At 43.3% G+C, this 255,556-nt stretch overlaps 2 protein-coding genes and 1 long non-coding RNA gene across 12 annotated transcripts; 1 reads left to right on the top strand and 2 right to left on the bottom strand.

The window, feature by feature from the left end:
- Positions 1–33,680: 33,680 nt before the first annotated feature.
- Positions 33,681–60,776, bottom strand: TRAF3IP2 (TRAF3 interacting protein 2). Of its 5 annotated transcripts, none has more exons than XM_080388192.1 (10): positions 60,571–60,776; positions 53,103–53,181; positions 52,113–52,868; positions 48,825–49,014; positions 46,383–46,558; positions 44,858–44,946; positions 43,008–43,076; positions 40,549–40,665; positions 39,307–39,381; positions 33,681–34,282 (listed from the first exon to the last, which is right to left on the bottom strand). In XM_080388192.1, exons 2-10 carry the CDS (start codon positions 53,116–53,118, stop codon positions 34,136–34,138), a joined length of 1,635 nt encoding a protein of 544 aa, XP_080244318.1. In that variant the 5' UTR covers positions 53,119–53,181; positions 60,571–60,776; the 3' UTR covers positions 33,681–34,135. The 5 variants fall into 5 exon arrangements, 4 of the variants coding, with proteins under 4 accessions (XP_080244318.1, XP_080244319.1, XP_080244317.1 ...); XM_080388193.1 differs by lacking the exon at positions 60,571–60,776 and adding an exon at positions 53,344–60,036; XM_080388191.1 differs by lacking the exon at positions 60,571–60,776 and having other exon boundaries at positions 52,113–60,036.
- Positions 60,777–70,604: 9,828 nt separating this feature from the next.
- FYN (FYN proto-oncogene, Src family tyrosine kinase) lies at positions 70,605–213,330 on the bottom strand. 3 transcript variants are annotated; one of them, XM_080388196.1, is made up of 14 exons: positions 212,910–213,330; positions 151,579–151,648; positions 126,486–126,620; positions 110,803–111,060; positions 110,115–110,211; positions 105,895–105,993; positions 104,680–104,783; positions 99,856–100,005; positions 95,726–95,890; positions 91,289–91,468; positions 89,376–89,452; positions 89,120–89,273; positions 80,730–80,861; positions 70,605–71,287 (listed from the first exon to the last, which is right to left on the bottom strand). In XM_080388196.1, the coding sequence occupies exons 4-14, from the start codon at positions 111,047–111,049 to the stop codon at positions 71,079–71,081; spliced, it is 1,614 nt and encodes a 537-aa protein (XP_080244322.1). In that variant the 5' UTR covers positions 111,050–111,060; positions 126,486–126,620; positions 151,579–151,648; positions 212,910–213,330; the 3' UTR covers positions 70,605–71,078. The 3 variants fall into 3 exon arrangements, with proteins under 3 accessions (XP_080244322.1, XP_080244324.1, XP_080244323.1); XM_080388198.1 differs by lacking the exon at positions 95,726–95,890 and adding an exon at positions 95,102–95,257 and having other exon boundaries at positions 212,910–213,324; XM_080388197.1 differs by lacking the exons at positions 151,579–151,648; positions 212,910–213,330 and adding an exon at positions 130,349–130,444.
- Positions 111,074–151,571, top strand: LOC308064191. Of its 4 annotated transcripts, none has more exons than XR_013928280.1 (3): positions 111,074–120,729; positions 130,376–133,068; positions 138,039–151,571. It is a non-coding gene; the product is annotated as an uncharacterized lncRNA (long non-coding RNA). The 4 variants fall into 4 exon arrangements; XR_013928281.1 differs by having other exon boundaries at positions 130,376–133,081; XR_013928282.1 differs by having other exon boundaries at positions 130,376–135,703.
- Positions 213,331–255,556: the final 42,226 nt, after the last annotated feature.

Raw genomic sequence — 255,556 nt, 5'->3', positions numbered from 1 at the left:
TCCCTCTGCCCGCAGCCGCCGGCCGCCGCGTCTCTTTCTTCCCCCGCCCGCCCTCTCTCTCTCTCCACGCTTGCCCGTTACCTTCCTGCGACCCGGGCACGAAGGTCGGGCTGGGCGCTGCCCGCCCAGTTACCTGCGGGGGCGAGGGAGCGGCCTCCGGTCGTACCGCTGCAGTGAGGCCGCGGGCTGCGGCCCTTTGGCTGGGGAGGGTCGCCCCGAGGCTGGGGTCAGGCTCCCTGCTTGAACCCCGGCACAACCGGGCCAGGCAGCCCTTCGGAGGCCTGCGTTAATGGGGAGGAAGCAAGCCCTGAGGGCTAGGTGTCTCCCTGCCTCACCGTCGTTAATTCGGGTGAAATGTACAAGGGTTTAGGCTTCTCTTAGTTGGTCCTTGGTCCTTTAGGAGAGCTTATTTTGCATTTTGCAGCTCTCTCGTGCAGGCTTTCATTACAAATGACAACAGAAAACCTTGAGTTGGGATTTCTGTTGCAGTCTCTTTGTCTCGGAGCTGAAGATTTGAGGAAAAAACCCACACCAAATATCGAAAGAGTTGGCGGTGTGAAACATCAGCCTATAAAAAGGCCAAATATTCTTACATAAACTTAGAATGGTATTGTTACATATGCAAGACTGGATGATATAAGACAAATGTACAAATCTATAAAATCTGACAGAAGTCCAATATGTAAAACATATGTTTCACATTTTGCTTACATATGTTTTGGTTTTAGATTTGAACAAAAGACAGGTCAGGCAGTTGCTACCCTTCATTTTTTCATTGTAATGAACAGGAAACTTGCCTGTCTACTCAAGGGTAACTGGTTTCCTACTCTTTCTTTGTAAGCTGTTTATTTTCACTAGCTCACATCTGTTTTCCTCCTTAAACTCATTTTTATGCAAACAAAAAAACCCCCAAAATCTACCTAGTCATCAAGAAATCTTGCGTCACAGAAGTAAGCAGTTGAAATAGGGTTCAAACCCAAACTATTTTCATTGTATCTAAAGAATGACCGAGCTACAACTTTAATTTTTTGACAGTTATTTACATTTGCAAGGCTAATATTTGGAAAACCTTTGGAACTGCAAGAATACTCTTATGAATACTTACATTTCACAAAGGCTAATAAATCACTAGGAGGTTAGTGATAAATCACGTTAACAAATAGCATCTCTAACTCTTTGTTACTTCAATACTTTTTGTACTGTTGCTTAACTAATACGTTTCCCTCATTTTCCCTGGAACTGTGGCAGGTACACTACTCTGTTCTTGTGTTACTCCATTCTGTGCTCTGTTTTTCTGTTGACATGATCATCTTAACTTCCTAAGCAGTTCCTACCACTGTTTGTTTCACCGATGGCTTAATGTCTTTGGACACTGGCAGATGTGCTCTGGTGTCCATCCTGCATGAGTTTAAGATTCGGTGACATCAGGAGTCCATTGTTGTGCTAAGGAATACAAATCCACTACTATATTCTGTTGTCATATACATACGCAATAGAACATGATGTGTATCTGCACCTCAGCTGGGTTGGTATGTCATCAAAGACATTTAAGCTACTGGAGGATTCTGGCTTCTAAGTATGTGGTGCTTGAGTTGTAGGCACAAATTCCTATCTGGTAGTCCTGCTGAAGGGAAAGCAGTTACCCACAATAAGAATAGTGTAGATTGCTGGATCTAGGCTGGATTTGGTGTAAATAGCTTGATCTAAGTGGTAGTCTTATAGCCGTGCAGACACTTACATGGAACTCACATGATTTTTGAGCTCAATCTTTTCAGTTTCCCTTTGTTTCTTAAAGCGCACTTCTGCTTTCGTATTCTTCTTGCAGTAAAGTCGGTATGTTACGCTGCAGGGTCACACCAAGGTAAGAATATATTTTAAAAAGAGGTTTGAGTCAGCACTGTCACGGGAGGTCCTGCACCCACCTCCTCATGTCAGTGCAAGCATTTGAATAGCTGCATAACAAACTGGATTTGGGAAGTGATCCAACTAAAAAATATGGGTTAGTTTTAACCTAGATCAGGTCTCAGATCTGCCTCGTTATGTAGGTGTGTGAAAGCCTGTGCTTGCACAGTGGAGGAGGCAGTGCAAGGGGCTGAGTTTGAGCAGCAGGAAGAAAAAGAGAACACTTCTTCCAGCAGCCTTGGCTTGTGGTACCTTAAGTTGATCACTAGTTTAAGTTGATGAAGTCTAAAAGTCAGTTTCAGCCTTACAGTAAGTGACAGACACAAAGCCTGTTTATGGATTTCATACATTTCAGCTTGTGTGTCAGAGTTTGTCTTTAGCACTTGTTTTATTTGTTGTTCATGCACACATATATATGCAGCTACTATATATAAATTTTCTTGTAGTTTGTCCTGTATTACCTGAAAATGCTGCCATCCTAGGATGTCAATAATTGCAAAAGGAAATAGCATGACTAGAGAGCACTACCGAGCATTTTCCCTGGTATCTCCAAACTCTGTATGTACTCCCTCTGAGGTTTCATCCAGTTTTCTGCTATAAACCATGTCACCCCCTTTTTCTGTTCCTCCAGTTGCTAAGCAGCAGCTGTTTTCCCCATTAGCCAGCTATGTATTTGCATGAAAATAATCAAGCTTGAATATATAAACAGCTTCTAATCATGTACAGTTAAACAGCTCTACAATAAAAATTGGAGTGTTAATAGTAGTAGTTACCACCGTAACTGATGGCTGTCTTAAAAGTTAGAATTTCTCTACAGAGTAAAATCCATATAGTTTTGCCCTTTTTTTTTTTTTTAACAAGACACATCAGGGTTTTTTTCTCTTAATCCTTACTATCTACCTACTTTAAAAAAATGGTCACAAAGTGTATCTGTAGTGCACAAAAAAATCATAAATGCAAATACGAGCAGACACAGAATCATCTAGCAACTAAACATGATGGGAGCCAGGGAAGAGCCTCATTTTTGCATATACCTAATAGGAGCAGAATGCAACAGAATTTGATGATAAAAGTTTAGATTGTAACACAAAGGTAAAATTTTGAACAGTACATCTTAACTTCAAAACTGACTTATCTATCCATGTTTGAGTTCCTGTTGATTTCCAGGATGTTCAGTATTTCTGAGGTCTGTGGTCTGAAATGTTGGGAATGCTCTCTGTCTGGTGATGCCCTGGATTTATCCAAACTGTATTTCAGAATGAGGGCTGAGTGTTGCCCACATATTCTCAGGTGTTGATTTTTCAGGTGACAGGAACATGTTTTCTGCAGGGAGAAGACTTGGGTACATGGATCAGGAGTAGTATGTGGTCCCCCCAGTTGGTATCCTGACCTAGACAGTCAGACTGTATATATAACATTGGAAGTTTACTTCCCAGTGTGCCTCACAGACTTAAGTGAATGAAAAAAAAGGTCTAAATCTTCAGACTAAAATATTTGGAGCTATGCTGTGTAATTTTGGACTGCCAAACCTGTACATACTTTGCCACATCTAAGAATCCATAGTCTCATGTTAGGCTCTCAGCCTCCGTAAACACTCAGTGCAAGAAGTAATCCCTTTAGTCTGCAAAAGTGAGTATGCTGAATGAGAAGCTGTCTAGAGGTGCTGAGAAAGTATAAACTGAGTATTTTTCCTGCCCAAAGGAGTAAGGCTGCAGTATTCTCTCAAGATTCTCAGTCTGGATTTCTCTTCTAGAGTTAGGTACTTAAGCAAATACAACCTTTATCTTATTTGGGAGATAAAAGAACAGGGAAAGATAGCTCTTTCTTGCAAATTAAACAGATCTGGCATTTGAAAACAGATCTGCATTTCACACAAGTGCCTTAACAGTAGGTTAATGGATGAACTAATGCACCTATGCAAGACATTAGGAAACAGTAATTTCTGGTGGTCTTTTATGTTTTAAGAATGCTTATTAGACCGGACATTATAGGCAAGATGCACAGGCTGTTGCCTCGTATGAGCGTCCTGACAAGGCTTGCTTATACTCCTAAGCATAACTTATACTAACTACAGGTAATTAGGCTCACTTATGCCAGAATTTGAGGCAATGTCGTGCATGCCCATCCTACCCGTTGAAAGTTAGGTACTGTCTGGATGTTATCTCTAAGGAGAGCATGTGAACAGCAAGGAATTGAGCAACTTGTGAATACCAAACTGGCTTAAAGTGCCACTTACGCTGCTCAATTTGTTTGTGGAGGTAACTGTGCTTTGGAAATAATGCTTAAGATCCTAATCAATTAGAAATTTTAATTGCTTTTTAAAAATTCTCAATAAATATATACAGGCTAGGCAACAGGTTCTGAAGTATAATGCAGTTGGATTCTGTCAGAACCAGGGCGGTCACACATTTAGTCAACGGCCTCACATCAACAATGTCTTGTCAATAGAAACCTGATAGGAATACTAACCTAGATCTCAATTAAGAAAATATTAGAAGTATCAAACCAATCTTTTAGAAAAGACTCTTAATAAACCTATCAGGGCAAGAATGGTGCCATGTGATTGGAAAAGTAAGAAGTGTGTTTGAAGGAGAGCCCAAGGGAGTGCTATGGGTAACTGTTGCAGTATATGAGACACAGGAAACAAAATATAAGGTAGGATAAGCAAAGGCATATGAGTAAAAAAAAAAAAAAAAACCCTTCGGTGTAGTAAAGGTAGATTTTGTTGGGGTAACTAGGTATTCTGATAAAATAATTTATTTGACAAAGGAAGTAGATTTAATTTGCACTTCATAAAATGGTTCGGTGTAGTGCTATATGAGAAATTAAGTAGGATGCATAATGTAAAGAATTGCTAATGGGAGGTGGAAGTGGATTGTGTTGAAAGAAGGACTATTAAACTAGAAGTTGGCTACAGATACAGTCCACCCATTTCATGTATTTAGCATAGTCCTGTTCAGCATATAAATAAAAGTTGTTGGTAACCTTAAGTTTGAAGGAGAACAGGCCTATCATATAGGAAGAATATGTGGTTTGGATTGGAGTAATAGAACTGTCAGAACATCTTGCATGTGAAGGACAAGATTTTGCACTTTAACATTGCTACAAATTTTCTGCTCTGAACCATAATGTCAGGAATTACAGAAATAAAAATCTGGGAGTCAGAGCAGTATGAATCTACCCCCATGATGGGTCCTGAAAGAGAAGTACAATCCTAAACTGCATGAAGTGAGTCATTTCTATCAAAGCAAGCGACAGATAGATCAGTATTGTTGTGATTATGTAAGACCTTGGTCATACTTGATTTGGACTATTTTTTATGTTGTCAAGGGGGATGAATTTAAAATAGAAGAGGTACCAGTGGGATTCTGAAAATGAGTATAGATGTGAAAAGTCTGTTTTATCAAGAAGAAAAAAATCATTTGGCTTCATCTAGAAAATGAAAAGATGCAATATAAGTGACCTTTATGAGTATATCTGTAACTTTGGAGTAAGCAAGAAGAAAAAATACTTAAGTCAAAGAACAGTGATATAAATACATAAAATGGAAGTTAACTTGCCATGAAGGAAGGTTTCTAAACAATGGAAGAATTAATTTTCTCAGTGAAAGTAGCAGGGCAGAGCTTTTTAGCAAGTTTTAATATGGAGGTTGATGATATTATGAAAAGGGTTATATCATGTCTACAGGTTATTGCACATGACTGCACCTGATCAAAATTCTAGAAGAATTGCATGTAGTTTCCTCAACATTTCAATACTTTGTTCTGCTAATCAATGCAGACAATTTAGCCATCAGGATAAATGAGTTTTCATTATCATTGTATAAAACACATTGTATACTGTGATATGATGTAGCTTTCTGTTTCAGAAAACAATTACCTGGACTGTAGCACAAAGCGCAACACTTACAACACATACTTTGGCCTTATGTATACATTCATATCTGTAAATGAGTTGTATATACAAATTCACATACATAGTGTTCATATGAAAATGCAAAGCTGCCTTTGACCATTTTTGTTCCCTGGGTTGTACATTTCAAACAGAAGTTTTGATTGCAAGTTATTCAATTTTTTGTTTGTTTTGAAAGTAACAATTTTTTCCCAATGTTTCTAGGTCTTGGCATTGCCTCATACCAGAAAAACCTACCACTACCAATGAATGTGTGTACAGGAAAATGCATAAGTATTCAAGAAAATGAGATAAATTAAAATGTAAAAATTAATAAAGAATTACACGTGCAAAAATGTAGAACTGTACCACTTTTAAAAAAAAAATTGAGGTGTATTTAATTGAGAAGCAGCATGTGCATAATTTAAGAAAATGGTCAGTAAACATTTGATTTTAATTGTAAAGATGCAATTACTGATCTGTTCTGTGGTGACGGAATTCTACATGTCAGGAAGGGATTGAGGTTCTTTCCCATGCTTGGAGAATGACCTACTGTCAAGAGCAAAATATTTATATGATTGCATAAGGAATTAAGTTTAGTATAACAGGAACACACACGTTGGAAAACAGTTAACAGTATAATTGTAAGTAAAGTTTAGTGACTGGATGTGTGACAGTGGGAATTTTGTAGATGAAATTTCAGAAGAGCTGATTAAGTCAGATAATTGAGGAATAGGGCTAGAGCTGTTTCTGTCAGTGGCATTGCTGAATCAGCATAATTTTAAAACTGCTGTCTCGTGCTTGGGTCTAATGACTATAGAAGTTGGATATGGACTTAAAAAAATTGTGTGTAATGATATATAACGTTTGAACATCAGTACTGTTTGTGGGAATTGGTATGTTCAACAGAATTACTGTAGTAAGGGAGTAGGGGAGTATAAAGGAAAAAATGGTTGAGCGTTTGAATAGCTTTTGTTGGAAAAATATAAGTAATTGGTTTATTTTTACAACAGAGCTACCAGCTGAGGCTGCATGTGGTTGATACTTCCATCGTCTTCCCAGGAGAAAGCATATGTGGCAGTGTGGGGTTTATTAACTCAAGTGTATTTAATTTATATTTACACATACCTGCATGTGCACATATCCCTACCAAACTCTGAAATTTCTGTTCCATACAGTACAGCATAGGTAAATGGTTGTAAGAATTGTTTTTAAACAGGCAAGTGAAACATAATTTTTCATATTCCAATTCTGATAAATTACTGAAGCATTTAGTTGAAACTCTCCATTGAGAAATATGTCTGGTGTGAAGAGAGCCCAAATGGTTCAAATAATAAGTAATTAAAAAGATGTCATAATGGAAAATTTTCAAGTACTGTAACTGCCAAAAGCCCTATCAGTCTCCTATAACTTATGTAGCCAAATATACATGAGTATGTGCTCATTAGATTTCAGTTTTTGTTGTTTTAAATTGTGGAATGTGTTTCTGTGAATGTATCACAGAAGTGAGGCTGGATGGTAAGTAGTGAAACCCGTTCAATTTTAGATGCTGTATTTTTTTCTGCCATGTAGTCTGACTCACAGGAGGCATTCCTCCTCATTCATGCATCAGATGAAGTGAAAGAAGACTCAGTCAAATACATAGATCACAAACAGCCATCTGTTATCCAAAAGGAGAGAGGAGTGTCACCCTAAGGGTAAAGTTAAAATGTTTTAAGATTAGATTAGAGATGGCAGAGCTCCATTAATTGCTTTGTCCGTCTCTGCCAGTACTGGTCCCAGTAATATATAAATGTATAAATTATGCTGCAATTTCAAATGCCTGCTGTTTTTTTTAGTAGTACAATTACCTGTAGTTTAGAACTCAGTATATGGCTTCCTATATTGTCTAAATCATTCCGTTCCTAATTAAGTATTTACATATAACCTTTTATCACCTCAAGTAATTATTTTTCCTTCTTGGGGTTTGTTCCTTTGAAATAATTTTCCAGAACAAAATGAATGTTAAAAATGTTAAAAAAAAAGCATTTTGAGCTTCTTACTTGCTTAGCTTGAGCAAGTAAGGTAACACTTGTTTAGGTTTGTAACATTTCCTTCTGAGTCTTTCAATTCCCAAAGAATTTCTGTTATTTTTATGTGAATTCCATCCAGTTTGCAGAGATCTTTCTCGTAATATGCCTAGAACTCATTGGTGAATTCCAGGCACAGTTGTAAAGAGCGTGGATGAAGAATTTGCAGTTTATGCCCAGACAGAGATTTTTACTTTGTTTCAGGCATCTGTATGACCTCCATGTGTAGGGCAGAATTAATTACATGAGGGTATTAACTTTTGGCCACCAAGAGGCTTGAAGGACTTTGTTGGCTGGCCACAAGTAAAATGTTCTGCAGTCTGCCCTACAGCTGTATATGGAGAAACATACCTTCCTGCTTCAGGATACAGTGCTTCCAAGTATGCAAGTCAAATCTAAATTAGTCTCTTTGTTTGGTACTCTGTTACAAATCTATTTGTAGTTTCTGCTTGCTTAGATCCTTTACAAATATTATGCCTTTTGGGTATTTCCATCCTATTGAATATATTCCAGAATCTGTTCCAGGATATTTCTCTCAGTCTTTTCCACAGCAGTAGCTTGCTGCTTCTTGTACTCAATTTCATTTTACTGTTTTCTGACTGCATTTTAACTGCACAAAGTTACTTTGAGGTATCTCAGTGTCCTCGAAGTTGTCCACATTGTGGCATCTCAGGGATTAATGAAGATGTAAAATAAAACAAGGGCTCACAACAGTTCCTGTGGCATTGCCCATACAGATAGATTGTTACCCTCAGATTCTTTTGTTTGCTGTCAGTTTTCAGAGTTCTATTTTGAGCCCTAAAATATTCACAGTTTTCCTTAAGTGCCAGACTTTTTGCACAGTCCTTGTGTCTTTGTACCTCTCTTGCTCAGCGTTGTAATCTATCCAAGACATTCTGAGTGATTTTTGAGGTTTCATGAGAGTACCAAATGCATTCCTAAAATCAAGTTATGTGATATATCTAAAGATTTCCTTTGGACTGTGTATTTTGTTCTGGCTTTTGGGCAAGGTATTGTTTGTTTTATTGTAAGCTAAGTATTGCCTAGTATTCTGTTGTCCTTTAAAGCTAACATTTTCAGGCTTGCTTGGCCTGAAATTAAGTTTAGAGTAGTTTAGAATTTCAAAGGTAGTGTCCTTAGCTAAAAACCTAATTTTATGGCTACTGAAACCAAGTTTCAAAAATATTCACTTCCTGCTAGCGGTGTTCTTTGCTCAGTACTCATGTTGAAGGAATGATACTATGTTACTATATATTGACATTTTATCATCATCATCATCATCATCATCATCTACAATTCTAGTACTATCTGCTAAAGGATGAAATTACTGAAAATGCAGGCCCCATCAGCACACAGATCTACCTTAACAATTTTGGAGTATTGCAAATAAAATTAGTTTTCATACTAGTATATTGATCATTTTATATCTCAAAGCATGAGTTAGGTACAGTTGGAGATACAAACTTGGAAAGAAAGCGAATTTATAGAGTAGATCTGCTAATCTAATGTGATATGTTAATTGAAGTTAGGAAAGATTGAAAGGAAAGGCATTGTGATTCTGTTTCCAGATTCTTGGGAGGAAAATTGTGTGTGTGGCTTATAGATTCCCAGTCAAGTACAGAAATATGATACATTCTTTGTGGAAGCTGTGCAGTTAAGTGACTGAGAGTGGATTCTGTTCTAATATGGTGTGTGTTTCCTGCTGTCTCTTGAGTAATCTTTGCAGCTGCTTTAGTTAGAAAATCAGTGATACTTGTTTTCATCCAAAAGCAGGAACTCAATGACTTGGCTAATAAGATTAATCAACACGGCCCCCAGAATCTGTAAAGTATTAAGTACTATGTGGTGGACCAGTCTCCCCACCCACTGCACCTCCACCTTCCTTTTCCTGTGCTACTTTTTAAGCCATTTTGTGAGGCTGTATTTTGCTTAGCTGTTTATCTGAGGACAAGACTTAAGCTTTTGACCTATTTCATTTTTTTTCCTGTAATAATTAAGCCATGTGTTCACATTAGGACCACTCTTGTTCAAAGAAAATGATTGTTGACTGAAAGTACTAGTATGCAGGGGGAAATAGGCAATTATTATTCTGTAAAAACAACTTTGAAAGAGTCTCAGGTTGTTTAGAGAGGGAAGAGAGCCTTCCAAGAAGGGTTCACATTTTCACACTCGGCTTTAAACACATCTTTTATTTTTAAAAGGAAACAAGAGAATCGGTCAGTAAATCAGATGTAGTTGTGAGCTTGTCTGCAAAACTGTATCATTCTGAAATAAGGCATTAGGACTGGACACTTGAAACAAGAATTGACAGTGCCAAGACATCTTATGCTTTGAGAAAAATGGGTATGTCTTGCATTAAACAATACCTTTCCTACATCCCCTGATTGTTTTTGATTCATTGTTGTGTAAAGATAGCTGTTACAGTGGCTATTCTGGATAAATCCTCAGATACACATTAAAAATCACGCTGTATTTTTGTACTGTAGTGAATAAGCTTTTAAAATCACTGTCAGAGGTTTTTTTCCAATAATTATTTGTTTGAAAAGGAAATTGAATTTCCTATCAAAAAGTGTCTGCCTTTTCTTAGTTGTTGCAGAAAAAAATACGTATTTAAAGACCACATGTTCTAGCTGCAGTTGTGTAATATGTTTTGTGATAGATTTCACTACAGTAAGCTGAGTTTCTCTCTATTGCTCCAGTGCAAGATTACTAGTCAGTTCCCCAATTTCTTCTTTTCCTGACTGGCACAGAATTGCTTTTTGCCTGGAGTACTTTAGAAATTGCTTATTTTAAACAAAAGAAATCAACATCATCCGTGTTTTTCAAGCTTATTCAGAGTAGCTTTATCTTTTATCATACTTTGAAAGTATTAGCATTTTAAATATTAAATAGTTCTGTTCAGAAGTAAATTTCACTCAGATAAAGAGTAAATACAGCAGTAGTTGCCAAAAGGGATAAAGTGCACTACCTGGAAACATGTCCTTTATTTCTTATGTTCTGACAGAAAAGGAGATGAATGAAAATGTTAGAGGCACAACGTTTCTGCGAGTATTGTATTGTTGTTAGCATAATTTATTTCTATGTTCCTAATAAAACCAAAACTTTGAAAGCTTATTTTAATTTAATCATGTATCGAATGATAACACTGCTGCCTCAAAGGTTTAACAAGTCGAAGTGATTTGGCGTGAACTGTACTGTGACAGTAGAATTCATAATTTCCTTATTGGCTTCTTTGTAACGTTCCTTACCATATATTACATCTATGCTGTGAAATAAAAAAGGGCTAGAGAGGCCGCTGTGCCCCTCTCCCTCCGAGTGCCGTCCCCGAGCAGCGTGGGAGCACTGTTTCAGATGGTACTAGTTGCTGCGGCCCTGAACTGCCGCACAGCATGCCAGCAGCTCAGCGGCGTGGGTGATGAGCAGCCCTCTGTTCAAGCTTGTTCTTTGGTACCATTTTACTAAACAGTATAGGCAGAGCAGAAGTGTCTCAGATAAGGCTTTTTAAATGTGCCGATTTGCCAAACTCAGAACAAGACCTTCAGGGGTATTCGGTTCTACTGATTTCTTTCTTTTCTAAGTGCTTCAGAGACATTAATTGCTTTTTATAACATCCAAATAAATGGGTAATAAGGGCCCCTGCTTTAGAGTCCTTAGTCCCTGCACTCAGTACTGTGTACGCAAGCTATATAATTACTGTTTAATGAAAAAACATAAGCAGGCCTAGGATATTAAAGCTTCCTTACTCTATTTGGCCCGTAAGTCTTCCATTCCTCAGCACTGATTGGCAAAAAACCAAAGCTGGAGGAAGAGACACTTCACATGCAACCACCTGCTGGTAGGGGCACTCTCCTCAGAGACAGGAGAGGCTGGTTTGGTGTCCCTCAAGCAATGGAAAGCCTAGAATCCAATCTCCTATTGCCTCTTCAGCTGCTATTGAATAACAGTGTCCTAACCCCTCTGCTGCTACGTAAGAGTACGCAACAGAGGTGTGTGTCCTAAAGGAGGGGGAAATATCCTTAACCGCTGCCAAGACTTAGTTCTAGGGAAGCTCTTAGGCAGCAGAAGTGAATTTGTGGCTGATGACTGACTTAAATTTCACCAAGGAGAGAGACAGACTGAACAGCAATAAATGGCCTTCTGTAACCTGCTGTCTGAGCTATTGTAAGTATCTCTCTGGTTAAAGCGGTTAAGAACACAGAAGTTCTGGTGCATTTCTACTGCTAGGTACTGCTGTTGGAGGACTAAACTCTAGCTGCATACATCCACCCATCTTCATTGGCCGGGTGACATGCTACTTGGTGAGAGTAGCAGTGTTCTGTGCGCCATTTGCATGGGCATAAATGGCTACACAGAGGACAAAGTTCTAAAGAATTAGGTCAGTAGGTTTTATATCTAATTAGGTCTGTAATCCTACAAACCACTTACGGTTTTGCGTTATTATATGTTCATTGTCTCTTAAATGGAACTATTCATTTGAAGTTATGGGTGTAATTGCATGCGGGATCGGATCTGGGCAATCACGTTTTAGCATATTCTGCTGATGTTACCCCTTGCCCAGTCAGGGTGAAGGGGTATCTGAAACTGTGTTTCTGCCTAATGGCTTGCGCTCCATTTCCATGCCTATCCAAACCAAGCACTTATACAAAGGCAGGTCAGAGAGAGTATTTTAACCATTGAGTTAAGAGAGTCATAAGGCATAGATTTTCAATGCGGAAGGTCATGAGGCTGCAGTTTCACTAGGTTGTGCACTGCATTTGCATAGACAGATATTCAGACAGTTAATGGTAGTGCAGAATGCTTTAATGATTTTCATTTGCATCAAGCTGTTCTCACCTCTTAGGAACATAATGGATAAATAAAAGAGGCCTTTTGTTTGCTCTTCATGAAAGTTACCAGTGATTAAGTGGTGCTGAGGGAACAGATTCATGCTCTCATTTAAAAAAAAAACCAAAACCAACAACAAAACTGCCCATCAAAGCTGACTTCAAAGTGACCTACTTCATTTTGATTTAAAATGGCACTTGGATAATTTGTTTTAATGTTATGCACATTTCCTAACTCAAAACACAGAACTGGTCACTTCTGACTGAAAATACAGAAATAGTTATTACACCAGACATAAAATACTCATAATTTGTTAGGGTACTCTTTGTAGTGTTGAATTACAAAGCTATATACACTTAGATCAGTATTTCTTCCAAATGGATTCAGCAGTCACTTTTATTGTTAAAAGTTATGCCCAGAATGTAGGCAAATTGATGCTTTTTTTGCACTATATTATGGTGTTTCATAAGAAAATCCATGCCAGGGGTTTGCTAGTGAAAATCTTGCTGTGATTCCTTAAGGTGTTTCCTCTTAAGTTTTATTCTTGGGTATAGAGTCTCCCTGTGGAAGATTTCTGCAAACCTTCCTGGAACACTGCATACAGTCATAAAGGTATAGAAACTTCCACACTGTGTCTTGGCCCTTTGCAGCTCAGCATCAGCTTTTTAGGCTCCTGCTATGCATCGGCTCAAAAGCCCCTTCTTGAAAAGGACTCAAAGGAAGTTAGCGTAGTCTCTGGCTGTGTTACATTTTTTGGCATTTTTTGAAGGATTTCACATGCAGTTCAGTCGCTTTCAGTGTAATCTTGAAAAAAATCCAAGTGGCCTTGACAGCTCTTTGAGCGTGAAGCTCTGCTCACAAATACCTTTGTTTTAGGATGGTCATGCTTAAATTTTTGTTCCTAATTTATAGGCACACATGTCATGATTCCATCGCCCTGATTTAAGCATTAGCACCTCGGTACCAGTATTTTTGATTATATTTTTCTAGAGGGGTTTCAACTTCACACGTCACAGTTAGAAGGACAGCCAAGACATTCCATATCCCAAATACTCAAATTTCAGTAGTCTCCATTTAGGGTACAAGGGTACAATGTTCCTGATAGTAGCTAGGGTGAACAGGCTTTCAAGGACTTGGGTCCTTTGTTTTCATTTAATAACTTCCAGTCCTTTCAGTGTCTAACCTCCTGCCTTTGAGATAGTGATCTGGAGTACTTCTTGTGGCATTCAACTTCTTTCTCTCCAGCCTGTGTCATTTAAATCAAGATGCAGACCTTGACTTCATGTATTTGGAATATCTTCCATTTTCACAGAATTAATAGGATATTTGGGGAACACAGAATATGCAAATTCAGACCTGCTGAATGCATAATTTTTATGGCCCTTCTGTTTTGTATTGGATTTGTAATTTGTCCAGCGTTTGACTGAGGGCTAATTAAATTACTGAATTTACAATGGGAATATATTAGTCCATCCTTCCCTTCACTGATTTTAATTCTTTACTCCTCCAGTTAATTTTCTTTTAAATCTGCCTTTGTGTTCTTGGTGTGGCGTAAAAGGACTAGCCAACGACCTGAATACAGGGGCAGTTGAAGGAAATCTCTGTCTGCCGTCAGTCTCCCCACCGCAGGAGGAGTGCTGGATATCCTTACATGTATAATAAAGATGGCTGAATTCAGTGATCGCTGCCTGACCAGCACAGCAATTCCATAGCATTTATGGCAGGCTGGAAGAGCAAGGTTTAGGACTACATCTAAGAAGAGGTCTGTGCATACAAGGATATGACTATCTTGGCTTAGGAAAAAAAGACCTATTTGATGATGTGTGTCTTTTCAATGTATAGTAAGACACAAAGTACCTCCAGATATGGAAATAAGATCCATTACTGACAAATGCATTTCAGTACAGGTAGATAAAATTATTTTACATATATTATCACTGTAGGGGTTTTTTACATTTTATGTTTTTACAGCCGCACAATGGCCTTGGTCGTCTTAATCTTGGGTTTTAGTCATGCACTTTTGTGCAACACATGGAAATATAGCTTACTAAGTATATATGACTAAGGAGATATTCCAGAAACAGATCCTAGAAGTGGAGGTGAAGCATTGTAGCTGATTCTGACAGAATTACAGCAACTCCTTGCTGTAGTGGGAAAACTTTGTTCAAAACCAAAAATGTTCTTATGGTTTTAATTGAGTGGCAGAAAATTACTGCTGTGTGGTCATCCCCGCTAAGAGATTCTTTAAAACCAACATTTTCCATTTTTCCTTGTTTATTTCTTTTTTGGCTAGTAGTTGCCTCCATGGATTTGATTTATAAACTATGAATCTAGGGAGGATAAAATGTTTTCTGAAGAATTTGATCCAGATGTATATTACTGTTTCAATAAATATCTTTTAAGTATCTACGATGAAGAAGGGTTTTGGGGGTGTTTGGTTGTGATTTTTTTGTAGTATCTCGGTTAACTTAGAAGCAGCCAAATTTTTGCTGTGTAAAACTCCAGGAAAGTCAATAGTATTTCAGCAGGGATTCATGTGGCCCTTGGGTTTTGGACTGTATCGTATTGCAAGCTCCTAAAATAAGACTGCTTGGAAAGCTTCAGGCTTCCCATCTTTTTTTCTGGAAAAGTTATAAAACAGAACAGGCAAGCTTTTCACTGAGCTGCTGAGAATGCAGTTCTGGCTGTGCAATCAGGACTAAATAAGGAGCAAGATCTGCACTAAAAATAGAAACAGAGGCTGATCCAACTGCAGCATGAGTTATAATCCTTGCACAGCAAAGGGCTGGTAGGTTCAACTGAGGACACTCAGTTACAGAGAATCAAATAAACTTTATCCTGCTCCTAAAAAGCCGTCATACCCTAGCTGCTCTAACCAGATTTTTACCAGTCAGCAGAACTGTTAATCATTCCTGCAAATTATTTAACATGTTATTTCAGATTCAGATTTATTTAAAAAAAAAAAAACACATTTTATTAGAGAGAGGATTAAATTTGCCACATAGCAAGAGGGGAATGTGGGTTTGCTTTGTGTAACTGTTTGAAGAGAACATGGGGGGAAATGACACAGAGAGATTTACTGCACTTTCCTCACGGCTGGATAAATACATTCTTATCACTCCTTTGAGCGTTAAGACAACGTGCCTGCTGACATTACATGACTCCAAGTGGGCATGCTGAGCTGATCTGGCAGGTATCTGGCCAGGCCTGGTACCTTCTCACGGACTGTGCAGTTCAGAGTGTGTGATTCAAGGGAAGTTACTCTGCTTGTTCCAAGAACAAAGTACAGAACAGTGTAGGTCATTCCTGCCGCCTCCCCTCCCCCTTGTTAGTAAAATAATTCAGAATATGTTTATTTCTTATTTGTATATTTCCTTTCAACTACCACATGCTTCATAAACTTAACCCCAAACTTGCCCAGGGAGTTCAAATATATGCTTTGATACAGAATAGATTATTATTGCTTATTTATTGTTAGGAACATTTGACTATTAAATATTTGGATTACATGAGCACAGGCAGCTACAGCTGTGTTCCCATTGCTTTCTTTGCCTGTTCTTGTATCTCTTCAGGCAGTGGTACAGCAGGCATGAACAAATTTTCTGCTACTGCAGTCTTAAAAATGAGAGATTCTGTAACAGGCATCAGTAATTTATCGTATAATTTCAAATTCTTTAAATATGATTATATATGAAAATTAACAAATTTAGTAGACACCAAATCAAACTCTTCTGCTACCTACCTAAATGTTAAAGGCATTTTTATTGATTTTTAGTTTTCAATGAGCTGCAGAATTTGTTACTGAAAATGCACGCTGTTCAGGTACCTCTTGCCTGTTAATCACAGGAGTAACTCAGTGAAATTGGAAGACAGTCAGTGGAGGAGAAACATCTGGGTCATTTGACACATGGGAAAGCTTAGACAGCAGTGGGAGTATGTGGAAGAAGACCAAAAGATGGAGATCATCAAACTTGCACAAGCCAAGAACAAGGCAAATAAAATACATAGTGTCAGTGAGTCACAAATCAGTTGTTTGGTTGCATTTTACTTCCTTCCCTCCCTCCCCACCGTATAATGAACTACAGTATTCCCTGTTTCTAGACTCCTATCCCAGCACCCCTGTCTCCTCTCTTCCATCCCATACTGAGTGCTCAGCTTAGCCGAAGCTGCAAGCAGCTGCCTCACAGAAAAGCAAGCTGATCAGCACCATCTTGTTGATGGGATGGTAGCAGCCTCCTTCTCCAGCTAAGTTCAGAGGCTTTTTGTTTGTTTGTTTGTTTTTGGTTGGTTGGTTGGGGGTTTTTGTAGTTGTATTTTCATTACTCCTATTTGAAGATGTGTATTTTCTGGGGAGAAAAGGAGTGTGTGCAGTCCAGGGGGCATAGAGAAGGGATGGTGATCCATAACTGCTGTGAGTGCTGAACAGTGAAGTATGTGGATCATTGTGTTTTGGTCACATTCAAAACTTATACCGATTAATTATTTTATTTACTGACTTAAACTAAATCTTTATAAAGACTATATAGGATCTTGCATTAGTTTAACTATGGGCTGTACACACCCAGTTTTTGTATACCATTAGCTATTTGGAACAAATAATTTGGTGTAATAAAAGCAACATAAGCCTGCACTGCAGATACAGTAATTTTAGTGAATTTATTAAAATAAGCTAAATACTTGTATCGGCTTAATGACTGCACTTCAAAAATTACACCCAATCCAACAAAGAATTGGTAAAATTATATTTGGAAAGAGAAAAATCATTTTAGTAACACATTTTAGTTAACCAAAGGTTGTACAAAGACAAAATGGCGTTACTTGAACTCACAGTTTCAGCCTAAGTAGAGACTTACATGAATGTTACATCAGTTTACACTGAGTCTGGTTCTAGATTAGAAAACAGTGGTGGTGGACTATGCGGTGTAACTGAAATGTTAAGAGATAACTTCAAAACTGAATATGAACAGATGTGCAATTCTACCTTAGCTGCCTTTTCATTACTAATTTTGAATGTGATGAAAATGTGGAATAATTCCGTGCGTCCTTACACATGCAGAATGAATGAACTCAATTCAAGAATTTTTTTCTTAAAAGAGGATTTGTTTGGTTTTTGTCAGAGCCCTTTCAAAGTACAAGGGGAGGTCACAGCTGTTCTTCTTATTCATGTGTAGTCTAATAAAACAAACAACATATGTATGGGGCATGTGAGTTTAGCACTCAGAACATGGGGGTTTGTATATGACTTTAAACGCTGTAAATAACAAATTTTGCTTGACCTTTATCCTACCACCCATCAACCTGATTTCTTAGTAAAGATTTGTGTTGGAGTTGAGGTTTTCATGTGTTACATTGTTCAGAAAAATAAAACTTCACTTACCAAATGCAAAATAGCAAGGTCCACATTTACATTCTCAGCCTTAATTCCAATTGTCATAAGTCTTTTAGATTTACATAATTACTACATTTGCATAATCACTTAAGACCTTGATCTATACTCCAATGAAAGCAGACCTGAAACCTTGCTGAAAAGCGCACTTACCCACATTCCATACTGCGGGCATACTGGACTGACCTCAGATACGGGCATACCTGTGGAGCGTGTTGGCATGTGGGTACCCGAGTGAGTTTGGTGGGTTAGTACACCAACATGCTAATGCTCACAAGCAGTCTGCTGGTGGTCTTTGCTGCCATAATGTATCTGGAGTGGATAGGGCTTGGGGAGGGGGGGTACAGATTATACCATGCTTACTTCTGGTCCAAGTGTAGGCATAGCTCTGGCGGTCTCGTTTACCTTTGGAGATGGAGGTTCCAAATACTAAGGATTAAAAAAACAAACCCAAAATACATCACTCAGTTTCTTACAAGTCAAGCAGGAAGATTAGCTGAATATTTTATTTCACAAATACAGATCAATTCATTGCTCTTTTATTTTTTTTCTTCTTGTGGGAGACACTGAGCTACAGAAACCCATCAATTTGCACATTGTCACGAGGAAGTTTAGTTCTGAATCAGACATTGAATTTCCCTTTGACTTCCTCAAACCACATAACCCTTACCTCTCATTTTACTTTAAAAACACCATCAATTCAGGGGAATTATGCTTGATAGGCTGAAACAATAGAAAACAGACAAATATTTCAGTGCAGAATAGGTGGTTGCTATTCTGCTATATGATAGTATAAAGATGAATTTCCTGTAGGAGATGGGTAACTCACAGGATATAGGTTAGATCTTGACACCACACAAGTCATGACAGAAGGTTATTGTCATCTGATAGTTTTTGGATGGGCTCTTTACAGTTAAGTCAGACCCTTAAACTGGTTTCCAGTGGACAAATACCTAAAACAGAAAAGCCATCATGATCATTAGTGAACTTCTTATACGGTTTCATGTCAGTGGTGTGAGAATGTGGCATTACACTCTGTGCCAAGGAGAAATTAAATTATGGCACTTGCATAAAATCTTTTTTGTGTTGTGCTTAGTGTGCAAAACAGCTGGGTAAAAGATTTCAGCAAACACTCCTCCTCAGAACACAGACAGGAAATCAAAAACATTTGAAGGCGTCTTCTCAAAATAGAGTTGTCCTGAATGGACATCTTCACCACACAAGCCATTTCCTGTTATATTTACCTGCCAGTCCTTCTAATTCCCAGATTACTTGGCAAAATCAAGTAAGACTCAGCAAAAATAACCTTTTTAATCTCCCCTGGCCAAAAAAGTCCTAGTTTCCAGATATCCTGAATAGAGTATCTGCAGAACTCGGGGACTTCCAGCAGCTGGAGCCACCGAACACAGGAATGGTGTGATACCTGTACTTGTGAATTGTCCCCTCTCTTAGCCTCCATTGTGGATGGCTGTTAAGAATAGAAAGTGCTGCTTTTTTTTTTTTTTTTTTTTTTTTTGCAAAGACAAAACTTAGTCTTGATCAATGGTAAGAAAACCTCTCTGAGGCAAATTTAATTGGCAAAGGAAATGAGATTTTCCTCCTAGAGCTATGAAATACCTTGAGTACATTTGAGGAATTGCTACCTGACATTTTAAACTATCTTCTGGCTTTAGAGCAGTGGCCAATCCTGAAAGGCTGAAAAAAGTTGAACTTGCAGCAGCCTGTATTCAGTTGCTTCTCCCACCTCACTGAACTGTGGTTCTTGAAGGGTCCAACCAAGGTAAATATGCTAGTTTTCCCACTCAGACTGGAACTTTTGTCTGGACCCGTCAGCTCCCAGGAGTCCCAATCCTTGAGAAAAATGTTACGCCCTTGATGACTTGTCAGCTAGGATGACCTCCTGGAGGCCATCACTTCAGTGACAGGAGTGAGGGAGAAGTGCAGCTGATCCCTGTCCTCTCAATGGATACAGAGCACTTAACGGCATCCTCCAATTTTTGCCAGTGATGGTTACGGAGCTCTACCTGAACTAGAAAATTGATCTTCCTGTATTCTTCCCTTAAAACACATGTTTCTGGAGACAGTCATCGCTCCACACTTGGGATTTAACAGGTACCCTGGTAACTACCAAAAATGAAGTATTTTAAGATACTCACTTGACTTTTCCTATCTAGTTATATTCCAGACTGCAAGACTGTTTTAAGATTGTTACAGCATTCCAAGTAAACCGTTAGATCATACTCTGTCAGCGCAGCATCTGTGCTGGCAATTTCACCAAGAAAATTATTTATCTTAGACATCTACAGAGCATCAACCTGAAGATCTGTCTTCCCAATTCAACAGCTGTTACGTAGAGGATATTAACAACTCTTGACGAGATACGACAAAAGGTGAGGTTCCAGCTGCAACCTCCCAAGAATCTGAGTCTGCTGCAGGAGAAACTAATGTTTGCAATTGAGTACACTGTGGTGGAGATACGGATATATATTGCATACAGATAACTGCTAGGAGAAGAACAGAAAATGAGTTACCTATCAGTAACTGATCAGTGTGAGATGTGTGCATATCCCACACAGCCCCCATTCTCTTCGTTATGCCCCTGCGTATGCCACTTGGGGTTCTAATACACATAAGGTGTGCTGAGTGTGCTGTTGCCCAAATTAAAATCTCAAGGCATCTCAAGGCTTACGTGTGCTGTGTAAATATATCGGCCCTCACAGTCCCATAAGCAAATGTGCAACTCCAGCAGATGTGCGTGTATACCTCAACAAACTCCTGGTCCTATATCATATGTAACTTTTCATTCAGTCGGAGGCATGAAAAGCTTTCCTGCACGTTCTTTGTGTGGTGAAAGTAGCGATATCTGGTAGCGTAAGCGTGTTCAATCATAGAAAGGATAAAGTGATTTTAAAACCCACACACAGAGCAACAGTAAGAGCACCTGAACAAAACATACTTGGAATAGTGTAAGTTACTCCTTTTAACATAACTATTCTTAAACTCCACATTTGAAAACTTACTAATGAAATGTGACATTGATAAATAGCTTGTTTTAAAGCTCTATCTGCGGTTCTGCTGTCACGTGCAATATTTAAGAACCCAAGCAAAATTACCAACAAACATCACCAGGCAAACAATTATACAAGACGACAGTAAGCCTTCATCCCTAAAAACAAAAATAAGAACCAATCTACAATGAAACAAAAATTGGCAAGGACAATCACATTTGCTCTCGAAGAATACTGTACATTTCTAAATTACAGCCAAGCAAAACAGAGGTAGACATCTGTCTACAATCTGCATAGTTGCAGGATGTTTCTTCTGCCAATTCATCCTTTAAATAATGAGCATTTCTGTGCAATCATACTGTTGTCATACCTTAATATACAGTGGCTTGCACTTTTCAATATCTCAGATAACAACAGTAAACAAAACTGGGGACTAGATGGTACAAAGCCTGATAGGAAAACAAGGATTCAGGAGACTATACAAAAAGGTAGAAAAGACTGGGGAAACGAGAGCAGAGCAGAAGGGGAGCAAGAGAATAAGCTCTGAGGAAAGAGTCAATGCCAGTAAATGTAATATCCTACTCTCAAGAAAAAAAATGAGTAAGCACAGATGGAAACAGGAGGGCATGTTCATCCAAACCCATTACAGGAAAGCAAGGCAATTGTTCCTTTTTCATCCTTCACCATGTTTTAATACTACTTCTGTCTAGAGTCATGCGTTGTGACTGTTGAGGGAGAGGTATACCTAGAATTGAAACAGGATCCTAAAAGCAAGCATATGCCATAGAAAGAGTCAGAAACCACAGAGGTAGGAAAAAAATGATGGTGGTCATTTTTAGAGAATTCACGGGCCTTCTGAAAGCCAGGGATCAAATTCAGGATTGATTCCCCAATGTAGTTAAGCTACAACTGTTACCAGCAGGTTTGTTTTCTTGTGAGTCAAACTCCGGTCTTACCTTTGCCCTTTTGTTTCAGTGGAAGACCAGCATGTGCATATGAACACAGAATTATTTTATTTTCTGTAGTGATCAAACCCAAATGCTATTTTACCTTTGCCAGCTTTGTGTAGGGTGATGTGCCATCTTGCATATTTATTTTCCTGGAGTGATTCCCAGAAGTATGCTATGCTTTTTCTTGCTCATGTCTCACTAGCTTTATTTATGAGTTGTGTACACCAGGTTTTTAGTCCCTGGGGACAGGCCTACACAGGAAATCTGTGGACAATATTTAATACATACAAGTATGAGACTAGTAAAAAAGCAGCTACTGAATGGTATTCCAAATTGGTCTAATTCAAAGTTTCAGACTAGAGCGTGGGTAGGTTAGCGTCCATGGTTTAAACCACAAACACCTTGATCTGTTTTGTCATATAGAAGGAAGAGACGCAGTAAAGGTTAGTAAGTTGGAAAGATATTATATTACTTAATGCTTAGTGATGCTCTTTGGCTGCTAATTATTTAAATACTCAAGTTTCGCAATAGACCTTTGTAGTAGGATTATGTGGCACTAGATGAGTGAAAAATGAAGTACTGTAGTCTGATTTTCTGTTTGGAATTCCTAGCTTCAGCCTGCCTCATGTTTTCAAGTCTCTTTTAGTTCCTGGGGAATTCGAGGGGTTCAGTTTCTTAAAATGGGGCACACAGAGCTTGGGACACACATATTTAACTTAAAAACCATACTGGCTTTTTTCCTTTTTAGTTGCTTCCTAGAATTAAATTATTTTTACCTGAATTGCTTTAATTGGGAGGTGGGGGAGAAAAATCCTTTCATGTCCAGCATTCATATCTAATGCAAAATACCAAACTTGCAAGTGGAATTGAAGGGAATGCTGTGGGGGAGTAAACTCGGTTCAAAATACCAAGGATTTAGGACAATAAGCCAACATTTTCAGGGGTCTTCCCTGTCAAGTGGAAACAGAAGAATTCAAAGAGCAAATTTTCACTTGGTTTACAGCATTAAAATTCCATTGTTCTTTGATGACTGAATCTAATAGCAGTATTGTTGTTATTGATTCTTACTGATTGCATAGAAAGTATGTTTTAAAGATACCTTTTTTCTCACTATTAGATGGATGAATTCCCTTTGGCTGTAAAATAAATCAAGATAAGGCTCTCTTTCTCACATGCCATCACAACTGATGAGAGCTGATTGGTATTATATTATCCCTTCGATTATACCTCTACAGTCCCATTAACTGAAAAATAACATGACCTGGGGAAATGTAATGGCTAGTTATGATGCACAGTAGAGCTGATATACAAAGCTTGATGATGTACATTTTACACTGCAGTGGTATTTGCAAGTTGGCCACTTGAAAAAAACACAGTTTTTACCATCCCCTAGGACTTGTGTGAGGTGCCATAACTGCTGGGCCATGCCTCAAAGCAGAACTGATGGATGAGTATTCTGATGGGTCAAGGGAGCAAGGCATCCCCCTCACCTTTCTGATGCTCTGATTCATTTGACAAGCCAGTTTGATATTCACGGATGTGTTTTTCATCTGGCAAATGTTTCATCCCTAGGTCTCTTTGTAACAGCTGTACTGGGTGTGATGAGTCTGTCATCCCATGTAGCATGTTAGTACGTTGGTAGTGCACTTCAAGAATGCTCCTAGGCTTGCCTCTGGGCCAGCTCTAGTGTCTGTGCAAACTGTAAGCACAGGATCTCACTTGCAAGGTTGTCTGTGTATCTGTGCATGTCTGGTGGTTTAATGGGCTGGCAGTCAGTGAGGTGGCAGGTGATGTGGGGCTGCTCGTGTGCGTAAGAATCAGAGAGAGTAGGAAGCACAGTAAGATGCCAGCCATAACCAAGATCGTTCTCCAAAGTGCTGTGCAAAAGCAGCCTCGCAGCCGTACAGGCTTTCTAATGAAGATTCACAAGTGATTGCACTTTGTCTGTGCCAGGCTGGGTGCTCTGGCTTTGTGTGTGCTGGCTGCCAAGCAGGAGGGATATGCAAGGGCTGTGAGTGTGGTGGAAGAATTTGCACTGCCAGTTCGGTTCCACTGCACGCCACTGACAGATGTCAGACCTGCTGGTGATGTGCAGGACAGAACTGCTGAGGTGACATGCCATTTACCACCCTTTACCCTCTTGTTTCTCCTAACAGCTGAGCTCCCAAAGCAATTCCCTTTCAGGTGATCCACCCAAAAGAGCGGATTACTCAGTGGGATGATAGGGAGTGAGGTAGCCTGAGGACAGGCATTGCCAGTGGCTGGCTTTGCAGCTTCTGCCATCTACCACTTTGTCAAGTCTGTGATCTGGACTGGGGGAAACCCCGTCAGTAAGTAGCTTAAAGGAGGGGCATCATTCATGTTGTCGACACCCCTTTGCTGAATTAAGGGTCCCAGGTAAAACCGGTTACCTCACTTGGAACCCAGCACTTGTGTATCCCGGCACGCTCGCTGCCAGCAGTACCGAGCCCAGGCCCTGGCACTGCAAAGTGCCAGCAGAGCTCCTAACCCTCTTCTGTGTGGCAGAGCCTCTACAGATATTTTGATTGAGTATTGGACCAGAGCAACATGTGTGTCCTGGTGTAGACAGCTGTTGCCCATAGTACAGGAGCACGTGGGCATTACTAGTCAAGGAGCAGAGGCTGTTGGGGTCTTTCCTTCATCTCAGTCCCAGGACCTGAAAAAGACTTCCTTAAAGGCACTCCATCCAGCACACATGCTGCAGCTGACGCTTGAGTCAGAGATACAGCGCTGGCCTTGGAAAAATAGCGCCATAATTTATGCTGACGGACAGGGCAGGAACAAGTACGCACATCCCATGCTTCATGCCTAAACCAGGATGCCTTTTGCAGAAGCACTGTGGCTTGTTGTGTGGAGACAGCCTGGGGAAGTGGGATAAAGAAGAGAGGCTGTGCTGCTGAGGAGAAACAATGAGCTGCTGACTGGGTGAGGAGGGAGCGTAGCAGATGCTGATACCTTACTCTGGTCATTGATCCTACAGGTGTTGGCCAAAACCGCAAGGGATGCTCTTGGGCGTGACCTGCTGTTTGACCTCTCTCACTTGCCATTGAAATGAGGTTCACGCTGTGGTGATTCAGGTTGGCTCAGATTTACATTTTTTAAACAAATCAAACTACCGTATGTTACTTGTAAGTTTATGCTCAGGTTTTGTTTGATGAGGGGGTTTTGGGTTTTATTGTTTTGTTTTCTTTAATAAGAAAGATACCACTCAGAGGCATGACTAGACTTGCTTGCAAGTGGTTACATTTAGCTGTAATCTGCCTGGTGAGTTGTAGGAGGAAAATTGCACTAGTTTGAACTGGATTTAGTAGCAGGGATATTTTAATTTGGGGCAGCAGAGAGAAAATTGTATAACACTGTTGTGCTGTAGTAGGAGAAGAAGCCAGTGAATTGCATGATTTTTCCATCTTTGTAATCAGTTTGTTATGCAGAAAGCAGTGCCGTGGGATTCAGCATTTTATCTGCTGGGTTTCCCCTGGCAGCATCTGAAGAAGTTCATTATAAGTGTTTATCACATGATCCACTTAATCAAACCACTGAAACTCGGAGAATAAGTCATTCTAACAAGACCCTTCAGAGCTGCCTTATAAGCTACTTACTGATACACTCTTCCTTGGTGAGTGTACAATGAGCTTCCTTGTATCCCGGTCTATGATACAGGAAGTTCATTATCCCCAGTCCAAATTCAGATGGAGAGAAAGGAAGCAGGGCTTACAAAGAAGCGACAGATAATTTGCAAAGGATTTTAGTTAGCCACTCAAATCCCAGATAGAGTCAGACTGTAAGCTCTTCATAACAACAGCCTTCTGGTTTCCAGCATTAGGCACAGAGCAGCTATCTATGTAGCTGGCTCTAATGTTGTAAAATACAGATGACACATGAGAAATTATTTGCTTCTTTTGATTAGTGGTTAGCTAATGGAAGCATGTGAGAAAAAAGAGAAAGCAGAACCGAAACGGTGCTTTTAGCTGGGTAATAGCACATATACTGCATAACAGCAGCAAAGCTGATATCTGGGCTGATGCAAAATGCCTTGAAAGCCTGCTAAATCCCAGCGTGCGCCAGGGTCTGAGATACCGAGACTTGTCTGACAAGCCAGGAGCTCAGAGACGTCCTGTCTGCAGCCTGTGTTTGCTCACTGTATGTCTGGTAGGATGAAATGCATTTCCTTGTGATGTACCTAGGAAATGTTCTGGTTGTAGGGAGCAGGTGAGTCAAGGGCTCCTCTGCCTCCTTGAAGGCGTTCATTTTACCGAGCTCTGTCACAAGCGACATGACACCAGATTTTCTGCACTCACTGGGTTTTCTCACTGTTGCTATTTCACAGACAGTGTCTCCTAAAAGCTTGGCTTCACGCTGTCTGCTAAAGACCAGTTTGGGTACCACCACGGATGTAGGCTTGGACCAACCTTAATGTAGAAATGTCTTGGGTAATTTTCCCAAGCACCACCCTGTTTCCATACGATAACGCTGCTTAGCTATACCTCTTCTTTCACCTTCCAACCTCACGGGAAGGCAGAACAGGGTTACGTCAGACCAAATGCTGATTTTGTGTAGGGACACACAGGATGAGTCTGATGTGGGTCTCCAGATGAACCTTTTTTGTACTGGAAACTGCCATTGGGACAAGGAGCATTGGGCAATTTCGAGACAAGCTACTCTGTAAGACATTGAAACCAGGGAAGTGTGCAAGACTGAAAAATATGGGCAACAGGAAAAAAACCCCACCAGGCTGGTTTGATGGGGATGATGCTTTTTCCCTAGTTTAGCTCCAGTGAAGCAGGTCACAAAATTCACTCCGTTGTCCAGGGACCGCTTTGAGAGAAGGCTGAAACCTGGCTTTCCAGTGCTGAAGTCCATCCAGCCCAGAGCTTTAAAAGATGTTAATTACTCCTGGGAGTAATTAACTCCGGCCTGGAGTGAGCAAGGAGTCTGGACTTCATCAATCAACAGACTGAGGATTTGAAATATGCAATTTTCGTTCGTTGTGTTAGAAGAAACCTCTTTGTTTTCCATGTACTTCTGTACCTGGCTGACTTGCCTTGATGCAGCTGTCGGTCTCTTGACTGCTGATACACCGATACACCAAGTTGGCATCGGTATGCCTGCGTCCTCAGGAGGGGCTGTGCTGCTTTAGTAGGTTGGTGTGCAGCTAATAAAACAGGACACAAAAGCCTGGAGGAAAATACTGTTTTGCTGTCATTTTAAAGTACTAAATGCTAAATTATTTTACCTCTTTTTAAAATAAAGCATGAAGCAAAAAAAGATGAATCTGCAAGCTGGTTACTTTTGGTACTTCATTCAGTTTTTTTACAGTGTAGCTCCCTTCCTCTTTCTCAGTTCTTTTTTGTGCTGTGCTGTCTGCTTTTTCGGTTTCTGTTGTGTCTATTTAAAGAGCCCCCCTTCATCTCTCTTTTGGGACAGTCTTAATGCTGGCTTTCTGCTGTTTCAGCTTCTATACAGCCAATGCTTCAGGAAAAAAGTGTCTCTCTTGTAAAGCTGGGAGGAGAATGGACCCATAAAAACAAATACGGTTTGTATGCACGAAGTATTTAATCAGTAAGTCTCCAGTAACTTTACCTAAGTGACCAGTCTGCTATCATCTCACCTTCTTAGGTAAAGAGACTGGAGCAGAGTGAGTTGATAACTTTCTGCAGTCTGCAGCAATGCAGTAGTAAAGTGGAGAGTAAAACTCGTTTTCCAAGTGACTTTTCAGTGCCTGACCCACTGCCCTGTACATGGGGAAAGGCAGTACCAAGCATCTGGAATCATTGTTAGTAGGGCTGTCTTTAGTCTGCTGTAAAGAGTAATGGGCAGTTGTCCACTGCGTCTGCCAGTTTGGCATTCAGGAGCCACTAGTGCCCATATCGATGGTGAGGCTGCATCTCAGTGTCTCTGCACGACCTGCTTGGAGGGAAGATCTGGGAGGAGGGCTGTGATGGGTGTTGTGTGCATCTGACTGCACGCTTTCACACGTGAGATGCACACAAGGCCCATTGAGAACTGAAGCGATGTTACCAGATACTGACCTGACTGGGTTTGGTCAGTGCCAAGCCAGGCTCAATTCTCTCCCCCAGCCTAGGGATTGAAGACTCTTTAATGCATTTGCTGTTCCTGGGCGGTTCAACTCGGCCCTCAGCAGCATTACCTGTTTAGAAGTGTTTCTCGCTGAATTGCTTCCTTTGAAGACTGCAGGCTTTGTAACAGTGGACTGCAGCACCTGCTGCTTGCTGGAAATCTCGAGGCTGGCACATGAGAGCAATGCAGTGTTGAACGTGCCAGTCATAAAGCATCACATTTTGCAGATTTTCGCTGGAGGTAGCTGATGAAAAACAGAACAGACATGTTGTAAGGGCTGTCAGCCCAAGTAAAGGAAGGCAGCTTTGAAGAAAGCCTCCAAGCCAGAATTTCCAGAATACACTTTCTTTAGAAAAAAGTAGAAAATTCAAAGAACGAAATTGAGTCCGAACAACCTCACTGCAGGTGGTGCTGGTCATGAGTTTTTAAAATAAATTTTAATTGTTAACTATTGTAATCATTGCATTTTGTCCAGTGTCTGCCATTACAGTATCTTTTTTTGCAGCCCTAGAAAACCCACATTTTTGTGGTTCTCTGGGGCTTTCCCACAGCATGCATTTCCCCCTCCCTTAGAAGACTGGTACAATACAACAGAGGACTTGTTCCGCCCAGCCTGCAAACTAGGTGCTGGAAGGTCACCTGCTCCCTGGCAGGATTTGGGCCACCCCTTTCCCCCTTCCACAACAGCCAGTCCTGCAGGGATTTATACCCACTGGGTGCATCTGTGTTTCACCTGAGATTCCCTGGATCCGTCCATTAGCCCCATGGGCTTGGTGGCCGCAGAGGTTGCTGCGAAGCTCCCTTGACCTGAGGGTTAGGTGGGCAAGAAGGTGCTTGCTGTCTCCTGCTCTAGAAACCGCAGAAGTCCCTGATACCTTTCATTGAAGAACAAATGTTAAAAAAAACAAAGCACCCTGCCTTTGCTTTTGGTGGCATTTTTTCCAGTTAGCAGAGATCGGCACAACGGCATGCAGTGCCCAGAGGCACGATGGAGGATACGTGCATTTTTATTTGTCTGTCCCATCTACACCAGCGAGCCCTTGAAATGTAGCCTAGCTGGCAGATCTGGTCAGGCTGGGAAACTTCGCTTTAGATGTTTTTTTGTTTACAAGTGATCTTGGCCACAGACAGGGACACACAGCCGGTGGTCTGTGCACAGCTCCGTGATCAGGCTGAGTCAGGGCTGCGAGCCTCTGAAGGCTGGAGTGGGGCTGAGCTCTCCCAGCTTATTCCTGGCTTGATTTGGAGCCAGCATTGGAGAGGCTGCTCCTCGGCTGCAGGTGGGTGTCTCGGGGCTTGGTTTGGCTTTGCCTGTGTGGGCAGCAGCAGCCAGCACCCGTCTGCGGCCATGGCTCGGAGCGGGTGCGCAATGGACGCCTCGGCTTGCTCCTGCTGTGCTTCTCCTGCAGGCCAGAGGACGCCTCTTGCTGCTAGCATTAACTGCTTTAATACAGGTATCACACAAATGCGGATATCCTTCCTCCTCCACTCATTAAAACAGCATTGGACAAGGTGCGAGAGGTGCGCGTCGGAAGGCCTGGCATCTCGGGGAGGGATTTGCAAGCAGTTTTTGTGAGATGCTCGTGTGCCAGCGCGGTTTGTGCTGGCTGCGGGGGCCCGTGCAGCTGGTGCAGCTCAAGCAGAAGTGACGCCGTGGAGATTCCTAACAATACTGGTGTGCCGTATGCCAGCCTTGGAACTTCAGAAGGCCGATGTTGGGGACCGAGAAGAAGGAGCAGTACCAGCCCGTTGGTACTGCGAACCCGGTATTACGGCAGTGCTTTCCTGCAGCAACATTGTGATGGTGGAGGGGCAGGCTGCCGAAGCCGTGACCTTCCAGGGAGGATCTGTTTGCCGAACAGACACTAAACAGCAGCAGAGTCCCGCAGGTGGAGAAACGTGTTAAATTAAAGCCAAAGCATAACAAGAGAGATGTTTGCTCTGGAAGATAACGTGTGCCTGTTCTTGCACGCTGAGGGTGAGGAAAGTCTCCCAAGACGTGTTTTACTTTGTTACCACAGTAGACCTTTTGCACTGTGAGGCCACATAGCTCGCCTTTCTCCCCCTTAACCCTTCCCTTCTAAGACCAGGTATCTCACTCAGCTTTACCAGTGCCTTCAATGTGACAAACCAGAAGTGCAATAAATGGTGGCACTTGCTCCTTTTTCTCCATCAGTACATCTCATTGTGGAGCTGCCCTGACCACACTGCCCAAGTTTGCTGCCCGAACTGATGCTGTTACTGAGATGCACGGGGCTCTGGTATCTGCACACTGGTCGATGGTTGGAGACAAGGGAAAGGCATGCTCTGAGCGAGGCGCCCTTTGGTGAGGCTGCTATAATGAGCCAGCTTCGTTATCTGCCTTGCTGCTGGTCTCAGAGAGGCTGCAGGGATGTCTGCTACTTTATTTTCTTAAATGGCACCAAATGATGGCAGTTAAAAGCCTACCAGGAGAAAATGAGCTCTTAGGGCAGCATTTCATGTCTTGTGTGCAAGGCTTTATTGGATTAACTTTGTACTAGAACCGCCGTACGCTTCCTTTGCTGGAGAGGCCGATCTAGCTTAACTGTGGGATAAAAACTTTACAACCATACTTTTGTCACACAGGTGACTTGCATAAAAAAGTCTTTATATGCATTAATGTCACCTGAGTTTCAGCAAGCCCTGTTTCTCAGTGATCTCCGTCTCTGTCTTAGTGCTGCACTCATCCCAGTGTTAAGTACGTAACTCTCCTGCTTTGCTTCTATTTTCCACATTACGGACAGTGTGTTTCCTTCCTCTCGTGTGCACCCCTTGCAAACGTAGAGGTGCTGTGAGAGAACCCCCTGGTGCTACTGTCGCTGTTCAGGTGATGCTTTTTGCCTCTGTGGGTACCTGCAGCTCAGCAGCTCCAGCTGGGCAGCATTGCCAGCCTGCGGGAGGGAGACCTGAATCCTTCCAGCTACTTGTGCATTATTTACACGCAAAGTTAATAACTGACTCAAGAGTTCATCTACAAATATATTTTTAGGGCTGTTCTTGGTAAATTTTTCCCCTCTCGAATGCAGAACTCTTGTTTTCTGTAATTTCTTTCCTATATTTTCCCTTAACCCTTATCCATTTTAACATTAATGTGTTAGTTGTGAAACAGCTGGTGTATTCTCAGCCTTTTCTCCCTTACCTGCTGATTATTTGGTTTTTTTCACCGTCCTCTTATCTCTACTTTTGTTGTTTGCAAAAAACAGCTTTTCTCCTCCCTCTCCCTCTTCACAGCTCCCACCATCTGTCTCTCTACAAATAAAAAGCTTTAGGGGAAATGATTCACTAAGCTGCTAGCTCATTACTCACACTCTCCCCATCACGGTTTCTGTCCTTGTAGGATGCTCTAACTAATGTAAAGATCAATAAATCCTGGGAATTGTTATTCAATTAAAAAAAAAAAAATGCCCCAGCAGTTAAATAGATTGGGCTCTTTGTACTTCCTGAACACCAATGCTTAGTTTTTCTTCCTCACGCCGCTAGCATTGTTTTTCAGCAAAGGATCATTGAAACAGAAGAACAGAAATGATCACCGGACCATTTAATGCAACCTTGTGTATCACATGATGCAGGAGTTACTTAATGAAATTCCCTGGCCCAAACCAAGCAAATCTGTGGTAAATCTAGAGCACATATTTTAGGATGACAGCCAAAATGATGAAAGGAATTTACTACCCAGCCTCGCTAATCATTTTGAATGCTTAATTGCACTCCCTAATATGCTGCTTTGGAAGCAGCAAAACTGACACAGCCTCATTCCCTACAGATTTCTCTCCCTCCTCCAGCCTTCCCCAGGCTGCGTACCCCGAAAGCCCTCCCAACCCCCTGCCAGCCCTGTGCGGAGGCAGGGTGGCCAGCTGTGACTCCCATGAGTGCTGGCTGGCCAGCTGCCCACCCTGGGAAGAGACCTGCTCAGGCCTGAGCCCCGCTGCCTCTCCCCCCCAGCACGCAGGTTCGGCGCTAGCTCTTTGCTCAGGTTATTATTTCCATGAAACTCGTGGGCACTTAGTCTCTTTGAGCATCTCCCTATTAAATGTGGTAGAAATTAGCTAAGGGGCTCGGGAGCCACTTCGGTCAGACTAGTTCACAGTGGTAAAACATTTCAGATATCTTAAAATACCAGAGACAGCCCTCTTGAGCTGGCAGATATGCCACAGCATTTCACGGGACTTGCTCAACCTGGAAGCTGAGCTCAGCTCTGTAGGGCACTCCAGGCGACCCTAAAAGCCAGTGTTTAGGTACCCACATCCCACTCCTTTTGTCTTCACTTTGTTGACCTTTTAAGAAGGATTTCTGTCATGTTTTTAGGCTAGTCACCATATACTAGAAAGTTATTTTCTTCATTGGAATCTTCACTTTTACATGGAAAACGGACCCCCCTGCCCACACACACGTAGGTAACAAGAAGCACCACCACCTAACACAGTTTTATTGCGTCTTGTCAGGAAGCTGCCGGCACGGCAGGTATTGGCTTATTTCAGTTGCTGAGTTTCCCTTTAGAAATTGGAGTTGTAAGAAAGCACAGCAAATACCACAATCGAAATTTTAAGAGCTGCAAATGCTGGATACGCCCTTCTCCCCCTTCTCTTAAATAGCTGCAACTCTTTATGCAAAAGCCTGCTAAAGGAAAACCCGAGTATGTCTGCAATGTGGATTTTTTTTCTCGTGAGCACCACAAAGCACATCCTGTATCAACATACCACACCGGCACCACATTCATGGGAAGCTAATTAAATAATTTGGGTAGTCTTAACAGGAGCATCAGCATCTCTGCTAGTTTAGTTTTCAGACTACCAAACATTTTTTTATAAAGCTGTGTTGGGGTCCTTCCATAACAAATAATACAGCTGAGGAGGACCTTGGAAAGAGCCTGCATTGAGCAGCCATTAAATGCTCTGTTTCTGAGCAGGACATTCTTACACGACTACTCTGAAGAATAAAGGCTGCAGAGTTTTAAGACAACAGGGTCCACTATTACCTCAGTAAGGTTAAGGCAGTTTTAAGAAAAAGAACCCTCAAAGTGGTACTTACGTGCTCTGTTAAAAAAAGAGTTCAGGTTTTAGCAGATGTGATGTTGTTGAGCCTTCCTGGTTGCCACCACCCCATGGCTCCCCAACATCTCAGATTTTATTGTTCCATACCACATACAAGTTGTAGGAGTCAATGTTATTTCTCATAACAATTGCTGGCTTTCCAAGTGTCAACTGTCCTTTGGCATGCTCTGTTTTAAACAAGGGCTGCAAAGCAGTAACGAAGCTAAAGGGCTGCTATAAAAAAATACTGCAGCGTTCCATGGTACTGACAGCATACACGCAGTCAAGCATTTAGCTCTCCTTTTGTGGACTTTTGCTGCAACACACTGAAGGTGTTAGGGGCAGAGTTGTATGGAAATGGAACTCCAGACATTTCAGATCTGAGAGCCCTCTAATTGAAGACAGTGTCTTTATGCAAGACAGGCTAAGGGAAACTTGTGTTACCCAACAGTTACCATTCCTCCGTTGTTCCCAGCAATAATAAAAGCTGACGCAATATATAAGGTTGCCTTACAAAAGGCAAATATATTTAACAGCGTATATACAAGTTAACTGTTTGATAATGCTATACAAGGCAGGAATATCTTTAAAGAAACCCTGAGCAAAAAGGATGTAATTTTAATTTTACACTTACTGCAACATTATTTCTGGTATTTGTTTGCTATATCAACTAATAAAGGATTATGTTAAAAAACAGATGTTAAAATAAAACTGAGCATTCTTTCCATTTGCAGCTTATTTAAAAAAATCTAGCGAAAAGGGTTCTGCCCCATCAGCTTCAGAAATAGATGTTTGACATGGTAGAGAACAAGCTGAGCCTGAGTTACCCAAGATAACCAATTCCTTTAGCAGAAAGAATGTCTTCTGTCCAAAAGGAGCCATCTGGAAGAGCGTTGGCTTGCTGCCAAGAACAACCCTTTAACAACTGCTTGTCATGCACTTTAAGTAATAATGTTCATAATGGCACAACCTGGAGTGTCGGTAAAGGTCCTATTGGAGGAGCAATGTATTCCTCCTCCCTCAGTAACCGCAAAAGGATGTTCTTCTTATTCTTTGGCCAGTTATAAATGTGAGTGTTTTGCAGCCAGGTAGGCACATGTTCCTGAAAAACAAGGAAAAAAAAAGTGAAATCCCATAAATCCTCCTGAATCTGTATCAGAACCTGCAGATTCCATCAGACCCTGCCAAGCAAGATTTCATTTTGTCTGTTCTAGGCACTTCCTGTAACAAGAAATTTTAACTTGGCTTCAGAATTGTATTTGGGTTCCTAAATAAATGAACTTTGTGTGATCTCACAGCTTGCCTGTCTCTCTCTCTTTTCTGCCATCACGTTGGCTAATTTCACCACTTTTCAAAGGGAGTCTGAGCTCAGTGACAGGCATCTAAAGGCTTATGAAAATAAACACTGAGAAGAGAAGGGAGACATTTCAGTGCCCCTACCAGGGAAAAGCTGGTGAAGGATCCAAATGGCACATTCAACCTCAAGATGAGAATCAGCAGGGAAAGAGCAGAACCCCAGGGCAGCATTTCTCATCCTGGTAGCCTCCTCCCCCCCATCCCCTTGCACCTTTCTTCACCAAGCGTGGTGTCCTTTGGCCACCTCCTGAGCAGGAGGATGAGGCCGATGCTGAGCTTGAGGACAGGCTAATGCATCTCCAGGTTAGCAGGGTCAAACCCCCACCACTCCTTTACTGTTACAGCACAAGCAAACTAGTAAGCTGTAACAAGGCTTTACCATTAGTCAGATTCTACTGCCCACACTGTTTCTCCTTCCTCCAGAGGCCAAACCACACTGCTGCCCCTCCTCCACCCAACCCCTCTCCCACCATCCTCAGGGCTATTTAACCACTTGGCAGGAACGAGCTACACCTGCACATCATCCATGTCAATCAACCCACCGCCTCTGAGGCAAGGCCACAGCTGCATGTTATCGGTGCCCATCAACCCACTGCCTGCATCCCTCTACACCTTTTGTCCTGGGAAAGATGCAGCCTTTCGGAGGGGCTGGCTAGTGCCCCTTAACGTAATGAAGCATGGCCCTGGACAGAGACAGCGGGCTGACGGGGAGGAGCCTGCTCAGACCTCATGTTCCCATGTCTCCACAGCCCAGGGAGGTTTCCATACAGACAGCCTAGATGTGTACAGGTGAGGGGCTACTATCGTACCACTAATTAAAGAGGGTCAAAAATTGATCCTTGACCAAAACCAGCTCATGTCCACTGTGGAGATGGAGATTTCTTTTTGGAGAACTGTTGTTGGAGACACCAGAACACTGCCAAAGTGAGACAACAGGTAAACAACAGCAGTCAAAACATCCAGCACTTGCTCCCTGGCCTTCCTGTTTAGCAGGGCAGTATTTTCCCAGGGTGGCCCCCGTTAGGAGCACCACAGTCCCTGTAAAGCCAGTGGAGCTAGCTCCAAGAGGACAGAGGAAAAAGCTCCTGGCATGAACCACATCTCTGGTGCCTCGCCAGGGGCTGCCCTGGCATGGGCAGCACATCCTGCCTGCCAGCAAACAACCTAGCTGCAGTCCAAATCTTTCATTCCCAAGCCTCGTGCCTCTCAAACTGGCTGTCTTTCTCCTTGGCCTGTACAGCTGTAGGAATGAGGCTGCGTCGTTTGCACTGCTCAGGAAGTGGTTTGTGTTAGTTGATGTAAACACTCTGTTAGATCTGTACGATTTATGTATAAAAGAAATGAGGGAAGTCACAGAGGTAGCCTACAGACTCATTAGTGTGACCTCACCTAGGCTTCTGAACAAGTGGCTTGGTGAGTGGCAGAGGTATCTATCAAGCTTGGCCTTTGTGTTTCTCCAGTGGCTGAGAAAGTATAGGCTTTGGTCAACCGTCTCCCCAAAGCGGAGATTTTAAAATGTTGCTCTTCCAGGCGGACACCTCACTACCCAACAAGAGTCAGATGCCACAGCGTTCCCTTTGCTGGCAGCGTAAGTAAGAGTTTGCTTCCACCTGCAAGTCTATTTTGATATGGGAATGGATTTTAGTCTTTGTGACCTTTATTCCTTTGACAAAGCTGTTTGAACTTGGCCAAGAGATTTGAATATTACTGGGAGAAAGATAGATAACTATGTTTGTGTGCACGTGCATACCCTTATTACATAAAATTTGTTTCTTTATTAAATCTTGCTAAGAACTATAGAAGAAAATGCAATGAAATACAGCAAGGGTTTGCCAAATGAGCCCTCTCTCTGTCTTTGATAAGAAACTGCGTTTTTTGGAGGGAGGAAATGCAGCAGACATAGTTGGTCTGGACTTCAGTAAAGCATTTGATACAGGTCCACATGGGAAATCATTAGTTAAGCTTGAAAAGAGAAATTAGTGTGAGAAATGTATAGCAGAGTAGGTAAGAAACCAGCAAGTGGGGATATAATGAGAGAGGCACTATAGATCGAGAGACAAGCTCTGTGCCTTTCTTCCCGAAGTGCTCCTACAGCCAATTTCATTTAATATCCTCCATAATGAACTCAGTGCAAAAAGCACCTGCACGCTAATCAGCTCTGGCAATAATTTTATCTTGAGGGAGGTGTAGTAGGGATAAAGGGGTAAATATAGCTGCTATTTTGATCCAGAAGGAGAACAGAGAAAATGAGAGAGGGGGCTTTTCCTTGCCACGTGACACTGGCTGTCATTGCAGGTGGGAGTAATGGAAAAATGGTTACTGCCCTTTTAGGGTTTTTTTATTTGGCTGTGTATCTGTAAGCCAAGAGGAAATTCTCTCTGTGCCACAGAGAGAGTATTTCATAAATCTGAGGATCAAACTGGTAGGAAGAGGGCAGAGCGTATCAGTGCAGAGGGCAGCGCTGTGCGTTCAGGGCTCTGTTAGTGGAGCGTGGCTTGAGCTCTCCTGGCTTCCCTGGCACTGACCCTGCCCACCTCACCCCTCCGGCTGCCTCTGCTCTGCCAGAGGGAGCCTCCAGCATGGGGCAATCACAGCTTAATGCTTTGGGCATCCGGTGACCAGAGCAGGAGGACACATTTCTGTGGACTGGCTGGATGCAAACCTTGAACCAGCAAGACCCGGGTTCCCTTTAGCAGTGTACAATGGGAAGCTGGAAATGCCACCTTAACTGTGTGTTGTGCTTTTTCCCCTCATTATTCAATTTCCTAATGAACACTCTTTGGATCACACAGATTCCTTCCTGTTGGAGGTTGACTAACTTTCACATACCAGCAGTGCTTTATGATGCGATTCGTATCAGATTAACTCATCTAATAGCGACATCCCCAGATGAAACCTTCCAGACCTTGCTTTCCTGCTTTTTTCCACTGCCAGCTACAGCAGTACTGGAACATGTAAAGGACAGTATAAAAAAGACAAAATGAAAGTAATTTGCCTGCTAACATCATCCAATTGTACATATATGTGGCATTTTTCAGACACCTCTCTTCCTATGACTGCCCACAGACTTCATTACCGCAACTTATTCAGGCTCTGGTGCTCTCCTTCCACCCATGATAGCCTCAGTTACATTATCAGTAACTAGTCAGATGAAGGTAGATGATGTATCAAAGAAGTGTATGGAGAAAAAGAGCAAAGCTTAACGGCAATAGAAAATGCTGATCTGCATGATTTAGATGAGGAAGGCACCTCAAAAAACTGAAGGGTGATGTGGACTGCAGAGGATGGGCAGGAAGGCTGCTGGGGGCCTGATGCTTTGACAGGAGCAGCTGAATAAACCAACCCTGGAAATTCCTTATAGATGACTGTCTGAGAAAAATGCTGCTATATGCTAGTTAGTCTTCTGATACATAAAGTTCAGCCAAAATTAACTTAAGTTTATTGTTCTGACTCAAAGCCCAAGGGCAGCTATAGTGCCTCCTGGGCCACTTCTCTCTGCAACCCTTAAGGTGCCAGACAGCTGCAGGCTGTATGGTCTGTTCGCGCAGCAGGCACCCGGGGAGCCCCCGAGGTTAGGAGCAGTCCTGCTCCTTCCCCCAGATCAAGCTGCAAGGACTGACTCAAAATGCTGACCAGTTCCCTGCCTTTGGTCTGCCCAATTCCCACCAGTGCCGTCTCCCAGCTTTTCACACTTAAGGCAAGTACCAGACAGATCGTTCAGGAAGGGAGCTGAATGACATGAAATACCAGAGGTACCACTCATTCCAAAGGACCTTACGTATTTTACAAACCCGGGGGCATATTTTCCAATTTCTGAGTTTATATTAACTTGGTGCCTAAATAAAGAACCTCGTTACACTAAAATCCAGAAGTGCAGAGGGACCTCACAGCCCTACAACCATTGATAGCATTGTTTAAATTTTGATTCACGTTCCAAAATTTGGGCACCCAAGGAAATGTACAGGATCTTCCCATACTTTTCCAAAATGCAGCTGTACTAGGGGTAACATGACAGCTCCCAACAGTGCACACAGCATTTAGCGGTGAAAAGTGGACGTGATTACAATACATCTATTCTACATTTGGGGAAGAATGTGATTTCTCAACTACAACAGAAGCCTTTTAATTTTTCTGGCCTTGTGGAAATCCAAGAGATTCTCTCAGAGTGAGGAAGAAGAGATGGGAATCTGTTGCATTACTTATTCTCAAATGAATCTTCAAAGCCAATAAGGAGGGCAGATGAAATTGCAAGTCCTAAAAAACCTTACAGTTTGTCTTTGATGGGCCCATCAAAGTTCAAGCAATGGCCTAGTACTTTAGTATTTATTATCCTCTTTATTTTTATATTCTCAACCCACCCTCTTCCAGATCCTCACTTCATATCAGTCATAAATCTCTCCCATCTCACTCATCGGCATTACATCTGGACAGAATTATAAAAGGGTTAATCTAAAAAGCATGCTTGCTGTATAAATTGTCTCTCTCCATTTAAATTCTTTCAATGCTCAAGACAATTTGAGATTTAGTTGTATGTTCACCATCAGAAATACATTTCTGCACTGATTTATATTGTGGATGAAAAGTTTTTTATTTGTATATACCTAAACCTATAAACTTTTAATGTGAAATGTAGGTTTGGAATATTACTGGTGGGATATTAAGAACCAAGAAATTGAGGGTTTAGGCTTTAAGATTTCATCTGGTGCATTGTGATCAAAATAGTATGTGCTTAATCATTGCGAGAAGTATATATAGGTATTTGTATGTTACCTTTTTGGCATTTGGAAAAAGCACAGGGATGAATCTGAAGTTCATACTTCCTTGTTGTATAAACTCAATCTGCATCTAGAAAAGAACACATTGCCAGGTTTATTGTAACGACACATTAATTTTTCTTTGCATGCATCTGAATCCTAGGTGTAAAAGCATTTGCTGCTTACTTAAACGGCTCTTCTGTTATGTGATGTGATCTATTGCTGCTGGACTTGGTATCGTTTTGTTTGGCCCCTTTATCTGTTTCTTCATTACTACAGAAGGGATACAGGAAAGATCTGTCAACATTTCTTGAGCATTTAGTGTGAAGTAATTGTGGGTTTAGCTGCAGTTGCAATCCCAGGAAACCCATCCAGAACCAATGAAGCTTGACTTGACCAAGGGCCCTGTTCAGTCTCCAACAGGGTGAAAGATTTCAGCCAGAGGCCAGGTCTGCGTCCAAGCTAGGACCTAGGCCAGCCTGTTCCCCATGTCCTAGCTCCGTGTCTGAGCTGGGACTCAGCCTGTCCCCTGTGTCCCTAGACACAGGCATCCCGGGGGTGGTAAGAACATCAAAGTACTGCTGTTGGGGATGGCTTCAGAGAAATTTGACTGCAGGATCAAACTGGGGAATCAGATGGATCGTAGGGTAAGAAAGGCAGCAAACTGCGATCTGAGGGAGAAAGGATGAGTTTCACAGCTCTGTGGGCTCTTCTGGCCTAGATGCCCATCCTGTGACAGACTGCAGGGATATGTACCTGTGACCCCCACTGGTCCCCCCGCCACCCTGCACCCCCCAGGAGCCCGCCCCTGCAGCTCTGGCCTTCTCTTTGCAATTCCACCTTTCAGTCGCCTTTACTGCTGCCTGAAAAAAGACCCCAGTCAGAAGATGGCTGAAGTGATAGGGGCTGTTTTTAGGGAGGAAGGTCAGGCACTGTTAGGTAAGACTGTGCTCAGGGCTATACAACAGGGCAACAAGGGCTCAAGAAGGTGAAGGAGGGGAAAAAACATTGAACAATAAAGAATATGGAGAAATAAGATGAGCATGTTTAATAGGATTTTTCTTTCTTGAACCTCTTAGCAGATGTTAATGAGCATACGGAGCTGATGAGAGGGAGGATTAATGAATTCCAAAGGGGGGTGTTTAACTACGGGGATTAGGGAAAACAAAGCAAAGAACCTGCCATTTGGAGACAGATTTGTCTTTTGAGAAGAAGAGACACTGTCTTTGTAAAACAGCAAATGCATGTCCTTGCTTACCATCCTGTGGATGTATTTAGTATGTAAGCCGTGTTCATCCCTGTCCAGCTGGGATTCAGCCCCTTCCACATCCTGTTTGTATTTTGGACTGATTGCTATGATTATCATCACCGTCTTCTGTTAGGAAGAAAAGCACTTTTATGAAATCGGGAAACGCAGCGTGTTTGGTAGAGGCAGATCGGAAATCTGCCAGTTTGTGTTTTAAGTGATCTTTATGTTCTTGGCAAACACGAGAGGATCTCATTCATTCTGGCAGGAAATACAGGAGAACTCATACACTCGTTCTCCTCATTATTTCTCGAGATCTCATAATATAGAAAACCTAAATGTCAAGAGATGTATTAGCAGCTACCAGTTTACAGTTGGAATCCCTGTAATAAAAAGCTACTTTTTATCAGTGTAGAGTGTCTATGTACATACACAGAAAAGTTTTATCTTCAAATTCAGACCTAAATGTTTTCCAACAGCTTGTGTAAAAGTGCATCTAATTTAACCATCTATGGCTTTTTTTGCATAAAGCCATTAAAGGCAGTTGCCTATGGAAGCTACATCTAGGGCTTTTGGCAACAGAAATGACAACTTTTCTTGCTCATCTTGGTGGCAAAGTGTGTGGAGAGGTGACTGTGCAGAAAGGTGGGCTGTCGCGGATGGCCTGGGCAGATTAGGGGTACGTAGCAGCTCTGTGCCACCTTGGTGCAGTGGGCCAAAGGCAATGCTCCTGGCCTTGCTGGGACAGCTGGGATCCTGCCTATGAGCTGTTTAATCCCAGGCCCCCACTGAGCTCAGGTTTCCACAGAGGGACCATCCTTCATATCTGGGAGACGTCCCTCCTCCTTAATGGTGGGCCAGTGAAGAGGCTCAGCAGCTAAAAACCTCCTACTTGTGTTTACCTAGGACCTGTCTTTCATCCCCACCATGTTAGGCTGCATAAGGCTTCCAAGTCTGTGGCTTACAGTCAGCCTGGCACCTAATTAACTTCTTCCTTCTGCGCTATATCAAGGCAATTTTTCCCACCACAAGGTCAGATATGGTTAGAAGCCATTATCTCTTACACTGACTCAACATATTCCAGAATTACTTTTGCTTGTGCCTGACGTGCATGTAAGCACTTACAGATGTTGAGAGTTTGCAGACACATGCCCAGTTGCAGACATCCCCTGCTTATGTCCAAGCAGTCCCTTCTTCCTCACATGTGTAAGGGTTTTGAAGTTAGAAACTGCTTCTATGGTCCATGGAGTCCACGGAGAAAAACAAACATTTCTGGAGCGAGCAGTCGGAGAAGGATCCTCACATGGAGACAGGGAATTGCTCTCTGCACATACTGATCTCCCCTGCTGACTGTGCGGGAGTCTCAAAGGAGATCTACCGCTTTGTATTTTAGGTGATAATGATGTTCTCGGCAAAAGCAAATTCACCCTGGCTTCTAGTTTCAGTACCTCCATTACACATAGTAAGCCCAAGCCTAATTTGTCCTGACGGCAGCCCCAAAAGGCACAATTGCATTGCCACAGCAGAGGTACCCAGCTGGCTCTGCATGCAGTAGTACCATGACTGCATATTAGTGCGCTTGAGCTAAGGTGTCCTGCTGGACGCCTTCAGGAAACCCGTGTAGTGCTGCCTCAGATGGTTGAGCTTCCTTGTTCAGCTTGGGGAGAGCCCACCATTTTATCATCCTATTCCCAAACCATGGAGATCTGCCTAGAGTGAGTCAGAGGCCCAGTGGCTACCCAGCAAGGCATGAATCAAAGGAAGCAAACCCATGATGGAATGTGTTGAGTGACAGAATCACCAGTTTGTGTCCAGCTGTGCTGGTATAATGAGACCACTTGGCTTGATCCTAAAAGAGATGTGCACTCACTGCTCAGCTGAACTTCAGAGGAAGTTTTTGCTGTGGGGGACTGCACTGGCAGCAACATAAATCTCTGTTTTACTGCTTACATAGAAACAAAGTGATGAGAGGAAATCTATCATTCGACTAACAGAACACCAATTTCCAGTTTACATATAGGATGGCTTACCCAGAACCCTTCACTGTTTTGGATAGCAATGTAAAAACTACAGGTGAGAAGCAGAATGAACTTAGCCACTGCTATGCAACCTGGGCTGAAATACAGATAACATTTTAACCAAGCATAGCTAAAAAACACTAGTTAAAAATTAGACGGAGGAACTTGTCCAATGACAGCTTGAGGCTGATTGTAACAGCCAGCATTGGAATTTGGCAGGAATGTCAGGATTAGCACTTCATTTCTTAGCGAAAGAGCTCTGGGACCCTAAGATACAGCAGTCACTGAGATTCGCCTGTGCTCTCCCTGCAAGGCTTCTGCCATTTCTGTAGGGGCAGGGAAGACGATAGCAGGGTCTTGTATTTTGATTCTGCTCCTGTTGCTATCAGAATATTTCACTCGTTTTCCTCAGGTCACCTCTGCCATGAACAAGGTTAAATTGCCTTTACATACATCACCTAGGTAGCGCTCCATCCACTTAATGATGTCAATACCTCGTACCGTGTCCTCAAATATATCAATCTGCAAGAGAATGAAAGTCTGTGGTGAGCATCCTTTCACCTTTCCTCCCCATTTGGTGTCACTGAAAACGTGCCTGCTCTCTTCCCAAGTTTCTAACAACATGCATGCCTAATGCCCTTAGGAAAGGAACGTGTACATACACAACTTCTCCCCTTTCCCTGCGGTCCAGAGCTGAGCTGGACAGGCACCCCAGGCAGGTGGAGGGGGGCTGCTGCAAGCACACTGCTGGGCTCCTGCTCAGCCAGCCATTCGACTAGCCACCTTGCCCTGCCAGCTGCCAGCTCCCAGCTCCCAGGGTTTTTTTGCTCAATGGAACAAGGAGCAACCACTGACAGTGAGATATACGATGTTTACAAAATGCCTTTTTTGCCACTCTAAACACTTAATGAAGGTGGATGGCTGCCCACCTCTTTATGGCTGCAAATGTCCACTGTTGTCTGGCTGCAAAGGTATATACTGTCAAGTTTTAGCTTCATAGTGAACTAAATTTTCAGGGTGTGTGGTGGGAAGTCAGCCAGGTCACTGATCCTGGATGCAGTAACCCAGACTTCAGTGACAGCAGACAGGTGGAGCACCTTGTAAGACTGAATCTGACCAACACCCCTCACTTCCCTGAACACTCATAAGCCCAGAAACTGGCAATCAATGACTGTGATCAATGGAGTAAGCATTAACTTCTCCAGGCTTTTGATAGAAGAGTCATGTTCTGCTCTCCGGTCTTCCCCCCCCCCCCCCCGTTTTTGAAAGTAGAGAATATATTTGCTTCCTTACTTTGGGGCCACTTTGCTATATTTATTATTCTGCAGGAGGCTCCAAGAACTGCCTGTCCAGCAAAAGTGCTATTAATGAGCCTTCTACTCTGCACCTCTATGGCGCCCAGGACTTTCTTATGAATTTGTCATAGTACAGAACCGCTGCAGAGAAGTATAATTGCAGTCTCTGGAAAAAATCTTTGATTCGTGAAAATAAATAAGCATGTGCAAAGCCCCCCACTGAGTCTCATTCAGTTTAATGACAACCACTTGCTTAAATGCTTTCCTGAATTGAAGCCAAAGAGTGAAGGTTGAGGGGTCAGATAGCATATGCACTTGAAATAAGAAAATATGAATCAAGATTTTGATGAACGCCGAATCCTACAGCCTCTGTGGATGGTTCCCTTAAAGAAGGCCGTTATGATGAAGCAAACTCAGGAGAAGTTAAATGAAAATCTAGATGGCTTATGAGATTAGACAGTAGGACACAGACCTTTTCAGACCAGTGGTTTTAGAATCCCTTTTAAAAGTGTAACAAAGTAAATGAAACCATGAGATGGGCTGTTTCATTAAGCTTTGTGAAATACACTGCCTTTAGATCATTTTTTAGCAGAAAGGTATTCACATCTGAAGAACCAAAGCTGGGATGGGATGAACATGAAATTTGACCTTTTTTAATATTGATATTACAGATCAAATATGAGACAATGTTAATGGAATAGCTCACAAAAGCTCATACTATTGCCCTTCTGGTATCTAGCATCACTAAATAAGTTTTCCAGGGTCATTATTAAAACTCATTTGAAAGCATAAAATTCAGCTAAAATACAAGCAAATGAAAAGGGAAATCATTTAAGTTACACCTTTTAAAGCCAAGGCTAGTTCATTCTGTTTGTATCTTTTTCAGCCTACAAAATGTGATGAAAAACAGAAAAACATTTAAATGGACTGTGTATCGCCTCTGCTTTTTGGAAAATGTTCTCTTTTCTCCCCTGGTTGAAAGTAATTTTCTCCGGAAGGAATACTTACAGCAGTTTGAAATCCGTTTACAAGCAGGAAGTTCACAAATTTCATAACCTCCACCGCTGTGTCCACCGAGTAAGTTATAAAGACCTTGCCTAGGAGGGAGAGTCCACATGAATATGCGATGCATTGAAATACACCATTTGGAGGGTGAGACTTTCAGAGCCCTCCTTTTCCCTGCACTGCGGGCTCTGCCTACCTACGCCCCTTCAAATTGTTTATGAAACAGATGAGAGTTAGCACAGTGGCTTGGTGTTGAACTCAATCCCCTACACAGAAACCTTGCTCTTGATTTAAGCTCCTACTGCCTTGCTGCTGGCCAGTGCCCCTGTGGAAGCCGCAGAGGGTAACACCACCCTGCTGCTCACCCTGCCCTGCTGCCAAAGCTGCTCCTTCCCCAGCCCTTTGGCACACAAAGAGGTCGGGCCCTCACCCAGAGCTCGTGCCACCTGCAACCATCACGGCTTTCCCCCAGCCCTGACTGATCTGACTGCGAGCTGGAGGAGCCCTTACGCGTGCCAGACTGCCTCACCTTATAGCAGCATTAACCTCCTGTTCAGGCAGGATGGCTGGCTGATGACCGCAATGTCTTCAACTGTCCTTGCCATCATGGAAGGCGTGTTCTTACTAACTAAACAATCATGGACTTGCAGGTCAGGGTAAACCAGCTGGCTAATCTAACGCAGCTCTGTGCTGTGTGTATCACGAATGTCACAATTTTATCCAGTCATTTCTGTATCTAGGACGCAGTAACTGATAAAGTAGGGTCTATCCAAGAGCAGTATCTGGTGTCATAACTCACTCCTACAAGCCAGTGAGATGCAACTCTCTGGATTTGAAAGGTGATATGCAAAATGAAAATAAAAAGGAAAAATCAAAACCTCAGGAGAGATGTGGAGGGTTCTTAGCAATGGTAGCCAGTAGTTCTTGCCTGCTAGCCAGCATGGCATTAAGAAGGAAGCCAGTTTTCTGAAACCTGACTTTCCCGTAAGAGTTAAAGGGTGAAGGTGTTTCAGGGGCTGGTGGCAGGGGAAGCACCTCAGCCAGTGTCTGTGCTGCCCTCAGCCCTCACTGTGGGCTCCTGGCCCAAAGCCCTCTCCCCTCACCAGGTCAGGGAGAAACTGAGGTCAAGACTCAACATATTTGTCTGGTTTGGGACAGGCAGAAACACTTTATCCCCAAGGCTTTGTTTGTTATTAGTCTTTTACTGTAAGCTTCAGTGCCTCCTGCCTCAAAGGGACATCCTGTTTAGCAAGAAGTCATGAAAGCAATCTAAACGGTATTTGTTTTTTGTAAACAAAATAACAAGCAATTAATGACAATTATGTTTTCAGGATTCAAGGGGATTCTATCCCACCAAACACAAATGCTCACACCCTACAGATGTGATGACACTCAGTATTTTCTTTTCTTGTTGTCTTTTGTGTCTTAATGTTGTTCCCCCTGCCTTCTGCCCCCTGGAGCTTTCCCACCTAAAGCTGTCAGGCCGCGCTGTAAAATCTTGCACAGAACAAATTTGCTAACCACTTACGCAACTCCTCCGGCAAATTGCTGGTTCTCAGAGTTCCCTTGGCTGCAGGGTTACTGAGAGGTCTTGGGATGGCAGCTGGACATGGAAAATTGTCAGAAGGGCAACAGCATGCTTCATCCTGGCCACATGCCTTGGGGGGAAGCTGACCATTAGGTAGCTGGTTGTATAGCTGGTTTCTATAAAGAAATGCAAATGAGGATTTAAAAAAAATATTTCTTTTCAGGCAAAATTCAGATTTTTTTTTTTTAATAACACATTAAGAACTTTATCTGCGTACTAGCTGGGAAAAGTTCTTGTAGAAATGCTTGGTTCTGCATCTCTAGTTATTACATGATCTTTTGAATGGATACCTTGGTGACAGTCTACACAAGAAGCCGTTTATTGCAGAAGCAACATTAGCTACAGGAAGTAAACGTACTTCATAGCTGAAAGCTGTTCAGTTGGCAATTAGCAGAAGCAAAGGCTGTTTCTATGCAAGAAATAATGCTGTCTGTGGATGTTGTTATGCACGTACGGAAGCAGGGTGGCACTTGGGAACCTCTTCCCATTATCTAAACAATGCTTCATAGCACCTCTGATCCTCCCAGGATGTCCTGTGCAGCACAGGAGGCACAGCAGAAGGTGGGGACTGGGAAAAATGAGGGTACAAGGGCACTCCACCTCCAGCTCTGGCACAGCCTGGAGCGTCTCCAGTTTTGGACAAAACTCAGTGTTTTGCTAAAGGGAACAAAGTTATTTTCTTGACCAGCAACAGAAGACCTAACGAGGGTTTCTCATGTCAGGGATCTCTTCTCCAGACCTGCATTAACCTTGCCTAACATCTTCTCCATTACAACAAACAGTGAGAAAGGGATGATTTTAGGAAGCTTAGCAGTTCTTGTCCTACTACACTTTGGCTTCACAGTTTAAGTTAATAGAAAGGGGAATCTCGCAGAGATTTTTACATGAGGTGTGCTTCAAATCCGCTGGGTTGAATCTGTTGGATGAGTGTTAGGTTTCTCTGAGAGCTTTTTCCCACAGAGCAGTGATGTTTAGTCAATCAAGCCCACTCTCTTTTTTTTCTTTGCCTTCCTTAAATGAATGATGACAGGCTGGTCACAGCATGTTTTCTGTTGTCACATTAAGATTTGGTTTATTCATTTTGGTACAGATGGTTTTTGTTACAAAATACTCTATAGGCAAATATTACCAACATATAACTGCCGTTCCTGGAATCAGCATGCAAACACCAGCTATGCAGCCGCAGGACAGACCTCGCATATTCTGATTTCTTCTAGCAGAAGAAAGTACTGAGAAAAGCAACACGTACCTCACCAACAGCCACAAAAGGCTACCCTGTGGCTAAATCACACGTCTTTCCAAAACTTCACCTTATCTAACAGATGCGCCAAAAATTAGGAGTTTGTTTTAAAATTTTACTACTGCAGAGGATACCCACTATTCCTCAGTATTTTTACAATTTCATACAAACCTTTCAGTGCAATTATCTCTGCTGCAGGTACTGCCTTATCTTGCTGTCACTTTTCTGTCACAGCCCCTAACTTTTCAGAGGCCAGAGCAGGGCGATACTTCAGTCGTCCACCCTCTTTTGCCCGCCTATTCTCCCAGTTTTCTGCCAAGACCACGGCACGCAAGCGGACATTTTCAAACACGCATGCCTGTAAGTTTAGAACCTCTAAAAGTATTGTGGCACAAATAAAACCAGTCTGATTTCAAATGTCCTTAATACCTGAAGTTTCAATTTGGCTTCAGGTAGCTGAGCCTGGAGAAAACTCCGCATGGATAGTATTTCCCATCTGTTAATGACATATTTACAAGGAGGGAGATATAAGGCCTAGTAAATTAATATTTGAAGACCTGTCAAAAAGCCCTGGATGAAACGTGGGTAGACATGTGGTATTTTATTACTACATGAAAAATCATAGAAAAGGCTGCAAACTGCAATGTAAAAATGTATCGGCAATGGACAAGATTTTCTCCCTTTTTCTCTGCACTACAGAAGAGATAAGAAGGAAATTGCTGGAAGCCAATGACAGAGGCGTCCCAGGCTGGTACAGCGTGAAGCTGAAGACTGCAGTAAGCCGCCGAATTGACCTCTGCTCTCCAGCAGGAGAGCTCTAAGGTTTCAACTGAGATATTTTTCAGCCCTCATCCCTTTAACCTTCAAGCATTTGTCTTCCTTAATGTCTACATTTCAGCCTGCGCTGTAACAACATATCAGGTATCCTGCTTTGAAGTTCTCTAGGGTAAGGTCAGGCCCCTGATGGGTGTAAAATAGCAAAAAAAGAAAACTACCGAGCGTCTGGCATGTACCCTTGCAGCCTGGGCATGCTAACATTACAAGGCTTCAGAACGACTGGTTGAAAGCCCATAAAATCAGATTAGAGGAGTTTCCACTGCACACAACCCACCCCCCACCCCCACCCCACGAGGCGTACTTACGGGAATCGAGGAGGACCAGGGGAGGAGCACGTCCTCTGGGGTGGTCGGTCTCCAGTGCCCTTGGGAGCACGAAGGTTTGAGTAATTTGGGATGACTTGCTGGATCGGGCGGATAACTCTCATGCAAGGTCCAGGAACAGGAGGAAGTGGTTGCGATGTATGTGCAAAATGTTGGTACGGAGCTCGGCCATCTGGGAGGGTGAGAAAATAAAGGCAGCAACTCTAATCTCAGCCAATACATTTTTGCCTCAGTTTGTGTTTATTCCTTTCCAGGCACATCCTCTTTCATGTCTCAGGAAACTGAGCAGTTTGGAGGCACTTGCAGGTATCTCGGTCTGAAAGACGCCAGATTAAGGAATGTTTTACAGTCTGAAGTTTCGTATTTCCCATTCACATATGGCAAGGTTCAGATCCCTGCTCTGGGCTGGGCTGTTGGGACAACTGACAGTTAAACATTCAGGGCTGCTTTGTCCCTGCACTTACCATGCCTCAGTGTTTTTTGGTTGGGATTTTTTTTTTTAAATTTATTTTTGGCAATAACTTGCGAAAATGAATCATCCCAACGTTCTCATGAAAGCAGATGCAAAATCCTGGAACAAACCAGTTTGCAACACTAAGGCTAAACAGACTGTGATTATTGTAAATGAAAAGAGAAAAAATAATCTCTTGGTTTGTTACTTCACCCTGTATGAATTTTCTGCCTAAGTGACCTTTTAAGGCTATGCTGCTGCTCCTGTTGCCATCCAGGAGGCTGCAGGCGAAGCCCAAAGTGACAATTTTGCTCAAGTAATTCTGAAAAGCCTTACTGTTGGCCACGCACACATAATGCTGCTTAATAACTAGCGTACAGTGGAACTGTTGGCATAACTGAAAGAGAAAGCAATGTAAGCTGTTTGTTTCCCAAACGGGGAAAACTAATTTGTGTGTGTGTGTGTGTGTCTCTCTCTTTCTGCTTGCAGTTTTCATTAGGCAACAGCTCTGCGCACTTTCAAGCTTCTGTGCGCAGATCAAAGTCCAGCCTGGCAGGGCTTATTAGTGCTGCATGATTATGGTGTTATGAGCTGGCTCTGAAAGCTGCAGTACTCAAGCTCTCTTTCCCCCCCCCCCTCCCCTCCCTAAACTGTTTTTTTAAATCCTTTTAGTGATTTTGGGGTCATGCTTTCCTTTTCCTAGCAGCCATGAGGACTACAGTTTTTTAAAGGGTAGGAGGAAAAAAAAAAAGAAAGAAAACAAAGCTTTGATTAAATAGACCAAATCCAGGAGCCAATATTTTAATAAAAAAACACCAGCTCCACAACTGCAAAGAGATTCCTGATGGAATTTTGAGCTGGCAATGCTGTATTTATTGAGATTGTTTTAGGAGATTTTCCGTCTCCTTCTTTTAACTATTTGCAACAGGACAGGGTGAAAGAGGCTGGGAGAACAAAATTGGAAGTAAATACAATCTTCTCATGGGTTCCTCACGACCAGATTTAGGGAAGGTGGCAGGGGTCTGGGAGATTCAGCTTGGTTTACAGGTTTTTAGGCCAACGTTTCACCAACTTCCTTTGGATCTCCCTGATAATACAGTGTTTTAGTGGATGCAACCACTGCCATTCAGAAGCGTGGTGTGGCCAAGTGTGCATGCCTGCACACACCAACAGCTCTCACATATAAAAATCTAATGGTCCCTGGGCACATAGCATCGTTGGGAGGATTTCTTTGACTTCAGAAGCAGACACATAGCAGGTGTCCAGAGCCAGCTTAAAGCCTACAGGCACAATTGCTGTTCCCCAGGAGAGGCGTGTTGCAACCCATGAACTGCAAAGCTTTGTTGTGGGTTGCCACTGCCCAACAATTATCTGAAACGCAAGGAGCTGTCAGTAGGTGATTTACACCGTACTGAGCATGCGAGAAACAGGAGCACAGTTGCCAGCTTCTTGGTCCTGACCAAATCTGCTCCAGCCATCTGAGTTTATTTTATTCTTTTTGCCCTCTGGATATGGTTGAAACAGTAGTGATTTTTCTAAAGAAAGCTCTTCAGAGTTCCAGCTTTAAAACAAAATGGCCTCATTCAGTGAATGTCCTGCTTCTCACGATGCCCGCGTGCGGAGGAGGTAAATGGAGGAAAATAGTGAGGGGTGTTGTGCAGCCAGCTCTTTGTCTGCTTAAAGCTGAACTGAAAGGAGAAGGTATGAAAAGAAAAGCAGAGGATGTTTTGCAAATGTTCAGCTGTAGACACTGACAGAAGTCCGTCTGTAACCCCTTCTCCCTTCCAAAGTCCCAAGATCAGAGGTGAAAACAGAGGCTCTGATACCCTCGCTGTTTCATATACCAAATTGTAGCACATTGCTGGAATGACAAAAACTCCTTAAATAGATGCAATATAAATGCTGTGGAGTCAACAGAAGGTTAAAAAAGAAAGGGTTATCAGAACAGGCCTAGAGCTTTTTATTACAAAGCCAGCCCAAAATGGGCTGGGGTCTCATGAGTCTAATGTAATATAAATTATATTAAAACAATGATATTGCTGTTGAATGTTCAAAGCTCACTTTATAACAGATAAAAATCTCAGACACTGAAAAGGAATACTAATTAATAGCAGGCTGTAAACTGCGTCGTAGTCTCCAAGAGCCAAAACACCCATATTGACAGAGTCACATCAGTGCTCCGTGATACAATCACCAGCAGCTGAGAGGGCTCCATTTTAAGTAATGAGCTTTCATTTCAGCTGACAACAGAAAAAAATGAAGATGATGGATGTCATGCTCTTTTCACGTAGAAATAACACACATGGGTGAGTTTGGTCATAACGCTAGGAGATACTATCTACAGACATCAAGGGTAAACTCCCATCCTGATTCTGGCAGAAAAATCTCAACTTCGGCAATCCAAGTGGGAGCAAGGAAATCTATGAAAGCAACAGGAATTAAGCCAGTATAGGATGCTGCTGAATGACTGATGCAAGGAGGAAGGAAATGACTAGAATATGAAATAACAGCAGGGAGAATGCTGTGTATGCTGAGCGTGACCGACAAAGGCTAGTTTCTAGGAAAAATCATTAGCCTTCATTTGAGGAGTAACTGTGACCTCTTTAACTTTTTATCTGGCTCGGAGGTTCTGCATCAGGGAGTCCAGCCACATAACCCAACAATCTGGAAACACAAAGTGGACTGCAAATAGATGTTTACAAAGGTTAACAATTGCATGTCATGCATTGCCATTAAGTACAGTAGGAAAACACCAGTCTGGTGAATGATGGCTGTGATACACCCGAAAAACCTCTCGTGGGGTGGGTGGTACTACTCACATGGCCCCTGGGGGTACTGCTCTGCTGGGCAACGATGCCCAAAGCAGCCATGGGCTTGCGAGGAGGTGTTGGGATGGGGCAAGTGCTGGCACATCGGGCACTGCTGATGCTCAGCTGCAAAAAACTCTCTGGAGATCAGCGGTCCTGGGAGGTCCTGGGGGTTCAGCATGGACACCAGTGGCAAGGGGGGTTCCAGGTGCTTGATACCCATGACATCTTGTGACTGGGAGTTGTACCCTGTGTCGACAGTTCCCAGCTCTGCTGGAGGTCTGTTTCCTGAGGGTTGCTGTGACCGTGAACTCCCTTGGCTGCTCTCCTCCAGTGAGTCCTTGGGAGCATCAGACAAGCTCTGCTCTGATTTACTGGAGTTGTGCCCAGTGTCAGCTGAAAGCTGTGATCTTGGCTGCATGCCTGGTTTGTCCTTAGCTGCAAGATGCATCTTTGAGGGAACCACTCCAGCTATTGATTCACTGGGGGAACAGAAGCGTCCGTCTCCACCAGGATCGGTATATTTTGACCACAAGCTGCTGTCCGGCTCCACAGATGGTGCTGACTGATGATGTGCTGGTACGCTGCAGAGGCATGGTGCATCGGCCACAGGCTGAGGTGTTTGAACAGCACACAGTCTCTGGGACTCCTTGTCCTCCACGTCTTCTCCAGAAGGCTGCAAAGCCTCTTCCAAGACATGTTCAGGAAATGGGGACCATGGCATAGATTCATCCACTTCGACGGGTATGCTTCGACCCACAGAAGTGCCTGAAAAGAAGAAACACTGTAGACGGACAGCCATACAGACAAATGCTTGTTGCCAGTCATCACTCAATGACTGTGAGCTGGAATACTGAAGAGCATTACGTATTCTTTATATTTTTATGTTTTTCGAAAAGAGAGGCAGAAAACAGCAAGAAATATCTGGCTGAATTTTGGCAAGGCAAGAAAGTAGAGGGTTAGCTGGAGTGTAACTAGCACAGAGTTCTACTTTGGACTAACCTGACACAGAGGCCATTTCCAAGTTTTGTAGAAAACGAGAGTCACCTGCCTTACTGCAAGGCCAGGATTTTCCAGCAAACTGAAAAACAAGAGAAAGGACTCTTGTGAACACGGTACAGTTTCACACAGGCAATAATCCTAAAATAACTCTATCTCAGACACTGGAAAAGAAATACCAGTTAAGAGTTCTGGAAATCTCATTGTGCAAAACAGATGCTTTTATGGGATTTTTGGAACTTACTGTTCCTGCTGAGGCTGGAGGGGGGAAAAGCACATAGACACTCTCAGTGATAATTTCTGCACCTGTAAAAAGAGCAGGCTGTTTAGGTCTGGAGGTTTGGCTCTGGCATATTCCAGGTGATACAATCACTTGCAATTATTTTACTCTGGACCTTCTAATAATAGCTTCACACTGATGCCTCGCATCTAAACTTCACCACACACTTAGCTGAGTAATTTCAACTCCAAAGCTTGTTTCCAAGTGTTGATGCTTATTTTATCAAACCACTTATCCAGCCTATTATCACATAGTTGTTGTTATTTCAGATTATTGAAAATTAAAAGACAATTTAGATATGTTAGTTACTGTTTGGATTTTTTTGCCTTCCTTTGGAACTGGCTTGGGCCCAAACAACAAAATTATCACTTCCCTTTGGGGGTGCTATCAGTATATCTGGTCCAGCCAAGCGATCCCTGATGATGAACGCCTCTGCTCCACCTTCACTCAGAGGGACAGCAGCGGCGATGGGTCAATGCTGAGTGGGCTTCAGGACGTGCAGCCCTCTTATACAGGGGTGCAGATTAGCTTGCTCCCAGCAACTTTTATCTGTCACCATGGAGCACAGAGAAACAAGCTTGGTGCTCATCATTTCCCCATCTATCACACTGGGGAAGCTAAAATCCCAAGTATGAGAGTTACCAGAGAGGAATGGACTAAGCACTCAAGCAATGAGAGTGACAATAGTGGGCAACAGAATCTGGCTTGAAAGGCTGGTAAAGAAAGTCAAAATCACAACATGTTTGAAGCATTTTTAGCGATCCAAGGATTTGTCCCAACTTTGGTCACAGCAGCTTGAACAGAAAGGTTAAATGAAGAACTTATTCAAATGACCACAGTACTAAAAACAGTTGAACAAGATCAGAGAGAGGTATAAGGCAGTGTCCCAACCTTTACCCTGGCTCCCACGGTGGTTCTGTAAAAGCAAATGGTGTGCCCTGTGATACAGGGCAAGAGTGAGGCTTTACATTCAAGCTGATCAGATCAAATGGCATGTACTTCCCCCTGGAAGTACCTCTGCCATAGAAAGTTCTGGGTGTAACATTTGCTGGGAAGTAGGATAAAAATGGTGCTTTGCTGCTGGGCTACAATGTAAGTATTACTCCTCTGTGTAACTTGAAATCCATCTAGACAGAAGATTTACCATATATTCATACATATCCTATGTCACAGTAAGCACATCCACAGGGAGAGTTATCCTGGGATAATTACAGTGGGATAATTACGCTGGTAAATTTTCCCATGTAGGCAAGTCCTTAGAGCAGCTATTAGTTGCACCAGCACAGTGAACATGCTGCTGCTCTGACAACTGCAGCCCCCTGCGTGACAGCGCTGGGTCTGATGCCAAACCAGCTCCTTCCCATACAAGCACCCAGGCTTGAAATCCTGACGGTCAGCTCAGCACCATCACACATCTCTCCCTGTGGTTTGCATCCATTTCCTCTGCACCACATCACTAACTGGCCCTGCTTGCCGAGTCACGGTTCTCTGACAGTCAAAACTGATGTGATGGGAAAGGGAAAACCTCCAACTCTCATAATCAGCACAGGACTGTGACAGGGACTTGTGTTGCACTGTCCTGTGCAGCGGTGTCAAAATGTCCTTTACCTAGGACCTTTGGTCAGGTGGCAGTTTAAACGTTGATAGTCCTGTGGTGGTGACTCATCAGGACAGTAAAGCGCCAAGTCAGATTTACATGAATCAGGGTGTAAAGCTGCCGAGTGGTCCCTTGCCAGACTTAAGAGAAGCACCTGTGAAGGTTAGGTGTCAAACTCCCTGCAAGACATCTGCCTTCTGCTCATCTCAACAGCTTTGTAAACCTGACCCTTGGATCACTGGGCCTCAAAGGGCCTGCTCAGACATGCTTCAGCTTGTGTGTATCTGTGCAATTGCTTGTAAGCTGAGTGACACACTTGAGCAGCACAAATCACATTGCAAACTCTTTACTCCACCCACCAAGCATCTCCAGTGGAGTGGTTCCTTGTGCAAAATTCACCCTGGTGTTCACAAAGCACAAGCTCAGCTGCGGGGTACCGGGGTACAGCTCCACCTCTTCAGCTATGTGCATTGTCTGAGCATCCCTCCCACTAGATGTAATCCTTAGTAAACATCCAAATGTGGCTTTTCACAAATTTGTGACATCTCATACACTAAGATGCTTCTTTGATGGTGTCTGAAGTAGCCAGATCAAAATGCTAGAAACCACTTTGAATTCAGATTATCTATATCCAACAGCCTTTGGTTTAGTGCCTTGACAAGAAGAACAGATTTCTGTGGAGAAATCAAGAACTCAGTCCAGAGCTTGGTGAAGTAAATAGGAATCTATTGACTTCAGTCGGTTTTGGATTGGGTGTCAGATGGGATTGAAAAGTTACTACTTACTAAAGTTTTTGGTCTTTTTTTTTAGTTCCATTGCTAACATCTGGCTATCTGAAACGGATCATGCACAGACTGTGTGAACCTAAAGGCACAACACGGGCAGAAAAAAATTCAGATTTGTTTTCTTCAAGTTTGCTATTTACTCTGCCTTTTGGAGGAGGGACATTAAGACTCCATTAAACTACTGCGAATGATGAGCTACCAAACTCTTCAAATGGCTTACTTCAGAATAGTTTAAAATTGTCTTTCCTATTAGTTTAGATGCCAGAAAGGATAAATGCTTCTCTCTCTCAAATCAACTTAGTATTTAAATGACAGCCTTATTTTGTTCCTGTGTAACATGAGCTAAACATTATGAAAATTACTCCAAATATCTAAGTAAAAATATTTTAGTCAGACAGAAGAGACACTTGATTCCACCACTTGTGTTTCTACCTGCAAAAGCTTCTAGTTTTTTAAAATATGTTTTTGCTTAGACCCTGCTGAAGGATAGCAGAGCAGCGCAAGCGGAGCTTTGATACCCACACACAGCCCCTGCTCCCACAGGGCCGAAGTAGGAGGCACCCAGGGGCTGAGGGCTTTGGTGTTAAAACAGACACATCATTAAAAAGGAGGAAAAGTGACTTCATCCTCCTCCCTCAGTAGCTCTGGCTGGAGAGAGAAACTGTTACAACAGCAGAGCTCTGTCTATAGAGATGGCCCCAAGGATAAATTAAACCCAGGACACACCGAACACTTTTTGAGCAATGCTGGCAATGGTATGTGGATGGGAATTCCCAAGAGAAATCCCCACGATGCTGGAAATCACACAGATGATTCAGAAACATCCTCCTCCAACAGCAGTGCTTCAGGATGTTGCCTCTGCTCTGCTGAAGATCCTTGGCTTTTGGAAGAAGACCCAACACTGACTCCATTATCCCGGTATTTTATGTTGCTTTGTTCTGCGGAGTTTCATTATGTTTCCTTTGACTTTTCCAGTTAGCTTATCCTGCAAGTGTAGTTATGCATAGGACAGAAAAATCACTTGCTTAGATCTCCCGTATCGAAGAATTAGGGCAAAGGAATGCTTCAGCATATTGAAATACCCTCAGAGCCTTGTAGCCTGATCCCTTTTCTGGCACGGAGACAGCTGGAGAGCGTAGATCGTGCCCAATCTTACTTCCAAAGACACTGCAGCTTCAAGTCAGATCATGATATTGCCAGAAAGCTTTGAGAATTTAATATCCCCCCTGCACCTATGACTATGCAGGAGATTACTGATAACCAGCTGGAGCTGTTGCACATATTCCTGCTTGTAATAAAGTGAAGAGGCCCTTTCTAAAGGGACAGAGTAACCAGGCCTGGACTGCTCTCACAAATGTTGAGGGAGCTCTATAAACCACCCTTTCTCCTTCTCTTCCTTCCCCTGCTAATATACCCAGTTCTGCAACGTGCATTAATTTAGCAAATAACCTTCCTGGGTGGGTGCTCGGTGACCCACGCTCCTGGCAAGAAACCACATCTGAGTTCCCTTGAGGCACTTTCTACACCTGGTGACGTTCTTCCACTGCTCCCGCCAGAGAGCCAGGAGGGATACTGCCCGGCCCTCCTGCTCACGGCTGGCTGCTGCTGGCAATGGTCACCCCTGGGAAGCTGCAGGGAGAGCATAAACGACGGGGAATAAATTCTTCTGCAGGTTGGTAGAGATGGGCCTGAGCACCCAAGTTTGAATCAAGGCCTAAACTAAAAAATATCCAACAGAGGCAAGGGGCTGGCCAGGGAGAGGCAGGGTGTTGGGCTCAGGCTCATCTGTGCAGTTTTCTTGCAGCTGATTGCAAAATCCATCAGGTATTTCATCTGTTTCCCAGCACAAAGACTTGTCAGGATGCGCTGTCCCAAAACACCCACTAACCATCTATATCTGCTTTTGATTAAAAAACTTCTGTCGTGAAGAAACAGAAGAGACACTCTGCAACACAAGCACAGCTGCACTCCTCGTCACTTCTGGGGAGGGGAAAATATGTTTGCTCTTTTAATCAAGTTACATTTGTCTGCATTGTTAAAAAAGAAAATATTAGACTGAGAAATAAACCTCACCTTCCTTGGTACACAACACACAGGGGAAGGGTTTTTTATTTATCAGTCATCGCATTTCTGAAATGGTATGGGTATAGATTAAGGCAAAGCTGAGATCATAAGGAGGGGGGATGGACAGGAATTTCTTGATTTCCAAATAATTCCTATGTACTTCGGCTGAATATTTTAAGCTCCCTGGTGCTGCTGATACCAATCTGCAGGATGGGAGTTAAGTGGATACAGAATTTGCAAGCTGCCATGAGGATGCACACGTTGAGATTGCAACAAATGATGTTGCCATGGGGTCAGATAAGCATAGGTGTGTAAGTACACTTGTCTTAAGTGCAGCTTTCTCTGCAAAAACACTAGACACAACTTTCCTCAAAAAAAACCCAGAGACAAATCCTTTTAGGAAGAGCAAGTGCAAATGTGGGAACTGTTTTGGGTCTATAACCTAAATAAACACAGTGAAGGAAATCCAAGCTCCAGAGTTTCACACTTCACCATAAAGGATTTTGGCTGCTGTCATCACGGACGCTTACCCTCTGCCCTGGATACCCTCCACAGTGAAGACTAAGGCAATGTGTCACGTTCCTAGCCCAGATTTTAAGCCCTCTAGGACAAGTAATGTTTATTTTTATGACTTCTGGAAGAAGTAGAAAAAGAGCATGAAAACAACAATCCTCTTCCACACTGACTATAAGGTTGCTCTTGCATATTTTCTGCAGCCACGGCATGAAAGTCTACATACATACTCATGTATAGGAAAGAAGAGGAGAACATACTTCCAACCCTCCCTGCATGGCAAATACCACATTCCCTTTTGCAGCACTAATGTTTCACTGGGTAATCCATGGTGCAAAGGCCAGTATAGACCTGATATTTTTTTGCCTCTTTAGTGTAGACTTTGATATGCATGTAATAGGAATGCTAGGCAATAAGTAATAAGAAACTAGAAGTGCCACACCCTCAAGCAGGATCCAGACAGGCATCTCATATACAGGCAACATTCCCTGCTAGTTGTCTAATATTTGTGAAATATGCAAATGTCTGCAATGATCTCAGGTATCCTTAAAAATACGTTTTCCAGAAATTACTTCCTACCCATTTCTGATGATGATAAAACTCCCATAGGCACTGAGTAACTGCCAAACTGGGATGTCCCGTGGCCCCGGGACACCTAAAAATCCTGGCACAAAATAGTGGCTAGCTGAGCGGGGTTGATGGGGGGACCACCCCAAGAGGCATAAATCTCCCCAGCCTGCTTTCGCTTTGTGCCTTATGTTGGAGCCTCTGGTTCCTAATAAGGGAGACCCTCCAGTATTTCGTGGAGCTGACGTATCCCTTGTCCCTAACTGCTCTCCCTGCTCCACAGCGTGAAGGCTGTGGGGTGCGTGGGTGGTGGGAGGGCATGGGGACGCCTGGGGAACCCGACTCATCTCCGTCAGCTGGCATGAGAACAGCCTAGCTCGCTTGCTTTCATGAAATGTGCAGAAATGTGTACCCTCTGCCAAATTTCAAAAGCCACTGCTGGGAGTGGAGGGCACTGACAGACACAAACACCATAATTGCACATCCCTTGTTTCCCGCCTTAGAAAGACAAAAAGAAAATGCAACCCCATTAAAAAAAAAAACAAAAAGAAACAAAACAGCAGCAGGCTTAAGACACTGCCAGTGCTCAGCAAGAGCAAACCTGACCTCAGAGGCTGACAGCCATCGCAGGCAGCAGCACAACCTGCAGATGCTCGCCGGCACCTGGTGGCACTGGCAAACTGTTGCCAGGGCACCTGCCACCTGTGCCCCGTGCACCCCTGCCTCCAGTGTCACCTACTGTGGGGCTCACAGCCCTGTCCAATGGTGGCAGGTCATCAATGCCTGCCCGAGACCACACGGACGCAGCCAGGAGAGGCCTTGAGCATACCCAGGGCTTGCAAGAAATGGGAATTTGTGGACTGGTGGTCGCCGGTGGCAGTCGAGGATCAGTAAGCCCAGATTTGCCGTTCCCATTGCCCAGCCGGTGCTAGGGCTACAAAACCCAGATCCTGAGACAGTTACTGTGTGAAATGGGAGAGGGTTCTATATGGTTGATTGTACCCTAATTAAAAAGAAATACTACTAGCTTGCCCCCACTCTTTCCATACCAATGCCATGGAGGACAGTGCAAAAGGGATCTACGATCTTGTTTTCTTCATGCTTTCCAGCCACCTCTCACGAGGTCTGCGGACCGGACCTGTCCTACGCAGCCTGAGGGCAGCCGGAGAGGAGAGGAGGGGCGAGGGGAGGAGAGGGGAGGGGAGAAGAGGGGAGAAGAGGAGAGGGGAGAAGGGGTGAGGGGAGAAGAGGAGGGAAGCGCAGAGCAGAGGAGCAGAGCCAAGCCCTTGGCTAACAAAGCGCTTGAGCTTGCACAGCCATGCAGGGCGGGAGCGGGACCAGGCCTGGCTCGGGGCATTGCCAGGCAGCTACGCAAATAGGCAAGACAACATTTCGACACCAGGCGTGTCCATTCCCACTGTTTACCCCAGACCCCTCCAGATTTTTAAAAAAACAACAAACAAACAAACAACAAAACTGCAGTGAAATGGCTGAAACATGTTGTAACCGTCTGTGAAAGTCAGGCTATCGTTACATGAGAGAGGGGGAGAAAGCGAGAGAATTTGAGGGGGGGAGGGGGGGAACCAAACCACTGAGAGCCAGAAGTGGGTCAACAGCTAATCGCGGAGAGGGCCCGAGAAAGGCAGCACCTCCGACACTTCTTACCTTGTGGGCGAGGGAGGCTTATGCTGCGCTGGCCGAGGAAAGCAGGAGGGCTGCCGTGCCTCGGCGCGCCCAGCCGCTCTGGCGTGCCCGGCTCTCCTTCCCCAGCCAGCCGGCGGGCGGGGGCTGTTTTCCCTTCCTTTTACGACACCCTCCCTGCCTCTCCCAGGTAAGCGGCAGAACTGGCTCTGCAGCAGGAAGTGGAAGAGGGACGGCTCGGCTCGGCTCGGCTCGGCTCGGCTCGGCTCGGCACGGCACGACACGGCTCGGCTCGGCACGGCACGGCACGGCACGGCACGGCTCGGCTCGGCAGGGCACGGCACGGCACGGCTCGGCGGCGGCGTGAGAGCCTCCGTGGGGGAGTGACGCTTCGAAGCTTAAAACTCTGGAAGTGCCTGCGTGCGGGTCGGTCCCTCCGTGCAGGCAGCCTGTAAACAGCTGCAGGGGAAGCGCGGTGTGATCCCTAAATGGTGCGCCTCGCCGGGAAATGCATCCTTTGCTTTTAGTCCTCGGTCGCTTACTGTCAGTGCCAAATGTTAAACCAACTGTGATTCAGACTACTGAAGACAATCACATGATGTGTGTAAGAACTATGTAAAGAACAACAAAAAAAAAGGATTCCTCGTTTGGTTTTTCTTTTAGGTTGAACTTCTAGACACATCCAAGTTTCTCTCTACACCCTCAAGGAACAGAAACTTGCTTTTCCTACAGGCTGAAACCCTTACGTATTCGCACAGCTCCTGAAAGCTGAGTAATGCCAGAGCTGATGGCCCAGCATGGTGGGGTTCGAAGAGCCCCAATAAAACCACGCTGGCTGCTTCATCAGCACTGTGCCGGGCTCCACCGCAGCAGTCCCGGGTGCACCCACGGGATGCAGCTGCTCGTCCCAGCTTACATTGCTTTCCCGACCCCCCACTCGGTGCGCCTCCCTGCCAAGAAGCTCTTCCTGAGCTTTAGCCTACATTTTCTTAGTTTAACCCTAGGAGGAGTCTGATTTGGCTGCAATTAGCGCATGGCTCTTCATCCTCCAGGCGTCCATGGGCTGTCACCACACGCTGCCTTAATGCCTGATAGGCCAGCCTGCACACACAGGGACGGCCACAAACCACCCCCGAGCTCCTCGCTGGGGCAGTGCCACCGCTTCTGCCACCGCTTCTCCTTCCTGCGCCCTTCCCGTGTCCTCCCCCTGGCCTGGCACCGGGGGCTGAGGAGGGAGCTGCCCGCCCGGCATTCCTGCCCTGGGACAGCCCCTCTCTGGGTGCCTGCTGCTCCGCCAGCCCCTCTTTAGGGTGGTGAGGTGAAGCTGTGTCCCAGGCACTTATTTACCCTTGTCAGGGAATGACTGCCCGTGTTTCCGGAGGGAAAATTCGAGTGGCTGGAAGCAGTGTGTGCCCCCAAGCCAAGCACTAAACACAACCATATTGGCAGCAGTGCAGTGAGGCCCCACAGCCTGAGCTCACATTCCTCCCAGAGAAACCCCAGGTCAGCGTGGCCCTCCCAGCTGGTGGTCCTGACCTCCTCCTTCCCTCCCTTCTCCCTCCTCCACCCAGGCACAGGCCAACAGGACACCAAGCCTCCGTTTTGGGGCACCCCAAAGCTGCCCTTCGCTTCCCCGAGGCTGCCTGGACAGCCCTTACTCTGCCAGTGTGTCCCAGCCAGACCCAGACATGACGGGCGGGCGGTGCTTGAGGCGAGCGGCTGCATTCATAGCTGCTTGAGTCAGCTGAAGGTTTGATCCCTCTGGGTCAGACTCGAGTGGCGTCTCTGCTGCACAGCTGTTTTGCACCACGAGCACCCTGACAGCCAGCATTTCCAGCGGGGCTGCCTGAGCCCCGCGCTGCCCCACAGCCGGCGCTGGGAGCTGCCCCCCCTCACCGCCTGCCCCCGGACCGGCCGCAGCCCCGCTGCAGCCCGTGCGCCGCAGTGGGCAGGGGCGGCGACGGGCCCAAGGCCACGCAGGAGCCAAAATCAGGGCCTTGGTGAGCGCAGACAGGATGGGAGCAGGAAGGGAGAGCTGCTCTGAGGAGTGCCGGGCCTGCCCGGGGCTTGCCTGAAGACTTGGTGTTTGCAGTGCGTTGACCGGCTCCCCAGGGAGGGTGGGCAGCCACGGCTGGGCTTGGGGACTTGGTGGGCAGAGTCTCCCACGGGGACATTCTATCCGTACCTGCATTTGTGGGGTTTGTTTGTAAATGGTTCTGCTGTGCAGCCATCAAACACCTTTCCCTCCACGCAGTGGAGTGACCTTCCTAACTGACAAGTCATGGACAGTTGTCTTCTGTTCTCCACGGGTTATATCCTGGACATGGGGCTGCAACACCTAGCAAACAACAGAGGCCACGTGCCTGCCCTGTGGACAGCTGCCAGTTGGCCAGAGGAAGGAGGCTGTGGCTGTGACCCACACCAGACTGTCCCAGCAGAGTCTGGCCATGGTGCCTGCCTAGTGGGGTGCCTGGAGGCCGGCATGCATTTCAAGCATCTGGGACATGGCTGGACAGAGAAGTCACAAAGCCTTAGGCTGTTCATTTTCAGACAGAATCACACACACAGTCACAGAACAGCTGACGCTGGAAGGGACCTCCGGAGGCCAGCTTGTTCAACCCCCCTGCTCAAGCAGGGCCACCTAGAGACAGTTGCCCAGGACCATGTCCAGTTGGGTTTTGAATATCTCTGAGGATGGAGACACCACAAACTCACTGGGCAACCTGTGCCAGGGCTCAGTCACCCTCACAGTCAAAAGTGTTTCCTGATGTTCAGAGGGAACCTCCTGTGTTTCAGTTTGGGCCCACTGCCTCTGGTCCTGCCACCGAAAATAGCCTGGCTCCATCCGCTTTGCACCTTCCCTTCAAATATTTATATACATTGATGCAATACCTCCCGAGCCTTGCCTCTCCAGGCTGAACAGTCCCAGCTCTCTCGGCCTTTCCTCACTCATCAGGTGCTCCAGTAGCTTCATCATCTTTGTGGTCCTTCGCTGGGCTCTCTCCAGTAGCTCCATATATATTTTACTTGGCTACCTAGAAACACCACTGGGTATTCATGCTAGCTCCCTCAGCATTCAGTCTCCTGGGGTTATTTCCATCCTGGCCATTCATATCTATCTTCATTTGAAGTGGTATTTGTGGCCCAAAGAAAGGAGCACAGAGCAGCCTGGCTCTTAAGGACGTGATGCCTGGGGAATACGCTGTGAGATCTGGCCCCTGGGTGAGCACTTCCAGGTCCAGAAATCACTCCTACAGACCTCATGGTGTCTGCAGCCACAGCCAAAGGATCAGTCTGTTTCCTTTTCAACTTGCTAAGACCCAGAGACCAGCAGGTTCTTGCAGCAGTTCCTTTCACTTGAGTTTTACTTAGCAGCCTGAGAAAGAGAAAAAAAACAGCGCTGTCTGCTGAGTGGGGTTTAAAGCAAAGATGAGGTGCAGCCCAGACCTAAGTACCCTCCCACAAATCTGTAGAAACTGTTATCAATTAACTCGTTTTTGGAGTAGGAGACTTAGAGAACAGATATCCAAGTTTATTTCAGTATTTCAAAAGCCTCCCCCATCCCCAAAACTGAGGCCATCTTAATTGCTTTCTGAAGGCCTGGTTTATATTTCTGAAGCCTTCCTACTGACTTCACTGAAAGCTGGATAAACTCTGAGCTCTTTAAAGTTAGTATCTCATCTGTACATTATTTACAAGCAGAATGTGATGCATCATATTGGGCCCATCATAGAAAGTACAGATTAATATTCAAGTGCAGGATGAGTGTTTTCCTTGGCAAGGCAACTAACATGGAGCTTTTTTATAAAAAATGGTGCCTAGTCCTTCAGGAATTGTAATATTTCTTTTTTGATTAGGAAGATAATATCAATATCATGTGCCGCTTCCTGTATTTCCTACCGCATCTATATATTCAGAGAACTAAATCATAAATGTTTTTGCTTCCAAATGATTAACTGTTCAAATAAAGCACTGTCACATTGCTCCACTTCAACATTGGTGCTGCGAATTAACCTGGAGACATTTCAATGAGCATTTAATCCCATCTGCCCTAGCGTAATGTGCACAGCACTCGCTCCGATTCTGTGCATTCAGCTTGCCCTCGCTGCTTTTGCACTGCAAGAGAAACTGGGGCTTTCTTCCTTTTCTTGCTGTTTAGATTGCTAGGCACATGTCTACAAAAATATTTTCCACTTATTTTTTTTCAAGGCTCTTGCTTTGGCATTTTTCGGTCACACCCTGGAGAGACACCTGAAATGAAAGAAAACAGTACCTGGATGTTAGCTTGTGCAATCCTTCTAATTAAGCCTTGCATAATGACAAAAACCCTCTTGCCATTTGTTAAGATTTTCCCCACAGCATTATGCATCCTCTTAATTAAGAGCAGAAGCTAAGTAATACCTATTTTATTCCCTCTTGCTTCCAATTAGTCATCCATTGATCATTACCCACTCAACATTTGACAATTAACAGAGCCCACACTCTCTGCAGGACTGGGATGTGTAGTCCTTCAGAAATGACACGTCTAGAATAATGTGAGGGGAGCTGCGTGGGCAACTAATGGGGCAAGAGGTAGGGGGAAGGGGAGGAGAAGGCCACCCAAGTGGAACAAAAGACGTGTAACATATGCAAATGTTCAGTATGCAGTATGTGTTTTATATGCTAGATGTATGTGAGGTCATATACAAAGCTCAGCTGGCGGTGACACTGCTTTTGGGAGGCATGAGAATTTGAGGGAACACTTGAGCTCTGATATGATCAAACGTACCTAGTCCTCTGTCTTTAAGATGCAAAGCGGTTCCTGATTTGGCTCTTTGCCTCTGCTTTTTTGGGAGAGCAGGATTTAGCACCCGCTTCTCCATTACCGCTGGGACTGAGAGCTGTATCAAAACATCCCCCACCCCCAAGTCACCCCAAGACCCAGCTGCAGCTGCGTGCAGTCATGCCCTAGCTGCTGCCGATGGCCAGGAGTGTGGTGGCCCAGGGAGCCAAAGGGGCCTCCCAGGGAAGCCACTGGCCCCTTCTGCATCGCTGCTTGCCTCCAGGAGCCTGGCCTGGTGGCAGGTACAGCCCTGGCCCTGTGCGGTGCCAGGAAGGGTATGCTGGGACCACTGCACCCTTTTCCCAACACCAGGGACTCTCTCCGTACGAGCAGCATCCTCCAGCTGGGCAAATCCAGCAGCGTAGCAGGACTGGGAGGCAGTCCAGAGCCTGAACTGTAGCAGTGAATAAAGTGTTGGTGATGCCAGGGCTTCTGGGCAGACCTCCAGCATGAGGGTGAGCCTCAGGGTCGGTAAGTAAGGCTACAACACAGCCAGAAAGCTTCCCTGCATCCTTCTTTCTTTTTTGAGATTAAAATCCATCCATTACAGGGTTCAGGGATTTTGTGTGAAGCTGTGACAATAAGTAGCTGAATAAACTTCACAAGACTGGGTGTGGGGGCTTGGCAACAAATGCAGATGCGCAAAAAAGCAAACTGGATCCCTCGGCAAGCTCTAGCCCGGCTGTAGGGGAAGGAGGATAATCTCATTTCTTTGCTCTTTGCCCTTTTAGCTATTCACAGAGCTTAATGCCAAGTTATTCCCAACAATGAGCCGAACAATCAAACTTCCATCTGGCCTGGTCCCGCAGATGCAACATTTGCCCTCCAGTCACAGGCACACCAGTCCTGTGAATTTTTCCCCCTTCTTGAGCATATCCTATTTAGCTATATACTACCCTGCAACAGAGGAGCTATTTACACTTGGTAACAGAAACCACGATTCATGCTCACCAGCCTGCTCTGATCTGATCACCTAAATCCCTGGGCACAATGAGACACAGGCGCGCGCAAGCACAGCTGCTGCTGCAACCTTTGGACCTCCCTCTGCCCAACACGATGCACAACCTACCAGCTAATGACCTGCTTTTCCTGGGAGGGCACTCCTTTTGGCCCTCCTGCACACTCACACTGCAGGCCCCAAACTGCAGCCATGCCCTTGGGAGAAATGTTTTCTCTCCTCGACTTTGAAATCAGCTGCAGGTTGCCCTTTGCAGTAGCCAGAGACCCACAGCATTATCAGGCTGCAGCAGCAGCAGCACTTGCTGCTACCACCCCTGTCCTGGCCCAGGAATAGGAGTTATAACTGATCATGTAGTGGGAGCTGGGGAGGGGGGAGAAAACAGAAAAGAGAAGCTCTTTTGTTGTCAACACCGTTCTGTCCTCAAATCTGCTCATGTCCCGGTCTTACATTTTTGTTAAACATTCAGCTGCAGGGGAGGAATACCAGGGGATGGATTGATGCTTGTGTAGGTATCGATGTTTTTGTGTGCAAATTGCATCGTGAGATATAGAGGTATATATACATACACATAAGAACACTGGCTGTATTACAGGTCAACGGAAAATATCTCACAGACTTAAGTGAAGCTAGTATTTCCCCTCTAACATTCAAAATGAACCTCAGCAACCTGATTTTAGCTGTGAGAAGTTCTGACAAATTCGGAAGCACTGAGAGGGAGAGACTAACACCCTATGCCAGTGGCATCCTGGCAAGGGGCCTTTTTCCCTTCTCTGCTGAAAGGACGTGGGTTCTGGTTTGGTCTGTGCAGGAAAATCTGGAACTGAAGTGCCCCCTTCTTCAGTTAAGATGGCAGGGAATGCTGCCCCAATTGACAGAAGCCCCTTCAGTGATAAAATTTCCCTGTGTGTGAGTCACAGGAAATTACAATCACTGTTTACTGAGATTGCAGAACGCAATGAGATTTCTGAACTACAAACAGACTTCAATTATTCTTGAGAGACAGACAGACCCTTAAACGGACACAACTGGAGAAAATAAATATCCTTTTGTCTGCACTGCTGGTGGTAATTTCCCATTAGACAGGAAAAGACTTCTTTGATGAATGAATATTGTCTACACATTAGAAGAGGAGCTACTGTATATCTCCTAATAGCTTTTGCATGCTTGGGCTCAGCCTCATGTGAGGCCCTTAAGCCCCTTGGGTACAATGTGGTAGCATTCATTAGTGTACTGCATTTTTTATTGCAGCCTTTGAGAAAAGGATGGTGCATATTAAAATCAATTTGAGCAACTTCCCACTCACCTTGAAGTTATGTGGCAAGGTCAAATACATTTAGCAATCTGCCTTCTCAGTGTGCAGGTAGTCCGTTCCAGTCCAGAGGCTTCAGAGGAAACACTTGCACTGGAGACAGATTTTCCATTTGTGATCTTTCTTGAAATTTTAGCAGTTAATCACTTTTCTGTTTTATATTTACTTTGCTTTTGGTAATTAAATCAAAACCAGAGTGGCATATAGAACTAAGTCAAACACTGTCTGCAGAAGCCAAAGAATATCATGCTAGCGCCTTTGACAAATGTTTTTTTCCAAAGGCCCACCAAGTCTCACACCATTTCTTTCCCACAGAAATACAGTAACAGGCATTAATCGTACTAACCCTCCCTTTCATGGCAGCATTGCATTTTCACCCATCCATCATTCTTCCAGGGACTGGTATTGGATTAAGCTTGGCCTAGAGGTGCCTGGGTCACCCCACAGAGTCCTTTCAGCTGCTGGTAGGTCACCTTTACTGGAACTTCACTGCCACACCATGGATTGGTTGGGAGCCAGGTGAGCTGATGGGGGAAATGCTTGGCCAATTGGTTTTATCTGGATGGGATTTATTTAGCCTTACATTAAAAAAAGTTACTGGAGGGCACAGGGGATTCTTAATCTCAGAATTCTCCTGTTACAGTCACCACACGGCTATTTGTGGTGTATACACAGTGCTTAAGAAAACGTTTTTATTAATTTATAGCAAAAATGCTAACAACCTTGTTTAAATTTTTGCTAACATTTTTATTTCAGAGATTAAAAAACCCAAACAACAAAACTCCCAACATTAAGAAAAAGAAGCAGAAATGCTACCGATGAGAAATGGTGTGGATTTGCCACTCAACAGCAGCACCAGTCTGCACACAAGCCAGCTGCAGGCAGAGATGCGGCAGAGACCAACATGGTACTCATAGACTGAATGCAATACAAGAAACAGCAAACCCAAGTATCAGAAATAAAGGCCATAAAACCCCAACAACGCCCCATCTGAGTCTTACTTCCAACGAGAAACATAGGCAAAACTAATGTTTTAGGCTCGTCCCGCCTTACAGATGGAAACTGCACTTAAGTTTGTGGCATAGCAAAGGCTGCTAAGGAACCTGGCAGAACGGTCATGCTTTACCACCGAGCACTGGGCTGAGTACGTGACATTTTGGCTTTGGCAGCCTGCTAAGTTGCTATGGAGTCCTCAGTTCAGTGGATGACATTTTAAGGCAGGGGGGTAGCTGTGGGAGAAAAGAGGACCACGACTTGCTTTGCGAGTACTAAGAGGAAGCTAAAAGTCCAACGGGAATTATGGCCTCTTCAGTACTCCACAGCTACAGGTACAGCAACATTGAATATACCATGTACATAACATTACTTATAGACTCTACATGTAAAACGTTAACCAATTTATCATGGAAATCTGGTAACAAGCAACACTGCCATATAAATTCACACTTCAAGAAAGGCTAAGTGTGGAAGCCTCCTTCGCAAGAGGATTTTCAGTCAATGTCTTGTATAGAAAATATTAAAACAATGATGACAGTTTGTTCTCTGAGCCTCAATTCATTATTGGGTTAGTTTTCAGGAACAGAAAAAGGTTCTCTTTAGAAAATGTGTGAGTATTCAGAATATGAATTCACAATCTAAAATAATTTTTTAAAAAGTTTCAACTGTCAGGAAGTCTTACTTGGCTGCAATATTTTAAAGCAATAACAGCAATACAAGGCATAGAAAAACTTTTCCTGCAACACTTGTAAATGTAAAAGTATTCACGATAAATGCAACAGAACTATTAAAGAATAAACTGCTTGTAGAACAGAGAAATGACAGACTACCTATGCATTCAATCATCTTCCTTACAGTTGAACTCCAGCTGTTAAAAAAACATATTGACTTCATAATTTGGAAAATGATGTCCCATAGGTGACTGGTCTGCATACTCCTATGAAATATGATGCCCCAAATGGCACAATATCCCTCCTTGAAAAGTTTTTATCTCATCTCCACCATTATCTCCACAGTTTAAACAAAAGAACAACTATCCGAATGTAAAATGCTCTTTTTTTTAATTACTAAATTAAGAAAGTTAAACAGTTTTAAAATGTAAACTTGCAAATAAACCATAACAAAATGTAATTAAGACTTTAAAATTTGCAACTCAGTATTAAAAACTCAATAGAAATAGAAAGGAATTTTTTTTTTTTTTGGTTAAACGTAAGTAATTCAAGGCTGGTACAGACAACTGAAAAGGTAATACTTTGTTCTGTGCATCCCCCATGAAATGTAAAGAAGTGCATAGTCATTCCACTGGAGAACTTGCAGACATAGAGAAAGTAATTTCATTAGCAGTACAGGACATTTAACACACTTATTTTACAATGGAAAAATGTTACACATAGAACAGAAAAATCCTAGTTGCATGACCAACAGTTTAGCAGGTGGACGTGGCTAAAATGCTATGATTTTAAGACCATCTGAATGTGGTTACACTGCTTAATAAATCTTTTTGAAACATTTCAGTATACATGTTTTGATACAAGAAGTCCTTGCAGTTTCAATTTTCCAGTTCAAACAATGATGGTGTAGTTTTCTTGCTTTAAATATGTTCGTTTTAATTTCAAAAACAAATCATCACACACTTGTCAAACATTGGAAACATTACTGTAAATACAGCACATGATTCCTGAAAGAGCAAAGTTACAACCATCTACAGGTACATAATCATAAACAAAAAGTGCAATCCAATTTAAAAAAATCATGCTTGGCAAAAGCCAAAGATTAGATCACTGGCTTTCAGAATCCCACCAGTGTTTTCATGTCTGCAGTAAAATTATCGCTTTCTGGGTACTGCTGCAGCAGGATTCATTCAGTTCCAAATGAGTTTCCTCTGCAATAGCACCCATATACTGTATGTACAGGTATGTATATATATTATATATATTTTACATATAAAAAAGCAAAAAACCAAACACCTGTCCTGATTTTTTATTTATTTATTTGTTAAAACATGGAAAAAAATGTTTTAGACAAAGAGGCCACTTCTGGAAAATAATACTTTTAGTTGAATCAGGAGAAGACTAGTTAAAATCACATAGGTTTTGCGTTTTAAAAAAAGGAAAGCACTAGGATCAGTTATTGGCACTGAGTTACTATTTACAATGAACAGAGGTTTTGCAGTTTACATAACATCAATACAATGCAGTTTTGGAGTCTTTGATTAAGAAAAAAACAAGTGTTTTTCTCCTTTTCATCCAGGACATTCAGATTATTAGGACAAGTGGTCATAGGCAAGGGCTACGGAAGTTCCCAGCTTCAGCCCCTCCTGTGCACGGCAGTGCTGGAAGTGCTGCACTCTGGAGAAGCCGTTCATGGAGTTGGAAGCTGAAGGGCAGGTGGGGCAGGGCTGAGAAACACCTGGCAATTCATGACAGTGTCTGGAGACCAGGGATTTACAGGTTGTCACCAGGCTGGTACTGGGGTTCTGTTGCAGTGAAGTAGTCTTCAAGGAAACCCTGCAAATATTCGAAGGTTGGACGCTCCTCTGGGTCTTTTTTCCAGCAGTGGATCATAAGCTCGTGCAAGGAGATGGGACAGTCCTGAGGACATGGCATCCGATAACCACGTTCTACTTGCTCCAAGACTTCACGGTTATTCATGCCTGCAAAGGGCATACAAATCCACATTGTTAAATTACAGGAAAATTAATCTGAGTATAACTATGTCTACCATACCTATGGTTTTCTCAATCATACCGATTTCTTTTGGTTCAGACAAGCAAAACAAACCCACCCCAACGTCCTGTTTCATCTCTTCACCTACTGCAAGGTAACCTGGATTATTTTCTTTCTCAGTAGAGAATTTTAGGATCCAGTGATGAGTGAAGTGCTGCTCCCATGGTTACCCTCTTGGCTTATTCACAACGGGCAGGATTTGGCACTTTCCCTCTCCAACAACAGCAGCCGTGAAATACATTATGTGAAGTGGTTAAGGAAAAGGAATGCATTACAACAAATACTATTCAAAATTCAAGAAATCAAGATGCATTTTTGAAACCCGCACACTGAGTGTGGGCCTTTCTTGAAGTGTTCCATGAGGTCATGCTGCTACTTTGGGCTACCAGTGATGTCTAGCAGCATTACCTTCAGCGTCAGTTCAGAAGCTTACTGCTGCTGCTGATCTCCACTCCCTTGATCTGTGCTGGTTAGTATTGTTTCTACCACATTCCACTGTTCCACCCCAACCCAGAAGAGAACAAAGTTGCTCAGAAGACAAGTCAGACGTCAAGCAAAACAGCTCCACCGCAGAACCATAACTCTCACTCAAAAAAAGGTAGAAAGTTATATTACCATCATGCTTGTCTCTAAGAGGCAAGCCAGGCTCTTTGCTACCTTGGCTTTTCTATGCAAACCCTTAAACCCTTGATTCCTCTGCTGAAGTGCCTGTCACCATACTTCAATCGCAGTCTTAAAACTTTTGTATAAATATCTCTTTAAGTAATTCCTTTGGCTTTTTAACAGTACCAAAGGTAAGAGGCACCGCAGGCATGCAGAAGTATTTCAGAGAAAGAGTGCACACTGCCTGCAAGCTTTGTGGCTTTCCAGTTGGCAAGCCCTGCCCAGTCCTCTGCTGAAAAATACCTGCAGGCTTCACTCTGCTGACTTAGTGGGTCCTGCAAAGCAGCTCTGCAGGAAATCTAGTTAAGAAACACTTAAGTTCCTCCATGACCAAATCTAGAAACCAGCACCTTGATGTTGCTCTTTCTGTTACATTATCCTCTCCCTGGCTTCCATGACACCATCCTTCCCTGCGTCTCCTCTGCTCTGTTCTTTCACGGTGTCCTCTTGGAGAATTTTCTTGTTCTACCGTCAGGACCCAGGGGATCATCTCTATGTTGTATTTTTGGTAAACTGATTTGTGAGAAATAATTCAACCACCTTCTTCAATACAGACTCATTTTTCTACTCTACACCTTGACTAGTGGGAATAATTCCTTACACTGCAGAGCGTTTAGGCTGGTAACTTAGCTGTATCCTTGGATTTGGTCTTTACTCTGTGTCCTCATGCCTTGGCTGTGTTTAATTCTTAAAAATGATTTGAAAAAAGCATCTGCAAAATACAGCTTTTCCTGACCATCCACATCTAGATTCTCATGTTAGGATTACAAAACGCCTTTTCTTCTTATCTTGACAGGGTAATTTCCTCCTGCTGATATCCATTTGCAGTGTCTCCATGAGGATAATTTTCCTAGCCTGCTACTGTAACTACCCCTTGCATGGTCTTGCCACTTGCTCCTTGTTGCTTAGTATGTAAAATACCAGCTGCTTGTCTTCACTTTCAAAGCCTCCCACAGGCTGCCCCACTAGCATTTGGCCATGTCCTGGTCAATTCACAGTTCTGGTTAGCTTACTGCAGCACCTTCAGTTTTCAAGTAAGCTCTTCTTATGCTGTTTCTTATGCTGCCTGTTGCACATGGAGGAACCTCCCTAGAAAACTGCCTCATCCTCCTACAAACTTCTCCTCACTGTTCCCTTTAGAATCATTAAATCATTTAGGTTGGAAAAGACCTTTAAGATCATCAAGTCCAACCACTAACCCAGGACTGCCAAGTCCACCACTAAACCATGTCCCTAAGCACTGCATCTACGCATTTTTGAAACACTTCCAGGAATGGTGATGCCACTACTTCCCCAGGCAGCCTGTTCCAATGCCTGACCACCCTTTTTTGTGAAGACATTTTTCCCAATATCCAATCTAAACCTTCCCTGGTGCAACTTGAGACTGTTTTGTCTTGTCCTATTGCCTGTTATCTGGGAGAAGAGACCTACCCCCACCTGCCTCCAACCTCCTTTTGTTGCAGAGAGCAGTAAGATCCTCCCGAGCCTCCTCTGCTCCTGGCTCAACAACCCCAGTTCCCTCAGCCAGCGGGCTCCTCATAAGACTTGTCCAAAAATAAATTTAGATTACCGATTTATAGTATTCCCTAACCTGCAGACCAACACTTTAACACTGGCTGCTTGTGCTTGATTTATCACCTGCATCCACCCACTTGTATTTTTGGCATTAGATGTTTCTGAGTAGGAGCAAACACTCTGCATGGCACCTGAAGTGGTCTGTGGTTAGGACTCCACAGAATGATGAAAACAGAGCAATAACGGTCTTCTGCAGACATCAGATTCTGCAAAGAATTAAGGTTCTCTTGTATTACCGACTCCAAATTGATGTTGTTAGGTCACACAGGCTCACAACAAACCATAAAATCTTGCCACACACTGAACAAATGTTTGGGTGTTCTGCATTATCCAACAAGAACATTTTCAAACACACTTTACTTTTTTACTAAATTACAAAGCAATGGTAGTAGTCTGCTAGTCATCACCAAGCCAGTGGCAGCACCAACCTTCCAGCCTTGCTGTTTTCAAGATGCTACAAGAAAAAAATGTGCATTTTGCTCACATTGTGTTTTCAATACTAGCTTTTTAGATTTGTGTTTTGAACAAAAATCGATACCCTTTTTTCATATCCTTGTCTTTGAATCAGCTGAATTACCCCACGTTTTGGGATAAGAACTTTTGCTGTGCTTTGCTTCCCTTACATAGTAAAGACTATGAAAATAAGTGTTACCAGTAACTCCCATATACAAATTGCATACTTTGTTTTTATTTTGGCGGTACCCCTTTAAGTACAACATGGGTAGAAGCAACAGCAGCAGAAAAGCTTCTTCCCAGCTGATTTGTTATTCCAAGATATCAAATGTTTGGTATTTTTATCCAGTGCATTACTCAGTACTGCAAAGCACAGTCTGAAACTTGATAATGAACTTTATGCTGGAAGAAAAACCCTGAGGAGAGAGAGGGGGAAGGAAAAAACAGAAACAGCTCTTCACTTCCCTTTTTCAAAAAAAAGTAGAAAAAAGAACATTGCTGTCTGAAATCATAGTCATTTTTTGCCCCTGGAAAGTCAGTCAAGCCAGGTTTTCTCATCATGATATAATCCAGGAAAATGCCCTTCTTCTCCTTTCTCTTTTCCCCTCCCTCCCAGTAAAACCTTGATATGAAACTAAACCAAGTAATCCTCATGTTCCTTACTGGAATTCATACATCCATCAAGGGCTGCAGCACCTAGGATTTGCCAAAGAAATTCTGTTGGTTTTGATGTGTGCTGCTAATTTAAAAAAGGAGTTTCAAAGACTTTTTTTTTTCCAAATTGATCTGATTTTTAGTCAGACATAAAAATAGCAGTGTTTCAGGCATACTTTTACCTCTTAAAAGGTCTATTTATGCTTACAAACCTATTATCTAGATTCGCTTAACTTATCGTACAAGTTTTAGTGTTTCTCTTTTGATCGCAGGAGCCTGTTGCATCTGCACTTCTAACACCACAGAAAGAATATTTGAGCAGTCTGTACAACTCCTCTCTCCTAATGAATACCTGAGAGTTTCAGCTCTTTTAGTAAATAATAAATGAAATTCTGCTTGCAGTACACTTCTAGACCCCTTAAAAGTTTATCCTAAAATCCTTAAATCTGTGGCATAAAATACTCAGCGATATTCTGCTGTGAACTGCAGCTATTTCATCTGCTTGAAAAATCAGTTTGTGTTTATGATGTTTCTAGAGTTACCATTTGGACCAAGAAGGAAACATCCAATTTCCAAAAGATGGCTTTTCCATTAACCTTTTATTCCCTGAGAAGACCAAAAATGAAATAACCTCCCACCACAGAGCTTTATTAGTGAAACCTCCAATAACCTTAGGATGCCACAGGATATGGCCACTTTAATGCTCAATACAATAAAAATCTACTGCCCATATGGACTGGGGACAGAAACGCAATGCTTCTTGACTTTTCCTAGAAAAGCTGCAGTAGTAAGAGTTACTGTGACATAAAAGAGGATGTAAAGTTTCCAGTTGTGGCTAAAGAAAACACTGGAAAGTACTCTGAAGTGCTCTGAGGAGATTGGTTAGATGGAGCATAGCAGATATGCAAATAGCACAGATCTGGGCAATGCTGCTCTTCTGGAACTGTAACTAAGTACCATCCTCACATGCCAAGCTAATAAGCTATATAGATTACTGTGGGCAATGTGAAGTCCAGTGAGGACAGTGATGGTTTTATGACACTTTATTCTTGCTTTCTTCTGTTGAACTGAGAATTATGCTCCGTCAAGACCCACTGCATGCTTTCCGATGAATGATCAAACTAATAAACAAATGTTTAAAGTAGGACTCTTAAAACAACAGCTCAGCTGCTGTCTATCTCTAGAAATGCTGGATTTCAGATTCTCCAAGAACCCAGAGCTGTGCTTCTGCTCATGTTCAAAGGTTCCTCAGGACTGGACATATCGGCCCTTCTCTAGGACAGTTGAGAAAGTAAAACTGTGTAGTCGTCCAGAGGGGCTAGATCGCATTGGCACTCAGAGCATGCTTTCAAAAGAGAGAGGTAAAACACAGGCAGGTTGATTTCTGGGTTTTGTTCAGTTTGATCTAGAAGCAGAATTCCTAACTTCCATGGACAGCCACAAAGGAAAGCCAGATGTGAGATCTGTGCCACAGGGATGGGATATGGGACTTAGACAGGGGGATTATTCCACATGCAGGCATGTTAGCGCACTGAAGGGAACAGGAAAGCTGCTCTGAGAGGAAGACAACCCTTTTGAAGCATAATGCTGTCCTTACTGAGTACAATATGAATCCAGTTATTTCTATGCAAAAGTAGCAGCAAGTTTTAAAAATCTGGATCATGCCACTTAATGTAGAAATTATGACCCGAAAACCCCGCCAAACTCCCCATCCTCAAAACACCACAAAGCTAGGCTATCAATATCTGTTGGGTTTTTTTGTTTGTTTGTTTGTTCATTTTAAATAAGTTATTATTTGCTTAGTGTAAGAGATGAAACTTTAAGCTACATCATTTGTGAGCAGAGCTTTCCTGCTTACAAAGAAATCCACCTGAGCTTACCTGTGCTGTGTGCTGAGTCCCCATCTCTCTCAGCTCCTTATCTGCCATCCATGATGATGGTACAGACACATATGCCGGCTCACTGACACGTACCCAACCCCCGGCTTGGGCAGCCTGCCATGCGCTCTCTGGCCCTTTGTGGTCCAGCTTCCCCCAGTGATGAGGAGGCTGAGCACAGCTCCCCAGGGACTGCAGAGCTGCTTGGAGCCCACACTCAAAGACCTGCCTGGCCAGAGGCAGCAATGTGGATAGCATCATGGTGGCTGACACACTACACATAAAATGTAAGTGGTCTTGATGTGACAAGTGCAGCAGAAGCAGAAGAGGCAAGTTCAGAGGTGCTCATTTAGTGCAGCTGAGATTTTTGCTTATCCAAAAGACAACATGTTAAAACCCCCAAATTCTCTGACTACTGCTAGAGACATACAGCCTACTCTTAAACTCCATCCAAAAACCCCAAACTAAGATCCAAGGGGAATTTGTGAAAGGGGAAAGAAACAGACACTGAAAAAAGTCAGCTAAGCAGACTATTTTTTAAACTTGGCTCCTCTTCTGCCCATATCTAGTTGTTTATTTCCCCACTATAAACACTGAAACAGAATCTCAATGCACAGAAAGACTGAAAAAGTTGCTTGTTTCAGTCTGCTGCCTTGTGAGAAGAATAGGGAAGCATGAGGAAAGGCTAGGAAACATACTAATAAATTAGTTATCATAGCGGTCCATTTCATCTATTGATGAGAAACAGGCTGAAGGATGAAGATAAGGACACCTATCAAAATGTCAGCCTTGCTTGTGGGAGCTCTAGGGTCTGGGGCAAGACTTGATTATGAACTCAGATTTGAGTCTGATCTTCATCTCTGCCAGAAAAATCTTTACTGCTCATATGTCTGCCACTGCTCCAGTCTGTCTTCCAAAATGGGGCATCAGGACAGGAACTGGTTGAAATCTGGAGGACAACAAATGTCAAGTCCTGTTCCACTCAGTCTGTTCCCTTCTTATATACCGCCTACCTTCTCCTACTGTCCTCGCTGTGCTTTTCCCTCCTTCTACACAAGCTTAAAACAATACCCGCTTCTCCAAGGCATGAGGTACAGTGCCCTGCGGGCATAGTTACCACCACAGGACTGGGGTGTGTGCTATAAATAACCTCTCCATGCACTAAGACCTTGTCACACAAGAGAGCCGTCCTTTTGTCTGAGGGCCTCTCCCGGCTCCCCGGGCGTGCTTCATGTGCTTCACGCTGTAAGCAGGAACATCAGGACAACGTGCCCACAACTATTTCAGAAACTGGGTATTACAGCAGAGTGACAGCTCCATGACCCCTTTTGTTTCAAGGCTGGCCCTTTCCAGAGCTTGAAAACGCACATGTCTTGGTTGCCAGTGCCTACAAACCGCATTCGCTCACCTATAGGTTGTCTACTTGGGTGAAGAGGCTGAGTCTTGCCTCTCAGGGAGGTTGAACTCCCATCTTTTCCTCCTCAAGTAAGCCGTGCCACCATGGCAGGAAAAGCCCTGTGGGTGCATCTGAACCCTATTCCCTGCTCCAGAGAGACATGAATTCATGAAGCTTTATCCTTCAAGGAGGTCCTTCCTCTCTGCAGTATGAAGCAGGAGATGGACGATCCTTTCTATGTCAGGGGAAAATAAAGTATTTCCTGAGGAGGTCAGAAGGTTGTTGTCACCTTGGGAAGTCTGAGCCCTCTATTCAAGCTCCATGCAAAGACAGACCCTTCTGAGAAGGCTGCGGTTCCCCTCCACCACCTCAGCCTATAAAAGCCTTCCCAGTTATGGTCTGGGGAATGAGACCGAATTGAAACTTCTACAGACTTCGGAATTTCAAATTTAAAATAGAGGCTGCCCTTAGGTAAAACTGTTGGAGAGGGGAATGATGGTGACCACGAGAATGGTTAAGGCCTCCTGGCTGAGCAGGGCAGGAGTCCCAGAGGGGAGAAAGGGCCCTGGCGTGGAGCTCAGGCAGTGCATAACTGAGGCAGTACATGACCATCGGGAACATTATTCTGTCATGTGTAACACACAAAAAATTGCTTCCAGATACTTGATATCTTCCGAATGTGGATGAAGGAGAGTGAGCCGGAAGGACTTTCAGTGTATGAGGGCTTTATGTAGTGAGGGATGAGGGGGGAGGATGGTGCTGAGAGGAGAGACGCCGCTAGTGGTCTTTGATGTGCTCAAACTGCCATGTAATAAAACTGTCCACATTTTCAGGACACAGACCATGCCTGAGATTTCTGTCATGGATGCTACAAGAAATTATATATTGCAAGCACTTAAAACACACATCTAGTGGCCTCTTTCTCCTTCAGGGAGGGAAAGGAACACTTGGGAAGAGCCGACATCCCCTGCTGCCATGGCCAACACTGTGTCTAGTTACAAACTTGTGAGTTAACAGTGGGCTTAGACAGTCACTTTTGCCTGAAGTAGTATTTTTCCTGTGTTTGTGTATGTGTCTGTGCTCATGCCTGTGATCAGAGAGAACGCTTAGTCACTAACCATCTCTGCCCCACCAATGTGGAGCTCAGGGAAAAAAATTCACCTTAACTCTGCCCTGGCTGGCGAGAGCCCCTGTGCACCCATTCTGCTGGTAGTGACTATGAATTTCCTTTTCCAGCAGCTCAGCGAGGAGCATTTTCCACCCTCTGGGAGCATCAGCACATCAGCTAAGTCTTACACACGCTTTTTCTTCAACCTTTGCGAACCGTGTTGTGTCTGCATTTAACCCTCAATAAACCTGCAGAAATTATGGCTCTCCCACGCCACCGCCAGCAATCCTCATGGCCAGAAGGCCTTTGTGCTGGCTACTGACACAGCCACTCCGAGTGGTGGCAACACCCGCTTTTCTTTACTCCTAAGGGGAAGTGCTGGGTGGAGGGACTCATCCATTCCACAGCAACATGTCATCCAGCTTTCTGCTGCCTCATTCTGTTGTCACAGTCACAGCTTTGCTAAGCTGCTTCCTGTGAATCACGCCAAATTTCACTGCCGATCATGAGAAGCCTTCCAGTTCCCGTATTCTTGTCCCAAACCAGCTGCTGGCTGCTAGGTGCTAGCAAAGTTGCAATTCCTGGTAAAACCCTGGGAGTTTAGTTTTGCTGAGTTCAGCCTTCTGAAGTGGTGTGAGATACCACGGGATAAACTGAACTCCACCTTGATGCTTCTCCTGAGCTATTTGATGTACAGATCTGACTGCTTGATCATGGCACAGATTGTGAAACTGAAACTGCTTTAGGGTACTTTCCATTAAATCAGCTGGAGTGCACACAGCCATACTGGGTGAGTATTTAGAAAATTTTTTTTTTAAAAAAGAATAAAGATGCAGCTAGATGCCCTGTTGTTAGTATCTGTGCTGATAAGAAAATGAAGGGATTAATTTTTTGTTCCATGCAATGCACTGTTTTCACCTCACCCCTCGCCTCCTCACCTGGATGCCTACAATCTTCAGGGGGCCAAAGAATGAAAAGCTCTTTCTGCACAGGCAGATCAAATCACCCCTCCTACAAATCTTAATCCATTGGATACTTGGCAGGGTTTCAACAAAGAGCCAAGGGGCCTCCGCTTTCCCCGTGCAGAGAATCTGGCCCCGCTGTGACCCTGCCATGAGCTCCAGCATGCACATTGCAGAATTATTTTCTTTCCCTTCCATCCACCTCGAAAGCAAGGAATGAAATATATGAGTTTATAAAAAAGAGATTTGGTAATACCAGACATTCAGACAGTCATCAAACCTTGCAGAGAACCAGACTGACAGGATAAATGGAGTAATGCCATTCTGGGAGTTTAACTGCTGGTATCTTAAAGTGAATGCAATACTATGGAGAGCTATTTGCTCCGCAGTATAGTAATTTTACTTTGCTTTCATTATTTAGCTAGAAAAGATATTAATTGAATTGAGAACAATTAAAAAAATAGAAATGGATATGTTGGATTTTCTGTCCTCTTGTCATTTTTATCATGACCATCACACAGCCGCTTGCAGAGTCAGGACTGCTTTCAAGCATAGAGAAACTTACGCATGATAACCACCCTCCTCTGAGCTCAGTGAAAATAAGTAAACATTCCAATATAAGCGCATGGCTCATTCCCACTCTTTCCCTGGGGCGAAGCAGGGTTTAGACTGTTTTCTTACCTGGGTATGGCACTCTCCCTTTTGTTACCAGCTCTGTCAGTAGGATCCCAAAAGACCACACATCTGACTTTATTGTGAACCTTCCATACAATGCCGCTTCTGGAGCAGTCCATTTAATGGGGAACTTGGCACCTAATGAAAGAATAAATGAGCCTTAATCAGAACAGCGACAGAATGGAAGTACCCGTTCGCAGGTGACTGTTGTGCTCTGACAGGTGCAGGTGGACAGAGCTGCAGGCAAGTGTTAACAAACAGCTCCGTGAAGCACAGTCAGAGAGGACAGGCAGGTGTCTGCGCAGGGCAGAAGGAAAGACTTAGCAGGGAATGGGTGGGTTTGTCCCACATCCCAAGAGAAGGCTAAAACTTTTTAGTTCAGGTTTGAAGTTTTATAAAGGGGAAAAAAAAGAACACCTAATAAGCCAAACATAATAGAAAATATTTCTCCCAAAATGTTTAAATTAGCATTACCCTGTGATATTTGCAAGTGACAGTTAGCACGTATGAACAGAAGTGAGATTTATTGGAAATGTACCTCCCAGTTTCCGTGCTCAAGCTGAGCAAAATGCAAATCAAACAAACATGGCAAAAACATAAATTAAGAACAAACCTACTACTTCATTAGCAACATGCAAGGCCTTAAAAATAATACTGCCATTGGAGTTGCTTTGAGTGCAGTGATGTCAAGGCACAACTTTGGCCTGTGATTTATAACTCGACAGTGTACTTTAAGCTCCTGGCACTGAAAACCCTGTAGTGCCTTAAATAGGTGCAGTTCTTATGTGCTCATCCATCATCAGAGCCTGCAGGAGCCAGTTGTGGTAAGGATGGTAAGATAACAAGCCTTTAAACACTGATTTATTTGCTTTTCCAATCATTTACTGTTTTCTTAGGGAAAATATTTTCAGTATGACTTTAAAGAAAGGTCTTGTGGTAATAATTAACTTGTAGTATGTACAAAAAAGTATGCAGACATTTCCCTGGTGCCTTGTATTAACATACGGGGCAAAAGAGTTGCATTGCTTATTGCCGATCCCTAGTGACAAACACTCTTGAATTTGGAAACAGACTGACTTTTGACTTCTCACCACCCTCTCATAAAAGTTCCCTTAGCTTTCAGGAGGAGTGTGGAAAGTGTAACAACATGGACAAATCACTCTCAGGGAGTGAAGTTACGGCCCTGTTTACAGTTCCCTGCTGGTGCTGTTCTGCCGTCACATCCAGTGCTTGATGCCCCATTATCTTCTGCTATAAGCCACAATCTGACCTGACTCAGAGTAAAAAGTAAACATGGTAATTCTCATCTCCTTACTTAGTAAAATATCAGGTGTGCTAAAATGTTTCCTGCTCTATATGTAAGTGATCCTAAGAGAGAATATTACTCAAACAAATACGTTTTTCTAGGGAAAAATGCAGTTGCTCAAGTAAGTCCTGCTGAATTAAAAGATGCCAGACAAAGTCTCAGATCCCTAAAGTCAGGAACTTTAGTTAAGCATCAACACATCAATGGTTAGATTTGCAAAGGTGCTGTAGGATTTCTGGATGCCTACTCACTTTCAATAAAGTCTGCCTCTTCTGTATTTTCATTAGTTGATATGCAGGCAGGAGCTAAAACTTTGGTGCCTGGCTTTGTCAATCTCCCTAATTTACACTTCTTCATGGGACCAAATCTTAGTTTACAAGACTCAACATTTACAGAACTTCATCTTCTCTTAAAAACCACCTTGGCCATGATGTCCAAGATCTCTGCAGCAGCAGCCTGCTATCACTTGAGCCTCTGTCCTGGAAGCTGGCCCTGCCTCAGCAGCACCAGCAGTCATGTGGGGTTGGCAACTGGCTCCTCCAGCCACCGGCAGATCCTGCAGCTATGCATCCCTTGACAATCCTCGGAAAAACTGCATGCTGTATGTACCCAGTGGTTGGGTTCCCCAGACCTACGGTGCATGGCTTTTGATGGGCTTATGCAGGCATGCCATGAATATGAGGGCCAACATCCCTCTGCTCTCTCAAACACGCAGCTGAGATGGTACACACACACACACAATGCCAACTGAATGAATAGCTCCAGGCTCGCCAGCAGCCCGAAGGCTTGGACGTTGGCTGGTGGTATGTGAGATAGCCAAGCATGAGGGTTTGCTCATTCGCGTTACACACATTTATTCAACAATTTTGTTTTTTTTTTTTAACCAGCTGTGATTTTCTGAGAAGTTGAGCCAAATCTGGTCTAATTCCCTTGTGCTTCATCCTTGGATCCAAAGGTAGCAACCAACTACAACTCATCTTTGGAGGAAAGAAATGTCTTCAGACTCCTTTGTGGCCAACTCCCCTGGTATTTTTGCCTTCCTCTTCTATGGCCTGTGTGGTACTGGGAAGTGAGTATGTGGTGTCTCAAGGGACCATGGGAAGATGAGAAGCAAGGTAAGTAGGTGAGAAGGGGGGACAATTCTAGCACATCCCTTTTCCTGAGAGCTAAAGCAGTACGAGCCCCATTGGACTGTGATGAGCACTGCTGGAGAAGACAAATGGTCTGTGCTATGGATTTTCTGATAACAGGGTAGCTACTCGCTACATTTCTATGTTGCCCCTGCTGTGGGTGATTCTCTGGCTAAAACAACCAATAAAAAATCACGTTCTGCATTTTGTGCAGTATTTCCTGAACTTTGGTTTGAAGTGATAGATAGGGAGAACGGAAAGTCAAGGTTGGCAGAGCCCTGCCTCATGGTTTACATGGTCCAAAAGAATCTGCAATCCAGTATGGCAGAGCCATCAGTGAGGGGAGAGCAGAGGCCAGTGAGGACGTCCTAGGCTGGCCCCCTGCACAGCTGCAGGTGCGACACATGCACTGCCATAACACAAAGCGATCACACACAGCTTGTGTGAACGGGGGTGTGTGCATGTGTGTGTGTCCAACAGGGGTCCTCCCAAGGTGCTGCCTTCCACCTAATGTCTGGCACTGGAGACACAGGGTAGGGCACTGCTCTGAAGCCCCCGGATTGCTACTGCTACAGGCCAGCATGCTCCTGACCGACACACAGTCTCTGTGCTCACTCTCTTTCCAACACACCAATTAAAAAGCCCACCCTTCCCTCTGCCCAGACCTCAGCAGCTTATTAAACAAGCTGACTTTGTGCTGCAAACAAATTACAGCATCAGATCATCAGATAAAATGCGTATTACTGACAAGCATGTTAATAAATCTGATAAGCTAAATTACCCCAGCTGACAAGGCAGCCTATCTCCTACTTTGAAGGCAGATTTTACATCAGTGCGGGGGATTTACCTTTTTTTTTTTTGCTGGAACTCTTTTATTACAAACTAGCAGGTCAGTACTCCATGCGTACAAACCGACCGCACACCGCATTCATTAGGTCAGGATAGCCTGTCTTTGCTCCAAAGTGAGGTCCTAATCTGCAGCTTTTATCTCGGTGCCTTTTTTGAAGCATTTCAGCCTGGGGAAAGCCTTTTTTGAGTTTCTGCATTGCTCACAACCACATCAAGTTAAAGCGGCTCATACATTCTACTGTTAGGGCAGCTAGCCCTGCCTCCTACCTCAGAGGACATTTGTGAGGGTCAGCCCTGTTCTTGGGACCTCTGCCCAGCTCTGCCCAGGTATTCACACAGGTTATCCTCCAGGATGATTTCCTTGGGAAAAATCAATTCACGGCTCTGCCTTAATTCTTTGTTGGCTATAAGCAGGCCACGTGATGAGAAGGAGCAGAGGGGGCTGGGATAATTGAGTGACCTTGATGTACAACTCTCAGCATGGTTTCTTCTGAGGCGAGCAAAAATCCCTCAAGAGCTTTGTTTTTTCAGACCTAAATCTCAATGAAGCAGAAACCTCTGAAATTCATGCCCCAGAGCCACTGCCAGTTGATAATGATCCTGCTTACAGAAATCCTAAAAAGCTGCTTCCTCTCATACCTTAAAACCAAACCCAGCGCAACCCAAGCTCTAAGACCCCAAAACCAGGGGAACTCTTGAATTAGTGACCAGAGAATGTAGTGCAGCATCAAATTGCTTCTGGGGCTGGAAAGAGAAAGCTACAAAAGGTAAAACCGAAGTGCTGAAGCAAGCATGTAACAGGAAACGAGTCAGCCCTGGAAGGCAATGAGGAGTGCCGTGTGGGAGGGACTGCGCAATTACACTTTTTGTGCTGTGAGAAAGAACATGAAATTACAAGTCTGGCAAAACATCAAGGAGCAGAAGCAGGCTCTGCAGGCGAACCCCTCCCCGGGAAGCAGGGCACAAGGGGTGGAACTGCCGGTCTAAACACCCCTCTCACCCTCTGCCTGCATGCCCCCCTTCCCCTTGCCTTTCCTCTTGACCTGGACACACTCCCTTCTCGCAGACCAGATGGCTTCTCTGTAGGAGTGTACCAGTGATCCCCCCGCCGGGACTGGGGGCTGGCTGTTGAGAAGCAAGAGTCCTTCCTCCTGTCCACTCCGTGGCTGGCCCAGGGAATGGCAGGTAAAGAGGAAGAACAAAGCCCTGGACGTTACAGCCCGCAGCAGTCAGTTGCGAACAAAAGAGATCTGATTAGTTTGTGAGCTGGGAGCCAAGTCTCTACAAAAGGACTGGGGAGAGCCTGGAAGGGGGGAAAAATCCCTGCTTATTTCTAGGAAATCAAAATAAGAAGCGCCGCTTGTTTTTAAGCAGGGGAGGAAGGAGATATTTCTGAGTGTTAAGGAGGCAGAAATGATCTGAGAGTTTACAAACGTGTTACAAGCACTCCCAAAATAGCTCTGACTTGTCTGGAAGGCATCAGAAAGATCCTTATTGTTTCATGTGTGCTTGGAGCGGCACTGCTGCAAGTGCTGCCAGTGTATGCAGTAGAAATATGGCCTGGAAAATAACTCTGCTTTTTTTTTTTTTTTTTTTTTTTTATTAAGGCAATTTTAAATTTGTATCAGCTGCTACTGCTTAGAATAGTAACAACTCTTCCCAGCAGCTCTGTGGAGCACTCTGCACTCTCCACAAAAATGCCATGTGCTTGGCCAAATCTCTGCATAGCTGCTAACCAGATCAGTGTAAGTGTAGCAGAACTGCATGGGAAATCCTGTGTTGGAAGTGATGGGAAGGTTCTCTCTGTCCTGTAGGACAGCAGGAGGTTTAAGTCTTGCTTTACAGGACTGACCCATGCACCATCACTGATGGAAGGAAACAAGGCTGAATGCCTGACACTGGCTGGGGGGGGAGTGTAGATGTTGCAACAGCAACAGCAACAGCCAGAAGAAGCAAGCCCCGGTGGTGCAGGCTGCAATACAGTCCACCAGTGTAGCCTTTAAAATGGGCGTCACTTTAATAGGCGTGTTTTTCCCCTTTGATTACTCACTTCCTCTAAAAGCAAGAGAAGCCAAATGCTCATTACAAGCCAAGAACTTTTTTTTTTGTATTATTTAACGGCAGTGTATAGCTGCTAGTCACACACTTTAAATCATTAGTGCCATGACTATCTCTTTCCTTCCTGATGATTGCTGAGATATGGCAGCGCAGACAACAAACTGCTTTTTAGTTACCTCTCATAAATCAGGAGCAGTCAGGCCTCCTTTGTTCAAACCAAAAAGAAAATAAACTGGTCAGTAAAACGTTACCACCAGGCTGAGTAATACCCATATAGGTTCAGGAATCCTGCACTTTAGCCCGCTGGGGCTCAAAGCATCCCCATCTGTTTCCTTTCAAAATATTTAATCGGAGACAAAAGTGACAGTGGGGGAAGGGAGTAGGAGATCAAGCAAGGCTGGAGAAAACCACCTCTTCCCCACGCTGACAATAAGCTCTGTACTAACACACTCAAGCCAAGAGAATGACAACTGCTGAGGAGAGAGTGACCAGAGGCTTTCAACTTCAGATTTTGTAAGGCAAAACATTTCCTTTCTCCCACAGGAGCTGGCAGTCTGGAGTGCTCCCCATCCCCTTCTCCTCTGCTGGCCAGGCTCTGCTCCCGTGTCAAAATTCCCACTGAAGCAGTAGTCAGATAGATAAATAGAGCAGTCCCCAGATGCATACCCTTGGAGGCTGAAGTAATAGGTCATGGGAAACAAGCAGAGGCAACCATTTCCTTCTGATACTGTGGTCTCCACCACGCAATGCTCAAACTGAAGTTTTAACTAAACAAACCAGGACTGAATCTCACTTGAAGAAAAATTCCAGAAACCACGTTTCTTCCCCAGTAAATTAAAGCTCCTACGCTCACCCTGGCTGCCCAGCTGGCTTGGAAGCCAGGTTAATTGCAATGAAATGTAAATTGAGAGTATGCTGCTCACCCCTCCCTAGAACAAGCTAGCACTTAAGATAGGGTCAAAAAAGCATAAGTGAAAGCAGGAAAACCTTTCCAGAAGATGCCTGTGGTTACAGCTTTTTGGGTCTCTCGTTAAAGGAGTAGCTCCAAAGGATTTAAGCCTGTATGGGAAGGATGGGTGACTTCTCCATACTTGCACCATGAGATGAAGCCAGGCAAACACAATTCAGATCTCTGGACCATCAGCAATGCAGGTTAAAAGCCAAACTACTTCTCCCTTACCAGACACTTTTTCCACAATACAAATTATTTCTGCCACAGAAGGGCAACAGATACCTGTGACTAGGCTCCCTCTCCCTGCCAGTCCTGGCGTTATGCTTTTCTCAGCTCAAAGTTTTCCCATCAAAAATACAACAATTTTTACTTTCTTAAGAAATCTAAGCTTCTCCTTAACATCAGTCAGGTGGGTTTTCATGGCTTTCTAACACGTGAAGAAGGCAAAACTGTTCTGAGAGATTTAAACCAGGAAGCAAACAGGTCATCAGAGGATTTCCTAGGGATCAGGAGCTTGAAGAGATCTGGCTAGAAGTAGGTCACATACTTGTCTATTAAACCAAATAATTAGTCATGTCAAAATATAAGTTGGGTGGTTTCCAATGGGAACAAAAGACATAGCAACAAACCAGACAAACGGAGATAACATAGGACACTGTTTCAAAGCCTTTTTGCAGACTGGATCTAGCTGCCTTGTTCAAGGAAAACTCTCATTTTACACAGGGGAAGGGCAGGCAGGCAGCTTTCTGTCCACCAGAGTCCACAGATAACTCTTGTTACTCTGGAGAGAATAACACGAGGCTGTTTTTACTAGCAAGGAGCAATTCCCACCCTCAGGCTGAAATCAGTAGTGGTTAATACTCTGCATTAGTACCTCCAATGGGGTCTTCAAGGCCCTCCCCCAAACAATCAGGCTTCACTGTCCAAATGTGAAGTGGGCAGCTTTTAGGGTGGATGCAGCCTGTGGTCCACATCCCTGTGACTAGGTACTGCTGACAGCAGTTTGGAGGGGCATGAACGGCATCAGAGCTGCTGCTCCCAGGCCAAGACAAGGGATGCTGGAAACTCTCTGTCTCCTTCTGTCAACACTTGGAAGTTACAGAAAGAGGTTAGCTCTTGCCTAAGAACTGATGGCAAAATCCATGCTGAAACAGGGACGTCTGGTCAAGAGAAAAAACTCCCAACAGGCAGGGGTAAATGCAGGTTATGAAGTACTTAGCGGACCTGTGCTTTCTGATGACATACAGCAGGGTTTAATGGGACACTCTTTGGCTTTGGCACTGAAATGGATGGAGTGGCATTTACTGACACACATTGAGCAAGCACTACCAATGTACTGCCAACAGAAAGAGAACAAAACTGTAGCTCTGCAGACTTGGACCAACATCTGACAACTAAGCATGACTTGTAAAGAATGACTAACTACAAAGAGCCTGTGTCATGGCTCAGTCTGAACACACACATGCTTTTAAAAAAAGGCTACAATACTCTTTGATACATTTTAATAGTGTATCAGTGGTCAGCTCTGCCCAGCACTCCGTGTGGCACTGGAAAATGGCTTTCCTATTACAGTAACTTTTTAAGTTCCCAAAGAAAACATAGTGCTTAGAAAGACAGCTCCATTGCATACAGCTCCATTGCATAGCGACACAATTCTTCGACCCGTTTGAAATAAAGGAAATAAGAATAGCAATAGTACAGCGGTGTTGATAGTGGTTAGTAAGTATTAGAAGGCGCACTATGAAAGAAACAGCTTACATAGGCTTTTCTGGATTACCCCATTCAGGTTTTCAAGGCTGGTAAGTATATCTTCTTTATTATGCCACCATGAGAATTTTGTCTTTACTGTCACTTCACCCACCTCTGCTCTCACTCATCATCCTTTTCTCATTTTGTTCAGTACTTAAAGGGAAGACAACTACATGAGATGTTCTCTTTAGAACAGGCATTCAGCAGCGAAGTTCTGGGCTAGGAGTTAATATGAGTTCAGGATTTACTGAAAGCAACCCAAAGCATACGAGAGAGAACTTTTCAAAGCCATGTTCCACTCTTCCCCTGTCACAAGAACAATACTCAGTGCTACACCTGCTGCTGTATCTACCTTGTCTGGCCGTATATTCGTTGTCTTCAATCAGTCTTGCCAATCCAAAGTCAGCAATTTTGCATATTAGGCCATTCCCCACCAGAATATTTGCAGATCGCAGGTCTCTGTGTATGTAATTCATTCGCTCGATGTATGCCATTCCTGCAGCCACCTGTGAGAAGCATGAAGCACAATTGGTGCATTTTAAAATGAACTCGGACATACATGGGTTATAAAATATATGCACCTAAGTGCTCAATATTTGAAGACAGACCTGGGCTGCCATGTCCACCAAATTCGGTAACTTCAAAGCTCTTCCTTCTCCATCTTTTAAGAAATCTAGCAAACTCCCTGCAAATGCAAAGTTGACAGAATAAAGAGGTGTTAGGGAAAGCGGCTATTCATCAAGATGGAGGTGTAGCAGTATGTGCAGTATTAAAGAAAGCAATGTTTTGAAAGTTCAAGTAGACAGTTTCAAAAAACCCCACAGTATCTTAGAATTCTCCTATTATACTTGTTTCACTCCTCTTTAAGGCTGGATTGCAGAAGAATATGTCACTAGTCCAGAGAGAGTTGCAGGGAAAGAAACAACATTGTTTTTAATTTTTCTAACCATTACTGAGAAAGCTGATCTTAACTTTTCCAGCACTCTTTGAAACTACATACCTGCTGCTCTCTAAAGGCCTCAGCTAGCTGCAAAGCATCAGCTCGGTTCCAAGGCACACAAGCTATGGAAAAAGTCAGATCCCAGCTCAACCTGCTCCAAAAGAAAGGTCAGCCTGGAGCCTCGTAAGCCCAAAGGGGCTAGCATTAACAAAAGCTAATTTTCCTTAGAAATTAGTAGTGCTCCTTCTTTAGGTAACCCAGAACTAAATGTAGCATGAAGCATTTATTTTAGAAGACCACTATGCAAAACTAGAGAAGACAAAGCAGAGATCAAATTAAAGCAATTTTAGCAAAAGCTGTAAGAACGTAGCTCCTCTGTGCAAGGGTAAGCAAGGAGATTCCCTGTAGCTTTTTTAAAAAAGCTTAGGATTCTACAGCTCCCTTCCCAATTCTGTATTCAAACAGAGAAGTGCAGCAGTCTCCTTTAAATAAGGTCAGTGAATTGGTTTAATAAATAAGGGGAAAAGACAGATGATTAGGCGTTTCTCCCTTGATAAATTGTCAGCCTCAAGCTCAGATCCAAAGATGTAAAATGTTACAGTAAAAACTAGGAAAGTAAGCCAAAATAAACCACGTACTTCAGAAGGATTTTGAGAAGTCTTTTTTTTAAAGGGGAAAAAGCACATGCTTGTCACTGAGACATATGATTAAAGTGTGAGTTAGTCAGGGCTTGGATGCCTCTGAGGAGGGAGGTGGGCAGGCACCTGCCAGGAAAATAAAAATCAACTCCAAATAGACTGAAAAAATGCACTTAAAATTTCAGAGTGTATCCTCCAATGTACAATGAAATTTCCCTGTGAGAACTCATGTTTCCTATTTGGTTCATTTGCTTTTCCAAAACAAGCAGATTTTTTGCTCTGCTCTCAGCACCCCTGCTGGAGATCTGATGGAGTGAGAAGTTTTCCTTTTCTCATTTTACTACAAGTTACCAGTTAAGTAGCTTAAAGAAAAGGAGAAAGGAGAAGGGGAAAAGGAAGGGGAAAGAGGACGGAAAGAATCGTATGTGCAAATCCTGTATTAAAATGATAAATGGTGTCACCTGAAAATTAAATTGTGATCTGAGAGCGAGGTGCATGTGACAGAACTCAGGACTGCTAAAAGAAACAGCAGAAATCTTAGGCCAATAAGTAAACTGAAAGAAGATGCCATATGAATTCTGGTGCCAGGAAAAGCTAGCATCTTGGGAAGCACCATGTAATATCACTCACAGCTAGAAAATGCAATTTTCCATTTGTCAGGGCAGTTCAGATGCTGGTGCAGTTGGAACCACTCAGGCTGCACCAACTTCTCCCTCCCCATCTAGTGCAAATTTTCTTCGTACATCTAGTAGATTTCAGGTTTTGGGCCCAGTTCAGAAATTAATTCATAATTCTTCTGAAGCCAGAGGTGAATTTAGCTTCCTGCTCCCTCTCTCCTTCCTCACACACTGTTCATGCATCATACATGCACCTCCCTCTGTATCCCCAAGGAGCACCAGTAAAGAAAAAATATTGTTATCAAGGGCAGCAGCTCTGGCTTCACCTTTGCTCATGTACTCCGTGACAATATAGATAGGTTCTTCAGATACCACAGCATAAAGTTGGACCAATTTGTCGTGTTTTAGCTTCTTCATGATTTGGGCTTCCTCTAAGAAGGATTCTGGAGACATAGTCCCAGGCTTCAGGGTCTTGATAGCCACTTTAGTATTTCCGTTCCACGTACCTACAAGCACAGATACTTAGATTAAACATCTTCTGCTCCTTTTTCTGCCTGATGCCTAATGTAACCAAGAAATAAACTAGCAAGGACACTTAATATAATAATTTTTTTAAACTGTGGTTTCCCATGTTGTCTTATCATTACATTCCTCCCACGCCTCCCTCATATTTTAGTCTTTATTATATTCCCGTTGGCACTGGGGCACAATCACCGTTGTTCTATTCAGACAATGTTTCCACTGATGTCCACAGAAGCCTTCTCTGAGTAAGAGACATGGGACTGCTGAAACCCATCTTCATGTATTCCCTTGCTAACAAGTAATTGCTACAGACAACAACACAGCTCCAGTCACAGGCTGGGATAACAAAACTCGTTAAACCCAGAACTTTCCATTTGCAAGACATTTTAACATTTTGTTTTTGTTCTGAGTCAGAGGAAAAAGAATATTCTAAGAAAAATTCCCAAGAAACAAATTCTGAATTGATTTCATTTTAGAAACATGGGCACGTTTCCAAACTGAAACACATCTTTTTCCTTCCCCTCCAATGCCCAGAAGCCCAGCTGTTGCCGATTGAAAATGAGGTGATTCCTGTCCACTTCATTTTGTTCTTTACTTACAGTCAGCACTGAAATGGACAAGGTGCATCATTTTTCAGCCATCATCTAGCAAGCCTTCTGTAACACCTGAAAGCCTGCACAAGGACCTGGAGAGAGCTGGGGAAGGCTATCTCAGGGCATCCCACAAGAGGTGGGGCTTCTCTTTGGTATTTGCAAGGGGGAGAAGGAGGAGTGGAAAGAAAAAAAAAAACCAAACACCTAGCTACGTTAACAGCTTTTGGGGGGAGGAAAGGGGACTGGGGAAGGGAAAGGAAGGAAAATTAAAATGGGCAGAAATATCACTTTCCTAGTGCCTTCTGGCTGTCCCTTGCCCAGACTTGCCAGAACCCTGCTCCAGAGCCAGGGCAGAAATGGCTCTGAATGGGACCTGTGACCTGTTGATAGGGAGCTGCTGTGTGATAAGGCAGAACAATACTAAATGACTTCAGGAATTAATCATATTGAGTAAAAATTACTCCGCTGCACTTAAACACAAGGATAGCAGAAGGCCTACAAAGTACATGAAGACTCAGACTCGGGTCTAGTTTCTATAAATTAAGATGTTGTCAAAAAAGGTAATGTGTAAAATAAGCCTGGATTGCCTTTGTTAAAAGCACATTGACGGCTACCGAGACTCAGCTGCTGCATGGGAACCGATTAACCCAAAATAACGTCATCGTGAGCTTTTGCAACCTGCCAGAGCATAAAATAAGCTGGACTGGTTTTTGTGCAGGTGGTCTGGTCCCAGCTGCCACCCCACCCAGCTGAGGACAGGGGAGGAGTGGCAGGGGCAATCCCCGCAGCCTCACAAGCACCGTCTGGGGTGGGGGGGCTTGTGGCGTGTAGCCAGAAGTGTGCAGGGCAAGTCTGGTTTTCACTGTGCCTTGATTTTCTTCTGGCAGCTCAGCGCCAGCTGCTGTCACCTCTACCAGTGGTGGAGCAATGCCTTGAGTTACTACCACTGTTACCCCAGCACACTGGAGGAGGACTCTTGAGGTCTTAGTTTCACTCCGTCCTTCAAATCGGAGCTGAAGCAGGACTTGGCTTTAGTGGCATTCCTGTGTAAGCTGGGAAGGATGCGGTTTCACCTCCTAATTTCAAGCAGGGCGGCCTAAATTTTTTCTGAAGGGTGAAAGGGAGCGTGTTTTATCTGGAGCCGCTGGGGCTCCGGACCGCAGAGTGCTGTCGGTCACGGCCACTTTGCAGAGGTACCACAAATAATACGAACGAGGAATGAAACTCTAGTCTCACAGGCACCAGGGTTTCTGTCACTGGCATTAATAAACTAGGATTTTACCTAGCGTGTCAACATGATTAACTGTGTATTATCTGTTTGCATTGCCTTAACAAAAATCCCAGGACCCATTCTGTTACCAGGAAGTGTTTTCTATTTTTAAACACTTTTATTAATTTCTCCAGTTAAAAAAAGAAAAGAAAACAAAAAGGCTAACTTATCCTCTCAGCCCAGATCTGAGCTTAAATAGTTAAATTTACTTGTTGTGGTTTGGTATGTTTCTCTCTAATAGAAAATTAGCATAGACTTCCCTCTGAATTCCTCCCATATGTAGTTAGTTACTACTTAATGTATTTTTTATTAATTTTTGCTGTGTTAATCTATTCCAATGTGGTAAAGCCTCAGGGCTGTTAACATATTTTTATGATATATTGCTTTAAGAAACATGTCATCGTTGTAATAATAATTTTTGCATTTCTGACATATTTGGTACTGGCACTTGGCACTTTATTTCTCATAGACGATAGTGGTTTGCTTTTTTTAATTTAACTTGTTCCTTTAGCTTATGGTATCAGTTTAAGATCTATGGCACACAAAGCTGGCCACTAAATGTTAACATCAAATCAAAACTCTCACATGCATTCAAGATGGAGAACAAGAAGGTGAAACTGCAGTTATCTGGGGATGCTAATAGAAAACACAGGTAGCTTTCTTTGCAATGGGTCAACTATAATTCTGTGAAATTCCATAAATTTCTATATTTCTAGTCTATAAATTATACAGATTTCACAGACTTGTTGCCATGCTCCTTGCTGTAGTCTTGCAATGGAAAAAAGCTGCAAGAACCCAGGAGATCCTGCTGGTTATTTTGGTTGTACATACTTTTGTGACACTGCAACAAAAAGAGCGGCCAAACTGCTCCACCAAATTTTTCTGAAGAAACAACATATAGCGATTCTTTATTTGAAGCGGTCATTTTAAAGAGGCTACACAGAATGCTATTCAGCACAAAAATTTAGCCCACCTCTCATTAAACGGCCACTATACTGTTTCAATGCTATGGCCATACTAAGATTTATATATCTTTTAATTTGGTATTGGTTTATAGTCATTAAAAGAATGAGGGCCATAGAGGGGGCGGGGGGGGGGGGGAGGGGGAGGGGAATAAGTAAACCTGGCAAGCGTGCAGAAAACAATGTCAGCAGATTTGGAAAATGTCAGTCCTTCTGGACTTCAAAGCAGGGGTTCAGCTGGGCTGGGCAAGCCTTGCCTCTATTGTCCCCGGTCTCTACATCAAGTTATGGGGTTCTGCTGCAGATACAAATTTCAAAACTGACTTAAAGAAGTAGACGGGAAAGGTAGTTTGACAATATCCGCTTGCTGATACTTGCCATTATTTTTAAACTGGGAGGGCAGATGGAGGCACTTTCAGGGTCTGATCCCATCAGTGCTAAAACGCACAAGGAAAAGAAAAATGTCTACTTACCAGATTAATTTCTGGTTAGCCATTCTGCCTTACAAGTTTAGCGTAATTCCTATTTTAATACCTAGCAATTGCGTAGTCACCCAAATAAACCCAATATGATTAATGAAGTTCAATGCCCTAATCTCTCATACCAGCATGTACAAGTGAAAGGAAGTTTCCCTGTGGATTACTGTATTTAGGTCTGACTGTTTTAGGCAACACAGACTAACATTTCATACTATTCTGATCTTGTAGCTTTAAGATCTCTACTTGAAATGCTTATTTCTGCCAAGAGGGCCTTAAAAGATCCATCCAAAGCAAAATATATTCTCTGCCTTACCACGCCACACTTCAGCGAAACACCCCTGACCAAGCTTCTGTTCCAGAAATAATGAATCACGTGCAACTTCCCATGCATCTTTAGCCAATCCAACAGTTTGTGGGGTATTATTCGTAGCAATCACAGTTAAGTTAAAACACAAACCATCAGCTTTCTCTATAGGAGAGGAAATTAATAAAAAAAACACACTTATAATCCAAAATTATGCATGCATTGAGAAAGATGGAAGGTAATTTGTCTCTCAGTGCTGCATTAAAGTTCATTTGCAAACACTGGTTTTTGGATACTGAAGGTAAGGACTTTTTTAGCTTGCAGGAAAAGGCTCCTTGGTATAATTAATAGATTACTATGCAAGCCTTGATTTATTATTAAGACAGTGGTAATTTGTCAAAATCAAAACTTTCCAAGGAAACATAGATTTTCACTTTTCTTTTGCCATCAATTACAGTGAAAGTTGAAGATTAAAGAATTTCAAAGTCAAAGACATGATTCCAAAGACATTTTTCCCAAGAGTTTGAGCTTTGCTCTTTCTTTTTTTGTGGGTCACAATGCCCTACATTTTCACCTTCCATCTTGTAATCCCCACACAGAGAGCTATTTTAGAATAATTATTTTGCTCCATACCCATCCATACTTCCCCAAACTGCCCATTTCCCAGTCTCTTGATCAACTGTAGGGATTCTCGTGGAATTTCCCAGACATCTTTGGTTTTGACAGACAGATCAGTAAGCCTTGGCATTCCTTTATGACAGGGGACTACTAAGCGGCAGCAAAGACCTGCAGCTCTCTCTGATGGAGCCAGAAGTGAAGCCAACAGCAAAGGAGAGGAAAGAAAAAAAAGTGTGACATGAAACAAAAACAGTAAGCATAAAAACAATGCTACTCACAACAGCTGTTAGTTGCATACCACAAAGCATCCTGGAAGATTAGAAATTGAACACTGAAACATATTCATTTGAGACAGAACAGGGAATATTTTAGTCTCTGTTTCCACAGCCTGAAATAGAAGGTGACCACCAATGGTTTCTCTTATGGACTAAGGATTTCCCTTCTCCCACAGTGCTGCATTAAAACAACTTCATGAGTAACTGTTATACTATAGTACAGTATAACTTTTTAAAAATCATCTGTAAGTCACAAACGATTGTTTCTATACTGAGGAAAAGAAACACAGAGAAGATTTACTTTTTCTGAAAATCACAGCAATGAAAATTTGGCAATTTTTTTATTTTTTTCTAGGTATTCTGGAAAAAAATATTTTCTATATTCTCCTCTGTGAAAAGGTGTTTTTGTAGGTGTCCTGTAAAAGACTTTTTCTGCTCTTGTTTCTAGAGCAAATTTTTATTAGTGTATGCAGCCAATCCTACATCGTTTGGGGCATATTCACTATACTTATTTCTTGCGAAGTTTCACAGAGGACTGGGTTGTGACAAAATCACAAGACGTTTTTGCATGAGTAAACTTAATGATATATATCTAAAAAATACATACATACACACATATTGTTGTGTAGTATACTACGCTGCACAAAGCAGACCACAACATAAAGCTTGCACAGTGACTTCCATCTTAAAACAGGTGCAACAGAGCGGAACAAGGTGGGGAACTGCAACTGTATTTCAGACTCAAACATAATCTTTATTCTCCTGTGCAAGATATCTTTCTGGGCAGATGAACAGTTTGTTTCAGCGTCACAAGGTGGGCAAGCACTAAAGCTCCGTGCTACACCAAGCTCTATGTCCTCAGCACAAATGAAGTTCAACCAGGGCAAGTGTCGAGTACTGCACCTGGGGAGGAATAACCCCACGCACCAGTACAGGCTGGGGCTGACCTGCTGGAAGGCAGCTCTGCAGAGAAGGACCTGGGAGTTCTGGTGGACAGCAAGCTGCCCATGAGCCAGCAGTGTGTCCTGGTGGCCAAGACGGCCAGTGGGATCCTGGGGGGCATTAGGAGCACCATTGCCAGCAGGTCGAGGGAGGTGATCCTCCCCCTCTACTCTGCCCTGGTGAGGCCACATCTGGAGCGCTGTGTCCAGTTCTGGGCTCCCCAGGTCAAGAGAGGCAGGGAACTGCTGGAGAGGGTCCAGTGGAGGGCTATGAAGATGATGAGGGGACTGGAACATCTCCCTTCTGAGGAAAGGCTGCAATCTGTGGCTGTTTAGTCTGAAGCAGACTCAGAGGGGATCTTACCAATGTCGACAAATATCTACAGGGTGAGTGTTAAGAGGACAGACCCAGGCTCTTTTCAGTGGCGCCCAGTGACAGGACAAGGGGCAACGGGCACAAATGCAACACAGGAGGTTCCATCTGAATATGAGGAAAAACTTCTTTACTCTGAGGGTGACAGAGCCTTGGGACAGGCTGCCCAGAAAGGCTGTGGAGGCTCCTTCTCTGGAGACATGCAAAACCGGCCTGGCCATGATCCTGTGCAACCTGCTCTGGGAGAACCTGCTTTAGCAGGGGGCTGGACGAGATGATCTCCAGAGGTCCCTTCCAGCCCTGACCACTTTGTCATTCTGTGAAATGTTGTGGGATGGTGGGGAAGTCCCTACAGACACCCTGACATGGACCTCATTGCCTCTCCTGTAGCAAGAAAACGAAGACCACAAACCAGGGAAGATTAGCTGACCAGTTGGCGTGTCTTATTCCCAGATAATTCCAAGGGGAAAATTAGGAGAGGGACTAGCCAAAATATGGATTATATCTGGGAAGCTTTCTTATGAGTTTGGACAGCTGCAAAAAGAAGCTGGAGGTTTTTTAAGACTTCCTTCCTTTCCTTTAACTGAGAAAAAACAGGTTGGCATGCTGATGCTCCAGTTAAACCCGGACTTAGCACAGAAACCGGTGGTTGACAGGCCGGCTGTCAGGGACTGGGTGAAGGCTGCTTCAGCTCTAGGCATGCTGTTACTAAACTTCAGTCTGATGTCAGGATACCCTGGGGATCTTAATATTTGTCATTTGTAAATCTCATCTGTGAAAGTCCAGACACTGCAGTTAACTTTATTATCCAGCTGGAAGGAGCTGGGATAAGAGGGAAGTCCGGGTAATCCGGGTACTGGGCAGTGCCACGGGGGCACAGCGCAGGGATACCTGTGCTGTGCCTGTACAAAGGTACACCTTGTACCTCCAACTCCTGGCCCAGGACTGCTTACACGAGACCAAACCCCACACTGTCTGCCTGGGTGGCCTGGTTTCCAGCTGCCTGGACAAGGGGGATCCTCCAGCCTGGACAGCTATGGGATGAAGGGTGGGCTGCAGAGCATACCTGTCCTGCTGTGAAGGCACTGACCTATGGTCTCAGCAGTGGTTCTTCAGGAACCATGTTGATCTTAGGGAGTCATCTGGGCATCTTTGAGCTCTCCCTAGAAGTAAATCTAGGCACTGACAAGGCGTTGTGCTAATCTACCTCCCACTTAGAGGCAGCCTTCATGTTTCCAGTCAGCTGGGGCTGGCACAGATTGAGGGCTCCTGTGCTCACCTGAGTCTGGGTCTGTACCATGCCCCCCTGAGCTACCCTACCTGAATGCTATTGATTACACCTCTGTGTTGCACAGAAATGGCTGCTTCCAGAGCTATTTGTTTCTGCACCTGTGCATGGAAAATACACCACCCAAATAATCTGACCACAGAAAATTAAAAGTTGATGTATACCAGGTGGTATAGTGGAGTTGAAAATTATCTCCCTTAGATGTCAGGTTTTATACATTATTTAGCTTAGTTGAATGTAGAGTCACCAGAAACAATTAGAATTTTTCCCAGGCAGCGTACACCCATCAGAAATTGGGCGGAGAAGACAGCCAGATGTCTAGTATGAATAGCATAAGAATACAGCAGACAGAATACAAAGAATACAGAAAAACACCCCACAGAGAAGTTTATTTCCAAGTAAAAATTATGAAAAGTATTTGAGCAGCAAGCATTTGGGGTCATCTGTTAATATTATAAAAGGCTAAAGGAAGGGAAAAAAAAGCAAAATAATCCAATATACAAATTTCTGCTTAAAAAATGACCATGTTGAGAAGCATGGTAGTCTTCTACGTAAGAACTGCTTGGCCTGTGCAGAGGTTTGGAAGGCTTTAAAGTTGTATCTATTGTACACCGATTGCCAGTGACAGCAGGATGCACTTTTAGGTTGAATAGTGCACGCCATATTTTAATCACAGGAATTAAAAAAAAAAAAAAGAAAGAGCTTGGCAGGTGCATACGAACAGTGTGCATAAAGGAACACCCACCTTGCCATATTTATTTTTTAAAATGAGAGTGATTGTAATTTAAATGTTAATACTTTGCACATTGAACACAAATCCAATGGGAAAATTTGAGTCAGGTAATATATGCAAACCTTTTGGTCATTCCTTTAAGTGACTGAATTCCACAATGCAATTCCCCGTTTGCTTTATTAGCAATAGTGTGCTGCAAAATGATAGATATTAGCACTCGCTTATGCACAGGAAATTCATGCTTTGAGATGTGCAAGTCGAATTCAGTAACTCTGCTTGCTTAGAAAAGGGAGAGCAGGTAAAACCTTTACCTCAGTAGAGTGCTAGCTTTTAAAAGCTCTGCTGCTGTACACTGTGAACGGCACTGAAAGCCATTTATAACTGTAATGGGAAAGGGATAATGGAAGATGCATTACAACAAGCAAGAGACATAGCTCAAATGACTCTTTAGGGTGTCTTATACATATATCAGCTCAGCAGCAAACACTTTTGTTTTAAAATACTTGAGAGTGCTGTGTATTATCTGAAAAATTACCTGAATAATGCTGAACCAGCTGCTGAAGAGTTTCAAATTGTGCCCGAGTTGTGATATAATATCCACCATTGTCAAGTTTACGGATCTTATAATGTTTGACATGATCTCCTTTCATATCATCCCAGTCTCGAATAGACAGGGAATAGGCACCTGTTCCAAGAAAAGGAGAAGTAAAAAATTGTAAGTAGCTTTTAGACACAAAGATTTTGGTTTGCTAGTCAGTTGTTATAAAGGGAAAGAGAAATTGCTTCACAAAAATGCTTACTGCACCTGAAAAAGAAAAAGTGAATCTAACACAGTGAAGTATCACAGATGTTCACACCATGTCCCTTTCACACTTTGCTAGAAAGAAATCAGGAGCTCTGTGTAAATGAAAACTCACATTTTAACATTTACTGCTTCAGGTTGTTAAATTGACTTTTCCTATTCGAAGTGTCAGGTGACACTGCAAATACTATACTTTAGGTAAATGCCAGTGGGTGGTAAATACCAAGATTTTCATAGGAAGCACTGGAAATAATGACTTTATGTATGTGTAGTGTTGTTACCCAGATGGATCCCAAACCTCTCTACAAACATTAAACGACCAAATTAGCATACTTTGTACGCCACAGTCTTTGGAAGGTGGTACTACACGAAGACTGTACACCAGGGAGATCTGCAAGAACTGCACATTTCACTTTCCAAATCCATGCTGGAGCTTTAGAGCTTACTGGTGGGATTCAGATGCCCAGGCACAGGGGTTAAGTGCTGTGTAAGATGCCCCAGGACATCCTGCTTGGCAGTTTTCCCACAGGCTGCCATGTTTGTCCGGTCCACACGGATGCCCTGCGAGCATTTCAAATGGCTCTGGATGCTCATGGCCAGGTAAAGGAACCTCAGTTGAGGGGCTCGATCTAGTTTTAGGTGTCATATTGGCTATCTGCCGGTGGGCTATGGGCTTGGTATCGATGCCCATACGTAAGCTTCTGGTACTCTTAGAGCTGCTGACTCGCAGCCTAGTTTCCATGAGTGTTACGGCAGTGTAGATACTGATGGTGTAACACAGGTTTGAGCACTAGGTGTCTGCAGTTGTGGGCAGCTGAACTGAATGCCAGCTTCCTGCTGACTTTAAACAGAGCATGGTGACCTACGTGCGGACCTGCACATTCAGGTATCTTAATCTGAAGCAGCATCCTGTTCTGCATACAGTGACACCCACGCTTCGATCCTCCACAGTGTCAAAAGCAAAGCCACATTTTGCAGCATAATACAGTTTCTGAGCAAAAGCATGGCCAATTCAAAGGCAGTGGAGAAGACAAGTCTTCAATCGTGGCTCAGATGAATATTGTGTTTACTCAAAGGTAACTCAGGCATTATAAGGAAAAAAACCTGGAGGTGATGGCAGCTGCAGAGATCACAGGAAGGTCCTCATTTTGGAGCCTGGGCTGCTTTCACTGGTAACCATGTCAGCTAAGGACAGGAAAGGAAACCCACCAGCAGACAATTTCAGACAACATTAAAGGTAGAGTGATTACCTACAGGTTTGATAGCAAACAGCACTGACTGCTGCTTATCCCAAGTCAGGGAACTTTTTAACACACCTGACAGGTTTACATCCCCCAGAACCCCCTCCAGCTAAGTGAACTGGTTTGAAGAAGTGAAATGGTTTAAAGAACTCCCTACAGTCAGGGGGTTGAGGTCCCTGGTATAAGATGTCTTTCCTGGATGTCTCCCCAGAAAGAAGTTTCCCTGACCACATTAACATACAACAGGTTGCACTGGCGGGTGGCTCACTGCTGAGGGAGTTGCAGTGAACGGAACGTCTACACCCTGACTCAAGGACTTCTCAAATTCCCTGTTGTTGTCCTCTAAATAGGAAGAAAATAGCCAGCACTTACACAGATGATTCTGGTTTATGTGAATGGGTGACACCCTAAGGGTGACAAGGTTTTTATTTCTAAATGTAGAAAAATACTGTTTGTTTAGGATATTTTTCTGAGGAGGCTCTCCCATGGAGTAAGTACATCTCTCTCAGCTAGGAGTTCAAAGCTTTTTTGGGATTTGCAAGCATATCTTATGCATGCTTTGTACCACCACTCTGGGTTGTACAGCCCACTTTCAAAATTTTCCAGGCAATGTTCTCCACCTCCGCATTTGTGAGTTTTGATCCACTGGCAGCAGCTGTATTTTCTTTAGTCACGCTCCCTGCCTATCTGGTCACTATTTTAGATTCTTTAGGAAAATGTAAACAATCTGTGGCTCCTGGTCTGCAATCAGAGCTGTGTGGGTGGCCCTCTGTGGACCCCCGCTGACCTCAGATCAAGTTGCAGGACTGGAGCTTTAGTTCCAAATCTGGACAAAACCAAGAACCAAGACGGATTTTTCATTATTCATTTATTTGGGCTGTTAGTTATTTATACTATTCATTATTATCTGATGATAAATTCAAATAGAAGAGATACACATAATAAAAACCTGGATAGAAATACGATGTTACAATATATCATACTAATGATTTTTTTTAAAAAACAAACCTAAAACCAGACAGCCTTGGAGGGTGGAGATTGAAACCAGGTGAAGGTTTACACAGACAAGAGCTGATGAAGTACCTGGGTAGCCAGGCATTGAAAAAATGAAAAGCCAGCTCCATATGATTTATTTTGGAAGTAAGAAGAGAAGGCAACCATGATCAAGGGAGGTTAAATTCATGCCGAAGTCATCCATGATGATATCTTTAACATGATCTTGACTAATTTTATTATTGTTATTATTTAAAGCAGAAGGGTCGATTTTAGGTCACAAAATGATTCCTGCCTCAAGCCCAAGATGACTAGCTGGAGTAAGGCATTTTGAGAAGACTTATGGCAGAAAGCACCGTTCGAGCCCTCCCAGCTGACTTTTTCTCTTTCATGAACATCAAGTTCTCTCTATTTTCTTCTAACAACATGCCGAAACACCATGACGATGAGAAGGGAAATAGGCGTTCTTGACAAAAACCATGCATGTTTGGCTTTTTCTAATGGCTTTGAGGCAAACTTAGCTTGAAGATGTAGAAAGCCTTAAGTTCAAATGCAGAGAAATTAAGCTTGTTGCTGTAAGTCCATCCATGATGGATTACTCCATCTCCACAACACTTGTGTGTCTCACAAGAAACTCTAGAATAAAGAGCTGACTTAGCTAAGTAAACAGCCCTACAAAACATATCCCATATCACTCTGTAAAAAATGGTGAAAACAGACTAAGATGATAATGTGGTTTAGAGAAACAGCGTTGTGTTTGTTTTTAGGATCCATGGGTGCCTATACGAGTGAGTTTTTAAACTTGGCACAGAGTGGAATGAAGCCTTCCTCCTCATGCACATCACAACAACTGTTGGTGAAAATGAACAGGTGGAGGCTATTTGCAGAAAAAGGGCAAGTCAGAGCCTGTCCTGCTCCTGGTGAGAATGCCTCTCTGCTGTATAAGATATGAGGAAGCTGTGGGGGGACAAGATGGGAAATTAGCTGTCTGAAACAACAGCATGTCTAATCAGATTTTGCATCAGAAACAGTCTTCAAAGCTATGGGCAGCAAAGGAAGAATCCAGCGACTGCAGGAGTCAAAACGTGTAAGACTTACAATTTTAGATGACAGAACGCAGCATCTGAAGATAGGTCAGCTAGAGAGGAGTGGGAAGTAGTGCTTCACTTCTTTAAACCCCTTTACCAGCCATGACCCCAACCATTTTGCATGCTAACTCTACCTGACAGTGTGCTCTGATCAAAGCACTCACAAGTCAGTGCTTTAATTACATGAGCCATCATTAGACTTCAGAACTTACATGAAAGAAATTCTAGTGACTTATGCTTCCCACAGCTATTGTTTTGGATTGCTGGTTAACTGAGAAATGGCCAGGTTTGTTTTTACGTAGTTGCGGGTTTTCTCCTCAATAGTTGTATGAGTTAGAGAGATCTTTTCATACATGTGAGGCTTTGAAGAAGATGTTGACAGGCCTCATGAACCAAATGTAAAAGCACCCACTGAGAAAATTGGAACTCCTCCAATATTTTTAGAGGGAAGGAGGAGAATACATTCTTCCACTTGACTTCAGCAGAAGGGATACAGTTGAATACTGTATGAATATATTAATTAGAAATATTTCCAATTCTTCTCACTGTTGATCTATGAAATTAAAACTGCTGCATCTTTCTTTCCCTGCCTTCCACACACCCCCCACCCCCCCCCAGGAATCTAGCATATCAAAGGGAAAAGGGCAAAAAAATCCTCTACTCTTCCCAAAACCATAACCAATACCTCCCTTCCCCAAAAAAACTTATCTTGCATCTTCCCAGCAAGAAGGTTTAAATATTCTGCTTGTTCAAAAGTAAGCAATAATTTTCACCAAACTAGACTGGAGATTCGCAGCATCTGTTTACAGTAAGCTGACTGGCTGTGCCTGGATCTGAGTATGGACACCAGGAGGTCTGCCTCCTGTGGCCCATAGCTGCCATTCTGAGGGTCCACTCTCCATCCAGCTTCATTGCAGTAGTAATATACTCGACACATGAGTTGAGAGAGACAGTGTGACATTCGGAGTGTGACAGCAGAGCAGAGCACCCTGCCTGTGCATGACTTGCACTGCAGATACCATGGGTTGAGCATGGCATAGGTTGCACTTGGGTCGGTCTCTGCTTTGAACACTCAAAGATCTGGGATGTCCAGGCATATAATTCCCTAGCACACATATATGCAAGATGACACTTATCTCTACCTTCATACCACTGAAAACAGCATTTCACAAACTTAGCACGATTTTTCTCATATATCTTCTCATTTTTAGTCAGAATAGCTTTGGGCTGCCTACCTTTGGTAGTTTCACTTTCCCGGATCAGGAAGGTACCTCTGGGGTTTCCAAATGACAACAGCTGCCTCTCGGCGTCTTTTCGGCCAAGTTTGCCAAAGTACCACCTTAGAGAAACATCAGAAACAGCAAGACAAATGCTACATAGGATTCCTAGGCAGTGTCAGAGAGCTCAGACATGGAGGATTATTTGTGGAAACTATGGTTCCTCAAATATTTCAGCCATTTTTGTCATACTGTGTCTCTTTTATTGTGGTGGGAAGCTCATGTGACAAACTGTAGTAGATGCTTTATATATTGTGCAGTAGCACTGTGCATTAAGCCTATAATCAGTAGATGCTGAGAATACTTGTTTGGTGTCTTATGACAAAGGCCAGACTTTGACAGAGAGCAAGACTTGGTGGGGCAAAATAACAGACAAGGAAAAGGAATGAAAAATGTGTTGCTGCCGAAGAGCAGTATTTTTACAGATGTTGCTATAAACTACATATTTGACTTACACAGTGATGTATTAGTATTCAATATTTTTGTTGCAGCACAGCTATAAAACCTCAGTAGAAGGACCAGATGCAGCCACTTTACTGTGGTTGTATAAGGCTTTCAGAGTTTCGGTACCTTTTTCTTTCCTGCAGCAATATTTTTTTTCTTTTTGTTTCACAATCAACCAAGTACAACCTGAAGTACAGACTACAGTAGTACCTGCTCAACTATAGAAGCTCCTCCAGTGTATCTTTTATACTGGAAATAATATGGATACACACAGCACACCATTTTCTGCACAGGTATGTATGTCCCTGTTAGGTTGCCTGCTGCATGCGTTGTAGGTATCCTACCTATTGGTAGGTATTTGTTAATAAAACATGCCCTCTTCAGTAGACAGTCTGCATGCTAATTAGCTCCAAATATTTTTACAAGTTCGTTCAAGAAAAGCAAGGGCACCTTTCACTTAAATCTTGAAATTAGCCAACACTCCAGTAAAGGAAGCAGAAAAAAGAAGCAAAGTTCCTTTAGGTTTTCTTCTTTTGTTTTGACATTGAAAAAGCACTGAGCTTGTGCTTCTTTTGTTACTAATTACCTACTTATTTATCAGTGCTGTTAAGAACTGAAATAAAAATAAAGTAAGTCATTTTAAAAATTGCTGCAATCAATCAAAACCAACTCCTCAAACCTCCTTCAAATACAGCATTAATGGGTCTTTACAATGAAAAGAAAACATACTCCTCTGCTTGGATGGAATCGACTGGAGCCACATAATTACTGGGAATGTAACCAGTTTCGCCTGTTGTCAAGGACCGGGCCTCCCACCAGTCTCCTTCCCTGCAGAAACAGAGGTGAGGGGTAAAAGTGAGAGCAAGACACAGCTGTAAAGACAATGATCTGACTTCACTGACAGCACCCACAGCTGTGTGGTGTAAGAAGCCACAGCAACTCATCTCTACCACCAGTGTGCTTCTGAGAGCTGTTTGCATCTAAACACAAATAATATACATATTTCTTTACGCCTATTATTATTTCAGCGGTGATTAGTAATGCAGCCTTCCAAATGTAGCATAATGCTATAAACAGGCATAACAACCCAGCGAAATCAGATTTGGTGAGGGCCAAATTTGGACTATAATACTGAAAACTGTCTGCGCAGCAATTTATTCTAATATAGACCTTTGAGAGAGCTTATAGAAAAACTGCCAAACTGAACACTGTCTGCTGCTTTTGGCTGGGATAGGGTTAATTTTCTTCACAGTAGCTAGTATGGGGCTGTGTTTTGGATTTGTGCTGGAAATGGTGTTGATAATACAGGAATGTTTTTCGTTACTGCTAAGCAGTGCTTACACAGAGCCAAGGTCTTTTCTGCTCCTCACCCCACTCCACCAGTGAGGGGGCTGGGGGGGCACAAGAAGCTGGGAGGGGACACAGCCAGGACAGCTGACCCCAACCGACTGAAGGGATATTCCAGGCTGTATGACATCATACTCAGCACACAAAGCTGCGGGAAGAAGAAGGAGGGGATGTTCAGAGCGATGGTGTTTGTCTTCCCCAGTAACCGTTATGCGTGATGGAGCCCTGCTGTCCTGGGGATGGCTGCACGCCTGCCTGCCCATGGGAAGCGGTGAATTAATTCCTCGTTTTGCTTTGCTTTCGTGCACAGCTTTTGCTTTACCTATTAAACTGTCTTTATGTTAACCCACGAGTTTTCTGACTTTTACACTTCAGATTCTCTCCTCCATCCCACCGGGGGTGAGTGAGTGAGCAGATGTGTGGGGCTTAGTTGCTGACTGGGGTTAAACTGTGACACACCGTCACATCCACTGCTAATTTTAAACTTCTAAGGGGATAATTAATCTGAAACCCAAAGGCATCAAAAAGCCATCTATAAACATGGAGTTTTAGATGTCCCTTAAGCATCACACTTCATTGTCTAGATTCCCTTTCCTGGCCACCTAGAGGAGGTACCTGACGTAACAAAGAACTGCATTTTCAAATACTTACAAAAAAACATTCTACAACGTTTAAATATGAAGAGGTCCATGCAGAACCATCTTACGGCAGTGTTCCACAGACTTAGCATCAATTTTTGTTGTACATTGGTGTGCACACTGGGACATGGTACTGCCCTTCAGACAACACACGTTGCTGTAGAATGTGCAGCTTTAAGAGAAGCTTATTTCTCAGCTTTTTACAGGATGCAATGATTTGGGATTTAGCAATTTATATTTAGTTCTCAGCACCAGGTTCACTGATGTTTAACTCCTACTGCTACTAATAAGCATTCTCTTTTCTGTTTCTGGACTGCTTAGAAACTCTTTCTCAGTTCCCCTCTCTGTAAAAGAAGGATTTTTTTTCACTAAGTAAAATACTATTACCAAACGTGGCCAAAGAATTCATCCTTTTCTGTAAGCAAGCAGTTACAGAAAACACATTGTCTAAGCTATTACTGGCAGAAAAGGTTGTGTCAAGGTGAGCTCTTAATTTAAATTTAACTCCACTTTCTTTAACAGTTTGCAGGAATATAAACTGTATGGAAAACAACTAGAAAGCAGCTGTGATTAGTCAAAAAAGGAGACGTTCCCAAATCTACAGTTCAAAAAACCGAAGAACAAGCAGCTTTTCTAGAGGCTGGCAGCTGACACTAATACAACTTGTGTGCATTAGCACGTGAGGCAAACGGCCCTGTCTGTTTGCGTCCCTAATTTTACCAGCTGCAGTCCTAAGCCTTCCTCCATAATGTTGCTGTAGAACATCTCTGAGAGATTATACCATACTGTTGTCACGAACGAGTGGCTGCACCACACAGATGCACCAGCACAGCTGTGGTTTATAAACCGTACCATTACATTTATTCTCCTTACTGTACAGAGTCCACTAGATGGAGGTATTTTATCATATCTAGGGAGGAAAAAAGCAGTCCGTAGATGATCACATCAGGAGCAACCCCCTCTGCTTCGACAGAGAAGCTTAAATGTCTCAAAGCACTGCCTTTCAGAAAGGAGGAGGAATGCAGAGTTTAATTCGCAGCTCTTGATTTCACACACCCAACCGAGTTAGGAGAAGGGTAGTCAATGGGGCTAGCCAGGATGTGCAGGAGTGGCGGTGGGGATGCTGGCAGTGGCTGAGCGCTTCTGAGTGCTAAAGTCAGGCTCTGCGCTGAACCACCACCCCTGCAGGTACCTCTTTCCCCCAGACTGTTCTTGATATAATTTCTGACTTCAAGTCACAGGGATACTCTCTGTACGGCATTTTGGTTGTTGCTGTCCTGACACTTTTAACCCAAAGCACAAAGCAAATTTCATTTGTTGAGAGCTGGAAAAAAATATTCAACCCCCTCCAAAAAATTCCAGACAAACTAGTTTTGTGCACATCCATGCTTTCTGGTTGCAGGCAGCATTGGCAGACTCTTAGAAAAATGGGCTTCTTTCGTACAATTTCTAATGTAAGTGGAGAGAGGAAGCATTCTCACAGAAAAGCTGCTTTCTGGAGATTCCCAGCCTGGCTGTCACTACTCCAGGAGTGTGGTTAGGTCCATGTTCATAAGCAGAACTGACTATAATGGGAACTGAGCTTCTATAATCCTACAGGAAAATCAGTGGATGCTTGTTTTTTTCCTCTTGGAAAACCTTCCCCCAGGCAGTAATTACCTGCATCAAAATGCATGTACTGCAACCGCCCACACGTGGGGGAATCTCTCTGTCCCACTGGCTCCAAGTATGATTGCTCTGCAAGTCCCAGTGAGCACCCCCTGATTTCATCAACTGGCATGCATAAGGAATTTATAATCCGTGGAATTTCTTCTTGTTTCAAGTTATGGCATAGTTTGTCCAAGGTTAGGAAAGCAGCAGGCAATGTGAACAAAAATGGATGATAGGGTAAAAAAGGGTTTTTTTCCAAGTGCTAATTTAGAAGTAGAGAGGTTTTTAAACTGCTGCTCCCTCTACAAGTCGTAACTGAAGCTTCTGTCCTTTCATCTACATCAAAGCTCTTCAGCTTCATGAAATATTCCACAGAATTACCTGATTTTTATTTTATTTTTTTTTTTAACTTTAATGTATATTGAGCCAACCCCAACCCTGGAGTTATTCTATTAAAATTAACAGGAGTTGCACCAGGGATGAATCTGCCTCACTGTCACACAGTGTAAGAAAAAAAGATGCGAGCAATATCACAAAGCCTCTAGAAAGCAACATACTTGGTTGTTAACCCATTTTTACCTCTACACGATAGCAATACTGAACATAACACAGAGCCTTCAACTTTATGTTCTTAGCCAAGAAATACAAGATGTTCAGATATAGGTCAGTGGCACAGTAAGTTTTAGATGTTATTTTTAAATTGCTAAGGGATTTTTTTCTACAGGCAGTTAATAAAATTAATTCTAAGTTGATGATTTCCAGGATGGAAGTGTGATTTTCATGCCAAATGCAACCGTACAATGGTGCACTCTCACTTAACAGAACTTCCTAGCATATTCTGACTGTATCACCTATCTTTAAAGGGAAAAAACCAATGCTTTTAAACTTGGCATGCAAGTCTGGGTAACGTCTCTTTTGTGAATCAGTTTTTAGCTCATTTCTGTGTAAAGACTCTTGCAGCAGATTGCAAAGTGTTAGTACATGCCTTGCAGAATTTGCATGACTACTGGTAAAGTACAGAGCGGGTACTCTCAATTCTGAATGTGAGTTTACTCTGAAATGTAAGCAGTGAGTCACACAATTTAACACTTATTTTTGAAGTAAAGCTGCATGTGGTTGATGGGTTATTTTTTTCAATAATAAAGCCCTTTGCAAAAGTGCACTAAAAGCAATGAAAAATAAATATGCAGTAAACCCCTACACATCTTGAGTATCCAACATGAGATTTTACTAATAACATAAGCAGACAAATATAATTGTCAGCGTTGTAAGTTTAAAAATATTAAAAAGCATATTCCCAAGTTTGAAACTTACGAGCTATTAAGTATTTGAAATTTTTCTCCTTTGTGAAAACTCAAATCATCTTCTGTTCTTGCTTCATAGTCATAAAGCGCCACAAAAAGAGTTACACCTAAAGAAGAACATACATGAGTTACACCCCATGACAAAAAGCAGGAAGGAAAGGAGCCTCAAGAGATGTGGCTAAGCCAAACATAAGCTACTCTGGTTGCTGAGGAGCAAAATAAACTGAAGCCTCCTACTTTTTGGGCAACCATTCTAAAACCTCTGCTTTTATGCAGCCAGCAGGCACGCCACCCCCTTCACTCTGTACAGTCATCAGTACTTTTGGTTTGATACCTACACACAGTGTAGGATCTCAAGTGGGCAAAGGGGGTTTGAATTGAGAGTTTAAGCCCAGCCATGCCAGGTATTTCCTGTTAACTACTTGAGGTGGCTCAGAGCACACTTTCTGTTCCCTGGTAGAGGGATGAGGCAGGCAGTCAGCCAAATTGGGCATGTATATGTAATTTCTCACCCCTCAAGTGAACTAGCACCTGCAAATTAGCAAAGGTAGGGCTGAAGACCCAGCTCCACCCCTCCTTCAGTTCTTTGCACTACTTCACGCAATGACTCTTCCCAAAAGCTGCATGCTGAGACAGTCATGCCTCTGCTGTAATTATGTGACTGACACCAAGTGCTACTGAAAGACTTTGAAGCTCACCTGTTCCTCCTCTTGTACGCAGCGTCCCTGTATGAGAGGAGGAATTGACTCCACCAAACACAGTCAGTCCTTGGCCTCCTGTGGCATGGAAGTTGTTGTAGTTTGGGATTGAAGTCACACCAAAGCTAGGATAGTGCTGTGGAGTGGGATCTGTCCCATAGCGGTAGCCTGAGCTTTGAGTTAAACTGCCATCCCTCTCGTCAGTCAGTTTTGTTGCTTCTTTATCCTTACATTGCACACAGCCCATTATCTAAAATCCTAGGAGAGGAAGGAAAAGACAGGTGCTCAGATGTTGATGCTCACCAGATCTCCCCCAAACCCATGTACCATGAAGATCAAATAAAGTTCACTGCTCAAAAGTTAAGTGTTTTGAAAAAAAAAAAAAAACCCACAGTGGTTTGAATATGAACAGCAACACCCTGGAAAAAGCTCACACAAAATTTTCCTTGCAGTGGTTTCCCGTCAAGGCCTGGGGAAGGAGGTCCTGCCTGCTCTTAGCGTAGTGGCAGCTCTGTGCCCAGCCCTGCCAGGCAATAGCTCGCACGGAGGCAGCGAGAGGACGAAACCCCTCTCCCTCGCCCTTCGCCTGGAGAGCACAACTGACAGGCGAAGGACTCAGCCAAAAAGTGCAGCTGGAGGTGTTCCAGTCTGCCCCCCAAAGCACAGAGCAAGGCACTTAGCTCACAGTTCATGTTTGACCTTGCCAACTACACAAGAGCTGACTTCTCCTAAAGGCAATATAACCTTCTGCCATTGCTGGAGCTCTGCGTGACGGGCAGAGAAGCGGACACGATGAGCCGATAGCTAACACAGCACAAGAAAGTAGGAGGGAGCTATTAGATGGCACAACTAAAACAAAAGGAAGCGCCCTTTCACGCAGCATCAAACTGAAAGGTAAAACCTGCCGGTAGCAGAAGGTGGGGCTGCCAAAGGTGTACATGAGTTAAGAAACTAGAGAAAGTTCTGGACGATTTCACATGTCAAATGCAGAGCATCCCAATGTCTAGATCCCAGACAGGAGGAAATAGAGAGGGTACGGCTTGGAAAAGGTTGCTCTAAGATTTTTTAATTCTTGTAACCTCTTGTTCAGCACCCTCATGGGGCACTGACAGGGCCAGGGTTAATCTTTCTTAATTTTAGGTGCCTACCTCTCTCTAGCTCAGGGGTCCTCAAGCTTTTTAACCAGGGGGCCGGCGCGGATGCAGTGGCAGGCAGTCATCTGCGGCTGCTTGGTTTCCCCCCAACCCCCGGCGGGGGGGGGTTTCTGTAAATACCAGGGGCCAGATTGAGGACCCTGAGGGGCTGTATCCAGCCCGCGGGCTGTAGTTTGAGGATCCCTGGGCTAGGCGGAGGGAGACAGAGGGTGTTCACCACATCTTAGAAGCAGCCCTGCAAGGTTAGTCCCCTGACCTGGCATTACTTTTCATCTGTGAACTCTAACGTCTTATAATCCATGTGCTGGTGATACTGAACTCTTCCCTATTGACTTGTGATGAATCTAGACACAAAACCTGACTTTCTGATGCTGGGCATGATGAATCTGGGGAATCAGATCCTTGTCCGGATGCACCCTTCATCTGAACTGGTACGGTGACTCTTTACATATAACCTGGCACACAAACAACATACTCTAAACACTGGGGCTGGAAGAAAAGCTGTGGCAATGGATAAATCTTTAAGAAATTAGATGTACTAGACATACTTTTCGCAGAATATATAAGTAGACAGGGAGAAAATGCAGAGAACAGGAAAAAAGAAAAGTATAGTGAAGCACACTTCCTTCCTCCCCCCCATTTCTTTTCACATCTCAGCCAATATCTTCACTTAGAGTAAATAAAAAGCCTATCCTTTTTCAAATATCCTCATTTTTCTGTAGCTGCCGGGCTGGCTATTTTGTATGCCTTACCCCTACACCAACACAGGAAATTGGTTTTGACAAACTCACGGGATTCAGAAAAAGCATATTCCTCTGCTGCTAATACCTGAAAAATTATGTGGCAGCTCTCTGCTTGTCTGTGACAGTCCACAGTCTGGATACTGCTTCCTAGATCTAACCTGCCTAATTAAAAAAACCCTTCTGCTGAAGGGTGTTTTCTATGCTTTGAAATACTTCCAGTTATTCTACAAGCCTGTTCAGAAAAAACAAGCGCCATTTTAATGCGATTCCCTGAGCTGTGCTGTCTGCAGTTTGCACAAGCCTACCGTCTCCTGCTCCTCACTTAACGTAAAGGTGTCCTTTTGACATTTCTTTACTTTCCTTCCAGACACCATGTCCACTCAGCAGGGTTCCCTCACTAAAACGTTTAAGTCTCTTCACACAAACAGAAGCAGAGACTCCTGCCTCCACACTCGCTGCAACGGCTGGCGTGAGCCGGAATCCCTCAAGAAACTACAGAGACAACAGGTCAGGGGAAAGGGGTTTGCAGCCTGCAGGCTACAAAACACACAGCTGCTGCTCCTGCTGCTGGCCTCTGCTCACCCTGGTAGCTGGGTCGGTGCTGGAGGAGGGGGTGCTGTGCTGGGGCTCAAGGCTGTCCATCCCCGGGACCAGCAGTGACTCCAGGTGAGCCCACAGCGACTGTGACAGGTGCAGCTTCGTATCAGCCGTGAAAAACTGCTCACGGAGGTATCTCTGCTGCTTTTACTCATTTGATCAGCAGGACAGACTTGCTCGAGACCCTCTGTTTGGAGATGTCACTCAGAGGTGAGGTTTTCCCAGCACCAAGGAGCCCCGTGAGCAATGCGAGGAAGTGAAGCAGGACCGCGGGGAGGGCGAGGACCCCACGGGGCAATGGTTCATGTCACTGCTATCAGCACGGGCAGAGCCCAGGGAGGCTTTGGGTGGGAGAGGTGAGTCTGGGACTCACCACTTGGACCCTGCTACGTCTCTGTGAAAGCGTACCTCTGGTGCAGGGAGAGCAGAACGCAGGCAGCGAGCAAACGCTGCGTGGGAGATGCCACGAGGGAAACCCCAGCTCAAGAGAAAAGGCAGAGAGAAGTGCCGACCATCCAAACAGGGAAAAGTGAGCCCTCAAAGCAGACTGCTTAAAAGGTGCAAGTGATGGAGCATACACTTACTCACCTGAAAACAGCTAAGTGATATGCAGGCTTTACTATTTAAAGATGAATCTCAGTAGCCTTTTGTTGGCTTTCAAACTCGCCTCTGTGTGAACCTCTATTGCCTCCTCCCTTTCCCTTCCCAGCTTTACTTCTCCTCGTATTTTTTCCCATGTGTTTTTACGGGGAAAAGAAAACGAAAGAATGAAAGAGAAGAAGAGATGGGAAACATGAAATCTGGGAGAGTGGTGGGGGGAAAGGGGTTTTCTTGTTGTTCTTCACAAACATTCAGCTGAGCAGGGAAAAAAAATCCCCACTGAAATCTGGGAATATTTCACACACCAATTTACAAGTGCTGACAAGACAGCCCTACACACTTCATTTACACATTGACGAGGAAAAAGTTACAACGACAAGCCAACTGCAAAAATAAAATTGTTCAAAGTATTAATTCTGAAAGTGAAAAAACCAGGAGGTGGTATACATATGTACTGGTAGTTTCAGAAAAATAATGGTTTGGGATTTTCTTTTTACTAGGAAAGACATGAAGAGAAACCCAGAGAATTATCAGTTTCTTGATTTTTGTTTGGTTTTTGCTCTCTTTATCTTTTTGCTGGCAATGGCAGTGCACAAGGAAGGAGAATTTGATGCAAAGCGAATGACTGACAAAAGGGACTTTTCTTTCACTTGCCCTCTCCCACTTTGTCACAGTGTCTAGACAATCTGAGTATAAAAAACACTTGATTGCAGCCTCTTGTAAAATGTGACAGAGGGTGTTACATGCACTCATCTTTTCAAGCCAAGTCCCTGAAAGTTGTCTGTTCCTGGATCAAAGAAACGAGCGTCACAGGGAGCTGGCTAAGTGTGAGAGAATACATGTATGCATGTACATGCTTAAAGTGATTGTGATTTCAGCTAACTCAGGGGTTTTATAGACAATAAATATAACCTCCATTCAGCATTGGCCTTTGCGTCAATGAATGGATTCCAAAACCTAATCTCCTTCAGTACCACAGAGCAAGCTTTTAATATCCAAAAGTCTCATCTCCCTGCATGTCAGCATTTGGAGCTGTGGAAGGCTGGAGTTATTCAGCCAGCTCTGAGATCACCAAACAAAATCTGGAGCTGTTTTACACTAAACTCTCTTGAGACATGCACACAATGTTGTTCATCCAACATGCTGCACAACTTACAGTAAAGCAACAAGATTTTATTCCGTTTCCATTAGGAAAGGCAGCATTTCTCAGATGCGTGAGTTATGGGTCATGCAGCATTATCATAATTTGACACTGGTATTGTTAAAAGGTATGTAACTAGCCTAATTAAAATGAAGTTTTCTAATATGAGCAAGTTGAATTAAAGTTGTGTTTTTACGGGCAATACAAAACATGTGTTTTCATGAAAACATAAAACATTTACATGGTTTTTGAGACTTCCTTAGAGACAAATGAAAATAACCATTATTTGTCTCCTTTCTTGCCCTTGTTATATTTCTTGGACTCCAACATGCACATTGCAAACAATCCAACATCAGCCTAACCAGAATAGTAGTTTCCTCCCACATGGTGGTAACATTATTCAACAAAGATAGAAAATTAATTATATCATTATTAATTAGTTATATAGTCATAGTACCTTAATTACTTTCAGTTAGGAAACAGATGAAGGCTAAGGAGGTGTCACTATCATTATTATCGTAAATCACTCTCCTTCAGTTTTTCTGTTGGTTCTCGATACAAAATGGAAGTCAAGGCTGAAACACCCACCAAAGCCAGACATCCACTCCATTAACAGAAGTAAAAGCAGTCCTCTCTTAGCTAATCAAAGCCTAGGAAAAGTCCAGGCATACCAGGAAAATTCAATTTTTCATACATCCATTTAAAAAGTAAAAGCTCCAACATGTGGTGTTTGAAAAGCAAAAAGTATTGATAAGCCTTTGCTTAGTTTAGCTTCTGCAGTGGTAAGCCATCAGGGAAAAATGGAAGGAAGATGGGAAGAAGACTGGTGTAAATTCACTCCTTCAGAGCATCAGAAGTTTTTCCATAAGATTCTGCAGCTCACAGCTGAAACTGAATTACAGTACCTCTTCAGGACCTGCTTTTTTGAGTGTTGCAGGAGAAAGTGGGTCCTTAAAATGTTTGAGTGGGGTACAGGGAGACGCAGGGAAACGCCTGTCTATTCTGCACCCTCCTGCCCACACTGTGGCCTCTGTCCTTCAACCCCTTGTGTAGGAAAGCAGACTAGCACAGGAGAGGGCTCCAACCTGCTGAAGAGGCATGGAGCAGGTTCAGAACCAGCATGGCACATTCTCCTTCCTCTTGTTTTTTTCTGAAATGAAATTTGATGGTATATTTTTAGAAGAACTTGCTTCGGAGAAAGACATGAAAAGGAAAGGCTGGATGACTGGTAAGTGCTAACTATCTTTTCTGACCAAATCTTACAAATCTTGTCTGGAAAGCACCAGCAGGAAAGCTGAGTTAAGAAACAGTTATGTTGAAAGGGAATCAGAAGGACAAAATCCTTCAGTCTCTGTGGTGAACATGCTTGTTCATCAAACCAAGGGCTGCATCCAGCATGACCGTGAAAAATATATTCTCTAAGGGGTATCTTCTTGGTGTTTTATGTTTTGCTGAAAGCACCAGAGAACTATCAGTCTGTGGCATCAAATAAGCCAAATTTCATGAGCTACGTTAGGATTTAATATTCAAAGTGCCACATTCTGAGTTACCGTGAAGATGCAAGAAGGACAGAAAAGGCTTTCCAAGAATAAGAACTGCAAAAATTTTTCAGAGACTTTTCTGTGGAATGCCTTCTGCAGGCTGGGTAAGGGGAATAATCAACACAGAAATCTACCCTGAAGTTGAAATGTCTTACTTTCCATTAGTAGCTCCCTAGAGAGAAACGGATAGAGTACATATTTTGAAACACAAGCCTCAGACACATTAACCCCCCCAATTTTCAGAAAAGTTTTGCTCACCCACTCCAAGTTGGGCAACAAATAGGCACTTAAAACTAGTCCTATGTAGGTCAGTAATTCTCACGCTGTTTGCTTACAGCCCTCTCTTTGTCTTACATCTATGCTGATGAGAGCATTTTGGATCTCCAGAATTAATTTTGTGTCAGTTTCAAGCCAACTTAAATTAAACAGACAGAGTGAAATAGCAACACTTGTTGCATTATTTTTGCTTTTAACTATTGACTCTGGTCCCTGTTAGAGGGCTGCCTTATTCCAGCTTGACCAGTGATTCCACAGTTTTTAGGAATCAAAACCAGTCAGAAAGATACAACAAATGCCTTAAAATAATTTGAACTCCTGGGTGTTACTCACCATTTCTCAGGCTTATGGGTTGTGGGATACTATATTTATATACATATAATTTTTATACTAATGGCCTGAGCTAGAACGAATAGAATTTTACTGCAATGTAATAGATCTGGCTCAGCCTTAAAAGAAGATGGAGACTGGAGATTTGTGTAGAACATCTGCAAAACTACATGTGCACCACACCTGTCATACTGCATTAAAAAATGTAAATCAGAGAAGACACAGTACTACCACTGGATGTCCTGTGACTGTTAAAGACATGCAGAAAATCTCAGATAACACAGCGTGGTATTCCTGAACAAAAGGCCAGAAATACCAGGGCAAAACTTCAAGTCAGGTACGTATCAGGATCAACGACTGCCTTGAAACAGTGTTTTCATGAGAAAAACAGCGCTGAAAAATGTCTGGGCTGCCTTCACTTGGGTTTTGAAGAGAGCCCTTTAACACTTCACTCCCGGGTTCTGCTTTAGTGGGCCGAGTAGAAAAATATCAGCATTTTAATGGCTTGTTCATCTGCAGCAGTCAAAAGTCAGGCCACTGCCCAGTGTCAATGGACACCCATGGCCGGAGGAGTAGGAAGAGTAGTCTCAGATGAGCTCCTGCTGCCATGCTGCCGTGGCTCAAAGCAGATGCCTTCTGCAGCGCTGGAGTGCTCTCACTATTGTTTCTTGTCAGCATAAAGTTGCTTCGGAAGTCTTCTACAATGGTGGCAAGAGGGATTCAGGAAAAGGAGCAGCTCCTGCTGCCATGAGAAGAGCAGACTCTGCAAAGAGCTTTGAAGTGCCATATTCTGCCCTGCTGTTCCTCCCCATTTACTGAGTGACTGGGGATGCAGCCCTGGAAATAACAGCTTCCTGACACTACAGACGATGTTTAAGTTGTAACACATGTCTGCAAAGTATAGCACTGTGCTTGCCTTCCCTCTTTTTCCCCTTTGGGACCCGATTTAAAAGTCAGTTTATGAAAGATGAATATTTGGGCGGGTTCTTTCCCGTTTAATTTCAGCCAGCCTTGGAGGCCAGGACCAGCGAAGGGAAGGTGCGTGCTGAAGGATTTCATTGAACTACAACCAGACCCTTGGCTTCTGCCAGAGTTTGTGAGCACAGCTGTCCGTGGGGCATGGTGGGTGGCTGCTTGAATGCCAGGAAGAGCAAGCAATGAGTGCCTTTACAAACAGATCCATCGCCCTGCTGGTGGGGTATGGTCCCTCTCTGACAAGAGATTTATTACTATGTAGATATTTCATTTATTATATCTATACATCCTATTTATTACAAACTAGAGAGGAAAAAGGAAATCAGTGTTCCAGCCTGGCAGGAGGGACAATAACAGTATCCATGCGTGGTGCTCGTCTGAGGGACAGTTGTGGTGGTGGGACTCGCTGGTAGCTGGCTGGTGGGGAGGTCACCTGGTAGGGTCACAAGATTCACTAGCACCATGTGGCTGTTCGAGCAGCTGTAACCAAAAGCTCCCCAATGCAGCCAATGCAAGAAGAGGAGAAAACCCCTCCAAACTGCCCACAAAAGGACATGTCACTACCCTTTCAGTTTTCTGCAGCTTCTTTGCCAGACGAATCTGTGAATGTCATGGCCTCATCTTTTTCAAAAAGCAGTGAATTCTTTTCCACTCTCTGTGATACATTCCTTTCAGCAAAACCAAAGCAGAACAAAACATGAGAAGTGATTAAAGCAGAGTCTCACCCTGCAGCCTCTTAAAGTAACAGTAACTGAGTTACGCCTTGTACGGTCTCAGGGCTTTTATTACTCTGAAAAAACAGATGCCCTAGAAAAATGCAGCATGGGAAGATCAGTTCTGAGGAGGGGTTCTTCTGTGTTTTTTTCCTGTCCCAGCAACATCCAAATTGCACTTATAATCTGAAAGAAAGAACCTTACATACAGCTAACTTGTGAAGGAAGGCCTGCAGGTTTTACATTCATAAACTGAAAGAGCAAGTACTGCACTTAAGATTTCTTTTTGTGTGTACGTGCTTACAATGAGTTAAAGAAAGCTTTGAAATTAACAGCTAAAAGCAGCAGCTACATACAGTAAACACACGCTCACTCTACAGTCAAACCCCCCATAGGATGGGTCTGTCCTTGGTTCTTAGTAACACAGGAGAACGCCATGTAAATTCAATAGCATGATTTCAAGCTACATTCCTCCTTCTCCAGGCTGCTTGTGGTAGCTCTGTTCACGAGCAGAGAGAAGTGGGTGGATGGTCTGCATAAGCATTTTGAGCTAATGTGCCTAAATCTTAAAGTGCACCTTTTAAGTATCTGAATTAGAAAACCTGTAACAAGAGAACAACCGCTGCAAATGCCAGAATCATTTTGTCCTGGAAAGAAAAGAAGTGAAACAGTGCCTCCACTGATTTCCTCTTTTTTTCCCCCCTGTTAAGAGAACAGAAAGATGATTGCAGGTTGATTCACACTGTTCTGATCTTTTTTCTTTCAACTCTTATTTTTAGAACCTACCCAGGCACAATGCAAAATTCAAAATGTGAATCGGGATGGGCAGGGAAGGAAGCGGGGAAAGGGAAAGGGAGTGGTATAGAAGTTCTGCCTGCTGTGGAATAAGAGAGAAAGCTTTTCTCAAAAAACAAAAACCCCACTGCTGCCTCCCCACGCCTCTTTGCCCATGCACAAATGAAACTAACACCTTCTCTGCCTTGTCTGACTTCTTGACTGAAGAACTCTGAGGATGTGACAGCAAGGAAATAGGAGCAAACTGAGTCTCAAATCAGGAGGTGATTTACTTCAAGGCCATTTCAGATGCCGTTCCCTCCCAAAGGGGCTCTTATTTTACTTTAGTTGCTACTGTTAATATTTTAGAAGAAGAATTATTGAAAATCCTTATTTGTCCAATTACATTGGGGGAAAAAATACCCTCCTCCCTAAACAGGAGCAAAAATTTGCCTGTGGCCAGCTCACAAAGAAATCCCCAGTCTTCTCACCATCCCTGCAGCTGGCTTCAGCTACACAGCAAAGATGCCTACAGATAGAGACCCCAGACAAGGTGGCAACCACATGGTGACAAAGGCCAGTAAGCAACCAGAGCGCTGAAGATACCGATTACATCAGTAACAGGAAGACACGAAAACTCTGCCTACACTTACACACAAAAAAAGGTGCTACTAGTCAGATCTATTTTCTCAAACCCAGCTGTAGCCACTCTGGTTTCAGTGTATGACAGCTTGGGTAAGTATACTGGGTCTGGATGGGGTTAAGTGTCTCCATAGCAGCCCGAACCTTTCTCTGCTTTAGATTTGTGACCAAAGCAGTGCTGATAACACACCCATGTTTTAGCTACTGTTGAGCAGTGCTTGCACAGCATCAAGACCTTCTTTGTTTCTCACTCTGCCCCCGCAGCAAGTAGGCTGGGGGTTGGCAAGACGCTGGGAGGGGACGCAGCTGAGACCGCTGACCCCAACCAACCAAAGAGATATTCCACACCATATGATGTTGTGCTCAGCAATAAACGCTGAGTCTTTGGAAAGTAGCCATTGCTTGGAGACTGGCTGAGCATCGTTCTGCTGGTGGGAGGTGGTGAGTGAGTGCCTTTGCATCACTTGTTTTCCTTTTATTTCCTTTGCTTATTAAACTGTTTTTACCTCCGCCCACTAGCTTTCTCTGTTTTGCCCTTCCGATTCTCTCCCCCATCCTGCTGGGAGCAAGTGAGCAGGCGACTGAGTAGCAGATTAGCTGCTGGCCAGGTTCAACCCACCACAGTGAGTAATATGTAAGTGGTGTTCTTGGTCCAGAAAATAACTTCAGAGGCACACAGGTTAAGCCATGTTAACTGGACAGCCAAGAATTGAGATGCTGCCTGGAGATGAATTTGTCAGAATTACAAAGATGACATTACCGTCTTGTCCATTTTTAGCAGAAATTTTGAAATCTGGAAAACAAGAGAGTGGGAGGCTGAGATGGTAGTCAAAAACACTCTGGACAACGGGATGTGGAAGGAGACAGGTCTTAACTTGCATTCCCTGTTAATGCATATTAACATAATGTATGTCAATGCACACAGTCCCACCATGACACCACTAAGACCAGTGATTCTCAACTCTGTTATGCCAACTACCCTACAAACTGCAGCTTCCCACATTCTACAATTCTATGCCACCACAGGCTGCATCTGTGCTGCCAGGGATGTCTTCTAGAAGGTCTATGGTCAGTCTCACCTTCCTTTTACCCACACACAGTCCCTAGTACCAAAAAGCTGGGAAATGCTCCTACAAACAGAGATAACCTACACAGACCTGAATGGGACAATCAGCAGAGCAGGAAATGAGTAATGGGAGGGAAACCGAGGCAGAGTCCACAAGGAAAAAGTGAAGCTACCATCCCTTTCCTTGGCTTCTGCTGTGGACCAGTGACCTACAGCAAAGTCCCTCTGCCTCCAAAGGTAGATCAATACTGCTCAGCTCAGAGTGGACCCTGCAGCGTCTCAAAGCCAGTGAGGTTGCCTACATCCCACTGCTACCTCAGTGAACTCTAGGAGGTAGTACTGAAACAGATACACACGGACCTATCATAGAATCATAGAATCATTTAGGGTGGAAAAGACCTTTGAGATCATCAAGTTCAACCATTAATTCAGGACTGCCAAGTCCATCAAGTCCATGTCTCTAAGCACTGCATCTACGTGATTTTTAACACCTCCGGGGATGGTGATTCCACCACCTCCCTGGGCAGCCTGTTCCAATGCTTGTCCACCCTTTCAGTGAAGAAATATTTCCTTATATCCAATCTAAACCTTCCCTGGTGTAACTATGCCCCAAAAGGCCTACTTCTCTCTGTATCTCTCTGTCCTTCTTTTTGTCTCTCTCTGCCTCTGTCTTTTGAAAGGATACCACCATTCAAGATACTAGCAGCAGCAACAGAGGAACACAAAACAGCAATGCTGGACAGATGCCTTCTCTCCTCAGTGTGTTGTCCACTTGGTCTTTCATCAGTGGATATGGTTGTAGGACTGATGAGTTTTCATTTTTGGTGATTAATCTCACAGCCTGTCCTGACTCTTAGGTGGCTGCACTGCTTGAATTAGAATGTCACGGTCTGGAGGACAGTGACCCAACAAGAAACAAGGGACAACATCACAAGTTCTTAAAGAGTCAGGACTTAGAGTTTTAAAAAGGGGTGATGGTGGGGAAAAATCATGGGGGAAGGTCTCTTCTGTTAGCCAGAGAAGATGGGACTTAAAAAGGGAACAGATGCCAGCTAAATGCCGTGAAAAATAGACTCTGCTGGGTTGGTGAGCATTTTCCAAAGGAAGCCAGCAAACAGCTGGAGGGTTGTTCCACATTGATCAAAATACCTAAGTATCACCAAGCATATGGTAGATCTATTTTTAAGCTTTTTGTCCACATCTGAGGGCAAGTAGAAGAGATAATTTGACTTCATCATGAACCTGAGGTCATTACACATACTGTTCAGGGAATGATCTGCAAGGGATAGTCACGTGTAGTGACTCTAAGCTACAGTCCATAACCTGATCCTTCAGCTTAAAGCTACTGCAACCTCCTCAGCGCAGTTATAGGAGGTCCTGCTTTAATTCTTTATGGCCTAAGCAGGAAGTGACATTGAAATAATGGACTAAATGGAAGCTGTGGATATTTAGGCTAGGTGTCAGGGAAGAAAATCCTTTCTGTTGGCAAGGACAGCAAAACAGCCTGGAATAGACTGCCTAAAGCAATGTGAGGGCTAGACAAGTACCTGCCAGGCGTGGTACTGCCTCTGTTCGGGGGGGGGATAGGTCTCTTTCAGTGTGGTTTTTCAGTCTCTTTCAGTGTGGTTTTCTATTATTCAATGAGTGACCAAAACAGCAGATGCAAACACTTTTTAAGAGCCCTTCCCCTCAAGCCAGAGGAAGTGTGATTTCTTTATTTCTCTCACTCCCTCTTTCATTGTTTTTCAAGGTTCATATGCTTAGGAGAAGAAACTGTACTTCAAATCTGGCCTGTGAATGAAGGTACATTTGCAAAGTTCTAAAAATGCACCTGAAGATCCTGATCGCACTAAACATATTATGGAAGTTTGCCCAAGTGGACATTTGCTCAACATAGCATGCAGGATTATCTACAGTGGTGTTCTTTAACTGGTGATCCAGAGAGCACTGGGGTCGACAAATCATCATGTGGCTCACAAGCCCATAGCACATGTATGACCAAGCAAATACACATCCATTGGATGCTGTGGCAACATTTTGCTGGTGGTGTTTGAGCTCCCCACCTCACTGCCTGCACGGCCTCCCCATCTGGCTCTCTGAGCAAGAGCAGATGAAAAGCAGACCCAAATTACCAACCCAAAGTACCCCTGAGGACAGCTCCAACCATTCTCATCAACAGAATGAAAAGAGCAGTGCATGTGGAAGAGGCAGTCAACAGAGGTTTCTCTGTTTCTTTGTATTTAAGACACAAAGGCAAGAGCAGGACTGGATAGTAATCTGGAGCAGACAGGCAGGGTTTCACTGGAGGTGACTGCTTTGTGATACACCTTGTGAACTACACAACTGTCAACAATTCAGGAGATCTGGAGATCCTGTCTGGACTTCCTCCCTGTTTCCTAGCACAAAAAGACAAAAACCCTGAAGGCTGCTGAAGTTAACAACTAGGTGAACAGCACAGGGGACAGGCGTCAGATTTGCGGATTGTATTGTAAAGGGAAAGTGACCCCTTGATAGGGAACGAATGCACACACTGTAAGCCAGGCTGGCTGGGCAAGTCAGGTTAGATAAGCAACAAAAAGCACATCCAGCACCAAACCATGATATCAAGAACATTAACCAAAGCAGAGGCTGTAAGAAGATGACCCTTTTCAGTTGCCTATATGCTACTTGTGAGCATCTGAAAAAATGGATAAACTCTCTGCCTGCAGAGTAGTGATTCAAAATAATATTCCTGAAAAATAACAGCTACATTTAGAATTTTAGAATAGTAAAAGAAATAGTTGTAGCCCATTTTAGAAGTCCAAATGTAAGAGAGGAGTTGATAGGTCCTATATGTCACAAATGACGTCTGTCCGAGTGACTGACAACTTGGAAGTAGGTAATCTTGGATATCTATGAATCAAGATACACCCAAGGTGGAGTATTAGTTGGTGTCTGTTAAAGGCCACTGGAATCACTGCAGAGCACTAGGTGATGGCCTTCTTCAACACCTCTATACAAGTCTAAAACCCCCTTGTGTTATATATGCTGGAGACTTTATGTTACTAGCACTAAAACATGCTATACTTTCCAAAAGGCTATGAATGACAAGGTACTAACTCCTAATTTAAAGGAAAGACCAGCCTTCCTAACCCTGCGAACTAAAGCCCTTGCCAGTTAGCCAAGTGAGTCATATACAACATATGTCTTGCAGCACCAAGGAGACTGGAGAATTCAGGGGCAGTTCACAGGACGATGACCACAATGTGAAAAGCTTGTGGGATGTAGCTAAACTACCACACCACGCACAGCAGTACCTGCTGACTTGCTCCCTGCCCCAGCCGGGGACAGCAACAGGCAGGAGCTGCAGTGCCAGCAGGAGCTGCAGGGCCGGCACAAGCACAACTTATCACTGGCTGTATGATGTAGCTACACCTGAACTGCCTGTGAGTCATACGCGGTTTAGCAGAGGAGCCGGACGATCCTTGTTCTGGACTTTGTTTCAGTAGGGAGGAAATGATCACAAACCAGAAGGTTACTGGTTGTTTAGACTGCAAAGGACTGCCTGACTTTCTGTGCAAATAACTAATGATGTCTGCAACCAAATCCAGACCAGTAAAATTTTATGTGGTATATGAACATACACTCATCATACATACACAAATTTAAATCACAATGCATGCTTTCCGAAAGGCAATTTCACAAAACTATAGCAAATGGGAGTCAAATCAGCCTGAAGATAGAATGTACAGAAAGTTGCTGATGTCTGCAAACGGTTTAAGACATTTCCTAAATGCTTACAATGTTACAACCATGAAAAGAAGACTGAGCTAGATAAAAATAACACACAACAAACCCCACCAACAGCTGGGTTTACCAGGGAAGTGAAAAAAACATATAAAATGTTATATACAAAACTGACACATGAAGGTGGAAAGGAGAAAAGATAATAATGAGTAAAAAAGCTAAAATAAAGATTATATAGAGGAAGAAAGAAGATACTGGGGAAAACTAAGGCAGATAGAATCAGATATATATTTTTTTATTTTTCTAAGCAGATTATGAAAAATTAATCCTGAACAACAAAAGTGGTACAATCCTTCATAACAATACGCCAGTGGCAGAAGTTATTTAATAAATATTTCTGATTAGCACAAGGTAAAAGGCGGGATGATCTGCTTATGATGATGAAATAACTTCCCACGACAGCAGCCCCTGGAGAGGGGACATGAAGCAGCAGATACATGATTCTAGGTGTTTCAGACTAGTTGCATGAAATAAGCTTGTCTCGGAAGGTTTTAGAGAGCTAGCCTGGGAGCTGCTACTGCTGCATCTAAAGCAGTTCTGGGCCCCTGGGGAAAGACCAGGGGCAGAAAGAAGGCTCACTGGTTAAGAAGAGTAAAAAGTAGTTACAGGCCAGTTGGCTGAGTTTCCAGTATTTTGCATAGGGCAGAATAACCAACAGAGGACTCAATTAATAAAATCCTAAAAAAAAAAAAAGCAAAAAAAAAAAAGCTCTACAATTACGGTCAATCAACTTGACTTTAAGGAAAACAGATTCTGTCAAACTAATCTGATGTCATTTCTTGTAAAAATTAAAAGTTCACTTGACAAAGGCAGCATTGTTGACACTATTACAAGTCTAAGTCATTTGACTTGTTCTGTAGAACATCTTTATGAGGAAACTGAATGCTCTGAAGCTTGTATAGAGTGACTTCATCTGTACATGAAGAGCAGGACTCCATAGGTGTAGAGCACTGTATGAGGTCAGGCAAAAATCTCAAATGTGTTTAATACTGAAGTCAATTCTGAGTCCACAGTCATATTAAAAGTTTTCAAAACTTGATAAACGAAGGAAGCCAAAGTGTAACTGTAAATGGGAAACTATTTATTAGCAAACAGATTGGTTCTTCTTGGGTTCCCATAGGTATTGGTGATCATCCCTTTACCATTTAATAGCCTTCTCAGCGATCTGCATTACAGTTAGATAGGATACTGAGGAGAGCAAAAAAACCAACCAAAAAACGATGAAAGGACAAACCTGACACATAGCATCTGGGGTCTGTCGAAAGATGGGAGAAACCAGTTTAGGTGTTTATAAGGACAAGTGCAGGATCACCTTATTAGAATAAAGAATACAGGTGGTACTTACAGGATGAGAGGGAGAGAGAGGACTCTATCCTCCAAAGCAGAGACTGAATGTGAGTCCGGGGATCCTGGGAGGCAATCAGCTTGACATGAATTCCCCACGCAAGGCTGTGGCCAAAAGGGCTAACGTGAGCCTCAGCTGTACAAACAAATGAAAATCAAAAGATGAGTAGGTAGGTTAACGTGACGCTGTATTTGGCTCTCATTCCTCTGCTCCGTGAATAACTTATCAGGTTCTGCTGCTCCATTTTTCAAATGAAGTGTTGGAAAAATTGGAAGAGTATTCAGGGGAGAGAGATTAAAGCACTGAAAACACTAGGTAGCAGAAGGGTTTGATACAAACAGAAAGCTTAAAGGGAATTTTGTTATTTTGTTCACAGTATAGGAGCATTCATATGGGGAATAAATTTGGTGACAGCAGGCTCTAATCTAGCAAAGGTGGAAAACACACTGGAACTGAAAACTAATCCAATCCAGACTGTGAACAGGCAATTTTGGTTTGCTTTTTCAGCAATGGTCTGTTATGGGCAATTAACCAGTAATTAACCCCTTACACCACAGGTTGTGATGTACTGTCCATCTCTGCAAAGTTGTGAAAATAACTGTGCTTGATTTAAAAAGGATGTCCACCCATGCAGCTTGGGTTATCAGGCATGAAGTAGGAGCTCCTGCAGGTGAGACCTACTGCCTGCATAAAGCTGGAGCTCTGGTGTGTGATCACAGCATCGGACAGTGCTTTGTGTTGGCATTAAGAAACACTCCTACCCCTTCCAGGAGAGTAATCCTGGCCACCTTCTGGCTCACGGCCTGCAAAATGTCTCCAGAGGAAACCCTAAACTTTTGGGGCTGAGGTGCCATCTAAGTACGGATGACACCAAACTGTCTGCCTTCTGCAGGATCTGCAGGAGCCATCTGAATTCCCAGCACCTGGCTCCACACAAAACCTCACTGTGCAAAGCTCCTCACACTGAAATGCCAAAGAAACAACTTTCAGGAAACCGATGGGTTATTACAGCTCTGCCACTGACACAGCACCTGTGATCCTTGCTTCAGCAGTTCACTTCATCTGCTGCCTGCTGCTGGGATCTTGTCCCAGGGATCTGCCTGGGATCCCATTGCCACAGCCACAGAAGGTGACCTCAGAGAATTAGGCTGAGGGAAGGAGTCCTCCACACATCAGAGATTTTTCTTCTCCCACCTGTACCCTTTCAGGATGAACTGGTGGGCTAGCTTCCTTCTTCAGGAAAACAAGCTAGTGCCTTTAAGCGGCGTGAGTGGACATGAGCACCACTCCTGCAGGCACCTCCCAGCTCACCTGGGATATCCACGTCTTCTCCTTCCCCTTCACCCTGCCGAGGGATCTTGGGTGCTGCCAAGAAAGCTTTGGGCTCTGGTTCCAAGGATGGGGTCTGGCAGGTGGGCTCCTAAGGACCACATACTCGGTGGGGGGCCCTGGCTACTGACTTGGCTTCATCCCACAGCCTGCCAATATTTAAGTTTGGTGGTTTTTAAGGATGCAGTGCAAGCTTTTGTCCATGCTGTCTGTCTTAACCTGGGCCTTTGGCCAGGAAGTATTAATCCTGTCAATGTGCAGGAATGGGGAAGGCTGGCGAGTGTTTGATTTGTGCCGGTTGCTGGCATCAGCTCATTTTAAGCTTCTGGAATGAACCACTTACAACTGAATGCTGCAGTGTAAATACTGCAAATGAAACAGATAAAATAATGTCAATTACTTGAGCTCAGCATCGGTTCACATATGCCACTCCAGAGATTTAAAAGGCATTATTTCATACAAACATCTAATTACATTTAATTATGAGCCTACAGGTATTTTTCTCTTCAGCAGGTGGGGAAAATGTTGTGTTTTTCAAACTTACAGTCACTTCCAGTAAGTGATTCCCACTAAAACACAGCATCCATAGCATAGCAGAATCTCAGTGCTATGTTACAAATGTGAAAGAAACATCCCATCTTAAGGAAACTTTTGTAGTGCAAGACTTCTGCAGAGTGAACTAAAGCAAGAAGGCTTGTGAAAATTTTAGGGAGCAAAAAGGTCTGTCCAAGTGTGGTGTATATACACATATGCACATGCATTCACGCACACCCCACCACCTGGTCTCTGCTCTGCCTGGTATTCCTACCAACAGATCTTGAGACTCAAAACTGTGGTTGGCAACTCTTCAGTCGCTAAAAAAGCTAAAGTTTTGGTAAAGCTGATCAAGAGCAAGTTTCAGAGCTACTAATAAAAGATGACTTGGAGCCTGCTGAAGTACAATTTGCATTGTGCATTTTTGTCTTAACACTTCCTGTTCTCCTGGGTGCATTTTTCTCCCTCATCCTCTTGCACAACTCCAGCTACATCCAACAGCATTAGGATGTTCTGTTAAGCAGATGTGCACCTCTGCTTTTAAGCTTTGTAAAGGCTTGCTTATGTCAAAAGATGGACCATCACAAAGATCACATAGGCTAGATTCCACAAAATTATTTTTACAGATGAAGTAACTGTGGTAATCGCCTGAAATGTAAATGAAGCAAACAGCTTCTATGGATTTTAAAAATCTTTTGATACATGGATTTAAAAAATCTTTTTGAAATGTTAAGAAATAAGTTGGATGCAAGGCTTGTTATTTTACCCCAGACACACAGAGAAAGAATTAAATGGGAGAATGTGAGACTTAATCATCCCATCTGCCTTTGTAAGCCACCCAGACGAGACGCAGAAATGCTAGGGAAGTTAATGCAATGAACCCCAGAAGTGTCACTTTCACAAATCTCAAGAGGCATCATTGACCTGAGGCTGGCTGCAGTTTCTGCCCCAATTCCAGTTTAATGTATTCCAGTTTGACCCTCCAGCGACAGTGCTGCTGGAGAACACGCTAAGAAACAAATGCAGGCAATTGCTTTGACATAATTCTTTTGGACGCAGGCAGATCGAATGTGCTGATGTCAACAGAGACCAGAAAAAAATTTACCAGATCTCCTTTCCTCACTGAAGAAAACAATAAGAGAAAACAAAGCACAACCCAAAACCTAGCCAAACACATGCCTGCCTCTTAACAGCAAAACTAATACAAGCTGCCTAAGAAAGGCAGAACCAAGACAAACATTTCTGAAGTATCATTTGTATGTATACACAGCATTTCATTTATAGCTTAAATTTACATGACCTGTATATATAATTGGCTCTTTGCATATAACGTGCATAAAAACATCTGTTCTCTGGAAGTTATTAATTTTAAAGGAACAGTATAATTCTGTCCTTCATGGCCTTATAGTACATTCAAAACAGTTCCTATCGTAAGTTTTCTCACCTTAAAGCAAACTGTTCTTCTTCCCTTTCTCTCATTCTTCTAAAATTCAGAAGACTGCATGGATCTACTTTCAATATGATTGTCAAGATGAAACCTTCCTGTCTTGCTATGCACTTAAATGCCCAAGCTCCAGCAACTTTGAGGCAGCATAGTTTGATGTCAGAGAACATTGAGGCAATGCTGATTTTTCTGCACAGGGACGGCAAGAATAGAAGCTGGGGATATTTTTTCCACGGGAAAGATGAATTATGGTAGGAAAACAGGTCAGGCAAGCCATGATGACTATCCTGAGAATAAAAGATCAAGCTAAAGATTTTCTTCTCTACCTGGTCACTGTTGCTCCTGAAATAACTTCTGTACGAAAGGAAGAGAGAAAAAAACCCACACATCAATGGTACAGCTTTTCAGAACTCATAAGGGAAAATACCAGGGTTGAATGTGGCTGGTGCCTCAACTTTATATAATGAAAACAGAACAAAGAAACAGATCCGAACCTCATTGCCTCCTCCCTCTTTTACCTCCTCTCCTAAGAAAGGCTTCCACCTCTGCTACTCACAATTTTCCTTTGCTCCCATTCCTCTAGCTCCCCATCAGTTCATGCAGACAGATTGTCTGTGGTGGTATCATGCAAAAACCAGATGAGATCCTCAAGGCTTCCCCTTTCTGTGTGCCTAGAGCACTTCCAAGAAGAGAAAAACTTGTGAAGAAATAGATTCTCACTTCCCTTTTCTGCAGCTACTTGTGGGGGTCACTCTACCACAATGAAAGTCTGCATCTGTGATCTGACCACTATGAAGAGACAGATAAAAAGTACCATTTTGCATGTCCATAAGAAGCACGGTCTCTGAGAGAAAAGTGATGATGTGTTGCAGCCACTGGAATTGATATAGAACATCAAACCACTCTTACACAAAGAAAAAACAGACTTTTTTCCTTCTTCATCTACCACACTTCATGTGGCCTGTTCCCAAAATGTGGCCACAAAGTGTGGTCCACAGTCTGGCTGATCATTAGAGACTGCAGAACCTTTTCAGCTATGTTGGGACCTGCATAAATATTGCAGTTTTCAGGGAATAAGGGTTTTAAGACCACCAATCATCAGGAATTATCAAAGACTTTAGTCCCTAGAGTGTCTCGTGTCCTGCTCCTTGAGTAACCATCCAGAAAGAAGAATGGAATTTCTTCTCCAGAGAGTCAGAGGACAAAGGCTGGTCAAAAATAAAACAATGTCCTAAGGAAGTCCTTGAATTTCTCATGATCTTGTGGTTTATTTTTTAAAGCATTTGTCAAGATGCAGAAGTATGGTTGAAACATTTTTCTAATACTAGGAATGAGAAGAAGGCTTAACCAAAACTTAACAGAAATTACTATCTACCTTGACTCCTGTAAGGTCTTTGACACAGTCCCATACAACATCCTTGCCTCTAAATTGGAGCTATATTGATTTGAAGGATGGACTATTTGATGGATAAGGAATTGGCTGGATGGCCATATCCAAAGAGTGCAGTCAATGGCTGGATCTCCAAATGGAGATCAATAACAAGTGGTGTCCCTCAGGGGTCCATACTGGGAGCAGTACCATTCAATACCTTTATTAATGGCATAGGCATTGGGATTGAGTGCACCCTCAGCAAGTTCATGGATGACACCAAGCTGAGTGGTGCAGCTGATGCACTTGAGGGAAGGGATGCCATTCAGAGGGACTTCCACAGGCTTGATAAGTGGGCCTCTATGAACCTCATAAAGTTCAACAAGGCCAAGTGCAAGGTCCTGCACTTGGCCCAGGGCAATCACTGGTATCTGTACAGACTAGGAGATGAAGGAACAGAGAGCAGCCCTGTAGAGAAGGACTTGAGGGTACTGGTGGATGAAAAATTGGACATGAGCCAGCAATGTGTGCTTGTAGCCCAGAAAGGCAATTGTACCCTGGGCTATATAAGAAGTGTCGCCAGCAGGTCGAGGAAGGTGACTCTCCTCCTCTACTCTGCTCTCGTGAGACCCCCACCTGGTGTACTGCATTCAGTTCTGGGGTCCCCAGTACAAAACCTTGGACCTGTTGGAGTGGGTCCAGAGTAGGGTCATGAAATGATCAGAGGGCTGGAGCAACTCCCCTATGAAGACAGGCTGAGACAGTTGGGGTTTTCCAGTTTGGAGAAGAGAAGGCTCTAGAGAGAATTTATTGCAGCCTTCCAATACTTAAAAGGGGGCTTATAAGAAAGGTGGAGACTGTTTACCAGGGCCTGTAGTGACAGGACAAAGGGCAACAGTTTTAAACTGAAAAAGGGTGGATTTAGTTTAGACTAGGAAGGAACATTTTATGATGAGGGTGGTGAGACACTGGAACAGGTTGCCCAGAGAAGTTGCAGATGTCCCATTGCTGGAAATGTTTAAAGTCAGGTTGGATGGAGCTTTGAGTAACCTGGTCTAGTGGAAGATGTCCCTGCCCAGGGTAGGAGTGTTGGACTAGATGATCTTTAAAGGTCCTCCCAACCCAAACCATTCTATGATTGATGATTCTGGTTTTAAATCAGATTCCCACCTCTGTGGCTGCTACCACAGCACAGAGATGGTGCAGTTCGTTCAGCTGGGACTTAATGGTGCTGTAAGACAACTTGTGGGATAGGGTTACAAACCCGTATTACTGTCAACAGAGATAAATAAAGCACCTACACTCCAGGAATAAGGCGTATGAAAAAGACAGGATCAGATACACACATGATTTTTTCTAAATGCACTAGACGATGCGAAACAAAAAGCAAGAACCAAATGCACCCATATCTTTACATTGCCATTTGTATGAAGAGTCAAAGTTTATTATTTCTTCCATACTGCAAAGCTACAGTTGTTATGACAATCACAGCAGTTACTATTGTAGTTCACGCTCACTATCTTTTCAGAGCACGAGACATCTGATCATCTGCAGGCTTTGAACACTTCCCTCTAAACATGCCTGTCTAATATGACTCCAGTTTTCAGTGACAGTAGGTTATCAGTTGTTCGGCTACTGCAGGCTGTTACAATATTTTTACAACAGGAAATGTGTATTCCGTACCTAAGGAGACTAAACTTACAAGAAATAATGCAGGAAAGTGATCTAATTTCTATTCTGCTTCCTTCCTTCTGCAGTGTGCTGCATTGAGATGTTTGTTCCAATACACAGATATTAGTTCAAGGCCAAGATTTTATTTACCCTGATTCTACAAAAAAAAAAAAAAAAAGCCTGCAGCTGAACTGCAATTCAAACACCTTAAGTTATTGTACTGCATTCACATTCATGTAAGTGATTTAGGTAAGTGGGCTTAAAATTTCTCTTTTCAAGGTTATTGAGCCTGTCTTATCTGTGGCTGGATATTTGTCTGTCAATGCAATAGTTTTAAAACTCCTGTGAACTGAGAATACTTCCCGAAGATACAAGCAGTATATCAGGCAGGGAGTGTGAATTTTGAAGGGTCTTTGTTGTGGTCCTGAACCTCAGTATTGCAGTTTGTAAGAAAATGGCCACTGCGCCGCATTTAGGGAAACAGCACAACACCTTCATGAAGCCCTGCACCCACCCATGGATGTTACCCAGCTACCACTGCTGAACAAAGACTGACTGCTATGCTTCATTTCTCCGCTTTTGCAAAACCAGTTTTTAATTTAGGAAGTCTGAGGTAGCCTTTTAAGAGGAAACTTTCAAGCATTCTCTTATACTTATCCTGTTTATTACTGGGACTGACAATACAGGTATATAATAAATTATACATTGGCCACATGCAACTGCCTCCTGTCTGCAAGCTAAAAGCTGGCAAGAGATTCTATACCACTACAGGGCCAAATCTGCACCAGGCAGATTGCTGAATTTGGGGGAGTTTTGAGCACCAGTGGATTCGCAAGCCGACTAGTCAGTGCTGACTGCTCATTGCCAAAGCTCTTGGGAAGGGATAAACAGAGAGGTCAGGAAGGGATAGCAGTCTGAACTGGATTGCACAGCTGTAGAAATAACATTTAGAGTTCATCTGTTCTCTATCTTCCATGTTAGAATTAAATTACCATTAAAAACCATGAAACCCCTCCCCACTATATAGAATCATAGAATCGTTGAGGTTGGAAAAGACCTTTAAGATTACCGAGTCCAACCATTAACTGAGCATCGCCAAGTCCACCACTAAACCATGCCCCTAAGTGCCACATCTACACATCTTTTAAACACCTCCAGGGATGGTGACTCAACCAGTTTCCCAGGCAGCCTGTTCCAACACCTGACAACCCTTTTGGTGAAGAAATTTTTCCTAATACCCAGTCTAAACCTCCCCTGGCACAACTCGAGGCCCTTTCCTCTTGTCCTATCACTTGTCACTTGGGAGAAGAGATCGACACCCACCTCGCTACATCCTGCATTTTTGGTGAGATGACAGGACTTTTTCATATTTATGTGTTAGAGAGGTAAGGGAGTTAAAAATATGAATAAAATAAAGGGATGCTTCAAAAAGTTATGTTTGATTTGTTTATGATGTCAGTAGTGTACTCTTCTGGCAAGGCCCTATTGAGTCTGAAATGCAGATTTCCCTAAGGCTGGGCTGGAGCGTCTCCTTTTTGTTTGCATTTGGGCACTTAATCATCTTCAGTGAAGATTTTCTTGGGCACGAAAAATGAAGCTACGTGTTTTCTTTTGCATACATTTTTTCTGAGCAGTTTTTCAGATGCCAGCAGCATAAACGTAAGCAAAAGAAAACAGTCCCAACTTTGTCAGCTTCCCAGCACTATATTTTGTATGCTGGTGCTTTTGTTTTCTTGCAAGTTCAGCATTGCCTTAATGGCAGCACCCTGGATTCCCCCTGCCCCCAACAAGTGATACATATTAGTACATCTGTTTTCTCTGTAAAGTCTTTCTGCATTCTTTGCAGGGCACAGGAAGGATGTGGGCTCCTTTTCACATTCAAATGAGGCAAATTAGCCTTTGCCTGGTTCCTACAGTACAATGCTTATTTTACATTTAAGCGTGAGAAAAGGGGAGGAAATAAAACCCAACAGTTAGGTGGGTTACATGTTTCATTTTGGTACAAGCCTCACTTAGCCTTTTGCGAACTGCTTTTCATAGGACATAATTTCAGGATGGGGTTCAAAAGTTTAATCATGTAAAATGACTGGATAGTTTGCTCAAAGAAATAGCAGCCACGGAGATGCATTAAACATGAGAAAAGGATGAAAATGCCAACCTGAATCAGCAGGGCTCAAGCAACCCAGGAGATCCCTGAAGTGCAGTGGCAGTAACTTCGTAACACAGGTGACTGGGCCAACAATGGGAAATGCCGTGCTGGATCTTGTATTTACAAACAAGGATCAGGAGAAGTGCAGGTCAGGGGCAGCATGGACTGCACTGACCGTGAGATAGTGGACAGTCTTCTCCAAAAAGATGTGTCACAACCCCCACAAAGAATAGACTTCGGTTTCTTCAGGGTTTTGCTTAGAAGAATACTGTGGGATACAGGCCTGAAGAAAAAAGGGGTCCAAGAAAGCTGGTTGCTTTTCAAAGATCACCTCCTGCAAGCTCCAGAACGGTTCATCTCAGCATGCAGGCAGTCAAGCACAGGCAGTAGGAGGCCCACATGGATGAACAAGGACTCCTGACTGAACTCAGATGTGAAAGGAAAGTGCACAAGAGATGGAAACAAGGGTCAGAAAAAACAATGCCCACCTGGAGTTGAATCCAGTGAGGGTTGTCAAAAGCAGCAAGAAGGTTTCTACAGGTATATCAGCAGCAAGGAGGGGCTGCTGTTGAATGAGGCATTAGTGGTGTACCCAGAAGCTGATACTGGGGCCAATACTGTTTAACTTCTTCCCTAGTGATCTACATGATGGCAGAGGGTGCATCCTCAGAAGGTTTTGAAAGAGCGGCTGATATCCCAGATGGTTGTGCTGACAATCACAGGTACTTTGACAGGCTGGAAAAATGAGCCAACAGGAACCTCATTAAGTTCAACCATGGGAAATGTCAAGTCCTGAATTTGGGTACACACTGAGGGCTGACCTGCTAGGATGCAGCTCTGCAGGAGAAAAGCTGAGTGTTCCAGTGGACAGCAAGGCAAAGATGAGCCAGCAACGCTCCTTATGGCACAGGTGGCTATCAGCGTCCCGGCCTGCATTAGAAACGGCAGTTCCAGTAGATTGAGGAAGGTGATCCTCCCCCTTTACTCAGCACTAGTAAGACACTTCTGGAGTGCTGGATTCAGTTTGGGGGTCCCTGAAAAATTGAGGCTTCCCAGTACAGAACAGACATGGACTTATTCAAGCAGATCCAGTGAAGGGCCACAAAGACTGTTCAGTTTGGTGCACCCCTCTTACGAGGGAAGCCTGAGAGAGCTGGGATTCTTCAGCCTGCAGAACAGAAGGCTCAGGAGGATCTTACTAATGAGTAGAAATGTCTTGCGGGAGGCAGCAAAGGAGATGAGGCAAGACCTTTCAGTGGTGCTCAGTGACAGCCAACAGGCACAAATTAAAATACAGGAAATGCTGCTTAAACATAAGAAAAAAACCTTTTTTACTGTGAGGGTGTGAAACGCTGGCACAGGTTGCCCAGAGAGGCTGTGGAGTCACCATTGCTGGAGGTACTCAAATCCCAGCTGGACATGATGCTGAGATACCAATTTTAAGCTGACCCTGCTTTGAGCAAAGGGTTGGAATAGATGATCTCCAGAGGCCTTTCCTAGCTCCATCAGCTGGTGATTCTGCCAGGTCACATGTAGACCTGCTGCACTTACTAAAGTCCTCCTCTTGCTCCTTTTAGAAACCAGAGATAAATAAAACAATTCAGTAACATAACAAAAGCACGGTACACACTTTGCAGGGAAATGCCGTGGTTCAAATTCCTGCTTTTTCAGAACCTGTGCTCTAATCCAAGTGGTAAAGCTAAGAGGTCAGATGCAAGAATAAAACAAACAACTGCTTGGTAAACCACAGGCAGTTAGCACTAGGTGGAAATTCAGTGCACATTCTTTACGGTACAGCTTCTTGCACACTTAATGCACGCTACGTGTGAGGTAACATACTCCATATACAGGGAACCATTATGAAGTAGCCGGGTGCTGTAAATTTACACTCAACTTTACTGATGGCAGCCTTCCAGGGTAAACAATCCCTTCGTTCTGTTGACAGTCATGTGCCAGGTTTGACAGGTTTCACCAGGAGATGTGGAAGAAGTTTTGACACACCTCCTAACGCATGGAAGTGCTTTACCGAGCCTGGTTGCCATCCTCATCCATGGTTCTGGGATGTACCAGTCTTGCAGCAACTGATGGGCTGTGTCCTTGGTCTGGGGACCTGCAAGACCCATGGCCCTGTTCTGCTCACAAACTACCCTTTGAAATCAGTTACTTGTTTTTTCTTGGTTCTACCCCTGTTCTGCCCTGAGTCACTGTACAATGACCCCTCTTCTCAGCTTGCAAGAGCACAGCCTTGTCACAGCCTCCCACTCTCTCCCATGAGAGCCCTGAAGCCTGCTCTGGCTGCAACAGGGAGGCCACAGAGGAGCCGCAAGAGCTCCTGCTTCCTCAGAGCTGGCACTGGTTTTCTAGACACCTGGCTGCCCAAAGAACGTAAGCGCCTACTGTTGTTCTCAGCCACCTCTCTCCCCTCCAAAGCCAAGGCATGCACATTGATTAGTCTTGCGGCATACAACACAACAGTGACACCGTTATGTGAGCCCTCCTTCTAGCTCTCCTTAAAACAGCAGTGCAAAGCTCCAGCTCAGAGACCCAGAGTAAAGATAATCTGGTCATCCAGACTTCCCCCAAAGCCTGAGCTTGCTCAGTGTTAGGTTCTGGCTGTCTTCAAGCAGCAAGTGCAATGAGGCTGCTGGATCGGACCCTGATGCCTTTAATGCTGGTTCACTTACAAGTGTTGTGCCAAAGGGGTATGTAGGAGGGGCCTGAACAATTCAGGAAGTTCTCAAAAACAATGTGATTGCAAATATCTTTTAAGCATCCTAGGAACAGTCAGTTTGTCTCTACTGAGGCATCCACAGCACTTCTAATCCATAATTTCCATTGTAGCCTGTTAAAATAATGAGATTTATTATTCCTGTCACATGTCCTTTCCACAGACACTGGGAAGGTATGGGAGAAGGAAAAGAGAACGTTAGTTATCAGTCACCACTTGCCAAGAGTAGACTAGCCACTCAAGAGTTATACATTCACGTATAAATGACTCAAGAGAGTTTAATTTACTCCTTTTCTCCTAGCTCATACTTTTTTCCTCCTGTACTGCAGCCCTTGTTCCCCTGTTGTTCTCGGCCACCACCTGCCTGCAGTGGACAAGATGGAGAGTGGTAAACAGTTCTGGACATTTCCCCTTTCATCGTGAGATTTGATTTGGACTCCCTTTCCCAGACCTCAGAGCATGCCTGATTTCTGGGAGCAGAACAGAGAACAAGAATAGAGCTAATCTTTAGCAACGTGATAAAAATCACTCTCTCACACAGACAACCGGAGAAGGATTTCAAAAGAGCTGTTGTGCCAAGCACCTGATAGCAAAACCTGAAATTGAAGCCAACCCACACCTTCCTGCTCATAGACACAGCTCACTTATTTTCTCCCCAGCAGTCCCTCTCCTCTACTAATTCTACTTGGAACTAAAATTTAATTCACCACCGAGCATACCCTCACACCAAAATGTGTTATGCTTTGAGAGGCCACTGCTTCCACGACAAAAACACAAGCGCTGCCACATTACAAGTGGGGTCACCTCATCTCTCTCTCTCTTTTTTAAAAAAATATAGTTAGTAAAAGCACATTAAGCAATTGGATTGGAGAGATGGGATAGGAGAACAGGACACATGGAGATCTGACAGCTTTGGTGCCATCTAAGACACAGAGGAGTGGGCAGGTGAGCGGAGCAGCTGGGGAGGAAGGGGCAGCAGGAGACGTGGAAGGGGCTAGCAGCCTGCACTCCCAACGCCGAGTGCCAGCTGGCAGCTACATGTTGCTGGTTGCGTGTGGGCTGCGAGTGTAACAGAGGAGATGAGCCTTTAGGGGAGGAGCTGTCTGATAAATCATTAATGAATGAAAACATGAAGTAATCTGTCTGCCTAGGAGGCAGAATCGTCTAATGATGAGGATGATAGACTAGGAAGCCAGAGATGAGGTTCCTATCTCACCCACAAGACCAGCGACACATCAGCTCCTTTTGCTGTGCATAAGAAGATACACCCGCCTCCTTGCTCTGAAGGGCTGCTTTCTGAAAATCAACATGGAAACCCCACGATCTCGGTGAAAACCTGACAATAAAATTTACAGTACCCTTTGTGAAAACTGCACCCCTGGCTTCCCTTTTGTCACTGGCAGCACACAAAGAACCAATACCCCTTTTCAGAGACAGCTTTCACTAAACAGATATTTTTTTTCAAAGCCATAACAAAACCCAGTACGACCTTTAACCAGAGCCAGTGGCATTTAATTTTAAATTGATTAACTACATACACAGTACTAATTACCCATGGGTATTTTTTTAGCAATCAGACTATTGGTTGGAAATGTAAGGGTATGTCTATGTGGGGACAGGGACACTCTGCTTTCTCTGTGCTTTCCGAAATGAAGAGGAAAAAGCTCGAGAAATGATGTTGAAAGGTGCATTTGTGTTTATGGGGATAGCTGCAGGGGCAGCAGACACAGGCAGCCGGAAAGCGATGGGGTTGTCAGGGGAAGGGGCAGGAGCTCAGCATGGTTTCTTTTGCACAAAGACCTAGCAGGATGTGTCAGGCAGTGCAAAATCAATATGGACCCTGCATGAAAAAGTAATCGTCAGCTTTGTACAGTTCTCAGGCTTATTTGGAAAGACCCTCACAAAGGTGATTCTTGATTTCTGTGAATCTTTAAGTGTTCTCTTTCCTCTGCCTTAAAATCCCAGAAAATTCAGAGGTATCATTTAAAAATAATATTATTTTAAAATAAATACAGTCAGGGCTATTATTTTAAAATAAACGCCCAAGAAAGACATGGAACAAATCAACATGAATCCACCTAATGTTGGCACATTTGTGGAGTAAGAGACACAAGTGCTTTATCATTCAATGTACTTAAAACATGATTTTCCAGAGCGAACAATGCGTAGATTGCAGCAGAAGCCATAAATAGAAGACACATATGGCCATGACAGAGACTATGTATACAGAAACTTAACCAAGCACCTGAGCAGATCTGTGGTGTTTAACTGCGTACCTATTTGTGGTGCTGAAGTCCAGTTTAATTATCCTGGCAAAAGCCCCTAAGCCACAACAAGGTTATTATAATTTACCGAAGGACCTGCTCAGGCAATTTTACAAGGAAATTGCCTGTGTCTAATCTAATTGCTAAGAAGTAGCTAAAATTCTGTTAGACCTGGAAGGACCAACAAAGAAACAGGAAGCTCCAAAAGGTTCAAGAAGCTTCACGAGGCTGTTCCTGTAAATCACAGCGGCGGCAATTCGAGGATGAGATCCCTGGAGAGGCTTCCAGTCACAGTCAGACACTGTCTTCCACCCAGAACAAACATAACACAGGTGAGAGGACTTACAGTGCACAAAAGTATAATTTCTCACATACATAAGCCTTCTACTAGTTACTGAATACATATACATAATAAGTGGGTTTGTAAATTATCCACTGATGATGTCATACAGATTTAAATAATCTGCAGTGTCAGTCTCTGCTAATTGCAAACTGTACCTGACACTTTAACAGCCTTTGCAAAAGATTTAACTAGGCTCCATTGAAGAACTGTATTTTTCAAGCTTTTGTTTAATTATAAGATGAGCAACATCTATAAATTTAACAAATGGATTGGGATGGCTTAGATTTTTCCAGACCCTTGTAGGAAAATGGCATGCAACATCAGAAGGAATTACTTCTGTAAATTACAGAAAGTTTAACTGGAGATTGCTGGACATGTTAAGCTACAGTCTAGATTGTTAACCCAGTAAATTCAGCATTACCTGCTGAATAACCACAGAAGTACCTTTAGTGAGTGACTTGCTAGTTTACATCTCCCCAAACTGACCAAGAACAGATTTTTTTGATGGCACCATTGCCAACAGCTACTTTGACACTTCGCGAGGACTGCCATGATTTCAACTTGCATACCGCCTGCCATTTTGCTCATATGTTCTGGGTTTAAAAAAGAAAAGAAAGAAAAAAGAAAAAAAAAGCTCCCTTCACACTCCCCCATTCCACTGACACAGATGAGCCTAGGGCAGATGACCTGGACTCAAACCGGTTAAATACAAGAAAGGGCAAGTAGCGAGCAGACAAAGCAAGCTCCAAGGGGATTTCTCTCAGACTTCCACAGTTTTCCAGTGCTTCAACCAACCCTGACTTGCAAAGCAGATTAAATTTGCTGCTCTCCCTGTCCAATATCATTAGAGAACTGTCCATCAAAGAACATATTTCTACCAGAGCTGGTTATCAACTTGAAGAAACCATACAACTAATTGCCAGCTGTGCCTAGGGTGTCTTCCTCCTCCACCATGGAACTGAAAAGGGTTTGCTATGTTTTTGATGTTTTTTTCTCCTTTTTTTCCTCTTATTATTTTACATAATGAGGAAAGTTCTTGTCTGGGTGACAAGTAGAAGCATCTCCAACACAAAGGAGCCTAAAGCTACACCATAAAGCTCCTGGAATTTCTCTCAGACATAAGAGATCCAAAAGAAAAAGAAGATAGCAATCATGGTAGGTTCAAAAAGAGAAAAAACATTCTGGGGAAAAATACCATGAGAATTGCTGGTTACAGCAGAAGTGAAGCAGCAGAATAATTTGACACAAAAATTCTCTGCACAGCAGCACTCTCACAGCTCCTGCTGAAACAGGATGGTGGCCTGCAATGGTACTGACCTCTCACAGTACTGAGGAAGAGTTCTCTTAGAGACGAAGAGGTGGTTAAAAGTAATGGCTTGGAAATTTTTTATTTCTTTAATCAGGAGTACAACTAAGGAAATATTTGATACAGCAATGGAAATTTCTGATGTTAAGCAACAGAAATATTCAATGCAGCAACTAGAAGTCCCCGTAATACACATGACTTTCACTGATATCTCAAATATATGCCTCAAAGGAAAAACATGATTTTCTTTTGTTTTCTAGAAACTTAAAGGTGCTGTAAAAGGGCTTTTGCAACACCAGAGTAACAGGCCTATGTTTTTTTTCCCCATAAAATTTAAAACTCGGGTCTTACATACATTCACCCAAATCACATATGCATAAAAGCACGGTAAAAGCAGATGCAAGTCTGGGGACCTAAACTGGATGGGAAAAGCAAAGTAACAAAACCAGCCTGAGTGTGAGTTCTTCCTAAAGAACCCTGGCTGTGCACAGCTCGAGTGTTTTAGTCTCTCTGCCTGGAAACAGAGCTCCTTTCTCAGGGCTCTGCCCAACATCCACCTTCTGAAATGTCTTTGGGGTGGGCTGCTTTCTGTGTACCATGCTACACAAGAGCCCTCTGGCACACTGCTGCAAGAGATAGTAGATGAAGGCCGCTACATCTTTTACTTAGCATAAGCCACGTAAAACTGCTTGGGGCAACACAGGAGCCACAGTCAGTGCAAGATTCACTATTGTTGATAATAGTCAATGGCATATTCCACACACATGACCAGACACGTTTCTCCAAATAACTGTTTCTGGATAACACCTACACCACACGCAGAGGATGACACACACGTGGAAGGCGCATGCTGCACTAACACAGTATGATGAATACTTTAGTATCAACATGCGAGAATTCTGTTTTACGCTAGCAATGCAGCTTGCATCTTCATCGTGCTCTTACTTCCTTGGAGTAAGCAAAAGGCTGCTGCAAGCAGACCCTTAATTCAGCACAAGCTTTCCTTCTGCTTTGTCAGCTTTGTATAGTGCTCTCTCCCTCTCTCATCTGAAACACTTGGTTTATAAACCGTCTAATCCAAAAAAGAAAATGAAGACACATACTGTCATTTACAACTGTGCATGCTAATCCCCCAACAACATCTAATGACCTGCAGGAAAGCTGGTGGTTAGACTCAACCTAAGCCTCCCTGATTAATTACAGCCAGTTAGAGTGCAAAACTCAAGAGCAAAACATTTAAAAAAACAAATGGAATGATACTGGGCTCCTACAAAGGCATTTAGCAGATACCAAAATGGTCATAAAGAATATCTTAAAAATAGGACTGTGGATGTTGCATAGTCTCCCCAGCCAAAAAATATGCCACTTCACTCATATACAAATTTGTTTCACTGTGTTTTGCCACATTTGGCATAATTACCGTGGCAGAAAACAATGAGAAGTCTACAGCGCCTATCAGCTGTCAGTCTCTATGCTTTCTATATGCTACAGATGTATTTGGAGATATCCTGCTTTATAGATAAAGCAGAATTTCATGTAACGGGTCTTCCATCAGCCTCTGTCTTACAAGAATAAAGACATGCAGTGGCCTAAATATTTCTCATCAAAGGATGTAAATGGAAAGAAATGGGGGGGGAAAAGGGGATTATGTTTGATAGTAAATGGCATGCAGAGAGACACTAATGGCCTAATATTGCAGAATTAGCGGAGGGGTGGGTGGGGTGGGGTGTGTGTGGACAAAAACTCCTAAGCGTCATGCACAACCAACAAATAGCACAGCAAAATGAGCACTTTCCTAAACTGATGATTCGGTCCCAGTTACAGCTAAGCAGACTCAGTACCCATCACAGCAGTGGGTGCAGGTGCACCGATGCAGTGACTAGCTTTAAGCGTACTGTACTGTAATCTGGTATAAGTTCCCACTGAACAAAAGATGAACTTGTAACTTTTGGTAAGCAGCAAAAGAGGACAAGAAGTGATCTGAAATGCTGTTTCCAAAGCGTGCGGTTGAAGTTTCTTTCCACAGTCTTCTTTCTAACTAGCATCTTAAATGCATGAATGGGAAGGCTTATTAACCAGGGACCAAAGCAGTTAATATTTCAGACCACATCCAAGATTTAAGCATATTTTTAATAAATTTACAAAACATCTAAAAAGTGTCATGCTATTTCTATTTTTATCCTACTGCATGTAAAGCCGCTTGCTTCTTTTATCATGATTTTTGCACAAGGTAAGAAATGCAGTTTGATTTAAAAAAAAAAGTTTGATTAAAAAAAAAAGCAAAATTTAGGTCAGTAAATCAATAGTCTGAAAGGTTGCTGCAGGATTAGAGACCGCCTTGTAAGACTAGAAAGGCAGGATTCTCAGCACTTCAAAACTCAGCATTCAAAACCCTAGCAGACTGATCTAGTAGATTTTATATTTTTCACTACTGCTGTTGTATGACATGATCAAGGATGCACACAATCTTCAAGGCTTTTCAGGCTTTTGCCAGAGGGAAAATTTCATGGCAGACTTCTTCCCGCCTTCTAATACTAAAAGGGCTAGGCAGGAATGACATTTACACAGTTGAATCTTTTATTATTTTCCCTTCCTTAAAAACAGAAGGACCAATATGACTTGCTATATTAGATATATTTCCACAGGTGGGCAGAGAACAGGTAATAAGGTCAGAATTGCAAATCACTATTTATTAGAAGGCTGTATAAACCTCTATTACCTCAGGTTTTCAGGGTGATACCTTCAGCGTGAACACAAACTTCTCAAATTTAAGCTCACTGGATATTTTCTACAAATCACCATCAGTGGTTTCCCTGATAACATGTCTTGGGAAGAGCTGACTCTTTAGACCAGTGCAGGCTGTGTGGGACTCCTTGGAGCCCATGAATACTGTTCACCGTTGCTAGCAGGGCTGCTGCAGGATAATGCAGAGTGCTCCCTGACAGAACTTTCCACCTCAGCTGATGGAGAGTGACAAGTCAAGCAGGAATCTCCTCCACCACTGAGCACTGGCCTTCAAGACCCGCCCATCTTTATTTTTTATTTTGAAACGGGGTATTGTGGTGCGGCACTGCAGGCATTCTCAAAACACACACTACACATGATCTTCACACTAGTTTCTGTTCTTGGTTTTTCTGGATTGCATCCCAGGCTTTCTTTTATCTTTAAGCTTAGCAAACTGATTAATATAAATAACTCAATGTCCAAAAATATTCAGCTTTCGTAATCTGCAGTGAAATCTCTCCTCTTTTTCATCCTCCTTTATATGCAGTTTCATTATGTTCGTGCCAGATGAGCATTTAAGCAAGAGGGAGACGTAATGAGAGATGAAGAACTAAAGCAGTGTGCTTATGCTATGAGGTGGAAACAGATACTTGTGCCTAGAGATCCTTACTAAACTGTTACTGAAGCGGTAACTTGCCTACATGCAAAGTATTTAGTGCCCAATATAAAGTTTCACAAAAGGCACAGGGAAATCTCCTAAACAAATCCAGTAATTAAATCTTCTTCATACCGCAGCATCCTATATCACACACACATGCATTCTGTCCTCCATTTAGTTTCAGCAGCCTCTGCTGTGCTTGGCTGATAAAATAATCTCCCAAATGATTGTAGCTCTAAAATCTATTAAATCCATAAAGTATTGATGAGGCAGAATTAATGTCGTGAGAATTACATTAACTGCCTCCCTCCCCCTGTATTTCATAAAAGAAACTCTAGAAGTAAAGCAGCGCTGTGGCTTTACTACAAAATACAGCACACTCAGGTCAGGCAAATCTACATCCATCCACACACCTTTAACTCTAACTCTAGATGTATTTATCACTACAATATGTATTCATTTAGTAGCAGCCTTATCCATAGAAATGGCCTTATCTGATGCCCAGAAGTCACACTCGCTATTCTTTTTAATCTCAAGTATGATCCGTGTCTTACACGCAGCGCCTCATGCAAACCAGGCACAGGGTAAGAGCCCTGCCTCCCTCTGCAGCGCTCCTCACCCCCTGCACTGCAGGGATCCTCAGCTGCGGGTTGAGAGCATTACCTACTAAGACCCTGTTGCTGCCTGATTATAAACTTGGCACAAACAGTCCTGAATTTGGCAATATTCTCCACGCTGGATGTTTGCTGGGAGATTTTTTTTTTTCCCCCTTGCTTTGTTGCTGTTTTGGATTTTTGGCATGATGTCAGCCAAAATTTTCCAAGCTAATTCTGAAACAAGACATGGGAAACCAGAGTGATTTGTTCATGTAAAAAGCTTCTGGTCATCCCTTGAACAGCTTGAAAGGTTTTGTGATTTGGACCATGAACTTGCAAGGTGTCAGGGCAAAATCTTTGTATTTTGATCTCTGCAGAAAAGTCCCAAACATGACTAAATTACTAACCTCTGAAAAAATAAATCTCCGCTTGCATGAGCTCACTAAGGAGGTGACGCTTCCTAGCAACTACATTCCCTGGAGATCCCACCTACAATGCCCCAGGATCCCGCTACCAGCTGGGTGGGATCTGCCTGCTCCAAGCTGCACTTCCACTTCAATATTAAATGATCAGAGCTGGATGTGAAACCAGGTGCAAGGCTGTTCTGTATCTAAATCTGAACTCATAATGGGTTGTGTGGTAGTGGCCCCTGCAGTGTATCACACAGCTATTTTAATTCAGTTCTCTAGAGGGGGAGGAAGAGGAACAGAAGGTATTAGAACATGCCAGTGTGATGGAACAGGAGTTTTTGTATCAACTGCACCGATGGACATACAGAAAAAAAGCAAAGTTGACGTAACACTCCCTAAAGCAACATCTGAATTTTCAAATTTAATGCTTTTCTTTCAACAGAGCACTGGGAGGGATTGTTATCTAGATTTAAAAAAGCCCCAAAATTTTACCACTTTCAGAATTCTGTCATGGGTCTTCAAGCTGCTCTAATGTCATGATCCATTGCAAACATCTGTGCCATTAAGCAAGCTAAGAAAGCTGGGAGGTATAGCTGCATGTAGTGCTCTACTCCATCTGCTGTCTCAACTGTCCTTTCCTATTTCTTCTCCAGCAGCTACGGCAAGAAGGACATCCGGATGGATGGCCCACAGACTAGCTCTCTTTTGCAGAACAATTCCAACAACTGGATCACCTCAACCTCACGGGGAAAAAAAAGAAGAAAAAGTAAAAGCTATATTAAATATATTACCGATGAGATGCAGGAAAACACTTGGGAAAAGAACAAGAGACTGAGACACAAAGATCTCTTCCACAGGAGACTGGAACATAACTGCCCTGCGTAGGGTTATCTGATTTAATACCCTGAACACATGTATAACAATGCCTCACATGTCTTTAAGAGAGCAGACTAAATCCGACCTGGCTGGAACTGGAGACATGCAGGGGCAGGGGACAGACCGCATTCTTTAGAAATCTTACAGACCAGATTTAACATTTACCACACCCAGCAGCACCAACGTGCACATCTTTCATGCAGACTAGACTGGAAGAAAAGAAACAGACAAAAATGGAAGAAATTACAAGCATAGCATAGCAAATCTTGGTAAACCCCCAGATATTTAAACATGCTCAAGCATTTACACACACTTTCCTTCCTAAGGATGCATGATATTCTTCATACCATAGGAAGAGATAATGAAGATATGCAACAGAAGCACACTATGAGGTGCATCAGTGCCCAAATTAATGACTCTGGAAAACTAAAAGCTACTAGGAAAAGGACGAAAATGCACCAGGTCAGCCCTAATTACAGAGAACAGCTAATGATTCTGGCATAGCCTCTTGGAGGCATGGCAGAACACCGGTAATATCAAGCAAAAGTTACAGTGGGTTATTTTGCAGTGAGAGAACACATACCAATCTCCTTACAGATAATACACAGTTGCTTTATAATACTCTGTGTCAGAAACCTGACAAGTGTGAATAATCACCAAGAGAAATTCAACAGCATTTTTGGTAGACATCAAGGATGTAAATAATTGTATCATAGAAATCGGACACCCATGAATGCATAGAGCATCACAGTCTTTCTAAAGGCAAACAAATTTAATATGCACAGATACTTAAAATATGTTTTTATATAATTTCTTAAGTCAAAGCAAGCACTACCTGCTAATGCTTTTGTTTAAAAAAAAAGAGAGAAGAAAAATTTTACTGTCCTTGATGGGAAAAACACCCACAACAAAATACTAGATGAGTGTCTTAGCAGCTGAAATCCAAATTTGCCACAATATATCTGAGCAACTAGAAATAGCTGAAACCATAGTTTAAGTTGTGCAGTTGCTTCTAATCTTCAGAGAAGTATGCAGATGAAGCGTAGCATCTCAGATTTCAGCTGAAACATCAAAAAGCCCCGAACTTGGGGAGGTATCCCTGCCCAAACTCAGAGTGAAAAGAGCACTGGACTTCCAGCCCCTGAGGTATACATTCAGCTTCAAGGCCTGTGTTTGAAGCATTCACAGCTTTCCTGGGAAGAAGAAATCTATAGGAAAAGGATGAGTACACAGTGGGACAACTGACACAGGAAGATGCAGGTCAGGTTTACGATACAGCAACCCTTCTATTCGCTTCACGGCTCGATCCTCCTCTGGTCTCGATGGCTGTAACCAGCTACAGGGTCTAGACGGACAGGAACAGAACATCATGCTGTACAGCGCAAGTCATGCTTACAAATATAAAAAACTCTTACAAAAGGCAGGAGTTTTGAGGGGAGTCTGGACTGGCAAAGAGCAGCCTGACTAGGGAAAAAAATAAACCACAGATGACCCCAAGGTTTTCTGTCCTACATCGGCCATGCTTCCTGAGACTCCCTGCAGTCACGTAAGTATTTGATGTGGAGGGATGGCTGTTCCATGACCACCTGCCAAACACTGTGCTCAGCACAAGAAGGTCAAACCTGTAGTGCCATGCAAATATCTGCTCTGACACCCACAAGGCTGCTTTACAGAAATCTCATCAAAAGAGGTTTCTTCTTACACTGCTCAGAAAGATACCATCAGCTTAGCTGAGGGAGTTTTAAATTCAGCCAAGACTTCCCTCCCAGCATTCAAGTATACTTCTCAAATCAGCTCCTAAATCCATTATGAATTTTTGATCTGGAGGCTGCATGACCTTTTCTAGGACTGTGATACAAGACGAATAAATAACTGCTGAGCCTCTGAGCTCAGCTGCTATGTCAAGATAAATTCAAAACATTCTCTTGATGTCCAGTCCTTCTTGGATTCAGTGGGTTAGGGACAGAGACTGGGCAAAACTGTTTCCTTGTCTTATTTTTTTTTTTTAATTATTTTTGAACTCTCTGGGAATTTGGAATGTCATAGGCAAACCTACAGTGGTGTCAAAGATATTTCAGAGATCCTCACAGATGACAAACTCAAGGTTCCTGACTATTCTACCTCAAAATAAGACTCTGCAAACAGTTTGAAGTGGAAAGAGGGGGAGGAACAGCTGTGAAAACAAGCAAAATTTTCAGTCTGTTTACATACTACAATGGCTCCAGAAAAACATTATCAAATCCTGGGGCAAAATCCTGGAGCACGGAGTGGTATAAACCCAGCTCTAGACTCACTTTAAGAAATTCCAGGACGCTGACAATCCAGCAGTGAGAAGTGTCTCTTTTCATTGGCTTCTATCTCTAAGGAAGTCAGCAAAAGAGGTGGCTTTCAGCAGCATCAGTTTGTCAGCTAACCTCCCACGTTTTGAGATCCAACCAAGTCAAGCAGCCATTCTCTCTAAGTCTGAACATGAACTATAGGTTGAGAAACATCATCCAAGTAGAACCTCTGTGAACCAGATCAGTTTTTTTTCCCCCACTAACAAGTATACTACGTCTGTGTGACACCACATTTTCTTGGAGCCACAAGCAGCAGCTTCCCTATTTTGGGGTCTTCTCCAAGTCTCTTTTCCCACAGGCAGAGAAGATGCAAAGTCCGCACTGATCGACAGGGAGCAACAACACCGAGAAGCAACAAGGAAGCACTTTTTTACTCTGAGGGTGGTTAGACATGGGAATAGGTGCCCAGAGAGGCTGTAGAGGTTCCAGGCAGCTGAATTTTGAAAATCAAGGCCCTGACCTAATAGGACCTGTTTCAAGGGGGGCTTTGGACAAGATGACATCTGGCAGTTTCTTCCAACCAAAATTATTCTATGATTCTAAGAAACATGCTGCTTCTGTCTCTTTCCTCTTGCTGCTCTTGAACTATGCTCTTTTATTAAGGCTAACCATGGCTGTTCTGACCTGTTCTATCTTTGAAGGGAAATTAAAACACAGGAATTTGACTACCAGGTCCGCTGATAAAACTTTTTTTCCTTGGTGTTTTACGGCATCACTATTTCTGAATTACAACTCTACTCCTTGACCTGTTAGCATCATAGCTTTGTCACACCCCACACAAAGATCAGCCAACCTATAAGGAAACTTAGTTACTACCACTAAAAAGAAAACCAGATATAGATCCCATCCTCTTCTGTAGTAACAGAAGTCAGCATAAAATCACATGGACTAATGAGCTCATGCTCTGGTTTGTGGCTTATGTTTGGCCCCACAACTAAAGTCTAGTTGAATAATTATTGTTCGTGTTTCCCAGTATATGGATATAGGTGCAAGCTTACAACATGCACAATTGTCAGAAAAGCCAAGCTGAAGACAGAAAAATGCTTAGAAGAATGAGCTGCAGTAGGGTTCAATCAGGTATTGTTGTACAGCACTTTTCATGCATTTGGCCAACTTTGTAAAAATACCATCTTGGTTATCTTTTCTTATCTCTAAGAGTATACATTCTTCAAAAGGCTAAGTGATCTATATTTAAACATCTGCTAGCTAATCCAGATCTTTCTGTATGATGTAACAACATCTGGTTTTTTAAATGGCAGAAAAGAACAAGTGTTCTCACAGAGTCAGTCTTTGATTTTCAGTTTTCTACCCTGCAGGCTATCCGACTCTGAAGTCTTCTGCCATTGGAGAATAAGCCAGTTTTCATCTGCAATTTGCACATGCTGGCTGAAGAAAAAATACAAGTCCAATACTCTGCTTGGCCAAGGGAAAGAAGGAACACAATCTTCTGCTGGCATTTTTTTCCCCAAGGGTGATGGTGGTCAACTGGCACTAGCCAGAACTGTATATATGGACAGTTTCCTAGAGGGAAAAGCAAGATGAGCCTGCAAACTGCTCGAGATCTGCTGCTTTTTTTTCAGGTTGGAAGAGTTTTCTCTGGATTTTCTCCCTCTAGTTGGGGCATGTCGCTAATTACCTCCCATTCTTCTCTGCCTCCTCCTCACAGTGGCACAGCTTAGCAGCACAGACACATCACATGCCATATTCCCACAGCCCTGTAGGACCAGAAATCTGTAGGAAGCTGGTGCCTCTGCAAGTATTACATACAGTACATCCAGAGAAGCAGTAAAGCTTGTCACGTGGGATGGAAAAGAGGAATAGGAAAACTGGTATAGCACACAGAACATTAACTACCTCCTTATCTCAGGCATAAGCAAATCATCCCATGAGGCAAGTGTGCCAGTCAGACATCCTGGGAAAGGATGGGAAGATTTCAGTGACTGGGCACTCCCACCACTTTGGGAGGTATACGCTACCTCTACATGATCTTTGCTCCTGATTTTTTTATACCACTAGCATGCTCTTTTGTTCCCCTTGTTTTTAAATTAGTCTTTTGTGTTTCTTCTGTTCTAGGTTTTAGCCCAGTCTTCGGGAGAATATAGCAGCTACAAACACAACGAGCAGATGCCACCCAAGCAAATGAAACTACATTCCTCGCCCTGAGGCCTAGCATGGTGTTCTCTGTCAGTGCTTCTCATACTGCGAGTCACCATACCAGAGGAAAAAACACACATCTAATCAACTGTGTCTCTGTATTTCCCATCAGCTAGAAAAATTAAAACTGAAAAAAGCTAAAACAATCTTTCTGAAATTCCCATTGAAAACCAAAATTGATAAAGACAGCACAACTTACCAGAAATTCCCCCCAAACAGAAAAAGTTTACATTCACCACATTTCCTCAAAAATGGCTTGAAAACATGCCCTGTAAAATAAGAGAGAAAGAGAAATTAAAAATCAGTGACTGGAACACCACAAATTATGTTACACTTCTTTCTTCACTTTGCTAGCATTTAACACCTAACTATCACCATTTTTCCTGTTTTAGAGAAGGAAGTAACTGGATTTGAATCTTCAGGACTAATTATTAAACTCCACCGGTATTGTGTGAAATATTAAAATAATTGCAGGACTCCCTCAGACTGCTCAGACACATCACTGTCACTGATAGAACACCGATTCAGATTTCAGGGAGACAAGGTCAACAACATGAAACGTGCAGCAGCATACAGCAAGTGTGCCAATTATTTTAGATCCAGCCCTAAAAAAACTGGTCAACCCAGTATCATAGTAATTGTGCTTTATCAAAATGTTTTTGAAATATGATGCACTTAAGGCTCTTGGCAGCCTCCTTGTTTGAAAACTACAGAAAGAGAAAAAAAAGGTTTTGTGCCACATTACATTTTTAGACTATATTAATTACTCAGTGCTCTCTAGAAGAACAAAGAGGGAGAATTCAACGCAGTATCCAGTTTGACACACATTAGGACCAGTTTGAAGAAGATGGAGAGTAGAAGTGACAAATGCCATCATTTTGCCAACCCGGAATAAATTTCAAATGACAGCTACTCCTGATTTTTCCTTGAGGTGAAATCTTTGAAAGAACAACTCATGGAGCATAGACAAATGACAATGTTAAAATGTTTAGTTTGTAGACTCCTAGAGGATGGAGGAGCTATAATGCTGCTGGTGTTCAGTTTGGGAGTGGTACTGTACAGGAAACAGAGAAGGACACACGTTTCAGTGCCCAGGTGTCCACACCAGTGAAGCCAGACCGAATCTGAACTGCTTTAAACTCTCGTTCCCCCTCGAGTACATGGCTGAATTTTCCATGAGAGAGGCATCTGTGAAATTACTGCTGGATGAGTAACTTTACAACTAGACACAGATAACTTGGAGCCCTGCATTATTGATCGTGGAAACCTGCCTCAGCTGCAGAAGCAGCAGATCTTTGCACCGGCACCTCTCCTGAAGAATGCTGTAGGTATCTGCAGGGCAGGAAGGCAGAATGGCTTCTTAGGTCAAATTACTTTTACTGGTCATAATTACATGAAAAGTAGTTAAGAAAATATTAAGGAATAATGAAATAAATCATCCTCAAAACAGGGCAACTGGATTACACTGCTCTAAACCCCGATTAGCAAGCAGTCGTCTGATCTCATAAGGCTGAGACTACATTTTGGGTGCAGAGTTCAGGGTGGGGAAAGAATGAAAAAAAAAAGGAATCATTACAAATCAGAAGAGACTGTTGTGAGAGATTTTAGGAACAGACATTTTTAATCACAAAATTACAAACCAAAGCATCGTCTTCTCTGCTTGCTTTCTTTGTTCAGTGGTTGAGAGGAAAAAATGGGCATATCAAGGAATAAAGAAGAAAACCCAACACACACACCCTCCCCCGACACCTTTTGTACAGCTTGGCAGAATTTGCAAAAACACTGAAAAAAAGATGGGTCTTAACTGCTTTGCTCAAACTCGAGGAAGGTGGTTATTATTCCAGTGCCATCTATTTCCCTCCCTAGCTTCCAGGCATTTGGCCTGGAAAGAAAAAATCAAGTCAAGAAACTCTGCTTCTGCCTCCGAACTAATTGGATAACATCTGCATGCAGAAAAGTTAGGAGCTTAAGAGATGAGCCAGGTCTGAAACAATCCAATAGCACCTCGACTCCGGATTAGCTCATTATTTTCTTCTACACCAAGAGACTGATTTAATAATCTCCCCAGAGAAGTGACAAAGAAGGGAATCTCTGTACTCCACACTGCCGGTCCCATGAATACTTGAATGACAGGGGCCAACACTGCTGCCAAAACGGGCCAAGCCCCCCCGCTCCCAGCGCTGGTGCGGAGCTTCTGGATGCAGCCCCGGCAGCCCTCCTTCTGCACCCCCCCCTCCCCCCCCCCCCAGCACAAACGCCTGTGCAACAACCAGGATTAAAACAAACTGGGTGAATTCTTTAGTCCAGTTTGCAAAGTAACTGCAAAACAAAAAGCCCGTGCTGGCAGTGGGGAGAAAGGGAGGAAAGGACGGACAGGCAGATGTAGGATTTGGGGACTTGCAGGTCCACTTATGTGGCTGTAGTGCTAGTTTCAAGCAACAGTAAAGCACCAGTGTTCTGGTACTGGATTAAGGCAGCTGCCTGCAAGCCGTGCTAAAGGAGTCTAGTCCAAGGCCTCCATTGAGGCCACGTATGACAAAAACTCGCAAGAGAGCTGGGTAGAGGGGTGCCTGGTTAAATCTGAGGCAGAGACACAATGTGCCACATCTCCAGCCTTGCAAGATCCTTTGAACTTTGGGGGTGGCAGGTAGAAAACTTGAGATTTTTCCAGGGGACGCTTTTTGCTTGATTTTAGAAGATGATGCAGAGCATGCCCTGTCTGTCTGGCTACAAAGGAGATGAGGTATTTGGGGGCCGAGTGGGGCAGGAAGGGAGAAGGGAAGGGAACATTTTTTGCTGCATAGCTGGGGATGAGGGCTGGATGTGGTTTGCAGAGAAAGCCAAAGATTATTAGCTCTTTCTTTGTATTCAGTCTGGGGTCTGTACAAAATTCTGCTTTAGCCTTGATGATTTTTGTTCTACCTAAGCATGTAGGAGGAATATTCCTTTTTCTTAAAGGCTTTGGGTAATGTTACTTACCTCAAAATTCTGACCGGCACTTTTCAGAAAAGCTTTTCTGACTTTGGAGACTACAGCATAGGAGGTGCAAATTAAATGAATATACACTTTGAGGCACACCAATTTTGACTTATTTTGCAATTAGTATAATAAATAGAAGAGGTGACAAAAGGTTTGTCTGACCAGAATCACTAATAGAAGGGAGCTTGGCTTCCCAAGTTTCTGTGCTTCAGAAAAATGAAAATTCGGAGGTAGCCATCTGGATACTCAGTGAAAGGTGCCCTTCTTTCAGATAAGTCTATTTTCACAAATAGTTCTTTTAAAAGAAGGCATTTACCGTGCAAGGTTTTGATTTGCTTTGGTTATGAAGAGTTGGCTATAAGTGTACAAAAGTATACCCTAATATTCAACAGCCTGCTGGCACCAGTGGAATGGCATATAGTAAACGTTTAGGTTTGTTTGTTACCCCAGCCAGAGGAAGAGTGGGGAAGGAAGAGAAGTTGCAGGTGAAGGAAAAGTGTTGAGAATAAAAACTTTTTTCTGAAAAAATTCACACTGAACTCTCCTTCTGCTTCCCATCTAAAATCAATAAAGAATAAGCCTGTTTTTAATGTATGAACAGGTGAATAGTATTAGATTTAAGCAACGTCATAGCTGCAACTTGCTACCCATCCCAGTCCAAAATATTTATAACAGGGTCACCCCAAACTGTGACACACACATCACTGCCAATATGCAAGCGGTGTCCAACCAAAAGCTGTCCAAGCATCTCCTCTTGAAGGGTAAGATGTGGTAAAATACTTAGCACGCTAACATACATGAAAAGTTGTTCTGAATCTCAAAGAGACTTGAACCGAAACTTTAAAGAAAAACAAAACACTCTTGGGAGATAATGAGGGTTATCTGCCAGGAACAGCCTTTTCCTGCAAGCAGCACCAGCTTCAACAAATTGGAAATTTTTACCAAAAAGCCATACTCTCCTCCCAATGTTGCATACATACCAGCAGTGCTTTTATGTAGCCTTGTGTAAAAGTTACTTTCTTTTGAAGTAACAAGTATTTTGTGAAACAGGATGTGATGACTAGCACAAACATACATCATTTGTGCTTTGTTTCATGACGTTGCCTGCTTCATGAGACAAACCCTGTTTTTTTTCATCAGCTTCCAGATAAGTTTTTGGCAGTTCATACCCAGATCAGAATTAAGTTTATTACTACTGGCAAAAGAGAAATCACTGACGACAACAACATAGTAACTACATTTTTCTCAAGCCTGCACTCCCAAATCTATTAACACCCAACAACCTCAAGGATCATTGGATCAAGTCAACTGTGAACAACCCCAGATGTGAACCCACAAACCCCCTGATTTTTCATTAAAGCAAAAATTTTTCAGTGACAATTTACCCACCATTTAAAACAGACAAAAACAAGATTTAAGGCATAAAAACGGTTACATGGAGGATTCTGGTCTAGTGCATGCTGCAGTTGTTGCAGTTCATGTGAGCTTCACTCAGCTGGAGGAAGTGGTCTTAAGTATTTTTCAAATGCTAGTAGACGCAATTGAGTTTATGATACTCGAACACCGCAGAAAATCTACATAATGATAAGCATCTGTCAGTTTTCTATTAGTAAAATGCTTCTGCTGCTGTTTTTTCAAACCTCAAGTAGAAGCAGGCATCCCTGGTGTTTGGCTGCTATTTTACTTGGTAAAACTGGGAAGATGAAGGTTTTCAGGTTGAAGAACAGTCTACAAATGAACATACAGGGATGAGGATGTGTAACCAATAAATGAGCTGGATCCACTTTGTAAAGAAATTGTTGGTTATTCTGCAGAGCAATAGCCTTCCTTTGTCATATGTGGTAATGTCATTAGTGCTTATTTTATAGCACATGGTATTACATAGATTTGGGCCATGAATTAGTCCAGAAAGTATTTTTCAGTAGTAGGTTACTATGGCCCTACAGTAACAAGAGTCTTGGGTTACCCTTTTTAAACAAGGTTGAGGACTCTGTTACCTGGGAGGCTGCTGACACTGGTATTTCAACGAACGTACGGAGGCGTGCATGTTCAGTTTTGCCAAGGGTGCAGCATTTTCAGCCTGTTCCCACCACTTCAAGATTTCTAATCCTACCAAAACTGCAAAACATTATAAAAAACCCTTCTAAGTGCAACACTGAACACAAGAAAAACAGTCTTCTGCATGCTGACTTTATATGGACAGTTTAAAAAGGAACAGCACATCTTAACTTACACAAAGCAATCTTTTACTGTGCAATGCCAGATTACGTATAAAGACCCTTTATCCTGCGAACATCTGAAAGCTTTCCAAGAATAAAATATTTGAAGTTTAAGGGAAGCTTATAGGCTTGCTCTCAGACAGAGATGGAGCCTCCCTGTTAGCCTGAAACTACCCTTGCTAAGTGAGGGTCCCAGATAGCAGGCACATAATTTGAAAAAGTCGGGGGTGGGGGGGGGTGGGGTGGGGGGGTGGGGGCAGAGCTGAGCAGCAGAAGGAGGGAGCTCCCACGGGAAGCAACTCTTGCAACGAGTTCAGGCACAACCCTGGAAAACAGCAGAGGAAAAAAACCCAGCAACACCATTAGAAGACTCTACTAAGACTAAATACTACCATTTTGGTGGTTTGTCCTCCCATGCAATGGTGCCAAAACTTGGAAAGAGGACAGTGGCTATGGGACAGGCACCCTGCATTTTTTCATGTGAAAGTCACTGGATTTCTAAAACAGTTTATTGAAAGCTTCATGCAGTTGTAGGGTGTAAATAAGGATAACTAGGTCCCTCTCTTAAAGGAGTCCCAAAGTAGATGAGTAGTTTCAGAACAAAAATGTTTGTCTGCACCATCAAACTTGTGGCTGTCTTATGAACACATCTTTCAAACTGCTGCCCTTTCTGTTTGGAACAGGAGGAACTCGGATCCAAAGTCACTGTTACAGTGGCAACGAGTCCTAAGAAACACGAAACAGGAGAAAAACATCAGAAAAATGAAGTCTTTGCTTGAACTTTTTCTACTTTTATAAAATGGAGCTACGAAGTCAAAAAACACATAAACTGTGTTAAAGATCATAAAGCTGAACTGCTTCGTTTCTGTACCACCTTAATCTCCTCACACATTGTATCTATTGGCTTATCATTAGCAGATATGTTGCTGTCAGCTGGTCCCTATGTCCTGGGTGTCCTGTGGCTTCTAGCCCTGCTGAAGCATGCTGCTTATTCTCCTTCTCCCTGGGATGCTTCATTCCCACAGGCAGTTTAAGCCCTCCAATATTGCCAGCTCAGTATCAGTGATATTAGAACCTTTTTCCTCTCTCAACTTCCAAGCAGGATAAACTAAACTAAATATTCCTTACATTCACAATTGCTTTTCCAGGCACCAAATCGCTTTGTAACACAGCAGAGAGCTGAAAGCATAAAGGAGCTGGGATCTGAAAACATGCATGGAAAGTGCCAATACAGGTAGGGTGCCTGGATGCGTACAGAGAGGTAGCAGAGGCAGATGCAATGAATCAGAAGATGCCAAAAGCGTTAAGAACCACTCGGTGGGACAGTTAGCGGTTACGGTGAGCAAGTGAAGCACAGCACTGCAAGGGTACCAGGGACAGAAAGGCGAAGGGGACGGCACTCATGGCCCATTCCTAAATCCTGCCCTTTGAAACTGTTCCGAGAAGATGCCACCATCTGAAGCATCCCTTGCAATCTTAGGAGAGAAGCAAGACTGTATCTCTTGTAAGCTGAAAGCTAACGTGGGTACTGTGTAACTTGGCTGCCCCACTGGAACTGCTTGCCCCTGGGTCAGGTGGCTGTCGGCAATCACGAGGGCTGAGCAATCAATAGGGGAAGCTATTAGCAAGCTCAATACTGAGCATGCATTAGTCTGAGAACGTTACTCATATATGAGAAACACGTGATTGCAGCAACATACTTTAGTTCTCAGAAGAGTAGAAAAATGAGTTCATTAACTGCAGGAAGAGGTCTTGCATCTCTCTTTGCAGAAAAATGAGAAGTACTATGCCCCAAACAATTATTTAAAAAATAAATGAATGGACCCATAGTCCTAAAAATAGATTGCACTCTCCAACCCTCTGAGCTGGCTCCTAGGAACGCTGCTGGGTACCCCTGGAGCTGAGGGAGAGCTCAGGCAGACAGAAAGGCAGGGACACAGTGGCTGGAGCCAGCGCCGTGTCCCTCTCCCGCACCCTCAGCCTGCACATCACTACTTCCTAATATCCCAGTAGCATCAGTGAACCGCTTCTGTGGCCAGAAATAAGCACTCACATCATTATGAAAGTTAAAAACGGTAGCAAGGAGAAAAAAAAAAGGCAAGCATAACATAAGATTTTTGAGACTTTTGTTTCAATAATTGATTTTGCAGTTTGTCTCAAAGAAGAAAATGTTTTTCTTCTGAAGATACAGGATTGACCCTAAAGTACCTTTAGCAGAAACTGGCTAAACAGCATATTTACAAACCCTCTGCAAAAGCAGTAAAGGTGATGTAGAAGTGCAATTACATTGCAATGTAAATATAGGTTTTTATATACAAACATTTGTTTTATAAACAATTGTTTTTTTAAACAATTTTTCCCTTCCTTCTTAAGAGAGAATCTTAGTTATGCAATAAAGATTTTTGTGCTTTAATCAGTGTGCAAAGTTTTAATTAAGGACATTACATACATGACGTACAATGAAAATGAACACATACATATACAGAATATACAGAATATATATATGCTAATGTTGCAATACTATAGTACCCATAATGTCAGCCATTCCCATTGTGCAAGAAATGATAAAAAATACACACATGGGAAGAAACAGTTTTAAGTCCTGGCCAATTTACTTCCAGGCTTTAAAGGCTTAAAGAATTCAGCATGTATCCTATAACCTTAGGACAAATTGGGGGTGAAAAGGGAATCGTGTATTACTAAGAACTTCTTGTAGTTCAGTCAGTTCATAGATTTGGCTGATTTTGAGTACATCAAATAATATTTATAACTTGTACATGTAATACTTTCATGGATTAATCGTTCCAGATTTTGTACATTTGGTTTTCCTAACTACTGTAATTTCAGAATTGTCCAAGAGTGAAACAAAAGCATGGTATGTTCTGCAATTGTGCCCCATGAGCTGCGGGGGTGGAAGGCAAAGCATGTCTTCGCAAAAGCTACGCCACCTACATGTGGTCACATTTCCTGATGTGAAATATGAAAATGTTGAAAGAGGCTGGAAGTTTGCAAGAGTGAGCTATTTGTAAATCTATTTCTGTATCAAAGAAAGCCCGTGAAGCAAAAAGTAAACAGTGTAAGAAAAGAATACAGCAACACGACTGAAACACAAACAATGAAAATGCTGCGCTGTAAACTAATTATTAACTACAACGAGCTGAAAATAAACTGTTTCCTTTTTGCCATGTTCACTTTAATCTTCTGAGAGGCAGGAAGGGGGAAGACAAGAGGAGGCAGCAGTTTCAGACTTGTGGAGCTTATCAAATCCCAGATCGGATGATTAGAGCAAAGCTAGGAAGAAAACATCCTCTCTCCCCACCTCCCTCTCTCCCCAGAAAGGAAGCACAGCCTTTAGGACCAATCTGCAATGTTTGTTTGTTGCTCTTTAAAGGATTGCTCTGGAGAGCATTTTTCTTAAGCTGTTTTTATCTCTTTCTGGAAGTTTCAAAATAAACAGGAGTACTGGAAATGGAAGAACAGAAAATGTGACATTCTGTGGGGTTTTTTTATTAGTGAGACAAGTAAAGCAAATAAATAAGGTCCTTGGTTGTCACATAACAAAAAGCGGAAGGGAATAAGCGCTTTAAATCTGAGAAGCATCACTACAAAACCCAGGAAAAATCACCAATGGGCTGAGGGTGGCGAAAAGTGAGAAAGAGAGGGCTGTCTCTCATGCTACTTTATTATTTATTTTCTTATTTTAATTATAAGATTTCATGTTGGCGAGTTCTGTATCTGGGAAAGAAAAAAAAACCCAAACGCCAAACCCCCAAAAGTCACTGTATTCTGACAGTTTACGTTCAAAAAAAATCCTCCTGCTCTCTAGTGGCTTCCAAAAAAGACTCTCTCATAATGAAAAACAGGAAATTAAATTCTCAGGACAACACACTAGAAGTACAAATAAAAAGATTTTGCAGTGACATAATGCTTCAGCCTTAAGCGCGGGATCAAGTCTCTATTCTTTCATGCTGCCCTTAAATACAGGTCTCCCCTTAGAAAGTGAGCGTCCCAGTGTGAACTAGAATACATACAATTGTGCTACATTAATATAAACCTCTTTTCAATACAAAAGCCACACAAAAGCATTTATTTTGCTGAAATATTCTTTGGATTTTAAATGTCATTGCTATTTAGTCTAACACACACACACACACACACACACACACACACTGCTACTTTTTCTGTTTTGTTTTTCAAGATTAAGCAAATGCCTGAGCGGTGGAACTAATTAAACTGGATTTCCAGCCCGTTTGGGCTTGTAATGCTAAATTTATAGCACGATTCCCTCCTAGGCTACATCCCAGTGCTCCTGGCTCCCCCAGACCACTGGATGCCCAGTATCGAGCCACATTTGCTGGGTACACCTTGTCGCAGGTGCCAGCTAACTGCCCCTGCTGCCCCGCATCCAGCCCATCTCGCAGCAGCTAATGCGCTGGAGAAAGGACCGGGAAGACAGATGCTATCCCTGAAGTCCACTCCCTGGCTGGACACAGCCTGCAAAGCTATAAAGAGGAGACTGGTGCACAGACACACCGAGTTAACAACCTAACCCCCACTTCCTCAGGAAACTGGGCTAAAAAATCTGGTTTTCTTCTTGCTGTGCTCCCCCTCCCCACCCCCAACTACACAGATGCAGTATATAAAAAAAAAAAAAAAAAAAAAAAAAAGGTAGCATAGATGTAAGGCTTAAGGGCTACACTATATCCCCAAACAGCATCTGGATTACTGTCTCAGGCATGTTTCAGAAGTGTCATTGGCTTCCTGTTTAATATTCTTGTTTTATTGCTGCACAAAGTCAGCCTCCGCTCAAAGAGCAATATATTACTCTCACATCCTCCAAGCAGATCCTTAACGAGGATATTCTGGTTTCTTGATATTCAGAGACCTTCTGTTGATATCAGCAGAAGATCAGCATATGCTTGAAAGCACAACACACAGAGAAGAAGTCGGCTCTCCCTATTATAGCCACGGGATTAAAAGGACCTTGAATGACCATTCTAGGCTGCTTCCCTGCTCAAGGCAGGATCAACTACACTTACATTATTTTTTTTATTAGGCCTCCTGACCCAGTTGGGGGAAAGCAGACATGCTTTGGGGCTCTGAGTCCCTTCCTGAGCCTGAAACCTCAGCCTGGTGTCGCCCTGGTCCAGCCCTCAGCCACATGCCAGTTGGTCTGATAAGAGATCCCTGCCTGGAAACTCTGCCTTCCTTGCATTGCCATGGTTACAATGCTGCTATTACCATGCATGTTGAGCCTATTTTTAAAAGCCTGCAATGACAGGAGATGCTGGTTAAGGCCTTAATCTCAATAAGGTCTAACATTCCTCCAAGGAGTGCTTAGTATTTGTACAAGTGCCGTGATCTGAAAACAAAAGATGGGTGGTGAGCTGCCTCAGGCAGGGACTGTGCATCACCTGCATCCCAGGAAAAAAAAAAAAAAGAGGATTCTAAAGAAGAAGGTAGTCTTGCCAGCATTAATGGGGTGTGTTAGGTTAGCAGAAAATCCATAACTACTTGTTAGAAAACAACCTGTTTGTGCTGGAGAGACAGGCATCATGGGTGGCTGGAGGAGCAAGATGCCCTTTCAGAGCTGGCTGGTGAATGAGAAGCAGAGAGAGCGAGGGGCTTTGGTGGCGAAGATGGGCATCTTTGTCTTGAATAATGAAGGAACCGGTAGATGAATGCATAGGAGAGGGTACAATGTTAAAAAAAATGAGGAAGTGGGACAAATTCCTTCTGCAAAGACATTCAGAATAGCTGGAATTATAATTTGAAGAGGCCAGAGAACAGGATGTTGCAGTAATTCAAGACATCAAATGAGCACTTAGATGTGAATTTCAACAGTGTAGTCTGAGTAGCACAGGGCATTTCTTAAGAGACAGTACGAAGGAAGAATCTGCTGGTCTCAGAGTAAAGACAGAGGGAACTGGGAGATGGACAGATTTTGGCCTGACCGAGGGACACTGGTGTTGCCCATGGTAACAGAGGCGGGAGATACCGGGGAGAACTGCAGGTGGAAGGAGGGCAGGATGTATCAATGGTTATCTGTTTAGCCATGCTGAATGAGACTTGATGGCTTGGGTTCCACAAAGAAGAAAGACTCACTGAGGTTATAGCTTGGACAGCGGGAGAGGGCATTCATTTTGTGTTCCAGTCTTAAGAATCGTATATACGTATAACTACATATCTACGACTCTACGATGATTTTTATATATATTTGTATATAAATACATGTTTACAGGTTCTGTCTGTAGGCAACGGAATCTGAAATAAAGTTGTAGTCAGAAGAATAGGAGAAGGAACACAGCTCTGCACTCCCTGCCAAAAACAGAAGTGTAAAAAGGCTTTTCCCCTGATTTCTTTCTCATAGCATGCCTGGTAACAGAGTACGTAGTAGCAAAATGCCTACCTGTTAACCCCATAAAAAGTTAAGCAATTTTTTTAAAATTATTGTTGTAGCCAGCCCCACATCGTGCAGCTTGACAAATCCTTCCACGTTCAGAGGGCAGGTGTCCCACCACCCACACTGCCACACACCTCACGGACACGCAGACAGCTCCTGGCCCTGTCAGCAGTCACTTAGGTGGTAAGGCATGCCTTACAATACTGGAGATGTGTATTTTGGTCCAGTGATGGATGTGTGTGTAGCCATGTGTCAAATCCGCCAGCACGCTGAATGCTGGAAACAAATGGCACTTTCAGAGCGGTGCATCTGGGTCACTGCCTGCTCTCGCTGTGCCTGCAAGGACCTTGGGGAAGAAGAGTGGAGCAGGGAAGAGCAGGCTGTAGATCTGAGCAGCTTGCTGGCAGGTCTTATCTAGGCCACTGGCTGTAAACTGGATACCCTCACCCTGGACCAAGCAGATTTTTGGTACTGTAAGGGTAAGTCTTTTGCACCCCCAAGTGACGAGGTGGCACTGGTTTATTTTCTCCCTACTCTTAGTTTTGCAGGTGTAATCAGGATTCTAAAAGCACATTCAACCTCCCCGTTGCCCCCAGTAAAACAGACCACAAATTGCTGAGGAGTAACACACAGAAAGCACACACAGGCTCCGCTTTTTAGTGCTGTAACTAGTTTGGACTTGCACATTTAGGAAATGTCACATTTCATTTTGACCTCGAATCAAGTTCACGCCGCCTTGCTGGAACACAAGACGCACCATTCATACGGCGCCCAAAGCGCAGTCCCCAGCTGCAGAATGTGGGTTACCAGAAGCAGGAGACATCTGAGAAGGAGCATTCAGAGCAGCACGTGTGCCACTTTCAGCAGCGAACGCATTCGATTATGAACTCTGCAAAATGTATGAATGGTACAGACTGATGGTACAATCCCTGGAAGTACATATCCATAACAATCCTATGGGGGTGGGTGGGGGGGGTGGGAAAACAAAAAAAAGAGGGATGCATGCCTGAGAGTCACAAAGATGCATGACTTCTTTTTCTTTTGAGTATGCAAGCAAGCTAATTAATTTCCCCTCCAAAACCCATTTGCACAATCTGGGAGCCACTGAAAGGACCAGTTGTGAAGATTTCAACAGCAAACATAATTAGCAACAGCTAATCAATAACCATATTTCAAAATCAAACTGTACATGCCAAAAACATCAGCTTCATATTTCTCTCATATATATTTTTACAGAATTAGGAACTACAACAGTCCCACAGAGCCTCTGGCAGTGCAGCTGGATAGCCTTTGCAGAAATGCTATCTGCCACATCAACATGCCCTTCTCACCACGCGCTGCAGTATTCACCTTGGACAACAACCAGGCTATTTGGTCTGCTTCCTCTCCCCATGTTACATCCATGCCCACCCACTGCTTACTCCGCTTTTAATCCACCAATGCAGACAAACAGCTATAGCAAGTACTTCGAAGCACCTCATGCACAAAAGGGTATCATGAAAGGGAATTGTATTTGACCTTGTCATATATGTGTATGGGGAGTGAAAGCAGTCCAGTCTCCACAAGCAGACAGATGTATTTAAATAAAAGAACAGTAAGCAGGAAAGAGCATGCTTCCTCATAAACATGTGTGTTTTATCAACTGCCTGAACTCCAAATCACTTCCCTTTTCCAGACAAACACCTCTGAGTCATATCATTCAGCTCTGTTAAAGTTTCAACAGCTGACTGGCTGCCGTTTCATGCGAAGAGGGGAACGGGATGTGGACTGAACATCAGCTAGTCAAATGCAGAAAAGTATTTAAACAGAAGCAGAAAATCTCACAAGGAGAGGGCTTCCAGTACCAAGACTATGTAAGAGGCAGAAAATAAAAAGCTGCAGCTCTGCAGTAACAGATGTGTATCATACAGCTGGGACCGTTTACGTTCGTAGAGTTTCCACTGCACCAGCAGTAACAGAAGACATTTTCCCTCCTGGGCAAGCTGTTTCTCTCTCTAGGATTCACAGCAGAGCAATTACAAGCTTCCTAAAAGTCCTGTGAATCGTTCAAGGCTTGCAGTAGCTACAGCTCCTGACCCAGACTGACTGCAAGCATTAGTAGAGAGAAAGGCAGTAGGAAACGTGGTGGCCCTGTTCCAGGTTTAAACACCAGCAAGCGTGGACTTCAGCAAGTTCTGCCTTTGCTTGCCTTGAAAATGTCCAGTGGTCCTTTTGCTATCAATGATGCAAAAAAGTAAAGCTGTAACAGGTCTGTTTATGAAGGCTGACTCCCTCGCTTCGCCTACAAAGCAGTGTCACCCTTCAAGCGTCAGGCTTACCTCTCATTTTGAGGGGGGAAGTGCTGGCATCTGAACAAGCACGTATAAAGTGACAAGGGCATATAAAGCATTTTGTAAGCTTGGAACAAAACCCTGTTTGTAGGATTCACTTGGTGAAAGAATTTATGTTAACAGAGCAAGCTATTTATAGCAACTCTCCATAGAAATGAACTGTCTCTTGGTTCCTGTCCTCATGAAATGCAGCTTTCTAACCAGAGAAACCCTCTCTTTACTCTAAATGCACGGGTGAAGGGGGGCACGGAGAAGGGGAAGCTGCTCCCAGGCATACACCCTGCCACCTCCAGTTGTACTGGAGATAAGGTCTCCCTGTGCTGTGGGCACAAAAGGTCACTCAGGGTTTGAGCCCCCCCCCCCGTGACACCCCTCCCCAGCGCCCTTGCCAACCTGCCACGGTGAAAGAGCTGCCTTGCCACAGCTCACAGCTCCGAGCTGTGCCTGTCCTGCTGACGCATAACCGAGGTGGACTGCTCCTCCCAGGCTCCTCAAGCCACACAAGCTAAATTACAGACTCTTAGCCAACATTTTAATTTGAGTATACATAAGGAAAAGACTACAGTTCGTTGAAACAGTGCAGGGACAAACCAGGAGGGGAGAGATTCCGGTCTCTTCCAGGCCAGCCCTTCAGAAGATCCCAAACCAGAGAATGTTCACATACGCTCACATTTCATACATTCTCCAAAATGAAACTATACGTACTTGAATCCTGATCACACACTGCCAGACAGATAGAAACCCACACCCACGTATACACCCCTTGCCAGGTTTGCAAAATCATCGCACAATCTCACCTACTTTTTACAAATGACCCAGATCTACAGTCTGCTTACTCTCCAAGCTTAATTAATTATTTCTACAAGTTTGCTCAGACAAGAAGCTGAGCAAACCGCAGGCACATGACTTTTCCTAATGAAACGAAAAGCTGTATTGGAAAAAAAAGGCAAAACAGAGCAGGTTTGCTGTTTCAAAGTACAAAGAAGCTGATAAACAAATCAGAAACTAAAACACAGGAATGCAGACACAGTCATTTCTTTTGTTTAAATATTTCCACAAATAAGATGCAATTAATTCTCTACATCCATATCTGGCAACGTTCCGCTGCTGCGCTTTTAAATCTCGAGACCAGAGCTACTTGGCCAATAAACTGTACCACACTGTCTAGAGATTACAGTTTAGACCTAACTATCAGGAAGACAAAAAAATTTGGGGGGGATATACAGGAAGCTTTTACTTTTTGACAAAAGCTTTATTTCAGACTAAAATAACCTCACTTTTCCCAGCTGGGATCCTACATACCCTCACTGTCCCCTGCCATTCCAAACCCCAGACAAAACACAGGCCCCTAAATCTCATCCATCAACAGCTTTGCAACAAAATCCTTCGTAGATGGCTCCCTCATACTGTTTCTTTCCAGTATCTCACACTGACACTCTTCGTTGATTAAAAAAAACAGGCTATCTTATCTTAAATCTAATGATTGCACCAATAAACCTAAGTTAGACTAATGAGAACTCTGAACTGAAAATAAAGCTTTAAAAGCTATAGGGTATACATATATCATGAAACTATTAAATTATAAATCTGTTGATTACAATCTAATTTGCTAAAGACAGAATTATCTTAAGCCAATTTGTTATAGCACTTGGTGTCTATAATGAAAATCAGACTATATCAGGGTAAGTTTGTTTATAATTTTAGATTAACAGCATTAGGCACAATAAAGTGTTCTCATAAATGAAATAACAGAATGCAACATGTTTTCCCTTTATTTTCACAACATAGCATCTGGTACTCTCCAAGTCGTAAGCAAGCATCTTCCTTCACAGCACTTGAAGTATTATTTGAAAAGAAGAATTTCTCCTTCAGTATTCCACAAAGAGTTAGATTAAGCTGATACATGACATCACGTATTGTAGAGGTATAGATCCAATACAGATTGGGAGTGCTGATGAAGAAAAACCCTGAGCTGTTCCTATCCCTGAGATGCAGAGGCTGTTCTGCTGCAGTTCTTCACTACTTCAATTTGACCGACTTGCTTGCTGGTTACATTGCACTGCTGGGTCTTGTAGACATTGGGGTTTGAAATTAATCACTCCAAAATGTTGTTTTTTTAATGTTCTGAAACAGCAGTGGGTGAGCTGCACAGGAGAACTTCAGAGGCTGGCTATGTCACTCCAAAACAGCCCAGAGGGAAAAGCTTTTTTCACCTTTGCACTCAGTATCAGTAGAAAAGGTACACACACTAAGATGGAAACTAAAAATGTAAGTGATGTTTTCTTGGACCATCTCAGAACTCAAACTTGGGGTTCTTCAGACTCACAGATCATTGACTCAGAGACCTTGTACCAACTTATTAATTTGTAACTGATCAAATCACAAACCTCTGTATGAAAAACAGCATTCAAGCTTCTACATGGCCTTTTCACCGTCCCCATCTCCTTTCCCAGCAACGGCTGTGTGATATGGTTGTGTCTGCCCCTAGCTCTTGATCATGGCTGCATTCAGATTCCTTCAGGAGGAAATGGATGACATTTTCGCTGCCTCAAGAGAGGTTGGGAAGAGATAAAGTGATGGTGGTGTGCAGCCAAAGCTGCTTCTAAGCTCTTGCCCTCTCCTGCTCAGCCCTTCCACTCTGAATCTGTTTCTTTACAGTGGCTGGAAATCAACTGCAAAATAAGAAAGTTTTCCTTCTGGCAATCGGTATTTTTAATTCTCTCTCCGTCCAGTGTCACAGGCAAGGAAGGAAAGGAAAGGGAGATCCCACCAGCTTCAGTTAGTTATTTAATTTGCTGCAAATATTCAGAATAGCCCTGTTACTCAAAAGGTAAACACCAACAGTGACGCACTCCAAGAAAGCATCCCCCAAGCCTACCCTGAACAACAAAAATAACTACCGCCAGCACCAACTGTCATATGTCAAAACTCAATGCTATTCTTGGAGCAGATGCAGGCTCAGGATTTTTATTTTTTTTTAAAGCAAAGTAATTTCAAACCAGTCCAACCAACACATGTGATGTGCGTGATGGTCTTGGCAGCCGCTAGATTTCTAAATGATAATTACTGGCAGTTTATCAGTCTTAACAGTTTGAGACAGGCAGTTTGACAATGTTAATGGATGCTGCTGAACCAAAATACAGTTCCCATGGGCTCCCTCGTGCACACTTTTTCCTTCCTGCCAGTTGGAGAATTTCAAGTGCTCTGCTATGATCTGGCAAAACCTTACCCTGGCTCTGCACTGCTCCTCAGATCGCTGCCAATGGGGTTCCATAACATCTCCATAGCATACAACATTAAAAAAAAAATATCATTTTTACAATATATTAATTGTGCCCCCTCTGCCACATGACTGCAAATAGCTCTGGCAAACAACTGCAACTCAATGAATAAAAAGTTTGTTTGACCAAAGAGTAATTGGAGTTACTTGGCACGGGAGATGAATACAGCAATGCTCCAGCTGACACATCTTGCACAGACAGTCCTATCAGGTCTTCTATCCTTACTTGTATATACAAAACACAGCAAATAACTTTTCTTGGAGCTTTGGACCTAAAAGAGCTAGATTTCTGAGCAAACTGAAATATTAGCTTCTTCAGACTCTGAATGACTGACTTTATCTACTAGCCCTTTACATTCAGTACGCCACAAGGAAAAGCCTTAACAGATGACCTTTGACAAGTTCTATTTTTTCTCTAGCAGATGCAGAATTTTTATTAAACACATCTATAGGCATAAAATAAACTGACATTACATGAATACTAGCAAGAAAAAAAGATAGCTTTTATACTTTTTTTTTTTTTAACCTGAAAACCGATCTTCCACATTGCATCAAAGAGCTGTAAAACTATCATTTAGACTTGGGTGAGTTGAGCAAGTAAAATTACAGGTACTAAATCTCTAAGTCTTCAGTGCTCCTGATATTTTTCACTCTTGCTAAGCCCACTTCATGCTGTTAAGTGTTCACATGATACAAATAGTTATCAGTTATGTGCGTTTTTTCGCCTCTTGTGGGTTTTTACACCCACTGTCTTTCAGAGTTTCTAACGATCATCTTTCTGTGCCAGCAATTTCGAAGTTTCTGCCACAGAGGAGAAATATCCTTTTTGTCACCATTCTGCATCCCAAACTCACCATTCTCATTGCCAGGGATTTTATGGAGTAGAATCTTCAACAGGGCGAAGCCAGATGATTTACATGAAAAGGATCAACACCACTAAGGACTCCTAGCGTGGAAGCTTTGTGTTTGTCTGATCATCCTTCCTGCGAACATCAATGGGAAAATTCCCACTCATTTCTATAGGAGCAGGCTCCCACAGACAGGGAAAAACCCACAAAGTACATACAGCTGCTTCCTACTGTCAGTGAAATGGAAGAGGTTTTTCAGAGGATAGCAGAATCCACCACAAAAGCTGCATTCAGAAAAACACAACTATTCTCTTCTAACATAAAATACAACACCTCAGTGAAAATACATTGCATGCCTTTGGAAAGGTGAAAGGACAAATAAACCATTTAACCTCTTTGTCTGAAAACCTCAGACATGAACTGCAACCTTTCGTTTCACCTTAACCCTACCATAGCGGTCTGAATCCCAAAGCAAAGGAAACTCATGAAAGAGAAAGAAAATGAGCCCAAAACCCTGAACAAAGACACCCCCAGCATATACTATAAAAGTAAACCCAGGTGCTTCTCCAGATGACCCCCTTGATTGCCTCTCAGCCAGGATGCTGCTGTCCAGCCCTGAAGCCAGAGAGTGCCCTAGCGGGTCCAGGTCCATGTCCAGCTGGGGAACACCTGCTACCCATTAGCATTGTCACTCTGAGCATGGCTAATGTATGAGGTGACAGCTGGACCTGTGGTCCCACACACCCATCCAGGGCAGGCCTAGATGCTCTTAGCAGGGACTACAGACAGGTAGTCCAGCCCCAGTGTCTTCTGCCCGCCTGACAGCTCTCCCTGTGGTCTTCAGAGCGGAGGGACTCAGTTTGCTGTATGGTGCTCAGAAAAAGCATACAAAGCATCATCTTTGCCTAGATTTTTATTGATTGATTTTTCTCACAGATACCAATGTTATGAAATTAAATGATCCCCTTGTGAGTCAGAACATTTTAGATACTGAAGGGAATACAATTTAAAAAAATAATTAATGAATAATATATTTTTGGTCATGCCCCTCCTCTTCCAACACTTCAGTAGAAACAGTAGTTACAAAAACCCAAGCAGTGGGAAAGAAGCTAAAGAGCACACACACTGGAAGGCAAGTTGGTAGTGAATCAAACATTCAGCCCTGTGTAGGAACCTCAGAAGAAGTCTTAAACTGTGGAGAAAGAGGTAAGGAGTAAAAACCTGTCAGCAGCAGAAGGAAGTCCTTAATAGAAGGTGAAGGAAATGTAATTTCAGTGTAAGTCAATGACAGACAGTTACTGGGGGGAAATTCCAGGACAGTGAAGAAAGCGGAGGGGTGGGGTAGAAGCATCTTCACACAAAAATCCCCACCAACGTGCCTCCCTCACACAGTGACACAAGCGGCTTACCACTGGTAGTATCTGCTCTAAAGGTGGTTCAGCAGAGATCTGCACATTGCTCCCCTGGTGGGGACCAGGGCAAGGAGGCACTGCTGGCAGAAGATGTGAAAACCAGCAGGTCAAAAATGTACGTGGGTTATGGAAATACTGAAGCCAGTCTCTTAGAGACATGGTGGAGCTTCTTACAGAGTCCCTCCAGCACTGCACACCTCATAACTAAGACTCCAGCAGCCGTATCTTAGGATATCCGTGTGCACAGGCACCTGCCCTGAATGGTCACAAGGCAGAACCTCACCCAGCAAGAAATATCCAGACTCTGGTCAGGCAATAAAGTAAAGGCAGAGCCCCTGTAGCATGGTACAAGTGCCTTGACAAGCAGTTCCTCGAAGATGAACTTACAGCATCATCTACTTCATGCCACCATTTTCTTCTAGGTAAGTACTCATTCCTGCTATGAAACTGCTACTCACTTCTTCAGAGGAGTAAGTGGTTTCTGAGGAGGGAGCAGCTGGCACATCCCTCTGGACTGCATCCCGCTGGAGGGCTGAACGCTGATACAGGCTGTGTCAGCTGCAAGCCTTCTTGGCAAACACCAGTGAGCCGTGCTAGCAGTGGCTCTCACCTGATTGCTCTGTGGAGGCAGGTGGCTCCACGGGGCTTTGAGAGCACGCCTGTGATGCTGAGGACACATATTCTGCCCTCGTTTCCTCTCCCACCCCCAGGCTTCTGGGCAACAATGAGAGAGAACTTCACTTGGGGTAGTAAAAAGCAGTCTAACAATTTTCATGGCTTCTCTTTAAATCTGTACACTCTTCTGCTCTCATCTCTATGCTTTCACACAGAAAGATAGTTTGTAGCTTTCTCAGCTGTGACAAACTGTGAAGATGAACATGCTGACTATTGTTAAAAGATTTAGGGACAAATCCCCCAAACAGTATTTAGGAATCTGGCTTTTAAATCCTATTCAAATTTAAATCCTTAGGTATCACCTTGGCTTTAGCCCTACAAACTTTAACAGGGAAGTCAACAACATTTTGAGTAATCATGTGTTCTTTCAACTTTGCATTCTTACTTCCATGAAAGAGAACATAGGAAAATAACTAGACCATGCTTCTTATTTAAACAGAAAATGAAAGTCTGTGGTATACACAAGTAACTGAAAAAGAGGGATTTTAAATATTTGGCATTTGTATTTCTGAATGTAATCTGCATTTGAAACACCCATCCAGAGAGCTAAACACAATTGCAAGCAGCCATTAGATTTATGCATGCATGTAAAACACAGAAGCTCTCATTATTTGTAACCTGATTGACATGGGTGACCATGCAACTCTCAGCTTGCGAAACATCTGCGTCAGTCTGCTTTTTCTTTCCCTTTGAGCTCACCTCCTTGCAGCTCGCTGTAGCTGTGATTAATCATGTGTGCTTGGGAGAGGAAGATCACTTGGTAACAGCAAGGTGGCAGCAAGGTCAGTGGGTGCATATGCTATTTGTTTCTGTGGTCACTCTAAATGTTCCTCAATGCACCCAAAAATAACACCCCCTGGGCCTCACTGTGTTCGGCAGAGCACACAAAACGAAGTCAGGTAGTACTTGAATAGGCTTCTGCAACCAGTAGGGATGGCAACTCACTAAACAACCCACCTGTTTTGAGGTGGGGAATTTAGGTGCTAATGATTACCTGAGTGTGATGCTGGAGACAGAGGAACAGTAGTTATCACTTACCTTTCACTGAGAAAGAAAAAAATTGTTTCCTTCCTTCCAAGTGTAGATAATTTGACAAACTGTTAGGGACCAACATTTCTTCAGGAGAAAATGGAGAGGAACGAACTGTTCAATCCATTCCACTCCCAGATGCTATGTGGTATCTGGGATACCCACTACCGATTCCCCCAGCTTTGTGTCCTCAGGGTAGTAGAGGAAAATAACCAGGCTCACCAAGGGTGCTAACAACTTCAACACAACGCTTTCTTACCTGTAATCTTGTACATTGAGCCAAATATCTCATTAAAGAAGGGCTTCCAGTTTCAAAAGCTTTACCAGCGCGCTGTTTCATGAGACATTTCTATTGATGCCAAGATCCCACTGAAAGCACCTGAGAATCTCATTGTTCCTAATAGAAGTGTCCCCAAAAAGAAAATATGCCATTAAGTGTCCAAAGTCCATGTTACCTGCCCAGCTCCCAAGATCAGTATTGGAAAAGGGCTAATAATTTGGGATTTCACACATGCGCTTTTTCTCAGCTACATGAGAGAATAAAAAAATCAAGGCTTCAGTCTGCCCGTAAAACTACATGGCAGAATTAAAACAACAACAAAACACCCAAACACAAAACTAGTCACTGTATATATCCTGAGGAAACAGCACTTGCACAATTTCAAGTTGCTGGTTTAATGCTTCCTCAGAGCCTCAAATGGAAAAGTTATGAGTATCTCCTACTCCTAATAAAAGCCTACCTAAAAAGTTGGCATGAAATGACTCTATTCCGAGCTAGCAAAGCATACCCAGTCTTTGAAGCACTTTGAGGTCCATGCAAATAAGGAAATGAATTATACAAAACTGGTCTAAAACACTAAATAAAAGTAGACTTCTAAATGAAAATGTCTATTTTTATTTTTTAAAAAGCCATTAGTTACCCCAGCATACAACTTGGCATCTAGATGAAGCTGGATTTTTCCAGGCAGCTTTCTCAAATAGCCCCAAGGAGCACAGGTCACTTTGTGATGGTACCACCTCTGCTTCCCCGTAAACAGTTACAGATTAAAATCATAAGCATCCTTATTTCTTTGAAAGCCTGGTACAGGAAGAGGTAGCCAAAGAAGAACGAAATTATAAAAGCCTATCCAAACGTCCCACAAGACACATATTTGTACAGCCAAAGAACCGAATTCACTCTCAGATTAGTCACACACTGAACATGTCCCTACCAAAGCCCAAGCTGGCTTGTCTTGCAACACATATCTCAGGTATAGGACAGCGATCCGTGCTGCAAAAGCACTGCACACCAAAGGGCCCTCTTCCTTTGCACCTGCGCAGCAGATCCTTGAGCAGCACCGCAAAAGGCACTATTGCACAGAAGGAAAGGCAAAGACATGAAGCAATTGCCTCTTTTTCCTCAAGGCCACACAATTCTCAAGATAGCTACTGTTATTGCACCATCAGTTATAAGCTCTGACACAGGAGGTTAATGGCAGCTAATTCCCTCCACGCTTACCAGCAAGAACTGATTCACAGAAACATAATCTTCACCGTTTATCCACCAGTTTCCTTTTACAGTTTAAAAACTGGTAGGCAGTATTAACTCCTATCTGCAGACTTGTCTTCACACAGCTCTGCCTATAAAGTCACCTCATTCTCTTCAGCATATTTTTTTCTAGTTAGGAGTTGCTGCTCTCAGCTCCATCATCTCTTGCCCTGCAGTCACTCCAGGAGACGGAGATGCATGATTAATTCAGGTATCGACTGTGTGCCAGACCACATAGTTACCATGACTTAGTCAGTAGCAGAGCTGTGCATAGGATGGCAACTCTACAGGAACGATCTCTGATGTGCTTATTTCCTCCAGTAGAGTGAATACAGGTGGTTTCTTTGGAACGTTTGTTCATGGTTTGCACAGTGGCATTGCAACACAAGTCAGCTTTAGGATTTTCTGCAGGAAATAAGTCACCCGCAACTGGAAAGTCACACGCTTACATCGGAAACAGTGCTACAGTTATGCCAACGGACAGCTGAGAGGCAACTCCACACAAGTGATACTGTGGGGGAAGGAGACCGTTCAGTAGGGGTGATGGAGTGACACCTCATAGACCAAAGACTCCCACTTGAGCACACAAGAGTTACAGTGAACGCTACCGCGCAGGAAGGAGCATCTTTAAACATGAGCAGGTATTACTCCAAATGTTACTGTTTCAACACATCAGCTAGACTACACATATGGCAGTTAGGGACATGGTTTAGCGGTGGACTTGGCAGTGCCAGGTTAATGGCTGGACTTGATGATCTTAAAGGTCTTTTCCAAGGGGTTCTATGATTTTATGATTGAACATAGTTAGTTCAAGCTTAACAGTTAATATAGGCACATGCCAAACCATGTTCACTACCACTTCTACTAAACCATGCAATGACAGTATGATTTTCAGGTAAGAACAAGACGTTGGTTACTGTAACAGCCCCACGTACAGCTTTCGATAAGGAATTACCGCAGAATACTAATTAAATACATGTTTCATCAGAAGTTGGCTAGATTATTAATAGACTCATGTAATACAAGCTGCAGAGTCATTTATTTCCCAAGACAGAAAACACCCAAGGAATATTCTCATAAAGTTTTTGGTGCTTTTTTTTTTTTTTTTAAACTTATTTTGAGTATGGGATACTGATCTCTTTGAGCGTTGATGCAATTTTTATTATACTTGATAGCACTGAAGTAAATGGAAAAGGGCATTCATGATTGGGTGTTTTAAGGAGAGAAAAATTCTTGACGTGTCGGACTGTCAATACCAGAGCAAAGAACAGTGGCAAGGCTGGGCCGGCTTCAGATTTGCTTCCTTCTTCCTAGTTCCAAATGAGGCTAGGAAATGGAAGACTTGCAGAATCTTCTTTAGCTGCTAATTTATGCAGGAATAAAAATGGAACACTATCTGGGAAAAAAACCCAACCAGCTGTACTTCTTTTGGATCACAGAAAGTACAAAACATGAGAAAAATGCTTTTTCTTGGTAAACACAAACACCACGACATTCCGCATTACAGCAAGCTTTAGGGAAAGGACAGTCAGAATTCACTTTTAAAAGACCAAGCTCCTGTATTGGGTTTGCATGGCAAGGTTTTGGTAGCCCCAGGGGTTACAGGGTGGCTTCTGTGAGACGCTGCTAGAAGCTCCCCCATGTCCGACAGAGCCAATGCCAGCTGGCTCCGAGACAGACCTGCTGCTGGCCAAGGCAGAGCCCATCAGCCACGGTGGTAGCACCTCTGGGATAACGTATTTAAAACGGGAAGTGGAGGGGGGGGGAAAAAAAACAACCAGGAAACTTCAGAGTGAGAATATGTGAGAGAAACAACTATGCAGACATCCAATAATACAGAACAGATACAGGTATTTTGTACAGGGTACAAGCATGAAAGTGAAACAGGAAGGGAAGAACAGAAAAGCAGACAGATTGGAGATTGGAGAGAACTCTCCAAAGCAAGCTACTTTTTATGGCTTATAGGCTGAAAAAGTTATCTCCTTTGGTTTGCATTGCAGCAGTACAGTAAGGCCTGACCCGAGAGGATGTCCTTTTCAGCTTTCCTAGGGACCACGTAGGTATTAGAAATAATAATTAAAAAAAAAACAAATTCAGATTAATTCAGCAGATGAAGGGAAGTAGTCCTCTTCAGGCCTCAGACATGCTGAATTCACAATCTCGGTTCAGTTGGGATGAAGGCAGCACACGCCTTCACTCTTTCGCTAGCATGAGAAAGGAGAGATGCAGAAGCAATGGTTGTGTTCCCTGAGCTGAGGGGATGTGGTTGCCTCAAGAGTGATGCTGTTGGGCTCCAGAGAAGTTACATCAGCCACCTCTGAGGTTGTCACTTATTTATGGGCTCTTAAGTGAAATTAGAAGTCACATGGAGAAGGAAACAGATACTTTTCACCTCCAAAACCAACAGGATTTGGAGGTTTCTGCCTCATCATTACTTTGCTAAGTTAGGTAGAAAAGGAATTAAAAACATAAACGTCAACAGTAAGGTATCTGGAATTAGAAACCAAGACCTGCCTGGTTCTCAGGCCTTAAAGTTTTAATTCTAACACTTCAGGCAGAATCTTCTGTGCATCCTCCTAGGAGCCATTATAATGAAATCAGTGACTATGAGAAAGCAGAAGATGAAATCATTAATATATTACATACGTGCACACACACACATGAATTCCTTGGAAATAAATCTCAAATTTTGAACTAAATAAGGATGAGAAATTATGCTAAAAGGTACAGAAAAAGTTCATCTGGACTGAGGTAATTTCTACTCATCTTGATCCATAAGCAACAAAGAGATACTGAGCATATGCTCTTGACAGAATTTTATTTCCTGTATTCCTCACTGGGATGTATAACGGGGCAAAGATGAAGAGAAGCTGTGGCTGATGGGAAGCACAAGCCCTCCAGCTACTTCATGGTGCTGTGTTTCCCCTCTGGACCAGGACCAGACGTGCCAGGTTCAGTAGGGCAGGCAAGCTGGTCAGCCCTGGGGTCCCAGACCCAGAGGTACTCACTGCTCTGCTGAGGTTCCTGGAGCTCGTGACATGCAGTGGGACAGGGTTCCCACTGTGGCAAGGATCTCATGCATGAAACTTCATGAGTCACCGACCTAATCGGTTAAGACCAATATTCTTCAATATGCAAAGAACAAGCTGTAAACTAGGAAAATATTCTGATCACCTTACGGACAGGACCACCACCTAAGCACAAAATTTACCGTGTTTCAGGTTGCCTGCTACAAGTACTCGATCTATGGTCATCAATTTATCCCACTCCTGATACTAACTTTTCCAAAGTGATAACAAGGAAAATAGTATTTCCAGGGCAGAAGGTAGTTTTTGTGTTTGTGCAAAGCTCTTTCTTTGGCTATCAGAAATGCCTATCAGGTTATTCTGTTTGCTTTTTAGGCTACATACAACACCTTAACATTCAAACTGATACAAAACACCTTAACATTCAAACTGATACAAGCACTGTCCAGCTGAGCTGTCACACAAAGCAAGCAGTGCAGCAGGAATGACTGATGGACTAATGAATAAATCTAAAAAAAAAAAAAAAAAAAAAAGGATGTTTACAGATTTCTACATGGATGTGGTCTATTATGAAGCTATAACTTCCTATCTATTGAGTGTTTACTAGAAAGGCCAAGAATTAAGATAAAGTATTTTGTGGACAGGAAATGATCCAAGGAAAATTAAACAGATACAGCAATTCTTCATCAAAATAGGAGGAAACACTTTAACTGCTAAATAACCAAAAGCTTACATGGTACTAAAATACTGTTTAAAATTAGGAATAAAGAATTTTCTTTGACATGCACTTCCTCAAGCCCTTGTATGAGATTTTATCCAGCCTTCCTTTACTTGATCAGATGGCTATAAATTCCAGTGGAAGTTTGATAGATTAACAACTGTAGGATTAGAGATACGTGTTTGATTAAATACAAAAATAAATGATATGATATGTATGTTTTAAAAGCCTGTTCATTCTAAGCATGGCTGATGAGATACCCAGAGATACATCCGCACTTCAGAAAGAAAAAACATTACACACCCATATATGAACAGAGAACTTGCATGAAATAATATGGAGTAATATTTCATCCCTAGGTTCACACCTAATGGTCAAAACACCGCTTAATTTTTTACTGTAAAAATTTCATGAAGTTGCTTTAATATAAACAGATAGCGCTGAGGTTGGGGAAGAAAGGTATAGTCCAGCAAGTTTATATATTTACAATTTCATTTTCTGTTTTATCAGTTACAATCTAATTCGGATTTTCAGACTACAGAATGATATGTTACATGTGGCAATTTTAATCTAAATTCCACAGGAAAGGCACTTCCCATCTGCAGCTGAGCTCTCAGTACACACCCAAAGGCTTCATTCGAAATCTGCTCTTTAGCAGCCAGCAATAGCATTGCACGTGTAGCAATGCACGCAGCAAACAAAGAGCTGTTAACTATTCACGATGAAGAGAAACTAGCACATGAAAAGGGACTGAAAATGGTTCCGCACAGCCATAGGTGCACTGCTTTTATCCAAGTACTCTGAAAGAATACCACAGAAGGACCTTTTTGCCAAAGAAATTGCACAGTCAATGCCTGGTTTGAGTCCCACTGATGTCAGATTAAGGTCTTTCCATTAACTTCAACAACTTCCCCATCAATCTCCAGATTTTTGTTATTAAAATAGGATGACAAAGAATCTAGGCTCATCTTATAGCTGAGGCTGGCGGTTTATCACCCTGCAACATGTATCCGCCTGTACCAAATCTTACATTGTCACAGGACAGTCTATAGCCCTCAGTGCTGTGAAGGAAACTCCACTATGTGGGAGTGTAGTAGCACTGGTTCTGAACTGGACATAAGGCAGTTGTTAATGGTGCTGCTTTCATTTCCAGCTCGTGTGTTACATTCATACAAGCATAAGTTCATCATATATGCAAGCATCACGTAGGTCCTGTTGCCTAACAAGCATATATTCTGGCCAATTACTAAACTACAAAATAATTTAAAAATATGCTAGCAAAATTATTTTTCATTAACAATCGCTTGGCATCAGAATATTCTGGGGAAACAAAAAAAAAAAAAAAAGGTTTAATTCTCATTCTCATTTCCATTCTTCCTCTTGTCAGTCCAGAGCTTAGTAGTGTTAAGTTTTTGGCTCCCTTACCACAACAAAGCTGAGACTCCTGTGTTTTCACCAAGATAAATGTCAGCTTGACACATTACCAAGGAATGAAACCTGTGCTATTTATATGCAGAAAGGCAATAAAAAAACGTAAAATTGGGTTTTGATTTTAGATTACTGCCACTGTGAAACACTGAAAACTAAACAAAAAACAAGTATCTAGTTTCTTTTGGGTTGTTTCAAAGTGAACTCAGTCTTAAAGTTACACATCCAGAATAGCCAGAGACCAACAAACAATGGTAGCTCAAAGAGAAGCAAGTGATTAGATCCTGAATCCACATATTGTAAATGATGACAGACAGAAGTTTATCTAGGAGTTTCAAATGTCATGGCCATTTGGAATTAGACTGAAAATGCATACAAAGACAGCTACAATCCTTACCCAGACTAATCAGGAAACACTGTTTACTATGAGGGAAGAATATGGCCTCCTTCAAACCAACCCTCTGTCCTAAAATGCAGATTGCACCAATACGACTACACGGAAAATGTTTAACACAGACTTGTTTGTAGATGGAAATGTAATCTGCGCAGCCCAAATTTCATGAACCTTGGGCTAGAAGTACCACTTTATGGTCCTGAATGCTATGTAATTAACTTGTGGTAGCTTGTGAACTTCTACTAGAAAGTGCATATTGGGTGTTAGCTATCCACAAGCATACTTTTATCCCATATTATAGTTGCAGGAGAGCATGGAGTTACTCAAGGCAAAGAGCTGACCATTTATACAGCAGTTGCTGCTCAGAAACCCATGAGCTGCAAGCACACACCCCAACTTATCCCATACTGATTTGTTTCCTCTTAATTTGTTGTTCCTCTTCAGTAGATAGTGCTCCCCACGCTCGTTTAATGGGCACAATAATAAAGATCGTGCTGAAATCACCTTTAAAATACTTTTGCAAGCATTTTTTTTTTATTGCACGGATGCACTGATGGCAAATATCTTAGAAGTTAATTTCCCAGCTGGAAGCAACCAAAAGGATGAAACTGCACTCATTAGAATACAGACAGAAAGCAATAATCAAAAGCTTCATGCACGCTTATCAGAAAACTTTGAATTGCTCTTCACCTCGCTGGTCAAATTTGAAAATAAAATTATATTGACTCATTAGAACTCAAGATTCACAAACCAACAATTTAAAAGTGCTTTAAAAGTTAAAAATAAGGTTTTAGACTCACTCATACAGAAGATTTTTAAACTAAAAAAAAATAAAAATCCCAAAGGCTATAAAAACACCTGAAGTGTCAATTTCTTGAATAAGATAGAAAACCAGCTGGAAGCATTAATAAACTTATTGCCAAATTTAAACTTACATGTCAACAACATAAAGGTAATCTCCAGTGCAGCTCTCCCCCAAAAAGAAACAAATCAAATCCATCCAGTAAGAAACTGCTATATGCAACACGTTTTGTACTTGAAAAACTTAGAGATGTTTATGCCACACAAAAATGGGGCAACCTAGCAGTCATTTTGGCAAAGGAAATGTCTCTGAAGTTGTGGCATTTCACGTATGTGTAGCCTGTGAGGCTCAGCTTAAGCTGCAGAAGATCAAGGTTGCATTTCCAGGCATAGAGACTAGAAAAGCCACCCAAAACAGCAAACTACTTGAGGTCAAATTCAGAGAAACCCTCCTGCCTTGTGCAATGAAATCTCTTCAAGCCCCCAGAAGTTATATCCATTGACTGGTGAAGAAGTAAACAGAATTTAAATTTAATTTCACCAAATCTGGCTCTGATTAGTGCTACTTAAAAAGCACACACAATAAACTACTGAATTGTTTCAGTAGCCAAGATGATTCCAGCTTTCTTAACATCTGCCAGTGACACATGTAGTGGAAGCAGAGACCTTCAGCAAATACTTGAGTTGGGTGAAAAACACTGTTTCCCTTCTATCAAAGCCACACAAGTTTGGTCTGAATAAAATCACTGGAGAAGGGGTGGAAGAAGTTGACGCTGACACAGAGATGCTGACTGGGAGGAAGACTGGAAGCCAAGCTTCCCGTCTCGCTGCCCAATGTCCTAATGTGAACCACTAGATAAAAGGAGCCAATTCTGTCAAAGAGGCAAACACTTGCTGGAATTAAACTCTTCGTTTCATTTCCCAGCACTTGAGAGTCCTGAGGAATAAAAAAAAAAAATACAGACTGATGAGACCAGGGTGATAAACAAAAAATTACAAAAAAACCTGGGGGGCGGGGAGGAGGAGCGCTTTCTCCAATGTCAGGCACCACGCTAGACAACCAGATCTCTTGTCTCATTTTACAAACCAGCCATCAGCGCTACACTAGCATTTTCCTTCACAACTACAGAGGTGAATTTCCGAATCCACCCTGCGGCTGCTGCTGCTGCTGCTGCGAGCCCCACCAGCACCTCACGCAGGGTGGAGTGAGCTTCCTTTCCACACTGAGATATCAACACAGGCTCACTACTCATTTTAACCACAAATTTTGTCTCCTCTGCCCAGTTAGCTTCCCGAGAGTTAAGGGAATTAAGGCTATGAACAGAAGAGAGGTGGCGGGAGATTATTCACCCGTTGGTTTTCATGTGGCTGCCTTAGCTTTATCCAGAGCTGTCACGCCAGAGGACCGCACGCTTTCCCCTCCCTCCAGCTTGTCACATCCTCTGCAGAGGATGAGGAAGAGAAGGAGCCTCTTCTGTGCTTCTGAACACACGCCTCAGCACCAACTGAGCCAAGCCATAACCACTTACCTCATTTTAACAGGGTAGAAATCAACGAGCTAGCCCAAGGCAAGAGTCTGACAGCACCAAGGAGTGCATTAGCAAGCACATTGCTAGAATCAGAATCATTCAGGTTGGAAAAGACCTTTAAGATCATCAAGTCCAACTTTTAACCTAGCACTGCTGAGTCCACCACTAAACCATGTCCCCAGGTGCCACATCTACATATTCTTTAAACACCTCCAGGGATGGTGATTCCACCACATCCCTGGGCAGCCTGTTCCAGTGCTTGACAACTCTTTCGGTGAAGAGTTTTTTTCTAATATCCAATCTAAACCTCAAGGTGCAGCTTGAGGCTGTTTCCTCTTACCCTATCACTTGTTATCTGGGAGAAGAAACAGACCCCCACCTGCCTACAGCCTCCTTTCAGGTAGCTGTAGAGAGTGATAAGGTCCCCCCTGAGCCTCCTTTTCTCCAGGCCAAACAACCCCAGTTCCCTCAGCTGCTCCTCATACGACTTGTGCTCCAGACCCTGCACCAGCTTCATTGCCCTTCTCTGGACACGCTCCAGCACCTGAATGCCTTTCTTGTACTGAGGGGCCCAAAACTGAACACAGTATTGAACACAGCCATCCTTGAGGTGAAGGTGGTAGCTCAACCCCCCACCCCTGTGTCCCTCCCTGCCAAAAAAAAAAAAAAAAAAAAAAAAAAAAGGCACAAAGCAGAATGGTTAAAGGCTTGTGAGCTGCACCCACCCTACCCATCCGTTTGCTGGGGATCCCCTTCGGGAACAAGCCCAGAGACCTAAGCTCACAGCCTGAAGAAATGGCTGGAGACTGATCCATTCCATTTGAATCCATTCCTGAGGAAGACCTGCCAGTTTTGCTCTGTGCTTTTCTGACTGTGATTTTACACATCTTCCCCCTTTCCTAATGACAGGTTGACCTATGCATGTGTTTTGTTTTCACAGAGCAGCTTTTGCAACCACTGCTTATCGTGACAGCCCTCAGCATCACCATCTTCCAGCCTGCCAGGCTGCACCTCTGAGGGATGGAGCAGTGTGTAAGAATGACAGCAGAGACATACTTCAATTTGCATTGTATCTTCTTTTACAAGTACCGAGGCTGATGAACAGATGAAATGTATCTCCTAAGTGCAGAAGTTCCTGGTGATTTAGGGTGCATTAATGTTACGGTACTCAAACTGAAATATCACACTGTGATCCAAAGATGAAGACAGACCCAAGAATCTTACTAACAATTAGAAACTGAAGTGTCAGAACATACACACATTATTCAGGCACCACAAATACTACAAAATTGAGTGAAGAAAAATTCTGAAATAAGCTGTCTGAGGCAACACAGTTATTATCATATTGTTTTCTGTATTAGAAACCATAATGATACTTGTTTATAAAGTCTTCTGTTTCAAAAGTTTGAAGCAGTAGGTTTACACAAAATTTTCTTCCAGAAAGTGGAAGTCTGGCAATTTTGACCTGATTTTGCCATTTATGTGATGGCTGCAATGCTGAGTATCCTGATGAAAGGAATCTCAGCTGAAGCTGATATTCTCTCATTCCTACTTCTTAGAGCTTATTCTGTAGCACTTCAGAGAGCTCCAAGACATCACTGTGTTTCTACCCTATGAGATACAGTACAGATGCAGCTGCATCATGGGATTTAAAAAATAATTAAAGGCAAGATACAACAAAGGAAGTATGGAAGAAAGAAAAATGTGACAGAAGTAACACGAGTCTCAATGCATGCACATTCAAGTCTGTTAAAAGGCGTACCTTTTTCCATGTTATGTTTATCTTACCTACAAGGCTAATTTGATGGAATAACCCCAGAGCTCTTTTATTCTAAGAAAACAACATGACCAAATTTTATCTATTTTGTTACAAATTTCCTACGTTTTCTTACAATTTGTTACACCCTCCCAGAATTTAAAGTCCTCCTATTCTTTATAAAAATTGCGGCAGGGATAACATCTGATTAACATTAAAACAACTTTTGTGGTTTTGCTGGAAGTAGATTTATATTTGACAGGATTAAGTTTACAACCACTATTTTAGCTACTCATTGTCAGTGGCTATTCAGAAGCTTCCCCAGTTACATAAGGGAAAACGCTACCAAACAAAAAGTCATCAGCAGCAAACTCAATCAAATAAAAAAGGAAGGGAAAGCAGATTTCTTCACTGTAGGAGGTGCTGCCCTGACTTCCTGGAAGTCTAAAACTGCCTGTAGCCTGTGTGCAGGAGTCAAAGAGGGCTCTGATGGAGAGATCTCACCCTCCCTGCACATTGCTGCTTTAACCATCACAGCAGGTGGTTAGGAAGTGCCCTCAACCTGGGACACCCAGAAGGGTGGGGGGACAGTCACTGGAAAAATTAGGCATGGAAATCAAGTATCACACAGCCTGTTGTAGCTCTCCTGCGGTGCCTTTATGAACTCTCTTAATAATATATGCACCGGGTAAGGCCGAGGTTGCTTCTTCTCCAATACACTAGCACTCCTCAAAGAGGACCCCAAAAAGAGGACTCCAGGACCTCTGAACACTCCCTGCTACCCAGGTCCCAGCAAGCTGCAGCTGGGCAATGGCACTTCAGACAACACAACGCTGAAAGGGAAACCCATAAACAGTCCCCTTCACCCCATGCCATGCCCACAAGACAAAAACACTTCTTACATGAATTGCCTGTACATCCCAAAAAGGAGCGCACAGAAGCATGACAGATGACAGTCATCACCCCCAAGTCTTCTCCCCCCCAAAGCAGAGTTACTTCTTAAGCATTTTACTCACAAAGAGAAAGCAACAAGGGTAATGTTAGGCTGGAGATGGCATAATTCCTGCACAGATACCATACTAATGATTAAATATATTAACAGAAACATATATTATTTATGGACAAAATGCATAACTTATCACTGCTACTGTCTAGAGCATTTAGTTTCCAGAGTGAGGGAAATGCTCACGAAGCACAAGTAGTCTGTCATTTTATCAACAGCTCTCAAACCTCCAAAAATACTTTGTAACTACATCCATAAAAATTACAGACCACAGCCATGTTTGCCTTGTGATTACTTGAAAGCTAAATAAATCTTCTCTTTGAAGCAGAAACAAGGTTTTTGAAGTTTTTACCAAGTTTTTGGCCTCAGATTTTATATATAACAACACAGATTTAAAACTTATTATACCCCAACAAGGATCATTTTTGGAAACACCCTGCTTGCTTTTTGGATGGGTTTTCTGTTTGATTCAATCACAGTAATTGCACAGCTCTCATAGTACTCAGAACTAGTCAGGAAAACAAAGAATATTGCAGAAGTTTCCATTTATAAATGACTGGGCTGCAGTTTAGTGATCTTGCAGCCAGGAGTGGGAGAAGTCATTCTCTTTTCAGTATCACATGGCAGAAGCAATTAGAAACAGCCCCAAATTACATCAGTTCTCTTTTTCTGATTTCACATATGCGTGCGCGTATATATACATCCTCTTATCTTAAGCCTTTAGATTACCCTCAAGTCCCCACTCTGAAAAACTATTGCTACATTTACATCTTTAGTTCCCTCTGCAATCAGAGACTTCATTAACTGCACCTATTCCCCATGGTTTTTTGGAAGAATTACTTCAGGACCTGAAGAAACACTGAGGCCCAGATTAGCATCCCCTTCAGAAAAGCCCATGTGAAAAGATGGTGCTTGACAACATCTGGCAGCTGCAGAAGCATCCGGGCAGGTTAGTTGCTACTGAAGTGAAGGTGGGACATGACTTGTCTCATCTCTGGATATCGCAGCGCCTTAAGGGGTTCAAACTCAGGAAAAAGAGGCATTACAGAAATTAAGCCACAGTAGAAGGTATAAATCTTCCTCTAAGCCAATAGCCTGCTGAAGTCACCATCATGAGAAATCAGCGGGCCAGGAGGAACCTAGGTCTATTTCTGTGTACTCCGTTATACACAGAACAGCACCTAGCTTTGCTGTATTGCTGGTAGTGGTGTTAGAAGGGCTATTAAACACCACGTGTAAGGTTTTATTAGAGTCTAATTACAAAGGACGTAAGAGAAGATGCTGTCTCCTCTCTGTCTCCTGTGGTATTAAAAACCTTTCCCAAAGGACCACAATCTGGTTAAGTCAGAGACTAGCTACTGGATTCGTTGTGCCACAGGTATGGCCCAGGTGTAGCAGCTCTGGCTTTGTTTAATATGGAGGAGGAAAAAATATAAAGTCTGTGTGATGGTACTGACAGAAAAGGAAGAAATGGCCCAAACAGAATTCTGACATGCAAATTTAAAATCCCAAATCTAAATGAAAAAAAGCAGCAACTGACATTTGGGAGCACCTGTAGCTTCCCAACACATTGCTTTTCATTGCTTAGGAAACCTTTCCGACTCTGAGGACCTTTTGTGTTGAATTGTATGCCCCGAGTTTAGGCTGAGTTTTCTGAGAAGCTGTGGCCAAAACGACCCAGTCACTTCCAAGAATGTAGCTGGGTGAAAAAAAGAAACCCTTTATTCGGAGAACACAGGACATTGAAACTTGTCCCAGCGTAAATGCTTTTCACTTTCCAACTTGTGAGTACTTGAACTCAGAATACCAAGGCAGCTCTTCCGCTGTGTTTTATGCTCCGATACATATAAGTCAGGTGAAATAAAAACATCATCCTGACCACCGTTTTGCAAAACCTTCCCATTAAAACTAGATCCAAGGGCATGGATAGCCAGTCTGCTAAATCAAGGGACAGAATTAAGACTTGTCAGTCATTTGATAAGTTTCAACAGCACTTACTAGTACAAGGAGATGGTGTTGGGATGTGCCATACTTCCATCTCACGGATGTAATCAAGTTCAACTAAAGCCCATTGAGTGAGGACTCTTATCAGATGAAGTCTGAAGAGATATGTACTTGAAGGAGATGAGAGAAATATTGTGGTCCATGTAATTTACTTTAGAAACTTTTGTTTCTACCCATCAAGGATATGAAGCCTATGTATAAAATATACTGTGTTCTACATCATCTTCACTTCCATTAAAAAAGGCGGATTCCCATTTCAACACAAAGAGAATTAAACTGCAATCTCAGCTTAGCATTAATGGGTACAGCAAATATAGCACCCTAAGATAGAGTGCCTATAGCATACATAACTTATCTGTACAGAACAAGCTGGCAGAGCAGTTACATCTTCAGCAAACCAGACTCAATATAAAAAGGATTTACTTGCATGCAAGAACATTTGCAGTCTTCATGCAGTTTTACTTTGAATAGATTTAACATTTAACTAGTTCAACCACATTAATCCTTGAGCTCCAGACTTCTGGAAAAGTATTTATCATTTTTCATTCCAAACTAAAAATGACATTTGCAGCAACAAAAGGTGGAATTTCAAAGAACTGTATGCAAATTTTAAAACATCACTATCTAAATAAATATGAAAACCTCCTAACTTTCTCAAAAAAAGTAAGGTTCATGGCAAAGCTACACTTTTCTCATTTATATCAGAATGAGTTTTAAGCTTTCAAAGTCAGAACTTGGTGCAGCCTTTTCTTAGATAGGGAAGCCCATCATTTTTGAAGTGTCCCAATTGCAAAGGCTAAATTGCAGCAGTAATGATGAAATACTCCAGTCAGAATGAGCTCTGGATTGAAAATTTAAATGAGAAACCAACTCAGTGCAGTTACTGATAATGCAAGTTAATTAAGAGCATTTTTGAACATTTGTCCTATTTCTTCACTACGATTTCCAGGTTCGCTGGAGTTTCCTATTGCGCTGCACACCATGGTCCAGGGTATGGCAATAGCTGCCCTTTATGCAACTCCTTTATTTGGCACTTTGAATTACAGTTTATCTTGAGATAAAGGCGTAGAGAAATGGATTAAAGGAAAGTGTCTTTTACTGCCATTATGCTTGCTTTCCTAAGGGAGACGGGCAGATGGGTGTTTGTATGGCTAAATGCATCTCCAGTTGTCTCCCATTCCGTCCCACTATTCACTGCCTCCTCCCCTCTGCTGCAGACCACAGCCTTTAAAAAAAAAACAAACCCCAAACCCCAAACCTAAAATGCAAAAAAACCCACTCCCTCCAGATGTTAATCCAAGAAAGGAAAAAAAAAAACAAACACATGAAGCAATTGAGAACAAACACAGGAGTCCTAAGCCAGTACATCCCCCACTCCAAGCTAGTTAAAAATACACAGAAGTGTTCTGACATTTTACCATGTGTACACACGGACCAGCAGACAGAGAGGTTGCCATCTCGTCTTAACCTGAGTAACTCCTATGTAAATCACCATGGCACCTGGCCGGCAGTTCTGGTTCAGCACAGCATAACTTGCTCTTCACCTTCACATAACTTCATCCCTTTCACAGGGGGAAACACAACAGCCCCACCATCACTGCGGCTGGCAAAATTTCCTTGGAAGTCAAAGCCTCCTCTCTGCTTCAGATGGACAGGGGAGATGACTGCCTTCTGCAGCGGTGTCTGCCTCTTCAAAGATAGCTTATGCATTGGTTTGTGAAACTGAGACTTCAAGTGCATCTCCTGTTAGCTTCATCAGATTCCCTGCCCCAAGAAGCCGCAGCCCCAGAAGTCCTGGGTTTCTCCCATTCCCTGAAGAGCTGCTGTCTTGCAGACAGCAGGAGAAAGGAGGCTGTCTCCTGCTCCCCACAGTGAGAACCCCCACATCTCTCTCCAGCCAGCAGCACTACACCTGCCTGTCATCATCTCTCTCCCATAACTTGTCTTGAAAAACCACTACAACAGCTTGAGCAAGTCTCATCTGACTTCTAGGCTTGAACTCAGATATTCTTTCACTGCCTAAATCTCTTCCCTCACACTTCACCAAAACACTTTTTTTCGGTTTTTTTTAATGTTTTTTTTTAATGTTCTCTTTTGTTCTTTTTTTTTTTCCTTTTACTCTTCCAGGCAGACCCCAGTAAAATCCTTTGTACAGCAACTTTTGCTCTCTGTACCACATTCAATTTGCATCTCCCAAATAAAATTTCTCATATTTTCTCCCACCAGTTGAAACTTCTGCTGCCAACTCTCCTAGCCCTCCATCAAGTGTATTTGTCAATGTACTTGCAAGTATTCACACTGCAAACATACGTGTGCGATAAAGCCAAGGTATGTGTAGGAATAAGTTGTCAAATAGATTTACAACTTGAACAAGACATTAACCTCCCTCCCACTTCCCTCTCCCCAGGTCAGTCCTGCTCCAAGGGCTCGTATTCTCCTTCTGCCTGCAGTCATCTCCATGCCTGTCGTTCTGAGCTGCTGCATCCTCAGCTTGGTTCAGCATTTCTGCATTTCAGCATCTTCACCTCTCTCACTAGCCTCATGCTTAGACTGGGATAGACAATGCAAAAAACCATTGTCCCACTCTTTAAGGTCAACCCAGTTTAAACATAAAATCTCTGCCCTGTCACATCCCAAGCAAGCACATTTTGAAATACCAAAATGTGTATTACTGCATTTAATAACACAATCGAGCAGCTTTCTGGTCAATGAACATACAGCAACTACGGTGGTTTTGTAAAAAACTTCTTTTGACTTCTTTGCTTCAGCCCACTCTCATCTGTATTACACAGTACTTTACAGGGTTGTTGCATAGTTCAAGGCTATGCTTTTTGCTTTAGCTTCAGCATTTCTGCCTTCTGTAGACTTTTTCCTGTCCTGGCTGTATTTTATGTCTCCACCAACTCCTCCCTAGAACCTTTTCTCAACCTTTATTAAACAAACAAACAAAAAAAACCAACCACCAAAACCCACACCCATATACTTTTCCTCACCTTACCCACAGTCTGACAGATGCCCACTTAAACTCCCAGGCTTGCTTGCGATCTGCTGCCTGCACACTCTGCTTAAGAGCACTTTCAGGCAGCTCTTTTCCCCCCACCTCCCTGTAACACACACTGAAGCGGGGAAGAAAGCCCACCTGGATACTGCTGCTCTTTCTCCTTTACTTTAGGAAAGTGTAACTCTGGAGTGCTGCTCTCTTTCAAAAAGAAGGCTGGATGAAGCTATGATCTCCCAGACAGGATCAGTCCACCTCAAGTACAGAAACAGGGTTTGTTCCCAAACAAATAAACAGCTTCCACTGAGGATGGCAGGAAAGCAGCACAGAAAAGGAGATACTGAAAACACGTCATTTCTACTAAGTCTTTGTCAGTGAGTCTTCATTTCTTCACTCCTTGCAAAGTCTACAATACCAATCCACTTAAACATTAGTTTGCAAGAACCTGCGCCTTCCTCCTCACTGCCTATTTCCTGCCTTGAGCATGTTCACAGGAGGGTTCACAATCCCTTTACTGTCCTCTTCATTAGCAAGTATGAAGCCTTGCACTTTACAGCTTTCTGTGAGCTCTAAAGATCAGGAGATATAGTACTAAAATGCAATTTTCTTGCAAGTAAGCACAGGAAAAATTAAGTGGAACGAAAACCTGCAAACACTAGTTACTTTAGCTGGGCTTGTGGTTCGTGTTAAGATGTCTCCCTTTGTGGATAAATAGTACTTTTTCTTCAAAGACTGAACAGGACAAGCAACATCTCCCCAGATTGTTCCACTAACCACTTTTTCCCTGAAGACAAACTCAAAAGACTTTTCACTCCGGTTTGCTCCCTGCCATCTCCAGCTGAGCAGCTGACAGATACTTCAACTTGCCCAGGTTGGTGCGATTTTTGGGACTGGAAACAGGACATTGGTGTCACAGAAAGTGGATTGCTGAGGGAGAGGACAAGAAGATACAGGTAAATCGAAATATCTCCTTTAAATCCTTAAAAGTGTTTGGAAATCATGTAGATGTGGCATTTTCTCCTAGCAGGCTCCAGCAGTGTTTTGCAAGGAGGATTTTCATTGAGACACAACAAGACTGAAACTGGGCTTCATTGAGCTCCACAGGTAGCATGAAAGCAGTCTTAATAAAATAACAGATGGCAGACAATTTCGATTATTAAGGAAGCAAAACCCTCAACACCATGGGCATCTATTGCCCTTCCACAGTGTTTTTGTGGCACGGATGCTTTGGTCACATAGTAATACAATGTGTACTATTGTAATCTTGCTTAAAGGCATCTCTCCTGGACTCTGAGGCAAGTGGACTAGAGCTGCATTTCATACATTTTTTTAATTGAATATTTTTTCCTTCACATGCTGTTTTAACAGATGAGTGCCTCCAAAATGAATCACAAAACGACTGTTTCTCCACAAACATACACTATTGCAGGGAAGTAAATGTGTCAGCACAAAACCAGCACACTAACAAGCTTAAATAAAAACAAGCAAAAAGACAGTATTAAGACCAAAGGGCCGTACAGTCCATTTGGGAAATGCTTCCTGCAGCTGGAGTGAGAGAAGCTCCCTGCAGCACTAACATCTGCATGAGCCAGAGGGATAATTTCTTTCCCCCTCTCCCCAGAAAGAAACAGGGAGGGAGAAGAGGAAATGGCAGACTGCAGATAATCTCTATTTTACATTGACAGACAAAATGACAATGGAAAAGACCACTGTCCTCTGGAGACCACAGGAAACCAGTCACAGGATATGGCACTTCCAATTCAGTAAGTTCAGTGTACGCTCTTGGCCGCTTGTGTCCTGAAATACAGATGGATTTTTCTTAAAGCTACAACCACAAGCAGCATCACGTTTTGCAGATCCTCTTACTATTTCTATGTTAATATGAGCATATTCTAAAATAAATACACATATACTTAAGTCTAGAAACAATGATACAAAACCTCTTTGATACACATATAGCACTTATGACCTTGTTTACTTAGCTCCATTAAGCGCAAAGAAGAAAACCTCTCACAGACACACCTGACCTGTTTTTTTCTGTTTAAAGAAGCAAAACCAAAATTGCAAATCCTAGTTCCATCAAAAGGCTTTTATGTAACCTTTTCTCAGAGCACAGTATCAATGTTTACCCACCTCGCTCAAAATGTCATCAACATCATGTTGGGGACATGCAGTAAGAGTATGGGCACTGAACCAGCTTTTATTAATACAATAATGTTAATGGGCACAGGAAATGATTGGGGTTTGTGTTTTTTTTTTTATTTTCTTTAGACACCTTAAAGTGTTTCATCAGGTGTCCAAATACTTCTGACCAAGGGCTTTTCAGGATTTTTCCCCCTTCTTTTTTTATTATAACTCATAAGCAGCTTATATAAGCATATCAGGGATTATATGAATAAAATGCTATTTTGTGGTTTTAAAAATATTTTTACTTCAAATAAATGTCAATTGCCAAACAAGATCTTTTCTCCTTCTCTCCCATAACCTCCTCTAACAAATTCTCCTCATTTCCTCTAAAAGCCGAGGTGGTAGTAACAAAACAAAATAAAACAACAACAAAAAAAAGGAACATAATTAATAACTTTTCAGAACTCTGTCTGATAATACTTATTGTTATATATAGTTATTTTTATATTATTAATATAAGTGATACAATATCTATCTGATAATAAAATAAGCCTGTCACATTCAATTTAAAAAGCCATTTTGACACTGAAAACCATAATTTTTCAAAAACCACAAAGAACTTAGCTTTCCTTCCTATTCATATATACAAATTTTTTCTGACTGCCTCATTACCAGTTGCTCAGTGGCTGCCTTTATGCCTTATATTTCCTTGCACTCTGTCAGTACATATGATGAGGAAATTTCAGTTCACATGTAACAAAGGGTTCATTTACAAACATCTCATTTAGAAAGTAAAAGTCATACGTAGTTTCTTCCTTGCGTGTGTTCTGTGCATCCTATAATCTCACTTACCAGCACAAATGCATTTCATAATATCTTATCACACCCATTGCAAGCACTCCGGAGATTTATATATTTCCCTGAAGTCTCTTGCTGAGTCAGAAAAGGACGACAATGACTTGATGAGTTTGTGCTTTGGCATGCAGGGGTGACCTCCAAACAGTTTTGAGAAGTGTTTTACCACTTATTTGTAAACATAAGATAGACTAGGTTACAAAGTTAAGAAAAATTAACCTGAGAGTATTAACTGTCAAATGAGATGAGGGAAGTGAAACCATAGGACTGGAATGCTTCACAGCAATGCATGAAAAGGGGTGGTGATGGTTAATTAAGATTGCGCTGGTAAGTGCCAAAAGTCAAGTTCTCAATATCCCCTACACATTTCAAGTATAATTAGGTTTAAAATAAAACAGAGTAACAGTGCTGACAGACACGGGATCACTTGTTTATATTCTGACTCTGCTTTGTGTTACCTGTAAAGGACAGTAAAGTTTAATATATATCTATAAAGAGCTGCTTCACATTCTAAGGTTTAATATATATGCACAGAGAGCTGATTCACATTCTTCAAGACCTGAAGGCTCTTAGCATGGCACAGACCGGACTCCTATTACTGCTTAAAAGAAGAAAAAGTCACCCAAAACCACACAGTATGAGTCAGATAGTTAGAACAACAGAAGTCCGGGTTGTAAGATCCTCCAGGGTGCCAGGTTTCCTCACACTTTATAAAACACACTGTCTCTAATCCACTCGGGTGCCTCAAAGCCGACCCGTGGCTCAGACCGTTCCCCTCCACCACCACGTACAACACTGTCCCACGCACAGGAACAGAGATGAGGAGCCTGCAAACGCCTACAGTCCCAACAGCACTGAATTTCCGTTCTGCATTTGTATCTTTCTTGTTTCTCACTCACACAAAGGCTGGTTTGTCATCTTCACCACAAGCACTGCAGGCAACAGCAAATTAGTGTGGTTCACATGTGCTGACTTGCAACACCAGTTCGCGGCGAGACCTCTCCAGTTATCGAGTGTGCTGCTTCAAACCTGAACAATATAAACCTTCACTCCTTAGCTTCCACTCCCCCTCATCCCACTGCAGATTCATATTTGAAGATCAATTACACATATTTGCATGACAAAAATATTAAGGTTAAGCACACAAACACTAGACTTTCCAGAGCTGTTACTGGTTGTGCCACCTGCCCACCCCCAACCTGCCTGTGACTTCACTGTGATGAAGTTCTTAATTATATGATCATACAGAATGTTTTCCTTAAGAGCATGGTCCCCTTCAGTGCCTAAAATGGCTGGTGCTTATTCAATGTAGTAATTTAATACTTTTTTTTTCCTTTTTGACATTCACTGTCATTTCACAGAGTACCCTTCCTAGCCTGCTCTGAAGACACAACCAGTTCACTCATGGGTCCCCGCACTGCTCAGCGCCTGAGCTTTCCCTCACAAAACATGCATTTTTTATAGTGTCTTAAGACACCAGGAGTATTATTGGCACTTTATCACAAAGAGAAGATAAATTCAAAAGTGGCCTTTATTTAGGTGCCCAGTTTGAGACAACCCAGGCCTGACTATGCAGTACACTCACAGCAATGAGTCCATTGACTTCCTTTGCAGTTGCACGCACTTGACACTTCTCCAGTCACCCCACAGTCTATCAGCACAGCTACACAGCAAAGTAAGTCATTTGTTGTAATGGCATGTGCTTAAGTGGATTTTCTTTCCCAGGTGCCTAGCAGATCCTTGCTTTTTCCTTCCTACAAACACCCCCACCTCCTTCATGTGGCACTTCCCAGCTCCTGTGACAGACGAAGCTGTGATTTGGCAGAAGCCAATCTCTCCCATTACTGTCTCTGTCTGCTCATGGGTATACTGAAGGACATGGAGATCTTCTCAGCTGCAAAGCCCAGGATAACACCATGCAATTAAAACGCAGAGTATAATACCCACACACTAACACTGCAAGCACTTACACATCCTTGACTTAAGGAAAAAAAGTAATCATGGAAACGTTCTTTGAAATGAGGCTATTTTAAGATTGTTAAAAGCAAACTAACCTTTCCCATCCCCTGAGAAATTTTCATCACATGAGTGCCCATGATTAATCAGCAGGCTGATGCACAGCCTCTCCTTTTTAAGCTCAGGGAGAAACTGGAAACTTCACGCTGCTGCTGCTTCTACCTCTGTGCTAACCAGAACTGAGAGGGAGGGCAGGGAGGTACACAGCACTTCATTTACCAACAGATTTCATGGGTTGTTGCTATGACCAGAAGGGAAGAACTCAAGTCCTCATTTCAATTACCTCTAGATCAGACAAACCAGACTCTGGAATCCACTTCTTCCTCAACCTGCTTGAAAGTCTTTTCCCTGCTGTGGCCTATGCAGAGAGGCTAGAGAAATCAGTCAAGTCAATTAAAAAGGAGAGAGAATGGGAATGGAGTACCTGAGCAGCCTTGAAAGATGGAGAAGGCTTTTACAAAGAGGCAAGTTTTGCTCAAAGTGACTGTAGTTTACTAGCAGAAGTAATGCAGGCAGGAATTACACACAGGCTTTCAGGGCCTGTGCCCTTTCAGTCTTCTGTTTCTTAACATACGCTGAAGATAACAGAGATGCGTATGAATACTGATGTCCGCTGGATAGAAGAAGCTCTCCAATGACTGAAGCGTAGAAGAGAGCAGCTAGGTATGTTGGAGATGCTCTTCCCTTGAACTCTCTGAGATTCAGTAATAACCTGTGCTCACCATGTCTCAACTTATACCATTAAGGCAGGAGTGATTTGAGATCCCTCCTCATCCTAAGTTTCTACGGCGCACAACTTTGTGCCTGCCACCCTCTGGAACCATTCTCAGAAAAGCAGATTCATAAAACCTCACCTTGCGCTCGCCCGCCCTTATTTCAACATGCCCGTGTGCTTTGTGGTTTAAGGCCTAGCCTGAGTCAATGCTGATTTAAATGCATACATGTTATGGCAGTACTGGATACAGACACTGCAAAAAGCCAAGTGAGATACTTGGTAGAGATTATGGGCAGGCACTCCTCCCACTTAGCACCCATTACAGAACATTGCTGAGGTACACGCACTAACAGCAACCAGAAAGCTGTGGGCACATGTTTGTAACTGAGCAATAAAAGACTATTCTTTGCCATACCAGTACTTAGGAAAACCAATTTCCCTTACAGAAGCACTAGGTTATTAGTATAGAAGTATTGGCAACACTTTAGGAATGACACATCTCCGAGCACTTCACTCTCCTTTAACAGTAGTGTGGCAAGTCTCTCTCAAAAGCAGCAGGACTACTGCAACTGCAGGCTCCTAACTCTCTGAAGTAGCTGTGAAATGATCAGTTCTGGACATGTATTAGCAGCCCACACAAATATATAACACAGGGAAGATAACAAAACCAAATTACTACATACACAGTATTTCCTTCTAGACACTTCTGTGTAGCAGTTTAGGTGAAGATGACTGGGAAGAAAAGAAGGGGCTGTGCCAGTTGTGAGCAGGCACAGCTAAACCTACTGGAGTTTAGGGTGTCATCATCTCCGTGGTGAGGTTAGATGTCCGCACCGTAACTGCCTGCAGCTCAGACAGCCTGCAGCTGTCAGGATGCCTTCGTAATGTCAGCCCAGGTACTCCAGGAACAGCAGTGTGGACAGATGGACAAACCCCCACACTCCCTTTTACCCTTTTCACCAAGACCAGGGCCAACACCCCAGTCTGAGCAAGCTCCCCAGGCGTGAGCAGCCTGTGACGGGCAGACACAGCCCTTCTGCTCTCTCACAGGCTCCTGTACTTAACAGGAGAGTAAAACCAACACAAACCATGCCTCAGTGTAACTATAAGGGTCTGACTCAGAGCTCTGTACAGAAAAACGCTAGCTCATCACGTGTACAAGGGCAGCAGCCTCTGGCAGAAGGGCAAGGTGAGACCAGTAACACATTAAAACACAAAAGTAACATAAAAAACACATTACAAAATAAATTAAAAAGCACTGTCAAATCTTGAATATATCTATTAGAACCCTCACATGGGCAGATAAATCCCTTTCACTGTATCAGTTTAATAAAAGAAAATATCAAATTAAGCCAAGTGGCACAATCTGTCCAGCCCTACTCAATGAGAACTAATACAGTATGCTTACCCGCAAAAACTGAAAAGAGAAGATGGCTAACAAAACTGACAAGTCATCCGATGTTTAACAGGAACTCCCCAAACCCACCAAGTTTCTCAGCCACCAAGAATGGCAGCAACAGGTTTCTTCTTCTCCCCCCACTCCTCCTTCCTTCTTTTTTTCTAGAGGATGCATTTATCTTGAAGAAGAAATGCAGAAAAAAGCAGCATGTTGACTGGTACCTTTTGCTGCTGTTGAAAATGCAGAACAAATATGAAGAGTCAGAGCCCGACACTCTCAGAAGAAAGGGCTGTCCCTAGTCAAAACTGCTAGATTAAAATGCAGAGACAGAAGTCTCAGCCTAGAAAAAGAATGGAAAGTTTTGACTGCTCCCCTTTCCTCTCTCTTCAGCCCCAAATTTCTATTATACCAAGTAGTTCCCACAATTGTCGCTGAAATCAGACAGGCCAGACCTTAAAGGACCCAGGCACACAGTTCCTGGAACGGAGAATGAAAGAGATACAAATTAAACTTCATTTTTAGCCTGTTAAAAATCCCTGTTCCTAGGAAAAAAGAGATTGAAAATGACTTTTACATATTCTGCATATTACTCACATGAATTTAAATACAGTAAGGCATTATTTCTGGTTACACACAAGTCAACCATTTTTCCAACAGACTTCAGGAGGAACATTACTCAGATGCAGATGCAGTCAAGTCATGTCACCAAAATGCTATGACTGGGTGGTAAAGCAAGTATGGGAGATTGCTGGGTATGCCTAGAAAGCAAACTGGCTATCAGGTTTTAAAATCCTTTATTAAGCATTGCATGTTCAAGCGGCTTGGGTTACTTTTGTTCTATAAAAGCCTGATAAATAGGTCTATTAACATAGATTCTGCATTTAACAACAAAAAAAGAAAATAAAAAAATTAAAAATTGCTACTTCAGGTATTGAGCAACTAATTTTGGACTTCCTAAAATAAGGGTCACTGAATTTAAATATCAAGTTGTAATCACTGGGCCAACAAAGCTTTGTTTCCTGTGGATGTGCCTTCCTGTTCTCCCCCTTACTTTCTAGTCCTGGATCTTTGAGCCTTCCCTTTCACCCACTCTTTTTTTCCATGTCTGCTGACACCCCAAAGTGATGAGGGAAGAGATACGGCTAGTCAAGCAAAACATAATGTGCTGACTTGGTTTGGCAGCACTCAGTTGCCTGACATCCACGAGCACCAAGCTTGATCCCTCCAGGAGGGCTAAAAGTATGTCTCCTTGGTATGTCTGCCTCTCCTGAAAAAACAGTCAGTCATGAAGATCATTCACAGCCACCTTCAAACTTACTCAGAGATCAAAAGGCTCCAAGTTTGAGGGACAAGTGAATGAACTGTGTAAGGCTTATGCCTACAGGAAATCCAAAATATACAAAAATCTATGCTTTTAACATTTATTTCTTTTCCATATAAAAAAAAATTACTATACTCTTTAATACTTTTTAAATTCTGCAATATGCAGTCAACTGTATTGTGTGGTCTCTCACACTACAGCAAGAGGGACAGAAGACTGCAGGTATAGTTTCAGGAAGCCATAAAAGTGGCACATATCTTCAAGTATTCATCATCTAGACATGAAGAATTAATTCTACTTCAAATTATTAAGCTTAATTTGTTTGATAAATATTGTTCCCAAAGAAAGAAAATTTGTACCTAGGGAAAAAATGAAATGGTATTAAAAAACTGAAGCAAAGAAACCCGATCCAAAGGTGCCAACAAGGAACTTAAAATTTATTTTGAGAATTTTGGCAACTCATCATAGGTGAGCTCTCACAGGAATACCAAAATTAGGTTAGCAGTTTCTTGTGAACATCAGGTAAAGAAAAAAAAAATAAAAAAAAAATCAAGAACTACTGCCAAGAAGGTTTAAGCTGAGTTTCAGGGCTTAGCCACTGCTGAGTAGTAAAAGGTCATCCAGGTCTCACTCCCCTTGAGTCAAAAAAGGGTCAGATTTCTTCTTTAATGTGTTACCCGACTCCCCTAGAAAAACCCAAAACCCAAAGAAAATCTATTCAAACCCAGTTATCTACATATACAGGCAACAGCATGTACTATGCCTCTAATCCAAGCACATGGCACATACTCAGGTAATTTGCAAAATTAAGGTTTAGTGATTAAGCTATTTGAGACCCTCCCTACCCCTTTTTTGTTTTGTTTTAATACATTGTATCCCTTCCTTTGCCTCTTTAGCAAATGTGGTAATTGTTTTTAAGCTACTAAAAATTAAGTCTTGACAAGAGTGACACTTAGAAATTCCTACAACAAAGAACCAGAGGGAATAAGAAGCCACCTCGAAAGAGCAGTCAGTATGTTATGTGCTTAGGGTCAAAAACTAAGAAGCTGCTTTTCAAGCAGTAATCCACCACAGCTTGTGAGAAAATAAATTCACAAGATGATGGGGGGGGGGGGGGGGGGGGGGGAGGAATCTGGGAATCTGACTCACATTTATCATGTAAAAGGGCCATTTCTGACATTTTTGGTTCATACACATATCGTGCACAGGCAGCGGGTGTGCCTGAACAGCCCAAGGTCAGCTATCCTGGAAAGCATTCACATCTTCAGGAGGGTATGATATTTGGCTGGGGAGAGAGTTGGTGGGCTTGTGTGTTTGGGCAGCACTACTGATGTTTTAAGTATTGCGAAACAGAGGAGAGAAAGTAATTTTGAATTACTTACTTCTCCTGAACACCACAGTGGGATGGCCTCAAGTGCCTCATACTGAGCAATGCCCCAGCTCTTACCATTCCTTTTATAGAGGCCTTTGCTTCTTTAATATTTTTTTGCCAGAGGCATTAAAAATGATGTACAAAGAAGTCAGTGTATTGCTTGGAAACATCTGCCAACATTAACAGAAGAAGAAAACAGAACATTTTTAAGGATCATATTCTCTTACACCCTTCTATGTACCAGCAATTTCAAACCAGCATATATTAGCCACAAATCAACTCTACCGACTATCTTCCAGATAGGGCGATCAAAATACATGTATTAAAAATACCCAAGTTCCACTGGTGGAACCAATCTCCAACATGACTTATATATCCTAGATTTAATCAGAAGGTGTTAAAAAGCACACACACATTTATTCCATGAGAAAAAGACCACAACCTTAGAGACTTGCAGTGGCAGCTCCTACCAGACTGCACTGAACCTTGGTGACCCAATGAACTCATGTAACACCTTCAGCTCCAAATTCCAGCCTCTTCCTCTCCTCCAAAACCACTGCAATATTTAAAAATTTGGGGTTGGTAACACTTGCTTCCAGTCCTGCCACCGTCCAGGTTTTACTCAAATGAGTGGTCAGGGACAGGATGCAGCAGACTGAAGGTGCTGGCATTGTCTGGAGTAGGTACTGATCTCCTGTGCTCAGTGCTGTTGCCTCATCTCCTGGAGTTTCTACCAATATTAATATACATTACACACTTTTTTTGGAGAAGAACACCTTTTGCAACTTCTCTAGTTTGGTAACAATAACCTAAGTTATCTTGCATAACCAGTTTAAGCAAATATTAAGTATGAGCTGATATACATCTCCCTCATCTTCCCACTGAAACTATTTTACTCATGCTGCCACCAAACACCAGAAAGCTGGTGAGGTTTTCACATGACTTGTATCAAAACTGGAACAAAAATTCAAGATGCTTTACATTCTCACCTTTTCCCCTTTGAGAGCTTACATACGGCACCAAGTGACCTAGTTTCTTCCTAAATTAAAAGCAAACAAATAGAAGCATGCACCCCCCTCAAGGTGGTCAACCTCATCTGAGCAGCCATGGTTGGAGTTGTTCTCAGGCACTGCCAACAGCACCTGGGGAAGGTCTGTGTCCCTGGGGCGTCCCAGGGGTGAATGTCAACAGGCAAAACTCCACATTTTTCCACATGACCAGTTTAATAGTAACCTTCCACTTTGGTATAGCTCTTGCACATGATCCTTCTGCTACACAATGACGCCTGGGTAACCTGAACAAGCTGTGTAACCCAAGGTCCCTTTCTGTACCAGGTAGGGCATCTTGCTCACCTCTAAGCACCAGTCAACTCAACCTACAACGACAACTGTACGGAGTGAAAATATACAACTAATTCTCTAGGGAAGGGCAAAAAATAATCCATCTTTTTCTTTTTTAATCACCATGAACATAAGTAGTTCTGCAGCATTATGATCAGAGCTTTGTGAACACTCATTAGCTCAAGGATAAACAGCTCATTTGTGTTGGGAGATGAGAGGATTTGCGGGCAAGGCAAGGAAGGTGAGTAACAAAGACAACTGGTGTAAAGAAGCATAAAGACGGGAGTGCTGTAAGCAGGGTTATGGAAACAAAACAGGTGAAAGAGGGACCTCTGAAAGAGCCTCTGGTGGCCAAATACCCAAAGAAAAATCACAGGAGATAAAACTGTGGTGGCAACAGCCAGAGTACAAAGGAAGGCTTTGAAGAAGTTCCCTGGTGGGGACGAATACTGACAGGAAAAAGAAAACCAAGAAAAAGCCTGACAATTCCTCTCCCTTGTCCACCTTCCCAGCTCACACCTCTCCACCAATGCTTCCTTATATACCCACTGAGCTTTTAAGAATTCTTTCTTCTTTGGTTGGACCCACATACCCAGGAGGTTCCTGAGGCACAGCAACCGCTCAGCCCAGCCACCACCCTCGCCACCAGTCAGCTGAGCAGCAGACACTATCCAGTCCACACCCCAGACACTTTGCCCTCTTGCCACCTTTCCAGGAGCCAGAATTTCCTAAGCTAAATACCAGTATATTACACATTAAAGCAGGCATATACGTGCAGAAGATTTATGCCTTCAGCAGCTCTCCCACACTGAGGTGTGAGGACGTCTGAGCTAGGTGATGTGAGCCGCACGCTCCTCGAAGCTGGAGCAACTGCAGGACAAGTCCCACGTGCACAGGTTTAGTGATGATTGTGGGTTTCTCTTGTATTCCGATTGTTCTGGAGTTTTTTTCAGGCAAATATTAACTTAAGTACTTAAACCCATTAATCATAAAATTCTCATTTTGTGTGAGTTTGAAAAAAGAATATGAAAAATAATGATCAACCAGTGTAGGAAGATTAAACCTTTAAAAAGCACAGACTATGGCTAGTCACATGTACTTCAGTCCCCTATAATAGCGCAACTCACAATGATAAGAGTCCCAGAAATCTAGTGGAGAAGAAACACCTTCCGGGTATAAAATCTTAAGCACAGGTTATTGTCCCATAGCTACCAAGAGGCTCATCTGGGTGGCACACCTGTTATTTCAGTCCTCTTATTTGCTACCAAACATTAACTTTAAAGTGGGTAACTTAGCTAATAGCTAAAGTACTGCCAGGAAAACAAAACAGAATACAAACAATGCATCTCTTTCCATATGCTGTTTACTATGCATTTTCTTTGCTGTTTTACCAAAATAATCACTGTGATACAATCTTACTGCTTCAGGTTATATTGCTGTATGCAGCGTGAAAGTCTGGTGCAAAAATCCACTGCAGGGAAAATGGAAATCTTTGCAGTCTTGTGTATGTAAACACTGGTTTGGTCATCTGCTTCATGTAATTGAAGCCAAGGGCCATCTCTGTTCCAGCTCTTTTTGAGGTGATAGAGAAGTCTGCAAGTATTCCCCTGCAAGGGGGAGTTTCCACCTTTCCAGCTTGAGGGAAGTGAAGACAACTGATAGCAACTGAAGATCTGGCACCAAATAAGCAATTTAATTAGCTGGCAGGTGGAGGAAAGTAATTATTCCTCTCTATGCAGCATTTGTGAGACCACATCTGGAGTACTCGGTCTGGTTTTGGGAGTCCTGGGAAAAGAAAGATTGACATACTGGAGTGAGTCCAGTGCATGGCCACCAAGATGCTGCAGCACTTGACATACAAAGGAGAGAGAGAGACCTGGGTTTGTTAATTCATCCTGAGAGATACTCAAAATCTGACTGGACAAGGCCCCAGCTTTGAAGTTAGATCTGCCTTTGAGGTTAGCTTTATTTTGTTCAGGGAGATGATTTAGAGTTCCCTTCAAACCTAGGTTCTTCTGTTTCAATTTTAAAAGGAAGAAGAGCTCATCTCAGAGAAGTCAGAAGGGCCATTAAAAAGTAGAAGAGTTCTTCTAGTAATAGAAGAATAGAACAACTATTAAAAAGTACTTTTAGAAAAGGAGTGTGTTAGCTCTAGAGAGAGATCAGTTACAGAAAATAAATTACTACAATATGGTTGGGGAAGGGGGAAAAAACCTCCGAAATTGTAGGTGATCATTCCTTCATGCAAAACTAGTTTTGTTTTGTTTTTTTTATCCCCCCTAAATTAAAAGCATGATGTGAAAGAGTCCAAAGCTACATACTTGTCGATATACACAGGTTTAGCAAGTTCCCATGCCAACAATCATAAAGTAAATCTACATGATGTGGTTTGACTGCCATTTTCAAGATATTTTCCTAGAAATTATACCTCACAGTGGCAATGTATTGCTGATTACAGAAGAAATTCTTATTATTGCAGTTTGTGGTGACTGCATTATTGGCAAACACAGACCTTATTACCCTTGCAGAGTTGTTCATACCTGCATTCTCTTAAGATCTGTGATATCTCACTTTTGGAAGAGAATGTTAACAATGGTCCAGTGGCTCTAAGAAATCCACAGAAATTTATTAACACTTCAAAATTAAATTTGAGACAATAAGCCCTCTAAACCAGTTTACTTTGAAAAAGTCTCAGTCATCAAGTACTCTCCCACTCTCATGGTGACATAATTTGAATGTCGATTACATCCTTCTTTAAAAGAGGAGGATTGAAAACAAATGCTGCATACAGTTGAAGTCTTTTTATTAGGTAGCTGTCATGGATGGACTTCCCAAGGAACGTAATCGTTCTTCTTCAGCAGGGCAGATAATGTTAAAAATAAATAAATAAATAAATAAATAAAAGATTAGTTGTATATTTAGCAGCAATTTTTTAAAAGCTAGTTTGAGTAGTCTTTGGTGCCATGAAAATGAACATTCATCTAATTAATCTACTCTTTCAGGTCATCACTCTCATGTTTCTTCTTTTTTTGTGTCAAAAAGTAAAACATAGCCTCTACAGCATCACGCATTGCTGCACAGATACACTCACAACAACTATGACCACATCATGATGCTCCTGGAAGCAGTGCAGGCACATCAGCATGATGCTCCTCCTGGGCTGCTGGGGCTGTCCTGACTCTCACACACAAGCTCTTCTGTCCACCTCGGCATGGTGCCATGCTGACATATCCCGACTCTGAGGCCTGCTCTACCCAAGGAGGTAAAACCAAAGCAATGCTTTTTTGACCCACCATCCACATTCAGGTCCAGATTATTCTCAGCAGTCTGGCTGTGCCACGTAAGCTCTAAGAGGATGGCAACTATCTTCTGTAAGACACAAACTTACATGGCCAATCATGGAAGAGTTGACCACAAAAGCAAAATTTGGCTGACTTGTCTAACACCTACAGCTACGCAGTCAGCTTCATAAAGCAGAATGAACTCTTTTGCATGGGGAGGAAACAGAAAAAAACAACCACCCAAACAAGGTACCCTTACAACAGTTCAAATTAAGACTTGCTGAAAATGTAGCAAGAGCAGAGACAAGGTCACCTCACCCTTAAAGAGGTCACTGAATCACAGATGCCAGAGCAAGCCAACAATTTTAAAAAAAGACCTATAAATGAAAAAAGGTTTTAAACCTTTCATAGGACTGGCAGCAAATTGCCTTTAATGTCAAGTCATCAAGTATTGCAAACCAATGCTTTCCCCATCCTGCCTGCAACGACTGAGGAGGAGGAAGAGGGACACAGTCTTCCCTGCACACTTTTTGTCTGTAGCCTTTTTTGTTCCTTTTTGGCAGGCCCACTTGTACATTAGGACAAGGAGTTCCGCAGTTTTTAAGCATGTCAGTAATGCTGCCCTAAGCAAGAAAGACGGTCAATGCTCATCTTCTACCTCTCCCAATGCATACAAGGTCATTTTTGACCTTCAGATGTAAGGGATGTTTCTTCCACAAGGTCACATCGTTCAGCAGCTCTCTTCTCAGCCAGACTTCTGGGTTCATTACATTTCCTACAAAAGGGAAACTCCTAGAGAAGTAGTCAAAAGAAACTGAAGCAAACACTACGTATGTTTTTTGGAGAGCATACAGCCTGTTACACTGAGAGTTAAATCTGGCTCTTCAGCTTGCCAGCTTCTGTACACTGATGGACTTAAAAAGTTTTTCAATAGTAATTATACTAATAGAAGGAGTTGCATTAAATACATGCGTTTGATTTATTCTTTCTTTTAAAGGTGGTTTGCCTCAGTCTTTCTGAGTAAGATTGAAAAGAGATTAAAAAACTAAAAATAAAATAAAAATCCAGTTACTACTTCTCCTCATCAGTCTAAAGTATGAAGTCTTACAAATATAAGAACACTGACCACTCAAAGACACCTGGAGAACTTAATTCTTGGAACAAAAGACCTGTATATGGCTAAAGGCTTTAATTGAAAATCATGAATGACCTCAGATACTGTGCTATTCAAAGGATTCACTTTAAATAGTTCAATTCCTTCTTGAATGGTGAAACCAACAAAGCATTATCAATGAATTTGGAAATGGGACCTAGAACGTCTCTTGCTGAAATCATCAATTCAAATGTTGCCCAGGGTGATAACAACCAGAGATTTCATGTTCTATTGGCTATCTTATAGCCAAATGCCAGAAGGAAATTTAGAAGTTTTCAGTTACTTCCCAGGAAGGCAGACAGGCAACAGAATGGGCACTTTTACTGGTTTTCAGACAAAAAACCTTACTGTATATGGGCGCCCTCTCTGTATTCTTATTATTCAGACCTGCCCATTTTCAAACATTATTAGCATATAGTGACAATGTGCAGGAGGACCTGTCCACAGAGGAGTCTAAAAACATGCAAAAGGTCATTAATTTTACCACCAAAAATAAACTATATGTAAATGCTCAGTGTTTAAGACAAGAAACAGCCTAATAGCCTAGTCAGACAATAAAGGTTTTCATTCTGAGTCTTAGAGATGCTCTTTTTTTTTTCTCCTGGAAGAAAATACATCATTGCTTCCCAGTGAGAGGCTATCCACAAAGAAAAACCCAGTCCCAAGAACAAACAAATATTCTTTAACATGAGAGCTGCTTTCTCTTACACCTGGTCTCCTCCCCCTGGGGTTAAAGCAGCTGGCTGTAGGATGCAACCATCACCATCTTCCAAACAGGGATATCAGCTAGTCTTACACCAAGGCCTAAGAAATGAGCAGGTATGGGATTAAGTTATCCCAGAAGAAGAAAAATACTTCTGTGGAGAAGTGATAGAAGTCCAGAAGTTAGAAAGTAACATACAAGCTTCTGCTGCTTTTTGTTGTTTTTTTTGGGGGTTTGGTTTGTGTTTTGGTTTTTTTGACAGTTAACACAGCCCCTGGAGTCACAGGATGTCAGTTGATACAGAGATAGCTACATCCTTCATTAATATTGTTGTAAAGTTTGTATGGGCTAAAAAAAGAGAGAAAAAGTTTGTGAGCACTCTTACTGTGTGCCTCATGGACAGCCCAGAGCTGACACAAAGTTTTACCTACGTTGCTGCTAATCTCAGCTCCAGCTAGGCGCCAGTGCTTTCATCTCCCGGCACGATGCTGCAACGCAGTACGCTGTCATGGCTTCGGGCTTAGAGAATTTCTGAACTAACCAGCAACAAGTCTTCCCAATTATTTTGAGCAAGAACATCAACTTCAATTAAAAACCCCAGGGCAATTCTGAGTTTAAAGGTCAGGTACAAAAGGGAAAAAAACAAGACGGCAAAAATAAAATAAATTAAAAAAAAAAAAAACCAACAATATCTGTACACTGATATCAGAAGCCAAGATAGGAACTACATGATATTCAAAGTCATGCCAGGAAAACCTTCAGAGTTGCTTCTTTTGTAAGTGGTACAGCTGCAAGTCAAAGATCAATGTTGTGTAAAGTGCTCTTTCACACACAGGTTGTTCTAAAACAAGGGAGGTTGGAAGGTCTTTATTAATACAATAAAAAAGCCTTCAAATGAATGTTAACATTTGTTTAAAAAACCCACACAAGTAAAGTAATAGAAATTGTAAAGAAAAGGGATGCTAGGAACTACCAGATATCACCATTATAGAACTCTAATGGAACAAAAATTTTTTTCTTAAAAAAACCTGAATGGGTATTTAATATTAATCTTCATTCTCATATCCTGTTTAACTTCTCTGTATAGATTCATATAGCAAACTGAGGACAAGAAAAGAATTATCTGGCAATAACATTTTCACCTTGGACTACACCAAAAAGGCTCGAGAACTATTTTTGTCAAATCTGTTAACATGGGAAAACTGGAGCCAAGAGGAAAAGGACAAACAGAGAAGATATTTCATCCAAGTCAAGTCAATCATTTGAGGTTTCCTCCTTCCTCCTCCAAAAATTGCAAAAACAAGAGTTAACTGCAAGTTTAAGTGGTACCAAGCTATCAAAGCAAATACACACACACACACACATGCGCACACAGCTTCCTCTGCCTGCTTCAGCTTGATCTGTTCAATGTCCCTCCACTCCAGGTATTTCTTTGCTTTTTCATATGTTGTGCTGGTGCCATTACCACCACTTTCAGCTTCAAAACACTTTCCAAATTCACCACTGAGAGTGACATAGCTTTGGTGAATAAAACATTTTCCCAGTGTTTCTGGAAGCTTCGGTACTGATGGTACATTTTGCCCGAAGGCCTCAATTTTAGGTAAAAACAGATTGTTACAGCCGTTAAACAGCCAAGGCTTTAGATATTTATCTGTCTTTTAGAGCTCTCAGAACTGTTGCAAGGCAGCATCAAGGATGGGAGGCAGCTCCTCCCCAGGCCACCCCAAGAGCTGTGAAGCAAAGCTATACTCAAGGTAGAGCCTTTGTTCAGGGCTGGCTGCTGATAGTGCCGCTGACCACAGGGCTGTGTCTTGTGGGGACAGCCCGGTAACTGCTTTCACAACACAGGGTCTGATACTATTAAAAGCAGCTCTGGCTCCTTCGAGGAGCTCTGACTGGGCTGCTTCATACTTCAAGGCACTGAGCACATCAGTCAACAGCCGCTTCTCAGCATGCCTCCTTTCTGGTTGTAGCCACAGAGTACATAAAGCAGGATGGGACAAAGAATTTTCGTGGGCTAGAAAAGGCATCCAGTCATTTCTTACTCCTAAAACCCCACCAAAATAAGATAAAATAAATAACCAGAGGGGTGACCTCTGGTCCCATCAAAACATTTTCACATTGCAGCTGTCTTGTATAAACCGTGTCTCAATGTGAGGAACATCAACTAACTTGCTCTAAGAATTTAGGTTACTAGCTTAAACAATTAGGATTATTACTCACAGATACTCTTGGAAATTATAGCATGGAACAAGCACCTTTTAGAGGTGCAAGACTTCCCTGAATCGGGAGATGCTGAGCTGGAAAATATGAGGTAACTTCTCCCCATATCACCTTGTCACAAACATCAGCAGATCCATTCAAATTGGGATATTTTTGATACAGAAAAGAAGCTGCATTTTGGGAAGGACAACAAGTTTAAAATGAATTTGCTGTCCTCTCCCCTGCTAAAAAAAAAACAAACAAATTCACTCAAGCCATCTAATTCAAATCAGTTGATATTGCCAGGCTAGCTTTTTGATGGCTTTTTTTGATTAAAAACATTCATTCAATTTCATGGTATACAAGGAGTAGAGTTGGTCAGGAAAAATATGACAGTCATTTTCTGCAAGAAAATTTAGTTGTAGACATATCTAAAAGCTCCATAAAACTGTTGCTGGTTTTATACTTCAGTAAAGCCAAGATGTCAAAGGTTCTGTTTTGTTCCAAACAGGTGCCAATATTTTCAGTAGAAATCTGTGCTTTCATACAAAGTTACCATTCAAACCAGTCAGAATCAAGATGAGGTGACATGTTTTGATTGACTTGAAGTAATTTTATTTTTCACTTCCCCCAGTAAAAGTGCTGATACTGTTCAGTTTTGTTCCCATTCCAAGTGAAGCAAAGTTCTGAAAATCCTTTACAAAATGTCTTTGTTTTCCTGCAGCCAGTCGTAAGGGGAACAACAGGGCGCTTCTCCTTGGCTGCAAACTCCCTTATGGTCAGGCCTGTTTCTAGTTTCAAGACTCAAGGACATCTCCCGCAGACAGGTTTAACTTGACCATTCTCAAACAGAGAGGTAGCCTACCTGCCTGAAACCAAACCAGTGCTTGAGCATGTTAATAAGCGAGACTGCCCTACAGCACAGTGCTAATGAGGCCCACACACTCCTTAAGGAGCATCACACACTTCCCAGATGTACTGAACCAACTTAAACCTTTCACGTTTCACCTGGATCTGTCATTTCTCAGTCTAGAAGTCAGGCACTAAGGGCAAACCCCATGAGGAGATACACAAACTAGAAATCCCAATTCTTCTACACCTGCATGTTTGTCACCTATTGAAATACAAAATGCAAAGCTTTTGGTTTTCTTTCCTTTTTTTTTTTAATATTAATATCTTATCAAAAGCAGGTTAGGGTTTTTATACTAAGAGCAAGCCACTTTACCATGTAAGACATCCAGCAGCCTGCTGCAGACACAGCGCTGGAGTTTCACCTCCTTCTGAGGCACTTTGCATTGGGTGGTCCTGGCAGCATCTCCCCTGGCTGTTGGGAGTGCAGCTCCAAGGCGCACGGTGTGTTCAGCATGGCGCAGCAAGCAGCTACACGGGTGCAAGATCCACAGAGGTTGCAATCACTCTGATAACAAGGCCTCAGGATGCTTCACACTGAAGCACACAAACCCTTTTGTGGGTTTCACCCCAAGTCGCTGACTTGCATAATACAAAACTGTAGATCTTTTGTCACCAAAGGAGTCCTTAACTGCTGGATTTCAATTAGACTGCTTGGGTGAATTAGATTTGTGGGTGCAAGCCCTGGTTTTGGAGTAATGGGTCAAAATTACTTGAGAAGACACTTCTGTGGGAGCTGCAGGGGTGGGAAAGAGCCAGGAGTTGTTGGTTTTCTCCCTCTGGAAGGAAGGTCACTTTGACAATACACACTGCCAGCAGCAGACCTGCCCATAACGCAAATTACAAAGTGCTGTCCATGACACAAACAAACGCCATTATTATACATTCAAAGTAGTGCCCAAACTGAATTAAGCAGAACTTTACAAAACAAGTTTGAATCAAATATTAATGTGCGCCCCAGAGAAAAGGACGAAGGGAAAACGTGAAAACGTGTCCAACTCTCTTCCTGAAGTAAAAGCACTATAATGCAACAAAACAGCAAAGTAAAGACACTGGTTAAATAAAAGTAATTGGGCATAAGGTGGTCAACAGCTTTAAGCCTTTCTTAACACAACTAAATACATGATATTCTAGACGTACGATATTACAGTGTTATATCATCACAAAGGCACCGGGCAGTTTTCACTCATTTAGCCACAATTTTACTGTGCCTTAAATTCAGTGCAGACTATACCATGTCCAGATTCAGCTTAACGCAGCTAAGCCATAGGGCCAATGGCTGTCTGTATCAGGCTCCACCCATGCATTTTAGATTACACTATTCAAGGCCTTTCATCTAAAGGTATTGTGAAATCTAGTAGAGTATCTCAAAAATAACTAGTTCCCAAGCAATGCTTTATCTTACTCAAATGACACAGAAATTTGTTAATGGGTCCTACCTTTTAAAGGTACTTAAAATGAGTGTTATTAATAAGCAGCTTCTCTGTATCACCTTCTTCACTTCTTACACTGACTGCCATGCCCATACGCCAAAGTTGTTTATCCCTCACTGAAGACATGTATTTATTCATCATCAAAACAATTCCCAGAGAAGCCTGCTCAGGTTTTATACTTAACTGGTATTTCATGCCACTACATCTTCTACCAGCAGGCAACACAGAATTTCTGAAACAACATGCCTGAAGCCTAAACCACAAAACACCACAGCCAGTAGCCTACCATTACACAACCTCATACTGGAAATTCTTATTTTTGCCAAAGATGAGCCATGTATATGAGGCAGTAATTTGTTAGAGGTGGAGAAGCAGCAGGCTTACAGGCACCCTCTAAGAAGCACCTGAACGTTTCAACAAACTAAGAGAAATCTGCAGCCTGCTACCAATAAAGTACAACTTTTGAAGGCATTAATTAGGCAATCTTCCTTTCTCTTTTTCATTGAAATCACAGCTTTGTGGGGTAAAAAAGGCTCAAGAAGGAGCCACTGTTTTTTGTTTGTTTCCCCCCACCCCCAAGACATTCCCTTAAAATTGGTCTTAAAAAAAATGTGAAAAGGCACTGATCTACTGACCTTCATCAAGTGTTACCAGTTTTCTAAGCCTGTACGTGAAGGTGCTGAAAACCCCTGTATCACTGGGGGTAAAGTGACAACCTTTCCACTTTACTGATACCAAGTAAATGTTCAATTGTAAAAACAACTTCTCTCCCCTCCAGTTTCCCACTGGGTCAAGCGGTGGCTGCAATGGATGTAACTGGGAAGCTGGAGATACTGTCTTCCCTCCCTTCCCACTCTGGTATTTTTCTTCTGGCCTCCTTTGTTCACTGAACAGAACTTTGTTTGAAGTGTGTTTTTACTCCTTCACTGCATGACAAACCCACACAGTCAGAAGACATGCTTATAAAAACCATAGATCTCCAGCAGGGAACTCAACGGTGGGTGTAATATTGGACACAGCTCTCCATTCATCATGCACATTCTCTGGATTTCAAGTTGACAGTGTCCCTTTAGCTTACTGTTCCTCCTCATGGGAGATCAGAGAAGTCAACCCTAGTGAAAACACTTCCTCCACCAGCATATAAACAAACAGATCTTCACCCGCAATTGTTCTAAGCTTTAGCCACAGAACGCTAGTTAAAAACATATCAAGAATTAAAAAAAAAAAAAAATGGGGGTGTGGTGAAGAGATACTGGAAAGTGTTACAGTTGCAGGGATGGTGGAAGGAAGGATGTGGGAGTTAAGGAGGTTGTACACAAGGAGGAAAATGAGAAGGTCTCAAAGGCGTTCCCAGTCCTGTGCACGCATTTCAAAAGCCTGGTCCATTCCCACTTGTTATTCAGCATTTTAAGAATCAGAGCATATCAGTGATGATGAACGACTGCAGAGGGCTGCTTTCCACTCAGCCTAAACCTTCTCCTCCAGCACCAGCTCAGCCCTGCCCTCCCCATCACTGCCGAATGGACCACGGTACCTTGGTCTTGTTTTCACAAAGTGACCCCCTTCCCTCCCCAGCCCTCTCCCAGCACACACGCAGAAGCCACACAGGGCAGAACCGAGGCGCGTTCCCAGGGAAGCGGAGACTGAACGGAGCGTCGCTCGGGCGGTCGGGCGACACGTACAGCGCAGCTCTGCAGGCGCAGCAGGACGCTGGCACCCGCGGTGTGGCCTTTGGTACCTCTCGCTTATCTAAAATGTGGCTGGGAAGGAGCTGGCACCAGATCAGCGGCCTCATCTGGGGAGGCACAGAGAGGCTCTAGGGGAAAGACAAGAAACAAGCCTCTTTTCACATCCTACCACCCTTGGGCATTTTGTGCGTCCCTTCTTTTCTTCCCTGAAAGAGGCCTTTGTCACAGACGCGCAAATCCTATACGATTTATTTCAGGGGGAAGAAGGTCTTTTTATTTACTTCCCCCCTCCCCTTTTTCGCAGTTCGGCGACAACAAATACAGCCCTGTGCTGCGTCCCCTCTCCCCTCCCCGGCCGGCGGCCGCGGGGGCGGGGGACACGGGAGACCCCCGGGCACGCAGGGGCGCAGCGCCCGCCGCGGCACCGGCCCTCCCCGCGCTGCAGGCCGCGGCCGGCGGGGCAGGCGGCGGCGGGGCTGGGGGGTGCGTGGGGGATACCCGCAGCAGCGCGGCCGCCTCCCCTCCCCGGCAGCCCCCGCACCCCATCACCGCCCGGGCGCACAAAGGAAACAAACGCGCCGCAGCATCCACCCCCCGCCCCCGCTCCCGCTCCCCCCGGGCGGCGGCGGCGCGGCGGGCTCCGGCCCCTCCGTTACCTGAGGCTCGGCTCGGCTCAGCTCAGCGCAGCGCGGGGCCGGGGCGGCGCCGCCGCACTCACATCCTCCTCGCTCCGCTCCTCCGCCCGCTGCTCCCGCCCGCCCGGCCGCAGCGAGGGGCGCCGCTCCGGGCGCCGCTGCCTCTCCCCGCGGGCAGACGCGCTGCGCCGAGCCCCGGCCGGGCGCGGAGGCGGCGGCTTCGTGCGGCGGAAGAGCCGCAGCCCGAGCAGGGATGAGCTCGCACGGGCTCTCCGCTCTGCCGCTGCTGCTGCCGCCGCCGCCTTGCCTCCGCTCCGTTCCGCTCCGCCCGGGTGAGCGCGGCTCGGGCGCTCCCCTCCCACCAGGGCTCCTGACAGATGGCGCAACCGCAGCGCCGCCGCCGCCCGGCCCCGCTCGCCCACCCGGAGCCGGCAGCCGCCTCCCCCCGCCCGCCGCGCCCCTCCGCGGAGGCGGCCGCAAACTGGCAGCGCCGCCGGCCTATGGCGAGGTGCGGCCGGCAGCTGCCGCCGTTCTGATTGGCAGGTGGCGGGGGAGGCGGGGCGGCCGAGGCGGCCCCTCAGCGCCTGCTGGCCGCGGCCGCGGGGAGGGCAGCGCCTGGCCGCCGTCCCCGGGTAGCGGCAGCTGCTGCGGGCGGCCCGCGGGGTCCCGGCAGGGCCGTGCGAGAGGCTGCCCGGGGCTGGAGGAGCCGAGGGCGAAGCGGCCGGGAGGGAAGGAGCGGAGGGGTGGCCGGCCCGCGGAGGGGTCGCGGCCGGCCGCTGCCACCGCCGGAGGGATGCGCGCTGCTCCGCGCCCTGCTGCGCCCACCCCGCCGGGGCTCCTCTGGGGGGCGGGGGCTGGGCATCTCAGCATCCTCGCTGAATGGGAGAACAACCTTAAGCAGATTATGCCCCTTTGTGAAAGACGACGTCTTTTTTTGTTATCATGAGTTTTCGTCACTAATTCTTGAATTGTCAATAGCGGGCTATAAGGCAATGTGCGGAGGTTTTCCAGCAATACGGTTTTATTCCATTTTTCACGTTTAATCGCGGATTATTTCAGCCGGCTGTGTCAGCAGGAGTGTCAGCCCTGCCATGGCCACCTTCCAGGGGTGCGCCTGCTGTCCTTGGCACCTTTGCTGGGGCTTTGGTCTGGCACTGTACCCCAAGACGTGCAGGCTTTGCCGTCCTCCCATTGCAGGGCACCTTGCTCCACAAGTGGGTGATCGGGAAAGGTCTCTGTACACTTTGTGCCCTTCAGGTCCCCGGCAATGCCATAACTCTGCCTGGCATCTCTCAAGGTGTTCGTGTCCACCTTGGACGCCCACTGAAAGCACCGCACGCTCCAGCTTTGGGACCCGTCTCCAACACAACCCTGCTCGTGACCTTGGGTGTTCCTGTGCTGGTAGATTGGCACATCTCGCTGTCACTCATCTCCTGGGCTTGGAAAGCTCTTCTGCCTTAGCGCTAAGAAATCATCCTTTAGGCTCCAACAGGAACAGGAGAGACATGTAAAATACAAATGCAGAGGAAGAGGAACTTAATAAAACTTGCTGAAATAACGAAAAGAACGATAATACAAGTTTTCAGTAAATAGGGGTTACATTTCTCTCTCCCTTCTCTCCTCTCTGGATTTAATTTTTGGCTGCTGGTATTCAACTGTAGAAACAGTTCATCTCGATGACTTGATTTCCTGACAAAATTAGTTTTAACAGGTTCAAATGTAGACAGGATGTCTACAGCCATGTGACTATAGCAAAAAAGCATTTCACTCTGTCTAGGTGACTGTGTAGGTGACTTTTGATCATTACATTTAAGGACCCTACAGAGTTTGTTCCCTATTTCATGTAAAGAATTTGGAGAAGATTGGAATTCCAAAAGAAAATGTCACTTGTGTCTCTTCTCATTTAAAACCCAATTATAGAAGTAAAAACAAAATTTTCAGGCTCCTAGGTAGCTCATTTTTAGTTTCCCTCCTAGTTTTTCCACGCAAATTGAATTTTTTTTAAATTTTGATTTATCAAATGGAAGATACAAATAGCACAAGCATAGAAATGTATAGATCAATTGAAAAAACATTTTTTGCTTTTCATCCTGTTGAGCAATAACAGAAATTCAGCGGAGAAGTATGGTTCTCCCTTTCCGGAAACATCAGGTGGGTTCCTGATCCTATGGACTTTGAGGAGCTCAGGCTGCAGCCACCTGGCCAGTGGCAGGCACCAGCTCGGGCAGAACAGAGCTGCTGGCCAGAAACCAGCCTCAGCTGGCCCAGCACTGCCTGGAGGGAGAGCAGAGTTACGGACTTCCAGCTTGGAGACCACCAGGACTGTGAATCATGCCTTGATACTCCAGGTTCCTCAGCAAAAAGCAGCACGTGGCTCTAGGAAAAGGTGCATTTTTGCATTCCCTAAGTTTGCCTTTTTTATGGGCTTATGCATAATCTTACCTTCCCACAAGTCAATAGAGGTTTATATTCTTGGGGATCTTGGGCATCCTGGAAATTAATCAAAGAACTGGATGTTCTTCCTGCAAAAGCTATAGGAAAGAAATGCACTTGATTTTGTAATCAAGAAACTAGGCATAAAGAACCTTTGTCCAAAACTTTGAGTGCTATTGCTGTGAATTAAAACCAGAATGGCACAAAGAAAAAAACCCAACCAAATAAACAATAACCTGCCACTCTTTTTTGAGCCAAACCAGAAAATAACAAACTAATCAATGAAAACAGACCAAAACAATATCACACATCAGCCACAGAGCTGCTCTAAGCCTGAGCAGATAAACTGGCTTGGCAGCATGCCATAGAAAGTCTGATGCTCTGAGCTAGTACAGCTGAACAGGAGCGAGGTGTAGAGTCCAAAACCAAGCGCTGGTAGTTGCCTGGGGAGCTTAGGAAGAAGCCTTGGGTTTCCCCTTTAGGGGAGCTGTGCTATCTTTAGGATGATGAAGACCAGCAGAGCTGCGGGGAGTTCCCATGACCCCCCTGGTAGAGGTGAGACATGCTGCAGTGTTGCCTCTGCAGGAGTCGAGCCCGTGCATGCCCACAGCAGCTCCTCCTCGCACAAGTCCTGTTCTTTGGCCCTCACCACCTCAGTCTGACTATATTGATATCTGCCTTCAGGAGTCACCCAGAAAATCTGACAGGCATCCTCACTGCTAAACAGAGGAAATAATTGAATTTACCTACATAATACAGGAGCAGGTCTTTAAATTCTCTTACTCCCTCAGTTTTTCTAAGCGTCTTATCCTTAAGTCCATAATGCTATTTTCTCCCACTTTCATCTCTGTGGCCTTCCTTCTCATGCCAAAATATTTTCTCCTTTCTCCAACCTCACCTTAAAACACTTATTCATTAAAATCTTGAAATAATGTCTGCTGAAATGCTGCTTCCCCATCAGCTCTTTTCATGGAAAACATGAAAAATACTGTCAAAACCTTAATTCTGTAGTCACATGTGCTAAATGATGTCGTGTCAAGATTTTCCCATTTCCTTCCTATTCTCTGCTCCTGTCTTCCTGTAAAGTTGCAAAAAACCATGCCATTTTTGCAGTTGAGCAATATGAAAATTACAGAGCCTAATTACGATTTATTGGTATTAACAATTTGACATCTGGGAACGCAGTGCAACAGTCACAAAATGACAGGAGTGCCTGTTGGACTTCTCAGCAGGCAAGAAATCAGTGACAGAGATCATGAATGTATGCTGAATAAATAATAGCCACAGTTTGCATTAAAAGGTGATATTTTGAGAAGCAAAACATGCTGAAGTTTTTAATAGCAGGGAGATGTAAAGGCAGCTTTTTTGCAGAACAGGGCAGGACATCAGTTTTATTGGTTGTTTCAAACAACTGTAGGCAAAACTAGGCTGCCTCTCAGAAAAACCCATCAGCGTTACTTGCTGGATTCTTCTGAGCCTTCATTTGTAAAAGTGAGAACCCCAGAAACCTGTATTTTAAAAGATCCCCAAAGTGGTAAGTTTTACAGTGTCTTTTATTATCACAAACTTTTTGATTGAGACTACCTTTCAGAAGGATAACCAAATGTCATGTTCAAATTCTTCACTCAAACCAGTACGCTAATCACAGACTAATAGGTCACTAATTGGCTTCACCATGTTATATCCTCTCTTAGACATCCTTCCTTTCGACTTTGCTAACTCGGCGATGATTCCATTCGTTTTGGTTTCGACTGTGTGTGTTTTACCAGCTATAGCCTGTCACGTATAGCATATTATAATAATAATTACAGAGTAGTGGGAAAAAAAGGATCTGAACTTGCCTACAGTATTTTAAGAGGCTGACAGTATTTGCCTGAAACATCCCACTGTGTTTTCAGGAGGTGCTTTGGCTGGGGTGTGCTAAATGGGTCCTGCTGACTCACAGGTGATTGCTGCCAGGGGATGCTGAGGTGGCAGGTCTGCCTCCCCAGGGACACTGTCTTCAATGTGGCAACAGCAGCCTGGAAGCAGAAGGGAAGGGTTTGAGCTGAGTTCTTCACCCTGCTCATCAGCACTAAGCACGCTAATATGTGGAAGCTGGAGGAAGGGCATGGGCAGGGATAGGAAAAGAGCACTCTGCATTTTGTGTTATACAAAGATCATTTGTGGGAGCAGGTAGAGAGAGGAATCTTGACAATGATAGTGTCTTGAAAGAATTAACAGAAGAGGCATTCCTTATTGCTGTAGAGAGCCTAATCTCAAATGTTTATGTTCATACCAGCCTGTTTTTCTTATTCTCTTAGAATATATCCCTAAAACACTAATTGGAAGAAGTGTTTCCTCAGATGCTGCACAGAGGTTTTTCCCAAGCAGGTGCTAAGATGTAAAAATAACACTTTCAGATGGTATCATACATTTTTTAAAAGTTAAATGTCTGTGTTTATAAGCCCTGTATGTGCTTTCACTCTCTGTGGCTACACATGGACATGGGAAAAAAAAAACCCCAAACACCACAAATGGAGCTACCTGGGGAAATCCAGAAACAACGTAAAAATATTTAATCCATCTTTTAATAAATTCCAGACTTATTAAAAGTTGCATCCTACTAAAGTCAGAAAAAAAGTTCTTACTCTACTTACTCAAATAAACATTTTAAACTCTCTGTGAAAGTTGCTAAAATGTATTGACTTTCAGTAAAAATATTTTTTCAATCACAGTGAGGATCCTGTTGGATAAGGATACTGGGAACAGCAGTGCATCTATAATCCAGCCAAGGAATATATTAATTCTTTTTTGGGGACAGTATCTTTTCAAAGATATAGGAGGCACTGTGCTTATTCCATTACATAATTTTGTAGAAACGAAGAACAGTTAACAGACTTAAAGATGCATCATTGCCCTCCTTCTGTTGTCAGCATTAGCCCTCTGCGAGCATCAGAGGAATGCTGGCTTCCTGTGGTGGAATAAACCTGGAGCAAAAAGCCCAAGTTTATTCTTAAATATCACTTTCTTTATTTAGTTATAGAGACCAGCCCCATAGCAGATGCATTGACAAATTGCAGACATACACTCTGCCTTCCAAAAAATAGGCCCGCACAGGGATTCACAGAAACGTATGCTTTCTGAAGAATTATTCCCAAATGGCAAAAAATAGAAGCAAACTGGGTTTTGTCTGTCACTGTTTGTCTCCAAGCCACACTGTGTAACACAACTAGCAATCTTCAGGTCTAAAATGTAAGCAGGTGCTAAGAAATAATTTACTGCACAAAGATACCCCAGATTACATGAGGGAAAACTTTTATTTTAGTGCTTCCATCCCCAACATATAAAATTGGGATAACAATGTCTTCTTACTTATGTAGCATGAAGATTAATTACTATTTGTAAAGAATTAACAATATTCTGGGCAGACTGTGCTGCAGAAACTTACGACAAAAATTAATAATTCTGGTTCCGTTGCGGGGCTGGATTTCTGCACAGTGCCACCTCCTGAATGCGAGGAAAGCAATATTTCTGTGTTTTTTCTCTTTAATTCTTTTGGCCATTACATCATCAGATGAGTCAGGATTCTCTGGAAAAAAAGACCCATGATCCTGTGACTAACTACTGCATCCATGCAGGGAGGCTACAGCAAGGTTATGTAAACCGTCCCAGTTCTGGCACTACCCAACTGTTGAACTCCTGACCTTCCACTTCTCATGTTCTTTTAATCTATTTCTGGATGTGATTTCCCAGCATTTTTTTAAATGGTAAAATAACCCAGAGATCTGTCATATGGGAGTAGTCTGGTTCCATATGTATCCTTAGCAAAGACATATGCTAATGAGCTTATTAGAGGGTTGGGAGAGTCGTTTGGCTGCCTGCACTCCTCCTCCTGGAGGCTGCAGAGTTACCACCCAGAAGTGGTGGGCTGTCCATCTGTCTGGGACAAGGACTGCGAAGGTACAAAGTGCACACACATCTTACCAGCAAGTTTCCAGCTCTCTGCTGATGGTAGAGGGCTGCTGGGTGGTCCCATGGTTTGGAGTATGGGCCCAACTTCTCATACATTGTCTTCTTTCTCAAATCTGACCCTTTCTGCCCATGCTTATAGAGGCTGTCTTCACTTTAGTGCCCCCTTCATTTGTCACTGTCATGGCCTTGAAGTACTGCTTTACTGATACTAACCCTATATTTAATGACATGCGGTCTAGATTCCAAGTAAAGATTAATAAGATTTGCATTTGCTTTCAGTTTATTAATCGGAGCCTCTCCCGCTGCTGTTGCCTCCAAGGAAAACACATCCAAGCCAGCAGTGTGCTCATCATGCTCTTTGCCCACACTGTCTGCTGGCACCTGCAAACGGACGTGATTCAGTGTGAACCTCCCACGAAGCAGCCATCACCTTGGCTGTCATCACGCTGGCAACACCACGGGCTGCTGTTGTGGAGCTGCAGGTTTGAGTGCCACCACCCTCATTTTGACTCGTTCTCACCTCTTGTAATATTTTAAATTGTCTTTTTAGTGGACAGTGTCGAAGTGAACGTGTGCCCTTATTGGCTTAATTTCTAACCAGAAGCCTTTTTTGCTTGGGAATTGTAATTGCATCCATCATTAAGGATGAATTCTGGATCCTTCAACTAAAGAAAAAACAATAATCATGGCACCATGCCATAGTTGCCTGCATGCAGATAGACCATGCACATCATTTAGATGTTTCCTAGCTTGCAATGGAAAACAGATATAGGATGTAGAGAAGCTAGGCAAAAGGACAAACAAAATAAAGCCAGCCACACTGATCTCAGAGGTAGACATGCAGCCACATTCTGAACAGATGCATCAGCCCTAAGCTGGTGAGTACCCAAATGAAGATCTAAAAACTCTCTAAGACTCTTTCCATCCAGAAAGAGTATCTGCTCAGTGCATGCAACCAAAAGACTGGAAAAAAATTATCATCTTGCTGAACAGTTCAAGATTCAAGACTTAAAAGAAGATTCCTCAACAAGCCTCTGAAAACTGTAGCTGTACATAAGGGTAAGGCACAGTTTTTCATGTAAATGCAAGATTTAAGATGGGCCAGACCTAGAATTGTTAATGCACTAAGTGGAAGAGAGAAAAGATCAAAATGTACCCATACAAATAGAAAACCCAAATGCATAGAGGTAAAAAAGTAGACAAAATTAAATGGGAAACATGAAAAATCTGACAAGTAATAAAAAGTGCCATGCATAAAGACTTTGAATACCATAATAATGGAAAAAGAAGTCATTGAGATCAAACATACTGATAAAGGGGAAAAAAATAAAGTAACATTGTCAAGGAGGCAGGAAGTAAGACCAAGAGTGAGATTTTGTAGGCACATATTAATGCAGTGCAAAGGTGTAGAAAAAGAAATGCTGGTGTAAACCTCAGACAACTTCATGATACAAATACAAGATGCCATCAAAAAACCCTGCTCCAAACAAACCCCACGGTACAAACAAAAACCCCTCAGGAAATCAAATGCAAAAGAAGCAGTAGGGCAGTAGTAAACATGTAAAGAGATAAAGACTTCCTCAGCATTTGAGAGACAAACTCAGCCACCAGAGCCAGCTAGAGTATTATAATGGTGGTAGGATGGCATAAAAGCTGCTGTCATTATTCTTAGTTCCTTGAGGGTGAGGTCAACAGAGCTGTCCTGGGTGTCACCACTTGAATGACTGTACCAACTCAGGCAGGATAAGCATCTTTCTTTACACAGATCATGATGATTCTTTATGCACGTGTTTTGCTCTGCCCTTCTCTTGTGCACTTTTACAACAGGACGCTTTTTCTTTTCAGATGCCTATGCTTTGCTTTACTTCAGTGCTTCCTTCATGTGAGAGCTTAGAAGACTTAGCTGGTAATCAAACTATCTTTGCCCAAAAGTGCCTTTTGGGTAGCCCCGACACACTTCCATGAGTGTACTTCCACTTTCCCCATGCCATGACTAGATGAGGAAAAGCTGGGCAATCGCTGTAGCCAGGCAAGTTGCACATTTGCAGACAACTGGAGTCTGTAACTAAATATCTTCCTGGATGAGAATTATGAGAAGCAGAACGATTCCCAGGGCTTCATGACAAACAGTGGTAATGGCAAAAGCATTCAGGTCAGTCAAACGGATCCTTTGCAAGATCGGGGGCGTCATCTAGATAAAGAAAGTTGGGAATGGCATTTAGGATCTCATCTGCAGAAGGAGTGAGTAATGGGAGTGGGATTAGTTGGATCTACTGGGAGCAGCATCTATTTCAGAACCTTCTGTGCAGCAACAAGGAAACTGCACGGCAGCAAATGGACCTGATCATGGCCACAACATGTTTTGTGAGAGTTCAGGAAGTGGGTTAAAATTTGGCTGAAAACACTGTAAAATACATTTTTCTACCATGTCATTCACAGGCATTTGCTGACCTCCCAAGGATTATGTGCCAGAGAGGTAAAAGCAACACAGCTGCATCTAAAGATAATTTCTAAAGGCCTTTAATATTACAGTTTTAAACTACCTGACGTTATTTCTACTGTTTTCTTACCATCGGACAGCTGCTGGTCTTCAGACAGATCGCATGGATGTGGTTACCACGTATAACCTTCACAGACCACCAGGGAATAGGTGTTCGCTTATCCTGTCCCAAAATATGGCACTATGACTGAAAAGACAACCACACAATACAGTGCTAGTGAGTTGTAGTCTGGCATTTCAGCTCCTACAGCAGAGACAGCTGGTAGCTTTTGGACCAGGTTCATTATCACCACAGAACCAAGAGACACCCAAACCAGGAAAAAATGTCTAGCAATTGTGTTTGCTGTGAGTCATTTCATCATTAAATTTGAGGATATAAAACAACTGAAGTAGAAAATGACACTAAATCACTAGAGACCATTTTAAAGAAGTTATTGCTAGTGACTCTCCATGATGCTGAAACTGCAATGCTACAGTTTTGACGTACACAATGAAAAGAGGGAATTAGATATACATAGCTGACTTCATTTTCTGGTCATGAAAGTACAGCAAATGAACCAAAATATGAGATCCTGAAATTGCTAGAAAAACAGATACCAGAAAGTCACAGAAAGCAATCAAGCCAATTATTTACTTTTGACAAAGAAGTGTCTGAAAGGAATCTGAGAACAAACCGTATGAAACAAGTGCTTGCATCTATCATTTTGTGGAGCTGGGCACATGCCAAAGGAGAACTCCCACCCACATGCATAGAGTACTTGAATTATCCAGGCAGTCTGAACATACGAGATAGCATCATAGTTAAAGGCAGTTGGCTTGCAACACCCAGATTACAGAAGCTCCCTCAGAGTGCCTTCTGAAACTGAAGTGTGTCTCCGAAAACCTGGAGATGTCACTGCTTGGCAGACATGACCAGGGATATCAAAGACCTGGTAAACAGTTGGGGTTCATATGGGACTGTGCAAAACCAACCCAAAGCTGATGAAATGTACATAGCGTTTGGTTTGTCTGTGCTCTAAATAAGGGACAGCGTGGGAACGAACTTGAGCATTGGCAGCATGTTGTCCGCACTGCTTAATTGTCACTCCTGGCTTCTCTTGGATGACTCAAACTTTGCTTTCTTCAGGACAGTCTTCTGTGTAGCTGACTACCCTGCAGATGGGTGGGCATGATCTAGTCTGTTCCACCTGGGGACAGGGACCAGGGATCACTCGTCGCTGACCCACCCTTATTCAATGGTGTAGACATAGATAGTTACAGGTGCATCAGACAAAAGTTCAGGCTTGCTCTTAAAGCCCTTCCATCCACACCGCAGATGCTTTCTGCTGCTGCCCTACAGAGCTGACCTAACTGAGGCCCTGAAATTGCCTCAGCTGCTCATCCCTCCCTGTCTGTGCACGTACTGTGGTCTGCCTTTCAGGCTGCTGGGAAGCAGGCGACTGTCAGACACTGTACTGACCACAGCAGGAATCATTTCAGCAGGCCCGGTACCCTCAGCCTTGTGCTTTTAGATAATGGCCCCGGCTTGGGCCGCTCTGTTCAGATGGTTTACCTTGGAAGAGGAGTTCTACGTCACCATGTTACAATGACAAAGCTTTATCACTGCTTGAAATTGCTGCAGGCTTATTAAAGAAAGCTGCCAAAAAGAAAACATATGTCAAACCACTCCTGAATGGAGAAACATTTTTGCAGAAAGTGTTAATGGCAGTCTGCTGGAAATGCTTGCTGTCAAGATGAATATATACCTTTGGTACTTACCTCCAGCAAGTGGTAGTAAGAACAAGAAACAGGATAAAAGGGAAACACTTACGGGCCAAAGCCTGCCACTGTGGGCAAGGTACAGTCCTCTGAGAACTTAGGTTCAGTTGATAAAGCCCGTAACGACCACATACCACAGGACCAGAAGTGCAAGACCATTGATTGTCAGTGGGAGAAAAACCTGGTATATATTTCAATATCAAGCACCTGGGAAGTGTACACCTGAATTTTTACAATACCTCACAAAGCCAGGGGGTTTGCAGGCAAGCAAGCAGGTCACCCAAAGAGAGATTATCTCTATAGATAGTAGATTAAGTGCTGTAATGTAAACAAGGAGCAGTATTCACACTCTGTCTTGGTTTTTGGGACAAAATGAAATGTTACAAGGAAAATCATCCAAGTAGAGAGCATTATACCAGGACTGGGTGTGGGAATGCAGCCAGGGACCTCAAAACCTCAATGTGTAGTGTTTGATAAATGCAGAGAGCTGCAGTGTAGCTCTTGGCTATGCTGGTACTGGCAAGTGCAGTAGAGTGGGAGTAGCTGGGAAGGCTGGGGCACCTGCCAGAGCTGCCTGGAAAGAGGGGCTCGGTTCTGTCCCTTTGCCACTGCCATGTGAACCACTCCATGTCCCTTGGTCAGTGCACACGGAAAAGGGATTGGAGATGAACAGCTTATTACCTTGTCTCTCCTTCCTTCTGTCTCTGCTTGTGTACAGAGCAGGAGTCATGGTGTTTTGGAAGGACTTGAAGGCCAGCCGAAATTAAAGTGAGAGAAATCATTGGAGTAACCAACAGGCTGCAGGAAGAAGAAAACGGGGACACTGAAGTAAACAGCAGTCTTTCCATTAATTTCAGGGCAAGCTGGATCAAACCCATTTAAGCCCAAGGCTAGAAACAGGACATGTCATGCTGAATATTAGGAAACAAACTGTGGCATTTGCAATCAAGCAATCTGTGCCCAGGCAGGGAGCAGAGCCTTGCCCTACTATGGATGGCGATGTACTATTACAGTGCTCTAGAATACTTTAGAATTAGTTCCCTCACTGTTATCTTATTATTAAGGATTTTTTTGTTTTTAATCCATTGTGCTCTGAATGAAAAATACAAAGAGAACCCTCTTCTTCTCTCCATCCTTGGGAATAACAGGCCGTTTCAGGCAAAGAAACCCCTGACACTTCAAACAGCAGCAGCAGAGCTAACATTCTTTAATGAATTATTTGGCGACATAACATGACAGTGCCCAAGAGATTCATACTTTGAAAAAATATTTTTGTTATTTAAATTTAAAGAAAGGAAAATTTAAATCTCAAGCCAGGAGTCTCCCTTTTCTCTTTGGGGTCTGTTACTTTGTTCTGCTTTGAGGCATGCAAAATTTCCTTTGACATCCCTTGGTTATGGAATATTTTAAGTGAAAGCTGATTTTTTGACAAAGCAATCTAATTTTCAGAGGTTTCTTTTTCAGCACTTCACATATGCTTGGAGTCAAATGGGCCAGATTCTCAGCCCTACGAAAAGAGCAAAAAGTCATTTTAATTGTCCGCTGAGGCAGTTGCTGTAGGAAAAAGGGAATCCTTAGGTTCAGCGCAATGAAGAAACAGCACAATGGAGAAAACAGACTTCACAATGAATGTCTCATGGATGTAAAGAAACAGCATCAGTTAGGTAAAACCAGTATTTTGTATCATACCACATGTGGTTTATACTTTACTCACAGTCTTCTGAATCTTTATGAGTGGTTTTCTCTGCAAAACCTGCATTGCTAAATACTATCACCGAAAAAAACAGAGCTGGGAAACCCTCCATAAACAATCCTCAAATGCCTAGAAAATCAGCAATCTACAGCTTCTCCCCCTTATTCTGATCTGGGCTGTTCTTCTGAGTTGTTGCTGGCACAGTAGTTGTGTTATGTCCCACACCTTCTTTAAGTGTAGAGACTCAAGATCTAATCAGCATTAATGACACTCGGAAACTTAGCACTGTGCAGTGCAGCACACCGCACAGCTCCACTGGTTAGCACCACATGAACTCTTCTGGAACAGGAGAGTCATATCGTTGTGCTGCTTTTTTCAAACAAATTTGCCATTTTGGTGAAGCTTGACTGCTTCAGTAACACAGGCAAAGATTTCTGCTAGGTGCTTTGCATGCCTCTTGCCATGCAGCAGCAATTCAGAGCAAAACTTTTGGCATCTGGTGTGTTCAGACATATTAATGCTATGCTCTTCAGAGTAGATCTAAGTGTAAAAGCAACTGGAGCTGCTAAATATAAGATTCTTTTGGAAAAGAAAGGTAGACACTAAGACTGGAAGGCTGGCCAAGGTAAAAACTAAAACTTGCCTGTGATCATTATTTTGTCCATGCCCTTAACAGAATTTAATTTCTGTTCTCCTTAATATCAGTTTGGAAGTCAGCAGTTGTGGTGACATCTATGCGCTGGGACAGCTTTGCTAGCTGGAGAGAGTTCTTTGTGAAGCTCTGCTACACTGCTTGTGTAAAAATCTCAGAATAAGCAGTATATCTGATCTGGCTGTGTCTCACACCCTGGGCCATAAAGAGAAGCAGAGCTGCCCCTTCTCTGGTCTCCTTACAGAAAGCGTGCAAAGTCCCTCTTCCTTTTAACTGACTGGAGAGGATTATGAGCTTATGGCCTGAGACGAAAGATGTCTGCAGGAGATGCTGTGCTTGGACAGACCTGGAAAACCGGCATTTGAATAGTGCCTTGATTATTCTTCATGGTGTATATACTAATTTGCAATTGGCTCAGCTGTTGAAAAAACAGCCCTCTGAAAAGCTCTTGCTCCTTGCTGCCATTTCACAGAGGGCTCAGACCTGAAGCCTTTCTTCGTGTGTGGGGAAGGAGAAATAGGAGGTACCTACCATTCCTCCAGCACCTCCCTGATGCCTCCAGAGCCAGTCACTATTCCTGTGGTAGCTCTGGCTCTGGCACGCTCTCCGGGCTTACTCTACATATACTTGCACTGCAAGTGTAGAGAGGCCTTTACAGAGTTACAAACCCAGCTAGCTTTCCTAGCAGTTACGCCATCCTCAAAGAGAACAGTTGTCTTGGCAGTCAACAAATGCTGTAGCTGGTATTAAGTTGCATATCTAACATTGTCATTTTCCAATCTAAGGATCAGTTAGTGACAGTGATATAATCTGTACTAGGATAATTATGGAGCAGTTTCAAAGTTGCAAGGAAGGAGGCAAACATGTCGTAGCAAGCATTTTGGGTTTTTTTTAATTAGTAGCTGCATGAGGTTACAAATGAAATGTTAGAAATAGTTCTCAAGAGTGTTTGGTCAGGCAGAAGCAGGTGAAATGCTCAAAATGTCTGATAAATTCCATTTGCAGATGTATCACATATCTAGTAACTACAACATTTACATTTTATATTTAAACACTCGCATAACAAAAAGGGAGTGGTGGAAATAGCTGTGAGGATCTTGACCAACTCATTACCTAGAATAGTAATATGGGGCTCAGTCACAACCAGGGGACTCCAGGACACCTGACAGAGAGGTAATAAATAAGGGACCAAGAAGTCCCTTGCCTTATAGATACCTCTTCTCATTCACCTGAATAGCTTCTGTTCAGCATTAAAAACATATGAGCGAGTTGGCCTGGCTGCCTGAACTGTCCAGCAGTCTGTGGAAATTACTTCACTGGGCCAAATGAAGAAAAGAAGAAGAAAAAAAAAGGTAAATTATTGTCTTGGACTCCAGTTGTTAGCATATATGGAATTAGCTATCTGCACTTCTTACACAGAATTGTAAGATTCTCTAGCTGCTGCTAGAGAAGGGGACATCAGTGTTAGCACCCTCACTGGTGGCCAAGAATGAGAAACATGCTCTGTGGTGAGCCCTCACTCCAATACAGTCCATCCTGGCAGCCTCAGCATCCTCTGTTCCAATGGTATGCAGGATTTCTCCTGCAAAAGAAATTCCCTGTTTGTGCTATAATTTTGCTCAGTATGTTATGTCTTATTCTGAAGAAGTTTTCTTTTTTGACATATTTCCCTTTAATATATGCATACAAATTAAATGTTTAGTTGCATTTATATAACTACAACTAATTGTACTCATTTATAAGAATCTGTGATTTTTCTTGCTACGTAGTAGGGGGTTTTCACACACGGTTTTGGAGTACTGAAATCAAGTAATTTCTTTTTTCTTTACCAAGGGTGTTTTCCTTAATCAAAAGTATTCATGTATCAATGGTAAGAGTGTTCAAAGGCATTCAAGCCCCATACATTTTTCCACACTATACAAATACAAATACAAAATTTCTTCATTCATCTCCACCTACTGTTGTCATTTAGCTGAGAAGCCATTCTACTTCTTTTTTTTTTCCCCCTTCCTTTTTTCTCCTCCTTTTTTCGTTATGGAAACTTGGCAGATTTAGGCTGTGTGTTAGATGTTTGATGGTTATGCTTTCGCTTTGTACTGAGTAGACTCAAAACATAGTTTTCTGTTTCAAGAAAAAACCTGAAGAACTTAAACCTACATTTGTGGTAAACTCAAGCCTGTCCAGCTTTCCAGTTGAAAAAAAAAATCAGTTGCATGTGGTTTATGAGATACTTAAGTGGTCCATAAAACCTGATGAGAAGAAAAATTCCCTAATTTAAAGTTATTTAAAGAAGCAGAAATCATTCCAGTTGGTCAGACCTGAGTTTAAGGCTTACACTATTACCAAAACACAGGGGGATTTCTCCAAGCTTTTTGTTTGCTTCTGAATGAACTTTGCTATTTGTGACAGACTTGCATATACTGGAAAGGAAAGCTTTAATTGCTATTAAAAGTCTGTTTCCCATGGCTTGAAAATCTTGACTGTTAAAACAGCCTGCACATAATTTTAAGCGGTCCTTTGCCTCTTTATCTCAAGTGTACCCACAACCTCTCAAATGCCATTTTTTCATCCACTCAACGACTTTTCATATAACATCCCCAAACTAGCAATATTAATTTTGGAAATGCTTTATTGTTTTAAGTATTTTGACTTTGCTGTATGCAGTTGGAAAGCATATCCCATTCATAAATGAAAAAATATGGATATTCTCTCTTTATAAAGTGTTATTCTGCAGTGAGTAGAACTGTGAAGTGCCTTTAAGTTGTTTTCTTCTCAATTATTGCTAAAGACTTTCAAAAAATGTAGCATCTAAATGATAATTGATGAGAGCACTTTCAGGACTGATCATGATGTCACAGTGGGACTACGCTGATGTGCACTTGTTATATTTAGTGTGGTTGCTGCTAGTTTATACTAACACAGATGAGAATATTCACAGAAATAAAGGCTGTGAAGCCCTTGGAAATATGTTATCTTATGTCTTTGCTGCTTTAGACCTCAGTTTTCCCTTCATCTGAATTCTGCTTTGAATCTCAACAGTTCACTAAACCCTGTGTGCCAGTGAAGTCAGGATTTGGAAAATCTGTTAATGGGTTGCTGTTGAGGAAGGCACCTTAAAATGATGGATGTAGTACTGGATTTTACCGAAGTAACAGTGAAGAAGCTTTAGGAGGCTTATGTAAAAGTACTGGATGATTTCAGAAGTAAAGGAAGTTAACTGGAATTCTGAAAGATGGTCCTGTTGCCCTTGCAAGACAGACACTCTTGTTTCTTCTGTGGGAAAGGAGTTTACCCAGCAATCTTCTCCCTGACCTGGATACTCTGAAATCCATGTGCATAGCATGAGACATGATAAACTGAGACTCCATGACCTGAACTGTGACCACTTCTTTATTACTTTTCAGCATAAACATTTATGGCCAGCTTAATTTTCTCTTTCTTTCTGTCTGTGGTCCTTACACTTTAGTTCATCTCCCTGGACCTGGCATTTCTGTGTGCCCGTTTTTTGGGGGGTTTGGGGTTTTGGTTTTTTAACTTTAAGCTTTGAATCTCTTCAAAAAAGATTCTGAACATTTTATAGCACAACCCTTCACTCAGTCAGGCAATATATGCACTTCCTCTCATGAGACCAACCACTGAGACAGATATGAGAAACTCAACGAGGTATCTGAAATGACTCCAGCACCCACCCAGTTTATCCTCCTTCAGTGACCTTTCTGAAGTCAATAGGCTTCTTAATGCCTACAAAGTGGTCATTTATATTAACTTAATGCAAAATGAAAGCAGAACAGATGGGTCTTTGAAGACTAAAGCACATCTCTGGCTCCTCAAAACCTGACAATGTCCAAGGCCTGTTTTTCTACTCTTCTGAGATAGTTTTGTTTGTGTTATTCAATATTTAATGCTCTCTATCTATGAGGCACGTTATCATCAAGTAGTAGATAAACAGCTCTGGAAGGTGCCTTGAGGAATTAACTTGTCCACAGTTCTTGCTCAAAGTCAGGTCCAGCTATACCACAATGATCCCCAGCTCACATCTGTTACATTTTCTCTTAGAAACTAAGAGTGGTGGATATTCCACAGCCTTCCTAGGCAATCTTTTCCATTGTTTACTGTCCTTATCACAAAAGGAAGCTGTTTCCAGCACTAGTCCTCAGTCTCTCTTGGTGCAATCAAAATGCATCACTCTTGCCCTATTGCCAAAGAAGATATGAATAATTTCTTCTCTCCCTTTTTACATCTCTCTTGTCCTTAAAGGCTCTTAATGTCCGTTCTTAGGTTTGCTCTTTTTTTTTGCTAGACTGATGAACTTCAACCTTTCCTAGCATGTCATGTTTCCCACACCCTCACATTTTTATTTCTTTCCCACTACTCTACATCTCTTTTGAAGTTTGATGCCCAAAAGTGGTGGATATTGTCCAGCAGAGACATTATCAGCACCAAATGGAACAGTAAGATTATTTTATATGTTTTAATAATAATTCTTCATGGCATACTGGAGTCCATTAAAGTCTGTATAAACTTCATCAGTCTTGTAAGCCCAAGTTTCCATTAAGCCAAGGTGCAAGTCACTTCCTTCAATGGACTGATTCAGCTCACAATGGCCACGAACAGAGCTGCTGTTTGAAGATGTAACAAGGAAAGCTTGGAAACCAAATCAAAGGAGCGGGGACCCACTGCAAGAAGCACTATGCAGACAATCCCTCTGTGTTTTCAATCTGTTTGGATTCATGGAATATAAATAAGTTAGGAGATCTTAACTTGTCCTAGAAAAGAAAAAAAAAAAAACCAACCCCAAAACCCACACCGAGATAAACAGCACATTTAAGTTGTAGATTTGACAAGTGCTGAAGGTATTCAAGAAGTTATCCAAAATGAAAGCTACTGGAGTCATCCAAGTCTGAAACTGCCAGAGTGTGTGGGGAGTATCAGAGAGTGTGACACAAGTACTTTGGTTTTAGCAAGCCAGAAGCAGCAGTGGAACAAAAATCTATGATGTGGGATGCTGAACTAATTCTGAGATGATTAATAAAACCAACATAATTCTTCACTTACATACATTAGAGAAGTAAGCCAGACATTTAGCCACTTACTGTGGATGATATAGTTTGTCCAGAGAACTACAATCTGACCTGGAAAAATACCCAGATGACAACGTTAAATTTTCAGATGTTTCAAATTAAGAACTGTGTCTGGAAGTTTACTTTTCACTTAACAATGAAACCTCATTTTAATCCAATGCCTGTCTATTGTAAACAGAGCTACCACCAGTCATGCCTCTCTTAGTGCAGTGCTGACTTTACGAGTTGCGCATGGTTTGTAAATGAGGGGATAAATAGGATATCAAACGCTCTGTGCAAATTTACCACAAAGACATCTGGATCTGAGAACCTCCCAGCAGGCAAGTTGCTAATGATCTCAAATGTTTCCTTCAAAGAGAATGACTTGGTTGGGTCTCTGTATTCTTTAAAGATCTACAGGAAGTTCAAACAGGGAAATGGCATAGGTTTATTTTTAGTCACGGACAGAACTTCCTTCAAAATAATATGCATGTCAGTCTTGTGAAGTAACCTGCTTCTTGGTGTTGTGCGTTCTTTAAATGCTCATGCCTTCCTGCCTTGCAGAATTAATACTATTTCTATTGAAATGGCAATATCTCAATGTGGCAGTCATGAATGTCCCTGTTTTATGGATTCTCTTTTAGGCAGGGTTGTGTGCCTAAAGGAAAGATAGTTTGGGCAACTTTGCTTCAAGGATTGCCTTTCATCAACCTTGAGACTGGGGAGGGACGGGGCATGGTAGTGAGACAATGATGCTGTGGCAGTTCCTAACCACTGGTTCAACTAACTGGTGCAGTTCAGCAGATCCTGCTTGGTTGCTCTTCAGGACCAGCCACTACCAGTTTGACTTTCAGCCTTAAGGCATTGGTTCAGTTTCTTATCTCTGCCCTAGCTGGACTGGCTACATGGAGAAGTCATGACAGCTGATCAAGCCAGGTTTCTGTTGCTCGGAATGAATGGTAAGGAAACAAAAGCCTTAGGGATCTGTGTAGCCACGGGTGTCCCAGCCCACGTCCTGGGAGTCTGAATAGCCTGTGTGTTCCTAAACCACTCACCACAGCTTTCTCTGAAGACCGGAGCAGCAGTCCACAGCATTGATGGAGATGCAGTCTGGTGCACGATCCCGTGGCCCCAGGGCTTCCCTGTGCATGGAAATGCCCAAAGTTTTGCTCAGTCTAAATAAATACATTGTTAAATATTGCTAAATACATCACTAGAGTACTCAGGGACCCCTATGTGTTTAGTCTGTAGAATACGTGTTAATATATTTTTTTAAACCCACAAGAGGGGTCTTTGCCTTTAAGCCCAGTCCACATAAACATGTGTACACAAAGTCCGTCTTTTCCCGGAAAGCAAGGCCCCAGGATGGAGGATGTTGACATTGGAAAGATTTCCTAGTCAAACTGTTTTCCTGCCCTGATTCCTCTCTAGGGTCCCGGGCATGATGTGCATGCGGTGGTAGGGCCAGGGAGAGGAGGGGAAAATAAGCTTTCAAAAGGCTTTGTGAAGCAAGTTTCCAAGTTCTGTGTTAGTCACTGGCTGCAGAAACCAAACTTCTTTTAGAAAACCTTCCTCAGGGAGATCCCTTCTTCCTTGGGGGAATCAACCCAGGCCCATGCTGTAGCTGGATCACACCCAAAAAAAGCAGAACTACTCGATGCTACTGGTTCCTGTCCTGCTGTTTTCCATCAGCCTGTGTTTCACGTCTCCCGTGGCCTTCTTGGGGTTGCTTCAGGTGGGCTTTGGTTGCTTTTCCACACTAACTGGGCAGGCAGCCAGGCTTTAGCAGCCTTGTGTGAACCCCATGGCACCCTTGAATAGAAAAGACCACTGTAGTTGTGGCACTGGTAGTGAGACCCCATAAAACCCCCATGTAAATCTGGTGAGGCTCTTTAGTTGAGGATGAGAGAGAGGGGAGCGGCTGGGGATCCTTCCCAGGGTTAGTACCAAATGGTGTAGAACCCCAGCTTTCCTCTGCCCTCTCTGAATGGCTGCATGGATGGTTGAGACCAAGGAAGCCTGCTGAAAGGAGAGAAAGGCAAAAATGGCTCAGGAAAGACAAGTCTTGTTACTCCGGCTGCCCCTCTCAGGATGCAGGTTCCTCTATTTGCAGTTGCCTTTGTTCTGCCTGAAGTGGCTGTGTACAGCAGATGTCCCCAAGCAGGTACTCTCTTCTTTCCACTGATGGAAATGGTTTTGAGGCAAACAACATTAGTTCGGCTACAGGGCTTTTGAACTGTAGTGAGAGGTAAAAAAAAGTATGAAAAGGGATATTTCTCTGGCACCAGGCAGTTTGGCAGTGACACATCTGGACATGTTCCCTCCATGCCCAGAGTCTGTCTGTCCATCTATCAGATGATAGCCAAAGATCAGGGCAGATTTACTCCCTGGCCATAATTTCACATCTCTTTCCTGGACTGACTGAGGCAAACAAAGCAAAATAAGGCCAGAAACAGGTGTGTGCAACCTCATGGGAATCCTGGTTTGGATTCAGTGGTTACTTAACCTGGAGGTGGAAAGTTACTGCAGTTGTTGCTTAGGCAGAAAAGCACAGGAATAACAACACAGTACGATCTATAGTGAGACAGCATCACCACGAACGCAGTGCTAAGCCCCGTGATGATCCCTTGGCAGCACTTGGGCGTTATGAAAACCAAGGGAGGGGATTCCCTCACCAGGGAGGCAGGAGTGAGTTGGCATAACAGCTCTGCACTAACCCTACCCAGGCGCTGGGGTGTGGGTTAAAGCAGGCCAGCAGCAGATGTAAAACAGGAAAGCAGCTAACAAGATAAAGGTCACTTCCACACCCTGTTTTTACATATGCCCAGATCCTCCACAGTGCTCCCAGGTCTGAAGGTGGAGCTGATGGGAGCAGCTAGGAGCCTTGGTGACCTCAGTGGGGTCACATCTCTTCCTGGTGTTGCTCATCTTGCTATTCCACTCTGTCACACGCAGAGGCATGACTTCCCCTGCCTTTTACTCCATCTCTAGGTTTGCATGCAACTGATGCGGATGGCAATAATAAAAAAAGGGCAATGTATCCCTCATGCAGCTCTACCTGGGATTTACACTTGGACCACTGGTCGCCCATGGGCAGAAGGGCAGGAGGTGAGCTAGAAGGAGGCCTCCCATGATGGAACCAACAGGATCTGCTAAGCTTCTTCCAGGGCTGTCTACATCTCTTCATATTCATACTCTCTTGTGAAAGATTGGACTCAACCTTTTAGCCTTCCACCTCTCCTACCTAAGCCACATTTTCTGCCTCTCTCTTCTCTGTAGGACTGCTATTCAGAACAACAGTGTCATTCTAGACAGGCTTCCCCCTAAACAAATGCTTTTGTTTGCTGTGAACTTAGGGAGAGGAAAACAGGTATTTTAGATCACGTGCTAGGAACTGTCACTGGGAGAGGTCCAATACTCCATGTTCAGGGATGTGAATATTTCTCTCCTATTCAATTAAAGGGCTACCATTCTCCTATGAAAGTGACAAAAGAATCTTAAAATTGCTATACTGGAATATATTTCTGGAATTATTTAGTGCTATAACTCCATACCTCTTTGTGCAGGTTTTGAAGAAGTGACCAGAGGGTAGAATTGCCCTCAAAGTACTATTTGTCTATACTTACAAACCAGGAAAACAAGGCAGCATTTACTGATGCTGTGGCCAGGTGGTAGAAGTCAGTAAACTCCCCTGCTGTCCAAAACAGGGTGGGCCCATCCAAACCATGTTGGGGAAGTGCTCCCTGGCACCCATGCTCCCCTGGGAGCATGCCGGGTGGCACCAACCCTGGGCTGTGCCACGTGGGTGCTGGAGCAGCCCCCTGTCTGTGCCACAGCAGTTTTTTTGTTTCCCGGCATGGGTGGATGTGACAGCTCAGTGCACCACCAGCTGTGCAGGCAAGCCAGCTATGGGGGATCAGGAGCCCACACATGGTGCAACCCCATGGAGCATGCATGGTGTCTCTGCCCTGCAACTGAAGGAGGCAAGGTGGTCCTTGAAGGTGTGCTGGTTGCAGATCTAAAAATCCCCTCACAATTGCTGATGAGCCTGGATTGGTTTGAACACCTGGAAGCAGAAGGCACATCAGGTCAAAGCTCTGCACTGGGAGGCACGTGTGCGGGATGTGGGGGCTTCTCTTCCCGTTGGGTGACTTATTAAGCTGTTTTCTTGGGATCGTATTAATGCTGCTAAGCTGCACTCTACAGCTCTGGAATCAGCAGTGCTGCTTGGAAATTGTTTTTCTGGTCAGTTTTCCTTTGAAGCTGATTGTTTCCACTCCCAAAATATCACATCAGGGTGGGTTTTGATCCCTGTGAATGGATGAGGATGTTTGTTGCTCCCAGCAGGACCCCTGCCGCACGCCGACTAAAAGGAAAGAAAACAAACCCCTGCACCACCATCAGACTCAGCTGTGATAATAAACATCGCTGTCCTGAGGGGTGAGAGGGGAGAGCCGTGGGTTAGGAAGCACAGGAAGCTGACAGCTTAGGCCAGCTTTTCAGATCACAGATTCAGACAGAATGACAGAGTGGTCAGGGCTGGAAGGGACCTCTGGAGATCATCTCGTCCAGCCCCCTGCTAAAGCAGGTTCTCCCAGAGCAGGTTGCACAGGATCATGGCCAGGCCGGTTTTGAATGTTTCCAGAGAAGGAGCCTCCACAGCCTCTCTGGGCAGCCTGTCCCAGGGCTCTGTCACTCTCAGAGTAAAGACATTTTTCCTCATATTCAGATGGAACTTTCTGTGTTGCTGTGTGTGCCTGTTGCCCCTTGCCCTGTCACTGGGCACCACTGAAAAGAGCCTGGGTCTGTCCTCTTGACACTCGCCCTTCAGACATTGGTAAGATCCCCTCTGAGTTTTCTCTTCTCCAGGCTAAACAGCTGCAGCTCTCAGCCTTTCCTCATCAGGGAGATGATCCAGTCCCCTCACCATCTTTGTAGCCCTTTGCTGGACCCTCTCCAGCAGTTCCCTGCCTCTCTTGACCTGGGGAGCCCAGAACTGGACACAGTTCTCCAGATGTGGCCTCACCAGGACAGAGCAGAGGAGGAGGATCACCTCCCTTGACCTGCTGGTCACACTCCTCCTAATGCCCCCCAGGATCCCACTGGCCTTCTTGGCCACCAGGACACACTGCTGGATCACGGGCAGCTTGCTGTCCCCATGGCTCCCAGGTCCGTCTCTGCAGAGCTGCCTTCCAGCAGGTCAGCCCCAGCCTGTACTGGTGTAAGGGATTATTCTCCTCAAGGTGCAGGACCCTACACTTGCCTTGGTTGATCTTCATTGGGTTCCTCCCCACCCAACTCTCCAGCCTGGCCAGCTCTGGCTGAATGGCAGCGCAGCCTTCTGGGGTGTCAGCCACTCCTCCCAGTTCTGTATCATCAGCGAACTTGCTGAGGGTACCCTGTCCCTTCATCCAGGTCACTGATGAGTAAGTTGAACAGGACAGGACCCAGCACTGACCCCTGGGGAACACGGTGAGCTACAGGTCTCCAGCTGGACTCTGTGCTGCTGATCAGAACCCTCCGAGCTCTGCCATTCAGCCAGCTCTCAGCCCACCTCACTGTCCATTCATTTAACCTACAGTTCTTTCTCATCACTGAGGATGAGATCACCCTGGCCAGGGCTGATTCTGTGTGAACTGCAGCGAGGAGCCTGCTCCAGATAAGAAGGGAAAATGTTTGGTCATTCTAAAGCTTTTCTACAAAACTTTGGTAGATGAAACTTCAAAAGACAGTGTATCGAGAAGAAAAAAGTGAGATCATCAAAATGTGAGGGGAACAGCTATTTTCTGCTGTGAGATGCAGCAAAACTCCTCTCCTTCAGCCCAGCAGCATCCTGTTAAGCTATATCATCTCATACCCCCAGCTGGCAAGCGTTTAGCTCTTCTCTCTTTGCCATCCCTCTTGCAGTATGATTTCTCTTATGAATGGGATCTCAGTGTGATCTGTTGTATAAATCCTGTGTTTAGGAAAAGCCTCTTACATTTATTTGAAAACATCACCAGAGAAGTCAAGGGCTTTGACATGGGATGTAGGAAGTCAGACGAGGGGGTTGATAAACTCCAGATTCGCTCTAGATTACATGGCTGAAGAAAAGTACTTCACTGTGTACTATGCTGCAAACTAACCAGTTGACATAGACTGTTTAAGTGAGCTAATTTCCAGTCAGGTATAATAAGGCTATACGTTTTACAAATTATGCCATTGATGGGCTTGTCAGGAAGGCAGATGGATACTAGATAAGACAAATCCACAACAAGGACTGTTTCTTTCCTTGTTTGAACAACTCTGGCACTGGAAGTCTCCACATCACACCTCTGAGGGAGCTCCCAAACTCTACAGTGATAGAACTGTGCAGTCAGGATAAGATTAAACCCTTAAGGTGAATCTTTGTAATTGCAATGGAAGATAGCATAGGTCTGGTGACAGCTTAATTTTACATTGTGCAATGCTGCTGACGCTAAGCTATGACTGCAAGCCATAGGCCTGCTTTCTGATGTGATCTTGTCAACTACAAATAAAGTGAATTTGGATAGAAACCAACAAAAGGATTCAATTTAGAGATCACTATTTCTTACAAAATTGCTTTATTTGCTCTGCACACATACTTCAGACTAGGCCTGTGTAAACCCCAAGACTCCGATGTTTATCAGATTTCTTCTGCTATCCTTTGGTTTTGGAAAGTAAGAGTTCTATTCTGGGAAAATTTCATACCCTGCATTCTATGTTCTTGCTTTCAGTATTGAAATTTTATATTTTAAACACATACTCCCTTACTAGCACTGCCAGCACTACCTGAAATTATTAAATTTGAGATGAGTTAAAACATTTTACCTTCTGTATTTGTTTCTCAGCTTGGGTACTGAAATGCAGTTTTTCATTTGGGTAGTTTTGCTTTTAGGTTCCTAGTGCTGCCTTGTTTGTGCTGTGGCTATTAGAAAGTAACATATTTATTTGCCTAAATCCACCTGTTTTTACTGGAACAGGACCCTCCTCCCCAACAAACCTTTCAAAACATTTCCATTTACTTCAAGTTTTGGGGGTGGGGGTGGTGGTGTAGGAGAAGGAGAGGGGGAAAAAGAAGAGGGCTGCCTGTAAACTGACAATAGCCTTTAAATGTAACGGTAATGGTCCAGCTAATTTCTAAAAGTACTTTACTGGTGAGAGGGAAACATGTCCTGCAGGCAGATGCTTAGGGACTGCCCTGCACAAGGCTCGACAGCCACCCCTTTGCCCTCCCGCGGTGGTCCAGCAGTGGGGCTGGGAGCGTGAGGGGCTGGCCATGCCTGTGCCCAGCACCCCTACACCCCAGGAACAAGCCCTTGGAACAGAAGGGGTGCATGGTCCTCTGGCAGGGCAGCACATTGGCCCCATTCTGCCACCCCCAGGCTGGTGGCGGAGCTCCAGGCTACTGGTACATTAGGATCTGCCATATGCTCGGTTTATTAACCTTCTTTGCCACCCTTCACAGTAAAGCTTTCCTTCTTTCCCTCCTCCTCTGCTCTGGCTCTATCTTGAGGAGAGCAACACAGAGAATGTTGAAGTTGGATAATTCACTGTTCAAGTGGAAAAAGTTTGTTGAGCTGCATGCTGAGCATTTCTGAATACCAGAAGTGAAGAAGTACACTGTAGTACTTCCCTGAGTACTTTTTAGTATTTATTTCATTTTTAGTCACTGTCGCTGGCAGCTTCCTCACAGTGACATCCCATCCCCTCGTTTGAAATCTGGGCTTTCCAGCCAAGGTCTTTGGGAAAGCTTTACTGAAGGTGCGGTTGTCCCACACAGACCTGACACGCCGATGCTGCTGCAGAGACACAGGGGACCAGGGTGCCAGTGTGTGCCAAGAGCCCCGTGCTGGGAACCTTGGTGTCCCTGGCATGCAGAGGGACACTGCCCTCAGCCATCATCCTCCTGGGAGCACATAGCTGCCCAAATGTACCTTGGCAAAGACACTCCTCACACCTGTCCTCTGCATCATGGCATGTGCCAGGCTGCCTGAGGCTCCAACGGGCCAGGGCGAAGCCAGCCCATGCCAGGGAGGCAGCTGCTGTGGCCAAGCCAGGGACAACACAGCCTGACCCCTCTGCAGGCGGAGGCTTTGCCTGCACACATCCCTGGCTGCTCTACAGCCATTTGTTCTTCTTGTGGAACAAACCTCTCTTAGCTGAAATAGCTCTCCCCTCCCCCTGAAGCTTACCTCCACCTGGTGTATTTATAAAGAGCAGTCACAGTCCCACTCAGATAGACCAAGGCTGTTCAAACCGTGCTACGCTACCGTTGTCTGCACTTTGACAGCCTGTGTCTAATAAAAATTCAGTCCCTCAGCTCCAAATCTAGAGCTCACATCAGTATGCAAAAATGAATGCAAATACAGGAGAGGTCTTGCTGGTTGACACAGGTGACCAGAGGGTGATGCTGCCCTTCTGTTAATATTTGTCCTGTCTTGGCTTTCGTTTTTGACCTTATAGCATGATCTGGACTTTCCACTACCATTTCCTGTGGCATTCCTTGTATAGGGAAAGAATATGTTAGCAATCAGATTCAGCATCATTTTTTCCACTCCATCTGGGACTCTGCAGCTCTGGGGGGTCACCTCTCCTGCTAATTGCTTTGAAGCTATTTTTTGCCATCCCAAAAGTGTAGCTAAATTTTGAGACATCTCCTTGTTTGGAAAGATAGGGAGATGTTGCTGTTCAATTTTCTTTCCATTTCTCCATTCAGTTATTGCTCAGCACAACTCATTGTAATATGCAATCATTCTCTTTCTGACCAGCATGGATTCCAGCCAGTTGATTTCCCATCAAGTGCAATTTTTGCTATTACTTCACTTCTCATTTTTTTAATTTTTTTAAAGTGTATGTTGCACATAAGAATTGTACAAAACCATCAGTACAATTTCTGTAGCTTCTTGATTGGTATGTAGCAATATTTGTGCAATGCTAATTTTGAATACATGTATTTTAGAGCTTGAGTTTTTGGCAGTTACTTTCCACATCTGGGTCATCAGCTCATAATTAATTTTTGGACAGCTGCTCCTCTGTCACATTTTAAACACTGGTTTTGGTTAGGGATGGGCCAGCCAATTTATTTCAAGTAAGAACAGATCAGAGCCATCACTCCTCACACAGACTTGGAGGGGAACAGCCAGAACCGTGGGAATAAGATAAATTTTTTTGCCCTGTGGCTGCTGAGAAAGTTTCATTTAGGGGATTCACTTTCTTCCTTTTCGCATGTCAGTCAGGTAAATTGTTCCTTCAACCTGGCTGGCATCTTTTTCTTGGCTGAAAGCAGACAGACAGCTCAATCTAATTGCACGGAGAGGTTAGCCTGCTTTCCCTTTTCAAGTAAAACAGGTTTATATGTTTCTGTGGGGTTGGCTGAACAAACAACAGGTGGATCTAAAAAAGCCCTCTGGAAAATCCCTAGTTGACACACTGGGAAATGAAAGGGGAATGCATTAGGGCCACCCCCCTCACTAGAATAGCCTGTGTCCTGCTAATACCCTGAGAGAACAGGGAGGGGGAGGATGGGGACAGTGCCGGGGAAACCCTGGGGACAGAGAGTAAGTCCTGAAAGTTTAGGTAAACTATGCAAAAGTTGGGACTTCATGTGCTTGTCCATACTCAGCCTCAAATCTCTGTCTTGCTGAAATTCCTAGGATTCTGCAAAGAGCCCACTTTAAATATAGATGGGCATTTGCATGCTTATTATAAAGATCAGTGTGAACAGGGAGGTGGCCATCTAAAAATGGGACATGATGTCTTTTCACGTAGTTGCTAAATGAAAATGTGACAGTGCAGTGCATGGTGTAAAATTACTTGGTTGTCTTTGAGGATAGTCCCACTTACTATCTTAAAAAATGGAATCTGTATGTCTATACCACGCTGCCCATGCTAGGTCTCCTACTGGTATGAAGAAACCAACCTCCGGAAGGTACTGAATGCCTTTTTTTAAAAAAAAAGTCTTCAAAAGGAGCTTGCAACTGGATCAGATCTCATTCTCAGCCATCGATCTCTAAATCTACTCCAGCTTTTTTCTGCTTGGACTACTCAAAGAGAAGAAGGGCAGCCTGAGTGGTCCCCACTCAGGGCTGTGGTGTGAGCAGCAAAGGGTGAGGAGGGAGCCTGCACCCCTCATCCACTCTTTATGCATCCAGGTAGAGGAACGGGATTGTCAGGTGACAATGTCAAGTGGCATGGTTTGTAGGTGAACTGAAATACCACAGGCGCCTTTTGTATTAAAGAAAAATCCCAACCCAACCCAAAACAAGTCAATCCCTCTAGTCTGAGGATTTTAGCCCCCTACAATAGGAAACTCATTTGGTAGCATTTGCCCTGGCAGTGACTCGTGCTGGTATACACGAGGAGAGACTCTTCAACACGGTAGTGCTGGGCCAGGAATAAGATGGGTTTCCAGACACAGGCTTTACAATGAGGAAAAACACCCCCTGGATCTTGTCAAACACACACTTCAGTTTTTTGTTTGTCAGGCATCTCTGTGTGGCTGAACCCTGGGCTCCCACCCCTGTCCTGCCTGGCTGGCTGTCTGCCTCCCCCAGTACCGCCCTGACTCTTTTTGTGAGGTCTAAGTGATGCAAAGCTCCCTTCTGTGATGCTTAGAGATGTTTCCTACTCCCCTGAAAACACAGTTGGAAAAAGCCCTATATGAGCAACTGCTACTCCGAAACATGCGCCTTTGGTTGCACCATGACACCCCAGCTCAGCATGTGTGCCTCTATTCTGGAAAGCGATTCACACTTACACAAAAAACAAGGGCTGGGAATCCATAAATCTGTGCTGAGGCCATGCTGCGCCCCGTTTCCCTGTCCGTGCTTTCTGCCCTGCTGCCTGCAGTGCCACCTCCCTCCCACCTGCCCTGCAGGTCCCCCTCTGCCCGGGACAGAGAGGGGGTATCTGCCCCGCACCCCCCTACCTAGCCTCCTGCTTGCACTGAGGGGGCTGGTATCTAGTAAGTTTATTTAATGAGAACAGGAAACAACATTTAATGAGCAATGAGACCAAGACGCATCCCCATGTGGCCAGTTGGGGCTGGTGACTTCCAGTGACTGCAGGGAGCTGTGTGGGCTGATACCAGCGAAGGGGCTGGTTCCTGCTGCTGCCTGCTCTTACTCCTTTTCTGGGTGCTGCCTACTTGAGAGCAGAGCTACCTGTGTCGCAGTTGTTTTCAGAGGTACCCGATCCTTCTAAGAGGTCTTCCTCATAGTGACACAGTAAAGCAGCACCCAGTCAAGTGCATATTCATGAAAGATTTTCTGCAATAAATTAATTTCTATCTTATGAGAAAGGCCCTCTGAAATATCTAATTCACAGTCATTTTTGGTGTGCTGCGTGGTATTTTTTTTTTTTTTTTCGCTTTAATTAATTTTAACTTTTGCTAACAGTTCTCTGGCAAGCATCATTAAAGCTCACCACAAAAGCTGTAGTAACCTTGCACGATTCTCTTTGTATGGAACTGCTCCTGGGAGGGATCCACAGTCCTGTGGTTCAGCACAGCCCGTCTCTAGTTTGTCTCCTTCTGAGTCACAGGGTTGTGTCACTGGGAAGGTCATGGGACTGCAGAACATACCAGTGGCTGGCTTTGGGGTTTCTTTCATCATAACCTCAGCTGATACCTCTTCTTCCTCGGTGGCCTCCTGTGGGTTTTTATAAAACCTAAGCCATATGCAGTGTTGATGTATAACCATCCAGTCGATATTTAGGTTCCTGGGAGGCATCCCTTCAGTGTGGATGTCACCAAGTTCGGTACCCACAGATCAGTTTCCATAGTAACTAATGTGCTTCAATGAGAGGGGGAAAATCAGAGGAATTTGAAAGGCAAAGACTAACACTGGAAAGGAGTAAGAGGAACAAACCACATGCACAGTGGCTTGCAGCACACCACAGGTTTTATGATGTATGTTTCAGGAAGTCTTTGCATGGTTTGTGAACCATTCCTTTCCTCATGAGGCATATGGTAATGCCAAAAGCTTGGCGGTGCAAAGTAAAATGGTACCTCACATTACTGCACACATACAAATCCCATGTCAGCTTATACTTATTCACACACTCATGAACACATGGAGGCAATAGGAAAATGAATTTTTAATTCAAAAGGAATTGTCATACTAGTATTTTATGGTCTGTGGAGAAGCAAACACGCATTCTTCCAAACCTCCCTCCTCATACCTGCTGCAACAATGGAGGATGTCAAACAGTGGAAAGGAGCAGCGCTCAGGCAGACCCACTTTCCAGCTTCTCATTTATTCCATGCTGTCACAAATGCTACTATCAGCGGGTATAAAATGCTGCTCCTGATAACATATTCTTATATGTGCTGGACAGAGTCACTACTACGGATCCCTTTCTGCTTTAGCTGGGGGATCTGTTGAACTGGACAGAAGTATATATTCTCCTTATAACTCAGGGAACAAACATGTTGGTTAAAAATATATCTGAAATTAATTTATTATGTGAATCTAGATCTAGCACATCACAGATTGTATGGCACCATATTTATTCCTCTGGAAAACAAGAGTGTTAATTCTGTATAAATAATCATTCAGAAGTCAGGAACAATCAGTTCAAAAAGGCATAAGAAACTCTGCATTAGTGAGTTTGTAGCAGCAGTGTACCAGTTTGACAGAATGCATATTGCAATGCCTTGTCCTAGGACTCAGTAAGCCAGTTAGAGGCAAAAACACATGAAGCTAGATCCACATCACCCAAGTTTAGCTGGGTGAAGACAGTAGTCTGAATTAGTCCTCTTGGCTCTGTCTTTAATTAGTGGATAGTAACAGATGTCTCCTGTTGGTGACTCACCCCATCTATTGCCCATTAGAGGTTCCTGTTTCTGTCTCTTTACCAAGGGGAGAGACTAATGAATGGTTGCAGTTTAGATTTAAACAGCCAAAGGCTGGTGAGGTGAAGCCCACCCTGTGCTGTACATCCCGTGAAGGACAGAAGGCGATATAACTCTACAGAGAAAGAAGTTTGGCTCTCTAGTCCTTATCCCTGTCCATAAAAAGGGCTAAGATCTGTTTGTTGTCCCTGAGGCACAGCATGGGCTCTGTTTGTATAGGTACCTATTTCACCCTCTACATCGGAGTAACTGCACCCACTCTGTCTATTACAGACGGCCCCTGCCCAGTGCTAACCCTAGACTGGTCCTGGGCACTGTCTGGGAGAGTGCTGTAGGGCATGGGTCTGAATTGTGCCATTTAACCACATTGATGGTTTGACAGTGTGGAAAAAATCCAGGTGAGGAGCCACGACGTGATGCAGTGTTGCTTAGTTTGCTGGTGGACGTGTAGCCAGAGCGCTGGCAAACAGGACCCAGTTATATGGAAAGGCACAGCGACTGGTGTGACATTACATCTGGTAGATAAGGAAATGACTAAGAAATTTGCTTTAAGTCAGGCAGCGCAAGCGAGGGCTGTGACAGAATTAAGAAGGAAAATCCACACAGGTGGTGAAGATCTGGGGCACACACAGAGCACAGCTATTCTGCCCCTGGTGAGGCTAACAGCCACATCCCGTGTTTGCTGGCAATACGCTCGGGAGCAGCAGCTCCGTGTTCAGTGTAGATGTACAGCCGCTTCTAGCCCCCGCAACCAAGGCAGGTAGGAGCAGCCAAGCAGGGAACATCACCCGACACAGCTCCCTGTCTGCATAGTCCTTCTCCTTCTGGAGCAACGTTCAGGAGCAGGAACCAAAACCCCCCAAAGGAAAGGCAAGGCCAGGAGGAGTCATGCACCCTGCAGGGCTGTGGATGATGAGGGAAACCCTTGCCGAATGCCCCCCGGGCTCTTTTCCAGTCTGGTCCGTGTTCCCGGCGCACAAGGGTGAGCGGCTGATCAGGAGTTGCCCTTGGGCCCTGCTGCACCAAAGGGAAGGAAGGAAGGTAGCTGCCGGGATGGAGCGGCCCGGGGGATGCATGGGATGCGCAGGGATGCGCGGCCCGGCCGGCGCCGCTTCCCGATGGCGGAGGAACGCAGCCCGGGGAGCGCTGCTACTCGCGGCGGTTTGGGCTTTAATGCGCTCTGCCCTGTGATAAAGAAATTACACAGTTTACAGCCGAACATGGAAAATAGGATTCATCCCGTCTCCAGAGCACCGGTTCCTCCATTCATCGAGCCTGAAACCCGCAGCTCGCTGCCCGCAGCCGCTCCTGCAGCGGCCGAGGCGAGGCGGGGACTCCGGGCAGCTCCGTTAGGCTCCGTCTCCTCCCGACCTGCCTCCCTGCTCTCTGCACACGGATGCCAATACCACACGGGGGGAAAGCTTCGGGGAGCTGGGCGGCCGGGGGTGCCCGGGGGTGCTGCGGGGGGTGAGGCGGGCTGCGCGCGGTGTGAGCTCCCCCTGCCGCCCGCCGCCCGCCCCCTGCCCCGGGCAGCTCCGGCTCGTCCTGCTCGTCCTCCTCTCGCCTTGCCCGCGGTGCCATCGTTGTGGTTAAGCCTCTATTCGCCAGAGGAATGCTGAAGTCAGTTTGCTTCCTGAATGCGCGCAACTGAAAGTATTACTTATTTTATTGAAGATGCAGGAGCCACAGACAAAGCATCCGTGTAACGGCGCGTGTAGCTCGGGTACAGCCGTGTCCGTCCCTGCTTTAGTGCTGGGCAAACGGACAGTTCTTCTTACCCACCAGCACCTTTGTTTCACACTAGCTGTGTGAGTTTGGAGACTGCAGCAGAAATGCTACAGGGTTCTGCATTCCTTGCAGGAGCTAGAGAGAGCTCTAACTGGGGTAAGAGAGCCAGATGAGAGTTGAGACATTGTGCTGGGAGCTTTGATATTTAAAATTTTTCATTCATATCTGATTCGTTACCTGATTTATTGTCATAGAAGGCTCAAGATCCATCAAGGACTAAGAGCTTTTAGGTTTCAATTAAAACACCATCATTCCACATAATGCCATAAGAAATGAGTAGCTCATTGTTCGTGTGTGAAGGAACAGACAGCACGTAATCGTGTTAGGGCAAATTAATTTTATAACTGCCTGTCAGCTGAGCCATTGATGTGTCGTTCATAGCCTTTCCCAGCACAAGGTAACGTTGCTGTACTAAGCTGCAGTGAGGGTAGATTAACCTAAGGTAGGTTTACTCTGCCTTTGGGCAAGTTTGAGGGGTTAACCTGCGCCCTCACCTCAAATATTTGCATAGCAAACCCATACGGAAATACACGATTTTCCTGCCATTTCCCTCCTACATTCTATAAAGGTACTATCACCTCTTTGTTGGGAGCAATTAGCCCCACAGCTGGGTCATGGCACAGCTGGGACCTCTGGGGCAATCCTGACCTCTCTCAGTGCAACATCCAGCGATGAAGCCTGAACTGCTGCAGAGCATATTATGAGCTAAGCCAGGGGGCTGGCCACTGAAAGGCATGTGCCAGCGTCCACAAGCCTACTCTGCTTGTAATGCAACGGCAGGTGGTAGCCAGGGACAGAGAGGTGGTGATAAACAGTGCAGAAGCAGGTTTTAAACAGTTTGAGAGGTGCGTGTGCTCTGTGAATGTTGCACACAAGTGCAGCATCTCAGCAGATTGGCAGCAACTCCTAAAGCACTTGCTTCGGGATTCACGCTCAACTATGTGCCCATGGCCTGAGTCCCAGAAAAGTGAGTGAGAGTGATGCTGAAGAAATGAAGTCTAGTGCCTGTCTTTAGAAGACTGAACTCCCATTTCTAGCTCTACCTCAGCCTCTTGTATGCTTTTGGGAAAATTGCTTAAAGGCACATTTTTCAGAATAATGCATTGGAAAATTCCTTTGATACAGCTTCTGTGAACTAACTTCTAGAAGCTGGTCTAAGAAGATATTTTAACTTGTGTTTAATGGCGGGACATGGGAGAGCTTCCCAACTTGGTCAGGACAACGTAGTGCCTGGACACTGGTAATTCACTTTTTGCTCTCCATGACCTGGTTTCCATTAGAAGGCATCCTTCATGCTGGGAAGGAGAGACAGCTTGCTCCACTCAGCTTTCTGTCATCTGGACCAACTCCATCTTAGCCTCCCTGTGATGAGGCTAAAATACCTACTGTTGCTGGTGGAACAACTCAGCCATAAAGTGAGCTTCTGCTAGGGCATTCAGAATTAAGTTAAGGGAAACTACTCATAAGGAAGTGAAGAGTGAGCCCTAGAGACATTAAATATTTTAGTTACACAGTCTGGTTTGGGTGTTTAAATGCATGCAGGGATTAACACTTTAACACTGTCCACCCAAACGCAAAACGTCAGCCTAATAAAGTGAGCAAAAGTTTATGCAAATAACAAAAGTGGCAGATTAAAGAAAGGTTATTGAAAATAGAGACCTTGAATAAGTAAGAGAGTTTTATAACTTGTTAACGTTATTTTGACCTTTCAATATGTTTTCCTAAGTTTTATTATGAGGTAATATTATGTTTGAAAAGATGGTGTATGACCTGTGAGGTAGTGTTCAGTGAGGAAGATTGCATAAGCAGTAAGGAACCAGCTAGGTCCCTCTTCCACACTGGGTAGGGAAAATTAAATAAACCTGTGTTAATCTGGTTTCCTAGCTCACTTTGCTGTCTGTGGCCCAGCACACACACATGCAGAGCAGCCTTGAGGTTGTAAGTTTGTGCAGTTCGGAAGGGAGAACAAACGACCTTTTTTCCAGAGCACACAACTTCTTCCTTCCTTTACAAAGCAGAAAGTTGGGGATTCAGTGACAGTCAAGCAAGACCACTAGGCCAGATGACCCTTTTAGCCTCTGAGTTTGCATCTTTTTCTGTGTTTGGTCAAAGTACTACTGTCATCCTTGCAAGTCTTGTCTCCTGCTGACTGTGCTTCTTGGCTGTAGCTGTGTCTGGCTTTCTCAGTGGACGTGAGGCCCGTTAGAAGGTTTAGTGGTCTCTTCCCTCAGTGGCAGCCCTTCAGGTAGTGCCTTCAGTCTTATCCCACACTAGTAAGTGCAATCCTCAGGCCCTACAGTTTTGCTTATAGGTGGGTATTCTCTATGGGCACCCAACCTGCACAGCTCTGGAGGTATCCCTTGAGCCTTTCTGTTACCTTTCCTTCTGAACCAAACCCAAACCCAAACCCAAACCAAAAGCTAAAATGGAAGACTGCCCACTAACCTTCAAAATTCCTTAGACTCATGTTGCAGTCTATTGTCTGCAGAAGAAGTTCATCATAAGCGCGATATGCAATAAAGTATGGTCCTGGGGTGATAAGTCCCCTGCTCCTCATTTGCATGGAATTAGCGGATACTCTGTGTCAGGAGGTAGGTGATTCCCACTGCATTCAAGCAGATTCCTTGCCTGTTGCTGTTAGACCTTTTATGGGACACCATGAATCATCTTCAATTCATAGCAAGTCTGTCTGTGCACAACTGCTACTGTCCATAACTGCTATTTCCTTCATTTGTGCGTGTCTGTGAGACCAGAGAAGTTCTGGCATGGAAGCAGACTTGTCTGTGTTTTATGAGTCTTTATTGGAAATCCCTGGGCTCATTTTCTTTGGAGCACTCATTTCTATAATATTATTACTACCCTTTGGAGTCTAATTATTTTTAGTTAAAGATTCTGATAGCAAAGGTATGGTATCCTGACTTTACCGCATCTTTAAAAAGATTAATTTTCTTCTCTTATTGCTATACTTGATATCCTAAGGTCATGTTCCTTGACTGGTAGAAAATAATACACCACTTGCAGTTTCAGAATAGAAGGTGCTGGTTAGCTAAGGGTTACTTCTTGTGGGCTAAAACTCAGTGGGGAGAGAAGAAAGAAATATAAGGATTTTCTGAGGAAATACTGTAGCCACTGGTGGACGTGTTAGTTCTCCAAGGTTATATTCCCCTTTTGCACTCTGCCCACCTCAAAGTAATATTTGCTATAGAAATTTCTTGTCTGGGCATATGCTTCACTTTCAAATTAATCTTTTAGATCCTGCACTTGCACCTTGAAAATCTTTACTTTGGGCTTGACTGCACACAGATTAGAGATACACATCATTGCTAGGTGTGCAGTGTGCTTCAGCCAAACACATTGATAACCTGCAGCAGTGGCAAATTTTCTTTTTTTTTTCCTGTCAGAGCACGGTTTTGTCTCTTTTGATCCTTGTCCACCTTGAGTGGTCTCTAATAATATTGGTGCTCCAATTGCCACTTGAGCAACCTCTTCTGGGAATATGGTTGCATGGCAATATTTCAGTTTTTCTTTGAAAGTGATGGTGTCCTTTATATGTTGCAAACTCTCGACCTGGTCTCTACCCTAGAGCCAGTCCTCATTCCCTTCTCTTCTCTCCTGAGCTGCTGTTATTTCTGATTAACTTGTTACAATCTTTATAGATGAACAACCTTATTGAGTTCTTCCAATATTTTGTGGAAAAGGAAGTTATTTTTTTAAGTACTTTGTTTTATTCAGATTGTGTCTGATGCCTTCTTCTCATGTAGAAGTCCCTATGCTGCATCTGTACTTGTGCAGTTTGTTGTTCCCCAGTTTTGTGTTACACTCTCAATTGCTTGTGAGTAGCATTAATAGTTTTCCTTGTGCTTCCTTCTAATTTTACTAGGGCTGTTGTTTTGACTCCCCTCTGTTCTTCTATTTTGGCATATACATTTTTCTTGCACAGCTGTTAGAACAAAGAATATTCTTTTGAGATGACATCTTTCAAACTGGTCTGGCAAATGGTCATCTGGCAACTCCTTGTCCGGTCTGAATAGCAGCAGTGGTTACAGTAATACTTAGTACGCAGCTGATGAGGAAAAGTTTTTGTGCAGAGGTGTTTTTCATAGAAACAAATGAATCAAAGTAGCTCAAGCTCTGTGCTTCTCTGGACTTACCATGAGAGACCTGTGCTTTGTGATGGATTTTTTCACCTTTTTACCCAAAACATTTTAGTAAATAAGTTTTGTTTTAGATTGCAGACCGTTTATCTCCTTCAGATGCAGTAAAGATTTGCCCTATTAGATCCTTCCATCGAGCTCATTTCTCTACAGTGCTTCCCATTCAAAGTCTGTAGGTAATATTTCTTGCACTGTTCTGCATCAAGGCAGTAGTAAATACATTTCTTTCTTCTAGTATGAAAAATTTTCTTGATTCACACTTCACAGAAATGCAGATTCACACAGTGGTCAATGTGATGGGTAATGGTTTTCATTGACAAACTTCTCGAGACTTTGCCCTCAACAGCTCAGCTAAAATAGAAGTACTTCAGATCAGGGACCAAGACATCATACCCTCTACCCTGTGCGTCTCTTAAATTACTTGATTAACCAGTTGTCCAGTTGTACATAAATGACATACAGAGAGAATGGTGACACTAGATTAGACACAGGCTTTCGAGATACTGGGTTAGCTGCTACTGTCCTATTGGGAATGATTGATGGTTGGAAATGGGTCTTGGATGACCCATTAAATTTTGCTTTTCTTTTTCCTCTGTACTTGTTAGGGCACTCGGTACCCCCTTGTTGCCCCTAATACTTGTAATATATACCTACAGGCAGGGAACACATCCCCTGCCAGTGCACGCAGCCTGCTGCAAGCAGGGAGTCCCAGCACCATGCTGTCAGGCTTTCCTTCCTTGTCCGTACTGCCTGGCAGGGCAGAGGGCTCACTCCAGCCGTGTAATGTCATTTCCCTTGCTCACGTCTTATTACTCCCAGACTTGAGATGGGGGTTATGCTCACCCTGCCCTTGCCTCTGCAAGCTTCTTGGTGCTACTCTAAAATTATCAGAGCCCTTCTTTTCTCACAAAAAGTGATTTTTTATATGTGTGACACCAGGCTTTAGTGCCAGCTGGACTTTTTCAAAATGCATTTACAATTTTAAGCGCTTCATAATAGAATAAAGATTTATTTACCAGTCTTCACCTCCCCACCTCTTTTAAAGATTAATTCCAATTATTGGTGCCAGCAGTGTCACAGTGCCACAAAAGAGCCCACGAAAGCAGGCAGCATGGGAGGTGGGGAGGCACATGTGTGCCAGGGGGCCAAAGTGAGATGGTGCACGGCAGAGCTCCTCTGCAGCATGGGTGTCTGGCCATGGCCGGGGGTGAGGCAGCGTCCTGCCAGCATGGCATGGTCATAAGCCAAGAGTAATCATCCACTGAGGAGGAGCTGATTGTTCTGTTTCATGCATGCCATGTTACATGGGCACGGGGGATGAGATGGCACAGGTTGCCTTGTGCTGCCTCCAAAAATCCTGCATCCCTGTGGCCATGGAGTTGCAGTTTATGAAATGCCCCATTCTGTGGAAAGTGATCTGGGCACTGAAAGTCTTATTTTAAAAAATCATCTCTGCTTGCATCACATCACCTTTGAGTGGAAGAGTCCCTCACATGTCTTATTTCAAATTGGGTGCCTTTGCATATTTATGTTTTCCTTTGTTTTCTACTAAGAGCAGATATAAAGGCATCGGCAATGCAGAAGTAGACGCTAATTACAGGATTGTTACTCCAGTCAGAACATCTTGCAAAGAAATTAATGAACTTCTCCACAGTCCTCTGAGGCAGAAAATTTTGTTAATACTACCCTTCGCAGATAGTTTGCTGTTGTTTTGACATGTTTTGCACATGTGAAGGATGGCAATATGCTCACAATCCATACACTTTTATTTTAGTCAGGGAAAAACGGGATGGGAATGGAGGAATAGCAGGTGACAGCCAAATTAAAGTCTTTGTGAGGATGCACACTGTTTGCTTTGTAACATGGGACATCTACATGGCTTGGCTGAATGGCAGCCTGCATACCTTCGATCCTTCGCAAACACTGGGGGAACCTTCCTTTTGCAGACTCAGAGGACCAGGAACCTCCACAGCCTAAGCCTGTGCTGACTACCAGTCAGTGAACATGAAGAGGTTTGAAAATGGTTTGTAAAAGTCCCTCTGAGAAAACTTACTGCTCAAAGGACCTCCTTAGTGATCTCAGACCTTTCAAAGGGTTCCACGCTAGCCATGCTTGCTGCTTCCAGTGAAGATGTCTCATTAGGATGGTGGTCAGCATGTACTGCTCAAAGGGGCAGCACTCCAGGGCTACATGAACCTTTTGGCTGTTTTTATACCGTGGAGACAGATTGGTCCCCTAAACAGCCCTAGATTATGGGGGAATCAAAAGTGGTTTAGCGCTTCCTGTCCCAAAAGCCTGAGAATGTCCCAAATGACTGAGAATTAGCTCTGTGGTTTCTGGGTCTGCCTTTGCAGTCTGGTATTAAGTCTCCTAGAACTTTCCAAAACCATCCCTGGAAAACAACAAGGAGAGGGTCATAAGGAGGCTGGTGTCAGGCCTTTAAAATTTGCAAAAGTTTAGCCTAGAAAACAATAAAGCCAAAACCATTCAAACAATTCAATCCTGCGCACAAATCTCCACAACTCAGCATGTTCACAGTGATTCATTTAGCATCCAAAAATTCATTGTACGCCTCCATCCCAGCCCCAAGGAACATTCAGACAAGTGACATGATGAAATTTTATGCATACAGTTGCGATCCTACTCCTTGACATCACTTGAAAACAATGAAAACCTTCATCCATACAAATACCATGTGAGAGCATGACCTTGTGGGGGGAGAAGTGCAGCACGATCAGACCTATCCGCTGGGGAACTTGGATAAAGCAGATGTGGAAATCCCAGACCTCAGGGGTTGCTAAGGTCAGGCTCCTGTGCTTGTAGGAAGCCGTGCCACAAATTTCATCCCAGCTCCATCTTAAAGTTAACTGGGGGCTTTATCCTTCCTCTACTCCTGTTTCAGAAATGTTTTTCATCTGACTTTAAAGTTATGGCTTATATTTTCACCCATGTATCTTCATGTATTCTGGCTAAATTTGTGATGAAGCAACATGTGTTGACTCATTTATTCTTCTCTTTATTCACAAGCTTAAAATTTCTGTAAATGCAAATGGGAGATAGGTGTCCAGCAAAAGTATTAAATAAAATGTAGAGCTGAAATAGAATGTAACTGGCTTCCAGGCTTACCAAAGTCTTTCAAACCATTCCTTTGCCAGATGAATTTGTGTGAATTAAAACATGAATGAAGGTACTAACTGCTTATCCTGCTTTTGTTTTATGATTAAACGTAAGAAACATTCCTATTGTGATCTTCTGACGAATGCTGTGCCCTCCCCAGGTGTCATGTGTGCATTACCAAAAAGATTTCCAGAGAACAGTATGATGATGCTTGTGTGCAAAATCTGCTTCAGATCTCAAAGTCCCAAGTATCTTCAAATAAAGAACAGGAGTAGGGACATAAGCTGGACAAAATGTGTGTGCACACAAGTTTAAACCTCAGGAGGAAGAATGAAGAGCCTGTATAGATTCGGAGCACATGCAGCAGCCCAGCTTAGAAATGGAGTCAGTGTCCAGATTTATTGCATGTAACAGCATCAAAATACACCCAACCTTAATGCTGCCTTCACTTTTTTCTTACGACACGCTGGAAAGGTCAGTGTAAGCAATAATTTATAAAAGCCTTTGAAAGAAAGTCCCTTTTGAGAAAAATTTACAGCCTGAAGCACTGATTTTCAAACTTTTTTACACATGACCTTGTTCTTCCGTGGCCTCAAGTGACAGTGACAGTGTCACCGGGATGAGTGCTTCCAAGCTCGCGGCTTCGAGAGGGTTAACCGTTGACCTAGAAACACCGTCTGGCCAGTAGCTCTGAGGCAACCCCCTTGCTTATTATTTATTTGTGTTGCAGGGGTGCCTAGAGAGATGCTGCAGGGTTAGGTCCCAGTAGGGTGCCTGGCAGTTGATGACAAAGAGGGGAGAATGCAGCGCCCTGGCCACAGCAGACCAGTTGGCTCACCACTGTGAGGCTCAGGGCTGGCAGAGCGGCAGAGGAGTGTTTGATCAACATCAGAGAGGGCAATGCTGGGCTGCTGACGGCGTTGTTGTGGGGACTTCCTTTCACAGAATATACGTGACAGGGCAGGAAGCATTTATGCATTTGCTAGAAAACCTTTGCAATTATTGTGCAATACCGGGGAGCTATGCTATGGCAGGAATTCCTCCCAGTGACCAACATATTACAGTCTGCTCACTCTGTACAAGGTCTGGAAAATAAATGGTCTTCTACTTTTCTTTCTAGCCTCTCTGCATTTCAACAGTATCACAGCAAGGTTATTTTCAGTTACAAAGAAGTGTCAGGAAGATAACGGACATAACCAGAGGCATTTTGGTAGAAGGCAATCTTAAAACTACATAGCAAACACTCCCAGTACTCATAGCTCCAGAGTGCTTCTTCCCAACATTTGCCCTAGTACGCTGCATACTTTATATAAGAAATGATACTTTAAATGAAAATTATTAGCCTGAAATAAACCATGATAGGATTTTTTCAGATTAACTTTTCTTGGGAAGGGAGAGAGATCCATAGCAATGAGATCAATGTTGGAAACAGTCTGGCCTTATAGTTTCAGGTGTATACAAGTTGGAAATGGATACTCAAGTAGAGGTAGGAAACCTGGGAAGTGATCATGCTGAAAAAGGCATAGGAGAAATAACAGACTCGAGCTAAGGTTGGGCTGAACCTGAAACTGTAATGTGAAGTATCTTTAAAAAGCCGACTGCAAGTTTCAGTTGCAGATGTAAAGCCTAGAAGGCCTAAAAGCATATTAGATATCAGAAGGAAAAAAATAATTTGCAGATGTTTGAACAGTCTTGCCACTGGAGATGAAGCGTAATTCTTTACCTACCCTTAGCCAGGGAAAACAGGTAAAAAAGGAAGTCTACTTAGGGGTAAGAAAGATGATAGCTACAAAGGGTATAAAGCTGGGTGTCACAGAGAATGTTTTGGCAGAAAGTTGTCCAGGCATGGGGTGATCTGTGCAGAAACTGATCAGACCTTAGGTGACTTCTGTCATAGTGAAGAGTTTGTCTCTTGGTGTGTGGTATCTGATCATGAGGAAACATGAGAGAACATACAAGAGGTTAGTGTGGAGATGGGCCAGGACTATGAGATGAGCTGATCTGGTATCACAGTCGCCCACCACAAAAATATCTCCCCCCATCTTGTTCCTGCTTGATGTGCCATTTGACACAAAATACAACAAAATTGTGAAAATGGAGTGAACGGGATAAAACAATGCCAGAAGGAAGTGAAATACTGGAACTAAGACTGAATAAGGAGAAACAGCTGACAAAATACATTGTTGACCACTGCAATAAGAAATTCCCTGGACAGGATGTGCCACATGAAGATGTGCAAAATGCTCAGGAACCGTGGCTCCTGTAAAGGAAACAAAACAGGAAACATGTCTTGAATCATCAGCAAGCAGGCCCTGGACAGGTTACATGGCTTGGTCCTGAATTAAATCAATAGTTTACCCGGGTTGGGAAGAAGATTTTTAAATAGCATCATAACATTATGACACAAGCTTAGAGAAGACAGACTGAAAATTCAGGCTGATCACATCTGCTCAGCATCAACATGCGAGAGAGAAAAGTTAGCACTGCCAGAACGTGGAATGTCTCATTAAATAAACAGTCCCAGACACTAATTAAGAGTATACAGAACCAGATACGAAAAGGCGAGCATGCTTGGAGACTTAGGAAGCCTCCGGATAAGCTGACTGGCACATGTTTAGCAGTGACAATCTCCCTACAAGCATCTATTCCATTAGCATCTTACCTGTAATCCTCATCTAATTACCTACCGGTTTACATCTCTGA

The sequence above is a fragment of the Falco punctatus genome (genome assembly GCF_963210335.1).
Source record: "Falco punctatus genome assembly, chromosome: 5".
Classification (NCBI taxonomy): Eukaryota; Metazoa; Chordata; class Aves; order Falconiformes; family Falconidae; genus Falco; species Falco punctatus.
The sequence above is the reverse complement of the archived record's forward strand: the minus strand, read 5'-3'. Positions and strand labels throughout refer to the sequence as shown.

What these genes read in the sequence shown, in the direction of transcription:
- TRAF3IP2 (XM_080388191.1), bottom strand. Translation starts at nt 52,902, where the DNA reads ATGGCTGTCCGTCTACAGTGTTTCTTCTTTTCAGGCACTTCTGTGGGT. An exon ending in CAATTTGCCGGAGGAGTTGC is followed by an intron (nt 44,947 to 46,382) that starts GTAAGTGGTTAG and finishes TCTCCCTCCTAG; the next exon opens with GCAAGGTCTTTATAACTTAC. An exon ending in CTAAATACATCCACAGGATG is followed by an intron (nt 39,382 to 40,548) that starts GTAAGCAAGGAC and finishes GTTCTTTTCTAG; the next exon opens with ATGCAGATTGAGTTTATACA.
- FYN (XM_080388196.1), bottom strand. Translation starts at nt 111,049, where the DNA reads ATGGGCTGTGTGCAATGTAAGGATAAAGAAGCAACAAAACTGACTGAC. An exon ending in TGGTGGACATGGCAGCCCAG is followed by an intron (nt 89,274 to 89,375) that starts GTCTGTCTTCAA and finishes TGCTTCTCACAG; the next exon opens with GTGGCTGCAGGAATGGCATA. An exon ending in AGGGAGAGTGCCATACCCAG is followed by an intron (nt 71,288 to 80,729) that starts GTAAGAAAACAG and finishes TGCCCTTTGCAG; the next exon opens with GCATGAATAACCGTGAAGTC.